Here is a 261,102-nt window from a genome sequence, read left to right as displayed (position 1 = left end):
TCTTTTTCCCCTGTCATTTGTTCTACAAATAACCAACTTCCCTTTGTCTCCATGTCTTACAAAGTCTCATTGGAGCTCATTCGTTGTCATCCATTGCTCACTCCCTTTATTTTCTCTCCCTTCACCCCGCTGCCACCCCATGCGCCAATCCCCTCCTGATAATGATGTGCTGATTATGAGGCTCTTAGGCCAGCAGATTGCTCTCCAGTCTCATTCGCATGCAGTGGAAAATTGCTGCTGTCTTGGAGCCACCCTGCTGTGCGTATCAGGCAGGTTGACATTAGCAAGCTGCTGGGAACAGTGCTCAGGCACCAGGGCAGGTGCTCTGTCTCCGTCTCTATAACTGTTCTGCAGCAGAGGAAACAGAGGCCGCCTGATGCCACAAACCACACTGGAGGGGGTGGTGTCAAACAATATGGTATTGTGTAGCTGACATTTATACATACTGTATGTGAATAGCTATTTTTACTTGCCAAGTGAGACCCAGTGTGTTACAGTGCTACACAGAATATAAAAAAAACTAATTTATAAATCTACTCTCGGAACTGCTCCAGTTGACTTAAACACGTCTTTAATTTCCAAAGGAAATGCATTATTATGTGTTTAAACAAAGCACTTCCTATTCATATTACAAGTAAACTAAATGACAACTAAAAGTGTTATACGAAGTAATGGCATTTTTCAAAAGGTACAGCAAGGGTTCTTAATGGATTCAATTATTAACATCTTAACCTATACCTACCTCTTAACAAGTCACATTTTCTTATTGTCCTAGAAGACAACATGTTTCAAGAGTTTTTTTTCTTCCATCAAGTGTAATTGTTTTGATAGTCTTGAAGGCTGAATTTGAGATAAAAAAAATAACTTGTTAAGATAGATGTGACATTCACTTACATGATACTTGTGGAGATTAGTCTTTCCTTAGAGGCATCACTCGTCTTTATCTAACTCTAACATCAGGAATTCTGAATGTTCCAACATGTTCAAAGCAGCTGATGTTTCTCAGGGTCACTGACAGTTGCTTGGCAGGTTCCTGCAGTTCACCGCCAGTGGGACTGTGACGATGATGCACTCTCACGCATTGCAGCTAAATAAATACTCATGTTGGTCTAGGAAATGGGAAATGCACTATGGCCTTTTGAAAGCTGTTCTCTTTCCATCAGCTCGCCTGATTTGAAATGGCTTGATTGAAACGAGCTTCATTTTGGATTGGCCATGCACTGCCTCACTTGTGCATGCAGGCATGATAGTGCAAAGGCAAACAAAGTGGCCATGAATTACCAGTCTCTGCCTATCACATCAAACGGTAAAGTTACTATGGTCTATCTGTTTTAAACAGGAAAACAGTCCAGCCATTTACTTCAGCTTTCTTCTGTTGTATTCCTCTTTGTGTTCCTCTGTAGACGCTGCTGCCATTTGTCACACATGTTGCTACTGTTGATTTTCCAATGTGGATGTGCTTCCCTCAGAAAAAAAAAGTCTTCCCTTAAAAGTGCCAACACACACACATACAATGAACAATGTTGCTGCATCTGTCGTGACACCCCATCTCTAGTATCTCACATAGAAAATCTAATTTATTCCGCAGTAACAGATCATCTCACAGCTCTTGCTTCTTGGGACAGTGGTAAAACTCCTACTGCAAATTGAAACATGGAAAGAACAACCCAAGTGCTGCTATGAGATGCATAGCTCAGCAAAGACATCAGAGGGACATCATGTCACACACAGATCTGTTTTCACTGCACAACAAAAGCTAATTTTGTGCATATTCTGGACTTGGCAGCTGAGATACTTTTAGGATTTCACCATAACAACTTAAGTTTCAAAATAAATGATTTTAGACAAGTGTATTGACTATAGCATCTACAGCATTTCAAATACCTGTTTTTAAAAAACAATTCTGTGTAGGTTTTAGAATATTAATAATATCAAAATGTTTTATGGTTATTACCCAAGGGACAACTCACTTAGGAATATTGCCTTGAATCACTGCCATAATTGGTCTCCTCCAGTCTCACTTTGATGTAAATAACATTAGCAATTTTCCAGTCATTTTGCATTGATCTTCCACTGCAGAATTCTGCCCCCAAGAAGCAGCTGGAAATTGAATGTCTTAAACTGGAGATGCGAAGGGTGCATTTCATTCAAGATTTCAGTGAAACTGCACTACCTGAAAGATGCAACACTATTGGGATTGATTCTATGTCTTGCCACGGGCAATACACCACCATACACCAACAGAAATGAGCACATGAAATGGTATACATACACATGCACTCGCATTACATTTGATGGCCAATGCAGAGTCAAACAGTTACATTATGACTTCACATTATGCTGTAAACTGCCCCTCCAGGGCCAATTCTTTATCAGACTGTTTGCTTTCAAAACAATTATTCTCATAAATCCACCGTGCTACTTGACAATTTGACATTTGTTTAGTGACTGTTGTGTCCTATTTTATGTTCGGAACTATTCCTCCTTCCTGTGTTACTCCCTGACCTTCACCACACTGATTGGGCAATTTATTGTTTCTACTTCCTCTCCAAGTCCTTGTTTAGAATGAATAGCTTGCAAGAGAAAGCAGTGCTGGTAGAAATTGTGTTTTTGTTTCTCTGTCCTTTCTCTCACTTAGTTGGCTCCGTCTGAGCAGCTGATAGTGTGACAGCTGCAGCACTCTACAGCATATAAAGAACTTACTTTCACTGTTACATATGGTCATTTTGAGATGTAGAAAGAGTGCAAAAAATGTAGTTTACAGCATCACAAGTGAAATAATCAATGTTTACCACATTGTGCTGCAGAGTTATGCATTTTCTCACAAAATAAATCAAATCAACTAATCAATAATTATGACTGCTTGTTTTTCCTTGCATATTAAAAAGCAGTTCATAAATAACTCAGTTTGGATCACTGTAAACAAAACCTAGATAAAAAATGTAAAATGGAGGAAGAATCATTAGAGAGCACCCTGTTAATTTTTAGATCACCGGCTGATAAAGGTCATCTTTGTCATCTTCATATTCAGCTGCTGGAAGGTAATTAAAGCAGCTATTTACATGCAGAGCAAAATAATTTCCCCCACTAGTTCTCGACTGCCTTTTGGCTGATGACATCATACTGCAAAATCCTTTAGCCCATAAACCCCGACATGGTATATCATGGCATTATAAAATACCCTGGGCACACTGAAGATTAGGTGGGATGAATAGAGATATAGAAGCCAGAGGTTTCTTATGATTTCACACTGGTTTTAGCATGTGAAATTCTTCCCTGTAGCCATCACTCTGAAATAAGTCTCCTGTGTGTACCATGCTGTTGCACCTATTCAACCCAACATCTAAACAGAGAAGAATCCATATCTTGGCTTTAATAACATTAAGTTAAGGGTCTCTGTGGACTTGGTAGCTTTTTGCAGGTATCCGTTACAGCCTGGCATTGTTGCAGTTTGCCCGTGAGAAATGCAGCAGGCAGGGTGACAACAGCCCCTGGAGTTTCACAGTGTAAAGATTTTTGAAACCTAATGATTTCCAAAACCAACACCGGTATATTCAGAGCTAGCATGGGCAGAATTCTGAAGTATAAACAGCAGGTTTGACCCAGCTGTGTCGATCCCACAGAGATTAAACTATTGTCTGCTTGGTCTGCATACATTGTCTGCAATTCCAGCATGGTGAATTATTGGGCAGAATGCTTTTAATCAGATCAATGGGTTTGACTTATTGCACATGTACGGATGGCATTATACCATATTAGTTGGCCAAACTTAAACCAATTGAAATGCCCAAGTATCTGAGCATTGACAGAGTGATTTATGTAGTTTTCAGGTTTGACCTGTAGTGTAATGTAAATGAATGTGGTAGAGCTGGAGTGCTCCCATGTGGGTCGGGCATTGTTTGGGCTGTCTAGAAAGGACAAGGTATATACAAAAATTAGCATTCAGTCCAAATGCTCTGCTGTGCCCTCTCCTTCTTATTGTAAACACAATCACAGTGAAAATGAGATGACTATAAAATAAGGAGTGACTCATTCTTTTCAAACTGCACGGCAAGTTGGTGTATAATGTCATTTAGTTAAGTTGCATCAACTGTACAGTGTCAGTGAGAGAAATTGGCTCTCAAAGAGTCTGGCATCAATCACTATTTAGACATCAACAAAAAGATAACGTAGCATACGGCTTTGACATACTAACAATTGGTTAGACTGAGTAATGACAACGATGATTCTCACAGATGTCTTGCAAGAGCATTTGCCGACTGTCATTAGGAAATTTTTCCCAATAGAGAGAGATTAAAACATTACCAGCATGATCCTGTCCTGTAAATGAGGCTTGAAAGACTGCTCCTTTCTTCTTTCCTAATGTAATTGGCTGCAGGACATTAGATGACCCGTTTATTGAAAGTATTTGTGAGATTTACCATAAAATGACATATTGATTTTCATAAAGCAACTATAAAGTGGGCTGTAAAGAACATCCAACCATAAGCCAGTTATGACAGCATCAAAGTTGATGAGATTTGATGGAGCTGTTCAGGCTAAGGGTTTATAATCTTGATGTGAATTATTTATTTTCAGTATGCAGCACACGTCCTCCACAATTTAACTCCTGAGTGTTAAACCCACACAAGGTTAACAAAGCAAGACATCATTTTGATTAGAGAAGCCACTTGAGCTAATCATAGAGAGCTCTTGTGCGGTGATTCTATCGAAAACATAATTAGTGTCCCTGTGACGTCAAGACATCGTGTTTGAGATTGGACAGCTGCAACTTTAGCAGACATACACTTATGATGGAGGTCATTTTTGTCATTAGTAGTATGGAGCCGAACATTTTATCCTGGCACTAAATAAGGCTGCTCCATAAATTTGATACAGTGCCAACAGGCAATCATGTCCTTTAAATCCATTAAACATTAAACACTGAGCCAGCCCGTGGTTGTCTTTTTTACGACGGTCTCGGATTGAATAGACTGAGCGCATTTCAGGTTCACATACAGTATTTTTTCCCCCCCAGGCAGTAAGAGAGGGGAGTTAGAGATTATCACCTGTTGATGCAACAGCCTCCATCAGTCCATACAGTCAGTCTCCAAACCTCCAGGAAGAATGCCTTCGGGCTTCAGCAGCCTCAATAGCCTACAACTGAGCCCTTATTTCTGCCCAAACACAAAGTCTTTATGTTTCATCTTGGGGGTTTACTACTGCCAAGGGATCGTAGTCAAACAGATCAGAAACAGCTTTATCTTCATCATTTCATGTTTGCCTTTCCTTTATTTTATACATACACACAGACAGTACACGGCAACCCATAAAAAAAGTTTTATTTGGTTTTAAGAGAGACTGCCTCAGATGATGTCATCCCCAAGTAATTCCACTAAAAAGATCCAGTAATGATTAGGTAAAGTGTAGGTAATTAATTGAATCAATAAATCAAATAGAATAAAAAGATTTATGCAGTCTGATTGACGTTTGCTGGATAAATTCGGATCCTGACCTGTCCTCACAGGTCTGTATTGACTTAAGTTTCTGACTATCTCGTGAGACTTTAGAGTGACTGAGCTACCAAACCTCTGAAATTTTTGTTGCTTCTTCTTCTTTAGGGTAAAATAGTTTGTCATCTCATGAATTTAAATTTGAATGTCTCCTCATCAAATCAGAAAGGTTTTCAGGTTAAAAATATATAGTATAGAGAGATTTGGCCTAGAATCAGTAAATCATGAAATAATCTGTGTGTGACCAAACACACTCCTTTATGGTTACATATCACAAGAATGGGCACATTTTCACACACACTATACAAATGCCAAAAAGGATGCTCTTTTTTGCCTTCTTTCTGATCTGCTTAAGAGAGCATCAGACAGGAGGAGCTGATCTGCAATGAGGAAGACATTCTCATGGCTCTCAGCCTGTTCAGCTCCAGCCCCGTCAGCCCTAACATCCCACTTGGCTGCAAAAACTCTCAGGCGGTAAAGAACCATGGACTAATGCCAGCTAGCCTGCTCCTAGGGCTCTTTCCATCCAGCCAAGACGAGTCTGACTAGCGTTGACGGGGACTGTCCCCAACCAAGACCAGCCATCACTGTTTTGGTGCTCACAGCTGGCTAAAAGGATATGGGGGAATCATGATGAAGTCAGTGGGTAGAGTGCAGGCCACAGGTAGACTAATGGAACCTGAACACTGACGCCATGAGTCAGATTTGGATTCAGTTTGGATGCGATTGCGTGCCGCAAGGCCAAGCACCCACCGTGCTCTGTGGTTCTCTGTGTCACCTCTCGACAGTTCACCTTGAGTGGATGTGACTGCTTGGCCAAAAAGCCCTCTCTATGCTTTTTGTCACCTCTGTCTGATCTCCCAGCCATCCCAGCATGCTTTCTAAACCCAGGTGAGAAGGGCAGCCTCCCACTGTGGTGTAGACCATCCGTTTCCTGCAGGGAGTGAGATAGCAGCACACTCCGCCATTTGCATTACTGAGATTTGGAACCAGATCAATTCAAACTCATTGTGGATTCTCTTTTGACGCTGTCGTCAAGTACTGAGCTTAAGTACAATTTTGAGGTACTGTAGGTTAACATACCTATGTATGCAAGCAAGCATATCCTAGAAGTAAAAAAAAACACCACTCCAGTGGAACTGCTCAGCAGCCAGCAGATCAGACTGTGTATTGGGCAGCTTCCAGGTATGAATGTGAACTGTGTGACAGGTCATTGTTGCAAATGAGAATTTGTTCACAATCGACTAACAAACAAAGGTTGAATAAAAAAAATAAAAAGAATATGAATAGAGAATAGCTTGTTGGTTAAAATTTAGTTTACCTATTGCATTGCTTGTACATCCTTTTGTGGCTTTCCATTGTTTCCATTTTTTCCCAAATACAGACCCACTGAAAAAGCTTTACAATGCTTTCTTTTGCTGTCTGCAACTGTGTTGTGGGACCATGTTATCAACAGCAATGTGACAGTGGAGAGAGGAGAAGGAAGGATGCTGAACTGGTGCTTTGAAAGCTGTATTTTAGTCACTCACTCAGGCAACACTAGTTTTTACGGCTAAGATTATCAAGTGTTTTTCAGGTCTAGGGTGGTTCACCCCACTGCCTTTGGATCTCCACCAAAAATACATTCTCAGTGGGATCTACATCACTAACCCTCTCACATTGAGAATAAATAGGCCATGCTATTCAGTGTCAAACATAATGCTTAACATTAAAGTTCCATTCACCTGTAATAAAAATAATATCTGCTGACACATTTAAAAAAATCTAAAATGAATTGGCACTCATGTTGATAAGTTAATATACTGATGTGATTGAATACTCGCCTTATTTACTACAAATTAGCTTTCCCAATAACATACTTTTTTTTAAAATCCTGGACCTGCTCATGTCTCATTCATTTCTCAGCCCCTCTCCACCTCTCTGTTGTTCCAATTTCCTGTTTCCCCTGCCACCAATTTTCTTCCACATTCTCTATTTCAAATGTCAAGTAGCAGCTGCCAGTGCCTTGCCATTGCAGTCTCTGCTCATAAATCTAAGCTAATTCTCCACCTCTCTTCTGTGGTGTATAAATCTTCTCACTCACAAGAGCACTGGTCCTTTTGATGAATGGGCGAGAGAAAGCGCTGGATGCCAAGCGAGCTCCAGCACTGTAGTCTACACAAACACCGACAGTGAAGTTAGCAGTAGCATGTCTTTCTTTAAATTTATTTCATGCTTCTTAGTACCTCTAATGTAGAAAACAATACAAAGGCATTCACCCTGCTGACAGCTTCATTAGTTTGCTCTTTTTTAAGTTGTTTTTGCAATGTGTCCCCTAACACCTGCATTAGTTTATTATGAAGGTTAAAAATCTGGACTATTGTATTACATAGAACAATAAAAGTCAATTTTAAGTAATTCACTCATTAAAAGACGAAAAAAAGGCAATGTTCTGAAGGTTCAATTTCTTAGTAAAATGTTTACACTGTGTACATTCAAAGTCACAAGCAAAGGTTGAGGCTTGACTATAAGCATGACACTGGATCATTTAATTGCCATAACAACACACGAGTCAGGGCTAGTTTGGTACAAATGACCAGTTTGTTGCCATACCAGGGCAGCCATGAGTGGGTGTTTTGCTTAATGAGAGGGAATGAGGATTTGTGCAGCCACCAGCTACCAAACAGTTGTTATTTTGTGCTTCATTAATACCAGCTGCTTGAGTCGGCTCAGTTGATCTCCATGTCAACACACATTACCAAGTCAATCTTACAGCTTGACTACTTGCTGAGAAACCAATCATAATCGATCTCCTAGACTCACTGTGTGCAAGAAAGAGACAGAAACACCCCGCTAGCTTGTCAAGTGCCAGAAACACTTCTTCAAAAAGACATCTTGATGACACGGTCTCTTGGCACACTCTGGGCATTTGTCCATCACTTTGAACAGTAAATGAAAGTGTCACAGATGACATCAGTCATTATGAAAAGCCTGTCATGGCACCTCTCCATTGCAGCCAGCTCAGTATCAACTCCACCTTATACTTCACAGGTGATGATGGAAATGCTGGTGGTCTCCAGCTGGCAAACAGGGGGAGAAGTTGTTGACTGAGCTGAGCTGATAAATGACACATTAATACACTGTATGCTTAAAAAGGTAAATCACTGTCGTAAACATTTGAAGCGAAAACTCCCTGGTCAACAGTCACTAAATTATCTTATCGAGAACAACTGCAAGATAAATTCTGAAAAAGATCCATAGCCTTGATCTCACATGTTAAAGGGACATCTCTCTTCTAAGATATATAAGAATCTTTAAAATTATGTTTGTATTTTACATGCAATGTGATATTTAAATTAAAAATCAAAACGGTAATCTGTATGTGTTAACCATCTACGAGTAGAACCACGCACCAAATTAAAGGTGACAGCAAAGAAAAACGCGACTCCAGAGATGGTATGAATTGATGACCTCTGGACACAGGCACCTCTTTGGACCCAGCGGGCCAGTCTAAATCAGGCTAGCCAAACAGAATGGGCTATTTAATGTTTTCATATCAGTGGTGCTGGAGTCAGCAATGGCCCAAAGGTCCTCCACAACTCCAGATGGCAAGTCTGTCCTTGGATGGTAGTAGCATAAAAGTTAAAGAAACAGCCTTCTGGAAAGATTGCTCATTCAAATCTCTAGACAGGCTGGAGGTCTACATGAGGAAGTACTACTTTCACAAGGTACCATTTAGTAAGGCACTAAACCATCATATGGTCCGACGAAGCTGCACATTGGTTAAAGAGAAGCTCATCTAAGTGAAGGTCAACAGTGTTTAACAGTGTAAGGCCTAGTCCACACATATTATTGGTATTATTTGAAACCTAGCTTTTTCTGTGTTTTGGTCTTTCGTCAACACACAAACTGCGTTTTAGGTCACTGAACACAGATCTTTTGGAAAACTTCCACGGTGAAGATTTTCAGAAACTTTGTATTCAGTGTTGTTATGTAGATGGGGAAAACATTTTTTGGCTTGTAACGTCAGAGTGTGTGCCCTTATCTCCTTTGTGAGGCGTCACAAATAAGACGGCATTTGGTACAATGGCAGATGTGGTCAAAATAGAGCTGGTTCTATCCTTACTGACTTTTTACATGGAAGACAGAAAATCATCCAAGTCATTAGGAAAACATGGATCCATGAATGTCTAACATTGGTGCCAATCCATCAAGTAGAACAACTGACCTGCTGGTGACACTAGATAAAAAAGTCAGGGGATATGGATACCATGGATATCTGTACAAAATTGAATGGCAGTCCACCCATTAGAGTAGTTCTTAAAATAACTAAAATAAATTCACACAAGTTCTTTTACCGATCCAAGCTCCTCCCTGCTAACATCTTTTTCCTCTCTTCTCCTCTTTTTCTTTTCTGTGTCACCCCTGAAGGTGACATGCTATCTGCCAATTAGATCTTGCTTCCCATCCAGTCGATAGGAGTGATGTAGAGATGTGGGGTGCTGGAGCAGAGCCCTTGGGCAATGGCTAGGGTAAAATATGAGTGTCTTGCCAATCCTGATGAAATGCTGGAGTTGCCTGTTACGCAGTGTGCCCTCATCGCCGCCATATATCACCCAGCGCTGCCGTATCTTCTCCAACAGGTTCAGTAAATCTCTCACTGTTTTTACTGTTTAACCTCATTGCTTATCTTGAGTCATCCTCCCAAGGTAGTTTGTGGAAGAACATTGTGGACTGTTGGGCCCAGTGCTGAAGTGATAGAACTTTAATTGCAACAATCTAACGTGTAATTTTTCATGATGCCTCTTACTCCTTAGAACTGTCACGTGCAGCACCTGCCCCTTTGCTTACGAATGTCCAAAGTGCCCTTTTGAGTGGCCATTTAAATTATCAATGCTTCGTAAAATTACACATTTACATTTAAAAATGAAGGTGTGAATCACTTACTTGAGAATAAAAAATGTTTAAAAGTAATAATAAAGAAGTAAAGTTGGTAGCCTCGTCTATCTGCGCTGCTGCCGGTAGGTGACCTTTCACATTTGGCTGCCTGCAAGAGCATCATATTGTTGTTGTGTTAAGAGACGGTGAAAAGCAGGGTAAGATCACTACACACAGACTGTTTCCAAAACCATTTCGCTGATGTTGAAAAATAAACTGTAACATTTATCTAGTTTTGTAGTATAATTTCGAAGTATATGTTTGCCAACAAAAGCTTTTCAACATGCATCATTTTAAACTTAATTGACCGGTGAAAGTGGCTACCACTCGGTTTCTTTTCTATACCAGCTAGCAGCTATGCAGCTAACCTGGGAAACCTTTTGAAATTGCAAAGGGAAAGCATGCATCGTTATATTGAATCATACTCTGTCTCTCTGCGATGCGTCACCTCGTCAGCAGTGCACACAGACACACACAGAGAGGCAGGCAGGCAGACAGCAGTCCCTTCCAGCTCCTACCTCTGAAAGTTGTTCTTGGCTTGCCAGTGCCTTGAGTTTAGCCTACAGCTAATTACCCAAAAGACAAAACAAATAGTTAACTTGCTAACATGCATGAGCTACTAGCTTATGTATTAAGTTAGATAAGGTTTAGCTGAGGCATCATGGACCTACAGGCTAATGTTCCGTACTTAATGGAGACACTCCAGGTGAACAGCGACATTAAAATCTGTGTCAAATAACGTCATCACAATCGCCACATTGATATGCAAATTAGGCGTAATTAAAATGTGCTAATTTGCATACATTTGACAAGGCACTGCAGGTGAACAGAATAAACAAAATAACTAAAACATATCAGCACGGAGCTTTCCCAGTTAATGAGTTAAGAGTCTTTCCTCCTTAAATGTTAGGTTTAAATATGTAGATTAATTTAGAAGAAATCTACAGATGCAGCCTAAAACAAATACCATCTAATTTTGAAGTTTATTTCAATAAGAGTAAAAGAAGACATGGATGCAAAATAGACCAATATCTCTAAATTGACCAAAACGTGAAAAAAGTGTCCTGCATTAAACACTTCATTATTTTGAAAGTAGGCCCCTCATCTAATAACAGTGGGTTTTTTTCCTGTAAAATGAACAAAATTGCAGCCTTTTTCAGTTTAGTGTAAAGATTTTTTAAATTTGTAAGCATATTTCTTGTGCTGTCAATTTACTTAGCATGAATAGGATGAAACGGACTGCAGGATGTTGCATTGCCGGCATGCTCGTGCGCATGCATCTGCCTCTTCAAGCACATGCACGCTTCAGAAATTAAGTGTAAATTTACCTGATGAAGGTCTGAGACCGAAACGTTGTATTTTTCTTCTAAATAAATTATTGCTTGCGTAATGGTCGGTGTGCGGGATTTTCTCTAAAAATTTTGATCTGCCACTTTTGATCATATCCTACGCACCTGCCCGACAAAAGAGGTGTGCAAAAAAGCTTTCTTACGCTTCAGAAAATAAAATTGGACCCACTAAAGAAATAAAATTAAAATAAAAACCTTGATTCACAGCACTACTATGTGTCAAAATCTCCACATCATGAAAAATACATTTTTATCAACATTTCATACTACATTCTACATCCAAACTAGTCTCCCCCCACATGTGTACTACAGTATTTCCATGCATCCAAATGTGTTGACAAGTTCATCCAAGTCCATTATATAGGTGTGTGTGTGTGTGTGTGTGTGTGTGTGTGTGTATATGCTGGTGTCTGCTAGAAAAGAAAGTATCAGCAGCAGTAATCTAATTATCCTGACACTAAGTGAAGGGCACAAAGGGATTACGGAGGGTAAGTACTGCATTCCATTAGTGGTCTGACACATATCACCCCTATCAATTCATTATCTATAATTATCCCCGATATCAGTTCAAAAGACCAACAAATTCGGCTGGAGGGACTGAACCCAAAATTGTGCTATACTTTTAGTGTGTTGAATATAAGATGATTATAATATGAATATATATATAAGATCCCTGAAATAGCCTCATTGCCAACAATTCTCTAACAGGATGCACTGCAGCAGGGGAAGCTGGGGATTAAGCTGAATTGTCGCTGGGGTTTGTATCAGTGCATGATCCGGGTATGAGAGTCAGAGTGAGTGGGAGGTGAAAAAAATGTAAGTTGCCCTCAGGTGCAGAGAGGTCTGCTTAACCCATGAATAATGTAATGGAATAGCTGGTGATTATTTCTACAGTAAACACAAGGTTTTGACGGAATGTCTTCAGACGGAGAGTGTTTGTAGGTGGTTGTGTTTTGGCTCCTTATATTGCTTGCATGCTTGTGTGTACATCAGTGTATGGATGCAGTTGTCTGAGTACATGCCATGGAAAGTATAAATGTGAACCCTTTGCGAGGTGCTGTCTGAGCTCATCACAGGTGAGGGCCGTGTGTGGGTTGCTGTCACCTGTCCTCCATCATTGCTCCTTCAATGCCTGTCCTAGAATCTCATGGCTGTTTCATGTCATTCATTAATAGATGCCCTAGGGCCAACAATAGCTCACTAACACCTTTTATTACTGTCACTTCACTCTCAGAGCCGGCAAGGTCAAATCCGCTTCACTGTCGTTCACTTGTCAAACTCAGTGTGCTGACATTTGTGTTATGGGTAGCACATAGGAATGTGTGTGTGTGTGTGTGTGTGTGTGTGTGTGTGTGTGTGTGTGTGTGTGTGTGTGTGTGTGTGTGTGTGTGTGTCTAAAAAAGAGGAAGAGGGTGAAAGAGAGAAAGAGACAGAATGACAGAGAGGAGAAGGAAGGGAAATAATAAAACATCAGGAGAGCTGCCATGTGAACAGATGTAGTCTGTTCTCTGTCCTTGATTAACCGTGATGAGTATAGCTCCTGTGAGAATACAAAATGTAAGTAAAAATATAAAGACAATCTGTTTCCTGGAGAGACTTTTTAATCACAGGATCATTGGTATTTGGAAAGAAGCGATCCGTTTTCAAAGACAGTTGAAGACGGTCTAAACTATCTGCTCGGACAGAGAAGTCTGTTAACATGGCGGTGGCTAACAGAGCGGTGGCTAACATAGCAACTGATGCTAGCGCAGTCCCGAACATGGAGGACTTGATCGCTTGGGTCTTGGAGGAGCAACGAAGTGTGCTTGAATCGGTGGTCTACGACACAGTGAGGGGAGCCCTAGTGGAAATGAATGCCTTGACGCAACACATCGGGGCAGAGCCTGAAATGCAGGAAATTACAGTATGTGATCTGATGCAACCTGACTGCGGTACATTCTGATCCAGCGGCATCTGGAGCTTGAAGGGGCACAACACAAGCTACATGCTAAAGGCATCTGAGACTCGCTTATCTGCCCGACCACCCTGAGAATGACCCACGGAGGGAGAGAGTTCACCTACCAACTACAGCCACAGATGCGGGCGTTTTCTGTCGGGAGTTGGATATGGAGGACGACGCAACATCCACACGGGCCACTCCGCATCGTGCCTGTTGCCGACGACGGAGCCAGAGAACGTCGGGGGGACTTCGCGTCTGGTGCTGGAGCCAGCTGCGGGGCCAAGGCTGGCGGACCCAGCAGCTGTGGACTAGCGGTATCTGGGCTACTGTACCAAGTTTGACTTGAGGACACTGTATGTAAGTGTTGGAGCCAAGCTTTAAAGGAACATTTAGCCGTACTGAAAGTACATGATAAATGCTGGCTGTTCAGTTTATAGTCTATGTTTGTTAACATTTAGCCAGACTGAAAGAACATGATGGATGCTGACTGTTCAGCTTATAGTCTGTTACTCCAACCAGGTTGGTGTGTTATTTCAGAATTTGATAGCTGGGTGAGACCTAGTTCTAGGGGGTTTTGTAACACTGTTCATGTTTAGCATAAGAAGTTCATCAAACCTGTTTCAATGTACCTGTGACTTTAAACAGGAGGGGTAATTGTGGGCTGGAGTTTACGTGTGCTGTGTTTGATGTGGCCACGTATCTTACAGATAGGGGATGGGGTCTGCGGTCTCAAAGGGTTAGGGGATTTATTTTTTATGTTTTTACCACACCTTGCTCAAATCTAACAGTTCAACCTTTGCTACAAATTTATCAGCGAATTCCGGTAGGTTACACAAGACATGTATGCGTGTATATTACTTAAGAAGAAAGAATATATATGTAGTGCTTATACAAGAGTCACATTTGCATAAAAGAGTAAATCGCCTACAAAATAAATACTACAAGATTGCGGCTTCATCTAGTGACGACACCAAAACCAAGGGCTCCATTGTGTTACTGTTGCGGAAATGCACGTTCACCGTAGATAAAAGTAGTAAAGATTTATCAGGCAGGATATCTTATATATGCACCACAATAAGGAGTAGGAAAATAGCCTTTGTTTTGGTATATGCACCGTCTACATATGACGTAAGCTTTTTCCCACGTCTAACCAATGAATTCAATCAAATATCTCTTCATTTGGTTGCCGCAATTTGGAAAGGCACAAACTCGAACCATTTTCTGATATTAGTCCTGATCTAACTCCAAGCTCCGTCTGCCAGCTCTGTGAGCTCCTCCCTGCTTCTGCTGACAGGCAGGCTCGCCGTTGCTAGGTTACCTATGCAAATGAGCTCCTGAACTCTTGAACTGTAGGTCAGCTCTGCTTCACTGCGGTGTCAGGTTACAGCCTGTTGATACATGCTCATTACTATGGACAGGACCTCGGCAAATCGTTTTTTTTTTGGAAAAAAAACATTTTGGATTATTGGATTGTATGAGATCGGCACTCGATTGTTGAGGACTTGACCGGAAAGCAGTACATAAACAGAGGTAAGGATTAACACAACTTTTATGCCTTTCTGTCACATCTACTGCCGTCAAATTCGCTGTGTTCCCTCGTAAGGAATAACTGCACATGGATAAGCACTAGTAATGGCATTTCAAACACGTTTAGAGGCTAAAAACACGTTTAAAACTTGCCCTGTTTAAGCCTTGTTTAAGACTGTTGGGTGCAAAATCTAGCAGGAGGATAACTCGGTGTAGGCGGCACCGTTTGTTTTCGTTTTTCTCGCTACTGACAGTACTCCTGATTTACAAACAACAGAGCTACGGGTTGAAATCAACCGGAATTCTCCTTTAAGTTACTAGCTAGCTAGCTAGTAAAGCTTTTTTAAGTTAGAATTTAACGTTAGCTATACTGCTAACGTTATCTAAAACTTGTAGCCACCGGCTACCTTACTGAGCTAATTTACCATGGGAATCATGTATTCTTCGTGAGGCCTTACTCAATGGAGCTGTATTAATTATTGTCTTCTCTCTGTAGAGACCTGCAGGACCCGAGCAGAGCTACGATGCTCTCCCAGGTAACCTTAGGTTAGTAACGTAGCTATATTATGGTCTATTAGGAAAAATGATTATTCAGCTAACTAATAATTGTTGTGGTTGCTATTGGCCTGATAAAACACAATGCTAGGGTATTGGTTAAGTTGTACAATGTAGAAGCTGTGAATATAATGTATTATATCTAGAGGTCGATACATACTGTACAGTACAAATGCAGTGTTAGCACTGCTTAACTGGTTCATCTTTATAGTTTTGTGCTCATCTGTACTTTCCTAGTTATGACAAAGACTGGCTATCCTAACTCTAATTATATGTCTTCTGTTGCATTTGCAAGCAGGTCAGCATAAGGAAAATGCTCATAGTGTTTTTAAAGCCTACACATTTGCTAATGGCTACTTAAAAGCAAGTTATTTTAATTGTAAATCACACAACCTTGGAAGCCTCAGTTATCAGTAAGAACTTTGTTACCATTTGATTTGTGTAAGAAACTTTGTTATAATTTTCTATCACAGCTCACATCAGGCAGCAGGCAGACCAACCAGGAGGATGTGGGAGTAGCAGAGGGAGAGGAGCCTTCGGTCTCTCTGTGGAGGAAACACTGTGTGCGAAGGCTTCAAACAGCCAGGGTATAGACCAATAGCGTATGTATTGATCATATTTTGCTCAGATACTCAATTAACACTTACAATAACCCTTTTCTTAAGTTTTCATTGGTTTACTTGTAGTTTCTTAGTCCATTGTATGTCAATATATCCTACTAGTATACTGTCCTGTAATTTAATTTGTTTACATTGTCTTACTGTAATTATATTTTAAAATGCACATAATATATTAAAACATTTTTTTACATTCACCCTTGTCTATTTGGTTCATTATATAAAACAGGAAATAAGGTTGAGACTATTATAATGCTTTATTTTTAGTCCAATATAAAACTTAACATACATAATGGATATTTGAACATATTTAGCTGGGTCCCCGGTGGTAGAAGAAGCTGGAACTCAGTGTCAGTCATTATTTGCAGTACATCACAGGTCAGGGTCAGTTTTTCATCACCAACAATACACAAACATACTGAGTAATTGGGTTATGTATATATTTCACATATTCAGTTTCACCTAAGGCAAGCTGTATTTCTCTGCTGACTTGTGTCTGCAACAACACGTCTGAGGGTGGTGCAGGAATATCACACACAACTCCTGGACGCCTGGGATCATCTGGTCTCCTGAGCTCACTGATGGCCCACCACTCCAGTCTGGACGACAGCCTTTTCTGCAGGAAAGATCTCTGAAGGGCTGGGATGTGGCTGTAGTTCTTCACTTCCTTGACTTCTTATTGTAAAGCTAGAAGTACCTTATTGGATGATAAAAAGTGTTTGAAATTAGCTCAATAATAAATAATTGTAATAAAGCCTGCACTCTAGATACATTTTTCTAGCTTTCCTTAACACTACTGGAACACTTATTTCTGGAATATTATTGATCACACTTTCTAGATTCCTACCTCCACGTTGACTACAGTATATGTGTAAAGTAAGATATGGCCAGCCACCAGGACACATGCACATCACATCAAACCATAAGGATCACTAAGCAAAGTATTTGTCAAGGCCTTGTGTGTTAGTTAAAGTACATAGTTTGGACAGTAGTAACACTATGCATTAATTCTAAATATTGTTGACATTTACAGTGCTAAAAAATACAAAAAATACGTCCGTTATCTGCCATCTTAAGGTAGTGCAAAGAAAGAAGAAACAGTGTGTACAGATGGAACATTATCTATGTGTCGAACTCTATATATAATATATTACATTCACAGCTTCTACATTGTATTGTATAACCAATACCCTAGCATTGTGTATTATCAGGCCAATAGCAACCACAACAATTATTAGTTAGCTGGATAATCATTTTTCCTAATAGACCATATAGCTACGTTACTAACCTAAGGTTACCTGGAAGAGCATCGTAGCTCTGCTCGGGTCCTGCAGGTCTCTACATAGAGAAGACGATAATTAATACAGCTCCATTGAGTAAGGCCTCACGAAGAATACATGATTCCCATGGTAAATTAGCTCAGTAAGTTTACAAATACATCCGAAAATGCTTCTCACCTTCATTCACTTTAAGTGAATGTAGCCTTGGCCAGGAGGGGTTGATGTCGTCAGGCGGTACCCATCGTTCATTGGGTGTTTCAACCCTTATCCGCAACACCCTCCCGATGGTGGGTCGGCAATGGTGGCCAAGTCACTGCCCATATTCCCCTCCTGGCTTCCAGCTCAACTCCTCCCTCCTGTTCCATACCCAGCAAGAGGCTCTTTCCGCTGCCTCCCCCATCCTGCAAGCTGCTTTCTTTCTCTCCTTCCCTGTCATTCCAATGGCTGTCAGCATTCTCCACACTGACTGAGCAGGAAATCCTCTACAGCCAACCTCGACCGGGAACAGCCATGCCTGCCATCCTTTCCCCCTACAATCATACAGAAGGTCTTGGTATTTGGCGCTCTTCCTTTCAAATGCCTGTTCACACCCCTCTTCCCATGGGACTGTAAGTTCTATGAGGATGATCTTCTTTGACTCTTCAGACCACAGTACCACATCTGGCCTCAGGGTTGTCTGGACAACCTGGGGGAACCGCAGCCTTCCTCCCAGGTTGACCTTCATTTCCCATGATTGGGCCTTAGTAAGTAAGTTTTAGATAACGTTAGCAGTATAGCTACCGTTAAATGCTAACTTAAAAAAGCTTTACTATCTAGCTAGCACAACGAAACAACAAATGTCTAGTAACCATGCTTGCAACGTAGATCACAGATAATATATATATGATCAATACTTACTCAACCTAGTCGCTCCTCCTCAGCCTGGCTTGGCCTTCGTGAAACGCACCAAGCCAGAATGCACAGATTAGACTAGGTCAAGCCTCGCTTTATCAGTTATCCTGGATTTATATATTCTGCTTTTGTGAAACAGGCCCCTGCATTCTCCAGGAAATTCAGGATTTGTTGCCAAACTTCAGCTTGCAAAGTAAATGCTCTCTCATTTCTATGCGTTTCTTTCATTCAAGCATTTATTTAATGTGTAAAATGAGGATAATTACAAAAAAATCTGCACAGATTTCTCTTAAAGCATGTTTTTGTGAGGAAAACAAAAAGCAATTTACTGTTCCAAATAGTTTCAAACATCTGGCATACTATTAGTATCTTTCTTTTGTTCATAAACTTGGGTAGTTAGTGCTGTTGTCGCAATTAAATCAGTGTTTCCTCATTCATGCTGCATAGCTCATTATCCTTGCTTATCACCATCTCTATCTTGAAGGCCCTGTGACAAGTAGGCCTAAGAAAGAGCCTCTCTGTTCAATTTCATGCTCAGAACTGAACTAAAGTTTATTTGGAGTTATGAGCCTTCTGGGTTTGTGTTAATAGAGAATAACTGTTGGTAGTGACGTTTGAGGGTGTCATGCTTTTTTATGAAGGGCAGAATAGCTGTTCTGGCTTGCTTCATTCCTTGTCTCATGTACGTGGGAGATGACGGAGCAGACTGGACTAAGACCTCAGGGGGCAGAGTATGGCATCAAGCATTATCTAAAGTTAGTCAAACTGTGAAAAAAACTTCTGCAGATACTGCAAGAACTTTGGACTTAACTCAAGCTAGCAGGGAACTTGTACAATGTTCAGGACAGGCTGACAGTCAATTATCAGCAGCTTTTTCTCCACAGAGTTCCTTTTGTATATACATCATCAATTCCAATTGTGGACTTGAAAAGGAGACCATTTTTCCAGACAGTGATTTCCTCCAGTATCTTATCTCCCTGTGTCTGTGTGTGTTTTCAACAGGCAGACCCATGGGGTTACAGTCTTGCAAGCCTTGCAACTCCTGCTTGCAAAGTAAGGAGGAATCCAGACCGGCTGGTGGCTGCTCGTGTGTGTGTGAAGACTGGACATATTGCTCTGAACACTGCTGTGACATCTGCTGCCAGATGTGTGTAGATGTGTGCTCTGGCTTGTGTTCAGGAGATTGCAGCTACACCTTCTGTACCCTCTGCCTCAGCCTGGCACAGAACTGTGTCTCATTTTTTACCACCCAACAAACGGAAACATCAGAGGCACAACGTAAGTCTACTATGCATAATGCTATTATACAGTTTACCAGTACATTTACTTCAGCTAAATTAAACTTAACCTGAGTGTTTGTATCTGTTTTAGAGGCTATGATGGATCCAGAACAGCATGCCTAGTGAACAGTCATGTGACCAAACCCAAAATATGCATTTATTAAACAACACCAAGTAAATGAAATGTAGCTGCACAGTATTTTTTATGTTAGCTCCAGAGTCTTGGCACATGTTGTTGGAATTTAATGCAACTGGGTCCTTTGTTTCATCGAAGACTAGATTAATGCCAATTTCAGCTACACTGTAACTAAATGAAAAGATTTTTCATTTGAGCTATTTAATCCACATTGACCTCTAAAATCCCTGCTAAGAGCACTATGGAAGAGATCCAGCCATTTGCATTGTTCACTTCCAAGTGTATTTCAGTGATAGTATAAGTGCATTTCAGTGGTAAAGAGCTCTTTGATCCCAAGACATTTTGACAACAATAACAGAAGTCTCAATGCATTTAACCAGAAAACAATAACCCCCCTCTGTTTAACAAGGGTCAAAACAGGCCTGTGTATGTAAGTCCTCTTAAGTTGTTTTAAGTTGACCTGTCAGAGGACAACAATCTCTCCTAAAAAATTGTGTTCCCATAAAACTGAACTGCATTCTCGATTACGTTTCAGAATAACATATTTTCTTCCAGATTACACATGCTCATACTGTACTAGCAACCGGCACACAATGTGAAATGGTTGCAGTTTTAAACATGTAACGTTGTGAATTGCAACAAAAGTACTTCTTTTGATTTAGTAAAAGATTGTGGTTTGGGTTAAAATAAGTATGTTAATAAGTTAATACGTTTGTTAAGTAATTTAAGTACTGTATGTAAATTAAACAGGGACGGGTACAGACATTTGGAGGGGCTATTGCTTTAATCTGGACAAAAAATAGCCTGTTTGTGAAGAAAAAAAAACATTGATAGACTTACTGCCCCATAGGCAAGGTAGTCTCCAAGAGTCTAAAGTTAAGTTAATTCTAAGAATTGCCACATTTATGTTTAGTTTTAAAGCCAACAACTATTATTTTATGAGCTTAGGATTCTATGCACTAAAAAGTTATGTTTAAAAGCTTGAGACCACCCACACATTACTGTAGGCCCAGTTTAATATACAACTTAATTTTATACAATAAATGTAGTAGGGGGTCACTGATCTATCGCTCTCAATTAAGGGGATTAAACACTGTCCAAGACATAAGTGATTAACAATTAAACCTTTTAATATAGTTCAATACATTTATCTATACATTAAATAACCTGAAACCTGCTTCAGAGGGACTCCAAGAAGTTGAACGTTAATTAAAAGATTGAAAAACTGCCCCACAGCCTGAAGGTTGTGAGATCAAAGCCTATCTTTGCCATTTGTATTTTTCTGTTTCATAAAGGAGTCATTAAGATATACTCAATAAAACACCTCAGATGAGGAAATCAGTCCCGGCATGTTTATGTCTTCTTAGTAAAAAGTTTTAACTTACATATATAAGTTAAAATAAGTCAACGTTGACTTTTGGTTTCACACAAGACACAAACAGCAGTGTAGTGCTTGTTCACTCTGCACAGGCTGATCCGGTGACAAAATAACAAAATAACAACTACTGTAGGGCAGAGAAAGTCTGCACATAGATTTTCTAGATGAGGAAATGGGGACAACGGAATGGACAGAAGACAAATACTAAGCTGGAAAACTGGAGAAGTTTCCTATACTGTAAAAGGAAGAGAATTCACAAACGGTACCACAGTAAAGGAAAAAGAAATATGGTCATGTAATAGTATGCTTTATAATTACAGAGCTGGGTAGATAAACTGTAAGAGACAATCTTACTGCAAAGAGAAGTTGAGTCACCAAAAGTAAAGAGGGAGAGAGTTTAGAGATTTACGAGGAGTATTGTGAGAGAAGAAAACATTCAGTGCATTAGACGTATTTTGGGAAGAAGAGAGACAATCATGAAGTTGAGCTGCCAGTGTGGGGGAGAAGCAGAACGAACGTCTTTCAAGATTTCTGTAACTGATGGTCTGGGGAGTGTTTGCATTAATTAAGAACAATTTTCCAAGTGAAAAGGAATGGGATTGTGGTCTGACATGGGGATTCAGTGGGACAGAGTGGATGCGGAGTAGACAGATCGAGGCTGTGAGCCTGTATTGTGGCATGGGGAAGTACACATGCCATGTGATAAATGCATCAGCTTTAAAAATCAAAACGTCCTCTCCAGTTAAAGTGTGCATGCATGCTGTATCCAACAAGTAAAATGTCTATCGGTGTATTAACAAGGGCAATGCACATTGATGTATGAACTAGACGGGACAGCATTCAACAGCCTTAGCAACCATACATGTGTTCATGTAATGTGTATATCTAGCAAGTCATACAGTACATGTAAAACAAGACATGCATTCAAAACAATATTGCGGAATATTCATATTTATTTGCGATTTGGCACCCCTACAGTTTCAGAGTGTAATTCCCTTATACTCCGCTGTCGTATGATTGAATTTGTTACGATTACAATACTTATGATTAAAAACTAGCGAGTCCCAAACTTTGCTAACATAGCCAAACATCAAGCAAGTGCAACAACAAAAGACGTAGCAAGCCAGCTACTATTGTTACTAGTCCAACAGCAAGAAGGCCAGTTCTCCATCTGTCTTGCAGCCTTTTATTTAACTTTAGCCTTTCACCCACATAGCTTTAAATTTATATAAATAAATAAAACAAAGACTACAGTGCACAACAAGTGCAGTTATAGTAGCAGTAGAAACAGTCAACAACGTCAGGTCATTAATAAATAAAAAAACAATACAAATACTTCATTTTTTTTTACATTGAATTTTCTTTTATAAAACTGTGATCTGTGTTGTGTGGTGGAGCATGTTGGGTTTTGGGTGAACACAGTACACGGTGAACACATGCAACGTTTTGCCCAGTTTGGTCTAGTGCCACCTGTTTATTGGAATTCATGCACCCCCTAGAGACCCGGCATCATAGTGCACTTGGACACTTTGACCCATGTTTTCACTTTCTTACCAGGTCCACCTGTACAATCTGCAGCAATCCAGTGCAACAAAATAGCAACACTAACTTCAACCTCAACAATGACCATAGAGGGATTCGTAAAAGTTGTTAACAAAGATAAGATGTATTGCAGGACTGTGGTAATGGATTTCATTACACTCAAAATAATGAAAATATAAATAAAAACCATGCCATGAATCTAAGTCCATTAAAGTGATTTATCAACGTATGCTCCTGATCAGGTTTCTCTGTTATACAGAAGGTATATTCATTATTCAAGCATTATGCACTACTTTACCACATTCATATGCCCATGTTAACAAAATAATGGCTGTTTTCTAATGGCAACAACACCTTAAATGTACTAAGCTGTAACAACGGCAGCGTGAAATTCCATAGAGCTAGTTTGACCCACATCATAACCTGCAGACAACAGCACGGTCAGTGAAATCTTGATATCTCTCCTTTACATCAGATATTGAAGAGAGTCTGACTGCATCCTTCCACAGTGGCTGTGAAGCCAAGCTATCTGCTGCTGTCTAATGAGGATGGAGATGAGGTGTGAAAGGAGCTTTTTGCAGAGCGCCAATGTGGATTTGTAAGTTCAAAGTCCATTAAATGTTTCTGTGAAGACAAATAATGTACAATCACTAATAGGGTAGAATATAAGAAGTTTTGAATTGAGTCGTAAATAATGTATAAACATGATTTGCTGATGGACTGCCAGAGGTATTACAAGTACGATTTGTATGTTTTCTATTTTCAGAAAAATGGCCCTTACCTAACCTTAAGGTTATCCCCGCCAACATGGCTGAACAAAAGCTCTGTGAATAAAACAAGCATTCCTGGCTCACACCCATGTGAGAAAGAGAAGGACAGTTCCCTTCTTAACACGCAAGACACCATCTTTCCAGTCTCATCATTTCATGTGGATGGATTTATTTCTTATCTATCTGGAAAAAATACAACTAATTTACCTGTACTTTCCAGTACAGAACTCTCAAAGACACAAACAGGATTCCCTAACATCAACTAAGGTGTTGCATTTTTCACATCTGGAAGATATCTCAAGTGCTCAAGTCAAAGAATTGCCTCATGCTGCCTTACAAGCAGCACTTCAAAGCACTCATTAGATGTCTGCAAGATTGTTTTGCACTTTGAGGCAAACAAAAATATTATTTGATTGCACACAGCGTACAATCTGATATCTCTTTGTGAGGTGCCGGAGGACACAAGGTGCTATTTGCTTCCACTGAATTAGACCTTTTTATTATCCTGCATGAAATTGCAAGTTTATGGACATTTTAATGATTGAGTGAGAAATGTCCCCGCATCCAAAGACGCTTAGAATGAGGTCTTACGAGGAAAATCTAACTACACGGAGAGTATGATGTGCTGAATTCGTGTCTCCGACTACCCATCCCTGCTCCTGTTTTCTCCTCCTCCCAGTCCCTCTGGACTCTGCAGTGCATTCACTCCAACTTAAATTTGTATCCCTCTCAAACTCAGAGGATACGGTGCGTGGCCTAGTTTAATCTTTGGACTGACCTTATCCTTGCAAAAGCTTGCTTGTCTACATTTATAAGATCTGCAGTAAATCATGTGAGTCCAAAATAATTTGTATATATTTCACTCACCTTGATGCAACTGAATGTTGGTGTCAATGTATAGATTTTTCTACGTATTTGCTTGACATATATAGAGAGTAGATGATAACAATGTCTCCACAAACTGTCTCCAAATGCTGCATTGAGCTGGAAAAGATCAGGAACTATGCTATATTGTGTTTTGGAGAAGAGTATTTTGTGAATGTATCTACTGTATTTGTCCTATTTTGTTAACACCGGGTTGAGTCTTTTTCTTGTACAGTGTGGACTTTTACAAATCAATAAACCCATATATTTAAATATCTTTTCTTATGGGACTTGTCTTGAAAGATGTGTTCATTTACAACCAGCTTATGGTGGGCACACACCATGGTAACAGTAATAGTAAGTCGGGTGAGGCCCCAAATAAGGATCTACCTAAAAAATGCGTAAGAACAAAATGTAAGATCTTGTGAGGATTTTCCCCAACCTTTCCTGTCTTTCATCTTATTCCCTCTTTCTTATCTCTTTGTGGCTGAGTGCATTTCTCTCACCTTGCTCGCTGTCTATGTTCTCTTTACTGAATATCTTCTGGTTAGGTGTTTGGGAAAAGGCATTGTATGCTGCTGTCAGTCAACTAGATTACAGCTCTGGAGGATCCTTATTGCTCACCTTCCGAAAATAAGGCTGGCCAGAAATATCTATAGATGTCTGTTTTTCCCGTTCTGGAAGGTTGTGGTACAAAAAAAACTCAACATGAGAGACATAATCGGAAGACTAAATCTTAGTTTGATTCAACAAAGCTGCTATCAAAGAATCCTCACACACTATAACCCTGTAGATTCAAAGATCTAAAATAGCAGAACACGTGTGGTTCAAACCCTTAATCCCTTTCTATTTTATTTGTTTTGCAGCTATGTTCATATTGTATTTTTTTGACCTCAGTTCTCTGTTCACCTGTCAACATCCCCACTGAGCTGTCAGCTTAGTTAGCCGTGGCCTTGTGAGGTTTATAGTGTTTTGATGGCTAAGAGACGCCTATTACTGCTGTAAGAGGCTTTGCTCTATCATTAGCACTATGGACACACAATGCTTACTGCGTGCAAAGTAATGATGGACAAAGAGTGTATTGCTCCTCATCTGTCCAAAGTCAAACCATCATAAAGTTTAGTTTAGTTTAGTTTAGTCTAAAAACCATCATGAAGCCCCTTGAAGTGCTTTTCTCTTTTCACTTATAAAATTGTTTAGAATTCTTTGTGGCACAGCTTCACCTGGTACACTTTTATCTATATGAAGCGAGTATTGACTTTAAAAGTAAAAAAGGGCAATGGTGTGTGTCCAATCTCAGTTAAGAGAGAGTGGAGGTGGGTTGTTGCATGGTCTCTATTTTTGCCCTCCTGCTGTGTGTCAGGTTTTGAGATTCTGGAGATGTGCAGGTGAGACCTGCTGAAGATGTGCAGGAACCGCTAGGAGAGCTGCAGTTTTGGGAGGTGGGGAGCAATTAGTTTGTTTTTTTTTTGGTTGAAATTGGATTTTATTTTTGTCCACTCTGAGACCTCCATCTTATCCTGCAACCCAGTCCTCCCACTCAATTTCCATCTCACCATGCGAAAATTGAAGTGATATAAAGATGTGAGCTAGAGATGGAGAAGACAGGCAGAAATGGTTGAAAAGGAGGGCAAGGGAATGGCAAAAAGATGCAGACAGCGAGATATCGGAGAGAGTGAGATGCAGGGCGGAAAAGGTGGCAGCACACATATTTCAACATTTCCAGTGCATAGCAGCAAATGTCTTGACCAGATTCCTTATGATAGCCTTTACTCATGTGGAGAAACAAACTATGTAGCGATCACACTCCACTAAATGATTTACTTTAAACTGCTTAGCTTCAAATACAAACTACTGAAAATGAATGCATAAGAAACCAGCATTTTATAAAAAAGGTAGCAGGGTATTTGAGAAAAAATATAATCAGTTAAATAGGAATACAGCTTTAAAAATCATGTATGTAATTTGTCTATGGCCACTTAATATTCAAAACGTAGGTGAAATGAAACAATGCCAGCCGTGCCCACTCTCCACTCAGGTGGAAAGACAGAGACACTCATACATACATATAAATAGTGACAGAGACATTGCTCATCTTGGATGCATTACACATTGTGATTTGATAACAGGGCGGTCAAACACAATCTCTGTACTTCATATGCATTCCAAATCCCTATTTTTTGTAGAGTCTACAATGAAAAGTATTTAACAGATTCACCAGCATGCTAAAAAGAGAGGGAGAAAATCATTAGCTAAAAGTAAAGAGAGAAATCAATGAATAGAAAAAGGCCCTAATAGCAATGGTGGGATGAGTTGTGTTCATTTGGTTTGCATGTATAGGTCGACAGCCCATTAGACAGCATTAAAAGGAAATCAGATTCTGGCCTTCCTCCAAAGACATTAGGGGATGGGGTCAGGCTAAAGACAAACTGGTAATTGACCAATAGATGCAGGTAAATTGTTGGTCCCTGGGAGGAACAACAATTTTGTTAATTGCATTTTTAACAGTGGGTGAGGGGATTTTGGATTGCTGGTGTAGAACAGAAATGACAGTGCTGCAATGGGCCCAGCATATGACAGTCCTATTACTTCTAGTTCTGTAAACACATGTCTACCAGCTCAAACACAAATATCCCAGTAATACAGAGTTAGTATAAAGTATTCTGGGATGTTGCATTGGTAAAAAAAAAAAAAGACAGCCTAGAACGATGTAAATATAAACACAGAGATAGGTTTGGCACATTCATACACATTTTAAGAACAGGTTGTAATAAGTTCTGCATAAATAAAGAGTTAGGGTTGGTTCAGCTAGACAAAAACTGAAGTCCACTGAATACTAACAAACCCTCAGGAGCCACCTGTCAGTCAAACTAATGGACACTAACAATAGTAAGGTCAATGCTTTTCACCTCCACCAAGGAGGTTGTGTTTTCGGTTTGTGTGTTTATCTGTCAGCAGGATTACGAAAGAACTACTTGCCTGATTTTCATAAAACTTAGTGGAAGGGTGTAGTGCGGTCCAAGGAAGAACCCATTACATTTTGGACCCAATCCATATTATGTGGCAGATACACTAATTCTTTTTTATTTTTGTTAACATGCATAGCCTTGGCGGAGGTCTGTGCTCAAGTTGTACATTCGTGTAGCCTGCTAAGTATGAAGTTCTCAACAGATTTGACCATGATGTGGGCAAGCATCTTGCACATTATTTGTTGATCAAGTGTCATTGATCATGTGTTTTTTAGTCTGTTAATGCAGGTGGAATAGAAAATCAAAATGATTGGAATTGTACATCTTAACAAACATGTCAATAAATTAAGGAGTGTCTACAAGAGCATCTATTGCAATATACTATACTGTATGTAAGGTATTGTTCACATAATACAGGATAAAGTGCTGTATTTATTATTGTAGTCTGTGAAGGACAGTTAGTATGCTGAACACATCCACTAACAGCTACGGACAATGGTTGTTCACGACACGTGCCAGTCATTTTGCAGAGACTAAGTGAATTCCAGGCTTGGTGCCACAGGACTGAGTAGTAACTTGATCTCACAGTAACATGCAGGCTTGAATTTGATCAAAGCAAAAGAACCCAGGCTAACCAATTACCGTGGGGAAATCTGATCTGCCGGTAACACGCTGTACAGACCTGCCTACACCTCTCTGACCCTCTGAAGACAGACCCTCCTGGTCAAACATGGGGCAGCATCCTAGTTGATGGGTAGGAGGACGTGGGAGATGTGGATGTAGACCCCTCGCCCTGCAGGTGTGACTTTGGACAGTGGAAGAGTCCTGCTGCTCAGTTACAGTGATGAACGACTTTGCCTACTCTCTGATAATTGCTCACTCAGGGGCAGAGAGAGGTCCATTAATCAAAATGAGCTGAGGTACCACAGGACTCCTCCACCTATGGCAAACTCCAGCATGCCTCAACAACCCCGGGGCAGACCCGGAGGCGTCGGCTTCAAATAAATCTTGCTGGTCAGGACACTGTCATTCTGTGGTGACAGTCAGTGCATCTGCCTGACAGTCCACAGTCTAACCTGCTGAACAGAGCAGACACAGGTGGAAGAGGGGAGGGGATTCCATTAATTGACTACCAAATGGAATAGCTTCTTGAGCTAAACTTGAAGCACACTGCACAATGCACCTTTGGGATTGTCACACAGGCTTTGTTGACATGCCTTAAAGTGAGGGAGAGGGAGAGAGATGAATAAATGTGAGAAAAAGACAGACAGAAAGAAGAAGAGGGAGAGCAGTCTTCTTTCTGCTATGACAAATTGAGGAAACGCATTGAGAGTAAAGGCCTGCGATTGCTTCTTGCAGTAATGCAAGAATCAATCAAGAATCAAAAATCAAGATGTCTGTTTGTGGCTGGTGATGGTGACAAAGTATTTAGGTTTTATATAAATAAAGGAACGGATGCCAGATCACTTTGTCTCTAGATTCAAATCCATGAGACCAAAGTAAAGTAATCTTGTTAAGGGACAATTCTGCTCCTTCACTTAGATTGATGGGAAATCACAATCAAGGTAACAGTCTCATCTGTTTTGGGGTATTTGCTGATCCCTTTAGTGCTGTAATTTATGGAAGAGGGAAACAATGTGCACAATATGTCAAGCTTTGATGTTTTACATATTTATATATTTACATTTTACATTCATATACACATTTATATTTATACATATTTAGTATTACATTACTTTTCTGCCGTGATTTTTTTTTTTTAAAGTTTTAATAGCAGACAAGTTATTCAAAACTTAAGTCTTAAGGTGGGTTAGTTGTCATAGCATCTCTTCAATGCAGGGTAATGTCTCCAAAAACAGTTAAAAATATTATGTACAATTAATGAACTCTGAACATGTTGTGCTAGTAAGTTCATAAGTTTGTTTACAAATGTGTTTTTATTATTATTTATTTCAATATGCATCCTTTGGGACATATTTGCACTTCTGACTCTATGTCAGTAACAATTCAGGAAATAGTTGTACTCAGTCATATTTCACTAGGGCTTTGCAGAATTAATTCATGAAATGTACAAAAATGCTTAAACCCTGCCACGACCTAGACCTTGAATTTTTATCAACAAACAATGATGCATCAGGAAAAAAGATACAAAATTGCATTCTGGGCAATGTAGAAACCAATAACTTTTACAATATTTTTTTTCAGCTATAAAAAGGCTCATTTGTTTTGTATTAGAATGATCACCTGGATCTGCAGCTCCCCTTGACTTTACAGAGCTTTATAGAGTTTCAGCGGATTGTTTAGCTGCCCAGCCCACAACTTCACTGTTTTGGTTCTTACCGCTCTCAAAGTGTCGTCTTCAGCTGCAGCGGCAGCTGTTTCAAAGAACAAGCTGTAAAAACCTGTACACTACTTGGTCAGCACCAAACAGCAGACAGACACGTTAAGCAACTAGCTGGTGAACATACTGGGGCTTTTAGCAGCTGAAGAGACAGCTATTTTCCTCAGCAGTTGGTAGAGACCAAAATCTGAGTATGAATATTGGACATTTGCGAGGTGGCAAGAAACACGACTCCAAATGACTGCTAATGCTGCTCCATAACTGCTGGGTGTTTAAAAAAGCAACTGTTTGCTAACAAGTTTGCTATATCAACATTAAAGGTGATGCTATGTCAGTGTCAGGTCACTTGTTTCTGCTACCCCCTAGTGACCAAACAAATCAGTTATGGCAGGTTTGATAAAAGACCAACACTGGTAATCAATACTGATATGACATATAATTGTGTTCTAGTGTTTATATTATGATGAGGGCTCAGAGATTTGGGATACATTGTGAGGTTGAATGGGCGCAGCAGATTTCAGGCCCTCTATCCTTCACCTGAAAGGCAGCTCCCAACTGTCTTCAGTGACAAATCTTAGCATTCATGTCAGTGGGAGCCAAATCTTATTATCATTCCTGGCTGAAGGTGGGCATACTGATCCTGGGCCTTTTCTCCTCCTCAGTGTGTGGATGCCAATGTTTTTAGATGGCTCTGTAGGAGTCCACATCACACAGCTGGTCATTAAATGAAAATCAGTTCCTCCCATCTCATCCTCACACACAATAAACTACCTCCACCGTTCTCAATCTGCAGGCAGCCCGTCTATTTCACGGTCCAGTTTATGTGCTGTGTGTGTCACTCCTGTCCTGTGCTGTCCCTGTATATACCACACATCTGCCATAATGAGGGACAGAGAGGGAGCCTTGGCTTCAGGGCCTCACATGGGAGAACACATTATTGCCCTTGCATTATATAGATTGTAGTGGTTTATCCCTGCCCATCACATTAGATTGGACATCAGCAGGGTGACTGAGACCTACAGAGTAAATGAGCAGTAATAGGCACCGTGTTGAACACTGAGAGAAAAATATGGTGCTGATGTCACACTGCTATTGAGACAGATCATATATATGACAGGTCATACATATTGTTCCCTACTTTCATAAGAAGTATGTGCTTTTAGTCCATCTGTTTGAAACACAGCTGTAAAGATGGAAGAACTGTGCTCTCACTTACATCACAGGCTCATCTTCCAGACAAACCCTAACCCTTCCATATAGAGCATAAATGAGTTTAATTGAATTTTGGCCGTTCATTTTATAGCGTTTTTGGTCACACACAGTAACACACACACACACACACACACACACACTCACACACACACAGTCAGACGCACACACACACATAATGTATGCAGACAGACAAGTTACATGAATTAATAGCAGGCCTGGGGCTCACAGTGCCACCTGCTCTTCACTCAGAGACATGTAGGCCTACTGTGGGGCTGCCAGCACTCCAGGTTGTAGCTGTCTTCCCCCACCGAATGTCTTCCAGAAACTTCCACTAGGCATGTCCATCCAGCCTCTCCTGTGCTTTGTAGTCATTACATGAAGCATACACTTCATCTCGAAGAAGAGGAATGAAATCAGTGCCTTGTCAGCATATTCAGCTGTTTCATAGAAGGTCAAATCTTCCTTTTAACTCTCCAATTATCTATTTTTATTTAAATTTTGCCATAGACACATTGATAATTCCTCCCAAGAATACACAGCTATGCTTGACGCTCTGTTTGACGCTCCGTGGGATTGTACGATCCAATGTAGTGATTGGTCATTTAGTTGTATGCCAGGCATGCCGTGTGCCTCTCTGTCAGGCAGTAGTGCTTTGACTGCAAGTACAGCCTGTACCTAAGAATTAGTCAAGAAGAGTGATGGTGTGTTCAAGGTGAAAACTAACTCTTTAGTGTATGCTCATCTATCTTCCTTCTTTCATTCACAGAATCATGGCGCTCTGTGAAAACAGTGCCCACCAAAACCAGACATGATGTTTAAAACTGATGAAGCCCCACCTGGCTCAACTGTCCTCAAGCTGTAATAAAGGGTTCAGCAAAACGTTCTAAAAACATTCTTTGTGCTGTACAAGGGCAAATATTCAGGCTAATAAACTGGACAAACCTTTCTTTATTCAGTGAAAAAGGGAATCCATTAGATACCACCAGTGTTAACAGAGTTTTTGCTATCATTGACAAAAGAGAAATCTAGCTGTTTTTGCTGTTGGAATTGTATTCATAGAAAGTAATAATTCTGAATTGGTTGGCTTGTGTGGAAGCAATCTATGTCCATGGTAAATAAAAATATATATGACTATGATGTAGGTATGAAGAAAAAAAACATCTGCAGCATGTAATAAAAGTGATGCCATGTAATGAAGAGCAAGGCCAGTATCTGTGAGGGAACCAGAATGGTTATTATACAGGCTCCTCTCATTTGCCACTGGCCATAGATCTGTTCTCTGCAGCTGTGGGCACACAAGCACAACACACACACACACACACACACACACACACACACACACACACACACATCTACATGTACATGCACACATGCACATGCATCAACAAGAAAAATTGATTACTACATCTTCCTGATTGCAGCCCCTCTGTCTTCTAAATCTAAATTGCAACTCCAGACACAAAAGCAGCCCATGTAGCTGCAGCACACTAAATCAATCTCTCCCACTCTCAAGCTCCTTTACTGCCAAACAAAAAGTACAACCTTTGCAGAGAAGTGAAAAGCCCAAGAATGTAGAAATATGCCATGCAGGACAACGCTGTCTGCCTTCTATGACCTTGCACTTCATGTCCAAGGCTAATGGACAATATGTTGACTAGCCTGATTAGTCAAGATGTGCAAGGAGTTTAAATTTACTGTTTTCACCAAATGCCCTTTGTGTATTGTCCCAGAATAAAGTGGCATTTATTGTCCACATACTGTATAGTGTTTAATTTTCCCCGACTGTGGCTTCATAAATTCCCTCCACATCCGAGAAACAATTGGACATTATTCCACCAGGAACCCTATCTGTCTAATTACCCAGTGACTTTACACTCCATCGATTTGCATTCTTAGCTATTTAAATTATACAATACGTTGCATTTTAAACACTGACAAAACTACTTAAAATTCAGTGATTAAATTCATTGAAGTATAGCAGCAGTTTTGAGAGTACATATCTACTATGGATTACTTTAGAATCACACCCCCAGCTTGTGGTACTGATTCAAGGGTCCCCACCACCATCACCACTCCCTCCATTCATTAGGATACATTTATCTGGCATCAGCCCTCACACATCACCTTAACTTTCACACTGCATTCCCTATGCTTGGTCCCCGGTATTGTTCGTCACATGTATCACAAACCAGTCTTTAATGAGTCCTTATCCGTCACTCAGACAAGGCACTTAACATGAGAATGAATCTGAGGCCTTGTCCTTAGCAGGGGCCATTATGTGTAATGGTTGTCAGCTGTTTGGAATGCATTACCCATGTGCCACTGAAATGCTCTCATTTGTACCCTTGTCTAATTTAGCATTCAAGTGTACGCATGAGCACTCTTGGATATTCAACAGCGGATGTTGGAAAAGTTGCCAACCTGAATGGATCTCTGTGATTTTATCTATTCTTAAAAAATATGTTAGTATGAAATGACTGAGGGTGAAAGGTGTCATTGACAAAAAGATAACACTATTATCTGTGATAGCCCTTTGCAGTTAGCCTTGGATGAAGTTGACTCAGTTTCTTCTTAGAAGAGGACTCATCGGCATCAACAAGGACAGTGGGTCTGCTAGGAATCTAACAGGCCTTCCCACGGCTTTATAAAGTGGCAATTTTACTCTTTTTTTCTATTAGCACAGAACTCTGTGTGATATACCTCAACAAGCTGCACTGAGAATGTGTTCTCAGAATCCACTTAAATGAAAGAATAATAGTTGTCCCATATGTGAGTATCAATGCGGTATAAAGTCAATTTAGGTAACACTTTACACAAACTAATGAGTAGTTAACTAACGAGCAAGGCGCTATGTGTAATGAATTAAGATAGATACATCTAAATGGTGCTTCCCACTTGATATGCACCACCAGACTAAGACTACGTAGCAGATAATTATGAATTTAAGCATATTAAAGTCATAAAAAATTGTAGCTAGGAGCTGATAATCTCTCTCTATGAAATGTTACGTGGCATTGATAAGCAGCAGATGACCATCCGCTCATGGAAATAAGCTTAAGGTTTGCAATGAGTGCGGCTCAGTGTAGCAGTAACTTAAACTGTAGAACAGGAGCTCAACAGAAGATGTAATTATGATAGGAAGAATAGTAAAGCAAGCTGTCACATGTTACTTTGAATTGAAATATGTCTCCAATGTGTAGCTGAATATGAAGTATGTGGAGAAAAGGTGAATGTGAAAGGAATTTATTAGAGGGGAATAATTATACAAATGAGGGGGGCAAGAAGACTTCCCTTTAGCCAATATACATTTTAGCCCTCTATAAGAGACACCAGTTTGCAGGAATCCATTCATGTTACACTCCTATATAAACCAACAGCATAAAGTATTACAATGCACATATCAAACAACAACCAAGATAAATATAAACTTATTAAGCACAATTTATCATTCACACTGAATACTTCAAGTAGATGGTGGCAGAAATCAACGACCAACAGAATGCAGGGCATGGCTACAAGCATATCTGCAAGATATTTAGATTAGTTGGATACAGGTGCTATCTGCAGGAGAGGAATAAAACAGCCAAATGGCTTCCGATCAATAGTGTGGGGACACTGCAGGCAGAAAATTCTGCCCTGTATGGGCAGCCCACTGTGGGCCATGTTACCGTTGTGAAATCTGGGGCACGTGTGGGCGCCATACTTTGGGGCACAAAGTGTGGGCAGAGTGTGAGCTGGCCACACTAAACAGAGTGTTAATGTTGTGTTTTGACACACTATGTGCTGAGACGTAAGAAATCTGCCAAAGATTTCTGTGCCTCTGGTACTCTGTTTTGACACATAGGAAAAATATATATTTTTTCAAATATTTTTGTGCCTTGGCCCAGGGAGCATGCTGGAGGCTAGTCAGGGGCTGAAGACTTAATATTAGGGGTATTAGGTGAAGGTTAGGGGACCTGGGGCTGGCCCGGGGAGCTTGCTGGAGGGTGTTTCAGGGCTAGAGAGACAGTATTAGGAGCACTGGCGGGGGTTAGAGGGTCTGAGGCCGGGCCGTTTACTTACCTCAACTGCAGAGGGTACCCACTCCTTTTCCTAATGGGCTTTGTTTGTTTCCACTCCATGGATCCACTATCAATACAATGTTGTTGCAATTATTACCACCAGCAACCATTTGGAATGATTGGATTTGCTCCAAAGGCTGAAAAATAGACTTAGGCTATATCATATGGTTGAGTTTGCACTGCTGTAAATACATAATTGGATAAATTGCATGCTAAGAAAGCCATTTTCCTGCAGGGGAATTAAAAAAGGACAAATGTGCCAATGTCAGTTTAGTTTTTTCTCCTCACAAAAATCATTACTGCATGAATAGCCCCCATAGCACTGGGCAGCTGTATAAAGTAATAGTATGACATCAAAGTTGCTGTGAGTTTCTCATTTGAAATGCACACACAAAGTTGAACAACCATGCAGATTAGAATATACAGACAACACGCGCACGTCAGTGGAGGAAGATCTCGGGGGACCATGCTGAATGCTTTGCACACTAGAGGTTTCATTTGGAGCCCAAGCATTTGCACATTGTACAGTTAGTAAAAGGTGTACATGTTTTGGCCATAGACTGGCATCAGCACACAGGCCCATCACCTTTTGTCGTTAAAGAACCCCCTGGAGCAAGAACGTTCTGAGGTTACATGGTTTAGAGGTGTTTATATTCAGCCTCAGTAGCACCTTCACACTACTTGCTGAGCCTTGGTCATTTTGTCACTGTTTGGAGACAGCGGCCCATGTCAATATTGCAAGCTTTTAGAACAATAAAATATGTTTATGATGTCTAAAGAAACCTAAGGTGAGACATTAAAATAAATAAATGTATTTTCTTTTGCAATGAAGACACCACACAGGGACTCTGTTCTATTTAATTTACATGAAGACAGAGAGAGATTGTAATGTTGTTATTACCATTGCTTTTATTTGTTTATTTTAAGGTCACCTGCAATGCTTTGACTTTTTTTGTTCTCTCCATCCAATCCTTGAGAAAAAAAATTAAACATAGTAGGCAACTATTCATTGATTTACTGAAGCAATCTCTTACATGAAACATTACCTAAATACACAAATCCCCTTGATCATAACATGCCACTAGCATCGGAGGGACACTGGGTATTTCAAAGTGGCAATATCCCGAGGATTGCTGCATTGATATTACACTTTAATGTAATCTCAGGAGCCGCTGAGCAGCCCAGTTTGATTGGATAATACCGGCACATTGAGCTCTCTGGCATAAATCTTCATTCCTATGTATAAATCACTCAAAATAGAGCAAGGGGATTTGAGTCACAAATTCAAAAAAGCAATAACCATGAAGGAGGAAAAGTTCAATACAACACATTTCCACATGCCACTGAGCAGTAACTATTATGGCTTGGAAGGAGCCCAGTAGTATAGGAAGTAGACACGAGGCTCTTCAAAACACTTTTAAATGAACCAATCACCCCTATGATTGTTATGGAGACAGTCAATCAGGAGGTAAATCCAGTGCTTGTTGAGGACACTTGAGCACATGATGATTAAGAAGCAACAACTATATAACAAGAACTGTGTGGAGTGTATTTTTCTTTCATGATAATAGCGTCTGCAAACTACCGCACATAGCCATGTTGTGTTTGGGTGTGTCAAGGCATCTCATGCATTTATCATTCTACACATTATGGAAAAAATACAGGTTTATGGGAAAGTTCAAAAGCACTTTTCTGTAATTCAAGTCAGGGGTGTGACTTTATTCTCAAGGTGGTTCCGGTCAGCTCCGGGTGAAATGTGACTTCCCACAGAAATCATTATTTGAGTATCACCTGCTCCTAAAGGGATATTTGACCCAGAATTTGAAATTCAGCAGTTTTTTTTTTATGTTCTATAAAACATTCCAATAGAGCTGTCGGAGCACTGCTGACCTTGAGACTTGTCACTCACTACATGACTTTATTCTTTCACTGCCCACTTTGAAGCAGTCTAAGTTACTTGACTTCAAAGTCCTTCGTTGATATGTATTTCCTGTAACATCAATGCCCAAACTGCTAACCTTAGAGATTATTGCAAGAGAGTAGTGGATCTGATCTATAAACCAGAGTTCAATAAGATTAGGTCTGGACTTCATGGACAGTATTATGCACAAAGGAGCTCTGGGTTGAGATTTTGTTTTTCACAGATACACAACCAGAGGACACCATTGGTCAGTGTACAGTAGAAGCATGAGGTTCTCAGGATTACAGAAAAGTGCTGGGCTGCCACCTGATGGTTCAGCTTCATTGTGTGTGTAGGGATGTGTTGCACAGACATTTTAACCATTTCACAATTCGGGGGTGGCTTTAATCCAAAGCACGGTAAGCTACTACAACTGCACAGATGTGTAGTAAATCCTCTACAGGAATCAAATCCCAGCAGTGTTGGTGAAATATTTGACACACTGATTTACAAAGGTACACTCACATGGCTGAGTTTAATTAGACACAGAACATGAATTGGCCTGACTGCAAACACATATTAAGAAATAAGACCATAGTGGTCTTTGTGGCTCAACTACTTACATCCTTAGGGTACTGTCCAAGTTCACACTGGCATCAATGTGATTTGTGGGTCTGACATGTTTTGTCTGCACCGAGATAACAAGAATAAATGAACAGAGCAGGCAAGAAGGCTTGATACAGACAGAGGTGCTTTTATTCATGTTATTCCCTTTTTATACATTGGTCCTTCGGTTTAAACGCAGAGTGATTGGCACGGCAATCACCGGAGAGTTTCCTGGCACCAAATCCCACTGTTTGTTAATGCAGAGCACCGTCAAGAATTCATATTCATACAGTGTATCTCAAGTGTCACCTAGTCAGAGTATTCAGACTCAGAGCACACTCTCCTGGCTCTCTGTCTGTGGAGGTGCATCAAAGAATCCAAATAATTACAGCAGTAGCCATATGATATCAAGATGGTTTAGCTCCATGTAGATAAAACATCTCATCTCAGGGCAAAATTTAAATTACATATTTTAGTCTTCCCTTTCATATGCCAGTGGACTTTTATTTTTGTTGTATTCGGTGATTACCCAGGGCTTGCTATCTACATTACTGAGCATTGGTATTTTAGTGGTCTGTTCTAACTGTATGTTGAATCTGCTGTATTTGCCATGGGTTTCCATTGTTAATATGATTATCGAATCTCAGTGTGATTAAACAAAAGTCTATATATATATATATATATATATATATATATATATATATATATATATATATATATATATATATATATATATATATATATATATATATATATAGTATATCTAGAGGTTTCAAACCTATTATTTTAAATAATGAACAGAAAAATAAACAGACCTACAGGAAATGCAATCAGGGCCAGATGTTGTCATCACACCGAAGTGATATGTTTTCACAGTTAGCCTACAATCCTGGTCGCAAAAGTTACTATTTATTCCCAATCAATATAAATGGGAACAACCATTTACAGAAAGTTGGTGATAAAATAGTAATTTACAATCTTTTTTATATAAAATACTGACGTTTACGCTCCACTGTTTTTGGGGAATTTGACCAAAAAAGCACAAAAAAGTATATTGTTGTGTAATTCAAATGTTTTTGTCAAGTGTTACTTTCAAATCTCAAACATGTATGGTATCAAGAATTTGACTTGATGTTTGATGTGCTTGTATTTGCATCCATTTTTCATTTTCTGCCTGTTAGTAGCATACCTAATGATGGGTTTTATGACCCAACTCCTAGGCATTTATATACAGTATATAGTAGGCCAACATCCTATAGTACCACTCTCTCCTGCTGTACAGCTCTACTGCACTTGGAGAGTCTCTACAGCTATGACCATCTGTATACCTTGCTGCCCAATTTTACATAGTGATACTTTATTTTAGATTAATGTTACTGAGTTATACTGTGCCTTATACTGTGCCACCATGCCTTTGTACCAACAAAAAAAGTTTGTTTATTTAAGTGCCACATGTGCCTACATTTATTGTAAAAGTGAGTTAAAGCGGAACACCACCTACATTATAAATTCCAATATGTTATTTTTATTTTTATTTGGCATAGAAAGTTAATTCAATATTTGTGAACATAAGCTACTCTCTCTTGATTCCAAATAACAGAAAAGTAAGTCTCAAACTTGATGTGATGTCATTAAGTATAAAGTCTGGAGTTGCTCCATAGACAATGAATGGGAGACTGATTTTGTGGACCCACATAATATTTGTTTTGATGTACTGATATACCCAGAACATTCTCTTTCCCAATTCCTTGTCTATGAGTTCACAAATTTGAGTTTAGCACCCTAGTTTTTGGATTTGGGAGAGAGTTGTTCAGGTTAACTAATATTTTTTTTACTGTAATAGACCATAGGAATGTTTGTAACATGTATGAATTTTGATAATGGGCGTAGTTCCCTTTTTAAATGTGTTTCTGCACAAGACACTAAAACAAACTCCTACACGTTTATTACAGTTAATGTGTTGATTCTGATACAGGTATAAATTAAACTTTCACAGCTGAAAAAAACATCACACTGTAAATAAAGCATTAAAGCCAACATACTGTACCACTGTCTGCAGCATCTCATTAACATGCTCATTACTGTTCACCTCAGTGCGCCTCATTGTCCACAAGAGGTCAGACATTAACAGCAGAAGTCATAAATAGTGCACTAAATAGCCTACCCCTGCATCTTAAAGCCAAACGCAGTAGCTGCAAGTCGAGGCCAGGGTGCAGAGCATTTTCATTTTATTTTTTTGTATCTCAGTTTTATTGTGTAATCAACATTTTGAGTTTCCTCGTTAAAAACAATCATATTTGGAGCAGTGGGCACCGGTCATTGACATCTATACCGTTTTGTGTTATCAGCAAGTTCAGTGTTGGATCATTTTTTTAAAAATGTTTGCAATTTTGTTGAGATATTCTCCCCATGCATTGTTTTCAGTGCAGGGGTATATTATTGTTTACTTTTCATAAAGTATATCTTGGCCTACTTGACTGAGAAGTGGTTGTCACGCCTTCTCTGTTTAAGGAGGCAGGTTCATATCGTCACTCAATCCCGTGCTTCGGATACAAACGCTTGGCCTGCACTGAAGCTGTATTTTATAGTAGTTGCGCACCTCAACAGTTCACACAGAACTATGGGAACCGGAGTGGGAAGTAGTGCTTTTCTGCCTTGTTCTGATGATTTAATGGCAAAAGAAGAACTTCATCTTGTTCTGTGGTGGTTGTAACCTCCGCTGTAGTTGCGTTTATTTTATGTTTTACTTTTTTTTTTTCATGAATCCTGGGGATATTTGAGCTTGGTCATAAAAGGAAGCGTGCAGTCAGTGGTTCGGTGGATTGACTTCTCAAGTAGGAATGGCCACTGCAAGGCTTGATTACGTTGCTCCGTGGTGGACATACTGGCTGCACAATTTCCCTCACTTCAATTTCTTTTTCCAGTCGGTCGACAACACTTTCACACCGGAGGAAGCGAGCTATCAGCAGGTTGGTAATTGTACTTGCGCGTAAAAGCGCACGTAGTTTCAGAAGAATTTCACCAGAAAAATCAGAGCTCCCGTGGTCCACTGACCATGTTAAAGAACATATTTTATTAAATGTACATTTAAACAAAAAGTAGTTTTAGACAAACCGTTGTGTTATGCATCAGTGTAGCTACCTGTGTTTTTCCCAATGTCAGGAAGTGTAAGAGCCAATCCTGTACTGCAGTTCTCACATGACACATGACCTGTATTAACTGGGCTATGAAATATTTCTGGTAGTAAACAACATCTACTGTATATGTCTTTATCCATGTAAGTGTGTACCTACTGCTGAAAATACAGTACACAACAAATCCTTTGTTTTTACACAAGCTGAACACAGCTTCATACCACAACTTCATCCACTTTTTCGTGACTGCTCATTCTAACACTACAAACAAACAACACATTCCCTGTAAGAGATTGTTGTGTTTTGCTCTTTTCCCAATCCATTTTGTTTTTATGGGGAAATTGAATTGTATGAGACCTATTTTTCCCAGTGTAAAAAGAATCTTTTTTTTTTTTCTTCTTCTTCTTTTTTTCAAATTAAGTATTTCAATTTCCCCAGAGTGCATTTATGGCCATTTGAGACCATGCAAATGTCCCAAACTGCCATGTTTATTGATGGGGACTGACTGTGGGCAGCAGGGCCAGAGTCATTATAAATAAAATAGGCTGTGTGATGGGAAAATAAAATAAAATATGGGATGTTCATGCTCGGTTGTTGCCATAGATTTCCATCTGCAATAAATCACTTGATTATTATCGTTATATGCCTTTTATGTTATGGACTTTGCTTTCTTCCCTTTTGTCTATTGACTTGGTTTGTTGTTTTTCCACAAAGAACTTATTATATAGAAAAGGATTTATTTTCACACAGTGTATTGCAATACAAATAAGGCACATTATATCACATCAGCATAGTTTGACAGGTGTCAATTTAATTACAAATCACTAAGGAAGTTCATGTGAGCCAAACCATTAACAATGCATTTTTTTTCAACAAAATAAAAGCGTTGTGTTAATTTGTTGCGTGATAGATAATACTGTTTCTAAATCTAAGTTAGAAAAATTGTGGACATATTGGTTTACTGTACGAGGATAACCTTGCATACTGATCTCCTTTTCACCTTGGAAAGACTTACTACACCCATTATCGTCTGGGCTATATTTAAAAACAATCCTCCCCAAGGAATGAGTTTATTCATGTTTGTATGTGTCTTTGTGTAAGTGCGCATCCATGTGGCACTGCCTCAGGCCATTTATGAATATTAAAGCCATTATGCAAGTGTGAAAGTAAACTTGCATGAAACATTGTTTTATCATTTATTCAAGTTTTGAGCTGATACTCTGCTCACTTGACTCCTCTGTAAACTGAAGACTACTGTTGTATGAAATTACATGGTGTATAGTAAAGACTTGAAAAGGTCGGAGAGATGCCATGTGTCCGGTCTACATGTAGCCTTTATTATTTGTTATTGATCATTCTGATGATATGACTTTCAGCCTATACTCTCTTAAGACAATCATGGTCTTTTTCTGAGGACACTATATTTTAAGCATTTTCTGTCTCCATGATCAGAAAGAAATTATTTAGTTTGCCTTACATCTAGGTTTTGTCATTTTGTGGGTTTTCTCTTATTGTACAATAATATTAACTTTAACTCTCAATCCATCAGTGTTGTAGTGCATTATTTTATGCTTGTTTGAGTGCTTTCAGAAGTTTGTGTCCCTTTCTCTCCATGTAGCAAGGTCCATGTGGGTCATTGAATCCCAGCTGTGTCACACTAGCTCAGCTGAGCACCAGTCAGTGAGGAGTGAAGAGTGCCATGGTGATATCCCACAGACTGTTGGTAGTCTATAGGGCTCACACAGCGCCTCAAGCCTGAAAATAACTCATGTTCTTCACTTGACATGCTCAACCTTTGTGTTTTGAGGAAAGAAGAAAGTGGAGAGCAGCTACAGACACTTGTCCTAAAGCTTGTTGTTTCCTGTTTAATTACATTAGACAGGCATACATATGTAAACCTACTTTATACAAAAATCCTTTTGGGAAGATAAAAGATCAATCACCTTCCGCTCAATGACTGCATATACTGTAGTTGTTTTCTGTCTCTCTGTTTCTCCTCGCTCTCATGCATCCTTTGCCTTGTTATGGCTTTGCAGCCAGTGGAAATTGAAGTGCCTGCATGTCTAATTACAAAACAATGGATTGGAAAATTAGATGAGAGAGTGGAACTAGCAGTATTGTGCGGATGAAGGGCCTGAACTAAGTTATAGTGACAGGAAATCTAACTAGTTTTGAAACCACAGTAGACATCACACACACTATAAATCTTGGCTCATCAACAGTGTCCTCAAAAACCAATGATTAGCAACCTCAGCTTGAATGTCTTCTATCATTTCTAATTGAAATCCACTGATGGCTAACCTACCTGATTAGTGAAACTAAGGGCAAAATAGGGCTCAACACAACATAACTTGAAACATTTATAACAATGGACTCTGCATAGAATATGCAAAAGAATATGATTTAAATTCTGTCCCTGTGTCAATGTCATCCAAATGGAATAATTAGTCACAGACATTGTAGTCAATGACTAGCTCTGCTTACTCCGGCAGACCCAGACTTTCTGAACTTGTGAGCACTAAAAGTTGAGTGCAAATTATTTGCAAGTAAAATCAAGGTCATGCTCTTCTCTTGCCTTTAAACTAACCTAAAGCTTAATGTGTTGAGTCTGAACCCACAGTTCCTAGAGATGATCAACGCTATTAAGCTTCTAAACTAAATGGCCATATGACATGTCTGTAAGAAAACAAACCGGATTGTATTGGTGTAAAGCAATAACTATTCTGATAATCTGATGCAAATAAACAATGCTCTTTTTCTCTGCCTTGGAGAATACTGCCAACTTTGTATTTCTTTACTCACTTTGTAGTGATTGTCATATGGCCACTCACTATGTAGTGAGTAAAGTAACAGCTTTGCAGAGAATAAAATAAATCCAATGGGATTTATCATAAAATAGTCTAAGTACAGAGTGTTGTGTGTCCAAACAGCATTTTCTACATTCTCTACATCAGTGTTTCTTTCCATCCTTCAGGCTTTACATATTTTGTACATTCAGAAATCACAAGACTTAATGAAAGCCATTGTGTCACATGATTCTCCCCTACTGCAGCCTTGGATCATTTCTGTTTTCCCCCTACAGTCCAAGTTCTGCTGTGGCAGAAAAATCTGCATTCTCTGTGGGCTTTCTTCGCCCCATGACCTCAAACTTTTATGTTTCTATTCCCTTTGCTGTAGGCATCAGTCAGCGGTGATGATGTTGATCAATGTATGAGGTAGCTGCATGCTAGCCTCAACCATATCTTTACACATGAGTGTTGTTTGATACTGGTGTGTTGTTTTCACTCAGGCTGGCAACATTTCAGGTGATGGGGTCACACAGCCTGACTTCTCACGACCACACATAACAGCTGTCTGCCTCTTGAAAGATATTTGTAGATATAATCTGCTGAAAGATTCTTAGTCATGCCTTTAACTGATGGAATGCTTTGCCTCTTTTCTCTCTCCACTCTCCTGCCCCAGTCTCTGATATTTCTAGCATGTGTTGGTGCAGTGGGTCTGGGTCTGAGCCTGCTGGTTCTGACAGTATGCCTGGTCTGCTTGTGTTGCTGCCGCAGGGACTTAGATGAAGACACCAAAAGACCTGATACCTGCTGCCTCACTTGGTCTGCTGTCATCACAGGCCTCATTATATGGTAAGTCTTAATGGTCAAATAATACCATCGAGTTTCTTGTTGTGATACTCAACTCACAGATACTAATGTTGGATCAGTATGCGAGGCTAAGTTGAACAAAGCTTTGTACTGTCAAAGGTAATAGTGCTCAAATTTAAATATGAGTCAAATGACTTGGATCTATCTGCTGTTTATTCCATACAAAGTTTTAAGTATGGTAGGTTATAACAAAGTGTGGTGTGTTAATGTGTGGCTTAACTACCTGCTTTTAACAGAGTTTCAACTCTTTCTTTCGGAAGAACACAAATAAGTTAAGTTGCTGTATTTTTGACAAACCACATCATCAGCAGGGCCCCCGATCAGCTGACAGCTAGATGATCGGACCGCTAATTCCCTCAGCTGACTCTTTAGTTTACTACGCCGCCAAAACTTTGACTGCTGTTTGCTCAGCTTGGTCCATTGAAATGCTCTACCAAATTACAGTATAATGCTGCAGCCTTAGATTTGGCCTTTTAATACTGTGCTTTTATATCATATTGTCTTGTGCTTTCTCCATTGATAATTTGACGTACTCACACTGTATCATATATATGTATCATAAAAAAAACACTATCATATTGCCACAGGTTGTAATAATAATAATAATAATAATAATAATATATAAATACATTTTATTTATATAGCACTTTACATGGTACTCAAAGACACTTTACAGTAAAACCATCATATTTAGCACATTAAAAACAGATGAAGCAATAAAAACCAACACATAAAACAAACCGATCAAAGATCCCATGGCATGAACATTTCACTTTGTGAGGTTTTTTAACATTAATATGAGTTCCCCCAGCCGGCCTATGGTCCCGCTGTGGCTAGAAATGGCGATAGGTGTAAACCGAGCCCTGGGTATCATGCTCTGCCTTTTGAGAAAATGAAGGCTCAGATGGGCCGATCTGGAATCTTGCTCCTTATGAGGTCATAAGGAGCAAGGTTACCTCCCCTTTCTCTGCTTTGCCCGCCCAGAGAATTTGGCCCACCCATGAGAGAGAGACATCATGGCTTTCAAACGAGCAAAGTGGCAGTTGGTCAAGGCCCCCCCCCCGCCCCTCTTCTCCTCAATAGCTACAGACACAGAAATGGCACATACAAAGGCAAGCTCATTGTGGGACTGGCTCTAGTGGCTGTAATTCTGCACCAAGGCTAAGGGACCACTAAGGTCTATATAAAAGCATCCAAAGAGCACCATGTCATGGGACCTTTTTTAAAAGCAATTCAAACAAACAAACCAGTCGCTATCAGTGGAGAATATGTATGACTATTATGTGTATGTGGAAGGCTAATCTTAAGAGGTGTGTTTTGATGAGTGATTTGAATGTGTCAGTCACGGATGTGTATGGGTAGGGAGTTCCAGAGGGAGGGGGCTGCAATGGTGAAAGCTCTGTCACCCCAGGTATGGTGCTTGGTCCTGAGTGGTGGGGAGAGGAGGTTTGCGTCAGAGGAGCGGTGGTTACAGGGGGGATTGTGGTGGTGGAGCAGGTCTGCAAAGTAGGTTCTCTATTCTGTTAGTATCTTGATTGCACTGCCAATTTATGCAAGCATGAACAAACAGGGAGCTTTTCATAAAAACATCCAGAGCCACGTTGCCAGACATAATTGTACTTTTGTTTATGATTTAATATACTTTGAGAAAAATGATCCTGTCTGAAATGAAGAACAAATGTCTTTAAAAAGGCTTGATTGAATTTGCGTATATATCCGCTCAAACTTGTGACATGTATCTTAGTGTTGAGTTTTAACTTTGTTAGCTTTCTGTGTCCATACCAAACCACTGCTGCAGCACACAAGGCCTGTTATGTTGTTAAGTGACGGCATGATGCTGTTTAGCATAGACGCTCTGTTATCTAGTCTCTACCCAGAGCTCTCATCTTTCTCTGTAGAAGTTTGTTATAAGGGACATTATTACAGCTGTAATTATTTATCAGCTCAACAAATTATAAAAACAAACAATCTACTGCTACTATTGTAGCAAAATTTGCTGCCACCCTGGGTAACCTCAGCACAGACCACAGCAGACAGACAATTTACAGGCCAATAGTATTTATTTTCTCTGACTGCTCACACTTAACACAACTTTACAACTATAAACCGTGCACCTCCAATGGCCCGGCTACTGCATATAAAGGGAGAGCAATTAGCACAGCAACGAACAGTGAGACAATCGACTCACCTGGCAGTGCTCTCCTGCTCTATCCACACACATCTCTCCACTGCAGCTGATTGCAGACCACGCCCACCTCCACAACTATACATAGCATCCAATTAGATAATCTAGCCAGAAATTAGTAGACAGTCTTTATGTTACAGGTTAGGTTTTGTTTTAAGTTGTGCCTGCTCCCCTCTCAAAATAAGTTTACTTGACTCAAAAAATTCTCCTAGTCATTTGAAGCAGTTGGTCCTTACTGATTGTTTTTAACAGTTCTCTAGCCACGTGTACAGGTAGTTATGCCACTCCTTAAAAAGCTTGACCCAGCAATTCCAAATAATTTAAGGCCAATTTCTAAACATTCTTTCTTATCTAAGGTTTGAGGAAAGGTTGTTTTTAATCCGGTTCTGTCCTTTTTGAAATAAAACCCTATTTTAGAAAAATTCCAGTCAGGATTTTAGGTCTATTTCTTTTCTTTTCTTGTCTTTACATGCTCACATTGGGAAGAATCATCTAAACTCATATCCTCTTATCCTTCCCGTTCCCAAAATCAAGCCAATATAACTCAGTTACAAAACAGTCTCCAAGACATACAATACAAAACCTGTCCTTGTTTAGGATCATAGTGGCCTGAGGGTAAGTAATTAGCAAGGTCAAAGAAACAAGACACATCACCCCTATACTTACACTGGCTCCCCGTTCATTGTAGGATACATTTCAAAATCCTTCTAATTGTCTACAAATCTTTCCATGGTCTATCCCCTACATATCTCTCAGAACTCCTCATCCCTTACAACACCACCAGACCCCTCAGATCCACCCACAATGGCATGTTGACTGTGCCCCATGCATGGAAACAAAAAAAGGCCTGGGGACAGGACTTTTTCTTTAGCAACTCCTTGGTTCTGAAATATCCTGCCAGAGGCAATTAGATGAGTCAGTTTATGCTTTTAAGATGCACCTTAACAAACACTTTTTGTTCTCTGTTTTAACTGTGTTTAACCTTATTTTCTGTTTTTATATTTCGTTGGGTTTAAATTAATTTTTTTCAATTTCCATTTCAATTGTGTTTTATTTCCACAACACATACATGTCTTTATGCTTGTATACATACATGTATGTCTTTGTGAAGCACTTTGTTCTATATAAATGAAATAAACTTGAAACTTGCTGATAACAGCATTTTGGGTTGAGATTATGAAGTTGTTCCTTTTGACATGTTTTTAATGTTTGATACCTATTGACTGGCATTATTATTGATGGAAGTTTTATGTTGTAGCTAGTAGCTTGATTGAAAATGTGCTTCTTACACATTTTTGATGGCTTTTATGCTCGACTGGAACAAAGACAGCTTGTACAGAAACACAAAGAGATGCATATAAAGTAGAAATTATCTTGCACACAACTGTACATACTTTAGTTTTTTGTTATGCTGAACCATGGGACTTCTATAGCTAAAATTGTGTAGAACTGTTATTTAAGAAATATCTAATTGTTTATCGTGATTACCCCATTAATTTATTCCAGCTTTCAATTCAACATTAAACTCCAGAAGAAGTACATCTCAGCTGCATTGCAGAACTCAAATAGAAAAAGGATTTAAGAGCTGCTGCACCTCTCTAGTAACCTGACTCCGCCAGATGGTCAGGTTCCCGGACCATATTCCAAAAGAAGGATCCAAGAGAAAAAAAGCATTAGCGAGCGGCTAACAGAATTAGGGCAACCGCTGGCTGATAATACTGGTTAGCTGATTGGATAAACCATCGGTCTATCACCACCTAACCCACCTCAAAACCAACGCTGATTGGCCCGGTCGTTTGGCTAACGGCTCCAAATTTTCTCTGCCTCAAGATGCCAGACTGATCTGCGAGTGGAAAACTGGAGCTCGCGAGATCAGGACGGTCTCACGAGGTTACCTCTCTAGCCCTTGTATTATGTTGAAAAAAAATTACATTGATGATGTTACGGGTCAAAATGACCTGTACAGTGTAAATACACTCAAAACTAACTTTTGTTCCTCATCACAAACATTTTTTCCCCCAAAACTGTTTTTACCAATTATTTAGTGAAAATATTTCCGGTATACACTTGCATATTCCATGCATAGCTAGATTCGGCATCCTAGGATGCCCATATTTTGATGCCATACTTGGCAGGCTTGTTGGGCATGTACTGTCAGAAGGGACAGGGCCCCCTGAATGGAACAAGGTGTTCATCTACAGTGACATCGGGACCAGGATTGTACAAGACAAGTAAAATGTTGACCCATTTATCCCCTACATCTCTGATCTCAGCTAGTTTGTCTCTTTCACGTCGACCAGCTCTAGTGTTGTGGAACACCCAAGCTTTCGTATGAATTGACTCCAAAGACATTGTTGTTAGAAATATTGGCCTTCCACTCTCGTCATTCCACAGACTGGCAATTGCTTCTCCCTTTGACTTGTACACTCCAGCTAATACTATTCAATTCAATTTGATTTATAGTATCAAATCATAACGAGAGTTATCTCGAGACACTTTACAGATAGAGTAGGTCTAGACCACACTCTATAAATTCCAAAACCCCAATAATTACAGTAATTCCCCCAAGAGCAAGCAGTATCAGTGGCTGTTGCGACAGTGGCAAGGAAAAACTCCCTTTTAGGAAGAAACCTCGGCAGACCCAGACTCTTGGTAGGCGGTGTCTGACAGGGCCGGTTGCTGATGTGATGAACAGTGGCAAACAATAGTCACATTAGAGATAATGGAACCGTGACTTCGAGGTAGTCATGGAAGTTCATGTCATAGCAGGGCACAGTGTGTCATACTGCGTAGTGTAGTCTCCAATACCGGATCCTTACTACTCTGTGCGTATGAACATCACAGCAGGGTGTTGCGGGATGTAACGTGGCGCTGCAGAGCGTGGGTGGATGCTGCGGACGCAGCAGGACGCAGCAGGACGCAGCAGGACGCAGCAGGACGCAGCAGGACGCAGCAGGACGCAGCAGGACGCAGCAGGACTAGGATTTCAATGTATGCATGCAAGTCAATCTGATCCAGTGGCTTCCATTTCTCTTGAAATACACACCTCCCCTACAAGTTGATCATGTCCACCATGATCCTATCTGTTGGTTGGGATATGAAGAGATGAAATGGTGATTGAATATCATCAACTAGTGTGGCAGAAAATCAGTCAGTCTGTGTGGTGATGTTGACCATTTTATGTTACCATCTTTAGCTGTCCATGTTGAGGATGATTGCTGCCCATTGTTTTCAGCTAATGTAGAGACTACACCAGACTAGTCCCCTGAATCCTCTTCATCATAGGAAAATTCACAATCCGGATCGTCAATAGCATTGTTCTCGGTCTCTGAAAGATCCTCTGACTCTGAAATCTCTTCTTCTACATCACTATTACCATCAAAAATCTGTGCTAAAACTTTTTCAGTTGCAAACCTTTTGGAGCTCATTTTGTAGTGTTTGTGTCAAAGAGATGACATTACAACAGAGAAGAGGACAAGCGCGAGAAAGCACCTCCTCCTTTACACACACACACACACACACACACACACACACACACACACACACACACACACACACACACACACACACACACACACACCTGGTTCTAAATGGGTGTTGAAAGTCTCCGGGTCAAAATGACATTGAACAGACATTCCACTACACATCAGTGTGTCCAGATTTTATGAACAAGTTCATGACCCTAAATGAGAAAATGTCATACAATTTCATTAAGAAAAAGATAGGTTAACCAGTATTTTGGTCAACACTAAAACGCAAATGGGTCAAATTGAACCTTAACATAATAAGAGGGTTAAATCATTATTTCTGACCCCAAGAGAATGAATGGGGGTAAATTAAGGTTAAAGATAGCAAACAAATCTAATAATCTAAAAATCCTTTCTGCCTGTGTCTGTTTCTGTTAAACCTGATACAATTTATTATAGCAGCAATACACTAGTCTCCACAGAATCAAGGCATTTATCGGTTATTACCTGTTCATCCAGTGGGGCCATTTATTGTGCTCACATGTTTTGAATACTAAGATGCAATCGTCCAGTCATCACGGTCTGTGAAGTGATCTATCCTCGGAGGAATAAAGGCACAAAATATCCTGGAATCCATACATGCTCTAGTCCTATTGTTTATTGTGTTGCTAACACATCCAGCTGCAGACAGCCTTTTTTCAGCCACAAAAATACTAATGCTTCTCTGGAGGCTAAACCCATGATGTCCTGTGTTATTACATTACTGTTGTTGGTGGGTCATTGTTGCTGACATATCACTAAGTTTGCTACAGGGTTGGTGAAGAGCTCATTGTGCAGGTCAATGCAGATCAACTGAAACAAAAAGGTCTTAAAAAGAGTAAAGCAAATTTTCTTTTACAGCTGAATAAAGTATTTTAACCACAGCTAATCATTTTTTAGTTGTAAAGATTACTGTAATTGAATATTTTTTTGCTCAGACTTTTTTGAAGAATGAGAGAATGCCCTCAGTGGCCCTAAGCTTAACCAGATTAATCTAGTTTAATAGATGAGACACATGCAATGGTTACATGCAATGGTTTTCATTTTGCTTACAAGGTTACTGTGGCAGGATGCTAATAGACACAAAAGAAAATGCACACCTTATGCACATAGGCACTCAGTGACATATCACACACCCTCACAGGATGTATTAAATTCCAAAAATAAAACTCCACATCTTCTCTTTGCACTTAACTAACTTAACTAATCTTTGTCTGGCTGCGGAGGATCATGGTGTTAACCTGGCCATGTGTCTACTTGGCTATTGTATGATTTTTTTTTTTTTAGTTTTGCAGCACAGATGGTGTTTCCTTTTTGTGTTTGTGTGTACATATTGTATCCCTGAGCAACAGCAATCCCACTCTGACTTCCTGCTATCTGAAACTTGATTGATGAGCTCCATGAGCTATGGAAAATGCCCCTAAATGCAGTTGAACGTGTTAGTAACCTGCAACCTTTGCGTAGAGTTGCTTTAATGCAATCAAATATTATGAAATTGTATCATTGCTCATGTCACTGTGGACTGCTAGCAGTAAGGGTACACTGACTCTGGGGGTTAGGACATTAATCCTCCCTATTACAGAGGCTATGCATGGTCTGGCTGCAGGAAGGTGGGAAATAGGGATGCTGTGTATTCCACTCAGATACATTTTCGGATGTCAAATAGAATTCTGATGTGGTTGGTTGAATGGGATAACAAATTCAAAGTTTCTGCTGAAAATGGAGGGTTTGATATGTTTAGCTCAGAATCTGTGTGAGTAAAAATGGTTAAACGGATGGAAGTAATAAAGGGTGGAGGGGGGATTTTAAAGGAAGAAATACGACACAAAAAATCTCTTTCACATGTCAACACCAGTACATCCCAGCCCATATGGCAGCAAAGAGTAAGAGATGAGTGGAAAAAGCACAGGAGAAAAGATGATCTAAGACTAAACTTTATCAAGACATCTGACAAATACAAAAGTTACTAATCTTTTTTACAACTTATTGTATGTCGAACCAAAGATGCCTTCATTTATCTATAAATTTGTTGAACATTTTGCAGTTGCTAGTAGCATGTTTCGTTCTATAAATAACCAAAAGGTTTGAGGCTAAGAAGAAGATTACAAAAAAAACATGATACATATTCCCCCTAATGCTTCAATGTCTTCCCTTTGGGAAATTATGAATAACATTTCTTTGTCTTCTTACTTGTCTTCTAATAACCACATGCTGTCCCTTATCAAGAAGTACCATGATAAAACAAACAGGGTATTAATTATGTTTATTTATTCATTAAATCTGAATCTCTCTTTTTTTCACAGTTCTGCTGTAGGAGTGGGTTTCTATGGAAACAGTGAGACCAACGATGGGGTGTACCAGCTGACCTACTCGCTCTACAATGCCAATCACACATTGGGTGGCCTCAACAATCTGGTGAGAGAAGCTTGCCAAGCTCTCTTCAATATACACTTGTATCAGCATCATAAATATTAGATGTGGTCACTGAAATTATTTTTATTTACATCAGTTACAATTTAAGAATTTTCCAGTTGAATTAGTGTGAGATAACCAGGCAATACATATGTCAGTCTTGTTAATAACATTGGTAGCATTGCTTGTGCCATGATTCTTATATTGTGGCTTTTTTCCAATTACCAAGATTTTTGATTAGCCATGGCCCTTTTCATGGCTTACTCTACTTGGCAACAACAATTTAAACACCATGACCCCTCCTCTATTAATGGGGTGTTTATTTGTCTCAAAGCTACTGTAGCACCTCACTGCGGGGGTCCTGTATCTGCTTTTTGTCTCAGTGAAGGAATTGAGGTGACTGCTGCCTCAGGATTTGTTAATGGGTATTCTTTCTACACAACTCCTGACCTGCATTCAGGGAAGTTATTTGGGAGGCTTAGGGGAGGGGAGGTGGCAGGGTAGTCTGAACAAGACCTTGAGAGAAGCAATAATCTCAATGAGGAAGAAGAGGATTAACTCCATCTGCAGTGTTACCGTAAGCCTCTCCTCCTGTGTGTGTGTGTGTGTGTGTGTGTGTGTGTGTGGCCGGCCATGTGACTATCACACACTTTAAGGCCTCATATGCAAACATATTGCATTCATGTATGGACACAAACAGATCTGTGTACACTCTGTCATTGTGTACGCTGAGATTTAGATTTAATCCATTTGTAGCTCACACATTGATTTGTGTTAAACAATTTGGGTCATGATGGATAAAGGGATACTTCTAAATAAAATAAATACTAAGTTGCCAGTTTATATATATATATATATATATTATATCCCTGCAATAAATCCTACAATCATGAAGGTTTTTGTTGAAAACTGTTAGAGAGGTGTGGTGATTTAAGTTTATGGTCATTTTGGAAGCTCTATTACGCTCCTCTCATTGATATAAATTGAGTGGATAAAATATTAGAAATATCTCTCAGTATAATTCAATGTAATTTTATTCATCAGCATCGCAAACTATAGCCACCAAAATTACCCTAACGGTGAATCAACACCTCTCTAAAGCAGGTTCAGTTGTATTGGACTGCATTAGTTTCAGCTTGGTGTGACAAATAACCTGGAAAAGTGGTGTATTTTGCAGTACAGCATTTTCTTTGTGCTGTAGGAAGTTAACACGATTCAGCTCTGATGAATTCACATCCTTGCTACTGACTTTCACTGCTGTATCTTGGTATTGATTTGATCCTGTAGCATGGTGTATACCATGGCTGTGTGGGAAACATGTATGCTCCCCAGGGAAATGAAGGCCTTCTCACTTGCAAGATCATAGCTTCATGTAATATACTTCACTTACAGAGCTGATGAGCTGGTCGGCTGCCCATCCCATAAATCTTAAACTGCTTTAGTCTTGTCCACTTGTCCACTGATATGTACTGGTTTACCAAATCCTTTCTTTTCCTTTCTTGTGTGTTTCTATTAAGTTGGTTCATAAGTAATCAGTTTTAGTGACCGTAGTTTTCTATACCTTAATGCCTTAAATAGGCTATATTTCCTTTTGTGGTATTTTACACATTGTGTTGATATCAAATTTGTCCAGTAAAGTACATAAGCACAAAAGTGACCATAAAATATGCACGCTCACACACTGCGAGGGATCATCATGTGTCATAGAGGGAAACGATTTGACCAGGAGGACCATTCTATCTCTTGCTATTGAAGGGGGCTTTTGATTGTTAGCATCCTTTATTAGAGATCCTTTACTTCCGGTGCTCACAATATTAAGAGCTTGTCCGCACTGCCTGGAAATCACATTGATCAATGACACCATATCAGAATGTGTGCTTCCAATTTAGTGCCACAGTTACACTTTTATATGTAGCTCTTCCTCTTTGGAAGTGAAAGCTGTCTTGTGATTCTTGGAACAAAATGATTACTGCACCATACATCACTTCCCCTGAATATCTCTTCTCAGTGTCCTCTTTCTTAATGTATTACCTTGCTTGACTTTAAACTGCTGCGATAATATTATATATACAGTGTGTGTGTATATATATATATATATATATATATATATAAAATCACTGTTCAGTTGCATGTGACTTGGCACTTGGAGTGCTGCTGCTGTGAGCCATAAATCAGTCTGTTTCATTTAACAGGTGTGTCCAATATGGAGAAGCCTCCTTGTGACCCGCTTTCAGTGAAAGTGAGCTTTAATCCATTTAAAAAGAAGACGGGACGGTCCAGATTAGGGAAATGTGGATCACCCATAGCAGCTAGCTGATGGATCCCATTTCTCACACTCAGGCATACTGGCTTGCAGATAAGATCCGGGGCGTTGTGAGAGATGATGAACATAGAGGTGGGGAGTGAGAGCAGTTTACTGGCAATCACATATCCCCCCTGGGAGTTTTGGAGTGGAGGATGGGCCTGTATCTTTGCCTCATCTCCACATGGATACTCTTTCCTGCTTACAAACCATTAGAAGCATCCCTTTAGACTCTCTCCAGAATTTAATCAAGAGTGTTTAAAATGTTACAGTGTCAAGGAGACTAAGATACGTTTTTATCTTCTTTGTGGTGAGTCTTACTCACAATACTTGAGTGTGTTAAAGAAGTCATGGGTGTAATGGCGGAAAGATTATAGATAAAGAAAGTGGGACTGCTGCAAACCGCTTCAGATTAGAATACAGAAAGCAACATCTGTTCAGAATAAGTGGAGCCTCAGTGTAGTGTTAAATATATTTGTCTAGCAAAGTCATTGTGGTGTGGGTGGTTTGTTCTTTTAAAACTAGGGTCCTCTTACTAAATTCTTGTGGGATTAAGAGGTCCCTTTAGAACATTTTTCTGGACAGAAATTGTAGATGTTGTGTCTATTTAATATAGAATCTCCAACTTTAAAGGATTAGTTACACATTTTGGAAAATACACTATTTTCTGGCTAAGAGTATGAGAAGATCAACACTATATCATATCTCTCTGTTAAATACAAGGCTACAGCCAGCATCCGGTTAGCTTAGCCAGGGGCGTAGCTCAAAATTCTGGGCCCTGTAGAAAGGCATTTTCTATGTGCCCCTCCCTGCATCCACAGCTATTAATTCTAGCATCTTTTTGGGCCCTCCTCACATGAGGGCCCTGGGTACTCAGTCCCCTTTTCCCCCCAGTCCGATGCCCCTGAGCTTAGCACAAAGACAGAAAACGGGGGGAAACAGCTAGTCTGGCTTAGTCTAAATGTAACAAGATATTCCTACCAGCACTTCTAAAGCTCACTAAATGACACATTATATCTTGTTTGTTTAATCCGTATAAAAACATGAAAAAAGAGAATTCGTCATTTTACAGTGGGTCATGTGCCAGACCACTTCTTGGCTTGCAACCAGCAACCAGCAGTCTTACTGTTCAGAGCTGAGAAATAGTCTGGCTCAAAACTGAAACAAAATGAAAATTTCTCGTTTTTACATGTCTGTTTTTGAACGGAATAAAAATGTAAGATATATTATTAATTAGTGAGCTTTAGAGGCTGATTTTGTTTTTACAATTGGACTGAGCCGTGCTAGCAATTTCCTCCTGTTTCTAGCCTTTGTGCTAAGATGAGCTAATTGGCTGCTGGCTGTAGCCTTGTATTTAACGGACAGTTATGAAAAAAGGTATAGATCTTCTCATCTAACTCTGCCCCATAAAGCAAGTAAGCACATTTCCACAAATGTTGAACTGTTCTTTTCTGCAAACTACATACTCATGTTTCCACAAATATTGAACCCACTCTGTCAACAATCTTAACTGAGTTTCAATTGTTTAGTGTTAGTCCATGTATTGGAAGATCTATCAATCAATTTCAGAGGTACGGCAGGTTTCAAGTACCTACTCTATTTTCCATTTTGATGGCAGGGTTACCTGTTTGTTCACATTTGCAGAGTGGCTTTCTCAGTGGTTCAAGCTATTGTGCCTGTGAAATGTGGCTATGGTAGAGTAACAATTACCCCCTGTCAGCATTAGGCTAAAATTGACCTTTTTCTATCTCTATTGATGCTGTAAAAGTGTATAGGCGTTTACTGCATCAAAGTGTTTTTGTTCAAACAGAAAAGTAAAATGTATTGACTCTACTCCACCATGCCTCGTCCCTCTCTATTCTCACTATCAAAGACCCCTGTGATAACAGGTCTCCCCGGTATTGTTATCAGTGTTCCACTCTCAACATTGTTTATCTGAATAAAACACACGGTTGAGGAGAAAAGTTAATCTTTACTCGAGGGATTTCTCCTTTTGAATCTTTCACCTTTCTCTATATTTTCAATCTTCTTTTCATGAATATCTGTTTATGAATTTATTCATGTTCCTGTTTCCTTCTGACCCTGTTTTCTCTCTTACTACTCTTAACTCCCCTTATTCTGTTACGACTATTTTCTTTTTTTCTTTCATTTCTTCCCTTCTCTTATTTTCATTTTATTTTCTAGGTTGCAGGATCTCTGGGCAATGTTCAAACTGGACTCAAGCAGCACCTGGAACGACTGGATGAAATCTTTTCCACAAACCCAGACTACCTCCAATCTCTGCGCTTCATGAAGCTGATGGTTAACAACGTCATTCGTGAGATGAATACTCTGCCTGATATCACCAAAGCAAATGTTGATTTGGCAGCCATTGCTGACCAAACGGCTTTAATTGAGTATTACAGGTAGGCAGACTTTTAGTTACTCTCCTGGGGTGATTGATAGTATTTTATTTATATATCTGTGAGTGGTTGAAATAAACGTGCCTCTCAGAATGGAGCTGTAAGTGATCCAGACCAGACATAGAGCAGATGGGATTTTATTGATCTTCCCTCCGGAACACAGACCGGAAAAGCTATTTTCTCCTGATTGCTAAAGAAATGAAAGCTGGAATTGAGCTTATTGTCCACTGTGTAGTTTGAGTTCAATGCGTATGTTCTAACCAAATGTTATGCATGGCAGAGTGGCTATTAGACCATAAATGGTTTACTTACCCACTGCTCACATTGATTGTAATTATTATTTGGATGTGGTGTTATCTTTGAGAATAATGTTCTTTTCAAAAAGGAAGTGTGAAAAAGTATTGAGGCCAAAACTAAAATTCAATAAACAGAGAGAAAAGTAATAAACCCAATCAACAACAAAGTAGTCCAAATGAATAAAATATCCAGCATTCATTTAGGAGGGGGATGCTAATTTATGAGGCTCCAAAGGCTGCTGCTCCAAACTGGGAGTGTAATTTGACATCAGCACATAAAACTTCATAGTGCCGTTAAGCCGTAAAGTTTCACATTTGCAACCTGTTCATTACAGTATTGTAAGAGTAGTTTGAACTAAATTGGATGGAAAGACTCACCGGAGATATATTTAGGGTAGTAAGGTACCTTCTGCAGAAGGATATGTTTGACATACATTAGAGACACAAAGTTTATCAGGGAACAGAGCTTATTTGGATGAGCAAGCTCTGTAGCAAGTTGATGTCATCTCATCCTGTCTGTCCCAGTAGTTTGTGGATTTAGTAGAAGTAAACCGCAAAATGTAAAGCTCTCCCTCTGAAACACATTTAACATTGAAGTGCTATTAGTTCTTTAGTTTTAATTTGACTGATAAAACATATGTTGAGTCATATTTGTCACCACCTGAGACGTTTCATTTCATAAGTGACGTGTCAGTTCTGCAATACACGCTGTTGACTTTAAGCCTATGCCCTCGGAATGCTCCTACTTATGTAACTGTGTGCAGCAAGATGATTAATAATACATTATATTGCTTAGTTTACTTCTTATGAGTCTCGTTTCTTTGTGTATGGACGGTTGTGTTAGTCAGCTAGTCCATGGTTATACACAAGGCAGTCTTAGCCATCTGTCAGTATTCTATTAAAATAGTGCAAATAGTAATAGTCAGCAGATGGCAATTAAGTGGCAGTCAAGTTAAGAACAGTAACTGGCAGTATTGAAAAAAGTGCAAATAGCTTGGGGAAAAAAAGCAGGTAATTCATGATTCATGACCTCAACTGTCCGTCTTCCTGGTTGCCATGTAGACTGTGTAGCAGTAAATAATGTAGCAAAAACTTCTGCATTACTCTGTAGTCATGATCTTCTATTTCCCCCTGATATAAACATACATAATAAAATGAGAGGATTAAGACTTTATTTGGTTAATCTATTTGTTTGAGCATTAAACATTTGACTAGATTTAGAATTTTCTTTCTTTCTTATAACTTACATAAGTTTCCATATTTTCTTCTTCACTTCTTATTGAAGCAGCTATAGTGATAGCAAATCTCTGACTCCTGGCATGACCGAGCACAAATAACCACAGTAGTCTCACTGACATATTCCCATCACTAATTTAATGCACACATATTCCCACAAGGTGTGTTGTTCTATCCTATCGTGACACCAGATCTTCTTCAGGACTACAGTTGCCACTTTGTGCATTCTGACACCAATCTCTTGGGTGTTGATTGAATTTCATGCAGCCATTGAGCTATGAACAGCCTGTGGCAAGGCTTTATTGATAAAAAGCAAATGTTATGGCCAACCCAGAGTTTTTCGAACAATGGAAAGAAATGACACCATTCTGTTTTCCAATATTATATTCTCCCTTCCCTATTCTATTTCTGAATTCATGCCTGTGCTCAGAGCTGCGGTTCTGTTAATGCAGATAAAGTAAAGTGGAGTCTCTTTTAGTGTTTATCTCCATCCAAGTGCCCTTCTCTGTGAGCAGAGGAATAACCAGTCTACATTTTGTTTTCAAAGTCTATTAAAGTACATCTACACTTCTTCACATAGCATGAGTGAATCCTATTCTCTAGTGACTTTGGTGTACAGATTTACTACAATACTGCAGATACTTCACAGCAACTTGATGTCAGTAATACAGCATCTTCAGAATTCACTGTTTGTGTGACATCCTGAACATCAATGCCTTTATTTTGCTTTGACATTGCTAAAAGATGTACAGTACAATGCTACCAGGGCTTGTGGAGTTAAGAATGAGTCATGAGCATTTCCACGTGTTTGTGTGGTCAAACACACACACACACACACACACACACACACACACACACACACACACACACACACACACACACACACACACATAAATATACTTCAAGTCCAGGCTGACTGTACGGACGTTTTCAGAGCTTGAAAAATTAATGGCTATGGATTTCTGGTGTTGAATTATTAATCCAACAGCATGGAAATTACCTGAAACAGATGGGTTCTAACTAGGAGACAAGAATACTGATATAAAGCGCACACAGATCTCACACATTTGGTCACAAACATATGTTGGGCCATCACTTCCTGAGGCTTGTACATAAAGTGTGCTGTCTGCAAGTGAAAAGTGATCAATCAGGGTTGTTATACTGATGCTTCATTTTTCTGTCTTGTAGATGGCTGACCTTTTTGCTGTTGCTGATCCTGGATCTGGTCATCTGCTTGGCCATATGCTTGGGGATGGCCAAGCAGTCTCGATGGCTCCTTATCACGTAGGTACCCAGAGTGTGTATGTGGATGTATTTCATCTTGTTTCTGAGGCTTTTTTCTTCTTCTTTTTTCTTCCATCTCTGTTCTTATTGGCCTCTGCCTGGATCACAGACCACAGTCAGACAGGAAACCAGTCAGCCTCTGTGGCTCCATATACTGTAGGTCACTCCATTAACAGCACCAACGATAGCATTACATCTTCAAAGGCACTGATAATGGCACTGCTCTTATTCCTCTCCTCAATTACTTGCCTTTCATTTCCACATACAATTAAAGGAAACCGTATAGCATGCTCAAGCAAACCAATTTGCTGAATGTAATTTTTATATTTTATATCAAAATGGATCAAAACGACTGTTGTTCTCGTCCTTGTCTGAACAATAGAAAAGAAGTTTAGATTCCTAAGCTCTGAAAGGAATGGGAACATTAGGAGGGGGAATGTTGGATTTATTAAATTGCAACCATTCATTTAAACTAACACAGATGTCTGACAAGCAAATCCACAGTCCAGACTTTCAATCCCATTTGCCCAATTTAGTGCAGCCTACGTGTGAGTGTTAGCAGCTGATGCCCAGGATCTCTCTTCACATCTCTCTCTGATGGGTCTCACTAATGTCTATTGATCGCACAACCAGGACGAGTCTGCTCCCTTAACTAATTATTAAGTGCTCTCAGGCTACTTTTATTGGTACTTTCAAGAAGGTCCGAGGAGTGCGTTGAGAACAGAAGCCTTCTGCAACCCTTTTACATCCATCATGGGGCCATTCTTTCTCGTTTTACTGGTTTATTCCCCTCTAATTCACAGTACTTTCTCTAGCTCCTGCCAACGGGTCAAGAATACAATTGTGGTTAATAGTGGGATGTCTTGGGGAAACAGTTTTTTGATGTTGTCTTTTTTTGCCATACACCCCCTCCACAATGTTTGAACTCTTCACTCTTTCCAGACAAAAGGGGGCATATGACACAAGAGGTTGACAAACCAAAGCTTGTGACAGCTTTTGATCGACAGTGATATTGCACATGATTGGCAGCCACGAATGGCAGAAAGTGCAGCCAGTTAAGATGTTGCTAGCAGAATCCAGCAGAGCAGAAATGACAAAAGATACAGACGGAAAGTCTCCAGACTTATCTTTAGATGTGGCCCTGTGAGACCTCAATTGAACAATGTCTTTGCTCCAACTTATATCTGAATAGAATAGATTGAATAGATAAAATTGATTTTTATAAGAGCTAGATCTAACAAGTGAATTTAGCTAGGAGTTAATTTATCTTTATATTACCCCGTAATAAATTTAATTCCAGTCGTATCCTCTAATCCATGATGCACCAGTACAAAGTGTGAGTTGGGCCTCTCAGGCAATTACCAATAAAACGCTGAAAAAAAGAAATCAAATTAACTAGGTGAAAAAGAGCTGGAGATCATCGGTACAAAGACAAGCTGTTTAACTGGTTCTGCCCATGTGTCTCTGTCTGTGTCTGTATCTTCCTGTCAACCCCATCTCTCTCTCTCCCATTTGATGTGTTCCTCCAGGATCATGGCTTTTGTAGTGCTGTCTATGATCCTCAGCTGGGCCTCACTGGGAGCGGGCACTGCTACAGCTGTGGTGAGAAAACAATGTTATTTGAAGAAAAAAAAAAAAGTTTTAATTTTTGACACACTTAGTTTTTATTTATGTATTCTTTTTTTGAAAGTCAGTTGGTTATTTTTTAACCCGTAGAGTTCCACCCATAGACATCTTTGTGGGCGATGGTGGTTCTTGTATTTAGTTTAAAATTTTTTTTTTTTTTTTTAACCACCAGCTTCCTACTTCCCAAGGGTTTTACTGTCAATAAGTGTGTGTTCTTTGACATCTTTCCTGGTTAAAGGGTGTCTGTATATTATGTTTGTTTAGTTTACAGCAGGCGCTTTTCTCTAGTCAGTGATGCAGTAAAGCTGATTACAAGTCCCTTGCGTTTTAGGTTTATCAACCCTTAGCCCAGCCATTGTAAACAAAGCTGTTTCTCACATTAATTACTAGCCTTGCTTTCTTCAAAATCTCTTCTTTGGTTGTGCTCAGCTTCATTTGTCTTTCAATCCTCCTTATTTCTGACAGATTGTTATCTCTTCCTGTCTGTACACCATGTGTTCAGCACATCTGGGCTTAGTGTGTTTAATGGAGCTCCTATCAAGGGCACTGTCTGGGGTACAAAGAGTAAACCCTTGCTTCCAGCCTCCCTCCATCCCCACTGTCTCCTCTTCTCGATCTCCTTGCCTCCTGTAGATTATCCCATCTGTGGATTATCCCAATCGATTTCACATCTGGACAGCTGTTCTAAGTGATGCAGTGAAGACAAAATGAAGCAGAAAGGGAATGACAGCTGATTTAAACCTGAAATTAACTACACAGGCGTGAAATGGAGACCTCGCTTGTGATTCTCTGTGAATGCAGAGCTTCTCTGCAGTTGTAAAATCTGATTACCAATGCCTGGGACTGTGTCTGTGGCTTAGTTTAGCCTGTTATAGTTGAACATGACCCTGCATTAAAATCAAATAGTTGAGTATAGCTTTTCTCCAGCATGCATCTCTCTGTCACTATCAGACTGTTATGTCCCAGGTGAGCTGAGGTAAATTTGATCAATAAATGTACCCGCCTTGTTATTAATAAGAAGACCAGTCCTCCACACAAAAGTAGATAATAAAAAGCACGGGTCTCCAGTAAAATGATTAGAATTTGGGACAGTATGCAAAACATGTAAGTAAACTTGTTGCACCTGTACATCATTACTCAAAAACTGCATGGTGCAAACCCATGCCACATTTGAAAGGAAGGTAGATGATGATGGTGTCCTAGAAAATGCTCATACATTTATACATATTTGATGAGAGGAAGCATAAACAAAATCAATTCAATTTAAACAGCATCCTGTTATTTTCCCCAACTGTTAATTATGCATGCACATGCAAAATGATTAAGTTATTTTTTTTTTTTGCCTTGTTTTTATGTTCTGGCCTGGGGAAGACTAAGTGCACAGAGACTGCGTGACCTTGACCCCTGATCGTTTATGCATGCACATTGGCTGGTCTCCATGGATGAATTTTAGAGCATGAAAATATTTAAGAGGTTTAATCCATGGTCAGCAAAGCAAGCTCTACATGGTCAATATAAGTCTGTTCCTACATACCACAATTTGTGTGTGTGTGTGTGTGTGTGTGTGTGTGTGTGTGTGTGTGTGTGTGTGTGTGTGTGTGTGTGTGTGTGTGTGTGTGTGTGTGTGTGTGTGTGTGTGTGTGTGTGTGTGTGTGTGTGTGTGTGTGTGTGTGTGTGTGTGTGTGTGTGTGTGTGTGTGGCTGTAATTCTGTAATAACTTTCTAATCACTCACTCCGGAGTTGAATGGTGATAAAAAAAAATGTTTGTGTTGTATAACTGCCCAGTGCAAATTCAGTTTTACTCAGTTGCAGCACAAGAAATTGAATGTAGTTCATGGCTTGAATAAATGTTGCGCTCCCTTTGGTCTTGCATACTTGCTAGATTACAGTATGTTGTTGTTTTCCTACAGGGCACCAGTGACTTTTGTGTGTCTCCAGACAAGTTTATTGTTAACCAAACCAAGGATTTCCTCAGTGAAGGTAATTTTTTTTCTACCAACAGAATTGCACAGATACCAGCTCTCTGTCAATGCATATTAAGACACAATACTTATCTCTCTCCCGTCTCCCTATTTCTCTAACCCTCCAGATGTTGCACACTATTATTTGTTCTGCAGTCCGAATCTACCAAACCCTTTTCAACAGGTATTGACAAAATGTTCAAATTCTCAGCAGTCTGCTTACACGTGTAGTTGTTTACTGAAAGTCACACACTGGAAAATGTATTGCTGTTTTTAAATTGTTTTTTTCCCCGTTATATGCCAAACTGCTAAACCATTATCGGACTGTAATCGCATCAGTTCTGAAAAATGAGTACCCAACACTAATTTAATTACTTAAAGCGATAAACTTTGATCAAAGAATATTCTAGTTAGTCATATTCTAGATAGTCTCAAAACATTAGCTGTATTTTTTACCCTGTGCATATTCTCTGCCTTGGGGTACTTTCACGAGCAATATCTCTTAGTTATTTATTTAATTTACTGTGTATCATGCATAAAGGCAGCTACTGTTTAGAGGCAACTGAAAATATCCTGAGGAAAGATGAAGGGGAACTAAGAATCCTGATTTGTTTCTGTGTTTAAAGACATCAGCCTATTACTTCTTGCATAGTACATGACTTTGCAAAAAAACATTTAGACACCCCACACACTGCAAATAAGCTAATTATTGGTGCCTGATATGCAGGTGCCTTAGAAATAGTCTCAAAATTAACTATAGAAAGTATACAACTTACTGTCACACAAAACCTGTGCAGTGTGAGCATCACAACCATTCAATTTAATCCATGGATGCTATTCAGAAAACTACTTAATTTCAAGGCCAGTAGACATAACCTTGTATTATAAACACCAAGTTGCTTATCATTGTATTTCTTAATAAGAATTGGTTTAAATCTGGATGTCTATTGTTGAAGTTGTAATGGCGCTGAAATCAAATTTTGTAAGAGGCAGTGAACAAGATCATCTTACTGTCCTTGACCAGGTGCAACAGGATGTTTTCAAATTCATTAACGAAATGATGAGGTCAGCCTCCATGATCACCTGCTGCTGCTCACCTTCCCACTACACACAGTTCAACACTTACATTGCATCATGCAATTTTAGCTATGGCTGTAAATGTGATCCTACTTCTTCTTATGTATTATAATATTTGTATTGTGTCAGGATTTTGTTCATGAGCAGTACTTTATCTGTATTGCATGTTGAGAAAATCCGTAGAGGATTAATCCATGACCAATAATTATTAAAACCCACATGCTAAGTTATAGTTGCAGTATCCATTTAGAGATTAAAATTATGCTTGTTAAGTAGGTAGGGATAATCTTCTCCTCTGATGGCCTAGTTGATATAAATATTGCTCTTTTGTTTGGGCTTGAGATTGGATTGGGGGGAATGGGAGGAGGGACAGTATTTGGTGGGCGAGACGGTTGGTGGCGAAGGATAATCTGTCTGGAAAGAAATGTGTTCTCTGTAAAGTGCATTATAAAGCCTTCTTTAACACCAAATTACTTGTTGACATGCTGCTCCCAAACAATGCTCTCCTTAATATGATCCTCTCTTTGTTTGTTGTGGATGTCTGTGCGTGTGATGTTGGTGGGCAATTATGTTCTCACAGTCTTTGACAATCTGCCAGCGTTCTTTGACCACCATCCAAATCCAGATCCAGGGCTTGCTGCAGTTCTCGTTGCCCTTCTTTCCTACTGCTGAGGTAAGTGGCTGGCTGATGGGACTATTACACCAGACTGTAAAAAATTGTGTATCATTCTCTCCTCTTTTTTTATTATACCTTTTTATACAGAGAGACCTTTTGGGGATCCAGCGACTGCTCAACTCCACCGAGTTCAGTCTCCACCAGCTAACAGCTTTGCTCGACTGCCGCGGGCTACACAAGGTAAGGTCAGATTCCGACCAGGACACTTTTTAATAGGGCTGCTTTGTAGCATAGCTCACATCTGCTAAGAGGACCCCCCACCCCCATTTTCCTGACTTGAAAGTCTAACTTTATGTTTGCTGATTGTCAAAATTTTATCTGTTAAGGGAATACGATTCTTAAAATCAGTGCTGATGAAATGAGTCTTCTTGGGTGCTGTGATTGTGACATCAGATGTAGGCTTTTAGATATGACAATTGTAATGTTGTATACTGCACGTAATCTAGGTGTGTCATTCTTTAACAAAAGCATAGCAATAAGGTAAGGTTGAGGGTGGGTGTGGGTCTGTCACATAAAAATGTGAGGATGCTCTATTAGACTTTAAATAATGCTCAATAACCGTGACAGCACACACAACCACTCAGACGTCAAGCTCGTTCTCTGAGCTTGTTAGTCTTTACTCAAATATCAATACCAAAGCAAACAAACAATGCATTTGTAACATGCATGTTATCTGAGTAGCATGAGTGTCTCAGCATTGAAAAAAAAGACTACATTGGGTTTGTGTGTATACAGTCTCTGTAAAGGTTTGCATTTCTGTCAGTATTTCTGCTACAGTAAGACAGAGAGTTCACATTTGGAATAGAGATCTAATGTTGTGTATAGTCCTGATTGACTAAATCTGCCCTTTAAATTAGTTTAATGAAAGTCAATTAAACGTCCCCAAAAATTGACATAAGAAAACATGTTTTTGTAGTCCATCAGTGTGTCCATGTCATGTTTGTATGTAAACCTCTTAACTGACACTTGAAGATTTGAAAACAACTGTTATTTGTGAAAAATAATATTTTTACTGGATACTGACAATAACTGACTGTACTATATGCGCCCATTCTTCTAGGACTACCTGGATGCCCTAATGGGTGTGTGCTATGATGGGGTGGAAGGGCTCCTCTACCTCTCTTTGTTTTCTCTGCTGGCTGCCTGTGCACTCTCTGCCATGCTGTGTGCAATTTTTAGAGTGTGGACACTAATAGGCAGCAGGTCAGAACCAAGCGACCGCCTTATCCCATTATGTACTGCCCACAATACACAAAGTGTTAACGCATGCACTCTGTGTGTGTGTGTGTGTGTGTGTGTGTGTGTGTGTGTGTGTGTGTGTGTGTACCACTTTCATCCAGGGACAAAGAGTATGACGACATAGATGAGGAGGACCCGTTCAACCCAGAAGCGCGGCGGCTATCCTACAACCCCAGAAGGTCCAACATCCACAGTTTCTGTAGCTATACCAGCAGCCTCGGTAGCCAGGCCAGCCTTCATCCACCTCCACAATCTGCCTCGAATGTCATGCCACCTCCTGAATACATGTAAGATCAATTAGATGATGATGACAGTATATTTGTATTTGTGTGATTCATCTCTTACTGCCTTTCTTTTCCTCTCCATCACAGGAATCAGTCCATGCTGTTTGGAGGGAGTCCTCGATATGAAAACGTGCCGCTGATAGGGAGAGGATCCCCACCTCCCTCGGTGCGTTGGCCCTATGAGGCTCTAGTGTCCCTAGTGTGATGACGAGGATGGCACTATTGACTTCAACACTGCTGAAACACTAACAGAAAGCATGCATGGCAGCACCATGAACTTAACAATACTTATGCACAGTATAGAACCTCACACTGTCAACACTTAGAGGAGAGAGTTTGCAAGTGATGGACTGCTCTCTGCTGGCCATTGACTGAAGTGCATACATTTTTTAGCCCACCTCTGTATGCAAATACACACTCTTGCTACTAAGCTTTTCACCACTGCCTTGGATTGTATTTCTAATTCTTACAAAGTAATGGTTAAGAGACAAGTGCATACATTTACGTATGTGAGAAATAACACAATTTTTTTGTTGAATAAAGACAGTGCAAGGATCTAGTGTATAATGGTGGGACTAGTCTAAGCATGTGGTGTGTCTCTGGAGCTAAAGCTAGATGATAGATTATGCTGGTAAATCCACAGTTAAAGTTTCTTTTAGGTGAAGTTTCTTTTCTGTTAAATTTTCTGTTTGCGTGGCTTACGCAGTGCTTGAACTGTATTCACAGCGTACCAAAGACTTGAAACTACCTTTTGAGCAAGAGTAAGAGAGAGAATGTGGACCATTGTTTAAAATTTAATTTGCCTCTGTGAGACACATTTTTACCAAGCACTGGCATGTGTTTTTTATTTGATCGTGTACAGAGAGATATGTTTTGTTTTTTTGGTGAATGCATTTTACTTGTACTTTTATTTAACCAGTGTTTCGTAACTAACCCTTTTGTTATTTTCATTTTTTTACTCAGACTTATAAAAACCGTAAGTTTCCCATTGTCTAACTTCTTACTGATGTTTTTTTTTTATTTCATTTTCATTCCACTCCTTGAAACACACTGTGGACTTACCTCTGTAATTACGCTTGCTGTACAGCTAGTTTTAACCAGTAACCACACACCCCCTTGTAAAGCTGCATACGTACCTCAGCTGTTAGACCTTGGACCTTCCGGCACTGTTTTATCCACAGAGTGTTTTATGTGAGTGTAATTTATTCTGTAACCCCTGACTCATGCCCTCTGTCTGCTCTTCACCTGCTCTTTAAGTCCCCTACTACATTAAAGTACCATTCCCTGATTTCACAACCTCCTAATTGCAGACCAGCTCATATTTAAAAGAAATACAAATAGAAATAATGTTTAATTTGATTTTTAAATGCTGTTGTTCAAATGCAGATGTCCTAAATTGTGTTTTTCAATCATTTCCCTTGCAGTACTCGCCCAGTATGAGGACCACTTATCTATCTATGACTGACGCCCAGATCAGACACTTTGGGACTGACTTCCAGGTGTAACCTGCTACCTACGGAATCCGCTTTAGAGAAGCACTGTCTGAGATGCTGGGTTTATACCAAGGAGGTTGTCTTAATGGCATAATCTCACTGTTCCAATCTGAGACATGAAAGCAGGCCATATGAGGCATTTACCGCAGTAAGACACCAATGCAGTGCTCAGAAAGCCCTGCATGCAGTTCTGAACAGAGACGACCTGTACAGGTTCCTCTCAAGACTGTTGTGGATGTTGTCATGATGTATGGAAACACTGTTGCTCCAATATAAGCATTTATATAAGCCAAATCAAGAGCCTTTGAACTGATTTGATGAAAAAAATGTTTTCCGCTTTTTTCTGTATTCTGGTAGCCTGCAAGGATATGATCATCGATACGGTCATTTGGATGACTGAATATGACCCATAGAACTTCCATCATTGTGATTTTTTTTCTAAATCCCTACTCTTTTGGAGTTACTTAATTCCTTCATATTCTGCCTTTGTGCAATTTGTAATGGTGCAAAATGAAATCAAACCATATTTTCAAGTTTTCTAAATAATAAACAAATTTAAAACCATACCAAATATTGTGCTTTTGTTGCGAAGAGCCAAAGATGCAACTAATTTGATATCTGTGATCAATTTAAATTTTCTCTTTCTAGGTAACTACCACAGGTTTAGGCATCTCATTGCTCTATTCAGTGTATGACCTGCTGATCAGGGATCAGTCAGATGGTCGTAGCTGAGGGGTTTATCATTGTTTTGCTACATTTGTAGACCATATAGCAGTAGCATGTGGGTACATTTCCCTGGATTAAATAAGCACAACAGAATGGGATTTAATTTACTTCCAGGAATGTATCACTGTGCTGTGACACAGCTGGTAAAACATAAACTGAATTTGCATAACTTTAAAGTTGTTCTAAGATCCATCTACCCTCATTATCTTGTAAATGAGAAAGTCTTCTCTTCAGTGTTGGATACATCTGCTGAATGCTGTTTTCTGTGTTGGATCATGTATCAAACTAAACTAATGTTTGATCATAAATTCTGTATTTAGACTTGTGTGTTGTTGTGTACTTCATTTCTACTTTCTACTTATAATTGTTTAAGCTCTTACTCTCACTCAAGTAGCCCAGAATTGCCTAGTAGTAATTGGATAAGGCTGATTGGGATTTTTAGTGTCCCGTACCTGAGGATGTCACACGGGGTTATATGCTCAGCCAGTTTCATACATCTAATAAGACTGGTAGAAAATGTGTCTCCACTTCATAAAACATCTTAAAAATAAATTCAAGAGAGATATTAGCAATGACAGTTATGTCTTGAATAATACACAACACGAAAGAGTAACTTAAAACCAGTCTAAACAGTGTCCTCACTGGTCTTAAGGTTTCAAAGCTTGTGCTCTGTTGCACCTGTAACCCCCATCCAACAGTGATGTCATGGTGTCCTGCACAATGTATGCATGCATGTGCTTAAAAGGGCATACTTATTGTGTTTGACATTTGTTTTTGCACTATGCTTTGTACTGTGTGGTTTATCTATCTATCTATCTATCTATCTATCTATCTATCTATCTATCCATCCATCCATCCATTCATCCATCACAGTGTAAGGTTACTCCTTACCCCACAACACAATGTAAACACATCTTACAGTTATTATTTCTGCACAATTAAATGAAATCCGTTTAACAGACGTGGATGTTTTTAGAAAACTATAAAAAAAAAAAAAGATCAACCCACTGGCTATATCATCCTCCCGTCTTCCTGTTCAGTTCAGTTCCATGCTAATATTTGTAATTTTCAAAACATTTTGCACATTGTCGTGGTCGCTGTCCAAGGTCCTGATCCTGGAACCCCCGGGGAGTCTGGAGCTGTCCAAAGTACCCGGCTGTCGGTCATGCTGACGACCACGTACTATTTATTACGGCCGACGGAATGTGCTGCTAGCTGCTGATATCAAATGACATATCAATACAGTTGTGATATGGCTGTTCTATCATGGTTGTTGCCGAGTTCCAGACTGGAGTGAAGTCAAACGCAACAGACTATCCTTAATGACCTGCCTCGCTTGCCATAGGAAACACTGTGAAAAAAACTAACTGTGGACACGATGGTAGTCAGTTAGCCTGCTAGCCATTACAAGGCTATTTGTTATCATGGCAAAATGTTCGGTAATAATTCATAATTTGTCTGTTGATGAAGGAGAATGTGGAGGGGATGTTGCTAAATAATGGGTAACGTTTTTGGGAGAAAGAGTAGACCTTCGCGTGTAACGGAACAAGACAAAGCCATTTTGGTGAGCTGATAGCGGCTGTAGCAGCAGATTAGTACCGATACATTAACACAAGGCTACAGTTAGCTGGCTGCAAAGCATACTAGGCAACATGGATTAATGTCAGCCGATGTGTTAAGCATCGGATTTTACGGTAATTCAGCGTTAGACACGAATTCCTTCTTTAGTCCTTTGTTGGGTGTGTCCGACATCTGTGTCTGTGTGATGAAGTCTAACACTAAGTGATAAATAGAACCCCCCTATACATTGCAGTGCAGTACAAAACAGTCATAAATAGGTTGGGCCAACCTATTAATATATCTGATTTTTCCCAGCAATTGAAGCAGCAGAGAGATAAGCTAAAGCAGTACCAAAAGAGAATCACCCTACAACTGGAGAAAGAGCGACTTCTGGCAAAGCAGTTGCTAAAAGATGGCAGGAAAGAGTAAGCATGAAAAAGATAATCTACCATTTTCACTTCAGATGTGAAACAATATATATAAGTCCACCATGCAGTCACATCACTGTAAAAGCAAGCAACAATAACAAAAAAATAATGTTGTTAGTTAAAAATTATAAATATGATTGCAACTTTAAAAACCTTAACTGCCAGAAAATACTGTATTTTTTTATTTATTTGTTGTGTCCTAATAAGTGCATGGTAAGATCACTCTTGGTAGGTTTTGATTAAAAAATCTGCACATGCATTACATGAGAACATGCAAATATTAACATTAAAATATGAATTCCGAGGTGCAGACCCCTGACCCCCCTCTGTTTTTTTCTTTTTATTTGTTATTGCAGAAAAGCACTGCTGCTTCTTAAGAAAAAAAGATATCAGGATCAGCTGCTAGACAAGACTGAAAATCAGATTTCAAACCTGGAGTGCATGGTAAGTTTTGTGAGATTACACGATTTGATGTCCTTACATTTTAAGTCGACATAGCTCATGGGTGTATCAGGGTTATACTTTATGCATTTGTTTTAAAGAACAAGTAGAAAGGTTTAATGTGATATGAAATATTAAAATAAAAAAGTAAAATCTTCCAAAGTCTACCTACTCATTTTCTGCGTACCGACTGTCTGCAAAATCCAAGCTGAACCCGAGCTGCAAAAACGTGTACAGAATGATAAGTGATAAAGATGAGGTTTATGAATTAATTTATGAGTTGCAGAGAAGGGGTAGGAATAAATAAGTGCATTCTTCCTCCTACTCCTTTTCAAACGTGAGATTTAATTTGTGTTTATGAGAATGTATTTATTAAGTGTGTGTAGAGATTTATTGTTCATTTCATTTTATTGCTATTTTGTTTTTATCTTTTTATTTACATGTGCAAAATACATTATAAACAAAACAAACAAACAAATAGGTGCTCAAATTGAATGCAGTTAGGATTTATTGATATTGAAATGCCATATGTAACAATAATGAGACACTATGTAGTGTGAATTAAAGCAGCATACTTTTTTTGATCAGCTATAAGTATTTGCAACTAGGTTGTTTTTGTTTGTTTGTCCTGTGTGTCTGTAGTAGTGCAATTTAATGTTTTTCCATGCTCATATTTGTCAACAGGTTCAAGATATTGAGTTCATGCAAATTGAGATGAAAGTCATCGAGGGGCTTAAGGTTGGCAATGATTGCCTGGAGAGTATGCACCAGGTAGATATGCTTTCATGTTTCTTTTCACGTTTGTGTTTAGAAATATACCTTTCACATCCATGATAATAATTCCCCCCTTGAGGTTTAGATATGTGAACGTATACTTCAACAATTTCAGTTTCCACTGATAATAGGCATACTTTATTGAATGTGATCCTTGGGTAAGGATTGAGCAGCGGAGAAGGCGTGTGGTTTGTGTTAGCATAGCTGGTGCACATTGTTTGAAGATTAAGGGATTAAGAAGTAAAGCTTTGACTACAGCGGTGGGACTGCCGCACATCCTTGGATACAGTGTACGGATCTTGCTCAGGAAATTCACAAGCCAGCCAGAATGTGTGGAAAACACTTTCCATCCATAACTCTTTTCTTCTGTAATATGGACTTCCTTTTCTTGTTTGGGACAGATCATGTCAATTGAAGATGTGGAGAGAATCCTGGATGAGACCCAGGAATCAATTGAATATCAAAGGGTAAATGTCTGCTTGATGTCAATCAAGCACACCATTACATTGTTTTTGTTCTATTTTGACTAGTAGCCTAACTACTGTAATCATTTCTTCATTCTCTACATTTTTCATATTACAAGATGTTTAGAGGATGCTTAATGCTTAAATGAACTTTCCTAGACATTATATGGATAACTGTCCATGTTTATAGTAAATAAAAGAAAAACTTAGCTGTCATTGTTCTGTCAGCTAACACAGCTTTTGCTCCTACAGCAAATAGATGAAATCCTGGCTGGAGCCCTGACGCAGGAGGACGATGACGCTGTTTTAGCAGAGCTGGAAGCTATCACTCAGGTGGGTGTTGCGCTGCATGTTTAACCTTTATTAACACAGTGAATGTTTGCCTGACCACGCATGCTCTTTCCCTGTAACACCCCACTTCACATTTCTAGATACACACACTGAGGCCTGGTGTATCTGCAGGCTTCAGCTGTTTGCCACTTACTGTAGTGCTTCCACTGGAGCTGGGCTGTTGTTAAATCTGTGATTCAGAGTCGAGGCAAGTGTGCCTTTCATACACAAACTGCATATTGGTATTTTGACCAGATTTGTACAATATTAGAATATTAGAAGCCACAAGATTTGTGTATAATTATTTGTATGTAATAATAGGCTGTATAATTGAATCAGTTGTGGATATGAATTTGGTTGATTCCTATGATTAAAACCCCAGCAGATTTTTCTTCTTATGTGATCTAATTATTGTTTCAAATGACACACACTCGAGCCTATCAGACTACACAAATTATTATGTTTCACACTTGAATACAGACACAGATTCTATATCTAGATAGAGCATTTTAAGTAATTTCAGTTTGACAAAAAGGCAGCATATTCCTTTTAGCAGTTTATCTGCAAATGTTTTGGATGAACCATCAAACAAGTTTGGATTAAATATCTTGCCTCTACTTACATATGTGACTTACAATAGAAAATTTTAACATGTGCTCAGTGGTATCACTGTGCATTATGAAGCTTGCATTGTCAAACTGTCAACTTTTAGGAACTAAAAGCATGTTTTCAGCTTGGAAAAATAATATGTTTGTGCTTTTCTAGTTGGTCAGGGTGAACCTTATTGTTACAACTTGTATTGTTACACTGTCCCTTCACCTGAAAACAGGGAGAAGTTGTAGCACTTCCAGAGGTCCCCAGTGAGCCAATACCAGAGGTCCCAGAGGCAGCTAAAGCTGAACCAGGTCCGTTTTTGAAAAAAAATTCACATTACGAAGCATTCCTCACACACTTGATATATTTGCAGGGTTTCTGCGGGGTATTAAAAAGTCAAAATTTTAGGCCTTAAAAAGTATTAAATTTGCTGAAGTATTGTGTTCTAGGTCTTTTTTAAACAGGTATTAATTTTTCTATGTCCATGTAATGCTTCTCTAATGCTCTCTGAAATACTGTTTTTTTATTCCGTGGGTTCTTCCTTTCGATAGTCCAAATATAATATATAATAATATAATAGTACAGATTATTATTACCCAGTGTTGCTTTTATTCAATTTGAATACATTAATTGCAAGTAGGTTTGTGACTCTGCATTTCATTGTACTTTTATGTCGTTTAATAGGTCTTAAATTGCATTCATAAAGGTCTTAAAGTCTTAAATTTGACTTGGTAAAACCTGCAGAACCCCTGATTTGTAAAGCAATTGATGTCAGACTGATCATATTTGCTTTTACTTTGACTTTCTTTTCTAGAGAGGAGAGAAGCAAAGAACCAGCCAGACAGAGAGATGTTGGCAGCCTAACAGAGTAAAGGTGTGGTTGGGAGTAGACTGTCGTAGTTCTGATGGGCACTCTGTTAATTTCAGTATTCCATCCTTAGTCGTTAGTAGATAAAGGTGGAACCTGCAGACATCAGTGCATCTTCACACATTTTACAGGAACAGCGCTGTGTCTGCATTCTGGTTCACTGCTCCCCTGAAGCATCTACATAAAGGAAGTGAAATGTTCTATTTCTTTGTGTCTGACTTGGATTAGCAAAGCCATGACACATTTTAACTGTTCTGGTGTAACAGAATGAAAGGACACATTTTTAGTTGTTTTACACATTCATTTCAGTTGTTTTCCATAATAAATTAAGCTCTGGCAACAGATTTGTTTTCTTGACTTTTCTTACATAAACATATATATATATTTAAAACAGTATTAAACCAATTAAGGCTCTATGGCTTTATTGTCATTGAATATCATACTATTTTGTTCACATTTTTAGCTTGTGTATCATGCTTTCTCCAGAAGGGGGCACTTTTTACTCAACAGTATTCAAAACAGGTGTGCTCATTCACACCCCATGAGTGAAGTGTGTGTGGTTCTTGACAGAAAGTAGAAAGCTCATGTTGCTGATATGTGGGAGATGTTTAGACAAGAAAGCTAGTATAGTATTTACAATCCTACACTAAGTGGGTACTTAGACTAATTGGCATGTACAATGAAACTAACACAAATTATCCACTGTGAGAAAAACATCACCTATGGTGCTACTGAAAACAGTCAGTATGACTACGTACATACGCAGTGCAATTGTGTACATAACATTTTGTTTTGTAAACGGAAAGAAGGCAACCTTCATAGGGACAACTGGACTGCATATCATTTATGTAGCTTGCTCAGATGATAGCAGCAGTGTGCTCACCACCAAATGTGCACTCTGATAAGGTGGTGCTGCATTCTAATGCTGTAGGAAATATTGGATTTAGGGTAAGAGCGAAGTGAACAACTGACATCATTATGCTACCCTTTTTTTCACCTTTTATAAATGTTATGCCACAGGATTTAGTTTTTTTCTAATAAGACAGCAATAAATTAGTATAGCCTATTCCTGAATATCTCCTGTCCAGCCTAGCACTGGTGCACCGTGTTTTTTTTTGTTATAAGTATATGGTATTTTATATGACATATAACATGTTAGAGTGTCCTTTTTGTTGTTTCATTGTATTTCTGACTTTATTTCTGAACGCTTCTAATGCGCTGAGACAGCGAAAAAAACTAAGCTCTCGAGGAGTCAGTGAAGGCAGCAGCGGGCTGTCAGCTGTGGAGAGGGAAGGTGTGTTTAGTTGGAGTGGGGTTTCGGGAGCGCTGTATCGTTTCACTCTCGCTGGCGCGTTGCCTCGCCTTTTGTTTGATCAAACTCGTGTATTTACCCGTTCCCCCCATTTTACGCGGATACACGTTTGAAGGAAAAAACCGTTTATGGTCCTGGCTGAAGACTTCACGATGTCTCGTACCGACGAGGTTCACCGTTTGACGGAAAATGTCTACAAGGTAAGGTGTAACTAATGAATAAAGTTTTGAGGTGCAAATGATAATATGATTTCAGCTGTGTTTCACCATGAATCCGACTTATTGTTCATTGCTCAAGACGCATTCAGAGCCTGTGTTTTATTCTTCGATAATCTCTTTAGGGAGAGGCGCAGTCGCTCATCTTGTTGATTTAATTTTTTTAAATTAGCCTAGTTGACTGAAATTGTTTTCTTCCACCTCCACATATTCCTGCTCGACTCCAGGTTTGATAAGTAGTAGTAGCTAGGCAACACCTCTCAGCTAAAGTTGCCCCCGTGCTTACAAAATCAAAGTCACTCACTCACTCAGTCTTTTCCTACATGTAGGCCTATTGTATTCCTAAAACCCTGCTCTGATAGTAGTGTAGGCTATTGCTAAGATACCAGTAGTTTTCTATAACCTAGTTTTAATGCCGAAATGGAGACACTTTGCATTCCAGAAGTCAGTGTTTGACGGGCAAAGAAGGTTGGGCTTATCTGTTGCAACAAGTAAACATTTGCCCCATAGGAGTTGCACATGCAAACCTGTTCTGCCTAAAAACCTGCGTCAACTAAGCCTCAGTACTGGGAGGAAAAAAAGATTCTCAGTAAAGAACGAATAGGATGGATTGGGGTGCTCCATCCAGGATTTTTTTTATAATTTTATCTATGAAATGGCAGAAAACTGTAAAACAAAATGTATATCACAATTTCTCAGATCCCAAAATTATGTCTTCAATTATTCCAACCAGCAGCGCAAACCCAAAATGCATTCAATTTGCAATAATAATAATAATCATAATAATAATAATAATAATAATAATTTATACTTTATTGATCCCCAGGGGGGATGCAGCTAATGTGTTGAAGCAACACTATGTAATTTTGTAACCATAAAATAGCACCTTTTTAAAAATCATTTTGATCTGACTTGTAATATGGAGAAAGAATGCCATGCATGCCCTGTATCGTGATATTTTTGGTGACGATTTTTATAATTGATTATTTTCCCTAGAATCGATATTTTGTATTTATTTTATTACCAATGATTCACCTACATTTTTCTTTTTATATGGTACCGCTGACAGCGACTACATCATATCTGTTTCCAGCAAAACAGACCGAAAGCAGAAAATGGAAAAAATACCTGTTATGTACTTCTTTACAAATGAAATAAATGTCAGACTGACTGACTGCCATGTGATGTGCATTCTTCTTAGAAAACAATTAGTTTTTAGAAGTGTCTCATGATATTTTCTCTTGAAGTTTATTAGTCTATCAACTTTCAACTTTTGTTTTTGTTAAAGAAGGAAAGGGAAACCGCTATACTCGATACAATCAAATCGCAATACTTCTAAAATCACAATAAATGAAAATCGCAATACAAATAGAATCGTCAACCATATATCGTGAAAGAATTGAATCGGGACAAAAGCATATCGTCCCAGCCCTATGTAACTTACATAGTCGGATCACCTGAGAGAAGTGCTGTACCGCTTTACGGTACTACCACTGATTTTGGTGAAACTTGATCTTACGTTGAAAAATTTTTCTGCTGCTAACTGTAACGGAACCTGATTTGTTCAGGTCATATCCCCTGACCAATCGGCTATCCTAACCTTAACTACTCAAGGTCAGTGCCTAACCTCAACCAATTGCCTAGAACTGCAGTGGGATCCGTAAAAATGCGGATAGCTGCTGTCAACTAGTTAGCTCAGCTAGCCTTGCTGAGCTCGTAGCACCAGGTGAGTGGTGTTTACACCGCTAGCACTGGAGCTTTGGACCGCTGGGAGGAGAAGGTTTTTGAGGGCCAGAGAGAAATGAATGCCAGAACTGGAACAGGTGTTGTGCAGAAAAACGACTGCCTGCCGAAATAGGCACCCAACGTGAAGGCCCAAGAATATATTTTTTCGGCACAACATACAAAGTTATGGACAGGCTAGTTTTTGAACATAAGTAATTTAATCATAACAAATGCACATGTAACGCTACAGCTGTCTATGGTTACATATCAGGTCCTTAAGCTTCCCTTCCTCGCGTCTTAGTCCGTCCTACCTAGGAAGCATGGGAGAGACGCCAGGAAATCATGCAAGGAGAGAGGAAACGAGGAAATGTGTTTTTAGAGGGATGAGCCATCCTTTCCTCTGAAGTGTCACGTGAATTCATCAGCTGTATGGGACGAGTTGGCAACGGCTTTCAGTTGCACGGCTTCCGGGAAGGCTGCTCTTGTGTATCCTCGCTCATAGCTCCTCAGAGATCCCTTCTCGATCCTCGGGGCAGGAATAAGAGCTGTGTGACGGCCTTCGCGAAGGTGGACTGGAATGACTTCCGGGTTTAGGCAAGGAGCGAAGAGATATCAAATAAGAGACTTGGGAACCACCCAAAATTTACAACAGTGGTGTATGAATGAATTGCACTTTAAAACTGTAGGGGTGCCAAATTGCAATAAAATTTTTAGTTTTGCAGTGTTGCTCTAATGTGGGGATTTGTCATTTATTAACTAACAATACTTGCTATACTATACTTGATTGATTGACTCACACGTTGAATATGAGAGTTGTTGCTGTTTGTGGAACAGCTAATCCATTTGACAAATCATTTCAGCAATATGTAATGCATTAAAACTTAGTCCAGTATCTTTGTTTCAGAGTTGCAGGCACCTACTGAAGGAATGTTAACAAAACTTCATGTTATAAAGGGCTCCACAGCTGTGTCCTGTGATAATTAGAGATCAGTGATACTGATGAAGGGAGGTGTCTTTCCATATCTTCCTAGTCAGTGTTTACACACAATTACCCTTTAAGGTATACTACGCAGTTTCCATATTTTGTCAAACAGCTACCCCTAGAGTCGCTGTGGAGTACTTGTATTTAACGTTACTGTCATAAATCCCACTCACGCAGAGCCGTCTCTGCACTCACGGCCTGATCCCCTCCCCCCTGTAGGAATGGTCTTATTATCAACAATGGATAAATCAACAACTTCGAAAAAACTGACATACAACAAGCAAGTTTACTTGACATGTTGATAAAATGTCTGGAGTACAGTCATCATGTTGACCTCATTAAAGTCTCCTGTGATTACGTGAACACTGTCGGGGTTGGCCCGCTGCTGTTTGTTTATGGTGTTCAGCAGGAGAGCGAGAGCGCCGTGTTTACATTGGCGTCGAGTGGAATATACACAGCCGGTACGATCACTACTGTTAGCTCTCTCCGTAGAAAAAAAGGCCGGCATCTTACAGACATGTACTCGAGGTCAGGGGAACAGTGTTTATCTATAATTGTCCTGTTATTACAACAGTCCTCATGCACGTACATACAGAGCCCTCCTCTGCTCTTACCAGAGTCCTCAGTCATGTCCCAGCGTACCAGAGTGCGGCCTGCTAGCTGCATGCTAGCATCGGGTATCCCCAGGTGAAGCCAGGTTTCAGTGATACTCAAAACACAGCAGTCACGAACATAGCGATTTCCAGCGAGTTGTAATTCCAAGTTGTCCCTTTTATGCACCAGGGATCTGGCACTGGAGAGATACAGGCTCTGTAGAGATGGCTTGTATGCTATGCTAGCCTTAGCATAACACCGGTCCTGTGACCCCACTATTCCTCTCCCTCCTCCGTCTGCGCCACCTCCTAGACCCGACAACAATCCATGGAGAGCCCAGTGGTCTCGCTATGTCGTCTGGGATGTCGTGCGTATAATGAAAGACACTCGAAATAGATATCTGGTGCTGGTCACCAATGTCCAAAAGGTTGTGGCGGGTGTAGAGGATGTTCGCAGAACCGATAGCAGTAAAGCAATTTGTGATTCTCGCGAGATTTTGGCTGGGCGCCATCTCCCAAACCTGCATTGCTGGTTTGGCCCGCTGCATTGCTATCAGGATGATTCACCTTACTACAAGTTTGTTTACCATTGAAATGACTTCGAAGCAGTTATATTAAGGTACACATTTTGCATAATGTGCCTTTTAAAAGGTACTCTACTTTTAACTGCCCCTGCGCCCTAAGCCAGCTGTAGTACCCCTAACAGAAGACGAAGAATGGGTAGAGGGTAGCTGCTCATTCTCCTACAGGGAATAGACATCTATCAGAAAGGAGGTCAGATGAGCAGAGAGTACTGACTGACTGGTGCTTCTTTTAGAGCCAACAAGGGAAGCAAATGTTTCAGGTGGCTATTTCTGTCCTGAATTGGTCACACAACCCACAGTGTATCCTTTTCACTGTGAATTGTACGCCATGCTCTGTCTGGGTTTGTCCAAATGTTTACACCTACTAATGTGGGTTAATCAACATAGACACATTGTAGGTGTCTAGATCCCAAACCATTGGAGGGGGAAAGGTCCCTTCATACAGTAGATGGTATTGCTCATTCAAGCACAAGCCCAGCAGTGGGGTTCTTTCTCTGGGATGAAAGCACCCGTCAGAGTCCTGACAGCCAGAAACGCTGATGGGTTGCGGAGTGGAGAGACAGAGTCCTTCTTCCACACTGGGGATCTGATCTCATGGCACAAGCTAGGAGGTCGCAGAGAGTGCCATCTATAACCTAGTCACTGCTTATTTGGCACTCCTTGTGCTTTCTTCACCAACCTTGCTGCAGTTTAAAAGCAGGTTTATTTAGTGTGCTTTAATATTTAAAGAGATGGGTTCAATTTGACTCCCACCACATCTCCGTAATGAAGATGCATCAGTCACAGTATACTGCATGTTTTTAGCTGTCTATACTCTCAAATCCCAACTTGGTTTAATTTAAAATGTTTGTTTTATTAAAGGGATAGTTGGTAATCGGCATTTTTTTATCACTGAAATCTGCTGCTATTAGTTCGGATGCAAAATGGCACGTCTCAGGTTAAAGTGCAGACGGTCAACTTTGGGAGCTGCAAGGCTTGTTGCATAAGTATTAAAATGTAATTAAAATGTACTTATGCAAGTTGTTGAAAGCTGCAAAATGTATAAAAAATCTAGTAGTACACTGGAAATGTACCTGAGTTCACCTTGTGATTATTAGTGGCACAATGATTGGATATTTCTTAACATGTAGAGTAAGACTAGGCCTAAATGTTGAAAAATAAATGTTCACAGTTATACCTTTTTGACCTTTTTGTAGCTTTGTACTGTTTTATAATGCAATTGCTAATTGTTTGCACTGATAATTAAACGTGGAGACTGTCAGGGAACAACACTGTCCACCTTCCCATTTCTCTCCATGTACAATATTTGAAAGAAATTAATAATGTTTGTCTGCTTTATATGCATGGAGGCCTCTACTGAGGAAGAGGAGATTTAAAAACATACAGCGGCTGCAAAGTCATTGCAACAAAGCAGCTGGGCAGATACTGAGTAATCACAGGGGAGGAGAGGGGGGTAACTGCACCGCTGTGACTCATGTTAGCCCGTGTGTGTGTGTGTGTGTGTGTGTGTGTGTGTGTGTGTGTGTGTGTGTGTGTGTGTGTGTGTGTGTGTGTGTGTGTGTGTGTGTGTGTGTGTGTGTGTGTGTGTGTGTGTGTGTGTGTGTGTGTGTGTGTGTGTGTGTGTGTGTGTAACAGGGCTGGGACTTTATGCACGGTGAGGGCGAGACTGGAGATTCAGCATCTCACTGCAAGCGTTGCTCTTTTGGTAAAGGCCAGAGGCACTCCTTAGTTTTTTGCATGACTTTCTTATTCTTAATCAACAGGGGAGTCAACCCTGTAAAACCCAGCAATCTCAGTGTGATCCTCTGTGACTCACTTCCATTCTCCTCTCTCACATAGACGGGAAGTTAAAGACGTGGCATCTAGTCATTCCCGCGCTGACTGAGCGAGACAGATACTTAAGGTGTGTGTGTGCACCGCAGTCATCTCCACCAGCTGGCCTCGTCGCTCGGTGTCTGAAAGAGGTGGTGCCCCGGGTCAAGCCTCTTAACATGTCGGTGGATGAAGCCTGAGCGCCAACCTGGCTTTGGGGGTGGGGTGGGGCGGAGGGCATACTGAAGTGAACAAACAGATTAATCAGACTAGATGCTGAAGAAGAATAGGACTGTGTGTAAAATCAGTCAATAATGAAACCTTTTTAACAGCTATCATGATTTCCACAGTTAACTTTTATCCTAAAGGTTGTGGAAAGTTGCATGGAAGTGAGGCGGTTGAGCACACCCTTTAGCACAATATAACTAGTAATGTATTATTCAGAGTCTTTGTCATAGGAAGTGTTGTGTTTTCTTTGCCCGATACATGGGCCACATATTTTGAACACACCCTGGCAGGTAAGGGAAGGGTGTGTCTAGTCTCTACCAGCCCTCAGGACAATGCTAATTTTCCCATGCAGCACCACTCCCTAATTGTCAACACAGCCTGGAAAACAGCGGATGCCATTTTCACAAAAGGCAGTTATGAGGAAGGGACATTTGTTGTTTGACGTAAACCGGCTCAAGTGCGATACTCAATACTCTCTGGTTAAAGGATCTTCATTGTGTCGGGAGTGCGATACCGCTGCAGTAAAACCCTGATCTGAAATGCAGTTTTTCTGCCTAAAAGACATCCTGTTATGTAATAGGTTTCTCTCCCAGTTGCAATATTGTCGTGACATTCACTACATTTGAATGAATGATATTCTGATAATGATAAGAGGACCACAGTTTCACCACAATCTCATGTGGGAGATCTGAACAGGTGGTCTCTTAGCAACAACGTGCCATTATTCTTATGCGTTTCTGTCATATTTGTGCTAAAAAGACAATTGCAGTTGGTGAAGGGCTGGAGAAGGCGAGTGAGAGGGAGGAAAAGCGATGGATTCTGTTTCAGATGGAGATAAAAGGGAGATCTTGAACCTGTTGTAATTGATAAAAAGTGCTTCATAAAAAGCCCATAAGGGGTCCAGTGTAAACCAGCCCTATCGTGTATATACAGTGCCGTGTGGTCTTGCACGAAGAAGTCGCCTGAATGATGCCATCCATCACTTAATTTACCTTTTTTTATTCTAGCAGTACAGTATATCACATCAGACGCCACTTGACTTATAATATGCAATTTAATGGCGTTTAAAATGACTTCAGCTCCTGAACATCTTCCTCCAGAATATAGTGTTTCAACAAGTTTATGCCTGCTGGTGCCGGGGGCCTTGAAAAGATTGCATTATGCACTGCAGAGAATATCATAACATTCATTGCCTGTGGAACAGCAGATTTGTTCCCTGTGCCTTTGACTGCGATGCAGAGAGAGGACTATTGCTCCACACACCCACCTTCTCTGCACGTCCGGGGGCGGATGGTTTAGAGACATTCTCTCTTTTCTTTTACTCACCGCTGCTTTTTCAAGGACAGAGACTGGAGATGCTCAGTGCTAAATCCGAGGATACACTGTATTGCAGTTCTGCAAAGAAGCTTCATGGCCGAATTGAGAGAAAACGTGGTTTTGAAGTCCCCTTGTTGACATGGCTATCGTAATATTACTTATCTGTTACAAAAACCTACATAGGAAATGTCTTTGCTTTATAGAAAGCCTTAAAATGCTTTATTGTGGGGGTGGAAGAGAAAAGGAAAAATAGATGGAGACGTTCCACATCCTTGTTGAACTAGTCCCTAATTACTGTGGAGGGTGAAGCTGTAATTACACGGACTGAAAGAGACACACCGAAGCAAAGACTTTCAGTTAGTACTGTGGCAGTGGACAATGGCCTTACATTTATGGGTCATGGGCTACAGTTAACATGCCTGTGGCTAGTGTTACACCCACTAGGCTAAGCTAGGCAACCACTGTGTTTTTCTGAGACTCAGACCAGTCACACTATTGTACAGAGAGTAGGGAATTTGGCTTGCATACCCACATGGTTTAAATGTTCCTTTTTAGTGGGGACATTTAAACGCAGTGAAACTTTGCCATTGGGATGTAAAGTGACTAATGCAACAGACACAGTCACTGTTATGGTATTTAACTGTACTTTCAGTTTATTTATTCAAATGCATTTACACCTCCTATTGGCCTGTCCCCTGTACAAAGTCTCTATTAATTGACAATATAGCAGGATGTACATTTTTGTGGCAAGCTCTCTGAGATGCATCAGCATGAAATAAAAGACAGATGGTGAAAAAATAGTGCCACCTCCATGTCCCATTCAAAAAGATGTGCACTGTGGGACACTTGTAGGATATATAAATGTGTTTTGAGTTTGTTAAGCACTAGGTGACTTTATGTTGGGCTGTGTTCAAATCAGAATATTGCAAGGAGGAGGTCAGCAGGGGAACCCTCACACAATACATCTTTTATTGCATAAACACCCTCCCTAAAAGCTGACATGCAAAATGTGAATTTGCTGATTTCCTCTTCATCTAACCAGTGTACTAACCCATACTGAAAAAAGTTCGTCATTGCACAATGTGTTGTTTTCTTTCATTTGATGGTCATCTAGACAAACAACAATATCTGTGGTTTATTACCTTCCTGCTTTTTAGTCTTTCCCAATTGATTAGAACATTTTGAGGGATTTCAGAGTAATACAACCTCCTCCAAAATGAATAGGTGTGTTGCTGGTCAAAGAACTAAAGCTAGCAAATAAGTCTGGGTCTTGGTTGCTGTGGTAACTGAAGTGCGTGCGTGTGTGTTTGTGTGTCCTGTCAGGAGTCAAAGTTCAAGTGGCTTGAGTGCAGCACAACACACCTACAGTAAAGCCTGTGAGTCAGACATGAACCACAGATACTTTCATTACCAACAGTAACTATTTTACTACGCCTCTCTGTGAATGCGCTTGCATCTAAAGCCAGTGCAGCAAAATTGGACTAGATTACAAAAATAGGGATAGTCATCACCAAATCCAGCTGTAAAAGATGTAGCCTGACCTATGTATATAGGTTTTAATTAAATGTGTTCACTTGTGCTGATCAAGGTCTGTTAACACAAGGATGATATACATATTAGTACGGATTGTTTCTAGGGCAGCAATAACGATTCTTTTTACAATTTATTCATATCCCGATTATTTTCTCAGTCTTAGATATTCAGTTTAGTATTATATACACCACAAAAAAAACGTTAAATATTCACATTTGTGAAGCTGAAACCAGCAAATGTTTAGCATTTTTGCCTGAAAACACGATTAATCAATTGTCAAAATGGCTCCCGATTTAATTTTAACTATTGATCAACAATTGTTGCAGCTCTAATAGTTTCCATAGTTTGCTGCATTTTGGAAGCACACTAACCTGTGAAAATTGTGTATAGAATATGTTATCACCGCCTTAAATTCTATTAGTTGCGGCAAAAAATGTAAATGAGGTGTGGGGGTCACACTGACTGCAGATGACAAAGCAAACAAGCAGTAAATAGTTGGTCTCTGGCGAGCAAATGATTTGTTGTGAAAAGGCAGCAGGAGACACTGCAGTTTGAAGGTGGAGCCAGGACAAATAACCTGTATGAGAGGTGACTTGGTTTTTCCTCCGCCACCTGAGACTTCTTGTAGACGACTCTGGGGTCATGAAGCCTCATGTCTGATTTGAAACTGACAAAATTGTGCCAAATCCTTGGAAAAAGGCTCTTTATAATGTACCTGTCGGTAAACTAACATTTACCAAAGTGTGAGGAATACTTTTTTTTTTTTTTCTTTCCAAGGTGGGCGGCAACGCGACTAAGCATTTCACTTCCACATGACGTGTCATGCGTAGTTTATTTTATGTATAGTCTCCTTTTGAGAAAATGTACAGATACAGTACAGTACACTTGATAAGCTGATATTTGCCTTCTGCACAGCAAGTTAATGAAACAAGTATTACAAATAATAAGCATGTGCTTTTTGTCCTCTACTGTACTTTGTAGCTTTCACATGCCAGGTAGTCCCGATAGCATGGCGTGTTTGCGTGGCAGAGATAGGAAAGAGCCTGGGACCTGTTGGAGGACAAATGTTAGAAAGCTCTGATTCAAGATGTATGGTTAGAGAGATGCATCCTTTTGCATGCATCCAACAGTTGCGTTTCCTTGGTTAGTGACATGAGTCACGTTGAACCATAATTGGATAAACGTAATCTCCTACTGTTACATTTATGTTCACATTTGCAAAAACATAATTACAGAAGGTGAAAAAGAACACAATTACTTGATGCAAAGATATACACTTTAAAAAAAAATACTTTATTGCAATGTTCTTTCATCCTCTTCCAGACAATCGTTAACACTTGTGAGTCCATTGCACATTTCCTTTTTATACATATACAAAGAAATTCATATCAAATAAATAAAATACAAATAAAAAAGATATACACTTAAACTGAGTGGAGTGCTTATATACTGGTCTTGGTTCTCTTCAAGATTCTGCTGGATCATGTGTTTCCATAAGTGAATCTCTGCCACTAATTTAAGTTAGCTGTAATAACTAATAACTAAATAATTGCGTGCTTGAGGTGGGCAAAGAGCTCACAGGAGGCCAGCTTCTCATTTTCTCTCATCTCACATTCTCTGACACTCAGAAAAATCCCCCCGCCCCTCTCCCAAATCCCAACAGAAAACTAGGAAAATACCATTGGCCGTTGTTTTCAAATACACTGCTAAATTTAAACAAACCTGAAGGTCCTATCAATCTGACATGTAAGCATTACCCATTTTATTTGGTGTTTGCGTGAGCCTAAGCAACATTATTATTGATAACATAAAAGCAAGTGCTGAACCTGTCAGTGTTTTCTGCATCAATAAAGAATTGCCTGACACTTACAGGATTTAGAAGAACGTCTTTGGATCCCCATCTGTGATGGACATGACTGCTGTTGTGCACTTCTATAACAAAAGAACATGAGAGATGTTCTCAAAGTTCTCTCTGCTCACAATGTTGAGAGGTTTGCTCTTAGTACAATTCGGAAAGGACACACACATTCACGTGGTATTCTTGGATGTGATGTTTGCCCTGGCTTCTACTGAAAGCACATGCTGTGCCTACTGCAGTATTAGTAAGCCTTTAGGTATGCAAGAAGGGCAAACTTCTTCTTGGCATCTAGTCAAAGTGAATCTGAAATTAACATGTGACAATGTGTGTTTTTCTGTATGGATGTGTGTACCAGTCTTTTAACTGTAATGCTGTAAGAAGTTAGCAGTGTTCCCTTTACTAGTACAGTTAGTTCTGCAGTGATTATTAGACTTGTTGTACTCCACATCCCCTGCTGTGTGGTCCCCTCGATAACTCACGAAAATGCCACTGTATTGCAGGGAACTGTTGTTGATCTATAAATCTAAGGTTCAACAGAAGTTTGCCACGATGCCTTATGAGGAAATGTCCAAACATTGACTTTGAGTTCATGTTTTAGCATGAACTTTAAATTAAATTGGCATTCTTCTGGCAAATTGTAATATGATTTGTGTGGAATGCAACCTCTTTACAAGTGGCTCTTGTCTTTCCAATACTGCATACAAGTCTGACATTCTCATTCAGGAGGAATAGTTAAAAAATGTGAACAATTCATGATGAGCTATGACCAGCTTTGGTACCAAATGAACTTGCTCGTGAGGATGACAAAAATAAACAGCTGTGAAGTTTGATCCAGACTGGCTCTGGACAAAATACCCTCACATTCTCCACATCTGATGATCACATCAGATTTTTAGGTAAACCTAAAAGTTTAAAAAACATACCAAGTTTATCGCACACTATATATGCAGTGATACATTTAATTAATAGTTCAATATATAATGAATAACTTCTACAAGCAGTTGCTGAGAGCTTTTCTATGCTCTCTTACCTTTTTAATGCCACATTTAGATACAAATCACAGAAAACTAACTGTCCCTGTTATGTAGTTTTCATTGCTAATATTGTTACACATATACATTTTATAATTATATTTCCAGCACGCACCTAAAGGCAGCAGGATGCATTTTTTGACCGGCTGATCTAAATACAATGACGTCAACCAAAGTATGTTTGAGATGTGGGTTAAGACCCCAACCACAGATTATTTGTATGGAGTACACTAGCCAGTCTAAGGGATCTGTCTGAGGCATATTTTTTGCCAAGAATTTTGAAATTGACTGACCTACACAGTGCCGGAGAAGCAGGGCAATATATTTGCAATAACATGCATACCCACAGCTTCCCCCGAAGCAAACCTAAGTGCCATGGATGTTAACTGTATTTAATTGTAGTTAATTTTTTTTGTGCACGTTTGCATTTTTGCATGTGAAATGGACAAAAAAAATTAGAAAAGTGGTTTACCTAGCTTTTACCCTGGCTTGCTGTGGTTATTTCACTAAACATTACACAAGTAATGATACTAGCTTTATCCATTAGCTTCACATAATGATATCAAAACATGATAAGGCACAATAAGCAGTTTTCTCTTTTAGACATTATGTCCAAGCCTACTTTATTGGCAACACGGGGTTTCCCCCAGGAAACGACTTAGCGGAGGTGGCGAGGCACCCAGATCCTGACCTGTCTCTTCTTGCTCTGTCCTTGTTCCAGTTGCGTCAACCAGACAGGAGATTTTACAGCAACCTGGCTATTTTCTCTTGGCACAGTAATTAGTTTATGCTTAAGGTCTCAGCTGTCATCCAGCTGATTGATACCCACCATAAACCCTCACTGCTCCTTATTAGGAAAGAACAGACTAACTCTATGGTTGTCATGAGTCCATCCGCACATTATTCTTTCTTTACATTCCTCCGTGATTGCATCATTAGGCTTGGCTGCCTTTGCAGCCTGTCACTACATGACGTGCCCCTACAGTTCTCACAAATACAGTAATTGGTGGCTACAGTCGTCATCTGATCCTGGGCATTATCAGGCCCACGGCTGGTTGGCGTGTAGAAGAGGGGATGAGGAGGAAGGAGCGTGGGGAAGGCGTGAAGGAACAGATGATGATGATGGCATCCTGGCTTCTGATTGTGTGTGATTTCCCCCTGGTTCTAATCAGCTGGTGTAACTTTAAAATTACCCTTTTCATGTCATTACTGCGTTTGTGTTACAGAACAGAATGAGCAGAGAGCGATATCCCAATAGTTGAATCCACAAGCTATTTTATACGCACTGACCTTGTTTGCTACTTCCATGCTGAGAAAGCAGAACTTCATTTTAATCCTGCTTTTTTCTTTTATCTGCAGCCTTTATGCTCCTGAGTTCTCCATATACTTCCTGTCTCTTCATGCAGCACAAATTGGTGTCAAACTGATTTGATATTCCATCCTCACAATTTTCTACTCAATCACTTTTTGCTTTATCTCTCTCTCTTCCTCTCTCTTCATGTCTCTCTCTCTCTCTCTCTCTCTCTCTCTCTCTCTCTCTCTCTCTCTCTCTCTCTCCCCCTCTCTCTCTCTCCCCCTCCCTCTCTTCATGTCGCACAACTTAAAGTGCATACTGGCCCCATTTCCCAATTAGCTGCCACATGTAGGGTAACAATGTAGTACAAGAGAACTGGGATGACAAATTTAGCAATGGGAAGAGATGAAGAAAGAAACTACCTCACTTTTTTTTCTTTTTCACTTCCCCTTAGCTGCATGTCGCTGCAATTTTTTTTTCTTCTCTTATATAAAAGTAATATCCATTGCTAATAATCTAATTTGTGTGTGTGATGTCTGTAATGTGTGTGTGTGTGTGTGTGTGTGTGTGTGTGTGTTGTGTGTTGTGTGTTGTGTGTTGTGTGTTGTGTGTTGTGTGTTGTGTGTGTGTGTGTAATGTGTAAGAATGGCGGCCAGGCCTGAGTCTGCTACCTTTGGCCTCCTCAGTGGGAGAGTGTGCCGTAATGATGCTGCACAGGGCTTTGCTTTATGTAATCCTCCCACCAGTTTGAAACACCACCACTCTTTATTATAAAGCCTTGTATTAATGTAGGTGTGTGCACGAGTACGCTGATGCATTAGTGTGTGTGATTTGCACACATTCATGTAACTGCATGCACTATAGATCAGAATGAGGCAGATCAAAGAAACATTTACGTATAAACATTTCCTTAGCAAGGTCCTGAGGGATTTTCCCAGAGGCAGAGAGAGCAGGGATACAACCGTTTTATAAGAGCGCTGTGTGTTTGAAGATGGGATTCTCCCCAATTATGCTCCTATTCTTCTAGTATATTAGACTAACAGAGCCAGATGGTAAATAAAGAGAGCTGATTTAAACACATTGCTATGAGAGTAGTGTGTAATGCTCATTCTGCCGTCTCTTCATGGTAGCTTTGGAATAAATTTAAGTAAAACAATAAGCTGATAAGTAGCGATAGACCGATTTTTATCGGCCGGCCGATATACTATTGGGCCAATATTTGGAGCCTGGCAGACTTCCAGCACCATGGCAGTCTTAAATTACAAATCAAGCACTTTATTTCAATGGCTACTTTTCAGGTTTGTTTTCTTAAATTATTTAAATGTGTTGACAAAGGACATTTTGTGATGACCTGATTATATATCTTATAATATGTCAGCAAGCAATGCATTATCAAGGCTGTGTTGTAGATGTTGATGGAAGACTCTTAACCTTGCACAGTTAACCATATGCAGTGCACCCATCCATATGATGCACATTGCACACATCATTTGGGTGATATGAATGTAAGATGATTGCAGAAGTGACACTGATCTGTGTTTTTGTTTATTATTTTTAAAGAAATGGCAGAGCAGATTCCGAAAACAAATCCAGTGTGGCAGAGTTTACATTTTTATGATGTAAATTGAGGGAGCAAAAGCAGTATTGGCTCCAAATATCGGCTCAAGAAAATCGGCAGCCCGTATTGGTCATCCGTTAAGGCTGATGGAAAAAAATCTGTATCGACACTAAAAAAATCCATATCTGTTGATCCCTACTGATACGGTGCCGTCTGTAAAAATACGAAAAGAGTCTCCGCAGCATTAATATGCGTTCAGCCTCTTTTTGCATACTCTTGTTTCTCGTTTACATTTTTTGCCACAACTAAGAGAATTTAAGGCGGTGATAACATATTTTATACACAGTTTTCACAGGTTAGTTTGCTTCCGAAATGCAGCAAACTATGGAAACTATTAGAGCTGCTACAATAGTTGATCAAAATTAATCGGCAACAATTTTGATAATTGATTAATCGTGTTGTGTCTAAACGTGCTAGTTTCAGCTTCACAAATGTAAATATTGAATGCGTTTTTGTTTTATATAGAATACTAAACTGAATATCTAAGACTTTATAGACAAAACAATTAATCAATTTAATCGAGAAAATAATCAGGATATGAATAAATACTAAAAAGAATTGTTATTGCTGAAAAATGCGGAGTTTTTTTGTGATTGTTGCGGGCAAAAATCCTTGATTATGCGGCATGTTTTCTGAAAAAATGCGATGGAATATGCGGGATATTGATGCAATTTTATCTGATGAAATTGCAGGAACTTGCAAAAACTGCGGTTTGATCAAAAAGAGAAAAAAAAGTGATTCCCCCAACACCCTTTTTTTTTTTTTTTTAATTTATTTCAAAAAATAGTTTACAGATATTCAGTCATCGCAATACCTAAACAAATAACATACAAAAATATATACAAATAATATGAAAGTAAAAATAAAAGTAATAGTCTAAACCAAGGGAAATAAAACATACAAAAGAGACAGACTTTCAAAAATCGTTAATAATATAGACAGCAGGAGCACTTAAACAAAGAAATTTCAGATAATATCAGATATTAAGATTTCTTATTGGATACCAATTTAAGAGACTCAAAGTACATGTCAAATTCAACCTCCAATACCCTGCTTTTCGATGAAGTTCACGTCGCATAATTATGTCCCTTCATAACGTTCCCATGGCAACAGGGGAAAATGGCTGCTCTTGTGTGAAGTAAATGCAAAATTTTTCAACTTTCTGCTAAGATATGTGACTTTTTTTGCAACGAAATTGTGGGGATTATGAAATCATGGAAGCCCCGCATATTTTGCACGGAAATCTGCAATTTTTGCGGCGAAAGTGCGGCATATTTGAAAAAATGCGCCCCGCATAAATATGCGGACTTTGGCTGATTATGCATTGAATTATGTGATCGCATAATCGCGTTTTTCTGGAGGGACTGATTAATAGGTATATCATCCTTGTGTTAACAGACCTTGATCAGCACAAGTGAACACATTTAATTAAAACCTATATACAGTTCAAGGTCAGGCTACATCTTTTACAGCTGGATTTGGTGATGACTATCTCTATTTTTGTAATCCAGTCCAATTTTGCTGCACTGGCTTTAGATGCAAGCGCATTCACAAAGAGGCGTAGTAAAATAGTTACTGTTGGTAATGAAAGTATGTGTGGCTTATGTCTGACTCACAGGCTTTACTGTAGGTGTGTTGCGCTGCACTCAAGCCACTTGAACTTCGACACACACACACACACACACACACACACACACACACACACACATATAGCCTACCGTCCTATCCAAATTTTGGCTCTCATTAAAAACAAAACAGACAGAAAGTTGAAGGCAAAAGCAAAAATGCTGAGGTCTGACTGAAGATAAGAGGCATATGATTTTCAGGATGAGCTGCCGGGGTTGTTTCAGGTTGACACTCGTGGCACCTTGCCATATTATTTTGCCACATTGTAGATCCAGGCGAGAAGTAGATTAAGTGCTCTCCTGCAGTATTGATGGCTTGTGTAGGGACTGCTGCTGCAGCAGTGTTGTGGTTGTCTCTCTCTGTCCCCTGGCTGTTCCTGACTAGCTGACTGGGGACCGGCTAATTGGAGGAAGCCCTGGAGGAGCTCTGGAGGAAGGAGGAGAGGCAGAGGAAACAATGATGGTGGGAGATGTCAGGCATCATGCTTTCTCTGCATTCACACAGACTCTGCCCGCAGTGTACTATGATACTGTATATGTACAGCAACGCAGCATATTGCTGCTGCCATGACAAAAAAATCTTCTCCGTTTTGTTGTTAAAATTAGATTATTTCTCATTATAAAATACTTGCATTATATAAAGATATTTAATGTTATAGCAGGGATTCTAAGTCTAGATGCTGAAGAATTATGGCCAGCAGCATCATATATAATATTGATCTGGATAATCTACAATGCTCTGTTCCGTGGCAGCCATAATGAGCCTTTTTGTCCATCATCTGATGATCTAATGGGACTACATGCATCCCTTTTCAATGCAAATTTAAACACTTCTTAGTCCACGAGTATCTCTCATACTCCTCTCCCACCATCAACCCCAGCCTCTCCCGCCTCGGCCCACCTGGACTATTTCTCACCATAAGAGGGCAGGATGTGGGTGGAGGAAGCCTTCATCCATACCTGCCCTCATTAACATTCAAGACAACCACTTTATGTGTCCAAAGATACTGTCAATGGCTGATTTGCTCTGTGCGAGATTGTGTGCAGCTGAAGGTTTGTGTATTTCAGAGAGAGAAAGAGGCAGAAAGTGCGAGAGAGAATGAATAAAGCGAGCCCGGAGTAGGTCTTCCTTCCCTGCCCTTGAACCCGCTCTCCTGATAAGGGAAACCTCCACCTCCCATTTATCTCTTGTTTTCTCTTTCAGACCATCATGGAGCAGTTCAACCCCTGCTTACGGAACTTTGTTGCCATGGGGAAGAACTATGAGAAGGCCCTTGCCAGTAAGTCCTTTTTTTTTCTCGTTTATTTTCTCCATGCTCCCTGTTTGCTGCAGGTTTAGGCACACTGCCAAGGCATATGTCTACCTTTTCTTTCTTTTTGTCTTGCTAAAATAGACAATATTTCAATATGTCAAATGGGCAGGCCTTATCATGCATTGCACAGCCTCTGACACGGCTTGTATACTAGAGTGGACGTGTATTCAGATAAACACAAAAGGCCTCTAATTTGATGCAGAAGTGAGGATAGCTCTCGGTCAGCAGTCAAATTCACAAAGGAAAACATATGGGTGTACTGTATGTTCATCCCGAAGCCTTTGCTCCTTTCCCCTGACACGCACAATAACTAATTCTGGCCTTGGTGTAGGTAGGAGACAGACTGGTAGGGACTTGCTGAGCCATTAAAGACGCACTTTGCAGGATTGGCTCGACCCAAGGAACTAAGAGGCTCTGATTTACGGGGGCAGGGGATGGGAGGAATCGGTTCCACCCATATGGTGCTATCACTGAAATTTTTCAACACCAGAAATGCCAAAAGGGCTCCATGGGTAGGCCTGCTAGAACTGGATATGGACACGTTCCAGGTTTTCCAACATAGCAGTGAGTCGCTAAATCTCACAGCGTTTGGTAAGTGTAAAAGCAACAGATGCGTACAACTGAGTGACTCCTCAGCATGATGAGGACGATGTAGGTACAGGAAATTGTTGTCCTGATTAAAGGATGTGTGGTTCTTCCTCCTCTTCTCTAGAGTGAAGTATAAGTGATGTATCTGTAGCTCTGAGATGAACCTCTCCCCTACCAAGTGTTTGTCTGCCTTGCAATCAGAGATCCTGTAATCCTCTCCGTCTGTCTCTGTGAGCCCCTCGCCACACATTTCATTAGACACAAGTAAAGTATCCGTATAGATCCAGCTTATCTACTCAGCCATCCTTCAGCTACGCACGCACACACACACACACACACACACACACACACACACACACACACACACACACACACACACATATCCACATCCACACACACTTTCCACATCAAGGCAAGCAGGGGGTCTGTTTGGCATAATGAAGAGAAATCAGTTGTGATGCTCTGGAGGCTCAGTTCTCAGGTGTTTCCCCAGCAAGAGAGAGGAAGGAGGAAACACACACCGTCTTCTGCCGTTGACTCAGCTTTAATTTGGATTAGCATTAGCATATGTCCCTCAGCCTCAGAGCAGAGCTGTGAGGTTTCCAGCCTGGGAGACTTCCTCTATCGCAGGGCTGCATCTGTCTGCCTGAATTAGGCAGCCCCTGCCAGGCTATTGTTGTAAATGTGTCTCTCACCTGGCAGCTGTCTGCAGGCACAGGGCCCATCTGTCACCTGGACCGCTGTTGAATTCACCTCTAAAAGCAGCAGCCATTATTCACTGGAGATGGGCCGATTGGCAGGCTGTATGGCAGTCGAGCAGAAATCACTGCAAGCGTACTCTGCCCTAATGTGACCTTTTTGTTGGCCAGCACAGCAGCAGTTGAAATGGTAGGGACGAAGGTGGATATAGATCTGAGCGACCAGAAGTACTATTGATCTTTATTTAGTCAGCAAGAAAGAAGAGGAGATATGGCTGCTGATTAGGATTAACCTAATCTGTGCATACATGTGTGACAGCTTGTTCTAGTGACCCTTAGTGTAAAAACTGATTATTTAAGCAATACTCTTTAGAGTACTAGAGGGAAATACTCCTTTCACACAATATAAGGATGCAAAAGAAAGTAGAATTATGTAAAGCAATTACACATAGAAGTTTGCAGGTTTAAATCCAGATTTCAAAATTTTCCAAAAAGCACAAGTGAGTTTATTTTAAGGAAGTGTTGTAATTTGTTCCAGGAGTCAGGTGCACTAAAGTTAAATGCAGTTTTTCCAAGTTCAGACCGAACTCGTGGAACATGAAGCAAAAGCCAGTCAAAAGAGCAAGTCTGAAAATGTCTCTCTGAGTGACAGAGATGTTCTGTGAGGTAGTATGGTAGTTTTCCAACAAAAGCCTTATAGATAAAGAGATACCAGTGAGTATCGCATCTCTCTTGGAGAGTAGACCACCCAACACTTTCATAGAAAATACTAAGGTTGTAAGAAAAAAATCAATACACTTGAGTATCGCGATATTTTCTTTTGCAATATTGTATTGATTTTTCAAAAAGGCAAAATCAATTTATTTATTTTTTATACTTTTTTTTTTAAATGTTCAAAAATATTCATGTAAGACAGTGGTTTATGTTGTGTTCAAACCCCCTACCGCTAGATGGCTATGCCGAGACGCACCACTAGTGTCGTTGCCTAACAGTGCCTAGCAGTGCCTTATGTTTTGCTAGAAGCTAACAACGTAGCTATGGCTGAACTTTGGCCTACTTTAGCATATAAATATTTGCGCACTAAGAACCTTTGAACCACAATCCCAAACTGGCAGTTTGATTTTCTGTGTACTGAATGGTTTACCTAAAGTAAACTTCTTTGAATTTTATGAACATCATGTCTTTTTTTTTATTTTTATTTTTTATTAGTTTTTCTAAAATTATACTTAAAAAAAATCCCAATATATCACCTTACGCACAGTATCACAATATATTGCAATATATTGAATCGTGACCAATGTATCGTGATACGTATCGCCAAATTTTTGCCAATACACAGCCCTAGAAAATACAATGATGTGTACCATAGACATGACTGGTTATGAATCTCAAGACAGAGTAATAGATGGAGTGTAGAGATTTCAGAGTTGAAGAGGATGCATGTCTATAAATCACATCTCCATAGTCCAAGACCGACATGAAAACTTGGCAAAGATGCTTTTATTTCTGTAGAAATAGCCAACTTTTTGCGTGAGTCGGTACACAAGATTATACATCCATCCTCTAATCAACGGTCTCTCACGTCACTGTGTCGCCCTGCTGTCTGGTGTTCAGACATATTGATTGACAAACATAAATGAAAGATGGAAAAGGCCAGTGGTGGTTAATCATGTGGTTAACAGCATAACATTGCTGCTGTATTTTCTTGGTGGAACAACAATATTTTCTCACAGCTTTTGGCTGGCAAAAATATTGAATGTTTGTGGTCTGTTTGGTCTTCAATCAAGAAGACCAGGAATGAAAAAAGGCCCTAACACCAGACATCATTATGTGAAACACGCATAGGAAAGCTGATTGACTTACTGCTTGGTGGTACTTACCATAGACGTAGCAATAGACAAACTGTTAAAAAACGGAGCACGGTATTCAGAGCTAATTAATTCGGGCTTGATGGTATAGACTTGGTGCCAAAAAAACCTTCTCAATATTAAACTTGCTCGCATACGCTTTGTGGGGATCATAAACCAACTTTCCTTCTCATAACCGTAAGCCTTAAACAAAACCTAACAGAAAACACAATTTTTTTTTTGTGCCTGTGTGGCTTCCCCATCGAGCACAGATTATCTGTCAGAAAATAATTTCCTCTTTGCAATCAAGCGTGAAGAATGCTGAGATGATGTTGAGTAATTAGTTAGCATCATCAGTGTTTCTTATTTTCTAGTGGCAAGAAGCTGTTATTCACTGCTTCAAAAGCATCAGAGGAAAACCTGAGGTAGAATGGACAGTGTCACTGGCCAGATTGCTGACAACTTTGTTTACACAAAGCTAAGATGTATTACAGTTTGTCTTTTCTAAATTTGAAGAGACACACTGCACTGTAACATAACACTTCCTGCTTTCTTTTTGTTATTTTTCTTTGTTTCTAGGTGTGACATTTGCTGCCAAAGGCTACTTTGATGCTCTGGTCAGAATGGGGGAACTGGCCAGTGAGAGTCAAGGATCCAAAGATTTGGGTAAGTGACTGACATACAACCGTTGACCTGTTTCCTTCTGCCACTTTCTCTTTTTCTTTTTGTTGGCCGCACTGGCCTACAAGAGCAGCATCAGTTCTTCTTACACTTACACACGCACGTACCGTTCGTCATCTAACATCAGCTTTCTGTGTAAAAACAAAGTGGCTTGGGAAGCTAAATTTCATTCAGAGAGATGTGGGTTTTTACAGGAAGTGTTTTTTAATTTCTACTGAATCATTTAGATTGTTTCCTGAGGAGATCATTTTGTCAATGTATGGGCCTCCTTTTGTCAAAGAAATGTCCTCAGAGGTAGAAAAAGGTAACCATTATGAATGCAGAACCGTCAGTCAGCACAGCGAGCTGGTAGCTGAACATCATTTATTTACAACGGTATAGACGAGCTGAAGATTGTTTTTGGAAAAGCATTTTTATATGAGTTTGAATTGTGTGTGTGTGTGTGTGTGTGTGTGTGTGTGTGTGGGGGGTTACAAACATAGAGGTCGATTGGCAACCAACACCTGGTCCTCTCATCATGAGTTGTTTCCTAGGTGATCTGTGTCTCTGAGTGCGTCCGTATTTGCTGTCACTAGCCTGTGGGAAATCAGCTCCTGTTTGAAGAGATTCCCTTTGCACTGATTGTGCTTTCGACTGCGTGATCTGCGTTGATTTGTCTGGGCCTTTGTTGCACTGTTGCTGAGATTTAGTTTGTGTTTTCTCCAGCCCAGCCAACAGGGACTGACATGAAAGTGCTCTCAGGATGTTTTATTCAGTAAGCGGCCCTCTCTCTTCCTCTATCTCTCCATCTCTGTGAGGTTTTCCCATTGATACAGCAGTATCTTGGTGTTGAACCGAGCCTCGCTCACCGTAGCAGGCTCTTCCAAGCCAGATATCCTCAGCTGTACTTGTCACGAAAAGAGAGCAACATGTACATGATCTGACTGACGGCTGATCTAATCTCACCTTGCACCGCACAACACTGTGGCTTTAACAGCACTGAGTTATTTTAAAGAATACCTACTGTCAGACACTTTGACATGTGTGTTTATGTTCCTGTGTGTACTTGAAATAACTCCTCCTCCTCTCTGTCTCTTCACATCTGTCTGTTTTTGTCTGTGGTCATCTGAATCGCTCTGTGCAGTTGTAAGTTGAAAAAGAGAGGTTGTTCTGTAGCTATTAGCCCCTGTTGTTCATTGCCAGTCTTCAGCAAAATGCACCAGCTACCCCCCTACACCCCCCAGCATGCCACTGTGGTTCCCAAAGGAGCGATCGGTGATGTTTTATTTTCCAGCCACCCGCTCTCGACTTTTTGGAGTCCCACCCTGAGGTCGGCGCCGGTGCCATGACCTCCTGTCAAACCGTGTGCAGGTATGAGTCCCAAAGCTCAGGGTTTCCTGTTAAAGGACAGAAATAGCCACAGATTGGAGGAAAGGAGTACAGGAGGTTGGCCAAACAAACCACAGCTTGTGTGCTAACGTTGACAACACATAGAATATAAATGTGAGATTAGATATTGCTTGATGACATCAATCTTGATTTAATTCCGGAATAAGCTTTTAAATCTCCCTTTTGTAATTAATATTGTGCTTATCTTATGAGATGTTGCCATGCAAAAGGTTTTAATTATTTCTCTTTAAAGGTCCCATATTGTAAATAAAATGGATTTCCATCTCTTTTAAGGATAAAGCAGGTTGAGGTGCTACATAAGTACTGTAAAAGTATCACAAACTCTCATTCCACAGAGAAATGCACACAGCCCGTATTCAGAAACTGCCTTTAAACAAGCCATCAGGACTTCCGTACGGTTGTGTGTCCCAACTATACTATGTATAGGTAAAAAGTGCAGCTACATTGCTGTTACTGTCATTCCTAGGCTGCATTGACGGTCCAGAGACTCCGAGAGCACAGATGCAGAAGACCCAAAAAAGCTGACGAATCAGAACCGACTGGAAGGGGGGCTTAAAGAGACTAAAACGGAGTGTTTCAAACCGAGGGTGAATACAGGTATATTCCGACAGACAGTATGACAAAAATGATAAGATAAGTTAAGATAATGTTGTGTTTTTTGCTTTAATGTTTTTTTAACATTAAAGCATGTAAACATGTTTTAGTAGAAACTCGAAATCCAAATATTACCCTGATATATTTAATGAGCATAATATGGGACCTAATTTTTCACACAGTAATGCTGTGTCTCAATAGCTAATTTCACCTGCTTGTAATGTGTATTGATGGAGATTTTAAAGAAATAACACAAAGGGAATATGGCTTGGAGAGACGTATATTTTTGGTCTCAGACGTGATGATTGTTACATGCTTGCTGACTCATTTTAACTCTATCAGGCTCCGTGGTCCAGATTTTAAATGTCTGCCCCCAGTAAACTCAAGCTTCAAAGCGTCGTGTTAGGTATCTGAGTGACCTCATAAACACTAGAGCCATGATTTCCCACACTCCGATCAGTTGGCATCATGTTAATGTTATTTGGTTGAAGAGTTATTGATTTGGTTGGTTGATTATTCAAAAAAGATCTGCCTTGTTTGTGCATGCTCACACATTCATATGCGTGTATGAGTTTGCGCATTTGTTGCACTCCTTTAAAGCCTGTTAATTCCATAGAGCCTCAGTAAGAGACAGGCTGCAAATGGTCCCACCTACACACCTAAGAGTCTGCAGCTGCTCTTCATCTCTTTCTTCCTCCCTCCCTTTTCCTTCCTGTCTTACACACACACACACACACACACACACACACACACACACACACACACACACGCACACACGCTTAAAGTAGGGAATGAAATTACCTTGTGGAATAATGTCCGCTATTGCTGTTTTTATTATCGACAAATCAACATGCACTGTGCGGGGTGTTCATGCCTATTATACTTACATGGTTGTGTGCATTTTCTCTGCATAAATCTCCTGTCATTTCTATGTGTTTATACAGTATGAGTGCTCTTTTAATCCACTTGTGTATATCTCTGCCTAAAGAGACAGTCTCTCTCGCCAGCCCCACTACTCCCACACACTCCATCCCACATATCCTCCTCTGGTTGGGCTAATCATCGCCTGTCACTTTGCCACCCACACACACACACACACACACACACACACACACACGCTAACACAACTGCCCTTCCTCCCTCTCTTTCCCTTCTCTCACTCTGTTTCTGCCATCCTCTTCCTTTCTTCCTTTATTCCTCTTTGTGAAGAAGGAGTGAGTACTTATTACCTCAGTGACGTCCATGTGTGGCTTTCCAACCCTTCTCGGGAAGGACAGGGCATGTAGAGTTTGTGGGTCTGGATATGTTTACAAAAATCATAATAGGCAGCTCTGCTCCATTGTGTTTATATTCCTCTGAACTAAGAGGCTCGTTATTTACGACCAGACCAGCAACCAGAGGCAATTTACAGGTTTTAACTATTGCTCCCGAAATTCCGAGTATTTTGATTTGTCACCATTCCTAGAGCTCATTTATCTTTGTTGTAACTGACAGAAGTCTGACCAGTCAGCCAACTTTGCCTTTTTACCATAAGCATTTTACAAATTCAGCTATCAGTCTTATCTTTAGTCGCATTTCCCATTCTTCCTCAGGTTACTTATCAAAGGGTTTTGTATCATAATTATCCTTTTAGCACGGCTCTCTTCTTTCCTCAATTTGTGTTAGCTAAGAGAAGACCAATTAGCCTAGTTAACCTGACCCATTGCATGCCATGCTGCCCTCTCAGTTGACAGGGCACTGTAGGAACACTGCCCACTGGAGTACAAGGCACAGCCTGTTATGCTTACTGTGAAATTTTATTTTGAACAGATGTTCAAAATTTTTTTTTTTTTTTTTCTGTGTTCAAACGGTATTTTGATTAAAAGTGACAGCCCTACAACATTGCTGTCAGAGCTCACAGACATAACAATGGTTTTGGATGTAATCTCCAAACAAACAAAACCAACAGGCCTACACCTAGTTTATAAGGCCCAATTATATTACCTTTGCCCCAACTAAATCTAATGCACTGACAGAATAGTAAAGGGGTTACTGTATATGTAGTACCATATACTAAAGGAAATGGGTTCATTACTCGCTGGTATGGCCAGAAAGTTCTTTAGTGTCCTCAGGTGAAGTAGAGTTGAAAGCTGCTCTGTGCTTGGCTGGGTGTGTTCCACTGTGCTGTCCTACATGGCTCGTGTTTCACTGTTGGATGTATGTAAAAGTCAGACTAGTACAAACTGAATACCAGCCTAGTTCTAGTAAATGTATGTAGCAAAGACATGTATTTTATATTTGCTATGGCTTGCCTTCATCCTGTCCTCTGGTTAACTATTAAAAATAAACTCCCAGTCGGGCCACTTGGCTGATTAGTCCATTTTCAAAAACCTGGACAGGAATGTGAAGTGCTTACAGTTCAGCCTCCCCAGCCGGAGGAAATCAAATATCTTTCTCCCCTCTAATCGACTTCTGTAACCTTGCAAATTGCCACGTTTTAATAACACACATGTATGATTCAGCACAGAGACATGTCTTTTGGGAAATTACATGCATGGAGGGTAATATTAAACTGTAGTCAACCAATGGATTGCTTAGGTTGCTGCTGGGGAGAGGGCCCACAAAAAAAAGTAATTACCTGGAATAAAAAAAAATGGTTAACACAGGGAAAATGAGGCTGCAAACTGATGTAGCATATTTTTTTTTTTTTTTTTTTTTTAGGTGAATGGATCCGGGACATAAGCATTACATTTCTGCTGGTAAATGGACGCCTTCTAAAAGGCTAAATGACATGTCTGTTGTTAAGAGCAGAGGTTAGCGATGGCGGGTGAAGCATTAACTCTTGACATTCTGTATTTGAATAACACACGCCTCTCTCTCTCTCTCTCTCTCTCTCTCTCTCTCTCTCTCTCTCTCTCTCTCTCTCTCTCTCTCTCTCTGGTTTCCCCTTTCTGTCTCTCTGTCTTCAGTATGGCCTACCATCTCTCCTCCTCCAGCACCTGTCCCTGTTTAAATGAGAGCAGAGGAGCTCTTTTCTTAGCTATGTCCCATCATCCCAGGGGTCCCTGCCTTCTCCTGCTCTATTTCTGAGACACGCACTGCATGATGGGAAGCCAGTGGCCCCTATGCTCTCCATCTACACAAATTCACATTGCCCTTCATTTGTTCGTGGCGACATGTGCTAAAGGTGAGCTTAAATACAGCTGGGATGAACGTGGACAAAACTGCTCAGACAACTCTCTCTGCAATTCCTTTACTCATTTACTTACACTCCAGTAGACCCTGAGAATGAATGAATGAATGAATCGATTCATTTCCCTTCTGCACTGGTTGAGCTGGAATGCAACAATGCAAAGCAACACAGTCATGTGAGTCATGCCCGTGTCATGCTATTGTGAAAGTGTGATCAAACTCAGTACCTCCCATGTTTTGGGTGATTTGGTATTGTCATGTGTGAAAATCTCTATTGTGTGGGGGGGCTAGATGTTATTTGTCATGATTATGCAATAGCCCCTGAAGTATTTTGGAAATGTAGACCGGTCATGATTTTATAAGATCAGGCATTATTTGTGCTGTGTTTTGCGTTATGTCCATTGGTCTCAAATAATCTGTGTGAACCTAAACTCAACCTGTGTAATATTGGGTAGCTGCAGCAATGTTTCAATCCTGCACTTTTAGCATTTTTGCCCACTTGAAAATGTGTTGAACTAATAATTGCATGCCTATCACCTTTCCCTTCACCACTGCACAGTCAGACTTGAATTGTCTCTGTGTTTGGTAACCCTTATTGACCCTGGTTTCTTAGGGCGTTTAACTGTCTGGATGAAATAACACACACACAGCCCCTCCTTGAATCTCAAGACTTCAACTGCCATCTTTTTTTTTTTTTTTTTTTTTTTTACCTTTTACTTGCTATTATTTGACTTCTCCTCCCTCCTTTGTCCCTCTACCTTTACTAAACACTAGCATTTAATGGAACTTATTGTAAAGTGTTACCATGTTCAAACATGTAATGATTTTGTTAACACACAGCTCTCATGAGGCTCTGACATCTCAATACTCACGGCATATGTTGTTGTTGTTGTTGTTGAGCTCAAAATAAACTAGTAATGAAATAACTAGTATGCAAACGGCGAGATGTTCCGATTTGACAGCCCCACCAGAAAATCTCTTTCATTTTAGAGTACAGACCGAAAATGCTTCATTATGTTTCAGCTTTTTGCTGTTCTAAGAAGTGTTGGGTGGTTGAGGCCTGGATTTTGGCTAGCTGATACCAGATGGTTCAGATTTGCTACATACAGTCTCATCCGGTAGTCAATGCACCACAACCTACCTGAGACCTTCTTAGAATAAATGCAAAGATCACTCGCAACAGGACTCTGGCCCACTTCTCTTTGACAGTTTGCGTGCTTGCTGTTAAGCTTTTATTATGGCCTAAATGCATGACACCATTGCTGGACAAACTTATATTGGGCTAGTAGGTTGAACAGCTGTGATGGCCGAGCTTCCAATTTTAGTAACCTGTCATATGTATATACTCTTTATCAGGGGTGTCAAACTCAACATCACTAAGGGCCACACTGGAAAATGAGAATCGCATTAAGGGCCAGACATGTTTGACATGCTTTTATTCGACCGAAACATTCAAATACCTTTGACTGTATTATTCGTGTCTCATATAGCTTTTACAACAACCTGTTCCATAGCCCGAATATGTAAACTCTCTGGTTGTGAGTCTCAAAGTCGGCAAATTCTGCTTTGAGTGTTGCATGACACACAGTCTGAAAAACAGTTTCCCGTCTTTTTGGTTTGGCTCCCATCTAGGCGGTCCAAAATTTATTGTGACCTAAACTGATATGCGGGCCGGATCAAAATTTGCGAGGGGCCGGCTTTGGCCCGCGGGCCTTGAGTTTGACACATGTGCTCCATATCAATGGTCTTCTCCTGTGAGAGGCTATGTACGTGTGTGTGTGTGTGTGTGTGTGTGTGTGTGTGTGTGTGTGTGTGTGTGTTGAACTGTAAGAATAAACTGTCCTCCCTCCCAGCTTAAGTGTGTTTAGATGTGGCGTTTACTTACTAACATGTACACAAACACACGTACACACTTACATGGCCACCCAGACTCCGCTATTATGTACGTCTGACAGAAATGTTCGCTGCCCTATTATACTTGCCACTCGTTTGTTTCCCTTGTGACTCAACATGATACTTTATGTAGGAAGGTATTAACATCACTGTACTGTTTGGTCTCTAACACACACACACATAATCTCCAGGTGGGATCACTCCACTTTCCTCCCCAGGGAAGTATATGTCCTGATGTAATGATAGCTGTTAGTAAGGGTTGAGATTGAATGGAATGGTTCAAGTAAGAAATCCCAACCATTCCGCGCTATAATATCTGCCGACCTTTCAGCGACACAGTAAATCGCGAAGTGTATTTTTCTTGTAGACAAACTAATGGAATGAACAGAGCAGTGCTGTTTTTGATAATAGTGTACAGTGTGTGGGTTTGGGTTACAGCAATTTTCATTTTGATTACAAAGTCCAGCCATATTCCTTTTCATTGGGTTTAAAATATTGCACGTTAATTTCAAGTGAAAAAACTAATATTCCAAATAAGAACTGACATGTTATGGGCTACTTTTGTTTAAAAAATCAAACGCTTTATGTTTATTGCATTAGTGTATAATGTGGGGTTTTTGTTTGCAATAATTAGAAACCTATTCTTTTAATAAAGATTTGACAATGAAGAAATTTTTGTTCCTTATGTTCTTAGCAGGGGTGGGGCTAGAAGGGGGGCACGGGGTGGCACCGCCCCCCCCCCTCCTGAAATAGGATTGTTTTCCTGATGACTGTCCAAAATGATGATACCATGAAACCAGCACTGGGCATTTAAAAAAATAAAAAAAATAAATGGCAGACTGAGCCTATAGAAAATAGGTATTGTATTCAGATATACAATTAGTTTAAAATGAAAAAAAAATACATTGTGTTCTATCCTATCCAATTCTTACTATATTTTTCAATTCAGATTTTCTATGCTGTATTCTGATAAAATGTTGTTGTGTCAAGGCCAACAGCTCCCTTTTTTTTGCCAAATAAATACATGACAAGCATGTTGAAATTGGCAATGGCCCCCTCTGTACAGAAAATGTACCGAACTGAACCGAAAGCTGTGATCCTACCTCTGAAACCGATATCAACCGCCCCTATAGTGGAGATCTTTGAGCAGAGTTTTGTAACACAACACTTTGCAGCCACTGCCCCTCATCTTGCAGCTTCTCCCATGGCAACGACCCTAGCATTATCCTGCTTCCATGACAACCCATAGTGAATCTGACTTGACCTTCACCAGTGATTCAGTTTCTCTCCATCCACCTCCATTCTCTCCCTCCCTCCATCTCTTCTCTCTTGTTCTCTCTGTTCAACGTTGCAAACTTCCACTTTTTTTCCCCCCTGCTTCGTAGCCCACATTCAGTTTTTTTTCCTGCTTCTTTACCTGTGTGGGTGTTTCATCGCTTCTGTTACACAAGCAGTCAGTATCTATACAAGATGATGTCATACTTCAGGGGGATAGTCTGTTCTTCTGCACCTAAAGTCCATGCTTCCTTCTCTGACTCAGTGGTTTAAGCTAGCAGCCATGTGGCTGCTTGTCGCATGAGCTGCAGGTGCAGAGCAGCCCTAGCTCACCTCCCCACAAAGGAACTATTGTTTTCTTTCAGCCAGGGACACAGGAGGGGTTGAAACGAAGCTTGGAAATATTGATACAGTAATGTCAAGTCTTTGTGTATACGCTGGTGTGTGTGGTTATGTATCTGTGTGTCGAAATGTGCATTATTTCCGTGTTCATGGAGTTTGTCTCTGTGGCTATCTACCTGTCTGTGATGCCGCTCTTAGCTGGTATGCGGATATCCTTGTCATGGCTGGCAGCTCTCACACTTGGTCTCACACGTTGTGTCATGCCTGCCAGATCACTTCTGAACAAAACAATAATGTTGAACAATACGTTCAAATTTTCCACATCACGCCTCTTTATTGATTCTTGATTGAATTATCTGCTGTTGACTGCCCCTGAAGGTTGCAATCCAATTTAGCTGTGTTGTCGTGTGATATGATATCAAAGTTGCCATGGTAACTGTTTGCATCTCAGACGTGTGAATTATTTTTTTCTGTGCTGTGGCTTCTTACATTGTGCAGTAAGGAAACTGCAGATGACAAGTTGAGATCTCTCGCTGATTAATTTATTCTTTACCTTTCGGATAACTTGCAAGCACCCTGTCCTACTGCCGGTTTACTTGACTTGCGTGTGCATGTGCGTGCGTGGCACAGCCATGGCTGCTCATTTCTTAATTGATCCAGCTAGTTGAAGCCGCCAACAGAATGCCAGGGTTTCTAAGCCTGAAGGGCTGTGATCAGGGATGAGTATCTGTAAGCTGCTTAGCAGGCCTGCTGGGAACTGATGGGATGTTTTGGCCTGCTTCTTTGCTCATGTGTGGGACAAGATCAGCAGGTTGCACAATGGGCAACAAGCCTGGCTGTCTTGGGTGCACAGGAGTTGTAGGGCCTGTGGTTGCACTGAATTTAGCATGCAATAAACAAAAAAAGAAATCTCTTATAAACACTATGTTTTGCTGCACACACGTGCATGTTTCCGGTGATGAAAAGGTCAACAAGATGGTCTAAATAGAATTTGACTAATTTGTAGGTCATTATTTATATCTGAGTTAAACCACTGTTAAATAAAGGTCCATGATTCTGTAATATGTTGAGCTCATGAGACTCTTCAGGAAAATCTTTACGGTTTGACATCATTGTAACTTTTTAATTTGAGTCGCCCCATTTAGTAGCATTCATAAACAGCATATGCATAATAAAACACACTACAATGTAGTTATTAGCAGATATACATGTTTATTTATATGCAATTGTCAGCAACTATAACTACTCCTGTGGGCACCCATACTGTAAGCCGGGGCTTGTGTATAAACAAATGATGAATGACAATATAGTAAAACACAGTTGTAATGATATAAAAAGTTATGTCTTCATAATAAGTTATAATTGTTGATAGAAACAACATTATGTATTAATGTATAGTATTTATCTGCTTACAACAATATTATGGTATTTTATAAACCATTTATTTAATGTTTATATACTGGTTATAAATGCTACAGTAAATGTGGTGACATAAAGTCTTACTGACTTCACTACAAAGATTAGGATTAAACTTTTTTCCAGCCCTTAATACAATTTCTTTGCAGAATAATAATTACATATTGTGTTTTTTGTCCTGCATATAGTGTAACGCTCCAACCTGCTTCACTGTCTGTCTGTAGCTATTTGTATTGTATGTGCTGCCTGTTGAGACGGAGACCACTCCAAAGCCCTTTGGTGAAGACCAAAGATTGTACTGAAACCACTTCAGCACAAGTTCTGATTTCACTTACGAAACATTTTGAGATAGGTTGAGAATGTACTCGTGCATGTCTGCTTTCAAAAGAGGACACAGCAGGGGATAAGAGAGAAGTGTTGCACTTCAGTATGCAGCTCCTACTTAGCCACAAATGTCCACTACTTACTTTTTCTGTACACAGTATTCATTTCTGTAGTAAGACAGTGATAAATAATATTCTGCCATGGTTCAGGCTTGTCTTCGATAGTGCTTCACCCTTGCCAAAATTTGATAATGTTTATAAATTGCAATTTCAATTGCTATTTTGATTTTCATATATCAAAATATGACCTGTCACAACATTATTGATGTTTTAATTAAATAACCCGTATGTATGTCAGACAGAGCTAGTAAAGCCAAGGGGCTTTGGACCTTTTGGTCATGGAAATGTATGTGTGTCTCATTTTTCTGTACATGCAGATCTCACACTGTCTTTCCACCAGGTCTCTATATGTATATGTGTCCTTCACTCAACATAGCTCTTTGTGTTCCTTTTCTTGACAATGCACTGCATATTCAGAAGAGGCAACCTGTAGGTATATAAAAATGAAATGCTCTCACTAGCTGCATGACCCTCCGTATTTCTTCTTCCCTTTTGGTTATTTCCTGTAACCTTTCTTTGAGGTGTTTTATTGTTCTAGAAATCACATTGCCTGATGTTAAGATTAATCAAAGAAAGTAAGGTAAAATGTTTGATCTACACGAAACATCACTTAAAGCTTGACAAACCAGAATTTAATTTTAAGCATTTTTTCTCCCCAATTTTTTCATACTTGTCATCACTTGTTTAGTTTTTTCTGTTTTCTGTTATCTTGTACCAAAAAAAACAACTTTCATCATGTTCTTCGTTGTCCCAGTTACAAGTCATGTGTCCTGTATGTTTGTGTATCTTGTATTACTGCATGAGCTTTGCACGCTGGGGTCTCTCTGATTCTTTCTCTTTTGCTTTACGTGTTTCTTCCTTTTTGTTTTTCTCTCCATCTTCCAATATCTCTCCTCTGTGTTTCTCCTCTGCTCTAGGAATTGCTTGTGCTGTTGAGTGTTGTTCATGTGTTCCCTGTCTCCCTCTTTCTCTCTGTGCAGGGGATGTGCTGTTCCAGATGGCTGAAGTCCACAGACAGATACAAGTGCAGCTAGAGGAGATGGTTGGTATTCTAAGATTAAAGGTTTTATAGCTGTGTGGTTCAACACTGCAGCGCTCGCTATAAAACTCTGGCAATGTAAAAGGTCTCATAATGTCATATTTTAACAATAGCTTCAACACGATTTGTCCCTCTGAAGCCTACGTTGGCAGTATGTTGAATACAAGATAATTAAACGGACATGAACTTGTATTGAATGAACAGACATGCTGAGCTCACATAAATCCAAGCTGCTAATATAGGAGGTGGCTGGGGAAGTGTAGTGGGTTAATTGAACAGTGTGGCATTCAGGGTGATATGATTGAATGACGAGTTACCCACAACTCGTCAATATCAAGTTCATTAGTGTGTGTCCAGTATAGAGGCAGCCCTGGGCATTAGGTGCTCATTGTGTGGACGCCCTGGAGCTTGAGCCAGCTGCCCTTTTGTGTCTATCTGCACTTATTATTACTCACTGTCCATAGTGTGTAATCCTTCCTCTTCTCCATACTAATCCTCCAGTATTAGTTCCTCAGCATGAGTCCAATCTAAGAAATGAGGAACAAAATGTATAGTCCTCACTGTGCAAAAACCACATTGAGCTGAATTAGCTTAATCAAAAGATTACATTCTGATATTTTTAGAATAAAATATCCTGTTTGTTTGCTGGGATTCTGTCCATTAAACAATGTGATGTAAAAGTAGACTAAATAGTAATGTGTTTCACATTTATTTATCTATGCATATACTGTATATTGCTGTTACAAATCAAACCTGACCTTCAGTTTAGGTTTCTCATTCAGTTCATTTCTATGAGTTGAGAAAAAAACTTTCCATGATTTGTTTAAAATGTTATTTAAGATAATTTATATTATCATTAACAGTTAGTATATAGAAATGCATTGGACATTATTTTTTGGATATTTCTTAGTTGGTTGCCAGTTCTTAAGGCAGGTCAGTTTACAATCTAGTGACTAAATATTGTGTCAGAACTTTGACAGTGATTTGGATGCTGAGAGAGGCTTTGTAGGCCAGGACTTTGTTGATAAAACATGTATACATGTAGTGACTGAGTAAATGAGGATAACAACTTATCTATTGCATCCAACTTAATTTCGACAACTTTGTCTATGACCTCTGTATCCACATGCAGCCTCCGTGACTGATTTTTGTCATTGATTTTATTCAACGGTTTTTGTGCTTTCTCCCCAGTTGAAATCATTCCACAACGAGCTGCTCTCTGAGCTGGAGAAGAAGGTGGACCTGGATAGTCGTTATCTGACTGTGAGTATCTGATTGGCTCGCTCTCCCGAAGCCCGAGGACAGCCTCAAAATCCAATAAGTGCGCTCCATATTTCAGCTCATTTTAGTGCTTTATATTACGTTACATCAAATCTGTCGAGGCCTAATTTGAGAGAAGTGATCACAGAGATGGAGGTAAAGTTGTGTTTTAACGTCTGGATCAAAGTCTGTCTCTTAGACATTTAGAGGATGCGTGTGTTTTAAAGAGATGATTTGAAGTGTGTGTGTGTGTGTGTGTACTGTGTGTGTGTGTGTGTGTGTGTGTGTGTGTGTGTGTGTGTACTGTGTGTGTACTGTGGAGCTGGTCTACATGTGATATCTTTAGAATGAGTGGGTTGCAGCCTGAGTGTAGAGCAGCACTGCTGCACGTTGTTTTGGGGGATGGGATAATGTTGCCATTATTGTATTGTTGGAAGGACCACATTATGAGCTGCTTCGACTTACAGCAGAGTTGTTCACAAGTCATTTTTTGGAAGTCCGAGTCAAGTCTGAAGTCTTTTGGGTCGAGTCGCAAGTCAAGTCTGATGTCAGCTGTTTGTGCGACTTAAGTTTGTCCCATCTCTGGCTTACAGCCACGGACACTCCTGTGTATTTAATATAATGTTGCTCTGAAATTAGTTGGAACGAAAGCTTGTTTGTAGGCTCCTTGCCTTATAACTTAACAGGGAGACTTAGCAGTAAAATCAGATGTCTTATTGAGTTGAAATGAAAACCATAAGGGTTTTAATCTTCAAGTAATCTTTGACTCCATACACATCTGCCAAATTTATGTTTGCTGTCTAAATTGATACGGAAAAAAGATATGGAAATGTTTTGTGCTTCTTACATTAGTTCAGATGCATCAACCATTTCAGACAATTGTATCTTGGCGTACCCCTGAGGTTTTAACATCCATTACTTTTAATGAATTTCCTACAAATCTGCCGCAGTGATAATAGCAGTCATTTTGCTTCAGACTTTGTGAATTAATCATCTGAAACTTTGGCTTCCAAAAGACTCAAAGGAAAGCTTGTTGTTTTCCAAGACGGAAGCGCGTGTGTGCTGTTCCCAGCGGTGTAGCGCTCTCTGTTCTTCCTCTCTCGGTCTCCTTTTTTCTCTTATCTCGCATAATGGCTTACGCTGGGTTTTACGACACTGAGGTCAGAATTTGCAAAATAAACAGTCTATATATTGAATGAAGAGGAGCATTTAAGGCCGATCAGCTGTAAGAGACAAGGGTCAGATTCTCCAAGTGTACCAAAGTTTGACTTTCTAATTATTTGTCTGCAGTAGTAGCCAGTGATTAAGACAAACAAAAGTCAACAAGCTTTTGATTTGTTAATTAGGAGGAACATTCAAGCTTAATGAGGCGGATGCTATATTATTATTTCCATACTCAATACACTATTGTGTCTTCCCTATCCATTACTACACATATGACCTACATGCTGGGGATTTTCCACTGGGGAGGCACGGCTGGGAGTTAAAGAGATGAATAGCAGAGCAACCCATATTGGTTGTACTGCTTTAGCTCAAAGACTACGAGGGACTCAAAGGATAAATCATACATTTGTTATTGAGTTACAAAGAAAACACCAGTTTTGGTCCATTTTGCGTTGAAAGAATTGAGCAAATCAATATTTCAAAGAAGCTCCTGACTGGGAAAATCAACAGTAGATAAAGTTCAAATGTAATGTTTTTTAGTTTATTTTTGTGAGGTCGCTAGATGTTTCCAGCGCAGACCTACGGAGCTAATACCACCCATCTCTGCTATGAAACCCAAACACTGCATGTGTCATACTGCTAGTCTTCCAGTGACAATAACAGCTTCTTTTCCGGCTTCCTTTTCAGCCCAACAATGCCTAGAGGATACCTACACCCTCGGTGTCTTGCAGTATGCAAATGTGGGTGTTGAACCCTCATGCATGAGCTCTCCTCAGCCAATTTTGCCTCGTACAGAAACCACATAAGCTTTGTCACACCAGACACAGTTACTATAGCAACAGAGCTGGTTCAGCCCGGAAACGAAGTGGTTATTCTCAGTAAATAAATAAATAAAAAAGCTAATTAAATAAGTAAACTCTGCCTGTAAAATGACTAGGCCAGTCACTTTGCTTGTTCTACAAATCACCCATTAGGTTATTGCTTTGCAGACTGTCACTGATTTCTGTTCTTTTCACAACGCTGAGAAAATCTACTTGAAATGTGCTTGAGATGAGACCCAATCAGGAGCTGTGCTGTTCCAAAATCAAACCTGGAAAACAAATAAATAAGCAAACATGGATCTTTGAATTTGCATGTTTCTTTGATTTAAAAAGATTGAACACACCAATAAGGGGTTTTCAAAACAATCCCACACAGAAAAAATTTAACTTTAACACACAAAAAAATGAATATGAAAAACATTAAATTACACATATAAACACGTTTCAAGGCTCTGTGAGATCATTTTCATACTGTAGTGAAATGAGTTGAATCCAGTGTCTATTTGTAAGGTATAAAAACTTTCAGAAATAGTTTTCCATTACTGTTACGTATTTGCTCACGTACGTCCCACCGTCACCCAGGCTTTTTAATTTGTGGTCCTAATTTGTGTTTGTGCTCCGCCTGTTGCCCCACGTAGGCTGCCCTGAAGAAATACCAGATGGAGCACAAGAACAAAGGGGAGAGTCTGGAGAAGTGCCAGGCTGAACTGAAGAAGCTGCGCAGGAAGAGCCAGGGCAGCAAGAACCCCTCGAAGTACGGAGAGAAGGAAATGCAGGTGAGCCTCTTTCTGGGTTAAACAATTGGAGTGAATATGCCTCATATATAACCACCAAAATGTACAGCTCAATTCAAAATGACATTTCTTCCATTGTGAAGGGCTACTGTAAAACTGTTAAAAATAAACACACTTAAGCCAGTTAGTAGCACTGCTGTACTTTTAGCAGAGTCTGCGTGCATGTGGGTGACTGTTGGCTTGGAGATTTGAGTCTTGGTGCAAAATAATGACTTTGTTCTTCATGAAGTAAAGATAATAAACAAAACAGCAAGGATGGGGGTGGAGGCAGTGGCAAAGAGGTGCCCTGAGTGGGAAGGCAAATAGTGGAGGTTTGTTTATGAATTATGTGCCCTCGCCAATCTTCTGCACATCTCCACACATACGTACAGCAGGCACATGAACACAAATGTGATGAAGGTATAAGATAAGCTCCACTAATTCACGTACTGGAAGAGTACGGATTTACTTCGGCCAATGTGTTTCTGCACATGGCTTTGATCAGGGCTTTAACAGAAGTGAGTCAAAGCACAGGACAAAATATATAAATATGCACCACAAAATGACTCCATTACCTCAAACAGACATTTAAAAAAAAAAACTTTTAAGCAGAATGCTATTTTTTAAGATTAAATGGTTTCATAGTTACATTATTATGCCTTCTTAAAATGGTCTTACACTGTAGGGAAACATATGTTGTTTGGTGTTATTATGTATTATATAGCAACCTGCTGCAAGATTTTATTTTGATAGGTCTGTGTTTTTAGTCAGAAAAAAGTGGACACTGAAAGGCTATATGAAAAGTAATATAAAATATGTTATGCTGTTGGTATTTGCTCTACCGAGGGATTGATTTGTTTGTGATTATAAGTCTGTTTTAAACCGAAAGCATTGGAAATGTCTTATTTTGGTAAAGGTGGTAAGGTGACGTGGCACACAGTGGGCGTTCTTGTGTAACCGCTACAGTACAATGGATAAAATGCTCAAACATTTGTATCAAAGACTATATTTTTTTGCAACCGTTTCAGACTTCAGGAGTCAGACGGCCGACATTCAGAACTTGTCATGATGGTTGAATGTCAAAATGATGCAGTCGCGTGATTCACTGAGGGAACAAAGCAGTGTTCGCTTTGAGCATCATCATTCATGTGATTATTTCTATAGCTAAGCAACCTCCGACAGAGCAGCTCAGGTGAAATACATTTTGATGAGGTGGAATGAACCCTCAGTGTTATACATAACTTAATTAGTTATCTGTCACATTGAGTTTTCCGTCACTCGACCGCCTACTTGCACAGTGTTCTTTCCCCACATAGACGCACATGTACAGTACCATCTCTGTATTAACCCTGGCTGTAGGCCTTCACTGTTGTCGTTTACCAGTCATTTATTGGTTTAGTCCTGTAGCCAGGGGTCCTGTGAACAAAAAGACGGAGCTGAAAATGGCGACAGGATTTAAGTAGAACCTGGAAGTCTGCCTGCTTGGAGGGGTGGATACAGAAATCTCTAACAGGTCAAGGCTTGCAGTGTGAAAACTGAGCTGCTGTTGGTCTTGCTGGGAAGTGTAGCTGCCTTTGACAGAATAAGATCAATACTGTAGCTGGACTACAAACATGATTCTACCAACACTTATGGATGATATGTTTTGTTGTTCATTGGATATGAAAACTTTGATCTTTGCTACCCAGGATGTAGAAAAAAAGCACCTCCTCTGTCCAGGGATCTGAGTTTATTCAGTCCCACACGTAGACCGAAACATCTGCCCTTTCCTGTCTGGGATGGTATGGCAGTGCTGGATTGAGCTGACTGCTGTGTCCCATTGGGTTTGTTCCACTGTGTCAGGGATGCCACGAGGAGATGTTGTATGAAGTGTCATCTTAAGGCGTCAAAGCTGGCAGTGTGTGCAGCATTCCAGTTTTGCATGGAGCAGGGCTTGGGATGGGAGGGGTTTAGTGCACTAAGCCAGTAAATCTCTGTTAAGAATGGCAAGTTGTTACATGTTCGTGACTGCCTCATGTGTTGGATAATTAAGCCTCTGTTAGGTTAGGCGAAGCACCATTTGATGAACAGAAACCGGAATGCAGGAATCTTTTATTGCAAATCAGTTAGTTTGGTCCAAAAATGAAAAATAGAAAAATTTGAAATAAATATTTAGATTAATAAATAAAAAAGTCTAAATCTATATTAAGAGACCATAGAGGCTAAAATGTTCATTACACCACAGAATACAATATATTGGACTTACCTACTGACACAGTATCTTAAAGTCGATGTGGTGACAGGTAGATTTAGGCCACTATCACATCAACAAACCTCAACAATTTAAACGTGGTGCATGTTGGACATGGAGATTAGTAGGACCACACTCTGATCAATTGGGCCTATCTGCACATAGGAGCAAGCTCTTCAGGCTAAGGACTCATAACGTACACTCAGTTAGCAGTGAAAAGGAAAATCTGTCTCCCTTACCCATCAGCCAGCTCACTTTCACTGATCGTATCACAGATGTGGGTGTGCGATAAAAGTAAACTTGTTTGTGCCGGAGATCCCCAGGGAGAATAACAAAGATTGGGAGAGATTATGCAGTCACTCAAGACCCCGTGCTTCACAATGGCCACATTTCCACCTGGTATTAAAATCCGATCTGAGTGATCCGATCACAAGTGGACAACTTTAAATACCTGGGTTCCCACCTGGCTGTAGATTGTGTCTCCAAATGCGTCTTGAGTGACCACTTGTGATCGGATCTCACTTACCCGCTCTATATGCAAATTAACACGTACAGCATTTCCATTTGTACACAACAGTAGGCTGGTTATGTGTGTCTGTATTTCAGTTTTTACTCTCACATAAATCGTACATTAGAAATGTGTGATTGTCATAATAATGATGATGATGATGATGATAATAATGATAATAATAATGATAATAATAATAATTATTACTTATTATTATTATTATTATTATTATTATTATTATTATTATTATTATTATTACTTATTGTTGTTGTTTTGTCTTTTTTATGCAATGCATGTGTTGGTGGGTTTCTGTGAGAGTGTGGGGGAAGGGACGGGGAATATGGGGACATTCCGTGTACTGCTAGGACATGTATGGTACACTCTCGCCAAATAAAAAGATGATTTTAAAAAAAAAAAAAAAAAAAAAAAAAAAGAGTGCGATGACTAATGACAAAGCGCTGCGTGCAGTCTGTCAGGCAGGAGAGAAAGAAGTTTAAAAAAAAGTTATATTACATTTCATGTTTGCTTATAGGAGTCGTGTTAAGTTACTGATGATGAAGACCCAACATTTCTTGATTTTGCTGCATCATAACAAATGCTTTTAAATAACAAAATAATGGGGGACCATTATTGTAAAGAATTTATAGAAAATGAAACTGTTACAGTTTTACAGCCGCTGCTTTGACCGCTCAGGCTCGCTGGCTTCTAAATGATAAAAAGGAGAAGTTGCAAAGTAAGAGCAGGAATGTCTGTAGTAATATCCTACATATTGGTGAATCAGGGACGTAGGGCTGGGCAATATATCGATATTATATCGATATCGTAATATGAGACTAGATATCATCTTAGATTTTGGATGTCGTAATATCGTGATATGACATAAGTGTTGTCTTTTACTGGTTTTAAAGGCTGCATTACAGTAAAGTGATGTACTTTTCTGAACTTACCAGACTGTTGTAGCTGTTCTATTATTTGCCTTTTCCCTACTTAGACATTATGTCCATATTACTGATGATTATGTATCGAAAATCTAAGTGTGAAGATATTTTGTTAGAGCACCAATTGTCAACCCTAGAATATCGATATCGAGGTATTTGGTCAAGAATATCGTTATATCTGAGCTGGATCGCCCAGCCCTACAGGGACGATTTATGAAACTAAAAATTAGGTTATTGTATACCCGGGGCTGCCTTTTCTAGGCAATCACAGGGCACAGAGCTCCAGACAGTCGGGGATATAGAGCAAGCAGCATGGCAACACGAGGCAGTTCAGAAAGTAAAAGTTGCAAAGGAAAGATCAACATTTCCTCATCCTCCTCCTGCTCCTCTTCCACCACATCTGTTATTCTAGCAGAGGAGGGGAATGACGTTTTCTTCTTTATCTCCTCTTTTCATTAAAAAGTAAAGTCAAAGCACAGTCTGGCAGTGGCCACAGATGGCGGCCGCATTTCATTGATCGCTCTCTCCCTCTGTCTCTCGCTCACACTCTTTGCTGTTGTCTCTCCCACTTCTCGGTCTGCTTCTTTGTCTGTCTTTCCTCCCCTCCCTGTTCTCCTGTCTTCAGACACTTACCAAAATGCTAATCAGCTCATTATGTAGTTCAATGGAGTGGACCAAGGTACCAGTAGAAAGGGGTTTCATCCAGAAAACTCCTTTGCACTGTATAGGCTGTTAATAAGAGCTCAGACAGAGATAGAGAGACGGAGTTCAGGACTCAGAGTGAATATCTCAAGATGTTTAATAAGCTCTGGGTTTTTTTTTTTCAGCTTGGTGTCATAAAATTGAAAAGTGATTCCAACCTGGAATTGTGGATTTATGCGGATGTAGTGTTGCAGATGATTACTGACAGACACATAGCAGATTGAAGCAGGTACTGTAGGTGAAGGTGCTTTCTGTTGTGCGCCCTGGAGCGTTACAATACAATTATTTTGAATCCAAAGAGTGCCAATGATGAAAGAACAGAAGAGCAGACCTAAGCAGCTCTTTAGTGTGCGAGAAAAATGCTTTTGAATCCCCACAGGAATGAAAATGAGTGTGTGTATATATAGTATATACTGTAGTTTTGTTGTTGTAAATCGTACTGTCAGCTTTGCTTTTGGAAGGGTGTGAATCCCGTCCCTTCCCGGTGCTTGTAATTACTGGAAGCTGCATTAGTGTTCAGAGCAATAGAGTGCATGATGTCACATTGTCAGTATTTTGTCCTGCATATGTGGCAGTGAGACAGCGATGCTGATCAGTTAAAGCCCGAAAGTAAGAACTGCATTGACGTGTGGCAGGTTTCATTTATATACATAACCTTTGCAAAACAAGTAATTCCAGCTATGATGTAACCTGAGGTCGCTCAGATATAATATTGGCTGGTGTCTGCCTGGGCCTTTCCCACCGCACTCATTGTCTAGGGTTACTTTGGTAACCTTTTGAATGGTTTGAAAGTTGGGCCATTTGGATTTGACAAGGGGAGTGGGCCCTTTACCTTGTTGAGGTGACGCTCCGCCCTTTCACTAAACACTGTGCCTGTAACGAACGGAGCTAACTGAACCAGTTTCAAAGCACTTCGTTTGAGCTTAAGGTGTACAGAATAAGGTCAGGCTGCTCTCGGGAGAAAAATGCGTTCATCAACCCTTCATTGCTGTCTTGCTTGATTTGGCTCTGTGGAATTGTGTAATGGCTTAGGTGGATATCTTCCACTACTTTAATTTAAAAGGCTTTTCCTCAGAGTTTGTGTTCAGTATTATTTAGTCACCTAAAATATTCTTCCACACTTGGAATCCCAACATCGTGGCTGTTGGCAGTGGGGAAGTGGTGTGCTCTGGTGGTTACTAAATGAGATACATCTGCACTGTGCGGTGGCACCACAGGATGTTACATTAAGCTGCAGGGAAACGTCATTAGGCTTTTCATCAGTTTTCATGGAATTGAATGTAAAACTTACTAAAATGCGTCTCCGTCTTTGAAAATACTGAACTTGAGGAGTTATGACAATTCTTCTCTTCTATGGCTCCGACTGAAATAACAAAAGTAACATCCACAAACTTGATGCAGTGTGTGTTACAATTTCCTCATATGGAAGGGTATTGGAGTCATGTGTCACCAACAAGGTGGACATTTTTATCAATGTAAGCCTTCAGAACAAAGTGTATTTATAGTGATTACCCATGACACACCAGCTTTATTTGTATACCAAAAGAAACTCATGTGTGTATGTGTATTTGATTCTGGTTATATATGAGAAACATACCCCATAACAAACTTAAAACCACCCAATACCCCAAAGAAAAGTCTAGGTCAAATTATTGCAAGTAAATATAACCCTCTCTTCTAGGTCAGTATTTAGCAGCAGATGTTACAGTATAAAGCTATAAAATTGGATGCAGTCAACCTACTTCAAGACTACAGTATCAGAAACTTTCAGCTACCAACATTTAAACTCTGCGGTTTGTAAATACAGTGCCTGACATGTATGCACACACTCACAAAAACAACTAAATGCCACTTCCTTTTCAAAATAAGACTCCCTGTAGCTCCTCACTACTGAACACACCTTATTTTTGTTATTTTCCGACACATACAATGGATCAGTGGGTCTTTGTGATTTCCCCCTCCACACTGCAGGATCTTTAGTCATAATTGTCTTGCCTCTGTAGCTCTCAGGAGGGAATAACTGGCCTGAGAAAGTTACTGAGTAAGGCTCTCTCCTTGCACAACTCTTCCCGCCGAGGTACACTTAAACCCTAATTGCTCCAGTTGAGCTGTACAGTGATTGGCAGTACAAGACTGAGCAGCATTATGTCAGTGTGAATGTGAAGCAGGATGTTAATGATAATGTATAATAATTTATTTCTTTTTAATGGCTCTCACTGGTTTGTGTCCAGGGAACACTACAAAAATGTTTAAAAAACGTTTCAAAGCAAGTCACACTTTTCTGATTGCTCTGCATACAGTGGCTTTAGCCTACTATAACAGTAGGCTATCCACACCACCAATGCTGTAAAGAAAACTGCCGTTTGCAAAAAACGTAATGCGACACAAAGAATCTGCTCCTGTCCACAATGCTGGATGTTAGTGACATGAGGACGGATAAAGTATCTACATATCTAATGGACTGTGAAAAAAAATACCTCTCGAATCGGTTATGTGGAAATAAAATTACATCTATAGTCGGGAGTCAATATCCTCTCCTGACGTAAACTCTCTGTGAACTAATAAGGCTTTTTCATCAACGGGATCGTCGACAAAAGGACATGACATGTTTGAGAACAACACGTTTTATAATCTGCCTAACATAAACCTGTTCCTGACCAGGTTAGGTTCACAGGCTCAGTTACCATAGTAACTGACTCTGAGGTTAAATTCCCTCTCTTTCTGAAACTGAAAACCCAGAGTTTCCCTCATCTCAGGGTTAACAAACTCAGAGTTTTCACTAAACCTGCTTTCTTAAACGGACCCCTGCAGTGCAACGGAAACAAACCAAACTTTTTTTTTTTTTTTTTTTTTTTTGTCACTCTGAGGCGACAAGAAAATAGTCAATACGCAGATATTTTGTACAATTCTCTAGATAGATATTATGTCCCAAGTAAATGTGTCCATTGTGTGTTCCCCACCAGTTTGTGGAGACCATCAGCAGTAAGCAGACTGAGCTGGACACCTTCATCGCTGAGGGGTACAAGACAGCCTTGTCTGAGGAGCGCCGCAGGTACTGCTTCCTAGTGGACCGCCAGTGTGCCGTGGCCAAGAACAGCAGCGCCTACCATGGCAAGGTAAGTGTCACCTGACCACCAAGAAGATTCTTCACTATGAAAAAAAGAAAAGGAAAAGCATGAAAGCCAGAGAATAAGAATAGATGAGGATAAATATATTTACAGCTGAACTTTGTTGCAGGACATCATAGTTAATGTTCTCAAGAAGATAGCCGTTTAAGTCAATATTGCCACTTTAAAGACCCTAAAAATTTAAGTATTCCATGAATAAAAAAAAAAAAAGTTAAAGTTCATGAAAAAAGAAATCCATATGTATTAAGAGTTTTCCACTCAAAAACTAATCTAATCTGCTTCATCAGGACTGTGTGGGTGTGTTTTGAGTATATTTGATTGACAGTGATGGCAACACAAGCAAACAACACCTCAACTGTCATGTTTTTGTTGAAATGTTGCTCAACTCTGATTGGGGCACAGAAATGCATGATATCACAAATTTAAGCCTGCACAGTTTTAATCAGTAAGAAAGGAAAGAGAATTATTAGGCAAATTTAGAAATCTCTCATTTGAAATAAGCAAACCTGTCTGAATTTTGGCAGAGCATAGTGTGTTCATGTGGGTCTTTATCGCTCACAGCAAGAAGCTAAAATAGTTTTTCAGGTCCTTTTTTAATAAAGCTATACACAGAAATTAGTTTATGGTCAGAGTGTTCCCTTCAATCATCAATCATTGAATGTGTTTGCTGTAACTAACAGAGCTTGGCCTATTTTCTACAGTTTCCAGTACTTTTGATCAATCAACTAATCAGGAGCATGTTCTGTCCTTTATGTCCAAAACTGGGTTTGTGTAGTGTTTGTTAGGTCAATTTATAAAACTTAACTTGTTTCCTTGAATGCTATTGTGTTGACTAGCCATCTACTTCACATCAGTCATCTGTGTTTTATTTGAAACTCACCTGCTGTAGACCATTGTTCAGCCAAAAGAGCATACTAGGAGATATATAATTCAAAGTCGCATTAGCTTTGACCGCTCACTGGGGCCTCTTCATTTTAAAAATTCATTAAGACTGTAGACAATGCCCAGCTGACAGGCATATCTGAAGCAGTAATCCATCATTGCACCTTCGAGCGTCTGGCCAACTTTTTGTGTAGAGAACTGCCTCACTTATTCGCTTCATGAAAGACTTTAATAGAAAAAAAAGTCATCAAAACGCTGAATGTAGAAAGAAATGGTGCAATGAACAGGACAAGAGTTGCAAACTGTTTCTCACCCATTTTGTTACAACAGTCACTCGAGAATTTTATAATACCTGCTTGTTATTTTCACATTTCTGCTGACATTTGAAGCAAAGAACCTTTGAATCCGAACAGACCCCCCTATATCATACCATCAAAGGTAATGGAGCTATATTAACCAGGATTTAGTTCATGCTTGTTGTTTTGTCCATTACCCATGAGTTTGATATTCTTGGGTAATGAAGTACATCAGTCTCCTGGGATTACTTGTAGGTGTGAGCTGCCTGTGTGTGTGTGTGTGTGTGTGTGTGTGTGTGTGTGTGTGTGTGTGTGTGTGTGTGTGTGTGTGTGTGTGTGTGTGTGTGTGTGTGTGTGTGTGTGTGTGTGTGTGTGTGTGTGTGTGTGTGTGTGTGTGTGTGTGTGTGTGTGTGTGTGTGGGGGGACTGTGCTGCTGCTTCTCTTTTTCAACATGAGTCTAGTCATTAATCAGGATGGGGGTGTGCGTGGGAAGAGTTCACCTTCAGCAAACTGAAGAACCCTCTCCCAAAGGGTTCCTAGTGTGTGTTTGTCTTTGTGCAAGATTGTGTATGTGACAGAGGGAAAAATAGATGGTGAGAGCTACAAATTAGCACATATAAAGGGACAAAACTGTCCATGTTTTGTATGTGTGTGCATGCGTGTATACTGTGCAGTCATACACAAATGTGTGGATTTCTGGTTGTCCATTATACTATGGTTGTAGAAAGAACAGCCGTGTCCACAGGCTGTAAGATGCTGCAGTGGGCAGCTTAGTTGTATGTTTGTAAGCCTCACCCACGCAGCACATTATCACAGCTGTGCAAAGGGCAGTGGTCAAGGATACAGAGTGAGGAGGGGAGGTTGAGAATAGGGAGAAAATAGAAGGTTGAAGCAAAGAAGATGCTAAACTGAGCTGTTTTCTCTGGTCACAATGCAGCTACATCAATATCATTTTTCTGTTTGTGTGTCTCTAATCTTTCCTTCTTACTTCCAGGGTAAAGACCTTCTGACTCAGAAGATCCCAGTGTGGCAACAGGCTTGCTCAGACCCAAACAAGCTGCCAGAGAGGGCAATGCTCCTGGCCCAGCAGATGGGCTCTGCCTCCCTCGGGGGTGCAAGCCCCCTGCATACCTCTAAATCCAACTTGGTCATCTCGGACCCTATCCCCGGGGCCCAGCCTCTTCCTGTGCCCCCAGAGCTGGCTGTTTTCATGGGCAGTGGCATGGGACACCCAGCGGTGGGCTAATTATTTTTTATTTATTTATGTTTCTATTTTATTTGTCCTGTGTTTATAAGGCAATACGGTTTTGGCGCTTTCTTTTTCTAATAGTCAAAATAATCTAACTTTAAGCAGGAGCAAATACTAATTGTGATAATATTCTGTATGGTAAATTATACAGAAATTGTCGTTGTTCTTAAGAGAAGTGAATTACTTAACTGGAATTACTTCACTCCAATTTCCTCACCATTGTGAAGGAGCTAACCAGGGCTCCAGACTAACGTTTTGCCTTGGTTGCAATGGTGCGCCTAACTTTTTTTATTTAGGTGCACCCAAATTTTTCCTTGCGTCGCCGTTAACGATGAATGGCAATACACTAGATATAGCTCTGTATTTTTTTACAAAGTGGGCTAAATGTTCAGTTTTAAGTCAAAGACACTTTTCACAAGCTCTTATTAAAACAGATTGTGATTAAAATAAAACGCAGACAGGGTTTCCTTTACCAGTTTGAAAATATACAGCTGCAACACATGTAAATGAAAGTTATCTGAAATAAATAGCCTAGGATATATAAAAAAAAAAAAAATATATATATATCTTTGAGAAAGCTCCTTCACTTGTTTTCAACAACAATAAGAGACTTATTAGAGAAAGAGGACACCCGGATAGCTCAGTTTGTAAATATAAAGGTTTGACTGCGACCTGCGGCCCGTTCCTGAATATCATTCCCCCCTCTCTCTCCCCTTTCATGTCTTCAGCTTTCCTATCAAAATAAAGGCTGAAATCTTAAAAAAATAACAGACAGAAAGACATAGGGAGACAGAGGGAGAGAGGTTGAGTACGATGGACTGAAGCATGCTACTCACAGAGTGATTGCTGACTCATTATGAATGGGTCCAGCACGGGTCGAATGAGCTTAGGCGGGTCAGCGGCGTTAAACACAACTTGTGTAGACTATGAAATGTCTACACAAGTTGCTGCATTTTTTATTAACTATGATATTCTGGCCATGGGTCACATCTCTCGCCCAGGTCCAGCAGGCTCCGTCTCACACGCTACTCAACGAACTGAAGTTAGTGTATTTAATAACTTCTAATGTGTTTTTCGCCGTGGCGGCCGCAATAACCGAGAGTTACCAGCGGAAACGCTAGTAACAATACAAGTTTCCCTCTCATACTTAACAATATACAGCTGTGTTAATACCAATTAAAACTGCAGAGAAATGTAGCCGTGTGTGAGTGAATGGGGGCGGGGCTGCGCGGAGGAGAGATCCAAACACAGGCACTGCTTTACAGAAGGAATGGGTCATGTAACGCAACATTAAACCATATCGATATAAACGAGATTGCTTCGTTCGTGGAGAGGCAGCGGATGCGAGGACGTTAGGTGAACCCTTACAAATTTTGGTCGCACTCTAGAGCCCTGCTAACAGTTCTCTCCTAATGTCAGCTTGTCCACCTTTGGCCCTCCATAAACATGCAAATCAGACAACCATCTCTCTAGTCTCTTTTTAAAGATGGCACTCAGGTTAATGAGCTGTTTAGAGCATACATTTTTATGGTGGGCAGCAGCTGACAGACTTATATGAACTCTCACTAGACTTCAGGTCAGTGCCAATGTTTATTATCACTTCAGCTCATTCTGAATATTAGATAGATAGATAGATAGATAGATAGATAGATAGATAGATAGATAGATAGATAGATAGATAGATAGATAGATAGATCGATCCCCAAAAAAATGGGAAATAATGGTGTTGCAGCAGCAAAAATATGACACACAGCACACATACAGAGTATACATTAAATAATAGGAAACAATATACATTAAATACATTAAAAGTACATTAAAATTAATTGCTACTGTAGTATTGCACAGGCTTAGCCATTTTCACAAATTTGAGTTATTGAATCCATATATCCTCTTGTTTATTCCAGAGGCTGATGGGCCCCGATGGTATGTCCATGGTAAATGGAACAACAGGAGTCCACGGGGAGGAATATTGGACGGATGGAGGGACTATATCCGTGTCCCAAGTTAGGCCTTCATCCCCTCAGACCCAGGCGCAGGGCCAGTCCCAGGCTCAGCCCCAGAGACAGGTCAGCGATGTCTACTCCAACACCCTCCCTGTCCGCAGGCCTGCCCCCGCCAAGAATAAGAACCCCGTGGGTAAGATATCCAAACAGTGAGAATTTTATGAGCAGCAGTAGCACTGCAGCAAGAAAATCCCAAGCAGAATGTTTGATTGAGCCTCAACCCTATTCCTTGCATTTTACTTTAAGTTACACTGAGCTACATTTTAACGTCACATTGTGCGTGTGCGTGTGCGTGTGCGTGTGCGTGTGTGTGTGTGTGGTTTCAATCACAATAGGATCATCACCTACCAACGTCTATGCTAAATTACAATGTTGACCATTGCGTTGAGAACTGTTGCTCTTCAGTGTCACAATAGAGGAGCAGGGAGAAGTAGCAACATACACTTAGAAACCGTATGTATAGGAAATGTTGGCATGATATAGTCTACAAATTATATCAACTACAGTCTCCTTTGTTTATGGAGATTATACCATCAGTATCATAGTATCAGTTATTCTGGCAGTGATTTATGGGTGTTTACAAATGCTCTACAGACGCACATTTAAGAAATTGCTAAATTAAGAACATCTGCTTGGCTGCTGACTGTGCCTAAATAGACATACAGTACATTACACGTTATCTTAAGTTGGCACTGCAGACTCCAGTTATTCAGAGCATTTGGTGTGTTATGAATTCCATGTCACTGACCAATGTCTCTGTTTGCAAACATCACAGGAGAGACACGCACCCTGCCCAGGTCCAGCTCCATGGCAGCAGGCCTGGAAAAGAATGGGCGTGCCCGTGTCCAGGCCATCTTCTCCCACGCTGCGGGTGACAACGGCACCCTGCTCAGTTTCTCTGAGGGAGATATAATCACCCTACTAGTGCCTGAGGCCCGTGATGGCTGGCACTATGGGGAGAATGAGAAGAACAAGATGTAAGTAATGTATTTACATTTTCTATGTTGCATGAATCCATACTGCGAGTAAAGTGCATTTTACAGTTTAACAAGGCGTTCCCTTTCCTCAGGCGTGGCTGGTTCCCATTCTCCTACACACGTGTGGTGCCTGAAAGCGATAATGAGAAGCTCAAAGTGAAGTATGTAGCATTTTTCCATCATAAACTGTGTCAACTTAATGAGCCTAAATGAGCCCAGGTCTGAGGCCTTTTGTTTTCTTGCCTTCCCAGCCTGCACCATGGGAAAAGTAGCAGCACAGGCAACTTGTTGGAGAGTGATGCATCACTGCCCACACCTGACTATGGGCTGACTGCCCGACTGCTGGCACAGAGCCTAGCACAGACCCGCCCACGCCCCTACAGCATGGCAGGCTTTGGCACACAGGTAGATACAATTCAACATGTGTAGTATCCGTGAACAACACACAAACACTTGTTACTCTTGCTCACTTAATTTGTAGCCCCCCTCTGGTTTAGCATTGTGATGCATAATTGGATAGGAGTAGTTCTACAGTAAGTGAAAAGGAGACCTTTACTCAGTTTCTGCTGCCCCCTAGTGTTTGTAGGCAAGTATAGCAGGTACTTAAATACAAGCACACAAGTAAAGATTAATTCTTTTATCTTTTCAGCCTGCTATTGAGGATTATGACGGACGCTTTGCCACAAGGTAAGTGCTGTTTCTGCCGTGCCCTCTAAGTTTTGAATGATATGACTGCTGCTGCCATCTGAATTGTTTAACATGGATAGTTTTGGAAGTGACCTATCAGAAGAAGACACAAGAGCCAAACACCTTAGATAATGGCATTTCACCTGAGAAACTACATGCTGGAACACTCAAGAGACTGCAAGGCAACTACTTAACCTATTCAGTGTCCAAATTAAATGCTACATACACATTCTAAGCAGGTTCAAAGTATGTTGTGTAGTGGACAACATTTGTATACTCATGCATGCATTATTCTCCAGAAAGTAAGGATCCTAAAAATTGCTTGATTTTTGAGTGTGCGGTTGATGTACACAATCGTCTCATAATGCAATGAACAAATGAACTCAAGGAGCAAATCACAGTTGTTTAAAATAAATAGTAAATGGGGTTAGATAGCTAAAGGAAGATATTTAAAAACAAAATTTACTAAATCTTTTAGCAGAATGCTAAAAGATTTAATTTGCATTCATTCTGTCACTTCTAATTGGCAGAGGCATTTCTAAGTCGTATTTTGATGGATGTCCATTTGCACACAGTGTATAATTTTGTGTTCGTACCAAATGGAGGTACATTGGTTACTGCAAATAGTATGACAATTAGTATATAGTACATACTCTATATAGTCAATATGCAGTATGGAATTAGGTGATAAGTTTCAGACACTGTGTTGAACTATATAGTCTAACTACAATTACCCACATTTATATGATAGTTTATACATAGTAGATTTTATGTTTTTAATTATCCGTTAAGTCTATAAAATGTCGAAAAAAATGACACTTTATCACAATTTCCTAGAGCCGTCTTAAGATTACCTGTTTTGTCTGGCCAACAGTCCCAAACCCAAATTACCCAATTTACTTTTATTATACTTTTATTATATTAAAAATAAAGTTTTTTATAATAAAACAATATAATAAAGGGAAAAAGCGCTAAATCGTCATATGTGAGAAGCTAGAACCAGATATTTTTTGGCTTTTTTGCTTTCAAAATTGACTCAACAAATAATCAGTTATTAAAATCGTTGGCTATTCATTTTTTGACGATCGACTAATTGATTAATAGACTAATGATTTTACAGCTAGTGAGGAATATTGTTAAGCTCAAGCGATGGAGTCGATCTTTGCTGTAGTGTTAAATCCCCACCTCATGAGATGTACGCACAGTGTTTCATTTGAACATTTTTTGACTTGTCTTCTTTTCCCTTTCCTCTTTGCTCCTTCTTGCTTAACTTTTTTTTTTTTTTTTTTTTTTTTTTTTAAAATAGCTCTTTAAAGTAATGAATGCAGTCTAGCGGGGTCAGCGTCTCATTTTATTGTCAGAGTTCTCTAGGCCCAGTATATTTTCACCTTTTAATCCTATCAAATCCTTGCTGACTCACCGGGGTGTGTGAGGTTAGGGTTAGGAATGATGCTGTGCCTGTGTTCTGTCCAATCAGGGAGTACATCTTTGTGTACATGTATATACGTAAGTGTGTGTGGCCTAGGTGCACTTGTGTTAGTGTCTGGTGGAGTACATGTTGTGACAATAGACATCATGCTGACCTCATCTCAGTCATCACTGCATGTCAGCCTGGGGCTTTGGGCACCAGTGTTTTACATACTCTTGTCTGCTCTGAATGTGTTTTTATCTGTATCAGTATTTTGAGACAACACTGTGCTGCAGGGTGTATTCACCCCAACAGACTAATCTAACACTACATCCCTCCAGCTAAGGAGATGACTTGATTTTCTCATCAACAGTAATGTCTGGGGTTTGTCTACTTTTCAGTGACAGCCAGATGCAAATATTCAATAAAACTGATTCATATGGGCAATCATATCACACTAGCAAATATATCTGGATTAAAAAGTGTTGATGAGGGAATTGGAAGTCCAATCTACCTCACGGCAGGTGTGTTTGGAGTTGTAGCTGTAGGCGGGGCAACGTAGATTTCATGACCCCACCTACACTTCTTCAAAACTCTACCCTGCATCCTTGTGCCTGTCTTGTCTTTCTCCATTTCTCTCTGAGTGTGTCCGACCTGGCAAGCTTCCTTCTCTCTTTGTTCCACAGTGACAGTCCTGATGGCAAATTGATTTCGACTGTGTGAGAACAGACATACAGACAGACACAGACAGCTCCGGATAGCACAGGGGCCTCTTCCTCCCCATCTTTCCCTCCTCTTAGCCTCCCTCCTGTCCACTTATCTCCACCTCTCCTCTGCCTCCACACACACCCCTTCTCCAAGTGGAAGAGGCCAGTTTCATCCCTCCTTTCTGTCCTCTCTTCCTCCTCGGGTCCCTCCTTTCCTCCTTCCATCCATCCCGGGTGCTGCTGCTGGTGGTGTCGGTGTGGACAGTAGCGGTTGGTGGGTGGAGGATTGCGTTGAGCAAGAGAGCCAGAGCGGGGCCTACCTGCTCGGCATGCAGCGATATGGACTCTGAATACTCTATCTCTGATCACAGTCCACCATCACGGACTGATCTCTCAAGAGACTGCCTTTGCTACTGCTTGTCTTTCATGCATGTACATGGTTGTGTCATTTTGTCAAACTAAAGGACATGTTCATGTACTGTACAAGTGCCAAAAGACTTCAATGTCGTTGTACTAAAGCCACTGGCTGAATGGCCTTTTTAAGCACAAGTGGGCCCAGTATTATCGAGTTCCCACCCAACACACATGCTCAAAAAAAGCTTGTTTCAAAGTAAGGCTGTGCAGCAGAATACTTATGTTTCTGTTCTGAGAGAGGTCGCGCTGTGCTTTCTTATGTCAGTGCTAGACTTGATTTTACGTCCAGAGGGAGCGTGTCATATTTGCCTTACTTTGCTTTTTTTTTCTTTTTTCTTTAAAACACTTTATGTGCAATGAAGCAACTTTTCAAATTGAGCTTCAATAATAATAATAATAATAATAATAATATATATATATATATATATATATATATATATATATATATATATATATATATATATAATATCAATTGTTTCCGTCAGTCCACCAAATTGCACTTCATTATGATCATTGCAAAAAAACATGTTTTCATATAAATTCATAAAATGTTCCACCCTCAGCCCCATAGAAAGTTTTTTTTGCCAATCTTGGCTGAACTCACTGCCAGAATTTGGTCTTTTTTTTTTTTTTTTTTTCTCAAGCAGCAGTGAGTTTGGAGGATTCTTTGATCTTCTGATGAGTATCCTCAAAAACAGCTGTGAATTAGTTTTTCGGTAAAAATGAAACCACGGCTTTTGCAGCTCATAGTGTTATTTATGATTGTATTCCCTGAATGGTTATGTAGTTTTTGGTCTTTTCATTTAAAACAATTATTGTCCTTGTAAAAAATATATATATATTTCCAGAAACAATGAGAAACTACTGATTAGTTGAAGTGTTTATCTTGTGCATGCTGTGGAGGGAAACCAGAAAATGTGATACTAAAAATGGACCTTGAATGTATGGTGAATTTTTACAAAGGTATTCTAAATAAAACATATCTCTATATATTAATAAACAGTCTGGTCTGACGAGAAATCTGTTCTGTCAGTGACGACATTTTCAGTTATGTTGAACTTTTCCCTTGTTTCAAACCTATGGCTTTTCCCTTGTTTCAAACGTATGGCTCTGAACTGATCTTTTTCTCTCAACAAATGTTTCGTTATTTTTTTCAAAACTGACACCCAAATCATTTCTGGCCACAGCTGTGTCCCAAGCATGCAGCTTTATCCTCCTTCCCCCCACACCTTCAGTAACACCCATAGCATCTGTGGTGCTCTGTGTCACTGTAAAAAAAAAAAAAATAAGGACTGTCAGTGTGTGTGTGTGTGTGTGGTGGTGTTGTGTACAGTATGCGTATTGTGAGTTTCTGAACTCTGCCTGCCTGCTTATCTTCTTTTGGTTGTATTTTGACTTGTGATTGAGTTGTGGGTGATAACAATAATACTTGCATTTTTAGCACAAAACTGCCTGTTGATTGCATTGCATTTGCAGTAAAATGTATGTCCACAGCTGCAGACAAATTCCTCACAGAGTTTAGGAGCATACAGTAGGCCTATATGGCATGTTGAGCATGAAGTGTGTACTTCCGTTTTCCATCCCTCATTTCAGTTACAGTTGTTATTATTATCAACCTATGGTATGTTCATCTTGCACCAGACTAACCAGCAGTGTTGTTACAAAATGTGACCCATGCATGACCTGAGAGATGAGCCATTCAAACCCCAAAGTTCTCTTTACCTTCCAGTTTGGGTCCAGAATTGTCCCGGTTCTGAGGGAACAGGACCTCCGTAAGTCACCAGCCTCCATCGCCTTTCAGCCAATCCCTTTTTTCCTTCTCTCTCTTACTGCCTGGTTCTCTCTCTCTGCTGCCATTGGCTGTCTGGCTCATCAGTAGGATGCTGGGAATCACTGGTCTTTTCTGTCCTTTGGCCTCCACGGATGTGGCAGCATTTGGTTCTGTCAGTCTAGCAGGCTTTGGGTTGTAAAAGAATAACTTTCCCTTTTCTTATGTGTGTGCATCACACCATCCTACAGAGAAGACTAACCCTGCATGCATGCCTATATCAAGCTGTTTTTGTTCTCTCCCCCTCCATATTTTACTTGAGTTTTCTCATTACATGCTTGCTAAAACTCACAGTAGATACTGTAACTATTTGCTCAACTTACTGTAAGAAACAAAACTACGGGAAGGCAGATTTCTTTGGGTGTGGTTACATAACTGGCCATGATCTATCTAAATTCTGTCATGTGTTCAACCTAACTGTCACTGTTCCTTCTCTCACCCCCTCCTCTCCCCACAGTGACCGTTCCCTGGAGGTCTACCTCCGGCCCACCTTCACCGATGACCGATCTGCGCCTATCTTCTACTAGCGGCCTGCTGCCCCCTTTTGTCCACTTTTTAAAGGGGAGAGAGAAAAATGGCCAAAATTGGCATGTTTGAGTTGTATATTATCACAAGAGGTCCCACACTGCTAAGAATTTAGTTTCTTTGCCATGAAAATTCACTCTGAGAATTTTCGGTTAATCCTTGGGATGTTTTTGCAAACGCTTTCACAGATGTTGAATGTCTCAGCCTGAACATTCAATTGCAATTGTGAGAGTAGATTTTATTAGTTATTTAGATCACACCAGTTGTGGATAAGGTATGGCTAATAGGTTTTTACAAGTAATGCAGTGGAATTATTATTTATCTGCACTTCTACTATGGGATTTGTTTTGTTCTTCAACACTATACACTGTCAAATTCATTTGAGGATTATTTGCATTAACGAGCTGTTTAGGTGAGGCTTGGGGGTGAATAAGACTATCCACAGCAGTTGTCAGTGCATCACTTTAACATGCACCGACGTGTTGATTGGGTACTGCCACAAATAGCTAGTCTAACTGGTCAGCTGGGGAAAGTAGGATTCTGCTTTTGTTAAGTGATATAGTACTATAGATTTACTAGTTGTGATACAGTATACCCATATTTTCAATGTGGGGACTGTGCCTTCTATTTATTTTTTTTAAAACATATCCTTCATGCAGCATTGACCCAATTGTTCTGTAAACTGGTTTGAGGGCATATGCATCACAGTTCAACTTGTATTTTTATATTCCTGAAAATATAGGTAGGATTGTTTCCCTTTTTGTTTGCTTGTAATGTCAGGACTTGTTTTTGCTTAGCGATCTCCAGTACAGTGCACTTCCACCAACATAATACAAGAATATTTTCACTATTTTTTCCTTTTCTTTAAATTTCAGTAATATCTAAGCTGCCAGATATGAAGCCAAGCAATGAAATACAGTGCATATATATATTGGGGCTTTTAAAAATATATATATATATATATTTAGCTTTGAGGGAGTGGTAGCTTATCAGATAAGGTACAGTATTAACATAGCTTTTCATCGTTCATTCTCAGTATTATACACTCATCTGGGAGAAAAGCTTAGAGCAGAGGCAATTATCTACAGTATGATGTGTCGGAATAGAAGTGGAACCGTATGTGATTAAAAATAAATAGTGTGTGGTTGTGTGAATGAGCTAAAATGCCTCTTAGATTGCAATAAATCAAGTTACATTGTGAAAAGTCCATTTTCCATGGATGAGAGTTAAATCACGAAAAGTTAGTTTTCCATGGGTGAGTTCTTTACACTGAGTGATATGATCAGGCTTTTATTACACAACTCATTGGCAGCAAGTTTCAAATGCATTTTTTACTTTTATATAGCTTTCATTGTGTCTATTTCTCACCTTTGTCCCTGTTTGTATTATATCTGTACTGTACAGAAAGTGCATATAAATTATCTTGTCCAAAATAAATCTAAATGGGCAGAAACTTCATACTTTTATGTGTTATGTCATGTTTTCATGTGTCCTCGTTTTGTAAGAAATTGCACTTCCTTGACAACAATGCGGATTAATATATTACAGACACGAGAAGGGAAAAAAGTATTTGGATTTATTTGTTTGGGATAGTACAATAGCAATGAGTGAGAGGGGGCAATGGAAACAGCAATGATGTTACTACCGGTGCAAAGAGCAACCCACCTCACCTTCTCCAAAGGTGTCTGCCACTTTAGCCAATAGGCTTTGTAATTTCTCTTTGGCAAATTTTAGATACTGTCATCCTGGATTGTATCTTTTCAAATCGTACAAAAATACTAGTGACGTTTTGCTCTACTTGCAGAACTTAAAAGGCAAGGTGAGAGGAAACTGAATTGGCACTTTGAGCTACAGAAGGATAGAGAGGGGGAGGGGGCCGTCGATACAGCAGTAGTAATTAAAGTCAAGCTACCTGCTACGTTGGTAAAACATTCATACAATATGTGAGATATGTCATATTTTGTACGCCTCAGACCCAGGCATTTGGCGCAAGTGTAATTGAATACATTATGTATGACACTATGGACAATATGTAGAAAATATGCATTAAGATGACATTCAACATTTGTGACTGGCATATTGACACGACACTGCTCAGTTGTGTTGAAACTCCTCTTTGTCCCTTTGGTGTCACTCTATTGCTGATGAAATGTTATAAACAAAGCCAATATGCCAAAAAAAATGAAGTGAACATGTAGCTGGCACTGTGGGCATAAATAAGGAACCTCACAGGTTTAATATATTTCATTCCAGGACAGGGAGATGAAAGGCAACAGAGCCATCACTTCTATAAATAAAGACCCAGTTTGGCTATACAAAGTGCTTCAGACAGATATGGTAACTGTAGACATTATACTGTAGGTCATCATTAACCAGAGTGAGAGGTGGTGATAATTAGGGAGTGACAACACCTTGATTTCCTCTATTATGTTTCCATTAACATAGCACACCGAATCCACCATCAAAATGACTTGGATAAAGGGACAAATTAGGTTTCAGCAACTCCACCTTCAAACACCATCACCGCCACCCGCGGCTGTTTAAAAGTTTGAAATAAAACACTAGCTTCTTACGCCACAATCATCAAGCATTGCTCTCTGGCTCCAACAGTGAGAACTGTAACAGTCTTTAAAAATGCCAGATCAATGGTAAGCAGATGGACCAAGGCAGCCAATGAGAGGAGAAGCTATGATAAGCCTATCATTTCATTTTTTTCTCCTCTTATTTTTTTATTTATTTTCTTTTAAATTCACAAATTACATAAATTTGATCGAGCAAACAAGTTATCGTCATATACTGTATGTTGAACTAATATACTGATTGCTATTTCTGCAAACAATATGATCTGATTTTGTATCCACTCTCTTCACCTCTTTACCAGCAGCTATCTCTTTCTTCAGAAAAAATAAAGGTGCAAATCATTAAGGGTCTTTTAACTACAATACGAGGCACTATCTCATAAAGATGCCCCAAACGTTGATAAAAATAAAACTCTGTAAAACATCTAGATATAATAATGCTGCTTTTCTGTAGGTCTGAGTGTTGAGAAGGACCAGGACCCATCCTCCTCCAGTCAGGACCGCGGGGCACTCAATCTTTTGGCTCATCTTCACTGTTCCCTGTTGGAAATAAATGATTGGAAATAAGTATGGTGGCTTTCATTGGAAGAGAGAATAATCAAACAGCTTAAAGTTGATACTCAACCCAAAATCTTTGTGTCAAATACTTAACTGCAAACTCTCAAATATTTACCAAAATATCTGTCAATACACTGACTATGCATTGTGTTATATGTATTATGTTGTTTGTTTACAAAACCAATGTAGAAACTCACACCCAAGTTACAAAAATGAAGGACACAACTTCCAACTTTTACCAGTCACATTTCAAACCTATAGAGGGCTGGTATTTTACACTAAAAGTTTGTTGGGGGAGTATTACTAAGACATTATGTGCACCGGATTTCAGACAAAATCACATTTAGTGATACCATTACTGACAGTGTTAATTTCAATTTAGTATAAATAATTTGTTATTAAAAGGAAGAAAAAAAAGTATGGGGGGGGAATATCCATCTGGAGAATAAAAAAAATAAAGAACAAAAATGGACACTGAAGCTTACAAGCCATGGGCAGATGTGATGTTTGCAGGTACATTTACATGCTGTTATAATGTGCTGCAGCTGAGCAGCTTATTAGCTAGCTATCCTCCAAACCAATGTCAATACCACACTTTTGTCCACCAAGCTAAGGTGCAGGACAGGACTTGTATCCATGTTTATAAGTTAGATAAGAAGACTTTAGCAGGAAGGCTAATGTGGGTTCTTGTCTGCGACCCTCGTGTTGTGTAGCCGTCAGTGTATGATAGAATGTCTGTGATGGAGCGGTAACATTATTGCTTTATGCAATTATGGTTTGAAATACAGTGATTTGATCAGCCAATTGGAATGACAGTATTCTGACAGATTAATGCAAAGATAAAGGCAAACCATCATGAAAATATATTTAAAAAAATTCCTGAGTTTCCGTGATTAACAGAGATGATATGTATGCTGTAGCAAAAACTAAAACAAAAAAATATTGTGTGATTTTGAATTTAAGATTAGAGGTCTTCAACATTATACAACAGTCCAAACAGTGTATGAAATACAGTTAATCCAGACCTGTTGCTGAGCCCACGTGGGGGTCGGAGACATGTGTGATAGAGAATCGTGAAACCATGAAACGGTTAAGTGCTACAGCTACAGGTTTAGGAGCCTCAGGACTGTTGATGGTGGATGTGGGTGAGGACTGGGGCTCAGGTATGGTGTCAGGTGAGGACAGGCGGGGCTCGAACGAGAGGTCATCTTGCCATTCATAACCCCCACCTGAATGCACACAGACAAGTCATAATTGCAGTAACCATGTGCACAATTTGGGATAAATTAATCAGAGTTAGGGTTTTGCTCTGCGTAGCTTTTTGTGTTCTTGACAAACTCACCCTCTTCTGAGTTGTTGCCATCGGTTTCTTCAGGAAGACAGAATGATTCACAGGATTGAGCTTCAAGTTCAGGGTCAGATTGTAGCTGGCGGTCAGTGTTTTTTTTCCTCTGAGGATTCCTGCCGACTTGACTCTGTGCCTGTGGAGAAGGCGTAGTCAGCCAGCTCCCCCGTTGGGCTCTCCTGGAATTTAAAAACAAAAATATTCCTCTCATAATCTAAAGCATTAAAGTAATTGTTTAAACTTTGACCTATAAAAACTCCTTATACCTGGTCAAAAAGGAACACCGTAACATCGTCAAAAAAGGACACCGCTTTTTTCTTCCTTTCCAACTCGTCACAGAAGGACTGGGTGAGCAGGGTGGGCATCTTCAGGAGGCTGCGGAGGTGTCTAGCCCTGCTGCAGTCGCTTACCACCACTGGTACTGTGGCGAAATCCTCCTCACTCTCCTCGCTGTCTTCATCTTGGATGTTATAGGTCCTCAACTCTTCATCAGACTCGCTGTCGTCGGAGTCATCCTCATCCTCCGCCTCCTCCAGCGGAGCTCTCACGTTTTCTCCGCACAGCTCCAACAATGAGGAGGAAGAGGACAGGTCGACGGGGCCGTTGGATTCTTCACATAAGCTGTCCTGTGAGTCACATTCCCCTGCGTCTATGTCCTCAAAATCTTCCTCGTTCAGCCTCGCACCCTCCCTTCTGTCCCCCTCCTCTTCCTTGATGTGAATGAATTCGGGCAGCTCCTCCTCTGTGGATTCTGTGGATCCATCACCATTTTCATTTTCTTTTGGGGCCTCATCTCTGTATTCGGTTATGGTGGAGTCCGAATTCAAAGACTGGACAGGGGAACAATCTTCTGCTCTTCTGTTCCCCTCCTCGTGGTTTCCTGGGGCCTCCTGGACAGTGGAAGGGGCTTCGGACCCAATGGAGGAGCAAAGCTCTGAGGAAGGTTCCTCTCCTGAGTGCTCCGACTCCAACCCGAGATCATCATCTGCAGGGGCAGACTCTTTAGTCAGGCAGCCGCCCATCTGCGGAGGAAATGGTGACAGCATGGACAACCCAGGGGTATGAAGGGGATGGTGTGAACTAGGGTCAGCCTCTGAGAGATTCACCAACGCGCAACTTTTGATGTGTCTCAGATTTGTTAAATGTTCCTTGTTGAATTGCCTTTTGACAAGATCATCAACTCTGATAGAGCTCAATTTCTCAGTAGGGTAGTCACGGTTACTTAAACGTGCAAAGAACTTACTGCCTTCCTCTTGAGGGCTCCTCTCATTTTCAGCATCATAGTCAGAGAAATAGGCTGAGTCCCTGTATGGGTTCTTATCATTCAGGCTCTTTAGTTCTGAGGTGATTGTGGATGTGCAGACCCCTTGGCCCAAACCCACATGCAGAACTAGTTCAGGTTCTCCTCCCAGCCTAGGGCTCCTCTCACCACACCGGGGATCTCCAAGCTCTTTGAACAGAAACTCTGGAGATTCGTTGTTCTCTGTGTCGTAGCCACTGTCCAGGGATTTGGGTAAGACGGGGGTATTGAAGGGATCGGGGCTGAAGGCTTGATCACAGGGGCTTGCCATCGATGAGGACAGGTTGAGGGTGTCTACAGAGTCAGGAGTTCCCTCTGGATGCTTCAATGGGCTTAGCTCTTCCTCATCTAGCTCAGCATAGTCCAGGTTGAAGTTGGCAAAGATCCCTGACGTGATATCGGTGATGTCATCGTCATCATCCTCACTGTAGTCACCAAGCTCAGCCAGATTAATGCTGGAGTCTCTGACCCCCAATCCACTGTCCAACGCCCTGCTACTTTCTGATGTCTCTGGATAGTTCAGCCTTTTGTCTCCCAGGCCAACAGAGATTCCTGTTGAAATCCCCTCCCACATATTACCTCTCTGCTTGGCTGACAAGGCTCCTGTTTGACCAGTCTGAGGCTCCTTGAAGGAGGATGGAGACTTTATATAGCTTGCCTCAGGAATCATCTTAGGCTCAGAGTACAGTCTCTCTCCATTAAGCAACAATTGCTTTTCACATTTTCCCTCCATTTTTCCACTCTCTGTACCTCTGGCATTAATACTTGAGCTGGTTAGAGAATCAATGCTTCTTAGATTGTCTTGAGTTAAGTTCATTTCTGCCTGAGTGGCAGTTCCCTCTCTTTCTTTGTGACATAAGTGGATGTATGAACCTAATTCAGTGGGCTCGCTAACAGCGTTACATACAGAGTCTCCTCTTTCGGCCTCCCTAGTGCCATAAGACCTGGAGCTGTGGAAGGTTCTGGTGCTGGCCTTGGTTAAAGACCATAATTCTGTTGTGTTAGAGTGAGCAGTATATTGAAGGTCCAGATAGCCATCATGCCCACTGCCTGTCTGCCTGCTGTCAAAGCTCAGGCTATTATTGTTTGCTGAATGGTTTGATGTCCAGTTAGTGGCCTCTCCCTCAGAGAAAAGGTCATCTTCAATATCGTCACCTCTCTGCTGGCCCACCAGCAGGCCGTCCTCAGTCCCTACATCAATACTAATGTGGTTAACGACGGGTAGTGTCTTTCTGAGGGGACCCATCGTATTATGGCTTTCATTAACTGTGCTCCGACCTGTGCTCGCTTCAAGGTAGGGATCACAGAACCCTAAGCTGGGGCTGCTGACTGCTTGTGACAAACTGCGTGGATTTTCTAAACGCCCCACTGGATGGTAAATGTTTGATTTGGACTCTGTCGATGTATTTAGTTCAGACAGATAGGATTGGCGTGCCTTGTATGCTGATGACTGTTCAGAGTAGACCATGTCATCCTGACTGGAAAAGAAGCAGTTATGCGAGTGACCAAGCTTTAAAGGGCTGGTGCTGGATGACTGCCTCAGCAGTGGCTCCATGGTTAGTTGGACAGTGGGGCTTGAATCAGAGTCATAGGCAGCAGATGTGTTGTTGTCAGTTGACCAGTAAGCACTGGGCTGTGCCATGGATGAACCAGTCCGACTCTCAGTGGACAACCTGCTGCTGCTGGCCTCCAGTCCTGGGCTGTAGTCCACCATGCTGTCATCCAGGTTCATGTTACACTCTACTGGTTCCTCTATGCGAATGTAGTACTCGCTGCTGACCGAGGGGCTATGGGCACTCAACACTGGGACCACATCCGGGTGTTCAGGTTCATAGTAGGATGGGGATATGCCTGAGGTCAGGCTGTCAGTCTTGCAGCCCCCTGAGGTGCTTCCTTTACTTGAGTAGTAGATATCCTGGTAATATGGGTTCCCCTGGCCCAGTGTCCCACTGGTGGAGGAGGAGCAGTAGGGCTGCTCAGCTCGGGCCTGCTCCCACTTGTACTCAAAGTTGAGACCATGGCTGGTCTCCATGACAGTCAGTAGGTCATCCCCTGTCTCAGAGTGGAAGCTGTCAGAGAAGTGATCCAGGAGAGGGAAGGAGGACGAGGCAGAGGAGGCCAGCTCCACTGCCTGAGTTTGGTCTGGACTGGGGACATCAGCTGAGGCGGGTGTAGGGGTCAGGACTAGGGCTGCGGACGTAGCTGTGTGGGAGGTGCTGCCGAGTAGGTTGGGTCTCAAGGCATTCCAACGTTGTTCAAAGTCTTCCTCTGCCTCACTGGAGCCTTTGGCACACAAGTATGTGACCAGAAGGTGGACTTCCTCACTGCTGGGTCTCAGCTCTGGCTGCAGCCAGCAGAACTGCATCACCTCGTACCTGGACAGAAAGAGAAGAAAAGGTCGGAGGCAAAAGAGATTAAAAGTTAAAATTCTGTTACTCTCCTTAGTTAGCTCAGAATAATTTGGTTTGGATAAGGAGATAAATAGGCATAAGGTATAGAACTAATTCTAGACCAACAACAAAGGAATAAAAGAAAACCTTTGAAGTGAGCACTTTGTAGCAACACATAGCACTTGTTCAAGACATAAAGATTATATGAAGGAGGTGCAGTGCAGATGCTGGCATAGTTAATTACATTCGTTAGCATTAGTTATGTATGTGTGTGTGTGTGTGTGTGTGTGTGTGTGTGTGTGGAGTGCATTTAATTTAGTGAAGAACAATTTTGAAAAACAAATAAATAAAAATATTTGGCTGGCGTCCCAGCTAAAGATGAATGAGGTCATTCAACTCTGGTTAATGCCAAGGGGGACATAAAGAATAGGAAAAGTATTGATCATCTGCCCTTGCTAGCAAAGAGAAATATTGCTACGGTGGACTGGTGCACCACTATAAGCAGAAGCCGATTTTAAAAACAAGACACACTGACTTGTTAGAATTGAATTGGTCAGCGAGACCTGGAGGCCTAGTAATGTCTAAAATGTATGTGGTTTCAAGATGTATAACATTTTAAGTGTCTGCCTATGCATATTTATGTACAGTATGTCTCCCCGAAAGTACGGGCATGCAACTATGTCTCACCAGCGCTCAGCCAGGGGGAATTGGAGCAGGGGTTTGGGTAGTTTGAGCTGCTGTTCCTTCACAGCATATGTCAGCACCTGTCTGTCAGAGTAATGTCTGTACGGCTGGTTTCCCAGCTCAAATAGCTCCCACAAAGTCACTCCTAATGACCTGGAATGGGCAAAGACATCATTAAGTGTGTTCACCACTCATATCCCACATTTGGCCATGTTCCAAACAAGCTGTTCATTGCATACTGTAACCTTCTTTATGTTAAGTTATGAGTACATTTGTGCTTTACACATATTTTACCAGAGTTTCACCATAAAAGATCACAGGAAAACATCAAAAACATCAAAAGCTAAGAATCCAGTGTAACATTCTAGCAATATAACCTGCATTAAAACAAAGTTTCAAGCATTTTGTTGTTTTGAAAAAAAGATCTATGTTAAGCAATTTCTATATTTTGATAGGGGATGAAGGGGATGTTGGTATGGTAGTGTTATCTCATTAAACTTGCAATAATATTTCCTGTTTGTCACTCTTTAAATATCTCACCATATGTTGCTGGATTTAGTTTGGTCAACAACCAGCAGGTTTCCGTGGACCTCATCTATGAGCTCAGGTGCAATCCAGCGCAGGGGCACCCAAATCTGGTCTTGTGTTACGTAATAGTCATCCTATAGAACAACAACAACAAAAACATGTTTGAGTACTGATAAGGTAAAATGCAGTCAATATAAATGACAACATCAAAAGACATTCTGACCTTGTATCGGCTGTGAGAAAGGCCATAGTCTCCGATCCTAACTGACATTTCTGAAGTTAGCAGGCAGTTTCGCAATGCCAGGTCACTGTCAAAACAAAGGAAACTGTCATCTAATACAGTACAACTGAGCTGCATAAAAATACCTATGTTTATTTCCATATTTATGTATCTTATTTAAAGGCTGTGTACACCTTTTTCAATCTATATCTGTTTTTCGTTTTTGTTTCATCTTGGACCACACTGGTTTGAAATGGGCGGAGCTCAGTTGGAAAAAAAGATGAAGTCACGTACTGCCATTCACCAATTGGGATTTGGCAACATTTGAATCAAAATGTAATGACGTTTGTGGGATTGTTTGGTTATTTTGCCAGGCCACTGTCAGTCAAACTTGATCAAACCACAACCACACATTCCTGAGTGTTAAAATATTAATATATTAAGACTTAAGAATGTTTTTATCTTGCTTTGATTGTTGCTTATTTATTCATAAACAAAATACTTTGCATTAGAAACAAGGTTTGCAGGGGCTTTAAATTATTGCTGGAATTTTTATGACTAATACTTTCTTTTCTTTTTTTACCATTGTTATACCCAAGTCAGTATATTATGGGAAGTTTTCTTTTCGTTATACATGCTAATCAGTGTTTGTTGAAACATATTGTTTGTGATATATTGTCAATGAATATGTCTCACTGCATTATGATTATCCTATGTAGCCACAGCATCAATTAAATCATATCATGAAATGTGTACATACAGTATCATGTACGGTTTCTTCTCATCTGACCATGTAACATGACACAGACTTAACAAAGTCACTTTGTCTAATCTCACCTCATCCACAAACAGTGAGCTCTTTTCACCTGGCAGCCCCTGATTGGTTGCTATGGCAACCACATGGCTGAAAGAGAGCGATAGGGGCTCGCCCCCGGCAACAAAATCACTGATGCTGGAGTTTGTGACAAATACTCAGGCAGCACCAGGATGTTGTTGCAGGGAGAGGCCAGCAGGGGGCACTCAGAGCATACAGGTTCCTTTCTAGAGCATTAACATTGAGGTTTATGAAGGCAAATAGAGCTGGATTGACTGACACACTGCACCTGTGTATAAAGTTGTATTTGTGGAGTTGCAGAAGCCCAGAGGCAATGTCACACGCCATTCGCTGGAGGATCAAAGGGTCAGGAGTCTCTGAGTCAGCCACCCGGCAACTGCACAGATAGCTCTTTAGATCACCCTGAGAGGAGACAGGAAATGAGGTTGTAAGCTGCTCTGACCGTTTATGAATAAACCAAACAACAATGAACCAAGAAAGAAAATAATTAGGTATATGGGAGGAACTGAATAAACAGAATTTGATTATGAAAGCATGTCCCACCAGAGGGCAAAACTCCATGACCAGCAGATAAGGAGTGACCTCTGAGCACTGGGCCAGGCACTGCAGGAGGGCAGGGTGCTGCAGGGTTCTGGCAGAGGAAACAGGATGTCAATAGGTATGCATGCACAAACACCGTACACATAATTAGGGCTGCAACTAACATGATTATTTTCTTGATTATTTTCTCGATTGATCGATTAGTTGTTTGGTCTATAAAATGGTGAAAAATGTTGATCAGCGATTTTCATAGCCCACAATGACAAAAATGTCTTGTTTTGTCCACAGCTCAAAGATGTTGAGTTTACTGTCATAGAGGAGTGAAGTAACCAAACCAATTCATCGATTATCAGAAATAGTTAGCGATTCATTTTAAAGTTGACAACTAATCGTAGTAGGATGGGGATATGCCTCGATAATCGATTGCAGCTCTACATACTATAATACATTTCTGATCATTCATTTACATTGTTTTATTGCTATGTGGTGTTATTGATGGGGTGCAGGGCTGTGCTGTGTGATCTCTGATGTTTCAGTGAACTGACCGGTATGGCTGCACCTCCTCCAGGAACTGCATCTGATCCTGGACACTGGCACTGGACTTCAGCTCCTTAACCACTACCTGGGTGGTGCTGAGGCCCGCATTGACCTCGCCCAGCAGAACCTGAAAAATACACATAGGAGGAAGACCTTTATACCAAACTCTACAATCTACGCCAAACAGCATCAACATGCAATTAAAAAGTGAGAAAGTGTGAGAAAAATTAAAGTAGAATGAGAATGGTGAATCTGGCGCATCTAAGAAGTAGTCACAGCAGCATGTACTGTACGGTAAACTGTGAGGAATTTACTGTGACTGTGAATTTCAACTCCTCTCTTCAACACAAGTGCCAAAGATTAGCCTCGCTAGAATGAGATCATCATCACATTACCCGTGCATTCCTCACAGAGTAGAAAGCACATTGGAGTACAGTTCATACAGTAGGGAAGGAGGCAGTTGAAAGAGTTAAAGCAAGTTATAATGAGTACAAAGGTGGTTTCTTCGGACACAAAAGCCACTGTGATTGTGTGTATGTTTTAGGAACAACAAAAGCATGTTTCACCTTGCCAAACCAACCATGTCCAATCTCCTTTAGATAGAGTAGACTATGGCGGCCAAGGTCTGATGATTTCAGCAGCTGGACTGGAAAGGAACAGTAAAAAAAGACAAAAGATTATGTTAAGACGGAGGAAAAAATAGAGACTGTTGGAAAAAAACAAAATAAACAACAGAGAAAGAAAGGTTTTCAAGGAGCTAAAAAGTCAATAAAAGAAAAATAGAAAGATGGGAACAGAAATGGATTTTTACAGCACAGGGAAACATCACAGACATGGTTAGTGAAAGAATATAAACTCCTCTCAGACGAAGAATAAATGTACATTTTCCTAAATAATGGCATCAACTAAAGAGGAGAGATTGCCTGAAGGCAAATAAACACAACTTCCCAACTATAATTAAATAAGTATCTACAACAACAAGGAAAGTTGGAGCCAGCAAGTCATGCACAAATTCAAATACCTCCATGGATCCTCATATTTCAAAAATGGAGATGATGGTGGAAAGATGATGGTGGAGCAGTGGAGCGGCCAGCCACTCTGAGCACCGTGACAGGGACTGAGTCCCATGGAGGGATGAAGTACTGGTTCAGAGTGTGAGAACCGAGAGCCCGTGGCCTCAGCCCCAACCCCAGGCGTCTTAGCCTCATTGTGTGTATTTGAGAAATAGCCCACGTTCGCAGTGTGTTTGTGAGAGAGCCTCGGCAGGATTTAACCCTCTGAGCCCTCGCACAGCTGAACAAGCTCCCCACGCTGCCTCTTCCAGTCTGCACCGAGATCATCCTCCAACTGGGACACACAAAAACACACTGTGCTCGTCCAGAGCTTTCCAGCTGTTGAGCAAACACCAAAATCCTTGATTCCTATACTGACTACATTTAAATCTACAGTAAGCTGAGAGAGATAGAAACGCATCATAGCTTCGACTCATTGGAACAATCTGCCGACGGTTTCACGCAGGAGGATTTCTGCCCTGGGCGCGGAGATTGTCTGGTCATGCATCACGCCTGATGTGACCATCACCCATGTTGGTAGTGTGCCGTCTGACGCGCCAGCTCTGTGTGCAGCTTCAAGACACCCAGTTGTGACATAAGGCCCACATAATGCCCCCCTGTCACCCAGGACAGCAGCATTCCTCATCAAAACAGGACACAAACACTGCTCTGTCAGATGCAGAAAAGACCTCTGTCATACACACTCACCAGCCCTATCTCAAGCCTCCCCTCCCCACTCTTAGGTCCTGGTGCATGCCACCACCCTTCCCGTGTCTCTCCTCATTCTGTCACAGACCTTTCACTGTATTCTGCCCATAATGCCAGTCCTCCACTGGTGCGTTCCATGGAAGTTTCAGCCCGGCTCATCCACTGCCCAGCCAGCCTAAATCAGGGCCATTGTTTGGCTCGCTCACGCACACGCTCATACTGCGTCTCCTGGTACCCAGTGGAACACACACACACACACACACACACACACACACACACACACACACACACACACACACAAACACACACAAACACACACACACACACACACACATACACACACACACACACACACACACGCACGCAAACACTCATGTGCAGACACACACAAGGCCCATTCTCCACTAAAACACTGGGCAGAGGTTGTCACGATAACAACAGTCCCACACTTCTCCACCCCCAACCCCCCGAGCCTCCACCACCCCTCCCTGACAGAGAGAAATAAAAAAGAAGTGGTATTTTTCCGAAAGTGGAATGTGTGAGTGTGAGTGTGCATTCCCGTCCTACTCATGGCATTCCCAGAGAAGATGGTGGGGTCCAGTGTGACTGAGGGATCGGTGGGCCCGTGGAATGATATACACACAATCGCTTCACACACTCACTCTGATGCATCGAGCCTCTGTAGTGGGTTTGAAGGCTTTGAACGACCTCTTGAATAAAAGATTAGACCAACAAGTGAAAAGCAGGACTGTCATATCAATGGCAAACGTTGTACTGCATGTTCATACAGATGTATATAAGTGATATAGAACAAGCCATTCATGGTTAGAGAAAAAAACAATGTAACTAGTGTTTTTGTTCAGCATGCAATTACTAGGCTCATTTTCATCGTGTGTATGTCAGTGTGGGGGTGGAGGATTTATGACATGGGCATGATGTTCATATTTATGGAGGAGCCTGCTCAGTCTTTGACCTGCAGCTTATTGATGTTATACTTTAGAAATATATCATTCCTGCCATTTCCTACCCTCTTAACTTTTTTCAAATTTTTGCACGCTTATGACAATCTGTCAGATATTAGCAAAGCACTGAAGAGCCTGCAGAAATACTTCCCAATACTTCCAATATGCGCAGGTGAAAAAGTTGATATACTGTAATAATAATAAGAACATATTTTACTTTACATAAGAAAGAAGCAATGAGTATGAGACCATTCTCTCTGACTCAGTGAAAGGAGACATTCTCCCCTTTTTCACAATTGCTCTTCCTTTCACCATCTATCCATTCCTCGCCCTGCAACACCTGGTCCAATCATACGACAGTAGCTATGGAGGACAGAGGGGAGGCTAGTAATTGGCTGCGAGCCTGAGGCTGCCTTGTCCAATCATTGCTGGAGCTCGCATCCTGGGAAGCTGAGCCCCAACTCGCCTCCCTTCTGGCTGAGCACAGTGCAGCGCAGACAGCCAGTGAGTCATGCAGGGAGAGACACCCAGGATCTGGCTTACACTGAGATTCACACACACTCCACATACATGTACATGTACATACACGTACTTATTACTGTCAATGTAACCTATAATTTGGGGAGGTGGTGGACTTGGGGACTTGGGGGGGTCTTTTATTTTTTTTTGTGTGATGTTTTTCTTTTTATATGTGTTATTGTGTAATGTCATGTTTTGAGCATGTGTGGCTCTGACAGTTATTTTCTAATAGTGATTGAAAGGACCCCCTTGAAAATGAGATGGTACATCTCAAGGGGCTATCCAAAATAAAGAATAAACATGCACATACACAACAGGCTGGGCTTGAGGCAGAATGACCTGAAGGAAAACAAACAGGCTGTGACGTTGCTGAGGAGGATCATGGATATAGAAATTTAAGACCCCAACATACAGTTACATGGATGTGTGCTGAAGTATAGATGTTGGATTATGTAAGATCAAGATTCAAGTAAAATAGGAACAATGTAACGTAGCATGCATTTACGAACACACACAGAACCCCAGAAATAATGGCCACTAGGGTTAGGTCAGATTCCTTCCCCTCCAGTGCGCTGCGTTTTTCACATACAGTATGCAACATCTGCAGTTGCTCAATTTTGAAATGCATTACACAAAGGACAGATGTCTTTCCCATGTTGAGATAGAACGCAAGAAAGAAGAGACATATAATACACAATAACAAATCAAAGAGGCCATGTCTGTTCCAGCTAAGGTAATCAAAATGTACTTTGTTTTATCTCATCCAAATCAATAGAACCAGTAAGATGTTACATAATTCACTTGTGCTATGCTCCCAAGAAGTAACAACCTGTTTTAATAGTCTGTTAGTGGGGCAGAAATTCTCTCTTGAGCTGGGGAATTAATAATGACTACGGAGACATGTAATACAGATAAGAGAGAAGATGAGAGAAAATAAGAAATGAAAAACACCAGGAAGCAAAAACTAAATGCAAAAACAGGTCATTAAAAGTCCAAGCAGATATAACTAGGTGTTATGTGTTGATAGTGTTGCCTAGTTTCTTACTGGATCTGCCAGGCTGTTTGGAGACAGGCAGGGAGACCTCAGTGAGGGGAAGGATGTAAACCTCGGGGCCATTCTGGGAGGAAGGCGAGGCCAGGGTGGAGAGATCTGCCTGGTACTCCTCTCCCTCAGTGTTTTCAAACTCCTGGTGGAAAGAAACATTCTGGAATTAGTCATCCACTCGCAGCCATTCTATCTCTGCGATAGTGGGAGACAATGGTTCAACTGTGAGGGCATTCAGATGCACTGAGGCACACCCACCGAGCTATATACATAAGTCATGTATGCTGTGGGTTGTTTTGTGTGGGTCACGACAAAGACGCTGTAGGAAGAAGCACACTAATGTGTGTCTTCAAACTGTATACACAAAGCCTGTCTTTCTTCAGTCTTTTCTTTCTTCCTCTTATAGACTCACATATACAAACCCCAAGGTTCTTTTCGTGAAAAAAATGCACTTTATATACCATTACCATACCATTGTAAGTAAAGAAACAAAACATGACTTCACATACATATGTAGTTACAGTTTATGTTTGTTTGTACAGAATAAAAAGTACATTTTGGCATTTATTTTAACCCATGAGGACTTATTGTTCTCAAAGGATGTTTTAGTACATCATGTCAAAAATATCTGAGAGGAAACACCGATGTCCTGATTATTTGAAGCTTCATGATTTAAACTGTGCTGTTACATCTGCCATACATCCACAAGTTACATCCTCTACTGTGCACTATGAAAAATATAACCAGAAATAACTCTGGTCCTTTAACCGCAGATCCCCCTACTAAGTGGGATGACGAGAGGAGAGTGTAAAACAGTGACCCTCTCTTTCCATCCCTGTACACCATACATCATCCTCTGCTAAGCCTGTTTTATCCCTACTTCTCTTCTTTCTGCCGCCACATACGTTGGTGCTCCCCAGTCTACTGCATTGTCCTTGCTGTCTAATTCTTGTAGTGTGCCCCTATAGAAACCCCCATACAGTATGTAATAAAAGTGCTGACATACCGCATAGTAGGAAGGAGACAGATTTCAAACTTTGCACATACGAGAGAAAAATGTTGCATTGTCCTTTATGTTGTCTCTCCTTTTCCTCTTCCACATTTAGCTTCGAAATCAAGTCTGTCTTTGCCCAAGTAGCTATTATTTAGTGTTTTTAACACAGAGACGAGGATCAACCTTCTGGCTATAAATGCTAAAACAAAACAGTAGAGTAGTGGAACAACTCCATGAGCTTTATAAGACCATCATGTTCAATTATAATTTCTTTTTTTTATAGATATTTATATTGTTTTTGCTCCTTTAACTATGTGTCTGTTTGTAAAAAAGTACCTATTTGCATTACTGAGTGATTGAGGCAAGCTTATGAACTGAATAGAAACTGAAGTAACCAAGATCACAGCAGCACTGCCTCCATTGACTGGCATGCTGCACTTATAATGATTTCCTTGTCTGTATGATTTTTTTAGGTTATAGCAGACATCAGATTTGAATCACAGCCTCCCCTCTTTCCATTAACTATATAATTTCAGTCAAATCCCCTCTTGATGCTGTCCTGTCTGTGTCCTAACACACAAAGCAACATCACTCAGTGATCTTTAAGTCAATGTTGTTAGCAGTTTCTGAGACTGTGTGGCTATGTTGGGAAACCGGGCTGGCAATAGTGCTCCGTTCACAAGCACTGAGCCATCCACCCATCCATGCATCCATAACAAGCCTATCTCCCACTTGCAGAAACCACAGACGTCAAGAAAGGAAAAGAAGAGAAAAAGAGAAAAAAAGGAGGAAATGAGAAAAAAGGAGAACAGGAGAGTGGGTTGCAGGATGGACTATTATGAAATATTTAAATGGCTCATCATGTGTGTGTGTGTTTTTGTGTATTTACAGGTGTCCAAAAACACCAATGACTATGTATATAGGAGTGTGTATATGTCTGTTTCTCATTCAAGAGAACCATCTGCCATTCTCCTCAGAGCGAAGTGGGAATGCGAGCACCTGGCTGTGAGTCAGCGTTGCATAGCTCCCCAGAGAGCCTTCAGTTTAGAAAGCACTTAATACCCAGCCTCACACTACGCGCTCCAGTAAGAGTAACAGCGATGGAGAGGAATAATGAAGCTTTGTGGATGGCGCAGCGGTGCAATTTTGCAGTCCCACACGACTGCACACCTTACAAGTGAGTTGTTGAGTGACGAGCCAGTGCCAAAAAGAGTGGGAACTGTTTGACCATTCTGTGATGTTTGCTGCCAAACTAAGAGAGCAAGACAAAGATCTGATAGTTTCTGTTGTCTGGAATTGCAATGAACTATAATCAAGACAACAAGCATTATATTTTATTCACTAAAGTGAAAATTTGTGTTGAACTGTTTTAGCATAAGCCAAATAAATTAGAATATTTTAATTTTAAATTGCCTGAGAACTGAAAGTTGTGCTCCTCTGACAGAAGATTCATTGTTAGCAACCACAGTTACAATGCACTCTCTTGTTATTGTAATCCTTTCATTTGTTTTTTTCTCAAATGTCCATATTTACTATTATGTTAACAATAACCCACAGCTTTGAATGAGTCACATACTCAAATTAATGCTGTTATTCTCCACCTATTGTTATGTACAACTTATGCAACACACTTAACATCTATAAAAAGGAAACTCTTTCCCCAACCTTTTTCCAATGATTTTTAGAGTGGCTTGGCAAGATGCAAAGTCTCAAAAATGATTTTGTAAAACTATCCTCCCATCTTTTACTGTATCTTTACAATAAAATACTTCCATCTGTTTTGTAGCTAAATGTTCACTGTGAACTATCTGACGACAGGGTGCATAAGACAATATCCCTGCAAGAATCAATAGTGTCACATTGGTATATGAACCAGGCTCAAGGTGGGGCCGTGGTTGATCATGACAAAATGAGCTGCTATAGCCATTCTTCTGCCATTAGTCTTTTCACAGCAAAAAGCAGGCCAATGGAAAGCAGACACAGACCAAGACTACCGCTGTTCCTGCAGGTTATTAAAATACGCGTTCACATAATCAGACAGACTGCTGTGGGCTGGGCGCACACTCACCACACACACACACACACACACACACACACACATGAAAAGTCCAGAAGTTGTTAATGGAGCCTGCCTATGCTGTGCTCATTAGTGACACCGTTGTCCCTGCAGCATCTACCTACCACATGCTGTTTTCCACTGTTCAGCGTGCACACTGCAGCACCGACCTGACTGTTACCACACACAGAAACAAGCTGCTCTCCTCTCATCCTCTCTCATTTCCTCTCCTCTGCGTCCTGCAGCTCTCTAATCGACACAAAAAGTAAAAAAATGGTTTTCATTCCCTCCATTCCGAGCCCCATAATTCATGCAAGGAATTATGGGGGAATATTGTGGATTCAAATTGCAAAATAATTTTCATAAGTGAGCTTAACAGAAGGCTGTTCAGTCGGGGCTGTAATTTACATATTCTCCAGCTGAAAGAGTTAAAAACATTAAAATGAATGGTGAATTTGGTGATAATGCCATAAGCAGCTAGTAATCAGGGAACTAGTAACGTCAAGAAGCATACAGCGAGTCTTGGGTTCCTCCTCCCTCTCCCTCTTCATATGCCCCTTGCCTGTGTCAGGCTCTGTTAGTCCTCATCACCTGCTAAGTTCAACGCTGATGTTTGGCACAGCATGGCTGAGTCATGATGGCAGCTGAAGGCAATATAGAGACAGCATTTGCCAGCATGGGATAAGTAAGAGTACTTGGTTGCATTACTTGCATACAATGAGGCAATAGTCCTTCAGCATTTACAGTAAATGTAGGTTAGAGAGTTGTATCAATAAACTATCATGATCCTGACATAACCGAGGATCAGGTCTAATGTAACCAAGTGCTTATCAGTGTTAATCAATTAATCGGCAGATTAATCCATAATGGAAATAACCGTTAGTTGCAGCCTGGCATTTTACTATTACTTTTTTTTAAACAAAATTGAATGTGTATGTAAACCACATCATTTCTTCTTCAAAGAAGAAATAATCAACAGATTACTCGACAGCAAAAGAATAATCTTTAGCTGCAGCCCAACTTTATTTCAACCTCAATTCAGCCTTTACTTAGTGGCAGACTAAAAAGAGGTTGAATGGCAGTTTATTAAAATATATGTAAGGTGATTTTTTTCATGTCTGTGTGTTAGTACTAGTAACTCACATTTGATATCTTAAAAGTATTAGTTCCTTTTCTGTTATTTTCACCCCTTCCAGCAGGGGGCTGTAGTGAGCTCACCTTGAAGCCGATGTCGCCCTTCTTGCAGCAGAGGCAGGCCAGCATGAGGAAGACGAAAGTGAAGAGGCCAGAGAAGGAGACAGCTACAACCGCCAGGGATGAAGGCCACGACAGCTCGCTCAGCGGAGCCCCGTCTGCAACACGGGAGGATAATACCAGTGTTAACAGGGTGGAAAGCACAGGGATCAGATGGCAAACTGCAGTCATACAGGAAATGAAAAACTAAATAGAGATAAAGGTGACGCAGGCGCACACGTTACTAAATCCTGAAGAAAGATTCATGTGACTTATAATTAGCATTAGCTTGTGCTTCCCATTCATAGCCAGAATCTGAATTGGAATCAGGTTCCTGTGTCTTAATTACAGTATAGTTTCAATGCAATCTGAATCATCAAGGCTAAAAGGTTCACAATTCTACAAACATGCCTCCCTCTGGATAATAATTTTATAAAGCAGCAGAATAGGTGTTAGTGGCTCATTATGTCTCACTGTAAACAACTGATGAATGAAAATGATTTTGGTTAATCTATAATCTGCTTTTCATTTACTGAAATGCCCCTGCAATGCCTTGCATGCATCACCCTCAAAGAAACCATTCAAAATTCAAACCATCATTTATTTAATTGGGGTAACTGCATTCCAGAACAATGCACACAATGCTATTAAATCCCAACACACAAATTACATTACATTATATGTCATTTAGCTGACGCTTTTATCCAAAGCGACTTACAATTAAGTGCTTTCAACTTTGAAGGTACAAACTCGAGACAACAAGTAGTAAGTGCAAATACATTAACTTTAAATAAGCAAAGCTACAAAGAGATATGAAAGTGCAGGTTCAAGAGGTTTTTTGGGTTTTTTTTTTTATCCAAGGTGTAGTCGGAAGAGATGGGTTTTTAGCCTTCGGCGGAAGATGTGTAGGCTGTCAGCCATCCTGATGTCAATGGGGAGCTCGTTCCACCATTTGAGAGCCAGGACAGTGAACAGCCGGGATTTCGTTGAGTAATTAGTTGAGCGAAGTGAGCAGGTTGGGGTATAGGGTTTGACCATGTCCTGGATGTAAGCTGGGGCTGATCCGTTCGTGGCCCTGTATGTAAGTACTAGTGTACAATGAGACGTAGTTATGTCTGAGTGCACAGCATTTTGAAAAAAGGTCTAATTCAACCGCAGTGTATCAAATAAATATTTTGTGTGGGTCTGTGGGTCAATAAACAGGGAGCACACACATGCTTATTGGTAATTGAGTGTAATTATTTCTCTTTTGTGCGAGTTATTCACCATCGGTCATTGTCTTATGCAGTAGTGTGCAAATGTGCAGCACACATGTGCCAGTTTGACTTTTAGCCTCTAGTAGCTGAGGACATCCACATAATCTGATTTACAGTTTTAAACCTCCTGCCAGAACAGATGAAAGAGAAGAGAGGGAGGAAGAAAGAGAGAGAGAGGAAGAGCAAAAGAGATCAAAACCTTCACTGAACACATTAAATCCCTTGACTATCCTATCCTCAACACGTTGATATTTTTAAAATTTCATAATTAAGCTGATCTAATTTGTGGAAACACTCCATATCTACATGACGTTTTATTAACATCCACATCAAGGCCCACTGCATTCCAAACATTTGCACGCCTCCATTCAAACAACAAAGGGTTGAGGGACTAAACCTCAGTCAATGAAGTATTGGACACTCAATGCTAATTTTACTACATCAACTAACCACTGCCTGCATTAGCCGTCTACTGGAAGCGATGAGGAAAGCTCTACTGTAGCCTCCATCTAGCAAGCACATACTGTATTGCCGACCTTCAGTCATATTAAAGGCTTTCAAATTAGCTAATGGAGCATTGGTTTTGTCATTTGCCTGTATGTATTATTTAATGTCCCATTTTGTTAATAGTCCTTTTACACTTTTTAACTAGTCACTAATATGTTACTTTAAAGAGTGGCATACTGTCCTTTTCATTAAGGAGGAGGGGTTGCCACATGGAGCTGCTCTGTGGAATATTACAATTTTTAAAAGGGTTATTCCACCAATTTAGTATTAGGCTTCCACATAGTTGAGCGATTTATGAAAGACAGATTTAGGGCCTGTGTCAATATAGCATGTCTTTGTGAGCGCCAGCGTCTTTTTTCAATTGTTTCCAATGAGGAGAGAGTGTACAGCACACAGCGTTCCGCCTTTTTGTGCGGCCGCTCCAAGCACTTAAAAATCTCGGAACTTTTCAAATAAGCACTGGCGTCGTCACTGTCGCTCCTTTTCAGGAAAAACTATCACAACAACAAAGACAGAAAAAGCCATGTGTGGGAGTGTCTCTATTAAAACGTTTGGGTTATTTTTTATAATGTTACATTTTGTGGTTAGTTCCTCAAATTAAGCTCACACATATCTTAAGAAATGATTTGGTGGTCAGAAATTCCAGGCTAAGAGCTTTACCTTTTTATAGACAATGCCAACATGTCTACTAGGGCTGAGAATCACCCCAGGGTGTGATATTATCACAATACTCATGTCAAAATACGATAGAATTGCAATTTTAAACATATTGCTATATTCTGCAATATATTGCAATTTATTACCTTTTTTTCCCAAATTCAAATTATGTCCCCAAATGAAAACTGCTGACCTCACCAGAACAAACCCAACTGCACCATCTAGTGGACTTAAAACGCAATTGACTCTATTATTCTAGTACCAAAAGGTTAAATTCTCATGTGCAATTTCTATAATAAAAGATTGATACTTGGCGTCCGTGTATCAATACAGTATTGCCACGGAAAATACCGTAATACTATGCTGTATCCTTTTTTTCCCCCCACCCCTACCCCACCCCTACTACTTCAAAATGTCCCAGGCCTGCAGTTACCCATGTGGATGCCATGTTTCCTTTCTATACAGTATGCTCTCCAAATCTAACTATAATAGCCTGTTAAAAGAAGAGGACTAGCACATGTCCTCACTCCAGGATTCCCTTTATGTCTCTATTCTTGTGAGAACAACACAAGCACTGTGCCCAATGGGTCCGCTAGGAGTTGTGGTGTGTGATGCGTGTATTCTTTTCCAGCTCACTGGCTGAGACTCAGCAGTCCTGACCCATTTGGCTGTGGGGAACACACTGACTTTCCCAGACCTGACAGCTCCTGTGGCCCAAACAGCACTGCTCCAATCAAAGCTTGACCCTGAGGTCAGAGCTACAAAGCCTACACTCACACTTGCACAGGCAGACACACACACACACACACACACACACACACACACACACACACACACACACACACACACATGGGCAGACAATGAAAATAGACAGGCACAATGCATCCAGGTTCCTACTTGAAACCTGGTTTAAGAACTAAAGCATGTGTGTGTGTGTGTGTGTGTGTGTGTGTGTGTGTGTGTGTGTGTCTGTGTTTGGGCACTGACCTGCCAACACATTACCATGGTAACAACCTTGCTGGCCAATGCATATTAGTTGAATGCCATTCACGGTGCGGTAAACCTCATGCTTCCTCTTTATCTCACTACTTTTGGAAGAAACACATTTTTGCTGATGCCTCATACACAGACACTTTCTCCCATCTATATCCTTGTGTTGTGCTGTGACAGCTTGTGTGCTTGTGTCTCCATGTGAAAGTGTCTGTGAAGTGGAAAAGAGGGGGAAAGCTAGCCCAAGCAGTGCCCTTTCTGGAACCACTACATACCACAACACAAAGCCTGAGTGGGTGGTGACAAGACACATTGTGTAGAGGCTGATAAGGGAAAAAGGGATCAATATTCACATAACTCGGGGCAAGCCAAAGGACACAACATAAAACACACATACATGTTGTAATTTCTATTAAGTTGTCCGTCATGATGTGCAAGCCTTGGGGCTGATCAATTGCTCTGGTTTTTGTTTTTGTATTATGCCATTGTTACACACAATTCTTCTATTTTCTTTCAGCAATGATCAGTATCTTTAAAAATTACATCTCTTGCCTTAATGTTTAAAGCAACAATATGCACCTTTTTACCTTGAAATAGAGAGTTGAAAATTGTTTTCCCCTACACAACTCCATTCATCTTGATAAGCTGTATACCTTGAACCTCTATCTAGCCTGAGGCTGAGGTAACTGGCAACTGTCGAGCCTCTACAGGCAATGATGAAGCAGATGGTGAACAAGACGGGCGCTGAACACTGGGCCAACCTTTTACTCTTTCACAGATAATGAAGGAATCATGGAAATTGGCAATCCACTCTAAATTTATTTTGTAAGTCAAATGACTGTGATTCCTGTAAAGTAGTACAAGGGGGCCATTAGTCCTTCAGAGCAAGAGCTGGGCTGGCATTCATAAGATCCGCATGTACACTGGATTCAGTGTACCTCTCTATCTCTTCTATTTAAGACATGCCATAAACTTGTAATAATTTGGGTAGTAATTACCAATACAAGCAGCTGAGAGAAGGTTTTTCCTAGTTATGTTGACCTCAGGCCACAGCTACGTTGAATCGAGGATGTACAAGTACCTCGTCAGTACCGTACAAGTATTTACAAGTGTACTGTACAATTGTCTGAGAGTAGACTTAAGGGCAGACAGAGATGGGTAATCCCCCCAAACATCTGGAGAAAGTTGCAGAGGCAAATTATGTTTGTGCTTCTCTGCTCATAGTTTCACCACCACCACCACCACCACGAGGACAGGACGGTTGGAAAATGGATGAATAGATGGAGGACCAAAAATCCTCATCATCCTGCAGTTGATGGTATACCTATGATTTGGCAGCTTGACTTATAAAATAATTTTTTTTTTGCATGTAGTTTTAAAGGAACTATATGTAACTTTTTAATGTTTCTGAAACTGTGTAATTTTTCATCTGATGATCATAAATGACCCGTAACACCAAATGAGACTAACAGTGAAAAGAACGCTATTTTATATAGTTTTTATTAATGCCTTTGGCCAGGTATGATTTTTCCGCAAAGTCACAAAATGATTTATGGCAGGCAGACTGGCTCTATAGTAAGACATTCTGACGGGTCACAGATTTCTTTATAACATCGGAAAAGCCTGCGTTAGCGTATCCAGCCAGGTAAAAGGTCGCAGGAGATAACATGATAACATTACAAGGTTTAGCTTCATTCACCACAAGAAAGTCTAATATGGTCATCCAGAAGAATCAGTGGCACTATTTTCATAAATGCAGCATTTGAAGAATTCCTCTCCCACCCTCTCTGAAGAACTATGAGAGAGCGACGATCAGGGGTCCTCCATAAATATTTGAGAAGCACACATTACTTCACCAGCTGCATGGCAAAATGAAAATAAAGCACTTAAAGCCAGGCTCATTCCCGCTTTATTAAAAAGCTGTCTTCAGGACTGGAGGAAGATGAGCCATGTCCTGACAAACGGGAGGGGAGAGCGATGGAGGCACCCAGCCACCTCCACAGTTCAGGCCGACAATGAGGAGGACGCAGTGGGACGAAGAGAGGAATGAAGGGAGGAAAATTCCTAGGTATAAAGAGGATGAATGAATGAGGAGGCCATTGCTGTTGCTTTGTATTTCCCAAAAGTGAGACTTATCAATAAAAGTCTTGCTTCATTAAACTTTGCCCTCCTGCACCGGATCGGTTTCACTCGACTTCTTCAGCTTGGATTAATTCATTCTGGCTTGTTCTGTCAAGTTATGGTCACACAATGTAACACCAGGCTGAGTAGAGGGATGCACATTGCAAGTCGTCAGTGGCACGAAGGATTTAGCGTTGTCCTTCACGGTCACAGCAAGAGCTGTTAATGCATGTTTCTAAACATGCAACTGAATAATACCCATAAAATGCCAAAGCTGACAAGAGGATTACTGACAGAAAGTAATGAACAATGAGAGAGAAATATAGACACGCAGAGAGACAGAGGCCCAAGGAGGAAGAAGGAATGCTAAGGAACGCTTAATTCAATGGTGTGTTCATGCGTGTATGCATGTACAAGATGAGAATGGTATTGTGTTAAGCACAGCCACTGAGCTTTTCATGGTAGATCATAAATAAAGCATGCAGCAGTGAGGTAGGGCTTTCTGTTGCTGTGCAGCTGTAGCAACTCAACGTCAGGTCTACAGCTGCTGGGATATTTACCAACTGGTATACACGATAGAGCTCATTGTGCATTCAACAAATCTGTTCCAAATGGACACGTGTAGGAGAGGTAGAGAGGAAACAGTGCAAGGCGCGCTGTTGAGAGAAAATAGGGATTTTCTTCAAGGCAGAGTGAGGCATATTTCAATGCTTCCTACACTTGTATCAAGGCCAGGGCCGAGCCATGTGTTTTTTATTCACAATCGAGCCTAAGAACGCGAACCCATACAGAAAGCCTAGTCAAGGTGTTGCACTTGACTGCATAGGATAACTTTGAAGTTTCCGTGGTAACTAAGAACAGTGGGTTGTTGCTGCTCCTGATAGCAGCAACCCCAAGTCAATGAAGAGGAGCTCAAACACACCACAGATAATGTAGAATGCTTGAACACATACCTGCAGATCAGAAGTCTCTCCCTGTGAGAGGCTTCGTTCTCATCTCCCGTCTGTGGTCTGTCTCTTTTTTTTACTTCAGTCGTCTCTTTCTAGCTGGTATGGTTGCTACACACACACACACACACACCACTTCTTGTTTTTGACCAAGAGACCAAGTCATGACAGTGCTGCAGGGTGGGCAGTGTGCCAAACTACACACAACTGCAATCAAATTGTCTTGAAAAAAAATGGGGGGGGTAGACAAAGATGGGGGGAGGAAGGGGGAGGGAGTGCTGGAGGGGGGAAGAGGGTGATATACAGTTTCAACTGCAGCTAGCATTCAATAGATTTGTTACAAATAGGGACATACAGAATGCAGCTAATGTGTTATGTAAAAGTCTCCATTTGATGTGTGGTCAGTGGCTGTGGGCTGAGCTTTGTGTCTGTTAGGAAGGCTACGGTGGCTTGGAATCATGTCCAGGTGGCACTAATGACCAAGCTGCATGGAGTATACAGCAAAGAGGACTGTGGGAAGTTTTAGTCTGTGGAGGCTAGTATCACCGTATGCAACAGGAGGCTAGCCGACGCCATTATTCAGCCACTTAAATGCCCTTCCACTTCTGCTCAATGCTTCCTAATGGGTAAACATCGCACACACAAAGAGAGCAGAAAGACTCAAATCTCTCTGAGCATGCGCTTAAATTTAGGACAGTGCTGCAGGGGCAAACAAGCTCCTCCATCTGCCCTGCCTGGGCTGCACCAAGTGGCTTCCAAAAACAACATACACTCACACACAAACACAATGGTGATGTAAGAAGAATGGTGGGGAAGTGCTTAGGATAAAGCAGACTGGATAGGAGAGGAGTGTGACCTTAGGTTTAGATTTACAGGTCAGTCAGGAGGCAGCAGGAGCAGAGCCAAATAATTTACATAAAGTATATAAATCAACAAACACACACATGCAGAAAACCTTTAGAGCTACAATACTTGACTGGAAGTTGCCAGATGACAGGTGCGGCCTACAACAGAACAACAATGAAAACCATTGGCTTACAGCTCAATAAGAATTCTAGATTCAGGTAATTGACAGAGAGCTGCCTTTCTGTATATAAGCCAAGCTAAATATTGATTATCCGCTGCCTTTCTGCATGTGTAAATATAATGCATGAGGAAAATTGTTATGGATCAATTGTTGGCTCAAGTGTTTAGCTCATCTTTGGTGTCAAGATGTAATTTGAGCACCTGTTTTAAAAGACTTGTTCTATATGTATCAGTGTCTAGCGATGCAGAGTGGCTAGAGTTAGTCCTCTTTTTTTTATGGGTTTGACAGGAAGAGCTAGTGGGGCTGCATTGAAGGTGAAGCGAGCTGTGCTCTGACACAGCCTTCCCAAGAGAGAAACACATCTGACAGCAACCCTCTGTTACAGGCTGCATGAAGAGGGTAGAGATCATGAGTTAGGACAGACAAAGGGAAAGAAAATGCTCTGGAGAAAGGAGCAGAAGGAGAGCCAAAGCAGAAGTTGCAAGGTTGAAAGAAAATGGGAGAGAAGGGCAGAGCAAGTAGCATCAGACTGTGATGAGGGAGGGCTGAACATAGAGAGGTGCACAGGAGGAAGCACTCTGCAAACACACACATACACATGTGTGCACACATGTCACTCTCCAATTGACAGCAAAAGTAACAGCATAACATGATTTATAGCATGGTACCGTATCCTCCACCCATTTACATCCCTCTGCCGTTTTCTAGTAATGCTCTGTGTAAAAGACTGCAGATGGCAGAGGGATGTGCTGTTAAAAAGGGCTCTCTGCAGGGAGCCCTGATAACTGTCATTAACTGGGAGTGAGAGCCCAGGAGGATCTTCATGGATCAACATTACAGGCCTGTCATGTCCGTCCCACGACAGCCCGGGCAAGGGCATATACTGCTGGAAAAAAAGGGTCTGAATATCAACTCTGTCTCTGATGGATGGACCTTATGAGTTCATTTCACAGATCGTCTAACTACACAACCAGGGCATTGCATGTAAAGGTGTAGTATTTAACATCAATAATTCATTAATTTAAGACATCATTATAATTATGGATATGACGGATCATTGCAGAGGAGACCGGCCTCTATTCTGCATTTTGCAGATTGGGCTGTTGGGTCAAATTTGGAAGCTGCTGAATTGGGTAATTATTATGGAGCAGGAAAAGAATCAGATATACTGTTTCTTCTGAACAAATGGAACAAAAGCTTCTCACAGTTTATCACAAGAGAAAACACAGTTGAACGAATGAACTGAATTTATGTTTATCCTCTTTAGTCAAGTAGAGGAGGAAACAACGTAAATTCTGAAGAAGACAAGCACTAACAATCCCATGAGATAGGTGCTATCAATCTTTTTAAATACTGACATATTAATCATCACAATTAATTAAACAATGACAGAGAATGCTGCACGTAGCACCTTTAACATACCAGATCAACCACTTGCAAAATACATATCTATAGCAGAGGTTTTACTTTCATACATAAACACTGGGAAAGAGAAACCCTAATGAAGGACACATAGTCTCTGTCCACAGTACTACACAATTGAATATTGTTTTCTGTTAACTCAATGCTAATTTTGAACAGACACACATTTCTACATATGTGACAATGAAAAACTGACCAAAGTTGGTGGAAATCAAGCACAGCTCCTAAAAGAAGGCAAAAAGGACTGATGCAATAATTTAAATCAGTGGTAGCTAGTATGACTATATTTAAATCAATACCATTAGGATATTTAGTTATCAAAATCACACGGTAAAATGTTAATTTGTGATATGCCAATTGGCCTATTTGGACATGAAAATGCCATTGAGAACTTCCTCACCATTTGGTTGCATGGATGGACAGATAATACATATTTTATTTAACAATCTAACAATTCCTGATTTAACAATAAGTAGTTGAACTCTACTTAAAATGATCAGTTAATGTTATGATATTGGCTTATGATATTATGATATTAGCCTCTGGCTGATAAACACAAATTTGATGCATGTGCAAACCATAGCAATCTAACATATATAAAGGTACTATAAAGGCTAAAACAATAGTACCTGTATAGTATCATGTATGACTAAAGCATATGCAACAAAGTTCTGCACATACACACACTGACTGGGCCCTGTGTGTGTTTAGGCCTCTGGCTGATAAACACAAATGTGATGCATGTGCAAACCATATGCAGACATAGAAATATGTGCTTGGAATGACATTTCAGCCCAGAGTCTCATGATGCAGACAAAGGCAGTGTGTATGTGTGTGTGTGTGTGTGTGTGTGTGTGTGTGTGTGTGTGTGTGTGTGTGTGTGTGTGTGTGTGTGTGTGTGTGTGTGTTTGTGTGTGGAGATGTGTGTGCCTGAGTGTGTGTCAAGAAAAACAAACATACCTGAGTAAACCAAATTTGTGCGAGTTATGCTGGCTGCCGTGCACTCATTATTCCTCCCATATTCTTCTTGGTTTCTTGATGCTATTGTTAAGCACATACCCCAACTCTGACACACATGCAGTGAATTCACACAGTCACACTTTTTGCCCAAATGTCTTCCACCTGTCCAACCAATTTGAAGCGGCCCTTTTGAACACAAGAACAAGCATGCATCTGCTTTTGCCTCCTGTCATTTTATCACCATCATAAAACAACCCTAAAATCAATCCACCACACCTAAACCTTGCTTCGTAACTAGCAACCATCTCCATTTCCGTCCACCACTATGTGAAGGGCTTGCTAAATGGCTTTCAGGGTGCTCTAGCATTTAAATTCAACAGCAAGAAATGATACTTGGTGACGAATTAAATACTGCATGAAGCCCATTAAGTATGCAATTGCACATGCACAAGCCTTTAATGAGTGTGACACCAAGAAAACCCACATCCCCCACATCATCACACAGAGAGCACATAGAGGAGACATATATAGTTTCTCTTGACTGCTTAAATCCACTTCATTCTTATTCTAGTTCCCCCAGAGGCTGACTTATGTAACTAAAGTGCTTGGTTACACATGGAGAGATGAATAATCAAATAGTCAGCAGTGGCTGACTTGCACTGACCGTGTCAGTGGGAGGAGCTCTGAGAGCAAGTCTTGGTTTCCTCTCCGGTGTCAGTACCACCTTGGTTATAACTTGCAGTGGTGTGTCCATGCGTATGCAAGGTCATGTGTACATTTGTCCTGCATTTGGAAGGTGCATTGTGCATTGTGCATCATGCTGTGTGTGTGTGTGACAGTGACAGTGACAGTGTGGGTTGTTTTGCATCTACACCAATACACCATCCATAATGTGCACACTAGCTGCCACTGCCACCTCCAGGCACCAAAAGGAGACTGCTGACAGACAGTCTCCCACAGTTGCTGCATTGTCAGCTTGTTGGTGTATCGGTGCTGCCTTCCAGGTCAGTCTGTCTTCTGTTTGCCCTGACAGTAGACAAGCGATTGCATATTAATTCTGTTCACAGGATGCAGCCAGGTTTTCAAATAGTTACCCTTCACACGCACACACATCTGCTCCCTCTCCTGATGGGAGAGCTCTCCGAGGTGCTGAAGCACTAGTAAGTCAGGTGCAAGCTGCAGGTAGTCATTGGTGCAGAATGCCACATACATACACCCAACCTTCACCCTAGCCGCACACAAACCAAGCCCCAACATGTAAGAGCTGATGTGGTCAGGAGATCAAAAATCGTGCTACGGTGTGTCCGTCCATGATGATGGCTTATATAATGCTATGCAATGTGACGAGTGACCTGGCCTCATAGTTTTCCTCTGTCTGGGTGTGTGTTTGCGCATGAGTGGCTGTTTGTGTGAGTGTGTGGAGAGGTAGAGCACACTATGTTCTTACATAGCCTTGGTGTAGGGATGAAGTTCAGTTGTGTAGGGTGGCTTGAGCGGTGCTACAGTTCAAATGCTGGATTTTGTCTTTGTAAATCTAGGTGTGTTTAATTAATCTACTCCTCAGCCTGAAAGACAGCATATTCAGCAACTACAGCTGATTGAATGCTGTGTGTCCCTCCCCTTTAAGGGACTCAAGCGTTTCTCTGTCCTTAGCACTGGCAATGAAAATGACTGGTCCCTCCTCACACGCCCCCTCCATCACCTAGGCAACATTGATTCTCAGCACAATTACTAGGAAGGAACAGGACCACTGCCGCTCTAATGAGAAATGTAGATCATTAAGACAGGGGGGGTGACGATCCAGACACCATCCTCTACTCCAGCTACATACAAGCTACATGAACATGCCCATTCATGCCCCACCCTCTTCCGAAAACTAACCAATGCAAGTGCCGATTCCACCCTGACCTGTCACTGAGGCTATTCATTCACCTACTATCAGTTGAAGAAAAATTAATCTTTCACCGCACATTCCTGAGGGGAAATGTTCAAAACCTGAGCTCTCCTCCAGAAAGAAAATACCAAGACAATTAAATTAGAAGATGCCCCAGAAGAGCCACAGATAGCACACATTTTACCCATAATTCAACTGGGAACCATTTACCCTGCTTCAAATTAAAAGATTGCACTTCTCTGGTAGGTTTGTATCATATTTCACTGCACAGAACCAGGGATAGCCAGCTCAGAACCAACTATACATTCTCGTGAAGTGCTTTTGTCATGGTTTTCCAAATAGCTAAATACTAAACCACTGTGTTTCTGTGCAGTGTATTTTAAAGCCGAGCAGAATAATATCTGGAACCGGTGAGTCATTACCTATGAACACATCCTTCAAAGCTGTGATGTCATATCAATGTACTACCTATGTCTTATATTAACAGTGTTCTGGAGATTTATTTAATAATCTAACTTTTGTCTTGTAGTTTTGTATCTAAAGCGCTCCATGTGATGGTTAAAGCATCATTACTAAACATGGAAATGTACTCTTAACACAACACTTATCTTGCTATGGTGCTTTACATGATACTACTTCTACATCTTTTATGTCTTGCTATAAAGCCTTACAAAGTTATTGTAAGCACAGAAAATTCCAAAATGCACAGGGGCAGCATAGCTCCTATAAATAACCTATTTGACTTTAAATGGAAGCCCCTTAAAGGGTCACATTCTGAGGGACAACAGAGAAGAGATGCATAGAATGAGAACTGGGTCACAGGAAGGTAGATTAGAGAGGAATAATTGGACAAAGAGGGGCCACTGAGAGTGTGTGGTTTGGGGAGGACAGAGCCTGAAACTTGAGAGCTAGTGGCCTCACCGTCATTTGTATGCTCAGCACACTGCGCCCAGTATAGGGACTCTCTCAGTCCTGTTTACAATTGTACACAGTTATTTATTCTGCTCTGATTCAAGCCCTTACATAGGACAGCCATGGCTTCCTGCTCAGTGGTCCCGTAGCACTGCAGCAGCACCTGGGTTTTCCATCCCATAAACCCTGACACCCAAGGGATGATCGAACGCTGTATCCAAATGGTCACCAAGAACAGCATCCTCAAGCAGTACAGCCATACACTTCTGTTAGCAGGTCACCTCTGTAATGGTGTTGTCAGTTAGCACGCACACACCCTGATCATAGCACACATGCACACACTCAGCTGCAGGGATGTATGTAGGACTATGCAGAATCTGTGCAGGAACAACTTTTAACCCTCTTGTCACCAAGATATAAAGGAATGATGGATGTAAAACACCCATACCTGAGCTAATCTTTTTATGTTTAGCATTACTGTCGTGGTGGTGCTATGGCAATTATGCTGCTGCTGGTGACTAAGAGAAAACGCTGTATATAGCACCAAGACGCAGTGTATGGTCTTGCATCAAAAACCAGATTCAGTGGAGTTCACTCAGCTTGATTATGAAGAAACATGTAAATCTCAAGCAGTTCTGCAGCAATAAATGGATAAACGCCCTCATTCATCAGTTTGACCCTTACCTGTATCAAAGTGGGAGCTGAAGGCAAAACTGGGATTGAAAAATGCCGAAGACATGACTATCACATGTAGGGCAAAGACCATCCTCCTCGTAGACAGCAAAAGCCTAGACACAAAAAGGTCAAGAATAAATTCCCGAGGTGCGTTTCAGATTCATGTAACCTGTAGTAGAAGCGGTAATGCGCAGCATTTTATTCCATCACACCTCACAGAGAGCCTCCCGAAAATCCTGCTCCACCTTCAGTTCGAGCAGATTTGGAGACAGATGTTGACAGTCATTTTCATTTTAGCACATCTCTTAGTTACTTGCTTGACAACAAAACCTCTTACATTTGACTGCTATGCTGGACCGGTTTAGTGTCACCCGTTATTTACACCAATTTTAAACTGTAAAATGCTGACTGCTCCAAACATTTGGTAATCTCCCATTTGTGTTCCTTTCAAAATAAACCTGTGGTTGCTGCTTGTCCCGTGCTAGATATAGCCTAACGTGCCGTTTTTGGAGAGAGCAGCTGGTTCTTTAAAAAAAAAAAGAAAAAAAGATGCTTCGGTCAGTGATGCGCATTTGGGTTTCACCTTCGGTACAGAAAGAATGAGCGACAATTTGCACCAGTGTCAAGCGACATACTGTTTACAAAGACTTCCGTTTACAGCTTTCAAAATAAAAACGTATTTACGTACCAGAACACTGGTGTTTTTTCCTTTTATTTTGAAGGGGGCACTACGTGATTTTGCGTGTGACATCAACCCTGACGCTGTCATTTCTAGAGGAATCCTGCTAGCGAGGTTGCGCTGGTACGTGTAGTGTGGGATCATTTTGAGCAGGTCATCTTACTCAAATACTTCCATATATGTTTTAATGTAAATTGGGAGCACACATGCATCACCAAATCTCCCGACACACCACGAGGTCTGTCCAACAGGCAAAGAAGGACACGGGGTCAGGCTCCAGCCCACAAACGACATGTATAGTACGACATGGTTGGCGTCGGGAGAACTGGACCAGGAAAGGTCTGCTGACTCCATCGTGGCCAGATCGATTGTTCTGTCACTGTCAAATACCGCCGGCAGCAGGAGTCACAAGCATAGTTACCTAAGCACATTATCGTGACGCAGTGTGGAAACTGAAAGGGACATGCAAGTTGACAGCGGTGTAGGAAAGTAGGTGGTCAGGTGAATGGGAGAAGCGGGAAAACTCAACAGGGCGACTAGTGGACAGGTGAGGAATGTCAGCCCCATGACAGGTGTACTGATGTAAACTGTCAGTGCTAAAAATGCAAAATTGAGGTGAACAAAAAGCAATGGACTCCAACTCTATTATGATAAGCAATCCACTTCATTAGGCTGCATCTGCACATTTTCAAATATCCAGAGGCTAGATGCATAAATGTTTATATTTGAGCCCCCAAAAAGTGTTGCTTTTGTTTTGGTTCTGTGGAACTCTTTAGACATAACAGCATAATGCTAGGCAACTAATTATGCTTGCATTGCATTACATTAAACCTAAAATTCCATCTATCTCTCCATCTTTCACACACACACACACACACACACACACACACACACACACACACACACACACACACCATTGGCCCTCTGCTGGTCATTGTCAGATATTGTCTGAGATTGTAGAAGGTGCCACCATATTCTCTCAAGCATCAAAGTAAATATTTACATTTGCCATTAGACATAATTATCATATGTCTATGTACCATCTGACTGTATTTCTTGTAGTTTTATTAATTTAAGGAATGCATTTATTTTATTAAATTCTTGATTGAAGAAGTGATTGCATAACGTTACTCAAGTAGCATGCATTTCTTTCAGTAGATGAAACATGTATTAGTTTGACTTTGTGTGGTGTAATTTGCACAACCTGATGACGATAAATAAAGGAAGATACACAGTACAGCGTGTTGTTATTCTGTTGAATGGACACTAGAGAGCAGCACTGGATTACTATTAAGGCACTGAGGGCATTCTTACCATAAAAAGACACACACACACACACACACACACACACACACACACACACACACACACACTCAAATGGTTATACATACACTCAAGAAGAACAACTCTAGATTTCACCAGAAGTCAGGTCTTATTTTCTTTCCTCATCTGCAGGATGCACCTGCAGGCCTCCTGTCTTTATTTAGCTTCATGTAAATTAAGAGGTTAAGTGTCAGTTCTCTGTAAGCTGCCCTTTACTGGAAACACACTATGTTGTAAAATATTGTGTGAAAAGTCACAGCTTGAATCTTGCAACAGGTGTCTCCTTTTAATTTGTAAAAAACTTGGGATTTAGATAAAAATGATTTTGTAAACTTGTACTAAAGCAAGGAAATATAAATATTAAACAAATATACAAACTTAGATGCAAACCAAAAATCCCTATCATTAGGAACTGACAACATAACAAATATAATGAAACTGCAGGAAATCTTTTCAGATCTTTACGTTATAAAATAGTTTGGAGGGGGGGTCAGAGAAATCCCCTACACTGAAAATAAAGATCATAACCAAAGCTCCTCCTCTCAGTCACTCTCGCTGTTGTATTAAATTGCAGCTTTGACCTCATGTTGGATTCATCAGTCTGTGTGTTTCTCTTGACTCCGTGTCCTCTTGTTGTTTCCAGGTGTGAGTGGTGTGACCGTGGTGACACAGAAGCCTCCTGTTGTCATGGTGAGGAAAGGAGAGACAGCCACCATGGACTGTAACCTGGGGACTGTTACTGACCAGTCAGCTCGCTGGTATAAACAGATTCCAGGAGAAGTTCCTCAGTATGTACTGAGGTTTTATCATTCCAATAGCTCTCCAAACTATGGCTCTGGTTTCTCCTCTCCAAAGTTCACATCTAATCATCAGTCAACATCAGATTATCGTCTGCTGAGGGAGACTCTGCAGTCTATTACTGTCAAACATGGGACAGCTCTGTTAGTGAGAACGTATCACAGTGATTTACACTGTGACAAAAACCTCCTCACAAATACTTCTGCTTTTTGAGAGCCATCAAACAACTAACACGTTATGTTCAGTATATGTTTTTGGAACTTCTAAGTACTCTTATTGGATCATAGACTTTGCTTTATACAGGTTTAAATTATGTAAAATAAAAATAAGCAAAGCACCAGTAATTATACAACACATTCATGAATAATATCTGAGTCTGACATATTAAACAGGCTTTAAATGCTGCTTTCCTTCCACTCAACATTTTCTAGTCATTTAAAGTTTACAGAAGCTGTTCTAAATACCCAAAATGTGATGAATTATTTAGAGATAGACAGGTATGATTGTTAGTCTTCCAGATGAACTCTATATGGCAGTAATCTAACTACATTAATCATGTTTCATGAAGCAGAGCCCAAAGTAAACTGCTCCACAGTGGTTCAAAAAGCCAGAGACTTCATTAACGTGCAGCTAAAAAATGAGCAAATTAAAATACTACATTAACATCACTACAGGTTATGTAAATGCAGATATTTTAAATTAGCTTTTAATAGTATGAGTAAGAACAATTTGGATTAATAGCAGACATGTTTACTTGCTGAGAGGAATATTTAAAAGAATAAAAACACTGAGATGAGAAGTAAACTTTTACACTCTGATCAGAAGGCTGTTCATAAAACGAACAACAAAGTGAGAACTTTAAAGCAATCTTAAAACCCAATATCAATATAGTTATCCTCTGGACTACATGACTATTTAAAAAATAATATAGAAAAATAAAGAAAAATGAATCTGATATTACCTTTAGAGTAGAGAAGACTCACACAAATACTATTAAATACATTTTTAGATACAGTTTTATGAGCAATATAAGTTATTAAATGTATATTTTAATAAGAAATTATTCATTGTGAAACCACATACAGTAGATGCCGTTATTTATTAATTAATGAAAACAGTGTTGAGTGTGTAAACTCCTCCTCCTACACTTCTCCTCTCCTCAGGGTCTTTATAAGCTTCAGTCTCTCTTCTCCTCACACTCCAACCCTGCTCACCTCTCAGCTGGACAGTAAGGGACGTTTACACCACACACTGACAACATGCTGGGGACCCTCTGCACTCTCATCACTGCTCTAACATGTAAGGAGGCTGACTTACTGCAGCTTTGACCTCATGTTGGATTCATCAGTCTGTTTGTTTCTCTTGACTCCGTGTCCTCTTGTTGTTTCCAGGTGTTAGTGGTGTGACCGTGGTGACACAGAAGCCTCCTGTTGTCACGGTGAGGAAAGGAGAGACAGCCACCATGGACTGTAACCTGGGGACTGTTACTAACAGTGAGGCTCGCTGGTATAAACAGATTCCAGGAGGAGTTCCTCAGTATGTACTGAGGTTTTATCACAGCTGGAGCTCTCCAAGCTATGGCTCTGGTTTCTCCTCTCCAAAGTTTACATCTAATCATCAGTCAACATCAGATTACCGTTTGATCATCACCAATGTGGAGGAGGGAGACTCAGCAGTCTATTACTGTAAAACATGGGACAGCTCTGTTAGTGAGTACGTATCACAGTGATTTACACTGTGACAAAAACCTCCTCACAAATACTTCTGCTTTTTGACCTGTTGATACATCTTGACTGCAGTGAAGCCAAAACTCAATGCTTTTGGTAACTTCCCCACATGTACTAAATATACACTAACGGTCAAAAGTTGGGGTCACTTAGAAATTCCCATTCCACTCCATTCCAGACACAATACCTGCTGAGATCAGTTGCATTGTTTTTTTTAACCAGGGCAGCAGTTTTCAGATTACATTATTTGCTTACATAATTGCAAAAGGGTTCTCGACTGTTGTAGAAAGAAGTGTCTGAAGAAACACTTGAAATTCATGCTTTTTGGTCTAAACGTCATACCCAAATTAAAAGTGGTACAGCTCCCATATACTTTGAAACTCAGGGGTGTGCCTGATATCACTGGAAAGGTGATTGATGTGGGTTTGTTTGTGTATTTGAGAAGTGTTGTATTTTGTAGTTTTTTGGCTTTTTTATTTGCACTTTTCAAATAGAAATAAAAAACGCACAGACATATTTGTAGAAAAGAATTCATATAAAATCCATTTTTGAGTCTTTTAGCTTCTGAATTTTTTTCTGTAGTAAGCTGAGACGTGGCTAATGCTGTGTTGTCTGTCACCTGTCAGATGTGTTTACAGCAGTGTATTTTAATAATTTTACAGATTTATGACTTGGACAGAAATAAAAAATCTCCATTCTAGCCTCTGTAACTCTGTGTCAGTAAGGCCTAGAATCACCCTGACACAACTTGAGTGTTTCCTTTCCAATGATATCAGGCACACCCCTAAGTGTCAAAGTATATGGGAGCTGTACCACTTTTAATTTGGTTATGACGTTTAGACCAAAAAGCATGGAATTTCAAGCATTTCTTCAGCCACTTCTGTCTACAACAGTCGAGAACCATTTTGCAATTATGTAAGCACATAATGTAATCTGAAAACTGCTGCCCTGATTAAAAAAAACAATGCAACTGATCTTTGCTGGTATTCTGTCTGGAATGGAGTGGAATGGAAATTTCTAAGAGATCCCAAACTTTTGACCGGTAGTGTATATTTTTATACTTTTGAACCCTTTTTATTGTATTCTCACATAAATCCGAAGAACTATCCTAATGGTAGTTGTCTGTTATACATACATATACAGTACATATAATATTCACACAAGGAAAGTCATGATCTATCACACTTACAAATCATGTTTACAGTAAATTTAAGTTAATGTATCTTGCTACTCATCACAAAATATTCAAATTACAGAAAGTTTGGAAGAGCTTCTCATTTGATGATCTAAATACACAGAATGTAATAAAATCTTGAGAGAAATCTCTGGTGCACATGTAGTGATTATTATTATATTTATAATGTAATTGTAGTGAATATTAATCCAACTTAATTATTTTAACATTCCTAAATAGACCCAAAGTTCATCTGGCAGACGAAATATGCAAGAAAGAAAGTTTGTTAAAATGCAGCTAAAACACAACCATGTGTAAAAGCTACGTTGAGCTGCTATCATTTAGATTAAATATGTGTATCCATTAAATGAATCACAAAAGTCATTATTAATATGGATCATGTTTACTTGGTGGGAGGACATTTCAGAAAAGTCTGATGAAACTTAGATAAGAGATAAACAGTTATGTTTACTGCAGGTCCTGATTTATATAGAACACTGTAATATACAACTAACAAACAACCTAAAGACCAATGAAGATATACTTAGCATGTGATCATATTTACTTTATTTTTTACAAAATAAACAGAAAACACTTACATTTGTGCCAACCCTGAGATTATTAACAATGATTCAAAGGACATCCTCTAAATCCAACAGGAACAACTACAAGACAATGTGATTTGTGGATGGGGAATCTCATCAATCCTGTCATGTATTAATGACTAAAAATAGTGTTGAGTGTGTAAACTCCTCCTCCTCCACTTCTCCTCTCCTCAGTGTCTTTATAAGCTTCAGTCTCTCTTCTCCTCACACTCCAACCCTGCTCACCTCTCAGCTGGACAGTAAGGGACGTTTACACCACACACTGACAACATGCTGGGGACCCTCTGCACTCTCATCACTGCTCTAACATGTAAGATCTTCTTCTCTTTCCTTTTATAGCCCATATTTTCACATAGAAACCTTTCACTCATGTATTTTCTCTGTATGTTGACAGATGTTGATGCAGTGATAGTGCTGACCCAGGCACCTCCTGTCCACACAGTTTCTACAGGACAAGAGGTTGTTCTCAACTGCAACATTCAGAGAGATGATGGAAATTGGGTCAGTTGGTATAAACAGGTTCCTGGTGAAGCTCCTCAGTATGTTCTCAAATTTTACCATTCTAGCAGTTCACCCAGCTTTGGATCAGGATTCTCCTCAAACCAATTCAACTCTAAATCCTCATCAAACATAGATTATCAGTTTATCATAAAGCAGGCAGAGACAGGAGACTCTGCTCAGTATTACTGTCAGAAATGGGATGGCTCTGCTTCTGCAGCTGTATCACAGTGATTCACTCTGTGACAAAAACCTCAATAAGAGACTCCCCACAGTTTTTATGAATTCTAAATTAAATCAAACCATACAGATCAGAAAAACTGAAACAAAACATTGAAGGGCATTAAATGAAACTTGTCTTTGAAACAAGTCCAGCAGTGTTTAGGAATATAATCTGACTGATGGAGTGAATGAGACGTCGACAGTGAAAGTTGGTCTCAACAGGATGTTTCAGTTCCTCTCCCCTCATTAGTGAGAGTCAGGAGGTTTTTGTACAGCCATGTATACAAACTGAATCACTGTGGTATTCGGACAAGGCACCAAGCTGATTGTGACAAGTAAGTACTTTTTAACTGATCATAAAACAGGAAAGATTTGATGTTTCTGATACATGTTGAGATGAATTATTAACTGTATTGCTTACTGTTTAGAATATTTAACATGTTGATCATTGAGTAATAGATTGAATTTGTACATGTGCTTTGATATCTTATCTTGTTTGAAGGCAAAGGAACAATCTGCAAATGATCACACATCTTTTAATATTTTGTGCAAATATTCTTAAGTGTTCTGATAGTTGATACATTTTTAACAGTTGGGCAACATTTACAATATTATTACTGTTTACTTTTAAAATGTGTGACAAGTTTTAACATTGTAGAACTCATAATCTGTCAGTAGTTTTTTTATATTGTGATATCAATACTAAATTACTGTTTGTAGTGTTCATTTACTAATCTTCTAAAATGTAGGGATCATTTTGACTTCACCTGAATATCATTGTGGCTGTTTGAAAATGGTAGATAGACCTCACAAAAGAAAAGTTATTACTAAAATGATCATATTATACTTCAAATACCATTTTTTAAGACACAGAAGGGCACTTTTGGAATTAGTTTCCAACATAAAAATGATACTGAAGTAATAAAAATTAAAAAGTTAGTGATACATAGATTTTGAGCTAACATGTACATCAATGTTTTTGCCAAATTAAGACTCTTTACTTCTTCAGCATTTTTGTTATATTCTAAACACTAATAATATTATCTGTTTCTGTCATGCTTTGTGTTAAGGATTTGTTTCCTAGTTATTTGATGAATGTCCTTTCTGTGTTTTCAGGCTCCAGTCTCCCTCGTCCTGTCCTGACTGTCTTCCCTCCGTCCAGTGCTGAGCTCCAGTCCAACAAAGCCTCTCTGGTCTGTCTGTCCAGTCAGTCTGGGCCTTTTGCAGATGTGAGCTGGTTGGCTGCTGGGAGTCCAGTGAGCACTGGGATCTCTACCAGCACCGCTGTTCAGCAACCAGACAAGACTTTCCAAATCAGCAGCTATCTGGCCGTCCAGACGTCAGACTGGAACAGGGGTCAGGTTTACACATGTAGAGTGTCTTTGGGCTCCCAGACTTCAGAGGAAAACATCCGCAAGTCAGACTGTCCCACTGAAGAACAGTAGAGGAGCAGAATGACCGTTTAACATCTGCTTCTTTACTCTTTGTGCTGTTTGCTCATTACAAGCTTTACATGTTAGAAAAGATGTCTGCATGCTTGTAATACATGTTGTGACAGTTAGGTGGAGGTGTTGTATCAGCTTTGCAAATGCTGCATTTTTCAAAACTCATTCAATAAAATAAAAACAAAAACTGGAAAGAGTGTTTGTATTTATTTGTAGGCTACAAACCGGGTCAGTGTATCTTTTGAGTCATTTGATTTTCCTTGCTTAAATGGGTATTAAAAAAAAAAAAAGGAGTGGTTGTTTGATTTTTGTTTTATAATACAAAATTTAAAATTAAAATATAAGGTGTTTTTTTTTCCTTTTCATGGTTAAAAGGTAGTAAAAGAAATTCAAAAGAAATTTATTTTCATTTTCTATTTTAATATAACAAAAATAAAATCACAGAAACAGTATCGGATGTACAGTGTTGTTTTCAGCTCAGGCTAAAATGACTTTGGAAACCTGATAATGCTCGGGGGAATTTTATTTCATAATGTCACATTTATGTATTAGCCTCTCCCTGCCTCCCTCTGACTCTCTGTCTCTACTCGCTATAGACAACTTCGCCTGAAGAGAGTCGAACCAGCTGAGGAAATAGACTTTCAGTTCATGGCGCCAAGGTCTGATCCCAGCAAACTTTCTGTTGCTGCCGTTAAGTTTGCTGATCTGGCAGAGAGTCACCGGCGGTTTGGGATCAGATCATGGGGATCAGACCTCCGGTGCTGGGTCTATGATGTTCTAAAGTTAGCTGCTGCCGCTGCAGCTAGCTAGCAGCTAGCCGCCAGCCCACTGTGACCATAGGTTGTGTCCTGGGTCCCTGGTGCTGACTGACTGGTCCGTCTGCAAAGCTGGTGTTACCCGCACTAGCTAAGCTGGGAATCAGACGAATCTGCTGCGCTCGTGTTTTATTTTGTTTCCTTTTGCAGATAGTGATATGCTGTGATCCGCTGATGCCAGGCAGGCTTGCTAGTTGCTTTTAGTCTGAGTCTGTCAGATAGCCAAACTTCCATTGACTACAGGTGCCTGGTTAGCTCACCTGGTAGAGCAGGTGCCCATATGAGGTTTACTCCTTGACCCAGATGCCATGAGTTTGACTCCAGTCTGTGGCCTTTTGCTGCATGTCATTCCCCCTCTCTCTCCCCTTTCAAGTCTAAGCTGTCCTATACAAACAAAGGCCTAAAATGCCAAAATAAAAATAAAACTTCCTTTGAATATAACGCGCCAATAAATAGAGACGGAAATAAATTTGTAGGCTACATATAAAATAAAAATCCCCTGAAATACAGCAAATACAAGTAAAAGATATGTATTTAGGCTATTGAACTATAATGACTAATGCATATGTTTATGTTTATTGTGTTGTGGTTGGGACCAGCGGGGGCCTGTTTCACAAAAGCAGAATATATAAATCCAGGATAACTGATAAAGCGAGGCTTGACCTAGTCTAATCTGTGCATTCTGGCTTGGTGCGTTTCACGAAGGCCAAGCCAGGCTGAGGAGGCGCGACTAGGTTGAGCCATGATGAAGTAATTCAGATAGATGCGCGTCCATGGCTTTCCTCAAAAGACCGCGAGGTCGATCACAGATTTACTGATGCCAAAATGGAGAATACGCATTGTACATAGGCTACTTTATACAGAGTGAGCAGCAGCTTCTTGTGGAAGTATGATGACGTGAAACACATTATTTGTATAAAAAGAAAATAACACGGCCGCTGTACTGAAACAGCGAGAGAAAGCGTAGCAGACGATCACGGACCGACTGAATGCGTAATTGCAGCCTAAATATATACATTAACTGACCACGGCTCTGAATGGAAACCGTCATAATCCTACCATTCAAGGATTAGGCTACTAATCATTTGCACAAATTAACAATTGTACTCTTTTCCTTAAAAGTAAGCAGAAGATAATGTTACTTAGGAAATTTTCCATGAAGATCCATTTTCTATAACGCTAGAATATGAAGCGTAAATATCTCTTTCACTCTGTTCCTCCCTCTCTCTCATTGGCTAAAATATGAATTTCCTGAGTCATATTAACTTCCACTACTTGCTTTTAATTGCACTAGTAAAATCTAGAAACTATAAAGATAATAAAGTGATAAATTCCATGAACACTATAAACATGAATGGAACAGAGTATATTCATCAGTTATTTCCCCCCAGGCAAAATATAAGGTCAGAAACCATTGAGGTGTCCTCTCCCTGTTGTTACATGAATGTACAGTAGCCTAATTTACTAGATAGTTACTGGTCCAGTAAACTAAGTCTATAATTTGGGAGGATTGTACAGTTAGGATATGTTCTTAAAATTGTACAATCCTCCCAAATTATAGTCCCAGTTTACTGGACAAAACAAATTGTGTGCTAAGAATGCCAAATACAATGCACATGGAAGCAGAACAAACATGATCCTTATTGTTAAAGAATAAAAAAAGAAATTATAAACTAAAATAATTTAAGGTGCATTGGGGAACTATAGAAAAGTACAGCATTGTATGTATTGCCCTTAGTAACAGACTTCATTTAAAACACATTTGAAATGTTATCAGCCTTTTCTAATTATCCAAACAACTGCCATAATATATTCATCAAACTTCTTACAACAATATGAACAGCAGTCTTCATACAGCAATATAACAGTAACAATGACAAATTTATAATTATAAAAAAAAATAATGGTCACAACTTTAAATAATAACAGTACTTAAATGAACAGCAATATGCACCTGTTGTATTTTAATCCAGGCTGATAACAATAGGTTAAACCACTGCTGAGTGAACAGAAAAGGTTCCAGGATTAAATAAATCCTGGCTGTTAGCCTGGTCAGGACCAGGCTAGCTGCACAGAATAAATCTCCATGGTGATTTATGTGCTTCTGATTTCGTGAAACCGAGTCAAGGCTAAATTCATCCAGGATAACCAGGAAATCCCGGCTTAATACCTTATCTTGGTTTTGTGAAACAGGCCCCAGGCTGTGAGTTTTTGTTTAATTTTTTTCTGCTGTTAGTATTTTTTCGTTGCTCTGCCTCTCTCTCCCTGTGTTTCTTTTGCTTTCCCTCCTCCCCTACTGCCTACTCCCTACTGCCTATTCCCTGCTTTCCTCCTCCCCTCCTGCCTACTGCTGGCCAGCTGACTACACACACCTGCTGCCAATCACCCATCACTGCTCTCCCGCCGCTCACACCTGCCATCCATCTGCAATCAAGCACAGTACAACCCCGGCCCAACAGACCATCGCTGCTGAATTGCTGCCTCATCTTCTCTGGTGACACTCCATGCCAACTAACGCTTAGAGTCTAACTTTTTGCCTAACCTGTGTTAGTCCTTACCTGACCCTCCTTTGTGTTTTTCTTTCAGATCCACTTCCTCCCTCTGTTCCAGTCAGCTGGCATTGTATTTATGTAAAGAAGTACATGAAACGGAAGATCATTTGCTCAGGAAGTTAGGCTACAAGTTTCCCTCAACTGCACCCTGGGCTAAAGCAAAACTGGTAGGCTACAGCGGTGCTATTGCCTTGGAATTGCAACATCCGGTCTCAGAATATGAAAAAAATGTAATTTTTTCATTTCTGTTTTCTAATGATTTTTTTTTTTTTTTTTTTTTTTTTTGTTATATGAAATAGAAAATGAAAATCAAAGCATGTTTTAAATTTGTCTCATCCCCTTTTAATAATGAATAGGGAAAAGCCCCATGTTTTTAAATTTTCAAGTTTGTGTTTTAAAACAAAAATCAAACAACCATCCGTTTTTTTTTTTTTTTTTTTTTTTTTTTTTTTTTTTAAATACCTGTTTTATGAAAGGAAAATCGAATGACCAAAAGATACACTGACCAAATTGTCTAACCTTCACTAGATTTTATTTTTCTCCTGATGTTCATCTCACTCCTAATAAACACGACAGAGATTAATGTCTTTGTCTGGTTTTAGTTGCTTGCAGTAGTTAAGACTCTAGAAAAATCAGATAAAATGAGTAAATGAAACAGAGTTTTCATCCTCTGTCAGTGAAGCATCACCTCTCTACTCCTCCCTCTCTTCATTCCCAGGATGCACCTGCAGGCCTCCTCTCGTTATTTATAGCTCCATGTAAATTAAATGGTCAAGTGTCAGCTCTCTGAAATAAGAGGAAACTGACTAGAAACACACTGACTGAAATTTTCACCATCACCAATTCCATCCATTAAGAATTGAAAAAATAAATCAACATGAACAGTAGGATTTTCATCTACAATAATAATACATTAAATCAATTAAAGACATTTGCCTTTACAGAAGACAAGAGTAAATGAGAGACACCATGCAGATTGAAGTAAAGCTCCTCCTCCTGTCAGTCACTCTCAGTTTCAGTGTTGTATTAAGTTGCTCCTCCAGCACCTCCTCTCCTCATCCTCCAACCCCTCTCATCTGTCAGCAGTAAGCTCACTTTCCACAAGGCCATTCGCAGCACACACTGACAACATGCTGGGGACCCTCTGCACTCTCATCACTGCTCTAACATGTAAGGAGGCTGACTTACTGCAGCTTTGACCTCATGTTGGATTCATCAGTCTGTGTGTTTCTCTTGACTCCGTGTCCTCTTGTTGTTTCCAGGTGTGAGTGGTGTGACCGTGGTGACACAGAAACCTCCTGTTGTCACGGTGAGGAAAGGAGAGACAGCCACCATGGACTGTAACCTGGGGACTGTTACAGGCAGTGCAGCTCGCTGGTATAAACAGATTCCAGGAGGAGTTCCTCAGTTTGTATTATATTTTATACACAGCTCTAGCTCTCCAAGCTATGGCTCTGGTTTCTCCTCTCCAAAGTTTACATCTAATCATCAGTCAACATCAGATTATCGTCTGATCATCACCAATGTGGAGGAGGGAGACTCTGCAGTCTATTACTGTCAAACATGGGACAGCTCTGTTAGTGAGAACGTATCACAGTGATTTACACTGTGACAAAAACCTCCTCACAAATACTTCTGCTTTTTGAGACTGTCTAGATCCATCACACAACTAATACACTATGTTCAATATATGTTTTTGGAACTTCTAAGTACTCTTATTGGATCATAAACTGTACTTTACACACATGTTTAAGTAATTATACACCACCTTCATGAATAATATCTGAGTCTGACGTATTAAACAGGCTTTAAATGCTGCTGTCCTTCCACTCAACATTTTCTAGTCATTTTAAGTTTACAGAAGCTGTTCTAAATACACAAAATGTGATGAATACTTTAGAGATAGACAGGTAGTGATGATTGTTGATCTTCCAGATGAACTCAATCTGGCAGTATCTAACTACATTAATCATGTTTCATGAAGCAGAGCCCAAAGTAAACTACTTCACAGTGGTTCAAAAAGCCAGAGACTTCATTAACGTGCAGCTAAAAAATGAGCAAATTAAACTACTACATTAACATCACTACAGGTTATGCAGCTACAGATATTTTTGATTAGTTTTTAATAGTATGAGTGAGAACAATTTGGATTAATAGCAGACATGTTTACTTGCTGAGAGGAATATTTTAAAGAATAAAAACTTTTACACTCTGATCAGAAGGCTGTTCATAAAATGTACTTTCAAAGTGAGAACTTTAACGCAATCTTAAAACCCAATAACAATATAGTTATCCTCTGGACTATATGACTATTTAAAGAGTAATCTAGAAAAATAAACAAAATAATCTGATATCATCTTTAGAGTAGAACAGACTCTCATAAATAATATTAAATACATTTTTAAATACAGTTTTATGAGCAATAGAAGTTATTAAATGTATATTTTAATAAGAAATGATTCCTTGTGAAACCACATACAGTACATGCTGTCATTTATTAATGAATGAAAACAGTGATGAGTGTGTAAACTCCTCCTCCTCCACTTCTCCTCTCCTCAGTGTCTTTATAAGCTTCAGTCTCTCTTCTCCTCACACTCCAACTCTGCTCACCTCTCAGCTGGACAGTAAGGGACGTTTACACCACACACTGACAACATGCTGGGGACCCTCTGCACTCTCATCACTGCTCTAACATGTAAGATCTTCTTCTCTTTCCTTTTATAGCCCATATTTTCACACAGAAACCTTTCACTCATGTATTTTCTCTGTATGTTGACAGATGTTGATGCAGTGATAGTGCTGACCCAGACGCCTCCTGTCCACACAGTTTCTACAGGACAAGAGATTGTTCTCAAATGCAACTTTCAAAGAGATGATGGACAGTATGTCAGTTGGTATAAACAGGTTCCTGGTGAAGCTCCTCAGTATGTTCTCAGATTTTACCATTCTCACAGTTCCCCCAGCTTTGGATCAGGATTCTCCTCAGACCGATTCAACTCTAAATCCTCATCAAACATAGATTATCAGTTTATCATAAAGCAGGCAGAGACAGGAGACTCTGCTCAGTATTACTGTCAGACATGGGATGATTCTGCTTCTGCAGCTGTATCACAGTGATTCACACTGTGACAAAAACCTCAATAAGAGACTCACTACAGCTTTTATGAATTCTAAATGAAATCCAACCATACAGGTCAGAAAAACTGAAACAAAACATTGAAGGGCATTAAATGAATTCCTCTGAAGAGACAAAAGTCTTTGAAACAAGTCCAGCAGTGTTTAGGAATATAATCTGACTGATGGAGTGAATGAGACGTCGACAGTGAAAGTTGGTCTCAACAGGATGTTTCAGTTCCTCTCCCCTCATTAGTGAGAGTCAGGAGGTTTTTGTACAGCCATGTATACAAACTGAATCACTGTGGTATTCGGACAAGGCACCAAGCTGATTGTGACAAGTAAGTACTTTTTAACTGATCATAAAACAGGATAGATTTGATGTTTCTGATACATGTTGAGATGAATTATTAACTGTATATATTACTTACTGTTTAGAATATTTAACATGTTGTTCATTGAGTAATAGATTGAATTTGTACATGTGCTTTGATATCAGGCTGTGTTTGAAGGCAAAGAAATGATCTACAAATGATCACACATCTTTTAATGTTTTGTGCAGATATTCTCAAGTGTTCTGATAGTTGATACATTTTTAACAGTTGGGCAACATTTACAAGATTGTTATTGTTTTCTTTTAAAACGTATGACAAGTTTTAACATTGTTGAACTCATAATCTGCCAGTAGTAGTTTTTTTTTTTTTTTTTACATTGTGATATTAATACTAAATTACTGCTTGTAGTGTTCATTTACTAATCTTCTAAAATGTAGGGATCATTTTGACTTTACCTGAATATCATTGTGGCTGTTTGAAAATGGTAGATAGACCTAAAAAAAAAAATATTACTCATATACTGTCATTTCTAAAAGTGAATGAAATGATCATATTATACTTCAAATACCATTTGGGCACTGTACAAATTAGTTTCCAACATAAAAATGATACTGAAGTAATCAAACTTAAAAAAGTTAGTGATACATAGATTTTGATCTAACATGTACATCAATGTTTTTTTGCCAAATTAAAACTCACTTCAGGATTTTTGTCATATTAAATACAACTAATAAAATAAACTGTTTCTGTCATGCTTTGTGTCAGTGATTTGTTTCCTAGTTATTTGATGAATGTCCTTTCTGTGTTTTCAGGCTCCAGTCTCCCTCGTCCTGTCCTGACTGTCTTCCCTCCGTCCAGTGCTGAGCTCCAGTCCAACAAAGCCTCTCTGGTCTGTCTGTCCAGTCAGTCTGGGCCTTTTGCAGATGTGAGCTGGTTGGCTGCTGGGAGTCCAGTGAGCACTGGGATCTCTACCAGCACCGCTGTTCAGCAACCAGACAAGACTTTCCAAATCAGCAGCTATCTGGCCGTCCAGACGTCAGACTGGAACAGGGGTCAGGTTTACACATGTAGAGTGTCTTTGGGCTCCCAGACTTCAGAGGAAAACATCCGCAAGTCAGACTGTCCCACTGAAGAACAGTAGATGAGCAGAATGACCGTTTAACATCTGCTTCTTTACTCTTTGTGCTGTTTGCTCATTACAAGCTTTACATGTTAGAAAAGATGTCTGCATGCTTGTAATACATGTTGTGACAGTTAGGTGGAGGTGTTGTATCAGCTTTGCAAATTATAAAATGTATTCAATAAAAAACCACTGTGTAAAAAAGATGTATTGCTTCTGTAATTTTTGTCACTGACAATGGCAGTTAGGAAGACACAGATGGAAGATATCTAGATTATTCTTTCTGTCTCACTTTCAGTTATTTTTGTTTTGTTAAGAAAATTTGCACACAAAATCGTATATACGGTATTTATGTTAATTAAGAAAATGACTTTTAAAGTATGCCAAATCATAAAAGAGAGTATAACTAAACATCTGTATCTGGTTTTAGTTGCTTGCACTTGTTAAATCAATCCTCCATCAGTGAAGCATCATCTCTCTACTGCTCCATCTCTTCCTTCCCAGGATGCACCTGCTGGCCTCTCTTTATTTATAGCTCCATGTTAATGAAGAGGTCAAGTGTCAGCTCTCTGTACAATAAGAATAAACTGTCTTTGACTGGAAACACAGTGATAGCTTAAATGCTGTCATTTCGTCAATCTCTCACTACTGCATATTTTTCATGAAATCAATAAAATGTGAACAAATAAACTTAGATATGTCTTTATGTCATATCTTAGTTATTGGACACACAGATAACCCATCAGAATGAAAGGCGCTTGTTGTTCTAATTCAGCTTAATTCTTTCCAGTCTTTTATATTTTTTTTTCCAGTCACCAACAGAGAGTAATTTAACATGTTCATAAAACGGTGAATAACAAATGGGTCTGTTTGAGAGACAGCATTCAATTATTAACTTTTGTTTAAAAAGAAAAAAAACAACGATAATTAGTAGCACTAGAGATGGGGACTCCTGCAGCGACTAATATGATAATATGTTTCAGATAACATGTTAGACTGTGTTGTTACTGTGTTGTTACTCTCATTAAGACTGTTGAACTCATTTCAATCAGTTCAAATTGTAATGTAAGGAAACATTCCAAATTCAGTTTGTATACATGGCTGTACAAAAACCTCCTGACTCTCACTAATGAGGGGAGAGGAACTGAAACATCCTGTTGGGACCAACTTTCTCTGTCGACGTCTCATTCACTCCATCAGTCCGATTATATTCATAAACACTGCTGGACTTGAGGAATGATTCTGGATATTTTGTTGAATCTTTTTGTTTTCATGGTTTTGTCAAAAGTCCAAATATCAGCATCAAACTGAGAATAACATCCATAAAAATGTTCTCAGAATTCTTAAAAGCTGTGGTGAGTCTCTTATTGAGGTTTTTGTCACAGAGTGAATCACTGTGATACAGCTGCAGAAGCAGAATCATCCCATGTCTGACAGTAATACTGAGCAGAGTCTCCTGTCTCCGCCTGCTTTATGATGAACTGATAATCTATGTTTGATGAGGATTTAGAGTTGAATCGGTTTGAGGAGAATCCTGATCCAAAGTTGAGGGAACTGTCTAGAACATACTGAGGAGCTGCATCAGGAACCTGTTTATACCATCTGACCCTATTTCCATCATATCTCTGAATGTTGCAGTTGAGAACAACCTCTTGTCCTGTAGAAACTGTGTGGACAGGAGGTGTCTGGGTCAGCACTATCACTGCATCAACATCTGTCAACATACAGAGAAAATACATGAGTGAAAGGTTTCTGTGTGAAAATATGGGCTGTAAAAGGAAAGAGAAGAAGATCTTACATGTTAGAGCAGTGATGAGAGTGCAGAGGGTCCCCAGCATGTTGTCAGTGTGTGGTGTAAACGTCCCTTACTGTCCAGCTGAGAGGTGAGCAGGGTTGGAGTGTGAGGAGAAGAGAGACTGAAGCTTATAAAGACACTGAGGAGAGGAGAAGTGGAGGAGGAGGAGTTTACACACTCAACACTGTTTTCATTCATTAATCAACTACATCATGAATGGAGTTTCACATGAAATCATTTTTTATTAAAAACATATATTTGATCAATTATATTGCTTGTAAAAATGTATCTGTAAATGTATTTAATACTATGTGTATAAGTTTTATCTGTGGTATCAGGTTTATCTTTCTTAATTTTTCTTTAAATTATCATTTAGACCACAAGATACATTACATTGTTATTGGTTTTTTTTAAGATTGTATCATAAAGTTCTCACTGAGTTGTACATTTTATGAACATCCTTCTAGGCAGAGTGTAAAAGTTTACTTCTCATCTCAGTGTTTTTATTCTTCTAAATATTCCTTTCAGCAAGCAAAGATGTTTGCTATTCATCCAAATTGTTCTGACTCATACTATTAAAACTAATGAAAGATATCTGTATGTACATGACCTGTAGTAATGTTAATGTAGTATTTTAATTTGCTCATGTTTTAGCTGCAAAAAAATGTTGAGTTGAATGACACAGCAGCATTTAAAGCCTGTTGGTCAGACTCAGATATTATGCATGACGGTGGAGCATATTTAGTGGTGCTTTGCTTATTTTTAATTAATTAAACATGTGTGTTAAGCAAAGTTAAAGATCCAATAAGAGTACTTAGAAGTTCCAAAACAAATATTGTACATAGTGTGTTATTACACTGAGTTGTTTAATTGCTCTACTGTGGAGATGTGTCGGAGACTCAAAAAGCAGAAGTATTTGTGAGGAGGTTTTTGTCACAGTGTAAATCACTGTGATACGTGCTCACTAACAGAGCTGTCCCATGTTTGACAGTAATAGACTGCTGAGTCTCCCTCCTCCACATTGGTGATGATCAAACGGTAATCTGATGTTGACTGATGATTAGATGTAAACTTTGGAGAGGAGAAACCAGAGCCATATCTTGAAGCGCTCCAGCCATGATAAAACCTCAGTACATACTGAGGAACTCCTCCTGGAATCTGTTTATACCAGCGAGCAGCACTGTTAGTAACAGTCCCCAGGTTACAGTCCATGGTGGCTGTCTCTCCTTTCCTCACCGTGACAACAGGAGGCTTCTGTGTCACCACGGCCACACCACTCACACCTGGAAACAACAAGAGGACACAGAGTCAAGAGAAACACACAGACTGATGAATCCAACATGAGGTCAAAGCTGCAGTAAGTCAGCCTCCTTACATGTTAGAGCAGTGATGAGAGTGCAGAGGGTCCCCAGCATGTTGTCAGTGTGTGCTGAGAATGGCCTTGTGACTTGGAAAGTGAGCTTACTGCTGACAGATGAGAGGGGATGGAGGATGAGGAGAGGAGGTGCTGGAGGAGCAACTTAATACAACACTGAAACTGAGAGGGACTGACAGGAGGAGGAGCTTTGCTTTAATCTGCATTATTTTTTCATTCATGATCTAAAAAAAGATATCCTGTTTTAATGTAATGAATTTTCTACTTTGTCTAGTTTCAAATGGAAAGGGTGATGGCATTCAAGTTTCAATGTATGTTGTAAACCTATATATGTTCTTGCTTTAGTTGGGCTTAAAAATAACAGAACTTAATGTATAAAGGTTAAATCTATCGCTGGATATAAACTTGCCCACAGTGCACACATGAATATAATTCATTCAAATAAGAAGTAGACTGTCTGTGATTGATAACATGTTAATAATTAATCCATCAGTGTGTTTCCAGTTAGAGACCGTTTCCTCTTATTGTACAGAGCTGACACTTGACCTCTTCATTTACATGAAGCTATAAATTACGAGAGGAGACCTGCAGGTGCATCCTGGGAAGGAAGAGAGGGAGGAGATGAGAGGTGATGCTTCACTGATGGAGGATGAAAACTCAGTTTCATTTGCAAATTTGCATCCTGACACTGGCAGTAACCAAGGTTAAACAATATTAATCAAGTTTCACAACAAAATTGACAAAAATGTCACATGCATCGTCATGCAATTGTTACTTTGTCACTTTATTGTTTAACCCCAGGGGGGAAACCACTGCTTTCATTATCAACATTGATATATACTGTATTAACTCCATTGCAGTGTCCATTGTATTGATTAAATCTTGCAGCTGTCCCCCCCCAAAAAAAAGTTGAACAAGTTATACTTGAACATTTTTATCAACATTACTTCTGAACTTGTACAGTAGAGGGCTGTTACAGTATTTTCACTGCCTATTCATTTATTTATCTTAGTTGTGGAAGAGAGAAACAATAACAAACAGGTGAATTTTTGTTTTTAGTCTCCAAAATTTGTCAAAATCTTACTTATGCTATGGTCCATTTTGAAATTCTACTGCAATCTAATCAGGATATCACAGACAGGAAAACACATTAGGCATATTTTAAAATAAAATATGAAAATGAAAAAAAGTTTATTTGAAAACTCTGTTGTATTCCATTGCCAGTGGGGGCAGCTGTATCTCAGCCACTTTCGTTCATTAAAGGGCTGGTGGTTCGATCCCTTTTTGTCCATGTCAATGTGTCCCTCACACGCTTAAGAACACATTTTTCCCAATGGTTGGACAGTGCTCGGTCCTAATATTGTTACTGAATGTAGTATATTTACAATGTAGCAAATGCTGATTAATTTAACTTGCAAATTATTCTATTTTTTAATAATCATTTGGGCGACAAAACTCAAATACAAACAAATGGTAAAACAATGTTAATCAATGTCTAAAAGGTATGTATATATTGTGTTATATCACACCTCTAGACATTATGTCAAGCTATTGATACACATAGAGCAGCAGGATGACAGTCTAGTTAATTTGATCAATGCTTCCACCTTGTGGTTAAAAGTGACTTGGAAAATCATCTTTTCTACACCATGCATCACTAAGTCGTTCTTATTTATGTGACCTATTCTGACATCACACTCATTGATACAATTAGACAAACTAATCTTCTGAAAAATATTTATAAACCCATTAACTCTTTTCTAATACATGAGCATTGGTATTTCTAAGGTCTCTGTGGCCCTCTTCTACTCGCTCTATGCAGTGTTGGCCCCTTCCCCCTGTCAGGAGCCCTCATCTGTGCTCGCAGAGGAGACCTCAGACCAACGCCGGGGGGGACCTGCGGTACGTGCCGCTGAGGCAGAGCGGATCTGCCGTACTTGAGGTCGTCCACAAAACCCTCCACACCATCAAACTTTGAGGTAAGCCTCCCGAGCTCGTCTTTTAGAGTGTTAAACTGCCTGTAGAGGTCTCCCAGGGCATCTGACAGAGGCGGGATCCTAAACACATGCAGAAACATTTGAGAAAGTAGAAATGTGTTTCATTATTCGCAAGTCGAAGAGCTTTGGCACTAAAAGATTCCAAAAGCTCAAATGAAATAGGAACATTGTTTATTGGCAAAACATAACCAAGAAAAGAACTCAGTCAAATTGGCAACATAAACACGAAAGTCATGACATGCTGTTAAGCAGGAACAGCCCCATCATCTGCAGGAAACATCAGGATAACAGACAGAACGGATGTCCCAAAAAGATTAAAGTATAAAAAAGCAGATTTGGCACAGGGACACCTGCAGTGAGCCTGCAGTGCACCTGAAATGGTTAATCAGATACGTTCAAGCTGTTGGTATTGTGGTCCATAGCCTAATCTCCAAAGGAAAGGGTCAATCTGCCAGAAACACACTCAATTCATCAGAACACAAGGCTGAAACATTTCCCGTATTCTTTTGGCGCAGTCTCTGTAGTGAGGTCATTTACAAAGCAGAGTGGCCCTCTGTAGACCAGAGCAACCATGGATCAAATTACTGGCTCTGACAGGTCAGTGGTCATGTGCAGAGCAAAGCAAGTTACATAATTCCTAATTCTATAAACATTGAGGAACAATAAAAAGCTCACTGACGTCAACGACCGTTATTCTCGCTCTTACACAACATTTGAACTCTCTGTTTTCCCTTCTTGTTCTTGCTTCTGCGTCTATCATCACTGCAAAGTACAGTCATAACCAGTGTGACCCACCTGTTGTATTCGGGCAGGACAGAAGCGTGGTCATTGATCAGAAGATCTTTCACTTGGGTTAGAATAGCAAATTTCCAGTTGTCCAGTACCTGGGTCAGGTTGGAACAAGTCTTGCCGTTGGCGTGTTCTGCTGAAGACAGACATTTATAGAATATGAAGCCAAGTAGGTACCCTGAACTGTACAAAGTCTTGATTCTAGTGCTTTTAAAAATGAAACATTTTTGCTAATCATTAACAGATTGTGGGAAATGGTGACTACTCATTGTCCCTGACCTTTAGCGTCCCAACGTGAGGTTTCGTGGTTCCATTTCTGAGCTCTGCATGTTAAGATCATGCAGAGCATTACCAGAATCTCCTTCATCACCTTCCTCACCTAACAAAAACACAAATATCAGATGGCTGCTGAGAAACAAGTGTACAGGAAAACAGTAACTAAAAAGTACATTTAGTTACTCTTTACATAAAAACAAACATTATAGGCTTATATGCGAGCAGTACTTTACTACTAATCTACCCATAAGTATACAAAGTATCTCTCGAGTAATTCTACTTTTGATAATTCTGTACTTTTACTTAAAAGTGACATTTTTAATTCAGGATTTTAACTTGTAATGGAGTATTTTTAGGCCGAGGTATTTCTACTTTTACTTAAGTATCTGAGTAATTCTTCCACTGCAGGAACGTTGTGGCAGGAAAACTTCAAGTAACAAGCATGCTTAACACACTTTTCACTTAAAGAAAACATCTTGTAAGACAAATATATTAATGTATTTAGCTGATCTGCAAATGATTTATCTACCTTCTTAACTGAAGGCAATAGGAAATAAAGGTTTTGCATGTAGATTCTGAGAATATACTTGAGGAAATGTATTCTTCTCGATTCTAGCTTCACTTAGATTTACTTTTCTTTGGATTTTACTGTACCTGTCTGTGAAGTAGCGCCAGGGGTCTTGCCAGGTCACAGCAGCAGAACACACTCTGTGGTACGATCCTTTAACAGTGACACACTGAAACCTGGGAAAGACTCTCTTATAACCTCCCCCCATCTCCCTGAATCTTTTCCCCACCTGCTCCCACCCACTTCAGTGATGCAGTGAAGACACACACTGTTCCATTAGCATGCATGCACACTACTGCACACATAATATGGCACTAAAGTCAAAGCTCTCAGAACACATGCACACACATGCTTTCTACTTAAGTCTCCGATGTTTCTTGTGGACTGTGCATCTGCTACAATGATAAATAACCCACAGTCCCTGAATGGGAGGTCCTGATAATCCCCTATCTATGCTCCATCAATCCCCCACATGTCTTTTAGCTGCTGTGAGGGGTGTAGGGAAACAGGTCTCCCTATTGACTCTAATCCAGAAGAGATGTTTGATGTAGCAGTGCGGCTCCAGCATAGCATTCTTACTGCCTACTGTAATACAATCTGCTCAACATCTGGGATACGACAGACCCAGCTAGCAATGATCCCTAGGATGATCAAAACCCGGAGACACACACACTTGATTAAGCTGAAAATGAGGAAACACATTGTTTAGTGCTAATCATTTTTATAAAATACACTGAATAGATAATAAACAGCTGATAGGATTAGGGTTAGAGAAAAATATACGGTCCCGTGAGAGATTCCTCAATACTAAATTTTAGACATCCCAAACTTAAATACGCTGCTGTCTGATTTACTCCATCAGTTCATTCAGCGTGACGTTAATCCACCCTTGAGAAGTCAAGATAATGTACCGTATGTGGAAATAATCTGACTGATGAAAGACAGATATCTTCAATAATCTGGAAAGTTTTTAGCCAGCAAATGCAGCTGGACTCAAAAAAAAGCAGAAAGATATCCCTCACCAAAGCACATTTTTCCTTTTTTTTTTTTTTTAAATACTGGGCAAAAAGGAATGTCTTTACTTGACAGCTCTGAAATGAAATACCATTTGTCGCAATAGATTCCAGCTCTGATCTACTCCAGATCACAGCTCCTTATTCCATTTGAAAGAGTGTTAATGCTGCTGCCTCCTGTTCTGATATGAAATGAGGTGAGCCCGGCTGAAAATTAATCTGAATGGGCGATGGTCCCTGCCACTTGCACCGACTTTAAAACCATAGAGACAACATACTGTACTGAATGCTTTAGGTTGTATAGCATCTGCATTTACCATACATCTTCAGTGCTGACAACCCTACATAATGAGTTGGATTCATTCAAAGAGTGGGAACTAAATGCTCTTTCAATCCCAAACTCCCCTAAAAAGATTTATAAGCAAGGAAACAGCAGGCTTTGTTAAAGAAATCTGACAAGTCAAGATGATCCATTTTGTCAGCAACCAGTCACAGTAAATTAGTTGTTTTTTTTTAAATCCGGAATTATTTTACCCATATGTTACATTCTTAGATTCAAAATTGGCAATTTAGTTTATCTCTTGATCATCACAGACTAAGTTTGTTGTTTGCCCAGTTTATTATTTTCCTCTACATGAGGACATTATGTGTTGTAGCTATTTAAAGTAAAATTAATGCTTGCTTTTTATGTTTTATATGTTGGATATCTGTGACAAGCAGAGCAGTTCATTTGTTTTGGACGCAAATCCTGAAAATCCTGAAATGCAGTGGCACTAGAAGCACAAAGTAGCATAAAATGGAAAAATTCTAGTGTAGTACCTCAAGTAAATGTACTTTGCTGCTTTTCACCACTGCTTAATATCTTCGTAGAGCAGTGACTGCAGGTATCTGCTAAGCATTGACGAAAGAAGTAATCAGATATTTTAAGTAATAAGTAAAAGTAGCAATAGCACAATGTAGAAAACCTCTGTTACAAGTAAAAGTCATGTATTAAAATATATATATTAAAAAGTAAAAGTACAAATGTATTAGCTTCAAAGTATACTTTAAGTACCAGAAGTAAAAGTACTCATTATGCATGGCCCATTTCAGAATCATACTGTTAATTTGATTTAATGTTTGACCTACTTGATGATGGGAAGGTAGTTTAATATAAAAAAAATGCATCAACATGTATTTTTTTTAAATTATATTTTGTATTAATAATCTAAATCTAAGTAACTAGTAATAAAATCTTTGCAATAAATGTAGTGGTGCAAAAAGTACAGTTTCCCTCTGAAATGTAGTGGAGTGGAAGTATATAGTAGCATACAATGGAAGTGTATTCACCTACAGGCACCACCAGACACATTCATCTGCAATGTTGCAGACCTGAAAAACTATTACAAACTATCCACACAAAGTTATTTGGAAGCTTGGTGATAAGTGTGAGAAATGACAGTTTCTGTTTCCTGTTAATACACACTAATATGGAAACAGATTTACAGCAGCATTAATGTGTAGCCTTATATGCCTTACAGCCCTATCTGGAGTCTGCCACCAATCAGCCTCCGGCTCTGTCTGCAGCAGCACTCCAATTCCAGCTCTGTGCAGCTCAGTCCAGCACAGCCAGAGGAAAGAATGACAGCAGCTGACCCGCAGAGCCAGAGAGTGAGATAACCAGGCCTCTCTCTTTCTGTTTTTTAATTCACATTTTCTCTCTCACGTGCTACTTGTTATTGAGCAGCACATCACTTCATAATGACTTTATCAGAGGACGGTTGAACTGAACTGTATCAGCTCGCATACCCCACACAGAATCTCCACCACATGTTCTAGGTGAAGGTCAAGGTAAACTTTATTATCCCAAAAAAGGAGATTTGGGTGGTCAAGGAGCAAATAAATAAAACATTTATAAAAATAGATACAAATATAAATATTGATATAAATGAATAGAAATATTCCATATGTCATTCCACCCCTTCCATCCACCTACTGTAACACACACCTACCCATACACACTGTTACACATGGAGAGCATTTTCAAACACCCTCACTGACACAAACTTTCCTACATGACTGTCAGTGTTTATAGAAGGAGCCAAATGACCACGAGGGTGCTGTAGTCAGTTATGTTACCCCATTTGATTTTTAACAATTATCCTTTAAAGCTTGACAGGAGGGATGTAAACATTTAGAGTCAGTTTTAAAAGAGCTGCTACAGCCCTGATCTTTAAAGACAGTTCACAAAAAGACGGATCTTCTAACTGACCTGACCAACACATCATTGACATGTTTACGTTTAGTTTAGACGTCATGTCCACATAGTGAAGTTACTCTGAACAAAACCAAGGTGGTTCTGGAATGTATTGATGGCTAGCTGCTAGGTTACAAAATGCAACACATAAATACATAAGACAATAACAGAGGCTTAACAAATCCTGGAGCAACTGCTCTTCTTAATGCAATAGAAAGATGATCATCCAAAATTGTTCATGAAATTATCACATTTATTCTCTGTGGGTAGTCTACAAACATATGTATACATCATTTTATTTATATTATTTAACATCTAGCATTTATCAATAAGGGTATTCATCATCATCGTCGAGTATTGTTGAGTTTTTGTATTTATAATAAACACAATATTATTAGATAGCATGAACCCTTGCAGTCTAATATACAACCCTGCAATAACAACTACCTTTCGGGATTGTTTGGTAGACCTACATTTACATACTTCGCAGTAGACAGACTAGAATTAGAAAGTTCTTACCTGATGTATGATTATGTATCTGCCATGAGGCCTTATGTAGTTGTTGGCCTGATTGTATTTAGTTATTTTAGTGTTCATTGTCCACAACGACCAACTGCAACACTACATTAAATTGTGACTAACCGAGGTGTTATTATTTGTATAAATGTTTTTAAAATCACCATATAGCCTGCAACTAACGATCAGCACGGTTATTACAAATAACCACTTTAACATCAGTACTGACAATAACTGCAAAGAGCTGCTTTAATTACAGCTTATACATACATTATACAAATACAGCTAGCAGTCTACCTGCTACATGTGTTCATACCAGCCGGCAGCTCGTGGTGCTCTGTACCCGGCGCACAGGCATCTATTCTCAGGTAACTGAACCACCAACTAACGCTGACTTGACGTAGCATTATGCGGAGCGTGGTCACCGTAGCCCCTGTCGCAGAGCTCTGTAGCGGCTAAACACATCTACTGATACGTCAAGCTGTGACGGAGGTCTGTAGCCGTGTCACGAGGCTCTGTAGCGGCTTAAACAGCTAGCAACTGCCGCTCTGTGTAGCACGGAGCTCTGTAGCCGATGTCACGTGACCAGCAGGCGGTCTCCTAGTTTTCATATGATATCATACGTTTTAGTGTGCATAACTTTTCGTACAATATCATACGAACCGTTCATGAGAATGCGTTCATGTGGGAGAGTGTTGCATGTCGTTACTTTTTGTCCAGATTAAAGCAATTATAGCCCCTCCAAGTGTATGTACCCGTCCCTGGTTTCTGCTAAAACACAGTGATCGCTAAGCAGGAGCCAGTGTTATGTAACATTACAAGCCTAGCTCACCAAGCAAGGTGCTGTTTATGATCAATGCTGCAGAGATGGATGGATCAAGCAGATTTGCTCCCTATGCTGACAAGTGTTTTTCTTTAGTTTTCTGTGCATGCACCTCACTCATATATTATTATTTAAAATCACTCATATATATATATATATATATATATGTATAATTATTAATTATAATATTTATTTTTACATGCATTATCATATGATCATTATCACTTTTTCTGCTGTTTTTTGTAGGGATAATTTCCTCTGGCTGTACACCAGAACAGCCTGGGCTTTCTTAACTCTGTTGAAATGGTTGTTGGAAAGTTTACGCTTTGATTTATGTTCTTTTATTCCAACTGGCAAAATAAATTCCAGTCCATAATACCAGGGGCAGCTGATCTGTCCTCCTTAGCCAGTCGTAACTGTGTGAGCGCTGAAACAGAGACACATTTGACTAAATAGTTCACATAATAACAACTAGAAAAATATTTTATGTTGTTGGATCTGCCACCAAACTAGAAATATATGATAGTTACAAGAAATGTGAAGTGTAAGTGGTGTTTGCAAAGTTGGTTAAAATGTGTAACTGGTCAAACTTAGATGATGAAACCTTTGTCTCTCTCTTGTTCATAAATATGATTCATCCACATCTGTTTTGTTTGTTTATGCTTAGTTATTAGCTTCCAACATAACACATCATTTTTCTGGCTTTTTTGACAGTTTCCTAACAGCTTCAGGTGCATTACCTCAACTTTGGACTGGAGTAGAAGTCTAGAAGGCACTGATGGTTGACATGGAGATCAAGGCTCTGACAAAAAGTGTTTAAGGAATTAAGAGGCATACTCCATGACGACTGCATCAAAAGCAGCAGCAGAAAGAAAAAGTAGGACAAAGAGATCCCCACCTAGCCAGAGGCTGAGACTCTCCACCTCCACGTAGTAGAGTAGAGGATAGGTAGAGGATGTGCAAGAGAAGATTGAGTCCCGGGCCTCAACTGGGCCAGTGCAGTCAAAAAGGCCACCTCAGAACCACAGGAAGGAGGTGCAGATTTTAAACAGTGGCTGCAGGTAACGTACATAGACAGTATATAACTAGCAGGTAATGGTAACGTAACTGGTAACGTACTACCATCTGCAGCAGGAAAAGGAAATGAGGTTAATGGCTCAGCATAACAGAGCCATCGACAAGAGCAAGCTCCATGAGACGGAGAATAATATGCCGCCATATCACCCATTGCTAATTGTTACTAGTATGCATCACATAGCCTATTTGTACTAGTCAGTTATGGCGTTTTTCCATTACGTCCGTTCGTCCGTTTTCAATTGCAGATTTTAGTACGGCCTCAGGGTGGCTGGTCGTCATAGCGGCGCCGCAGTAAACTGCCGTGACCTAACGCGACACACAAACAGAACGTTGAAGGTGTGTTGTTGTTGCCACAGCCAGAAGACACATTTTGTTTCAAATGAAGCTGGAGGCAGCAAAAAAAAACACAGCTGGCTAAACTATTTCAAAATGGCGGGTTTGTTTAGGACACCCTAAATTGCTAAAATGTGTAACTGCTAAATTTAGAAAATTAAACTTTCTCTTCCTCTGCTTCTTCGTAAAACATTTTGGCATGAACAATATTGTCTATCAAGTAAGAATTAAATTCTAAAAGTTTCTTTAGGCTACAAGGTGAGGTCAGATAAACATTATATTACATGTTTTTTGTTTGATTGATTTTTTTTGTTTGATTATTTGTTTCCATTTAAAGTCAGTGGGGCAAAACACATACCAGCTGCTCTTTTAACTATCCATTTAATTTTCTAAAAGCTATAAAATTATTACATAACACCATGGCATCTTAGCGGTTTACGTGAGTAAACTTCACATCAAAAGTCCCATTCTTGCGTGTGTGAGTCTCTCACACATGCTTTGATAGGCGTCTAATCCCCTCACTGTGACTCTCACATGATGAAGAAATCCCACGGCTCACAGCAGCCAGAGGCTAAAACACTGCATGGTTTCTCCACCTCAGCTCACATGCTCCTTTGTTCATATCGTAGCAAATGCTCCCCCATGCTCCACTTTAGCTTGTGTCATTCTGACCAGCTAAAAGCACAGGGAGAATCGTTTCCAACATGAGGAGATATTTCAGTGCAAACAGAATTTATTTGCCGTGGTCGAGGAGGGATACCACACATAATGAGTCCAGTCCGCTCATACCAAAGGTAAAGGGTCACTTTTAAACTTCTGTTTTGTTGGGTTAAGTTCCTATCTGAATATTGAGTATATCTCTGTGTATTTAAATATTTGAGGTGGCATTAGTTCTCAAATACTATTTTGTTGCATTCCTGTGTGTCAAAAGGCAAGCTCTGCAAAAGAGGACGTTGAGGAGCTTGGCAATGCCACCCCTGAATTTCACCAAGCAGGGCCAAACAATGACCAGGACAACAACAGCCCTGTATTCACAAGCATCCAACCACACTACAGATATTCTTTTATGGACTATTTCCTGAAATACTTTCTGTTCCTGTGCAATCTGGTGTTCACAGTTCTGGGCCTGGTGGTCCTTGGTCTGGGCATGTGGGGTCTAATTAGCAAAGAGTCGTTTGCTCAGGAGAAGATCGGCAATATCGGCACTGACCCAATGCTGATACTTGTGACTCTGGGCTTTGTGTTAACTATGCTGTGCCTGTCAGGCTGTGTGGGCGCTTTAAGAGAGAACTGCTCTTTACTAAAGCTGTTCTCTGCAGCAGTGTTGGTGCTCATCACAGCCCAGGTCCTGGCTGCCATTATGGCCTACAGTCTGCAAGATCAGGTTGGAGGCTACCTGCGATCAGGGATGTTAGCTGCCATGGTGCGCTACCAGGACGATCTGGATCTGAGGTTCATCACAGACGAGATTCAGTCAAATCTGCAGTGCTGTGGGGCAGATAACTACCGTGACTGGGAGCTCAACATGTGAGTAGAGGGTGACTAACTCGGATACATTTATAAAAAGTATATGATGACTTATTGGTCAGGATGTAGGAATGCCTTGAAAGTTATTGGATATTTTTTTCTTTCCTCAGATATTACAACTGCTCAGCTCCAGGAGTGCTGGCCTGTGGCGTGCCAGCGACATGCTGTGTGGATCCTTTGGAGAACGGCACAGTGTGGAACTCTCAGTGTGGTTTAGGAGCCCAGCTGCTGGATGAGTTTAGTGCTCAGAGTGTGATCTTCCTGGGCGGCTGTCTGGGGGGAATGTCCCGCTGGATCGAGCAGCACGAAGGCCTGATAGGAACAGTTGGAATCGTTGTACTGGGGGTCCAGATTCTGACTTTGTTTATCACTACACAACTGTTAGAAAGCATCCAGTGGCATAAAGTGTACTTATAACATGGGGTGATGAAAATATTCTGTGCTGATATTTAATGTGTGCTACTTGGATCTCTACCTGGTTTATCCTTAGTAGTAAACATACTGTACCCCTCAACCATAAGAACAAAAATCTTATTTATAAGGAAGCTAATTTCAACATGTCAAAGTGACAGACCAGTGCTAACTCTAAATCTACAGTATGCACTCATTGTATAAGTACAGAAGTATGTGGATTGAATGAATATGAATATTGGTCCTCTGTGCTTGGAGGGTTGTTGTCAACATGGTTGCCAGGTCAAGGTTAGGCCAAGAAATAGTCCCTCAGACAGCATATTCCCTATAAAACCACAATTGTTTGTTTTCACACAAACAAAACATAATATTTTATTTAGTGAGCTTTACATTTAGCCAGGCTAATTGTTTACCCCTGTAAAGCCGTAGCTTCATATTTACCATATAGACATGAATAGTAATATTATACTTCTCAAAATTGCAAACTATTTCTTTAAGTATTAGCAATATGCACAGAATGCAAAAAAGGGACAAACAATAAAACAAAGTATGTAATAGCATGGTTTAACAACATGCTAAGCTGGCAAAGAGGAAATGAAAGAAAAATAAATCAAAGCTTTATTTATTTGATTAAACATGATGCTGATAATTGTGCAGAGACTCCATCTTTGAAGCAAGTAAACAGGCTCAACGTTACCTCTCAAACTGCAACCTCAGGCAATGATACAAAGACACGTTCAGCATCAGGCAGCTTGAGAATCTTATTAAAATAGATTTAATATATGATATAAACAGGGCAAAGCACAGCATTAACTATATGCAGACATCAGTTTAAATGTTCTTTACTTTGTGTTTTTTGTTTGTTTTTGTTTTTCAAGAGCCAATATTGATTATGAAGATTGGGTTGGTAATTGTTCCACATCAGTTCTGTTCTGTTCTGGTAGATATACAAATATGTTTTTCAGTGAAAAGACTCAGATGATACCATATTGAGCCAGTTCATGCAGCTCTTGATGGCTGTAAGCTTCCCATGGGCAGAATATATCTGAAAAAAAAGAACCAACATTAGTAAAAAAAAAAAAAAAAAAAAAAAAAGGGAACAGTGATGTTGTTTGTGTGTTTTCGTTTGGCAGTAGCCTAAAGTAACTGTGATACTCCTGCTTGCCAGTGCCAAACCCTTCCATTCCTGGAAGCTATGACCTCTGTGCTAAAACATATAGTTTAATTAACACCTCTATGACAGTGTCAACAACACTTTTTAGTTATTATAACAATATATTTTATAAAAGTAGACATATATCTTCTTGAACACATATATAGGTTTCCCAATTTACACCATTTTAAAATTTAAATAAATGTTTTAATCCAATAAAAAACACACAACGTGAGACAAATTGTTATATGGTATAACACTATTAATATCACGATACATTGAGAATGTGTCAAAAAGCACATTCCCATTCTGCAGCTTGAAAGCATGATCTGAATTGTTGCTAATACTAATATTCACCACTTGGTAGAAATAACCTTTTTTCTTTTTCAATTGACAACACTTGAAATGATAAAGGCACTTGCAGATTACAAAGTAGTACAAAATGTAAACCATACCATGTTGGTGTTGCTTTGTCATCTCAGTTGGTAGTGTCATCGCAACCAACTGCGTTACATGAGGCGTTGTGTTTAGTGAAGCCCTCTCATACACTTCAGACTCTGAAGATTATGACGTTACCGACCAATAAACGTCAGGGCCCTCATCATTTTTACAGTAGCCTACACACACATGGGTCTTTCACGGTACATTAGGGGATTGGCTGTCAGGCAGTTTAGGGGGATGTCACTGCTGCTAAGGCTGACCTGAACAGAAACATGACAGATGCAGATGTTTTTTAGAATCCCCCCCTCACACACACCTCATACACACATTAAGACACACATAGTGCATTCATCTGATGCTGTATTCTATTCATACACATGACAGGACATATGAGGACAGTGACGTGCACAAGTACGGGCTATTGTTGCCCGGGCAACAGCCTGTTTGCCCTAACTGGCTGAGCTGCCCCTCTAGAGAAAAAGCCTAAATAAACTTTTCTTTTCTTTTTTTCTGTTGAGGCTGTATCATTTTGATAAGCCGATCATTAGTAAAGTTAAATCAAATTAAATTGGCATAGTCAAATATGGGAATAAGCTATTTTTACCCATTTAACCAATGTGTTCATCATCCCCCAAAAAACTCAGGGAGTATCTAAAAGTCTATAGTGCCAACTTCTACTTATGATAAATATTTAATGGGTATTTCTTAATGACTCCTTTATGAAACAGAAAAACACAAATGGCAAAGGTAGGATTTGAACTTATGACCTTCAGGCTGTGAGGCAGTTTCTTTTCCAGCTGAGATATTAGGTCTCTGAAATATTATCTCAATCTTTTGATTAACGTTCAATTTCATAGAGTCCCTCTGGAGCAGGTTTCAATTTATGTAATGTATAGATAAATGTATTGAACTATATTAAAAGGTTTAATTGTTAATCACTTATGTCTTGGATACTGTTTAATCCCCTTAACTGAGAGAGAGAGAGATCAGTGACCCCCTACTACATTTATTGTATACAATTAAGTTGTATATTAAACTGGGCCTACAATAATGTGTGGGTGGCCTCAAGCTTTTATACATAACTTTTTAGTGCATAGAATCCTAAGCTCATAAAATAATAGTTGTTGGCTTTAAAAATAAACATAAATGTGGCAATTCTTAGGCTTAACTTAACTTTAGACTCTTGGAGACTACCTTTTTGGTAAATTTGGGAGCCCCCCTGCAGTAACGCTGAAGACCACCTATGGGGCCCGGACCCCCTGTTGAACATCTCTGGTTTAAGCGTTTCTTCAAAGATTATCTGCACATTTAAGATGTTTAAATGGATAATCTGCATGTTTAAGAGGTTTTCAGCGCAAAACAAGGAACAGGCTAACTTTGTTTCCCTTCAGGTTGATGAAGGGGAAGTTTCTTCTGTCTCCAGTCTCTGTAGTACTTATCCCAGGAGGTGGTCCAGTGGGGAAGTACACAGACTGACAATGAGGAGATGTGGGTTCAAACCCTACCTCAGTTATGCCACACAGGAGCATTATTGATGAATGGATGTGGTTGGGCTACATTAGTATGAGTCAATCTTAACTTGTGAATTTTCAACAATTTCAATTTGCAAATTTCCAACAACAATTTCAACTTGCATGTTTCTGAATTTCCATAAAAAAAAATCACTTGATCACTTTACATATTTTTTAGTCTGCAGCCTGAAAGCATTTTAAAGTGTAAAAAGATAGATGTGGGGGGTTACTTTTTGTCCAGATTAAAGCAATAGCCTCTCCAAATGTCTGTCATCATCCCTGCAAGAGGGACAAACGTTTTTTCTTTACTCTCTCTGTCTCTCTTCTAGAATCCCAAACTGACCCCAGTAATCTGCACACAATCACAAAAACCTGTGTGAATGCATTTGACATCTGTAAATTTAGGTTTTCATTAAATCATGAAATAATTTATGAATGAAAAGTCAAAATAATAGTGTAAATAATAAAATAATTCCAATCATAATTCCTGAAACCCAAGGCAGCATCTGGAAAGAAAACATGTATTCAATTACTTTACTTATGTACAATTCTAAGGTACCTGTCCTTTACTTTAGTATTTCTCTTGTATGCGACTTTATAGGCTACTTCTACTTCTAGTCCCCTTCAGATTTTAAACTTCTGGTAGTCAGACTGTAGGCCAAATATTAACAGACTATGGTAGTAGCCTTGTGTGGACAAACTGAAGTAACGATGCCATCTAGTGGAGGCACATAGAAGCGCCAGTAGTTATTTTAGCCAAGCAGGATGACGTTTCCAGCAAGGATCGTGTATTTGATCGGTGTATCACTCCGGGATAAAACACTTCCACTAGGGCTAGGCGGAATCTCTGTGTGGGAAAAGTTGGAAAAGTTGAGTATTTTTTAGATGCCGTAGCTCCGTCAACATAGTTTAATGATTCATTTAACTTTTTTCAAGAAAGTATATTGGCGAATTAAAACTAAAGGCAATCGAAATATGAAAGCGACAAGGTACTCATCTTTAAAAACCCTGAAATCGGTAGCTTAAGAGTGAAATTGATTTAAAAAAAATACGGGTTGGGAACTGGGTTACTTTTTATTCAACATATTTAGGCCTGAGCGTTTGAGGCAAACTCGTCCACGAGGAGCGTAGATCCTAATATTGACCACGGTACCCGAAAAAGTGAAAGAGTGAGAGCTCCTTACTTCCTCCCTCCCTGTCGCCGAGGTTGTGGTCTACACGCTGCACCACATGTTTTATTGTTTTGTTAAGACAATTTGTAATAAATTGAAATAAACTACAGTGGCATGGGGAAGAATAAGAAGAACAAAACCAAAGAGTTGGGTACACAGGTGGGCAAGGCCGGACAACATTCAAGGTAACGTAAGGATGCTATGTGTAAAAAAAAAAAAAAAACAGCTAACGTTAGCTAACTAACTTAAAGCAGCTACCTAGCTAGCTAGCTGTTATTAGCCCTCTTCGTTAGTTGCGAGCATAGCGAGCTATCAAATGAGATTCAACACGTCAACATCGTCCTTGTATTTAGCTAAGTGAGGATACATAACAGTTAGATGACCACCTGCATTATTTATGGCCATCTAAGGCTGACGTTTGTTCCACTTTTTCCATACTTTAACGTTATATGCTGTCTGGACTGTAACGTTATTGTGTCACAACAGTGATAAGAAGCTCAAACGAGATGGTAAACCCAAGAAAGCCAAACAAGACCACCTCGAACACATCCCCTTTAAACTCCGAGAGATAATGAAGAGCAAGGAGAGAATGAAAACTGGACCCTTGAACACCAAAAAGCTTAAAGAGGGTGAGGATAAAAACGTATTTATTTATACTTCTGTGATGCATGCTTTATTTTTTAACAGTAAGGGTTTTTGTTAATAACTAGTGAGGAATTGGTTTCTGTCTCTTTAGCCATCTCCCCTAAAGGTAAACCAGAGGATTCCGAAAGTGGAGACATACCTGTCCCACATTTCAGGAGGGGAAAGGCGGAAAGTGAGAAAGCATACCTACGGCGCATGGAGAATGAGACAAAACATGTCCTCTTTCTCACAAAGAACCAAGTAGACCGAAAGCCTGAGCTGGATGCAGACAAACAAGAGAGGCCCGCAGACACGGGCAAGTCTGAGAAGAAGAAGGAGTGAGTACACTTTGATTTGCAATCAGAAAATAGCATATGTTTTTAAATGATTATGTGTATTTGGGCTGTTATGGGATGTCAATAAAGGCCAACTTAGTCAACTAATAGAAAGTAGACCAAAGTAAAACACAGATGTAAAAGCAATTATCATTCCTGGTTGATATCTGTCTAATTTGATCTTTGCTGTCTTTGCTACAGGCATGATAAAGTCAGATTACAGAGGCTACATCAGAAAAAGTTGGACAGACAAGAGGACCAGATGGAAAAAGAGAGGTTTGTAGGTAAGGAACATTCACCACTACAAAGATCTGAGGGAGCAGTTCTTTCCTGTATAATTGAGTACAAACATGCACTGGTCAAGTTTGAAGGGCATTTAACATTATCAGGAGATAGGCTTCATTTTTGCAGTTTCAATGGCCCTCATTTATCAACCTAACGTAGAAACCAGCGCAGATATGAGCGCAGAAATCCTCTTACGACAGGCTTCACGTGTGATTCATGAAACGTTCTGATCACACCAATCAGAGCGTAAGAATGGTCATACATTGATAAATGCAGCGGCTGGAAACAATCGTAATTTATATTCTCTGTTTTGAGGCCTCACCCCTACAATTTACGTCATGGTGAGATGTAATCCGGCTGAGAAGCGGGCACTTTTCAGAGGTGGAGATTGAAACCCTGACATCTCAGGTTAATTTGCAGTAACGTGTACTATTTGGTAGCCTGAAAACTGTTATTAAAGGCTGTAGAAAGAATGTGGAATGGAAAGAGATCACTGATGCTGTGAACAGTGTTGCCGTGGTAAATCGGATTCCAGTTGAACACTTACACTGTGTTCCAAATTATTATGCAAATGATATTTTACACTGATTTTAGTCGATGCAAATGACAGTCAGTATCATTTTCAAGTCACCAACCGTTAGGGTATAAGTCAAATTTCATTGAACAAACCACCCAATGAAAAAAAGTATTTTTCAAAAATAAAAAACTCAAAGTGCACTGTTCCACATTATTATGCACAACAGAGTTTCAAAACATTCATTTGCTGAATTTGCAGCATTACGAGGTCATATTTACTGAAATAAAAAGCTCTTTCAATCAAACGCATCTTAACAGGGCAAGTTACATGAAGAGATTTGTGGTTGATTCAGAGCACACATGGGTTTGTGCAGATAAAGGCATAATGAGGAAGGTTTCTGACAGACAAATTCATCGGATTAAGAGAGCAGCTGCTAAACTACCATTACAAAGTAGCAAACAGGTATTTGAAGCTGCTGGTGCCAATGGAGTCCCGCAAATCTCAAGGTGTAGGATCCTCCAGAGGCTTGTAGTTGTGCACAAACCTACTATTTGGCCACCCCTAACCAATGCTCACAAGCAGAAATGGTTGCAGTGGGGCCAGAAATACATGAAGACTAATTTTCAAACGGTCTTGTTTACTGATGAGTGCCGTGCAACCCTGGATGGTCCAGATGGATTGAGTAGTGGATGGTTGGTGGATGGCCACCATGTCCCAATAAGGCTGAAGTCGCGGAGTCATGTTTTGGTCCAGAATCATGAGTAGAGAGCTGGTAGGCCCCTTTAGGATCCCTGAAGGTGTGAAAATGACCTCGGCAAAGTATGTAGAGTTTTTGACTGACCACTTTCTTCCATGGTACAAAAAGAAGAACCGTACCTTCTGTAGCAAAATCATCTTCATGCATGACAATGTACTATCTCATGCTGCAAAGAATACCTCTGTGTCATTGGCTGCTATGGGCATGAAAGGGGAGAAACTCATGGTGTGGCCTCCATCCTCTCCTGACCTCAACCCTATTGAGAATCTTTGGAGCATCCTCAAGCAGAAGATCTATGAGGGTGGGAGGCAATTTGCATCAAAGCAGCAGCTCTGGGAGGCTATTCTGACATCCTGCAAAGAAATTCAAGCAGAAACTCTCCATACACTCACAAGTTCAATGGATTCAAGAATTGTGAAGGTGATATCAAAGAAGGGGTCCTATGTTAACATGTAACTTGCCCTGTTAAGATGTGTTTGATTGAAATAGCTTTTGATTTCAGTAAATATGACCTCCTAATGCCGCAAATTCAGCAAATGACCATTTTCAGTTCTTTACAACCTAAAAAATGTTTTGAAACTCTGTTGTGCATAATAATGTGGAACAGTGCATTTTGAGTTTTTTTATTTTAGAAAAAAATACTGTTTTCATTGGGTGGTTTGTTACCCAAATGGTTGGTGACTTGAAAATGATACTGACTGTCATTTGCATCGACTATTTAGGAAAATCAGGTATAAATAGCATTTGCGTAATAATTTGGAACACAGTGTAGGCCTACATGTAGGTGTACCTACAGTGCTGCTCATGAGTTTAGGAACCCATGCTAAAGTTGACTAAAAAGAGGAATAAAAAAAATATCTTTTGGAAATTGTAGCTTCTACAGGAGCAGAAACCTTCGCTTCACAACCGTGGAGCTTGTACTCAGTCTACTTTGGATGGGTTAGACATTATGGCTGGTAAAAATGGAGAAAATGAATGGAACTAACACTTTTGAGCTCTATTGGGTTAATATTGTTTCACGTTTATCTGAAAGTATATCTGCATTAATCACTTAAAAAATAATGATTTTCTTTTTAGAAGTGGACACAATTGTCAAAACAGAATAATATATAAAGCTTGTTTGTACAATGATATGATGGGTTTTTGTTTTGTAGATTATGTTCCCTTTGGTGAAGTTGCAATGGCCCCGCCGTCTTTCAGCGCCAAACCCAAGAAAGCTCCAGTCAGATCTCAGGTAACTGTTATGCAGTTATCACGTCATGTCTGCCAATGGTTGAGCAAGAGCTTAACTGTGTTGTTTTCTCCTCTACCAACATCATCCAGAAGGCATCAAAGGAGCTGCTTCTCAACTCTCTCTTAGGCCACACGGTGATCTCCACAGCCAAGCCCTCCATGGCCAGACAGAGAATCATGGAGGAAGAGAGGGAGCGAGCAGTGGAGGCATACCGCCTTCTTAAGAAACAGAAACAACAGCAGCATGAGGCCAGGGCTGCTAATCTGGAAAAACTTAGGAATCCTCAGTGATATTTTATTTGTAATTTAGAAGTCCCTGACTTCAGTCAGCAGTGAAGCACAGAAACTGAAACAATGAAAGATAACCATCAGCAGACTGTAATGTACTGTATGTGTGATGGAACTGGAACTGCCAGTGTGGGATCTTACCACAACGTAGCTGTCAGGGAAAGAAGCAAACATTTGAATCTGCTGCCCACAGTATGAGGTAAGTAGTGATCAACATTCACCTGCCACTTTCACTATCAAATATTTTTGCTCCAAAGAGAACAGGACGTTCAAATTGTTAATGCACGTTTAAATTCCTTTATGAAGAAGACCGATTCACCCCAACTATGTACATTGAGACAGGTTGATTTCTCGCCCTTGAAAACTGTGTCAGATGTTCAATCGCAGCCATGGTGTTTGGTTGTATTTACACTGTTTTTGTATTTGCGTATTTAGATAGTCACTATGACGTCATTTGTGATGTGGTAGACAATAAAATCATAAAAGCTATGTCAAGGCAAAGATAAACCTTCAATTATTTGCTGTTGTCCCACTAGATGGCAGTCCTCCTGCAGAAAGCTGCTTTCATGGAGAGCAGAACATGCACACTGAATTGTTTTGGACTTTAAAAAAACAAAAAAGAATAAATCTATTTTTGATGGCACACCTTGCCTTTTTTTTTATATAAATGTGAATGTATGGTTGTAGACTTAGAATATTTTCATACCCTGTAACCCTCTGTACCTTAGAGCCTAATCCTGGGATCTATAAATCACCTCAGCCTTTTTAAATGTGGAGCGCTTATTAGAGCCTGGCACAGCTAATTACATTTGTAATCTGTAAATGAACATGAATAAGGCCTTTGTTTAAACTTTGGCCTCTGGGAAAAACGGTTTAAATTCAGAGATGGTTTATCAACAACTTCATCTTTACAAATCATCCTAGATCTAAAAGCACACCTTAGGCTGATGATAATTATTTTGCAGTGGTGGTCTACTGAATAATATCACCAGATGGTATTAGACCTACCTATTATTACTGAGTCCCTGCTGTCTGGTCTGGGTTCTCAGTCATTTCTGTTTGATCAGCTTTTTTTGTTTTTCCACTGAGGGTTGTCACCGTGACAAGGAAATGCATTAAATGGGGACAGCTGTTTGTGATTGGTAGCGCTGACTCCCTTGAGCTGAGCTTAACCACCATTGGTCATTTAACACCCCCTTGTTCCATGTGCACAAGACAGCTATCCGTATTATCAAGGGGTTTACAGATGCTGCCTGTCAGAGAAAGATGCTGTTTTTGACTTCAGCTCAGGTCACTGATTAGGAATTAACATCTACATCTAATACAGTTTAAATAAAGCAAGGTCTTTATTTTAAGGGTTTAATGTATATGTTTATTTACCCTCCTCTGCAGTGTGACTGTAACACCCAGTAACCACTTTATGAGATGCATGGGTGCAAACTGCAGCTAAAGGCTCCTCTGGGACAGCCTATAGTGTAAACCATTAATCTAGAGTTACTCAGGTCACTGACGTTAGACAGGTAGCATGTTGTTGGAAATGCAAGGAAAACTTATGTCTGAATGCTGTTTTCTTTACATTTGAATGTTTTTCCAGCTGTGTTCACCATCAGGTTGTATGACAAGAGTGCGCTGCTTATGTTTTTTGAAGCTCTTTGCATCCGTTCTCATATCTACGAGCAGGTGATCCAAGGGTGCAGGCAAGAGGCATTACAGTGTAAAATCTCGACATTTGTTTTCTGTTGTGCATCTCTGATCAGTCTGATTTCCAGATTGTGAGCAATTTCCTTTCCGAGCAAGTACTCATGGCTGCTGACAGCGCAGGATGGTGGGAGTAAATGGGAGAGAGCCTACTCAGCTGGCTGCTAGGCAGCCAGAGCTCACTCTGAAGCTCTTTTAAAGTGTGTACATGTGTAAGCGTTTGTGTGACAAATTACATGTGAATAATTGTCGCTCAGATCGTAAGTCAAAGCAGTTCTCAGTGCTAATTTGTCCCTTCTCACAGTGTGTTTATCTGCAGCCCACACAGCCTCCTATGTAGCAAACATGTATGCAGGGAAGGCTCCTAGCAGCCTTTAACTATAGTTCTGCTGTCAGATACTCCATCAACTTGCATTGTAAAGCCCCAAACTCAACATGTGCGTGCATCCACACAGTGGCTCTAAGACTATTACAGCCGTAAATTCTAAGTAGAAAAGGGCATCATATAGATTTGTCAGATTTTACTGTTTGGGTAGTGTATAATTCCCCAAATACCCCTCCCACTGCCACCTAAAATAGTTGGCAGTGTACACCCAGTCACCGCAGTATGATCCCTGCATGTGGCCACAGATAGAGCTGTTAAAGCTTATCAAGCCAACATATGTAAATAGTTGCTCAGGGCAGTGTAATCCTTGGGACACTTCCTCTTGCAATATCCCACATCTGCCTTCTCGTTAACAGTTCAAAGATCTAACAGCCACACGGTATTTAAGTAACCATTTACATTTTTAATAAGTTAGAATTTACACCTTATACATACAATTTTAGAAATCTACGGCACTACAAAATCATGGCTTTAAGAGGAATCAAAACATAATTTCACAAGTATGTTTTACAACAGCCGACAGAAATTACAAATCACAGTCAGCAGATTTAAGATAAAAGCATTATCTTGGTGAGAACACAATTACAACTTTCAATGTTTTTGAATAAAACATGTAACCGTTAAGTTATAGACCCTGCCTTCGCTTGAAACTCTCTGCCCCTAATCCTTGTCTACAGCTTCTCCACCATCAACCTACAGTAGGTCACTTGTCACCTGAACATTTTTGGAACGTTGTTCCATTTTGGGATTTAGATTTTGTAGAAATGTAAAGTAGAGACAGAAACGATTGTTGCTCTCTCTCTTAGCTAGAAGGTAAATGAACTGCTTTCCCATAGATACACATACATGCCACTCTTTCTCTTGATTTTCTTTTTGAGTAAAGCTACAAGTGAGCAAAGCTGGCTTTAGTTGACATGAAGAAAGTTAAGGGCACTTGTTGGCATAAAGTGAGAATGGGAAGTGAATAGAAGGCACTTGTTTTGAAAATGATTGTGGCTAAGGCTGAGCAATTTTATTGATTCTGCGATATAAATCAATATTTTTTCCCCCAAGAAAGTATTGATTTTTATGCCGCGAGTATCGATACATAAGTCCCATTCAAATCCCCCGTGTTTACCCCCGTTCACTTTGCAGGAAGAGCAATTTGGTCAGCCAGCCGCTAGTGTCGCTGTAGAGCAGCCAACGTCAACTGGCGGCCCGCCGCCAAAGCTTTTAGTCTGGCCCGCAGAATAATCATGAATTCACAAAATGTAAAGAGGAAAAAATGCGTTCTGTTATTTATCATTTCAAGCATTTAGAGCAAAAACCCAGCCCCCTGTATTTACATCTCTATTCACATGCCGGGATTCTGTAGCTTCTGTTAAAGGTTAAAACACGCAGCACCTGACTGGGAACGATACAGAGTTACCAACGGCCGCTGGGGCAGATGAACTCACGCTGGTCTCTTTTCTGTAAATAGGCTACAATTAAACCTTCGTGAGTAGAAAGTCAATACTTATCAATGCACTCACCTGTGTAGACCGGCATAAACATGTAGAAAGCGATATTTTAATCTGCTCAGTCCACCGCGCTGTTTTACGCAAACACAGCTCTACTCTGCAAATAGCGAATTTTTACAAACAAGCTAAAACAAAAGCTGTCGGTTTGTAGTCTAACTGTTTATCTTAGGTTGCCGGGAATCTGGAAATTTTGACAAATTCTTGTAAACCTCACTGCTGGCTGAACAAACCAAACTCCACTAGAGTGGACAATCTGGAGCTACTTAATATGCACGTGAATTACGCGATCGTCATGTTCGAGTGATGATGGTGGTGGTTGTATTATTTTGCAACAACATCGTTTCATTGCAAATGAGGCATACATGACGAGTGCATAGCCTGCTTATCAGTGCATTCATCATTAAAGCTGGGCTTTTGGTTTTTCCACGTCAACTTTTCGCTTCAGCGTTTTTGACAGTGACATGTTTACCTGACAACAGCCTTTCATTCTGCAAGCATTTCCACCAATCAGGATGCTGCATACTACAATAATTTTTCCATAATCACAGACTTTAACCATCACTCCTCAGTGAACTGCCTCCTAGTCTGAGATCATTTTCTAGTTAAAGAGCCAGTTATCATTATGGAGTTTCCCTGTTTTTTAGGAGTTTGCTCACACTAATACATGTTAAAGAATAGTAGCATTAATTCAGTAAGAAAGTGAAAATTTCGAACAAGAATTGGCGTATTAGGTATAAATTCATTTTATTTTCTTTATTTAGAAAAATTCTGAAAAAAATTTAGTTGATGATCCCTGCTGTAGACTCTGTCCAGTCAGAGACATATTGTGTAATTGATGTTTTCAGTTCAATTAATTAAATCCAAGTAAATGGAACACTTACAAGATGTCACCAAAATCACTCGGTCCCCTTTAAATCTTTCAGAAATCGTATCGTTGGTTGAATATCGTGATATATATCGTATTGTGAGCTGAATATCGTGTATCGTATCGTGAGATTAGTGTATCGCTGCAGCCCTAATTGTGGCTATATATATACAATAGCCTCTATAAGCTGTCCATCTCCAATTGTTAGTTTTTCATCTTTGATTTATGACTCCCCTTATGCACGCAGAACAGACAAGACTTGCACAGAGGAAATAAAGTAAAAAATAAGATTTAGGTGTGTGTGTGTGTGTGTGTGTGTGTGTGTGTGTGTGTGTGTGTGTGTGTGTGTGTGTGTGTGTGTGTGTGTGTGTGTGTGTGTGTGTGTGTGTGTGTGTGTGTGAAGCTAGGTCACAAAAAGTGTAATTGCTGCAGATTGACCACCACAGTGTTCATGTTTTAAGATTCTTGCCAAGGACAAAAAAACATTTGATACATGGAACTCTGGTGGAGATTTCATAGCTGTAAACAACTGATTGTGTAAGTGACGCCCTCGACTCAAGCTTCCTGCGCTTTACAGTCCTTAAAACAGCGAGGACTCGGCGGAACGAGGCTGGGAGCTGCCACTTCCTGGATTTAGAGAGGGGGCTCTGGCTCGAGGCATCATTGCATCTTGGTCCATCTGTAGATACACAGAAGTGATTATTTTTAGCAGATGTGACAGAAGAAGCAGCAGTCTGTGGTGTAAAATATTGTATACTCGCTCACCTTAGTCATGCCCTTTGCAATCAGGGCTATTTCAGTGGGCTGGTACACACAACTTCGTAGCTGACCATTATAAGCACCATATGGAGACACTGGCTTTGAGGGTACTGGTAAACAAAAGGTGGAGGATGATTGAAAAGAGCTTGTTGCGATGGTTGTCCAGTCCATTACTTTATAGTTTTAGACTTAACACAAGTTCAGCATTGAAATGGGTATGAAGAACAGAAATGCACTTTTAAGACATCTGCCATTGTTTTAACACTATAGTCTCTGGAGCGACACACATTTAGTCAAACTGGCCAGTTAAGTGAATCAATATGTGCTGCATCTGTCAGGATAAATTTGACGCCTTGCTCAAGTTGGATATTGTATAACTTTAAATACACCCTGCAGTATATTCTATTTTAAATATGCAATAGTGTCATACTCAGACAATTTCCTTTAGATTTTACCAACCTGACAACCAAACATTTTGCTGTGACTATTTTTTTCTCCTACTTAGTTTCTTTTAGTCAATAGGATCATTCACTGCAAACATGGTACTGATTCTCCACATTGCTCAGTATGTACTGGTGATGTATTGGGAGTAGTTTTAATAGTATGACAATGTGACTTCCCAGCAAAATAATAAATTACGTTGTTTAAAGACTTTATAGTGTGGTGACTGCCTCATAATATTGGCCAAGGATATAATCTTCTGTAAGTAGATTAGACTTTTGTCCTAAAATTGGGGTATGTATTTTTTTTGAATGGCACATCTTTAGTTTTATCCGATGCCCATGTGCATTGTGCAATGAGACATTGTCATTGTAAGATTGATGTTTGACCATAATGTGTCATGATGTACCTGTTGGAGGCTCGTCCATAGTGAAGGCTTTATTTTCCATGTATACGTTCTGGTGGAGTGGCTCCGGCTCCTTAAGGATATTGTCATAAACCAGATTCCTGGCAGGATAAACGGGTTCATCAAATTGCTGCTCCTGATCTGGGTCCTCCTGGGTCAGTACGCAGATTTCTGGGATGGTGTAGAGGAAGAGGAACACCCAGGCATTTGACACCACGGCTACAGCCAGAGTAGGATCGTCCCAACTGAGATTTCCTACCACTCTGTTCCCATAGATGTACATGACAGTCCAAGCTACCCAGATGGCCATGGTGAAGAGCCCTGTGACCAGGATTAAGGCTCCATCTCGGCGCCAGTGCTTGTGCTTGTGTGTCAGTGAGGGCCCAGCGATCAGCACCACAGCTAGTAGCAGAACCATCACATAGATCAGAGCCATCACAAAGTCCTGGTTAGGAATGCTGCAGAACATGTCAGGGATGATTTCACCTCCGGGTTGGCTTCTGACCACAGTGATGATAAGCCACTCAGTGTTGATGATCACCTCGACTATCCACAGACCCAGGGCTCCCAGGCATAACATCCAGCTCCTGGGCCCCCGGCCTCTCCGCTTCAGCAGGGCAAGCCACAACCCATGCATGACCAGGCAGGCTAGACAGCCTGAGAACAGTACTCCAAAGAGGAACCTCCGTGCAGCACAGCTGGTGGAGTACCGACCCACAATGAAGGCAAAAGTGAGCCCAAAGAGTCCCAGAGTAAACACCAGAAATCCGGCCTGCAGGACCACCATACTCTTTCTCTTCTTGTCTGTCACAAATGGTAAGCTGGCCATGAGGATGACCAACAGAACAAAGGAAGTCACCAAACCAGCAGCAGCAAAGGCCTCCACCACCACCCCCCACACTTTAGTCAGGTCACACAGGTTGTAATATATGGAGCTGATACTGGAATCACATCCTTTTGGAGCACTGGTCGGTTCCATGGCTTCACTGCAGATTTCGAAAAGTGCTGCAAAAAAAAATACATCCTGATAATTGAACTTGCATGCAAATGCAACTTTATTATTTGCATCCCTGGTTGTTAAAATATGAATGGAAAAACAAATTACTGGTTTTCCCTAGATTATTACTGTCACAGCATTGTAAATAAACCGTTCCATCCACATACTGTACGAGCCAGTTGTGTGCAGTCTTACTGTGTTATACTAAAAATTGCTGTCCATTGAAATTAATTCATTTGAATCTCTGAAGAATCCAAAAATGACAAATTGTCCACAACATGGAATCATGTTGTAAGCACAGTTTAATCTAGCCTTTGTACACCATCTAATTTACAGAGGCATCATTTTAGCATCTTAACAGGAGACATAATGAGTAGCCTACAGTGTTGGGAAGGATACTTTCAAAACGTATTTCGTTACAGAATACATGCCCACAAATGTAATTTGTAACGTATTCCGTTACGTTACTCAATCTGAGTAACGTATTCTGAATACTTGGATTACTTCAAGATTACTTCCACATTGAATTGCGTTTTATAAGTGTAGGAATGCGGCTATCACATCCAGCTTACTAAACAGGCCTATAATGGTGTGTTCTTTTTATTCCAACTAGCTGAATGTGTACCTGCATAGCCTACTACAAAAATCGAACTGCAGTCTAAGCTGCCACAAGCTAATTTTAGCTAACGTTAGCATGTCAAACGGGGCTATAGTCTTTAAACGGCTCTGGAGCTAGTAAATCAGCACCTAGGAGAATGTAAAGTCGCACGTCAATGTTAAAATAGCAAGGTGACCAGTAAAACTACAGCAGAAGACTACCCTTGGCTAATTAAAAAAAGGGTGAGGCTATTTGCACCCCTGGTACAATTAGCAGTGTATGCTATTTGCACCCCTGGTACAATTAGCAGTGTATGCTATTTGAACCTCTGGTACAATTAGCAGTGTATGCTATTTGTACCCTGGTACAATTAGAAATGAATGCTATTAGTACTCCGCCGGTGCACACAGCAATGTGTTATATTAATACCCCGTCTGGTACAAATATCAATGTATGCTATTTGCACCCCTGTGCATTTACAGTACCTTGGCATATATTTACACACAGTTATCCATACTACTCATGTATTACACCTTTTTGGAATATTATCGCCCTGACATTCTTACCCTAACCATAACCAATCGCACTCCTCTTGCCTAAACCTAACCAACCCAACCAGAGCAGGCATATTCATGAGTCTTCCCCTACCACCCTGACTTGTGCAATTGCATGCAAATTATCCAATCCAAATAAAAATCGCCACACAGGGGAATCGAACTTCAACTTCCATACCAAAGGTAAGCGTACTAACCACTCATCTAACAGTTCTTTCTGGATATTAAACAACTGTTTATTGATTGGTTTCTTCAAGCCTCGGTTGCTAGGTAACCATACAGTATACAAAAAAATAGGTACTAACTAACAAACCAAAGGTTGTATGCTTTCACTGAAGACAGAAAGCGCAACTGTAGTATCCATTTTCCGCTAGAAATTCAATTGTTATAAACTTTAGAGACAAAACTTCCCTAATATGCCAGTTTCTGCGGTCATGGAAGATGAACGTCGGCCATGATTTCGGTGCACGCGAGCAACGTTTTGTTGTTGTTACGTCACAGGGTGGAAATAGCTCAGCTGTGTGGCCGAGGCTATTCGTACCGGGGGTGCAAATAGACACTCCGTTTAAAAAATAACTTACTTTAAGATGCTTCTTCAGGTTGGAGGTGGAGTAATTTGGAGCTGAAAGAAGGCTGGTTGCTGGCAAGCAGAGGCTGCACGGCACAGTTAGCTATATTTCATTCTCCCTGTTCGTTCTTTAATGTGAAATGCTGTTTGAATTTCCAAGATAGAAAATTATTGCTGCCCTGGCTCTGTCGTGCCGGTTCCGACTCCATTGTGACTGATCACGCAAATAGCTATTTTTTTCTATTTCATAGGGGCTTCTGGAAAATGCATTAAGTTGCCTTAATTTATTCAGAGTGAATAAACTCGTGAAACGGAGAAGTATTGTCATGTAATCCGTTTAACAATGTAACTGTATTCTAAATACCAACTATTTAAATTGTAACTGTAACGGAATACAGTTACTCATAATTTGTATTCTGAATACGTAACGCCGTTACATGTATTCCGTTACTCCCCAACACTGGTAGCCTATATAGGCTATTCCACCCAGCATATCCTAATTTGAAGGTACAATTGTTTTGTATTCAACTATAACTCCAATAATAATCCCACTGTCAATGTAATAGTGTTTTCCTTTTGTACCGTCCAAAAATCTACTACAGTAACCTCTAGCCTAAAACGGATCGAAGGACATTGTCAATGTCCAGTGAAAATCTCTAAATGTTGTGATTTTGAAGTAAACTGATATATTAAGTGTTCCTGTAGCCTATGCTGACAAAATTCCTCTACATTTTTATGAAAAATAAACTATTAAACTAGCCTATTCAAAAATGCATTGGATTATTTATCACAACACGTAAATTAAAATTTAGGCTGTTAAAAACAGCCTTATTACCTAAATTTTAATTTACGTATACCTATTTAAAAGTTGACATTTTGATATAGCCTTTTGGAATGGCACAATACAAGCCTGTCGTGACTTTCCGTCAGAATTCTTACCTGGACTGATGATAGAGAGCAGCTCCGCTCCAACAGGTGACTCAGGTAGATTTACTCCAGTAAAAACCTTGTCCGAAATGTTCGCTTTTTTCCTCGGGTATTATCAAGCTCTTGACGGATGTTTCGACCAATTTCTGAGCGTTCAAATGTCCACTTAATGGATCCACGGCGTTTTTCCCCCCCAGGCGGAATCATGGACAGTCCTCCATTTGCCCACACCTTGCAGTTGTTAATGAACCATGTTATAATGAGCTCACCGGCAGTCGCATCGAAGTAGTTGTCCTGTGAAGTTATTATTTATGTAATATTTTATTTTATTATTAGCCTATGTGAATGTAATACTGTGGCCATACACTTAGCTCAAACCACTGTGTGTCTTCATCCAGCCTCTCTGGTGATGGCAGCTTTGCATATTCTATGAGATTAGCCGCCGCGTTATTCAGGCAGCTTACATCCAAACAAAGGGACCACTCACCTCTCAAGTGAGACAGTTCCACTCATATAGTATACAGGCTGTGCAACATGTTCTGAGCTGATTTGACATTTTGATTTCATAATAAGTGAGGAGTAAGGGTTTTTACTGGTTTAGTGATCAGATAATGGAAAGATCAGCTGCTGCACTGACAGCAATTTGAGTTTTTTAGACAAAGGGCTCATTAAATTTTTCAATTTAATAATAATTTATGCCATTTAGTGCAAGTTCAAGAATTAAATGAATACTTTATATACAACATGCATCTTGAAAAATCTAATCAGTCTACTTTCTCTTTTTAAGGATAATAAGTAGAGCAGTCATCATCAGAGTGGAGACTGTGCCTCCAGTTCGCAGAGCCACCTGGTGGAAAATATTGTTACAGTAGAGATCGACTCCTGTGTTACATAATCAAATCAGATTACACAACAAAACAGATTTTGTTGATCTGTTGTAGGTCATGCCAATTAGCAGCCATTTGATGAATGGGAACATTAACTGATGCCATTGATTTAAAGTTTTTTTACTTAGTACTACTTAGTACTACTGAAATATTGGGATAAATATGAATCCATGACAATCCCTCAAAACCTATCTTTGTTAATGTGCCTAAAAAGATGGATTAACTGTCATGTGTTGCTCTTTGTATGGTTGTAAATCATACTTTAGTCTTCTAACACACACCAGATTATTTTTATTTAATTTATTTACACTTCTTTATTTGATCTGTATATTTCTGTTTGCTTGTTTGCCTTGGCTTTGTTTGAAGTCACAAAACTTCTCTCATCATCTCTCTTCCTCATTAAGTTGTGAAACCTGCAGTTAGGAAAGACAGTGACAGTGTCACAAAGAAATAGGCCTAATAATAAATGCAATTGCAAAATTGAATTTGCTGCCTAAGTGCTGCAGTTTGGCAGACACAATGACATGCTTGGAAATATAAGTGCGAGACCTTTTTTCTACACATTTGTATGTTTTTATTTATTGGACACTTTGGTGGATCCATGTAAAATGTGTTCATATCAGAAGCCATTTGTGTCATGTTTAGGAGACCTGGTTATCTAGTGCATCCCCTCTGGGTTCAAAACATAAGGTCATTCGGGACAGTTTGCTTAAGCTCACTGTGGCATACAGCCTGTACTAAATGTACTGTTTATAATGCGTGATGGAGCCCCCTGTGGTGAATTGATCCCTCAATGGATCCCGTCCCGAGTGGTGCTCTGACAAACCCAGCAGCTCATCAATCCATCCCTTTGCATTGTGGTCCAGATTCTTAATCAGAATCAGTTTTATTGGCCAAGTATACTTACATACACAAGGAATTTGACTTTGGTAGGTGTTAACTCTCTATACATTCAACAAATAGACATGTAGCAGTAAACATTCATTAGACAAATAGTATAGACACATACTGTACAATAGAGACACCAATATACATATAGGCACATATCAACATAATATACAAATACAAATAAGACATAATATTAAGACAAGTACACATGTGATGATGTAAAGTGCAAAAAGTAATAGTGCAAAGTAGTGTGCAAGATGCATATTGGAATGATAAGTATGTAATATGTAGGGAAGTGGGTGAGTGGCCAAAGTGTGGGGACGGGGGGGAGGATGACACCACTTATCCACAGTTCAGTAGAGTGATGGCAGTGGGAAAGAAGCTGATCTAAAAGGAGAAAGCAATGTGACCAAGAGCAATGCTTTGGGTTTATTCTGTTTTCATATGTAGCTCAACAGCAGTTGCCTGAATTGCATTTTAGTATACAGCTATACCCAATATATAATACCAGGTAGACCAATATGTTAACACAGGTCATCCAAAGAGATTCATAGCATTCATATAAAGCTCATTCATCTTATTTGTGTGCATCTGTATCCACTTCCAGAAAGTAAAACCAATAGAAGATGCCACCATATACAGGATGATCCAGTGCCTTGTCTGTGTTGTCTAGTCTACTTTGTTGCAGCAGGCTTCATTAGGGCACCTCAGCAGCACCGCTCTCCTCCGAGAACCTGTCAGGTTATTCATAGCAGTGGCTCAGGTTGGGGTCTCATAGGACATCTCTTCTCCTGCATTTTTACTGCAGCCTGGCAGGCCTCGGGGCATCACCACAACCCAGTTCACTTGAAATCATGTGTCTTCTTGTCTGTCTCTATGTAGTGGCCATGGATTTGGAGCTATTTTAAACACATTTGACAAATTGCAGCATGCTAGTATAAATACTGTCATTGGACCAATGACCTTGTCAGATGCAGTGATAAAAAAAAAAAAAATCTAATCCATACTGAGCTTATTTTTTTTCAGAAGATTTTAACTGGGATCTCAGTATTGATGTATTGATATATATATATATCAATACATATATATATATATATATATATATATATATATATATATATATATATATATATATATGTATATATATATATATATATATATATGTGTTAACTAGGATGTTCATGTCTCTCATGTCATGTGGCTCACTTTGAGTAGCATTACGTATTGATTATCATAGGTTGGATGTTCCATGTAAGCGGCAGACCATTAACGCCTTACCCAGCTGGAATTTGTATCACACACATTCATTGAACCCTGTGCCCTCTGTGAGGTTTGATGCAACATCTGCACCTGAAAAATGTATGAGATTAGTAATGTGACTATATAAAGTCCTGATTGGCAGTTGAATTTGATATACAGAGCTTGCCTTACACTGATGAGCAGACCCAGCATCAATGCAGTCATCCTTCCATTAGTGAGATTAACATGCCATCAGAGGAATAATTGCTCTCAGCTGAAAAAAATTGCCTTACAAAATGGATTATGAAATTTGACGGACTGCAATTTGTCACACATATTAGAATCTCAATTCCTTTTGGCAGATAGTCTCAGTGGCAAACTACTATAATTAATTGACTTATTAAATGGCGCTGATTTTTACTTAACTTAGATATCATAAACAAAATTTTGCAGTCCAGAGATTTGCTGCATTCTGAGTGCCATTAAAACATAAAAACATCAATATTGATTGGTAATGTAGTGCCTAACCTCCCTGACTTTTAACAGCCACCCCCCAAAAAAATAAAAACATTAAGCTGAGTCCTTGACTGGCCCTGTGCCACTGATCCATGCCATGTAACATCCAAAAGGGAGAAATTCAAAATTAAAGCTGTCGCTATAGCAACGCCCCTGGCAGATTCCACCAATCAATGGATTCCGTGGGGTTGCGAGATGCGCCAGGGAAAGGCCGGCGTCCTACATAAAGAGTGCGGGACAGGGAGCTGGGCGGCACACACAGGGCAACACACCTTTCTGCACACACACGACAAAGGCACAGCAGCAAGAAGAGTCAGGAGAAGAGTGGCATAGAGTAAGGAAGAGAGGGGGTAAGGACAAAGGAACAGAGGCAGGGAATAACTAAGAAGATATGGTACGCTCATGTGAACAAGGGATCCCTGCCTGGGTCTATGTGGGCACCCTGCTCCTCTTAATCCACTCTGTCACAGTTAGAGGAGGTAAGATAACAAATGGCATCAGTAGTTTCAGTTGTTTGCTTTCAAAGAATCATATCACCTTTGCATTTTATTTTTATTTTTTTTAATATCCTATGTTGTAAGAAAAACTGTATTGTTCTATTTCAGTTCAGCTTCCCCCATACTGTCAGTGGGTAGTAGGGCATGGCATGAATGTGTGGCTCATGCTTAGCCTCAGGGCAGGGGATGGGATTTGTCTATTCTACTCATCCTGTCCTCATCTATCTGTCTGCTGGGTGCAGGGAAAGACAGGCAAGTCCATTTGCTGCCTGGCTTTGTGCTGGCTCAGTAATACAGTACAGTACAAGCGCTGAGGGAAAGCTTTTCTTGCTTCTTAAAGATCTTCCTTTGACTGATTTTGACCAAAGCTATTGAAGGCCACATTCCTGTGCTGTCGGATTAGATCTCATTTGAAATTCCTCGTGAGCACAGACTCATCTAATCGTGTATTTAGGAACTGTGTATAAAGTGTTTTTATTTAATGTTTTCAGCTCATCTCAGCTTGAGTGGAAAAGACACTGAAACTATCTTTATTCATAGCGTGTTTTTGTCTACTTTGAATTGAATCAGAAAAAAGTATCAGATAGTGTATACCGTTTACCCACTTAGGATGAATTTGGTGAGTTTTTTTTCAATTGGCTTCAATTGGATTGTGCCAGAATCATTTGTCAAAACACACCCCCACACCATGCTCAGCTGGCTTAGGGTGCTGTTTGGCAAATGGGAAAAGGGTTACTTTGAAGTACGGGTGCTTGATTATGGTAGAGATTTGAAGACTGTGAGACATTCCAGGGAGCCAATGTGCTCCCCCTGTGCCTCATTAAACCCCCAGTAATAGGCCAACAAGGCTGCTGATGGCTGTGGCAGAATGGAAACAGCAGCTTGTCATGCTGAGTCTTTCATGTGTTATTCTCCAGTATCTGCCACTTGTACTTCCGCACAAGAGGACCCATAGATGCAGCCATCTGCAATAGCACTGCAAACTCAGGATTCTTTTCTGAGCACCTGGTGTCGGAGGTTTTCTGAGTCAGCCACCTGGCTTGTCCTCTATTATTGAAACCAGAGGAATAGAAGGATGTGCAAGTGTGCTTTTTCCTCTGACAAGTATTGTCAGTTGTGGTTTAGTCGTAAAGTTAGCGAGTGCTTTTCCAGTTCTTGCTGTGTCAAATCTGATTTAAGTTGTAGAACAAACGCACCGGATTTCTGCTGTGAAATCTTTGAAAGCAGAGTCAGGCTGATGCAAAATGAATGGAAAACAATCTGAAAAAAAACTGATACTGTAGTTAATTGCAATTCTAAGGCAAATTTTCTCTGCATTTAAATATTGATGGTTGTTTTTCTGTTAAGTGCTGCCAGTACATCATCTTGCACTTTATTTTCCACAGCTGCCCTGAAACAGGAGGTAGTGTTGGACAATTGGGCCACGGTGCTGAATCACTCCATGAATTTGGTGCAGCGTATGGAGACCCTGCTGGCCCTGGGGAACGGCAGTGATGTCACTCTCCGGGTGCAGACCATCAACACGGACGAGGTGAAGGTGATCCAGGCCCACACTCTGGTTCTGGCGCTGCAGAGTGACGTGTTTGAGGAACTACTGCTCACTCGCAACAACAGTGCTGTGGTTTTGAGGGAGACGCCCGACTGTGCAGCTGTTTTTGACAAGTTTGTCAGGTGAGGGTGACTCCGGTTGTAATCATTTGTTCAGAGTTAATCTGGTTCATTCAAACCATTCAAGGAACTGTGGAGCTACTTGTAGTTGCTTTTGTATTTTCCACAAGTATAAAGTTATAAATATTTGCTCACCATTGTGCCTCTCTCTTTTGGAGAAGTGAGATTCTCCATCTTGTGAAATATTCTAAAATTACACCTGCTATTTGAGGCTCACGGTCGAAAATCGGACAGTGTGGGTTTATTCAGTGACTCAGATGTGAGAGAAAACAAGTAGTATGCCTTACTGAAAGATTTTTTTTTTTTTTTTTAAATGTCTTTAGATGACAATTCCAGCTTTGTTTTCCTTTTTCAGGTATCTGTACTGCGGTGACATCTCAGTGCGGCTAGATCAGGCCATTTCTCTGCATAAACTGGCCAGCAAGTATCATGTGTGGGCCTTGCAACAGGGTCTGACCCAATATATGACCCAACATCTGTCTAGTGATTCACCCACCGGCCATGTCATTGGCTGGTACAACTATGCATTACAAATTGGGGACATGGTCCTGCGGGACAGCTGCCTGCAGTACCTGTCCTGGAACCTGTCTTCTGTGCTGCAGAGCGGAGAATGGGGCTCCATCAGTGAAGACCTACTCCTCTCCTTGCTCCAGCGCTCTGACCTCATTCTTCAGAGTGAGCTGGAGCTCTACGAGGCCCTGGAGGCCTGGATTAGCCAGAACCAGCCAGTCAGTTCGACAGTGGAAAGTGCCCTAAGGGCTGTCCGATACGGCATGATTCCCCCTCAGCACCTTTTTCGTCTTCAGAAGCAATCCCCCCTCTTGCAGAAGCATTACGAGTCTATCCGTGATCTACTCTACCTTGCGTTCCAATTTCACTCCGCCTCACCTATCCAACTGGCCAAGTACTTTGATGTCAACTGCAGTATTTTCACTCCCCGTAACTACCTGTCCACCTCCTGGGGTTCCCCTTGGGTCATCAATAACCCCACCCGTGACGACCGCAGTTTTAGCTTCCAGACCCAGCTCGGGCCCAGCGGCCATGACTCCAGTAAGAGAGTGACCTGGAATGCCCTATTCTCCCCTCGTTGGTTCCCACTCAGTGCCAGGTCAACCTATACTGAGCTGGGTGCCATGCAGCCTACACGCACAGATGGAGGTCGACCTCGCATCATTGTAACACCAGCCACTTCTAGTCCAGACTTTGCTGGTGTGAGTTTCCAGAAGACGGTGATCGTGATGGCAAGACAGCAAGGAAAAGTGGTGGTTCGTCACGTCTACAACTTCCACCAAAGCACAGAGGAGGCCGGGGATTTCCTGGTGGATGCTGACCTGCAGCGCCGTGCATCAGAGTACCTGATTGACAGCTCCCTCTATCTGCACATTGTAATAAAACCTCTCTACCATACCCTCATTGTTGCCAGGAAGTAAATGCAGTAACCATTAGTTATCCACCCACACAATCACATGCACAAATTCCAAAGTAAACTCATATACCAGCACGTGTTAATGCGTCATGTCTGTGACATCTCCATTGTTGATTGGTTTCTGCATTTTGTTGTCTTCCAACTATTCAGCAAGGAGGTGTTTGTACAATAAAGGACTCACAATTAAAAAAACAACAACACTTCACTGTGCTGCATTTGTTCAGGTATTCTATAGGCTGTAGGCAGTTTGTTCCTTAATCGTATATTGAATCTATGCTATGGTTAATGTTGTTTGCATATATACTATAAAGGTTTTGCTTTAAAATAAAACTTTATTGTTATTCATTTTACTATTCAGCAGTCAAATATAGATTTTTAGTTCATGGCACTTATATCCTGTGACATTCACTTATATAGGCATACTTGTTTGTTGTTTACATACCAAAATGTGTAACTTAAATTTGCAATCCCATTACCAGTGTTCCTTTGTATACTGTAGTTGACTTGCAAGATTATTATTATCATTATTATTATTATTATTATTATTATTATTGTTACACATGAATTTTATCTTGCTTTTAAATAAACTACACCAGTATGTGATTTTCATCCTGAAACAAAAAAATATTAATAAAAGACAGTAACATAAAACGTTTTGGCCCGTATTGGATTTTTCAAAAATTAACTTTTTTTGAAGTAAAATGAATGAATGATCCTTCTGTAGTCAAATATGTTTTATTAGTTAAAAATAATCTCGCTTTATTTACAGAAAAGCCCTCACACAATTCAAACTACACATCCCATGATGCTTAGCACGAGGCAGGAAATACGCCATTACGTCGTTGGAACCTTCAGCTGTCAAGACTTTGGCCACCCTAAAAGTGCAGGTTTTGTTAGCAAACTAACTCGAACTGTACATCCCGAGCCGACATTATTTAAAGTTGTGCATTCATCTGCTAATCGATCTTTGAACGCGCAAGCTGGTGATTGAAGCACTAAAATTGCACGAAGACGAACCGTTTAGTTTTAATCGCTGCTAGTTTTTGCACAAGCCAGCGATCCTGAGCGGGTGTAAGGCTAGATGCAGGGAGGGAGGGAGTAAAAAAAGGCAAAAGTCTTTGTGCTTCCCTTCCCCCTCATCAAAGCAAAGGGGAAATGTCTCTGTCTAAAGGAGGTAAGTGGATTTTTCCACTCTTTTTTTTTTTTTTTTTCTCTCAAAACAACCGTGCATATATTTTAAATATCAAGGTGCAGCTTGCGTGGAAGAAATTATGCTAGCTATGTTTGAGAAATGTAACCTTGCCAGGTGGAAAGCTGCATGTATGAGAGGAGGAAAAAGAAGCTAGCCAGCATGTCTTTCCAGCTTTCTATGATTATGCTAAGTCTCTAGACATAGTGGTGTGTCTGAAAGTATTCTTCATAGACTAACTGATGTCTGTGTGCTAAATTACATATGTATTGTATTTTAGTATTGATAATTTAGCTAAATGCTACACTCACGTCTTCCGTTGAAGTTTCCGTGTTGTGGTTTGTTAAAACACCATTTTCACGACAATAAAGGACTTTTGGCAAGCTGTTATCAACCAACTTTGCCCCTCAGCTTTAAATCACCGCGCTGGGATTAGTTTCTCTTTTTCGGTAAAGTGAAGCACATTGGGACCACAGGTGTTTGTATTTTTCGGCCTCCTGACTCACGACTGATCGATTGTGTTGAGTACTTTTGGTTTGACCAGTGTGTTAGCGCAAACATATTTTGGGCGCTGCGTCCATGTAAATGCAATTTATTTTATTTTTTCGGTGGTGGAAATTCCTTTATTTTTAAAACAGGCGGCGATGCCTAGGAACCATGGCGCTATCACACACTTGGCTTCCGCCAGTCAGCGAGGCTGTGCTGTGTAATCATTGTGTACTATTGAATAAAATACACACCTTGGAAAAAATCAAGGTCCTGACTTTGCGTCACACGTACACATACACACGCACACGCAGAGCATGATGATGATGATGTCAATTTACATTTCAAGTGCACCGCTTGTGCTGTTACACAATCATACTAGCGTTACCATGGTCGGGAGTACACACTGTTTTGAGAGGGCTGTGTAGATTGGCTGGGTCCTACTCAGGCAATCACAGCCTTTGGCCTACCATGGCATGTTTTGACTTGCAGCACCAATACCTAGTGCAGCCTCTCTTTGTTGACAGTTCACTGGCTGCAAGCAGATTCCCCATAGCTGCTACGCAGGTTATTTGCTGTAATTATTGTCTGCACCAAAGCAGGCCTCTTTATCAGGGTCTTTGTGAAAGTGTTTTCTTTTCTTTTTTCTGGCTACTACAAGGAGTTGTGCCTTCCGTGGTCAAGGAAGGAGTGGGTCTATAAGTGCATTGCAGGGCTGTTCATGGTATTGCTGAGGCATGTTTGGAGATTGGGTTCTCCATAAAAGCACTGATAGGATGGTGTGGAAGATTATGTGCTTGAGTCATCCTTTTCTGTATATGGACCCACTCTGAGGCTGAAGCTTCATGATGGTGACTCGCCACACAGCTATTGACACTTTGATCCAATGCACAATCCAGAAATTCTTGTTAACATTACGTATGTGTTACTGCACTCATGATAGTTTCCACTGAACACCCTTTGGTTTTCGAAGAATTACTGCATTTCCTGTAAAAGGGCACCAGTTCACTGCTACTGTCTGTAGTTGCTGATACTGTTCCCTCCAACACAGCAAACATATTGATTTGATTAAGACACACTGATCAATAAAATGACAAATACTTAAGCTTAATATACCTCTTCCCATGTGAGAAAAACTGTGCAGTGTGGGGATTTATTTTTTTAAATAAAATGCAGAATGCAACTTGTGCTATATTTATAAAACAAGGCTTCAGTGCACAAAATGTTCAATTTCATGATATACCACTGACTATGACATGAATTACAAGCATGCACTGGAAAATGGTATCTTTGTACATGTATTTTTCCTGTGCTGGCCCAATATACTTTGACTGCAGCTGAGGTTTTATCAGGCTCAGTTCCAGGACCAGGCAGGTCTTGCAGCAGAAAGCTGTTGTGAAGCTGGCCTCAGTTGGCCCTCACAGGGACAGCAAGCAGGCCAAATGAAGTGACATCATATTTCCCAAAGGGTCTTGACAGTTGTTGTGTTTTAAGCGGATGTGTCCAGTCTGACTGACTGTGAGTCATATCCCACCAAACACTCCCAGCTACAGGGTCACTGCACACACCACACACTGTGTTACCTGAGAGGAGCTAGTATTTCAAATCCATTTTCACAGTAAATATGTCAATTAAATCTGAGCAGTAACTCAGACTCGCTTGAAACAAAAAAGTACAATTCTGGTAGTTTCCTAGATATCTCGAACATCTTGGCATGTCAGATGTTTTTCTACTATCCTGTCTTATTTGTCAGGTCATCGGAAGGTTTTGAGTGCTCGTACTTTATGCCACACAGAGGAAACACAAAATCTATTTTTGACTGAGCTTGTGTGAGTAAATCACACTTGAATCTCTCCCTACCACATGAGACTACCATAGTCTGTCCAGACACTGTAGGACTATTTTAGGGCTGTAGCACAAAATGGACCTGTCTGACGTTTCAGTGGTAGGCCTTAGCATCTAAAATCTTTGCAAAACTTCACTTCCCTTCCAGCTTAATCTAGCAAGGAGGGGTTTACCCAATCATACTTCCTCCCCTCTGGAGTAGTGTGACTCATTCAATGGCAAACACAACCCTACAGTAATAATGAGAGCTGTTGAATGTGTTCCAAAGTGAAGGTGCTATTGCATTAAACCAGTTTCTCTGAACTGGGGTAGAATAATTGCACAGCCCAGCCCGAGCCTGCCAGCAGCAGGACAAGAACAGGAAATAACCAGCCAGGTCTGAACTGTTTCTCATCATATCCCAGTGGGTTAAATTGTGGCCAAGTCCCCCAAGCACACACAGATAAAGGTCAAGAAAAGTGTTCTGTTTTTCCTGTCGACCTTGCAACAAGAGCGAACATGCTGAACACGAGTGTCCGTGTCAAGAAAAGTTGAGGTTGTTTTTCCTGTTTTGCTGCTAGTAGGCCCAGTAGCTGTGTCATTCTGGCAGGGACTCGCAGCCCCTTGTGGGAAGTCCCAGAGGCTGCTGGTAAACTGTGTTTATGAATGGACTGCTGTCACTGGTTTAACACAGAAAGGTCCAAGAGCTGCACTGTTTACGGCACCATACTCCAGACATAAAAAGAGTAAACTAAAGATTAAACTGAGATTAAAAATGAGACTGAACGGAAACCCACTGATAGTTGATTTTGGTAGCAGGGAAAAAAAAATATATTCCCCTGCACCCCCTCCCTTCTATTTGAGTCATCATACCAATGTCAATTACTCATTCAGTCCACCTTCTCCCTATTGCAGGGCCTCAGCTTTGAGTACACCTAATCTCCAGATAGATAACTGATCATTTGCTGCAGTTTGTGTCAGAGACAACTGCAAATTGATGGTAACCATGAAAAAAACTCCTTCCTACCAGAATAGAAGATATAGATATATACAAGCAAAGTTCATTTAATTTGCACCTAATGGCCTGAATTAGATCTCTGTTGTAGCAAGCCTCGTCTCTAATGGGCTCATAAGAGCCTGTAGATGTGAAGTCCATTTCCCTTAGTTCTTCTACAAAAACACTGTGGTAATGGTTTTCTAATTTCTTGTCTCTCAGGGAAGAAGAAGAACCCTGGGCTGAAGCTGGCCAAAGAAGTGTTTGCACAGCCCACACCAGCAGCAGCAGCGTAAGGCTCCTTTTACAATTGGGTAGTGACAGCAGCCATACCATCGTAAGGTCTCAAAATTGGAGCTAGAATGCTAAAACGGCTTGGGCAATGTATCCGACCGGTATTAGCTTATTGCAGCTACAGTATATCTGTATCAGCGTATAGGTCAGCCAATAAGAGAAATGCAGTACAGAAATGCCAAAGATGTTTGTGGCATTTCAGAATGTTATTTAATTGGTTTTAGCATGGACTGCAGTCAATGTTTGCTTCAAAGGAATCTAATAAATTGCTCTTATAGACATGCACAATTTCTCTAAGTGTGCATTTTCCATTATTGAGCGTTCTGGCATTAAAACTGACTGACCACACGCTGTTGCTCTCCCTGCAGGCCTCCTCGAGATCTTGACTCGAAAGCTTACGTCACAATTGGAGATCAGGTAAAGTTGGCTCTGTATCCCTCTGAAAACATGCTGTTATGTTTGCTTTTCTGAACACGTACTTTAATGTAACTTCTGCCTCCTCTGTCCAGAACTTTGTGGTGAAGGCCGATGACTTGGAGCAGATTGAAGAGCTGGGCAGGGGAGCGTACGGAGTGGTGGACAAGATGAAACATGTGCCCAGTGGTGTAATCATGGCTGTCAAGGTGGGCTGCGAAGCTGCTTCTCAGGTTACCTGATCTGTAAATGCACCATGCTTTTTTTAAAATAGTAACATGACTCACAGATGTATTCAGCATATGAGCTCAACTTGTAAACATTTGAATGAGATGTATTGGATCTATGACATATTATATTGAGGTGGGTTTAGGACACAGGACACCATTTGATTTAAGCTGTATATCTGCCCGCTGATGACACTGGCAGCCCAATCTGTGATGTCTGTCTTCCCAGAGGATTCGTGCCACCGTCAACACTCTGGAGCAGAAGAGGCTTCTGATGGACTTGGACATTTCCATGAGGACAGTGGACTGCTTCTTCACTGTGACCTTCTATGGCGCCCTCTTCAGAGAGGTAAATTAACTATGACATGTATGAACTCCTACATGTTGTATGTTGAGTGTGTGATCTCATCTTGTTTCTTATTTTTGGGTGGCATCTTTTTTCTTTTCTTTTTTTTTTTTACCCCCAGGGTGACGTTTGGATCTGTATGGAGCTGATGGACACATCTCTGGATAAGTTCTACAAGAAGGTCATTGAGAAAGGAAAAGACATCCCTGAGGACATCTTGGGCAAGATCACTGTAGCAGTAAGTCCTGTCCCATATTTTACACTAGAAGTGTCACTAAGATCAAGTGCATTTTATATGTAGCCTACCTTAAAAGAATAGTCCAGCATTTTGGAAAAGTACGCATATTTACTTTGTGTCTTATAGCAAAACAATTATTTGTGGTTTTACGGGGAGTTAATGTGCCTGCAGTTGTTTCTTGGTGAACAGGCAGGCACAGTTGCTTTCTGGAGTCTTGTCATCCCTGTGAGGTTGCCAGGCAACCAGCAGAGATGTTCACAAGTCATTTTTTGGAAGTCCAAGTCAAGTCTCAAGTCTTTTGCCACAAGGTCAAGTCTTTGGCCATCTGATCTGTCCCTAACACTGTATTGTTAAATCTTATGAATTCATAGCATGTCCTGTAGCTACCATCCATACAGTACAGTATCAAAATCAGTTGTTGGATAATTTTATGTCATCTACTGCAATGCATTCTGAAGAAAAACAAATTAAGAACTCTGTTTCAATTTCATAACTGTATTTTTCAACATTTTGGTATGGGAAATTATTTTGCTTGCCACTAATAAAATCTGCATAAAACTACCATATGTGTAGTGTTCTGTGGGGGAAATAGCTAAAGTAATAATGAGCGTTTCTATCATGTTTATTTTTTTCTTTCTGAAATAAAATGTGTGCACTGCAGCCAAGAGTGGATGTGAACTTGTGACGGGCAAAATATCACGTATGATTTAATGGAGCTAGTTTAATTTTGTTATATCCAGAACTTACATTGGGTCTCCAACTTAGGACATCGTATAGTCTAATCTTCTCCTACTTAACACATCCCTCTAGCCCTTGGACCTGGTGAAATATTAATCTAAGTCTGTCACCTTATATGGATTTTACTAAAAAGATACAATTTGCCTGTTCCCAGCATTGACGAGTCGCTAGTCAAGTCTGAAGTCACTGTTTGTGCAACTCGATTCAGAGTCTCGCACTTGAGTCCCCATCTCTGGCAACCAGCGATATAGCATATGTTGGAGAGAGCAATAAACTATTGCTCCCCAGGAAATAGTCACATCACGCGACGCCTCCTAAAACCACAAATTGTAATTTTTACATTTCTGTTGAACAAATCATTTGCCTTACTTCTTCTTGGAAATAGCTCTGTGGGCTGAGACTGCATCCCATAGTTATTTGGTTGTGTTGCTTCATAAAATAAATGACTTCAGGGAAATGACATCACCACACCCAACAATGAGTAGATAATAAAACAAATAATTAATCTTGGTGATATTTTCTAAATATTGTTTTAATAAGGTGCATGTAAAATACTCATTATAACTGAGATATCATCTACATCTAAAGTTCTTGAAAATATTTCCTAAAGAATTCAACCTTTTTCCTTCATTTTCTCTGCTCACTCCACAGATTGTCAAGGCATTAGAGCATCTGCACAGTAACCTGTCAGTGATACACAGAGGTAATCAGATCATCAGTGTATAGTTTTTGGTTTCATGTTGGATGTTTCTCATTGTTGGTTTGCTATGTTCTCTTTCATCATTTTTCACAACAATGTCCCTCTCCAGATGTGAAGCCCTCCAATGTTCTGATCAACACTAAGGGCCAAGTAAAAATGTGCGACTTTGGCATCAGTGGCCACCTGGTGGACTCTGTGGCTAAAACAATGGATGCAGGCTGCAAGCCCTACATGGCGGTAAGTGGGGACTGGGGAAGAGACTCCTGGTACCGGCTAGCTGAGATTTAAATAAGGATTCTCTAGAAACTTAACTGATGTCGGTGTCTGTTGTCTTGGAGCTCCTCATTAGTTGAAGTTAAACCAGAAATCCACAGGCCAGGAGCTCCATAACCATTTTGAAATCTAGACCATAGAGTGATAGTAACCCTTCAGCTACAATCAAACATTTCACATCAAACATTTGCCTCAAATGTAGGCCCACAAAACCAGTGCGTTACTTTAAAGTGCCCATATTATGAAAAAATCACTTTTTCTGGGATTTGGGGTTATTTTGTGTCTCTGGTGCTTCCACATGTATACAAACTTGAAAAGAAAACCATCCATGCTGTTTTGAGTGAGATACGGGTTCTGAATGTCTTGCCTTCAGTCTCCGTGGTGAGCTGTTCAAAATCTGCAGGGCTTTCTGCGTAGGTAGCCGAGAGGAGGTGGCTAACCGTAGCATGCTAGCTCGTTCTGAATGGCAAAACATTGCTACAACACACACTAGTTCACCATAATCTACACAAGAACTACTTACATGTCCCTGTTCTGCAGGTATTCCACGCAAAGTTGGAAGTGCGCCCTCGTTTAGAAGAAGTCTCCTGGCTAATCCTGCCTTTTAACTAACTGAAGTTGTAGAAACAAACCGCTATCTGATGTGATCCTTACCTAGCTACTGCGCATGTGCGCCTCCCAACAAAGATGGAACAGAAGTGAGACGTCTCACTCTGTAGCTAAAACAGAGACCTGAACATACAGGGTGAAAAGAGGATCTGCAGCAATGTGCAGTACAACAAAAATATGGTGTTTTTTTTTATTTATTTTTTTTAATTAAACCATGTAAACCTATTCTGGTACAACCTCAAAATACAATTATGGACCTGAAAATTAGCATAATATGGGCTCTTTAAACCCTTTCGAAAAACACCCAATTACACTTATTCTCATCTTTACATGCTTCTTTAATTATTTGATTGTTCTTTTTAATTCATGTCTGACATTGAGATAGCTTCCATTAGTTTGTATTTATTATAATTCCTTTTTTTTGTCTATGTTTAGACAATACATTTTGAATATTTAGATACAAACCTTGTATCTAAAAAGTACAGTATCATTATTTTTCAAATGATTTTCAGATCGTGGTGGTACTTAATCTGTTGCTAATAATTTCCATTTCAGCCTGAGCGGATCAACCCCGACCTCAACCAGAAAGGCTACAGTGTCAAGTCAGACATCTGGAGTCTTGGAATCACAATGGTGAGTCGGCTTGGCTATCAAAATGTGGCTCAACTCATTTGTGATACGTTTTAGGGAAATTAATCCATGTTATTGCTGCCCTTCGCACGTCCACTAGCTCTCACTGGTCTTTTATTTAGTTTAAGTGTGGATAGAATCCTGGCTGAAGTACACAATAAAAACAAATACAGAAGTATTTCCCAGCAGTAAGAAAGTTGAACTACTTTCCATTCTGCCCACTCTGTTCAGGCTGTGATGAGCACCTTGTTTTTTTCCTTTACATTCATAATGCTCCAATAATATACAACTTCATGTTATTCTGCACTTCCAACAAACGTAACTTTGTCACCATGATTATTATAATGTGATAATTACCACATTTACTAAACCAATGTCAAAGGAGATCCCATTAGAGGTAACTCATATTTCCAAACGGCACTAATGAATGGCGAGTCATGGTAACCGTTGACTGTTTGGATACCTGTGCCATATGGAGGCCAGATCAGTAGTAGTCCATGTTGTCCTGAGATATTATATAACATTGCTTACAGATTGAAATAATGTACATATAATAGTATATAATACAAACTAGGGCTGTACAATTAATTGAAATTTAATCGTGATTATAATTTTGGCTCCCAATGAAAACAGAATAATCAAGAAAAACTATTATTTAGCTCATTACGTTTTGCAAGTAAACTCTTATTTTCTCTTGTGTTCTGAATGAAAAAATAAAGATCAAATAGGAAATGTATTAAGGCAAAGTTGATTTATTTAACTTTTTCCACTGTTTTTTAAGTTCAATAATTTCAACATCTTTCCAGAAGTCAACGAGTAATCTTGTTAAATTATCGCAATGTCAATATTGACCGAAATAATCGTGATTATATTTTTTTCCATAATCGAGCAGCCCTAGTACAAACATTCAAACATATTGTAGAACTTTTAACAGAAGAGTAAAACCTTTTTGTAATGGAAAAAGTCAAAATAGTTTGAGTTGCAGTTGATCAGTATTACTCACCTAGCATTAGCACTGAGCTGTGACAACAATAATAACATGGCGTCATGTAATTTAGCTCAAACATGTACAATCCTTGTTAAATCAGCTTTTCTCTGTCCTAGATTGAGCTGGCCATTTTGAAATTCCCCTACGACTCATGGGGCACCCCGTTCCAGCAGCTCAAACAGGTGGTGGACGAGCCGTCTCCACAGTTGCCCGCCGACCATTTCTCCCCAGAGTTTGTAGACTTCATCTCCCAGTGGTGAGTCTTGCACCTGATGACAAATGTGTAGTATAATTTCCTCAACATTATGCTCCCCATTCACCATTCTGTAAAAACAAAATGGCACTGAGGCCCAGCAGGGGTCACTGTTTGCTTTGTGTTTACTAAGGGGGTGGCATCAGTACAGTAAATGTGGAGCTGATATTTTTGTGTGTGTTTTGGTATTTGCTGTTTTTCTTACTTTTGCATTTATCTCTTTGTTTTTACAGCTTAAGAAAGAAGCCAAATGAGCGACCAGCTTATACAGAATTAATGGTTAGTAGTTTTAAGATTATTTTTCTCTATTTACCCCAAAACAACAACAACAACAACACAAATAACAAAAGTTATTATGCTACTATGTCCATTGCCACTATCAACATTCCTGCTTAAATGATCAGTGTGCTCTGCTTCTTGCTTTAGTCCACAAGAGGCCAGACTTACCCAGTGAACCCACTTAGACAATGATGTTCGTTTTTTTGCTTCTTTTGATGCAGCAACATCCATTTTTCACCGTGCATGACTCCAAAGACACAGACGTGGCCAGTTTTGTCAAGGTCATCCTGGACGAGTGATGGGCTCCCTCCTGGCCCCAGCCCATCAGGGTAGGCGGGACCTCTCAGAAAACGAACCAATGGCATACCTTTTTTTTTTTTTTTTTTTTTTTTTTTTTAAACTCACTGGAATGACAGACTCTCATGCACCCACACACAACAGGGGGATGACCAAAGAGCCCACCAGCACTGGAGTGGGACAGTGGTGGTAATATGAACTTGTACGGTCAAAAACCAACTGGAGAGGTTTAATTCGCTCCTCAAAGCTTCCTGTGTGTGCAATTATTCAACATGACAAATATGAACTGAACCAGATCTTTTTTTTATTTTTTTTTGGTCTTGTTCTTTTTTGTTTTTGCCCCACTGCCCCCTTTCTATCTCTCTCCTCAGAATGGACAGAGCCAGCCATCATTTCTTTGTGACACATATTGTATGAATACTTTGAATTTCATCTGCAAAAAACCAACAGTTAATGTTTGTTGTGTATTGAAAGATGTATTTGCATATGAGTTTGTATTTTTTTCTCATTATACAGAGTTTTGATACTGTATATCGTCAACAAGTGTGAATTTTACCGAACTAGGGCCTTATTTGTCAGTTGGCATCAGGTGAACACTTTGACCTGGTTCTGCCCTGAGGTGATTGGTCAGTTCAGGGGCTGCAGTTGCCATGGGCCGGGCCGCGGGAGGCTCCAGAGCTGAGACAAAACATGTAAGAAATGTCAAAGGTCACATTCTGGACCAGAGTTGCAAGTCATTTCTAGATCTCTTGGTGGCGTGACGCAGGAATGTAAAACGTCCCATATCATCTGATCCGATCGTGATCCGAGCTGACGACCTTCATGCAGTGACCCCTCTGTACTCGTCTTCTTCTTTCTTGGGTATTAATGAGTCGGCTTCATCGCTGCCATTGTTACTTTCTGAAAGTATTCAGGGGTTGCCTTTTCTCTTTCTGTTTGCCATTTTGCGAATCGTTCTCATGAATTACTGCATTAATTGTGTTTTTTTCTTTTCTTTTTGGACGTGTTCTGCCTGCATTTTGATTTTATTTCAGCAGCATTTAAACTCCTACATTTGCCTACATTTTCCAATTCTGGAGTCAGCATAGTCTTTTCATACGAGGCACTTATGTATGTTTGTTTATTTCCAGAGACCTTATTATGCATTACACAGGCAGTATGTTAGGGAAATAATTTATGTGTTGAAGATGTAAATACTCTCCTTTTTTAATGTAATATGGCACTGTCCTAACTTTGCAGTGCAGATGAGTGGTAGTTGTTGGTAGTAGTTAGTTTTAATGCAGTGTGACACGCATACACAAACACTTGTACTCACAGGGCCAGCTGACTATCGTACACCTATTTTGGACTGATGTGCTGTCAGGCTCCACCGCTCAGGTTTCTGCGCCCTCCTTCATGCGGAGACGGCCCCATTTATTATTCCCCAGGTCGTACTCTCCTTGAGTGCCGGACCGAGAGCCTGTTTTCAGTCCATGGTGGGCATCCATTATCTCTTCTGTCTGAACATACTATGCAGAGCCCCTTCATCTTGGATACTCAGCAAGAGGCCCTTACCATGTGGCAGTTTCCCCACTCCCAAGTGTTCAGACTGTGATGGTGATTGTGATGATGGCGATGATAGTAATGACTGCCATGCCTCAGTTTGTGGCTAGCACTCATCGCATCTGGTTTACACTGTAGTGCAACCTTTATCAAAAGTCAGTGAGTTAGGAGTATTTATGATTGTGAAAAATAAGGGAAAGCTTGCAACATCACAAAGAAGCTGCTATTTTTTTCCCCCTTTTTTGTTTTTAGTCAGCCTTCTTTGGATGGCCATTCCCTTGCTGTGTATAAGTGAGTTTTATGCGGATCACAATGAGAATGGAACACTTGCTCTACCTCTTACTCCTTCACTCTATGTGCCACCTTTTCATTGTGTGGGACTGACAAACTTGAACTGTGGAAAGACAAAAAAATAAAGGCTTTATTGTTCAGTATGTCCGTTTTTATAGATTTCTTTTTGTGATTAATGCTGGTTTAGCAATTTAAAAAAAAAAGTAGTTCCTGTTCATGTGGATAATGCAGAGATTACACCGTCTAAGTTTAAAGGATAAGGCTGGCTATTTTCTATATTTTTCTTATTGCCATTAAAAGACCAAAACCAACAATGAAATATATAAACAATTTCTAATCTTTAACTCACAATCATTGTGATAAAATAATGAAATATTACCACAGTGATAATTTTCCAGAATTGTAATAACATGTTAGAGTCATATACATGCAGTGTTTTAACATCTGAAAGCTTTCAAAGTCATGAAGCCACTTCTTGAACATCTTGGATTGTATTTCATCTCACTGGTACCTGAAGCAACATACCCCCACCAACACAAATGCAGGGCCGTTTTCATTCCAAATACACCATCCACTCCTGTTTGAGTTACGTGTGCTATAAACCACAGCGCCCAGCTGTTTTAGGAAGTTAACTGATTCAAAACCTTGTTGGTCAAGGCTCTATACAGGTATAACCTGTGTGAAGTTTTGTTATCTAGAAATAAGAATACCACTACATTAATTTAAATGTTTCATCCTGTAGCTCGACATCCTGACTTATTTGAAATCTTATCTAAGTGCAGCCAAGCCAGCCATCAAGAAAACCCAATTTGATTGTTTGAAGCAAAATAAAGCTCATATCTAAAATATTTTCTGTTTAATTTTGAAGGGGCTTATTTTGAAATTGTTCTCTTTTCTACATGGGTGTTGTTTAGTTGACCCACTTAATTCATACTTCCATGTTAATAACAGTTCCACTTTAAGACTCTCATTCCTGCAACCGCCGCTTTAATCGAGACGAGAGATACTCAAGCTGACTGATCCAGCTGATAAGAAGAAGCCAAGTCTTTGGGTTTCTACTCGCAGCAGTCTCCAACTCTCACTTTTCTCCCGTCTTGTCAGCAAGACCATGTTTTTCATCCTCTCACATGTGATACTGTAAAGAAGGTATCGTATAATGAAAGTGTAATTGAAGCAATTGAGATGGAAATGGTACACCTGGCATCGGTACATGGTCATGGGAAGTTAAGCCCTCTTGTTGGGTGGATACATAACCTTTACCCTCTGCAGTTATGTAGCCTGAACTAGGTTTTCAAATTAAACAATTAATTAGCTTTTTACATCACAGTATGTCTGTTGTCAACACCCCTTATGTAAGTACACAGAAGTGAACACACACTTCTTGGCAAGTTGTGGTTCTTCAGGATATGTGATGAATAGAAAGAAGAATCTCATTTTGATGGCTCTTTCTGAGTGCTTTTTTGCTGTGAATGTTAACAACGGAGGTTAACAAAAGCTCACATTGAGCAGACTACTCTGCTCTGAGTGTGTCTGTCAAAGACCCATGACTTCATGCCAGGATGAGAAAACTCAATGCCATAGACTGCAGGCAGTGGTCCAGCGTTGTGCAGATGAGTGGTTTGCCAGCCAAACTAAAGACACTCTTTTTAGGAAAAAAGGCCTTTGATGATGAGGGATTGCATAATGCTGCTCAAAAGATCGGCGTGTGAGGGAGAAAAATAGGCAACATCCAGTTGAATTACTGTCCCAGCTCATTTCAATGGGGACTGTGATGCAGAAGTGAATCACAACCTCTCTGTAATGCAAATGGGCATTTTAAGAACTCAGCAGGGTAGCAGTGAAATTGAATGGTTGGATAATTGTGGCTTGTTTTGTACATAATAACAAACAAATGTTTGAAATGCAAGACATGTGTAGACATGTGAATGTAGCTATTTACTCAAGTACTATGCTTAAGTATGAACTAGAGGTACTTTAACTTAAGGTGATATATAACATAATATTCACAGTAGCATGTTTATGTTTACTTTTGATATTTTAATACTGCTTAAGGAAACCCATGTAGTTGCAGAACATATGCTACAGAACAATAACTAGTTTTCTCAATACCCTCTTCTTGAAAATAGGCAAATTTTATGGAATATGTTAGACTTGCTATACATTTTTGAGTTATAGTATTATGTATTCCATATTTTTAACAGCCAAAAAGTGAAATCCCAGTGGACAGTCATGTATCCCAAGAGTGTAGTGCAATACCAGAAGGACAGCTGTTTTTAGTGTGTTTCCAGCCTTAAACAGGTGCATAAGAGATGGAGATACTGATACTGTGGCTAGTTATCACACACTTTTGACGTTTAGCAGCTCCCACGATTTAGGTAGCTAGTGACGCAAGCCAGGGCTTTGCTTCTTCCTTTCTGCTCAGCCTTTACTGTGTTTTTTTTTTCTTAAGGAGGTCTGATCTAACAAAGAAGAGCAAGTGATTAAATGTATGCCTATTTTTTGCTCAGTGAAGTTTGGGAACTCTGTTTGCTGTTGCCCCAAGGGACCTACAGATGGACAGATGAGTGCCAGACAAGACATGTTAAGTATGTGCACTCCATTTTGGAGTTATTTCGTTAATCTTCTGCCAGATCTCACGATCTCCTGACCTGCTTGGGTTCTGGAGATGAAAATACAGTGTGGCAGCGTTTGCACACCACCGAACATCTCATTAGAGTGCCACACAATGTTCCATACAATCATCCCCATGATGACTGTGATGTGCCAATTATAATAATTGTGTATTGTGAGTTTTAAATGGACAAGTTGTGGGCGCACTTGGGACATCATCCCTAATCGACCCCCAATGAATCAGTATCCCCTGCCCCTCTGTCTATCCATTCCTTGCCAAGGAAAACGTGGCCCTCACCGTGCCCTTAGATGGCAGACCTACAAACATTGTGTAAGTTTCTCTTCTAGAGGCATTACAAGGTCTTTTTAGACCCTGTGCTTACACTGCACAACTTTATGCAACATGCGCTACTATAGATGGGCTCCTATTGCAACGTTAAGTCTGGGTCTGGGAGGGGTGGAGGGAGGGAGGGGGAGTGAGTGTTGACATGGACTCGGACAGACATGACAGGTTTAGTTATTAGCCTTGAGTAGCCTCTTTACAGTCAAAAGTATGTCTGATCTCTACACATACATGCAAACATGCACATTTTGTATAACCTAGATCAAATGTTATGTCAGAACTCTTTTGCAAGCATTCGTCCTTAAGCAGCCATCCTGTCATTTTTGCAAATGGGGTTAGGATAAAATATGTGTTAATAAAATCAGGCCTACTTTGTTTAAATATATACTGCACCTCAAAATGAGTATGCTTAACTTGGCTCGACAATGATCACCAAAAATGTTTAATTATATTTTTGTCATTGGAGAGAGCATCATGAACATTTGTATTTGAAATTGGATTCAGGGAGCCAGCCCTTATATAACCATGCAATTGGCAACATTTTCGTTAGGGAATGTGGAGAAAGGTGTGTTTTGTTTCCAGTGTTGGAAAGTATTTACTCAAGTGATGGACTGAAGTACAATTTTGAGGGACTGTGCTTTACTTGAGTATTTCCAATAAATGCTGCTTTTACATCTACTCCACTACATTTTGGAAGATTAGATTACATTTATTTCTCCATTAGTTACTTTGCAGATTCTGATTATTAATAAACAGTATTCATCAACTAATAAATTATGACATCTTATTATGGATTAAACTAACTCACAGTATATAAAAAAATTTAGAAATTAGTCCCACCTTTACCAGTTGCAACATTAGTGATGCATACACATTGAAGCATCACCCATTGTAATCCATTGATATTATGTATATTTTTCTGAAATGGGCCAATATGCATAATGAGTACTTTTACTTTTGGTACTTTAAGTATATTTTGATGATAGTACTTTTACTTAAGTAAGACTATGAATGCAGGACCTTTGCTTGTAACAGAGTAAATTTACACTGTGGTATTGCAACTTTTACTTATGTAAAATATCTGAGTACTTCTTCCACCTGGTTTGTTTCTACAGCAAGACATCTTGATATCACCAGCATCTCGCTATTTGGTAAAATTTTTATTACTGCAATAAATTCTCCAGATTTTAAATGGAAAATTTGGCTGAAATTGGAATAAAATGAAATGAATGAGATAAAAGAGGACATGGATGTTCAGTCCCCTCAGTAATTTAGGTGATTGTTTGAAGGGTAAGTGCTGCAACCAGTTAACATAATGCACAGGTTTAAATATAAGTATGTTTTAATACAATGCTATAATGCTGATGCTAGTATAACTTAAAGTGTACTTCTGCAATGTTGGACGTAAACTTCCTTCCTTCTATCAAAAACCTTCAGGGCAGTGCTGTACTCTCGGGATTCAAAGGATTCAGTGATCTAGTCCATTAATAAAACTCTGTTGCAGAAAAGAAAATGTCTCAGAGGGACTTGTTCAGGATGAGGCAATTACATAATTACATTTTGGTGACATCTTTGGGACTAAAAACCGGCTCGGGAATGGCTCTGAGACTTCTTAGTTGGCAACGAGGATTACAGTTATGATACAGCTCATACATTGCATCAGATACGACGTCACGGTACTGCGTATCAAATATGAGGCCAAAGCTGGATTAAGCATTAGATGGAAGCAGTAAAGGGCATCTTGGATAATGAGTAGCACCTGCTTGAGAGAGATTCCTTAACCTTGGTAGCTTGAGAGGATTGTTTGCTTCAAATTGATATCCCCAAACTCTAACTGCCTTCTCAAAGTAGTCTAAACTCACTGGAAATACAGCACTCTAGTATTACACCCTTACAATCCAATACAGCAGTTTCACTTTACTGGTGTGTGCTGAAACAATCCCTCTGTAGACGATAGTTCTTCCCTCTTGTGCTGAAGGTGATACCTAAACAGATTTGATTGTTGAGCCTGGATTAAAATCATGTCCTAACTTTAACCCCCGAAGCACTGGTGGCAAAGCATCCATCACAAATCCCAATGCCGAAGCAAAGCCTGAGATGAGATCTATCTGCCTTTTGTGTGTTTCATATGTGCAGACTGACGAAGTGTGTCTGTGCGTGCGTGTGTGTGTGTGTGTGTGTGAATAAGCAGATGTTGCGATATTTAAGCATATATTTGCGATCAGCGCTTCTCATAAAAAGCAGATGATAACATATTTAACCAAACTGGCAAATGTGAGAGATGTTCTGTGTACTCTTTCCTGACACAGATGCAACTCTGTTGAATGGGCACACTTTCTAAAATCCTTTTTCAGCTCTATGTATTGTGCCAGTTTATGGCTTCAGTAAATTAACTGACTCCCAAGATGCAAAACAGGTGTGCATCTGGCAGCGCCTGCCCTGCTTAGCATTTAAGAAACCCTCCTGACTTTAATTATGTTTAGTCAAGTGATCAAGTGATGACTCCTCATGGGAAATAAACACACTTAAGCCACAGTATGAAACATTTATAGAGACCATCAATATATATATATATCAGCAATAGCCGGTAAGATTGCTGCTATGAAGGATTACATTACTGCAGGCTGGACAAGGAGGACGTGTGTTGTTTACTGCATGATTCGGAAAAGTTGGACTATTTTAAAACCCGCGAAAACCAAAGAAGGTGAAATGTAATATCACTGCCAGAGAAGAAGTGCAGTGGGCCGATGTCAACAAGTGGAACAGCTGCAGCAAGGCAGGGCACCCTTTCCTGTCAAACCACAGCTGAAGGCAGAGCCCTTACCATCCAAATCTGATCAATCTCAAATAACATTGATGAGTATTTACTCAATTAGTTTTTTCTCACTGGAATTTGATACATACCGGTTTTGTGCCCCGTGGTTGTTTTCAGACAGATCTAAAGGAGATAAGGATTTCTTTCTTTTTTTGACCTCACATCTCCCATCTGCCTGATTACATAAATGTGCTTCTGTGTTTCGATTGATGACCTCCAGCATTAGTGACAAACATCTATTGATGTACCAGTTTTGTGGTGGTTGGCAGGCAGGCAAATGAGCAGAGAGACGGCTCACACCACTCAGACTACTACTCCAACTACGAAAATATTCTAAATGAAATGAACGCAAGAGTTTTTGGAGCCTGCATCACGACTGTGGCCTGCACATAGACAGCTTTTTTTAAACTTTTGAACCACACTAGCGATGTGGCTCTTGGGATGGGAATGTCAGTCTGTCAGTTCACTTTAGCTCAGACTGAAATACCTCAACAACTGTTAGATGGATTGCCATGAAATGTGGTAAAGACTTTTTTGCCTCATGATGAAATTAGGCTACTAGAATACTAGGCCTATGTGATCCTCCAACTAGGTCTAGTGCCATCTCAGTCCAAATTTCAAGTCATATAGCTAGGCTACGAGAGTCTGACGCTCGTGAAAGCGCAATATGTAAACATTGGCGTCCTCCTCGGCTGAGCTATAATGTTAGCTATAGCTCAGGTGAGCTAGCAGTATGGGTTAGCTACAGTTACAGCTCGTCCATGAGTAGCCTACACTTCCTTCTGCGCAGTGATACAGTTGGCGGGAGTAGTCAGGTTGAAAGAAAATAGTTCCTACATGAAACTGCTCACAATCAGGTCTGTGGGTTATCTTGAGTAACAGGTTATGATTTCTGAAAAGTGACATTACTGTTGAGTTTTCGAGTGCCATCTAACCATTATATTCGAGAGAAGGCAGACATCTCTACGGCCGATATCTCCAACACTGGGCAACCCACACCAAAACAATCTAGACTGATAAATAGCAATACAGGTAGGAGGAAAAATGTTTTTTTTTGATTTTGGGATGAACTGTCCCTTTAAGCCAAAATACTTTGCACTGTAACAGACATGCTAAACTAAGATGATGACAATGGAAAACAATATGCTAAACATCAACATGCTAGCAACGTCAGCTGTCTAAACTATACTTTTTAGGGCTAGCAAATGTTAGTTTACATGCTACTAGCATGTCTACAATAGCTGTTTATCTAATTATCATGTTATCACTTGCTATGAGTCACCTTTTGTAACAAGGAGATATGTGAGAATCTTTTTTAACATTGCAGTAAAAGAGACTCTTACTGACCTGTTCAGTATCCTATTTACTGTGATACTTGATGAATTTCTGAATTTTTATAACAAAAAACAATCAAGCAGATTCATGTAGGGATCTTCAGCAATGGTCAAAACATACAGGTGCTCAGATTTCTGGAAATGTTTTTCAGCCAGATTATATTTTAATTGATCTGCTTTTATTGACGGCAGTTGTCATATTCAGTTGAAAGGATCTCTCTCCAGGACAGATTACTTTAAGTGTACACAGTAATTATTCAGCCTCTGCACAGCTGTTGCTGTTGACACTGTAGTGAGGTCATCAAATAAGTGTTTTTCTTTGTTGCCATCACATTGCTTCTGGTTTCTCATGGTCAGGAGAGAAGCTGGTAGCAGAAGACAGGAGAAGCACAGAGCGGTGACCCCCTAACCTGGCCAGCTCATGAGTTCAGAGCCCAGCTGGTCCAATGGAAACATGCTTGTCCCCAGTGAGAGTGAGTGTAGAGAGATGCTTCTCATCAAGGCTGCCTCGCTGCAAGTCTGTGCAAGTCAATGCAAAACAACCAGGACTTAAAAAGCTTCAGACCGCTGGGGCTTAGTTATATACAGGCCTAAACGTCTTCTAGTCTTCTGAATGTGAATGAAGCCTAATCTGATCATGAAACTATCACTTTATAGTTCCTCTGGGGATTGTGTCTTTTTATACAGCCACCCTTACAATATGTTTGCATCATATTGTAGCAAGAGACGCTGAAAGATGCAGTCATGTCAGATTGTCAACTATTTTGTATTCAACAAAATGGAATGGTTTAAAGCTTTTAAAGATGCCTAAGTGTGCCTAAAGTGGACTATAGAGTAACACAGTGATGGAGGCAGGTGTGCAGTATGTTGAGGATTAAGTTCCATGTTGTAGTAGTGAAAGGTCTATTTTTCAATCATATGATTCACTTGCAGGAACAATGCCAACCAGCCGGTCCTGCTCCAAGTCTTACAAGATCCACTGGGGAGTGATTAGTGCCCATATCCCACAACATGCCCCCATTCACCTTTTTCCGATTAGCGATGGAAAGTAATTGTCGCTCATGAATGGGATGATGTATTGTCCCTAAAATAGATTTGGCAAAGCATTTGACTTGTTTCCAGATTATTTCCAAGTCCGCCAATATCTAAATGACAAACAATCCTGGCTTCTGGGAAAGGGATGATGTTGTATGCTGTGTCTCTTTTTTAAAGTAATCTTTTAAGTTGGCAAAACAGTGCAGAGCATCACATGCACAACATGCTCACAAAGCCACAGCATGGCGAGAGCATGATTTAAACAAAAATTTTGGCCTGACACTTGTGTAATTCTTCCTGTCTTGATATCAGCAGCTTGACTTTTACTCGGCAGGTCCTTGTGCTGCTCGTCCGGTGTTGTAAGTGACCAGGAAATTCAAGAGATATACACAACATTCATTACCTGAGCCCACAGGTGTAACACTGAGCCCTCTTTCTGCCACAAGGACATCCTAAAGTGGCACGCCACTCTTCTCCTGTTACCTGTTCCTCTCGGTGTACATGGAAAACGTTCACTGTTTTCAGTGCTCTACTAGAGTACAGATGGCTTCTATTACACTTGTGGTTCTTGTACGTTGCATTAATTAGACCACACTGGAGAACCAGTACTTTCTTTGGCATCACACCAGGAGTATGTGTTTGCTGTTCCAGAAGTGCATGTGTCAGTGTTGTAAATTACACTTGTTTAAAAATAGTTGCTCTATTAGGCGCTGATTTAGCCATATATTGCAGAGCCATCGCATTGCATTAAAGATGACGAGATTGATAATAATAATAATGTGGAGTGACATAAAACCGTGTCTTTGATCTTGATCCTTGCCCTTGGAGGACAAATTACTCATCAGGTCAACCTTTGTCCATTTCTCTCTCTCTCTCTCTCTCTCTCTCTCTCTCTCTCTCTCTTTATCAGAGGTCATCTCCTGCGGAGCTTCTGCTGTATTGTTTTCCTTGTGGCAGACCTGCTTAAGCCAAGCATAAGCCGCCTCTGTAATCTCAGGACAGGAGAGAAAATTGTGTTGTGACGTAAGGAATAATCTTCTAGTTGGGAGAAATTGCATTCTGAGCAGACTGAAGAAATTGCTGGTTATTTTTAGAATGAAGTAGCTGCTTGCTTATTAACAGTTTAAAAATAAACTTATTTTTTTTATAGAATAATGCAGTGTCCAACTTTTTATGTTTTCTCAACACAAGAAATTTAGAAAATGGAAATTCCCTATTATTGTCAGTGTCCTGTTCATGGGGTTTTGAAGGTCACAGATACAACACAGGATGTGATGTTCACTGCACCACACTGGGAACATCATAGACCCCATCCCTGCCTGCGCATTTTGGGTCTCAGGTAGCTTGACACCATGGGAAACTTAGCATCAGCATCCCGCAGACGGACGGCAGAAAGGCCACTGTCGCTGTAAACAACCACCCGTGAGGGCTGAAGCCGAGGAGATAATCTCACGTACACGTAGAAATGGGAAAAGATGATATCAACCATCTGCTTCATCTGGCGGGGATTTGATTGGCTTGCCGCAGTAGAGCAGAGCAGTAGGCATGATTAGTCCTCCCCGGTGTCCCATTCCTCTGCATGCCCGGCTCAATGTCACCACTGATTGGATCCTTTAATCTTGTTCTGTGTGAATTAAATCTAAATTGGGGAGGACGATGATCACATTCACTTTGCCTTGTGCCCCGATTCTGTGTGCGTGTGTGTGTTTGTGTGTGTGTGTGTGTGTTTCTGTAATTCCTACTTCCTCTCCTATGATTAACAGTTACAGTATGAGACAGCTATCCTCGTTCTTGACAGGGATCTGATCTGTATCTTTGACACCATTTCTACCTGACGTTAGCAGACGTCCAGGGTGATTTAAATGCAAAAGCAGCTACCAAGCTGCATCAAACATCCATGCACACAAACCAACATTTTCTCTGCAGTAAGAATGCACAGTATGTTAAACCCCCATGCACAAATTGACCCTAGAAACATGTTTAACAAGAAAGGACATACATGTATATCGTTAACTAGGTGGCTACAATCAAATGCAAAATTAGTATTAATGTTTATAAATAGGGTTGGGCATTGTTTAGATTTTAACGATTCTGATTCCAATTACGATTCTTCCTTTCGATTCCGATTCTTATCTGTTCTCGATTCCGATTCTTTGAGTGGTGAAGTTGAAACGGGTCACATGCTTATTTCACAAATAAGAGGAAAGTTTTATTTTGATTCAAAGGTGGGTTGCAGTTTGACGGGGCTTTTTCAATGTAAAATAAAGCCACGCTAGAGCACCGCTTACTGTGCTCCATGGCTGCAACACAACAAGCGCCTGGCCGCTACGGAAACCAAAACTTGCGCATGTTAAATTTGGAACCCATGATCATATTTGAAACCAAATCCTCCAAACGATTCCAATAAAGAAACGATTTTGATGGAATCGTAATTTTTGAAACGATTCCAAGTAGGAATTGGTTCTCGATGCCCAACCCTAGTTATAAACCAAAGTGTTGGACAAAAAGAAGCACTCCGCCTGCCTGGTCAATCAAGTCAAGTCAATTGTATTTATATAGAGCCAAATCACAACAACAGCTGATATCTCATGACAATTTTCATATAGAGCAAGTCTAGACCATGTTCTTTAATCTACAGACATCATCAGGATTTTCAGAATTTGACTGTGACCTGCAGATGAAAATCTGCTGCCAGCTAACTCTGATACAATACATGAAATGACCACATTTAAATATTATATTGTTTCATTACAAGTAAATAAAAGCAAATAAAAGCTGTAACCGTTACAGTTAAAGGGGGTAACATATATTAATTCCCATTTGCTTGCCAATATGAGCCCTAAAATAATCAAACATCTCATACTATGATAATCCTCATCTATTTTTGGACACTGAACAAACAACAAGAGTTTGATTCCAAGTTACTTACTCTCTCTCTCTCTCTCTTTCTCTCTCTCTCTCTCTCTCTCTCTCTCTCTCTCTCTCTCCTACAGAGGGATCCGCACTGGAGATGACGTCGCAGGTTACCCAGATATCGTTATAGTAACCCTGGCTGTGGGCCTTTCTTGGCTCTTTTAGCTGCTTCGTCCTGAGGGGGCTGATGTGCCACAGCCCAGAGGTATCCCTCTCTCCTCAGCTGTCCTCATAAAACTGCCCTTCTCAAGTATCCCCTGTCTTTTAAATTCTCCATCCTTGAAATTGCCCATGTTTTGGAAAGACTTTTTATATTTCATCGTTACTTTCCAGACTTCACTCATTGAGTTTTGTTAATTTGAGGGGAGACTCGGCAAAGACCCCGGCAGGATAACGGACGGAACAATAATAAAATAACAAATCTCAGAAAGAAGTGGAAGAATGTTACTGAGTTTTAGTGGATTCACATTGCCTGCAGGGCCTTGTTATGATGTAGGCAGCCATTATAAATGGAAGTCAGGGAGGCTTTGTGTTTACTGTTGTGGCTCACTCACTGATGCACCTCCATTATAGGCAATAAAGTGCAACACCAAACAGAGCCAAGTCCTTTCAGTACAAGTTGCCACTGGTCAAGAGCCAACAATGAGCATAAAGTAGGTATCACTTTTGTTTCCTGGCACTGGATGTAATTGTCAAGGTCAGAGGAGCCTGAGCCAGAACATTACATTACATGTCATTTAGCTGACGCTTTTATCCAAAGTGACTTACAATTGCTATATATGTCAGAGGCTGCACGCCTCTGGAGCAACTATGGGTAAAGTGTCTTGCTCAGGGACACATTGGTTGATGTATCGCAGTGGGAACTGAACCCAGATCTCCCACACCAAACGCATGTGTCATATCCACCGTGGTCAGCGGCATGAATAGACGAGTTACAGATACAGCAGCGTTTCTGTTTCTTGGCAGAGGCATTTGTCCACAATAAACAGTTTATTGTCATTGAAATATGTTCAGTGAACCAAAGTCGCCTACATCAAACGTCAGTTGTCAACAACGCGTCACCAACTGGGAAACTCGGTTAGCAAAATTCAGCCCGAGTTTCCCACCTCTGATTCCCAGAGGAAGTGACGTGAATGGTGATGTTTTCACTCGGAAAAATGTTTTTCTGATGTCCATGAACGCACGGTCATTATGTTGAAGAGTTGGGAGTTAGAACAACTTGATGATCACTACAGGGGTTTCGCTGCCTCTAACCAGGAACCCCCTTCACACAAACACAACAGCAGAAGGTTCAAGCAAATGTGTCAGCTGTTGGCTGTTTAGTGAAACACATTTTGTGATCTGATACTCCAGCCCTGTTTAAAGTTGTACTGTAAAACATCGTCCAAAAAATGACCTTTTAATTAGGATTCGTCACTTAATTTTTATGTGTTGAATTTATTAATTGCTCAGAAATATGTAAGTTTACAACAAAAGGGAAGTTTTTTATTTGCAAAATCTCATCAAACACTCAAAAATGCACATGAGGTATTGGAATAGACATCAACCACATATTGTACATGACCTTTGTGTACTAGTTGGCTATGTCTCATGAGATGGATAGCAACATGATCACCCTTGAAGCTGCAGTAAACGACAGGTGAGTATTAGTGTGCCGTTTTTCCCCCTGCCAGTCCTCATCTGCCATCACTGACTGACTGAATGGCTGGCTGCATTGGACAGCAGGTCTCGGCTGCACCGTCAGACCCGCCAGAGTTCTTATGCAATTGCCTTTCCTATTTTAATCCCATTGCACTCTAGAAAGATGTGTTATGGTGATTTTATATTATATATTCCTTTCGTCTGCAACTTAGTCTGCACTTTGCCAATGTACGGCCTAGTGTATGTAGTGTATGACATCGTTGTGTTCTTTAAATTCTGGGGTGAGTGAATAAAAGAATTGTGGTTGCTAATGATGGTCGCTTAGCTATTTAAAATTGGTGGGCTTGTGCAGGATGTCATGTGTCAGGCTTGTGACGATTCTCTCTCCCATTAGTGGTCTGCAGTGTTTTAACTGTACCTTTTAGTATCGGCTCAGCTTACTTGGAACCTCGACCAAGGTGGTACCAAATGCTTAAAGGGGTGATAGAATGCAAAACCGATTTTACCCTGTCATAGTTTAATAACGACAGTTCGGTGGGTAAATAGGACATACATAGAAGCTCAAAATCCCATTGACACCCCTTTACTATGAAAATCTCATATTTTGAAACTGCTGCTGAAAACGGGCGAATATCAACAAAGCTGGAAGTTGACGTCAACCTCCCAAGACCTGTAACTTTGTCAGCCCATGGGTGTATTAAGAGAACAGTCCCGCCCCAACATTTACATAGGCTACACAACTGACCTGAGATCAGGTAGTCTTCTGAATCTAGGTCACGCAGACCTCTGCTATTCCATTACAAAATTCACTTCTGAAACTTTTTTATGCGAAAAATCAACTATGTAAAGCTCAAATATGGGCCGTTTTCCGAAAATGGATGGCTAATTGCAAATTCTGTCCGACTGTGTGTCGGAGTTCAGCGGCTGGTGCTGCCTGGGTTGCTACATCGCCGCCCTGCCTGTCCTCCGTCACAGACCCCGGCCTGCTGTGAGCTCGATTGAGCTTGGCCGGTGGCCCGGTGCTCAATACCCGCGCAAACTTACCCTTTTCTGGGTGACTGCAAACGCCGCTGCCCTGACAGAGCTCCAGGGCCTGCAGCTTGCTGTTCTCCCTCCCCTCTTCCTGCTACCGGCCGGCCGGTGAGTGACTGAGAGCGAGGTTAGCGAGCTTGTTACGCCTCTTACCGCAGCCCGCAGGTTCCAGTTAATCTTATAATGGATATGTGTGTTGAGTTATTTAAACAAACAATCGGGGAAATAAATGCCTCTTGTCCGCGAGTCTCATTGATAGAGCCCGCGGTGAGCTGGAGTCCATCAATGAGAGCTAGCTAGCTAGCCTCCTCCTAACGAGACCTCTGACATTCACAAAAATGCATTCAATAGAAATCCAAAATCGGACAAGTGTTAGCTAAGCTTTGTAAGACCTTGGGGAACCTTCCGTGACGAAATTCAAACTATAACTAACTATAACTACTATAGTTATGCCGAAAGTGTAGCTAGCTAGCTGCGATATTTCCCCATTGTATTGAATGGGACATATAGCTAGCAGCTGCTCATCCTAACAAGACGCCTCACGTTCATAGACATGCCTTAAAATCAAATCGGACACAACGGTTAGCTTTATAAGACATTGGGGTAGATGTTATATAAGTGGCGTGACGAAATTCAAACTGTAAATATATTATAGTTATTTTCATCAGACTGTGGGGAGCTCCTAAAGTCCGACACGTTTGCAATTAGCAATACATTTTCGTAAAACAGCCCATATTTGAGCTTTATATAGTTGATATCTCGCTTAAAATAGTCTCAGAAGTGAATTTGGTAACGAAACATTGCAGTGTCTGAAATATGAGATTATGTCGCTTCTCTAATGTGTGTGTATTGTGGATTCGCTCAACCAATCAGTGCGCGTCTCTAATGTGTGTGTATGGTGATTCGCTCAACCAATCAGCGCGCGTCTCTAATGTGTGCGTATGGCAATTCGCTCAACTAATCAGCGCGCAGCTCATCTAAATATTCATGAGCATACCATATTTGGAAGAAAAGCTCTTGTTACAAATAGGGCCAAAACACAGGGATGCATAAGGGCCAATATAATATCAACCAGGGCATTTTCAGCCCAACCAATGTTACATACCCCATTAGGAGACCATAAGGAACAATGTGAAATACCCTATATAATCATTCTCTCACCCCTTTAATAAAAAAAATGCTAAAGAAGTGACCTGACTGTATCAGATCACAGGCTTCATAAGTCCATTAATTATGACCTGGTCATGGAGAGAACATGTTGCAAGAGATCTATGCTTGTCATATCCAAGGTCAAGCACATCCCTCAGACTTGCCTTTGCTTTCATCCTCTGAGAAAAGTTTGCAGGTTTGTCCCACTTCCAGATTTGTTGAGGTTGTAAGTCATTTTGACTGAATGGTTACAGTTTGTGAACATCATTGCTACTACAGCTTTCCTTTAACATCAAGATTATCACGCCGCTTTCTCGGAATTAAAAAACAATGGCGAGGCTGAGTGTAACAAGACGTCACATCAGTCAGATGGCTGGAAACAAAGTCTGTAATGATGGAATAAACCTGCTTATTCTGTAGTTCAGTCATGTACTGAAGTTTAATTACATCATTTTAGTCCAGCTGCCTTTGATTTACTTCTACTTGATATCTTATGACCTAGATGACTGACAGTGGGACAGGGGTATACACTCCTATTTCTGACAGATATAGTTTTCTGACCTCAGCGGCACACACAAGAAATGAATTTAGGCCAAACACGTAGTTATAGCTATTTATAATGTTGCAGGCTGTGGATGTGCCCCACATAAGATTAAAGTCAGATATATTTCTGATATAAGACCCTTTCTAAATATGTTCAGGAAAGACTTTGTCCAGACTACACATACTTCCTCTTCAGCGATAAATATGCCTGTGATTTTAACACTCTCTAAAATTATGTGTATAAACTGTATCTAAGTGACAGTCACTGAGATAAACCAGGGGTGTTTCTAGGCTTTTACAAGGAGTAACAAGAGGACACATGCTACATTACCACTGGTCATATCTTTAGGTTTTATCGCTTCATGTCGAGGTCTGGAGCATGGAATATGTCCACTTGCCTACATGTTTTTCCATCCAAAATTCTGAAACTGTGACCTTATTATTAGCATAAAACAAAACTATGTGTTTCTTTGCTCTGCTGATGAATTGATTATGTTTATATTTATCCATCTGATCTTAAGGTCAAGCTGATCAGCCTGTTGGTAATACGCCGGTTCAGGGTAATTCGCCAGAAAGACGTCATCAGCATCATTGACAGGAGCTCTCTGGCCAACGCTGGCTGTCAATTTCTTTTACAAAGTGCACCCGGCACAGACTGACCAGCTCGTTCAGTTAAACAACACCTCAGAGGCTCCAGGAGTTTAGGTGTGATGTTGCTGAGATTTTTTTTAAAGTGTAGGTGGAACTATATGCTAACTTTTTCATGTAACGTACCTCACCGCAAAAAAGAAAATCTTCAGCTTTAACAATTAGCCAATGACAGACTGACTTGGTGACAATTAATTGAAATTTCTTTTATTAAACAGAAAAGGGAGAGTCCCCATTTTCACTCTAAGCCAGAGCTTTGTGGTAGTTTCATTGGCTAATGTGGAAATAACCCTTAGGCAGCACACACTTCCTATGTAGAACCAAATCAAATCGGCTCACTGCCTCCCTGCGGATGTGTCTGATCAATAGATCCCTCGACTACGTCTCATGCTGGCAGAATGCAGCTGTAGATGGACACTGACTAAATTTGCTGACGGATATGTCATATTGCAAACCTACCCACTCATCTCTGAAACAACCATATCGATCATATATGTTGTTTAACAGTGTTTTGTGCATTAGAGGAGCTTGTGGGTGATCACACAATGCTGGTGTATTACACAATATGTGGTTTTGAAGACAGATCACCTTTAAGTTATCATTTCTATTGAAAATCAAAAAATAAAAGTGAGCATATTTGGATTTATAAACATCAGGACGGATGATGTTTGACTTTTGTGGCTTTGAGGAATATGAATTCTACAGTATATACTCCTACTAATTCTACACATTGCCACCATTCCTCAAGACACCTAGTGGTGCAAATACACTTATTTTCCACAGTTTACTGAAAGAGATTGGGAAAAGCGAATGAGGCGTACTTTCCATTGCTGTCACTAAAAATGACTTCCAGTGGAGCTGACTGATATAGCATGGAGTCTCTGTGGGCTTTCACAGAACTAGAATGAGTCAGTTTGGTGAATAATAGTAAGTGATGGTGTGAGCTCTGACATCTAGCAGCCTGGAATTTGGGCCGCAGCTCCAAATTAGAGGAGCACAGCTAAAACAGTCGAGCCGGCCTCCAGATGTCACACATTTTGGGTCAAAATACAAATCCTTGGAAAATTCTTACACAGTAGACTGCGGATGCAACATAGAAGGATGGCTTATCATTGTTAATAAGTTAAAAGCTCATACGCACACAGTATCGTCCGCTGAAACTGATATGTGGTTTACAATCAATGCAACTTCATAATGTTTTTGTTACCACATTTTTATTGAAAAAAGGTCAAACTTTTTTCACCAATTGCAATATCAATATACAGTATTTGCATTATAATTTACAAAAGATTAAAAAAAAAATCTGTACAGTCTCTGGTTTGTGCAGGAAGGTGGGAAGATGACCCTGGTAGAAAAATAAAGACCTAAGACAGGAGAAGTGTCAATGTGAGAACAGATCAAATGTTTAAATGTAAAATGTTTTTAAAAATGAGTTTAAATAATACTTACTAGAAGCAGTACAGTGTCCTGGCTTCCACTGATCCAAGCATGAATGTGTCACAATTACAGTTAAAAAACATGAAAGCTCAATCTTGTGTAAGACTGAAGTCAAGTGTGCTACATTGTGTGACTGAAATATCAATCAGACGTGATCTTAAGAAAGCAAGGGTTTGTTCAGAAATAACAAATTCTCTGGTGAGGAAAAAAGTGCGCTAAAGCTTTGGAAAACACACTGACAGAATCATGCTGGTCTATATCTATAAATAACATTATAGGCTGCATTTGCAATCTTCAAAATGGATACTTCAAAAGACAAATAATACATTTTGGCTCGTGGGTTTCCCTCTAAACATACAATATGTAACTTAGCAGCACTTATCATCAACATTCATAACCTTGGCTCAGGGTTGAGCTTCCTGTCACGTTCTACCACTGACCATTAGAACATGAATACCAGCAAGGAGTGGCAGTATAGTGCACAGGGAATCCCCTTCTTCCTGTAACATCTATTGCAGTGTGTGCCTCCACCGGAACTGAGACTTTTGTTAAGGCACACATTGCAAAAGATGCTATACGTAGACAATGATGGGCCTGTGGAGCACAATGTACTTGTGCTCGTAATCTGTGCGAGGCGAGCCACACCAAGACCACCACACTGAAGAGGACAGTAAATATACTTTGCTAAGAGACCAGCTCATTAACAAACAGTAGCCTTTGTGCAGGTTGTTTAACTGGTCAAAATGTTTTTAGTAGTCTTTAAAACAAGATTCTTGAAGTTCAAATGCCGTCAGCATTTCAAAACAAATCTCTTTTTTTTTAAATGTAATATAAATAAATACTTATTTTAGCCATTTACAACCTTATGGGATGTTTAGGCCTAAAAAAAATACCTATTATTCCCAGCATGTTCAATGCAAAATGTGCAAACTGGGAGTATGCACTTAATAAATTAGAGACTGTATTATTCTAGGAAACAATATTTTTTTCAGAACCCAATTGGCTATTCTACTAAATAAGTAGGGCAGACTGCACAGTGTGTAAGTGAAGGCATCCAACTCATTTTATCTCTATAGCTCCATGCAACCAGTTCATTTATCACCATAAAAAATATATCATGTCTGGATTCCCATGGTGTCTTGTGCGTGATCATCTGCAAAGAGAACTTCATACTCAAATCACATTTTTTTCACAAACTGTCATGCATTATAAACAACAGGATCAAATGCAATAGTTTTAACATACACTGAAGTAGTTTTTAACCCTTCTTTTAACCCTGCAGTCATATTTGTGATTCTGCTGTCAAAGGCCTTGATTCTAAAGGCAAAGAATCCACATTGCATTCAGTCTCTGACACCACATCTGTGTTTGTGTCCTCGAGTGCAGCGGCCTTAACACCCCTCACCTCCCTGTTTTCCTCCTCCTCAAACTCCTCCTCCATCTCGACTTTTTCGAGAGCCACTTCGTTCTCGTAGCAAAAGGAGTTCCTCGAGCTGGCTGCGCTGGATTTCTTCTCGGCTAGTTCCCTGGCACTACAGTTGGGTGTGCTGGGTACCTCATACGTGTTTTCAAAGCGAGAGTAGTCCACTTTGTAGTAGTTCTTTTCTTCAAAGAGCACCGGCTCAAAGCGGTAGCCCCAGAGGATCTCGCTGGCCACGTAGGAGCTCCGACACTGAGTGGTCATGGCTGTAGCCTCCACCATGCCCTCCAGAATCACCACGATCTCAAACTCTGACGTCTCCAACTCCTGTTTGCTCATCTCATAGAACGGGCTGTCCTCATCAATCTCATGCACAATGGTGATAGGAGACACCAGGAAGATTCTGTCAATGCCACTATCAAAGCCTACGTCAATGTCTACCTGATCTAGAGGTATGAACTCTCCCTCGGCGGTGGTGCGAGACTTGAGTAGCTGGGCCCTGACATGGGCCTCCACCAGGTGACTCTTCCTTAGGTTCCCCACACGCCACATCAGGCAAAGTTTACCATCCCTCATGGCCACTGCAGCATAATGGCTAAACACCAGGGTCTCGTTCCTCTTTTTGGGCTTGGCCATCTTGGCCATGACAGCACCGATAATGAAAGCATCGATGATGCAGCCCACAATGCTTTGGAAGACGACCACAAAGACGGCAACGGGGCACTCCTCCGTCACATAGCGATAACCATAGCCAATAGTGGTTTGGGTCTCCACTGAAAACAAGAAGGCAGCGGTGAAGCTGTCTACATTGGAAACACACATCTGAGTCTCATTCTCTAAGTCTCCGTAACAGAGGGCCACTACCCAGAAGACAAAGCCAAAAAATAACCATGACAGCAGGAAGGAAAGGCAGAATACGAGCAGCATCCAGCGCCAGCGGATGTCCACGCAGGTGGTGAAGATATCTGCCAGGTACCGCTGGCCTTTCTCACTCATATTGATAAACTGCACATTGCAGTGGCCATCCTTCCTGACGAAGCGGCTCTGATGTTTGCGCTGTGTGTGCACCTTGTTGACATTGCCGTTTCCGTAGCCATTCGGAACGGCAATAGTGGCCAGCTTCATGCCGTCTTCTTCAGAGGACACAATGCTGTAACGGTGGCTTCGCACACTCCCCATTACTTCCGCCTGGGAGGGCTGGGCCGATTCTGCTTTGGAAAACAGTCTAAGTTTTTGGTAGAAGCGTTGGAGAAACAGTTTTAAATGATCCCGGGGACAAACTCAAGCAGAAAACGTGGACAACAGGATTGGATCTTGCAGGGAACAGGGGAGAGCAGGCCCGTTCTTCTGCTGGCGTGCTGTGCACTTTTGGTGAGGGCAGGTCACTCCTATCTGACGGCTGCTTTGGACCTCATCAGTGAAGTGGGCTGTGGAAATTACACAGAGAGAGAAAGTTATTAAAGTTATTGAAAGGATCCAGAGCAAAGATCAGTGTATGTGGTTACCTGCTGTCTAAATAATGCAGAGTACACTCAAAGTTAGCGGCATTGTTTAATCTACTACTTATAATGCATTCCCTGTGCTTTCTGACTGCATTGCATTACACAGACAATATACAAATCGTGTATGCAATGCAGTCAGAAAGCACAGGGAATGCATTGTACATGCATTATAAGTAGTAGATTAAACAATATTATTCAAGCACTTAGATAGCTGATAATGTGGGATAGGATTTTTACCCTGCTTAATGTAAGTATAACTGTAATTAGGCAGATCAGTCCAGGGATCTGAGTCAAATTACAGAGCAAGTTCATGGTAATCCAGTGAGCCACTGGAAAAAGTAGCAGCTCTGTGCAGATGTGTCTCTAAATTTTGCACAGTCAGAAGTGAGAAAGCAATGCATAAAGTTTTGTTGCATGCATTTGAACAGTACGGCACGATCAGTAATGATTACATCTAATGGTATTCAGTAAGTGTACAGTTTCAAATAACACATGCACACGCATAGCCAAAACAAATTCACAACTACAGTTTGCACCACTACATCATGGAACAAGATTCAATGAACCTTGCAGCATTTCAGAGAGGATGGGTCTCTTTCTCTGAAACCAACAGTAACCTTGCATCATATGTAATAGAGCAATGAGGACAACTAAATTAGAAAAGCTATTGACTTGGTGTGTGTGGCCTGAGAGGTCCATTAAAATGCAACACCACAGGCTACAAAAGGCCATGGTCAGCCAGACATGCTGTGCTAGTGCCAAAAATAAATCCCCAACTCCAGTTTTGAAACGGTCCCATCAGAGGGTCACAATTGTGTCAAAGTTTAAAGATCCATAAAGTCTAGGGGACATTTCCAGTGAATATTCTAGATAAAATGTATTTGATATAATGTTTAAAACACAGCACAAATGTCAAAAAGGAAACTTTTTTGTTGACTTGGGCCATTTTTTGTTTAATTCCATTATCTAATTGTGTGTGTGTGTGTGTGTGTGTGTGTGTGTGTGTGTGTGTGTGTGTGTGTGTGTGTGTGTGTGTGTGTGTGTGTGTGTGTGTGTGTTAAACTGCTCTGAAAGTGATCAAGTCATGTGGGATAAGATGTGCAGGATGGGGTCCTAAATTCTTCTGCGTCATCTTTGTTTTTCTCAACTAATGATGTCACTGCTGCTGGGTCGACTAGAAATAGCAACCTGTCACGCACACTATTCGGAATATGGGGCTCCATTTGTTTACAAATCAAATGATGCCAAATGTTTATGTTGAATTATTATTATTATTATTATTATTATTATTATTATTATTATTAAGTATAATATCCAGTTTACCTCGTGAAAATGCTGGCCATTCAGTTACTTTTTTGTTTAAGTGGGGTCTCTTTTATTCTGTCGTGGCAATGAATCAAGGCAAACACCAGACAGCACAAAAGCCTAAAATGTACATAGTTCAGACTACATCATTAGAGAGATGTAAACATCAGAAGGAAGGCATTTGTGTAAAAGTGAATACATTTTTGACACAGGTCGTAGACCCCCAGTGCGAATCAAATTTCTAACTTTTGTGGTTTTGATGCACTGACACTTAGTTCATCACACATCTCATTGCAAACAGGTTCTCTGTCACTGAGCTTTTAACTGCTCAATTATACCACACTCATTACTGCAGGTTGGTACGTGGTGACAGACCACAGCTTCAAAAGGCTGCACAACCTGTGATTGTTTGCTTTGCATGTGTTTTCAATTAGAGCCAACAGCTGAGGCAGATGGAAACTGGTTACATAAAGCTGATGACACCAATCAATAACTATGGCCAATCATTCAGCATCTTTTGTTTTAAGCTTTTACAACACCTATCATTTGTATAAGAGAAGCCTTAAACAGTAGCCTAATTTCACATATTTGTAATAAAGTCAGATATAGAATTTTTACTCAACAGGTTTAATGTAGTTTTATAAAATTCAGCTCATGCACAGACATCATGTGCTACAGAGTTTAGTTCAAATTAAGGAAAGGGGGCAATACAGATCATCCAGTCTACATCCTGCAATATCCAAGGGCAGAAAAAGCAGCATGATTATGTGAATAGCCTAATAATAATAATAATAATAATAATAATAATAATAATAATAATAATAATCCGGAATTCCTTTATTATTTTTAATATTGTTACAGGACTTCAGTTTTACCATTTTGCAGTGAGACTATACAGTATACAATATTTTGCAGAGTGCAGCTATATTTCTCACTCCACATCACTCTTGTAATAGCTTATTACACCTACCTGTTGGTCCTTGCGGTGCAAATTTGCCGTTTCCTTGTTGTAATAAGTCCCATATGCGCCACATATGCACACTGCGTACCTTTTATTTTTGATGCTCTGTTATTATGTTCACCTAGCTTCCCGTCTTGCTCTTCAAATTCTGCCATAACCCTCTCCAGCAATACTGAAGAAGACGTTTGTCGTTGCAAAGACAGACTTTAAAAACACGTGTGCCTGTCCCCGCCCCTGTGTCAGAGGCGGCCAATAGAAAGCTGCAGCGGCTGTTTGGGCTGAGCCATAGAGCCCACATGGAGGGTTTACATCTGTCTGTGATAGAGAGTGCTAGAGAGGGGAGTCAAACTCCCATTTCTCAAAGGGAGGCTGAAAACATGACGTTCTAACAGGAAACAAGCGTCAGTGTCACATTTAGTGCAAAGCATCTCCAGAGTCGCTACAAAACTGCATGTGATTTGTAATAGTTTGATGTAAAATTGGAGTTTGTGTCACGTGTTTGTCCTTTTCTGTCAACAAATCAAGCAAATATACTGAGAGTAGTGTGGAGTAGGGCCTACTTTTATTGTGATATCTGTGATTTTTTTAAATAATCACCAGTGCTGGAGTGATATTGAGTGCGCTCAGTGAACACAAGGTGGCGGTGTAAAGCTACAAAGAGGATAAACTCACACAAGTGCTGGCATCACATAATGTGTTTGACTATAATTCATGTTTCAGAGTTTTACAAGGGAAACTTTTATTAACTGTTAGTGTATTATTATTATTATTATTATTATTATTATTATTATTATTCATCTAAAGCATTAAAAAACGTATAAACACTATAAGTCACATTCAAACATATACAAGAGCATTTCATCACACTGTCCATCACAAGTCCACCCTACAAGCAGGTTTGCTGCATCACCTCTTCAGTGTTGTCAGAATTCACTTTGCAAGTGTGTCCGTTTCTCTTATTTGAAGCAAAGAGAGCACTGCGGGACTGACTGCCCTCTACAGGGCTACCCCTCCTGTGCAACTGCTCTGCACTGAGCAGGGGCACCGGCACCCACGTGGTCACGTTGAACAGAGCATAGTCCACCTTGTAGTGCCTCTTGTCCATTTTCAGCATGTCCTGGAAGCGCTGGCCCCAGCGGATGTCTGCTGGTGTGTAGGAGGTTCGAGTCTGGTGGAGCATTCCTGTAGAGTCACCGGTATAGGTGAAAGACACCACCAGCTCAAAGTCGTCCCCCAGCAGGTCGTCAGGGCCGAGGAGGTAGAGGGGACTGCTAGGTTCCAGCTTGTGGATAATGGTGACTGGTGTGGCGAGCACAATGTCTCGATTCTGGATGTGCAGGTCCTGGTATGATATCACAATAGACCCAAGTGGCTGTTTCACATAGCGGACTAACATGGCCCTGGCAACACCCTCCAGGATGTGATTGCCCCTGAAGTCCCCAAGTCGCCAAGACAGACACAGAACCCCATCTCGCAGGTTGACCACTGCACAGCTGCTAAAACCAACCGTCTGAGATCTCTTACGAGCAGATGCCATTTTAGCAACAACAATACCAATGATGATGGTGTCAAGGAGGCAGCTAAATACATCTTGAACCGTCACCAAAATAATGGCCACGATACAGTTCTCAGTCATCCCCCTGAAGCCGTAGCCAATAGTCGCCTGGGTCTCCATTGAAAACATAAAGGCTCCAGTAAAGCCGCGCACATTGTCTACGCATGTTGTGTGTTGTGCATCGTCAACGTCCCCATGTACATACGCAATGAGCCAATAACAGAGACCAAAAAAGAGCCAAGAGAGAATGTAAGAGAGGGAAAAGATAAGGAGCATCACCCTCCAGCGGATCTCCACAAGAGTGGTGAAGATGTCTATCAGGTACAGGCTCCATTGTCCAGGGGCCTTCTGGAAAACCACAGGGAAGCTGCCATCTTTCTGCATGTAGCGCAGCCGGCTTGCCTCATTTTTCCTGCCCAGTGTGTGGACTGTAGTGTAGCAGGTATCAATGATGACCAGCTCGCCCCTCTCAGTGCTCATTATGACCAGTGCAGCCTTTTAGTCTTCTGTAGGAAGACAGAGATGAGATGGGAAATATGCATGTTAGGATAACAGTTGTATTACAATGGGCAGGAGTTTGTTGAGCTGAATCCTTCATGTTTGAGCAAGCAGCCTAGGTCACTCAGGGCTATCAGCAGCAAATAACTTGAGCTCTGGGTGTGAAAAATGGACTTCAAGAGCAGGAGTTTCTTACTGGTTGATTATTTACCACAAGATCCATTACAGTCTGGACACTGTTCACATCAGTTTTGCTAAAAGCTCTCTACAAACACCTTCATGCATTATAACAACGTACAATCATGCAGGGAATTGGGGAGGACAAATTTAAATTAATTTAATAATTCAACTCACCATAAACTGGGCATTATAACATGCAATGTCAATACAACACATTTTATCATAAGTTTAAATTATTTGATAGGTTTGTACAAGTTTCTAAAGTAATAAGGTACAGTAAGAGGGCTCAGAACAAACCCAGTACCAAAACCATGGTTATCATATTAATATAAATTACAAGCAGTTGCACTCATGCTTGTTTTAGATGACAATTCAGATTGTATAAGTTTGGTATATTGTTAATGGTGGCTAGGACTGGTTACTGTTTGGAAGAAGTAGTGATTTAGTTTGTTCGTTATTGATATTTTTGATTTTGGTTGTTTCTATGTATCTGTTCTACCATTTTTATGCAAATGATAATGATTTGTCAGTCCACCCTGCATTTGTGAGTGCTGATGAGCAACTTGAATTGTACAATGTACTGTACTGTACAATAGTGATCAGTTCTTTTTTACATAGCCTATATGTATTTCTCATCTATAGCCAGGAATACATTGATGTCCCTGCCGAGAGTACCAGCCAGCTAAAAGCACTGTGATCTTTGTGACCTCTTAATGCAAAATAAGTGGCAATTGATATATCTCAATCAATTTTATTGATTTGCATGGATTTTTATCTAAACTGTCCCCCCATTTTGAATTGTTTGACCTATTATGTTGGTTGTGTGTGATGCCAACCCAACTGACACACCAATCCAAAGGCGGACTGAACATTTGGCTCCCGTCGGTCCAAAAAGTGCCTCGTAACACACCGAAGCCCAACAAATGAAAACCGGAAATGACGATATATTGACATGAGCCCGAGACACCTTATATTTTCCACATTATATTGACGTTGGTAGATTCAAAAACATCCAAGAAGATAAAAGATTGTGTTTGTTGTGAACGAATCACATTTTCTTCTGTATTGTCCGTATTATGATGAGTTAAGAACACCGATCTAACATGAAATGTCTGCCCAAAATCCTGAAATGTTCTGGTGCACGGATGATGACCAATTGGAGTGGTTGTGTAAATTTAAAATGTATAAGTTTGCAACTGTTTTTTCTAAAGCTTAGCAAAAAAGACTATAAGCTTTATTTGTTTAGGGTATGTCATTACTTTGACATCTGGTCCTTATTGTATGCATGACACAATAATAAAAATAAAGAAATACTTATTCCACACATGAGTGCACCAGGACAAAAAGTCCTTTGATCTTGACTTTGTTCAGGTATTGATTTTAGCCCATTCGGTCATTACCATATGACAAGATTAACTAAGGCTTTGGGTCAGAGAATGTCCCAGGGAAGAACCTCTTTTTAATCAGTTTGGCTTATCTCTTTAGTTTTTCAGTTTTGGTAAAGTCTGTTGCCTTCCAGATGTGACCCAGAACAATGATAAACAGCCTCTTGACAAAAGTCCCAAACTGACTTATTTTATAGAAGAAGAAAAAAATGCAAGACATGTATGACAAAATAAAATATGCATGGTTGTCATGAAGTGTTTATATAATCTGTCTGTACTCCACAAGTCCAAAGAAAGTTTGTCTCGATTAATTAAGCAATACCTCGTCCTCTATTTTTGTCCTCATGAGGGTAAATTATTATCCTTCAACCACCTCTAATAGCTTTCACCTCCAAATGCTTCCTCAATTGTCAAACATTAACCACAACACCTTCCTTTCAGTAACACATACAATGCACCAAAGTCAGGAAATTGTTGTCACTGTAGACTTATTGTAATTCACTAATCTGACAGCTGCTTTAGTTGTCACTGATGAAAGTCACGCTATCAACTTTATTTTTGAGCACACAATGCTTAGTCACATCACTCACTGCTCAATCTGTCAAACTTTTATCTTGAATTTTTATTGCTTAATTGAGTCACCTTGATAGCACGTAGCTGATGTTTATCTCAGAATAAATGGCTTTTCAATAGTTAAGTATAAAACATGCAAAAGTGCCAAGTGCAGTCTTTAAAACCCAGTGGTTCTGTCAGTTAGATAAATGTTGATCCACTAGTTTAAATGGGCTCCTGTTCACTGGTAAGCAGTAATTGAACACATAGGTCAAAGATTGTGGAAATATGCACCGTCTTGCATGAGACCTTTAGAAACAATTTAAAACCTTCTAGTTACATTTTTTTTGTGTGTTTCATTAAAGGTTCATAAAATAAACAGACACAATTCAAACGTTTCATCTCT

The 261,102-nt window shown here is 40.2% G+C and overlaps 13 protein-coding genes and 2 gene segments (V, D, J or C); 9 read left to right on the top strand and 6 right to left on the bottom strand.

Moving 5' to 3' along the window:
• The first annotated feature begins 40,157 nt into the window (after positions 1-40,157).
• Positions 40,158-69,328, top strand: LOC114569637 (protein tweety homolog 2-like). 3 transcript variants are annotated; one of them, XM_028599598.1, is made up of 15 exons: positions 40,158-40,595; positions 44,223-44,395; positions 52,408-52,519; positions 57,003-57,223; positions 59,941-60,036; positions 61,566-61,638; positions 63,573-63,642; positions 63,752-63,807; positions 65,281-65,373; positions 65,464-65,556; positions 66,437-66,579; positions 66,717-66,902; positions 66,987-67,065; positions 67,987-68,090; positions 68,324-69,328. In XM_028599598.1, the coding sequence occupies exons 1-15, from the start codon at positions 40,467-40,469 to the stop codon at positions 68,337-68,339; spliced, it is 1,644 nt and encodes a 547-aa protein (XP_028455399.1). In that variant the 5' UTR covers positions 40,158-40,466; the 3' UTR covers positions 68,340-69,328. The 3 variants fall into 3 exon arrangements, with proteins under 3 accessions (XP_028455399.1, XP_028455401.1, XP_028455400.1); XM_028599600.1 differs by lacking the exon at positions 67,987-68,090 and adding an exon at positions 67,863-67,875; XM_028599599.1 differs by lacking the exon at positions 67,987-68,090.
• Positions 69,329-70,313: 985 nt separating this feature from the next.
• On the top strand, positions 70,314-74,921 carry LOC114570006 (charged multivesicular body protein 6). Of its 3 annotated transcripts, XM_028600200.1 has the most exons (9): positions 70,314-70,682; positions 70,994-71,103; positions 71,463-71,550; positions 72,232-72,318; positions 72,723-72,788; positions 73,038-73,118; positions 73,945-74,020; positions 74,524-74,583; positions 74,709-74,921. In XM_028600200.1, exons 1-8 carry the CDS (start codon positions 70,617-70,619, stop codon positions 74,571-74,573), a joined length of 624 nt encoding a protein of 207 aa, XP_028456001.1. In that variant the 5' UTR covers positions 70,314-70,616; the 3' UTR covers positions 74,574-74,583; positions 74,709-74,921. The 3 variants fall into 3 exon arrangements, with proteins under 3 accessions (XP_028456001.1, XP_028456002.1, XP_028456000.1); XM_028600201.1 differs by having other exon boundaries at positions 70,314-70,557; positions 74,524-74,921; XM_028600199.1 differs by having other exon boundaries at positions 74,524-74,921.
• An 893-nt stretch (positions 74,922-75,814) lies between these two features.
• Positions 75,815-132,954, top strand: baiap2a (BAR/IMD domain containing adaptor protein 2a). Of its 4 annotated transcripts, XM_028600270.1 has the most exons (15): positions 75,815-76,089; positions 93,509-93,584; positions 97,330-97,416; positions 108,935-108,996; positions 110,185-110,256; positions 112,877-113,014; positions 120,353-120,505; positions 122,690-122,932; positions 124,852-125,083; positions 125,726-125,927; positions 126,020-126,088; positions 126,179-126,332; positions 126,577-126,614; positions 130,873-130,915; positions 131,429-131,517. In XM_028600270.1, the coding sequence occupies exons 1-14, from the start codon at positions 76,018-76,020 to the stop codon at positions 130,898-130,900; spliced, it is 1,626 nt and encodes a 541-aa protein (XP_028456071.1). In that variant the 5' UTR covers positions 75,815-76,017; the 3' UTR covers positions 130,901-130,915; positions 131,429-131,517. The 4 variants fall into 4 exon arrangements, with proteins under 4 accessions (XP_028456071.1, XP_028456068.1, XP_028456069.1 ...); XM_028600267.1 differs by lacking the exon at positions 130,873-130,915 and having other exon boundaries at positions 131,429-132,954; XM_028600268.1 differs by lacking the exons at positions 130,873-130,915; positions 131,429-131,517 and adding an exon at positions 130,785-130,848.
• Positions 132,955-133,050: 96 nt separating this feature from the next.
• Positions 133,051-165,521, bottom strand: aatka (apoptosis-associated tyrosine kinase a). Of its 2 annotated transcripts, XM_028599778.1 has the most exons (15): positions 165,162-165,521; positions 164,959-165,062; positions 151,567-151,700; positions 147,299-147,440; positions 143,579-143,658; positions 143,021-143,139; positions 142,479-142,566; positions 142,204-142,337; positions 141,104-141,188; positions 140,893-141,014; positions 140,356-140,505; positions 136,245-139,653; positions 135,976-136,157; positions 135,659-135,862; positions 133,051-134,615 (listed from the first exon to the last, which is right to left on the bottom strand). In XM_028599778.1, the coding sequence occupies exons 2-13, from the start codon at positions 165,038-165,040 to the stop codon at positions 136,068-136,070; spliced, it is 4,635 nt and encodes a 1,544-aa protein (XP_028455579.1). In that variant the 5' UTR covers positions 165,041-165,062; positions 165,162-165,521; the 3' UTR covers positions 133,051-134,615; positions 135,659-135,862; positions 135,976-136,067. The 2 variants fall into 2 exon arrangements, with proteins under 2 accessions (XP_028455579.1, XP_028455581.1); XM_028599780.1 differs by lacking the exons at positions 147,299-147,440; positions 151,567-151,700; positions 164,959-165,062; positions 165,162-165,521 and adding an exon at positions 144,034-145,021.
• Positions 165,522-165,737: 216 nt separating this feature from the next.
• Positions 165,738-173,610, top strand: LOC114569570 (immunoglobulin lambda-1 light chain). 2 transcript variants are annotated; one of them, XM_028599493.1, is made up of 6 exons: positions 165,738-166,175; positions 167,595-167,641; positions 168,913-169,048; positions 169,141-169,466; positions 172,277-172,310; positions 173,092-173,610. In XM_028599493.1, the coding sequence occupies exons 3-6, from the start codon at positions 169,009-169,011 to the stop codon at positions 173,418-173,420; spliced, it is 729 nt and encodes a 242-aa protein (XP_028455294.1). In that variant the 5' UTR covers positions 165,738-166,175; positions 167,595-167,641; positions 168,913-169,008; the 3' UTR covers positions 173,421-173,610. The 2 variants fall into 2 exon arrangements, with proteins under 2 accessions (XP_028455294.1, XP_028455293.1); XM_028599492.1 differs by having other exon boundaries at positions 167,595-167,709.
• Positions 173,611-176,698: 3,088 nt separating this feature from the next.
• Positions 176,699-181,562, top strand: LOC114569585 (immunoglobulin lambda-1 light chain). Of its 2 annotated transcripts, XM_028599515.1 has the most exons (6): positions 176,699-176,729; positions 176,822-176,954; positions 177,871-177,957; positions 178,050-178,375; positions 180,209-180,242; positions 181,049-181,562. In XM_028599515.1, exons 3-6 carry the CDS (start codon positions 177,918-177,920, stop codon positions 181,375-181,377), a joined length of 729 nt encoding a protein of 242 aa, XP_028455316.1. In that variant the 5' UTR covers positions 176,699-176,729; positions 176,822-176,954; positions 177,871-177,917; the 3' UTR covers positions 181,378-181,562. The 2 variants fall into 2 exon arrangements, with proteins under 2 accessions (XP_028455316.1, XP_028455315.1); XM_028599514.1 differs by lacking the exon at positions 176,699-176,729 and having other exon boundaries at positions 176,792-176,954.
• Positions 181,563-182,519: 957 nt separating this feature from the next.
• Positions 182,520-183,291, bottom strand: LOC114570386 (Ig kappa chain V-VI region NQ2-6.1-like). The segment is given in 2 exon segments: positions 182,520-183,070; positions 183,155-183,291. Coding segments are annotated over 2 exon segments (363 nt in total).
• An 805-nt stretch (positions 183,292-184,096) lies between these two features.
• LOC114569436 (immunoglobulin lambda variable 3-21-like) lies at positions 184,097-184,671 on the bottom strand. The segment is given in 2 exon segments: positions 184,097-184,434; positions 184,527-184,671. Coding segments are annotated over 2 exon segments (378 nt in total).
• A 6,007-nt stretch (positions 184,672-190,678) lies between these two features.
• Positions 190,679-196,098, top strand: LOC114569435 (tetraspanin-10). Its single transcript, XM_028599249.1, has 3 exons — positions 190,679-190,819; positions 195,086-195,681; positions 195,792-196,098. The coding sequence occupies exons 1-3, from the start codon at positions 190,679-190,681 to the stop codon at positions 196,096-196,098; spliced, it is 1,044 nt and encodes a 347-aa protein (XP_028455050.1).
• A 3,838-nt stretch (positions 196,099-199,936) lies between these two features.
• Positions 199,937-205,051, top strand: ccdc137 (coiled-coil domain containing 137). Of its 3 annotated transcripts, XR_003694476.1 has the most exons (7): positions 199,937-200,066; positions 200,856-200,998; positions 201,106-201,331; positions 201,530-201,612; positions 204,042-204,121; positions 204,211-204,607; positions 204,945-205,051. XR_003694476.1 is itself a non-coding variant. In XM_028600366.1 (6 exons), the coding sequence occupies exons 1-6, from the start codon at positions 199,963-199,965 to the stop codon at positions 204,409-204,411; spliced, it is 837 nt and encodes a 278-aa protein (XP_028456167.1). In that variant the 5' UTR covers positions 199,937-199,962; the 3' UTR covers positions 204,412-205,051. The 3 variants fall into 3 exon arrangements, 2 of the variants coding, with proteins under 2 accessions (XP_028456167.1, XP_028456168.1); XM_028600366.1 differs by having other exon boundaries at positions 204,211-205,051; XM_028600367.1 differs by lacking the exon at positions 199,937-200,066 and adding an exon at positions 200,078-200,554 and having other exon boundaries at positions 204,211-205,051.
• A 4,213-nt stretch (positions 205,052-209,264) lies between these two features.
• On the bottom strand, positions 209,265-214,310 carry LOC114570131 (G-protein coupled receptor family C group 5 member C). Of its 3 annotated transcripts, none has more exons than XM_028600364.1 (4): positions 214,118-214,310; positions 210,465-211,466; positions 209,621-209,724; positions 209,265-209,534 (listed from the first exon to the last, which is right to left on the bottom strand). In XM_028600364.1, the coding sequence occupies exons 2-4, from the start codon at positions 211,438-211,440 to the stop codon at positions 209,436-209,438; spliced, it is 1,179 nt and encodes a 392-aa protein (XP_028456165.1). In that variant the 5' UTR covers positions 211,441-211,466; positions 214,118-214,310; the 3' UTR covers positions 209,265-209,435. The 3 variants fall into 3 exon arrangements, with proteins under 3 accessions (XP_028456165.1, XP_028456166.1, XP_028456164.1); XM_028600365.1 differs by lacking the exon at positions 214,118-214,310 and adding an exon at positions 213,192-213,227; XM_028600363.1 differs by lacking the exon at positions 214,118-214,310 and adding an exon at positions 212,808-212,814.
• On the top strand, positions 214,100-221,705 carry btbd17b (BTB (POZ) domain containing 17b). 2 transcript variants are annotated; one of them, XM_028600362.1, is made up of 3 exons: positions 214,100-214,162; positions 219,518-219,803; positions 220,156-221,705. In XM_028600362.1, exons 1-3 carry the CDS (start codon positions 214,126-214,128, stop codon positions 221,228-221,230), a joined length of 1,398 nt encoding a protein of 465 aa, XP_028456163.1. In that variant the 5' UTR covers positions 214,100-214,125; the 3' UTR covers positions 221,231-221,705. The 2 variants fall into 2 exon arrangements, with proteins under 2 accessions (XP_028456163.1, XP_028456162.1); XM_028600361.1 differs by lacking the exon at positions 214,100-214,162 and adding an exon at positions 217,909-218,114.
• A 335-nt stretch (positions 221,706-222,040) lies between these two features.
• Positions 222,041-233,981, top strand: LOC114569386 (dual specificity mitogen-activated protein kinase kinase 6). The gene is made up of 12 exons (XM_028599196.1): positions 222,041-222,400; positions 225,942-226,011; positions 226,382-226,430; positions 226,523-226,636; positions 226,884-227,003; positions 227,122-227,238; positions 228,628-228,679; positions 228,786-228,913; positions 230,114-230,191; positions 231,293-231,432; positions 231,663-231,708; positions 231,930-233,981. The coding sequence occupies exons 1-12, from the start codon at positions 222,382-222,384 to the stop codon at positions 232,005-232,007; spliced, it is 1,011 nt and encodes a 336-aa protein (XP_028454997.1). The 5' UTR covers positions 222,041-222,381; the 3' UTR covers positions 232,008-233,981.
• Positions 233,982-251,215: 17,234 nt separating this feature from the next.
• On the bottom strand, positions 251,216-256,725 carry LOC114569504 (inward rectifier potassium channel 2). 2 transcript variants are annotated; one of them, XM_028599358.1, is made up of 2 exons: positions 256,536-256,725; positions 251,216-254,185 (listed from the first exon to the last, which is right to left on the bottom strand). In XM_028599358.1, exon 2 carries the CDS (start codon positions 253,935-253,937, stop codon positions 252,621-252,623), a length of 1,317 nt encoding a protein of 438 aa, XP_028455159.1. In that variant the 5' UTR covers positions 253,938-254,185; positions 256,536-256,725; the 3' UTR covers positions 251,216-252,620. The 2 variants fall into 2 exon arrangements, with proteins under 2 accessions (XP_028455159.1, XP_028455160.1); XM_028599359.1 differs by having other exon boundaries at positions 256,615-256,725.
• Positions 256,726-257,412: 687 nt separating this feature from the next.
• On the bottom strand, positions 257,413-258,561 carry LOC114569434 (inward rectifier potassium channel 16). The gene has a single exon (XM_028599248.1). It carries the CDS (start codon positions 258,559-258,561, stop codon positions 257,413-257,415), a length of 1,149 nt encoding a protein of 382 aa, XP_028455049.1.
• Positions 258,562-261,102: the final 2,541 nt, after the last annotated feature.

This window comes from Perca flavescens, chromosome 15 (assembly GCF_004354835.1).
Source record: "Perca flavescens isolate YP-PL-M2 chromosome 15, PFLA_1.0, whole genome shotgun sequence".
In the NCBI taxonomy this organism is placed as follows: Eukaryota; Metazoa; Chordata; class Actinopteri; order Perciformes; family Percidae; genus Perca; species Perca flavescens.
Note: the sequence above shows the minus strand (reverse complement) of the source record. Positions and strands in the feature narration are given on the sequence as shown.

Bases quoted from the DNA above. Each gene is read 5' to 3' on its own strand.
- LOC114569637 (XM_028599598.1), top strand. From the start codon at position 40,467: ATGGCCACTGCAAGGCTTGATTACGTTGCTCCGTGGTGGACATACTGG. The intron at 44,396-52,407 runs GTAAGTCTTAAT...TTTTTTTCACAG, and splicing joins ATCACAGGCCTCATTATATG to TTCTGCTGTAGGAGTGGGTT. The intron at 57,224-59,940 runs GTAGGCAGACTT...TCTGTCTTGTAG, and splicing joins GCTTTAATTGAGTATTACAG to ATGGCTGACCTTTTTGCTGT.
- LOC114570006 (XM_028600200.1), top strand. From the start codon at position 70,617: ATGGGTAACGTTTTTGGGAGAAAGAGTAGACCTTCGCGTGTAACGGAA. The intron at 71,104-71,462 runs GTAAGCATGAAA...TTGTTATTGCAG, and splicing joins CTAAAAGATGGCAGGAAAGA to AAAAGCACTGCTGCTTCTTA. The intron at 74,021-74,523 runs GTCCGTTTTTGA...TTTCTTTTCTAG, and splicing joins GGCAGCTAAAGCTGAACCAG to AGAGGAGAGAAGCAAAGAAC.
- baiap2a (XM_028600267.1), top strand. From the start codon at position 76,018: ATGGTCCTGGCTGAAGACTTCACGATGTCTCGTACCGACGAGGTTCAC. The intron at 108,997-110,184 runs GTTGGTATTCTA...CTTTCTCCCCAG, and splicing joins AAGTGCAGCTAGAGGAGATG to TTGAAATCATTCCACAACGA. The intron at 122,933-124,851 runs GTGGGCTAATTA...TGTTTATTCCAG, and splicing joins GTGGCATGGGACACCCAGCG to AGGCTGATGGGCCCCGATGG.
- aatka (XM_028599778.1), bottom strand. From the start codon at position 165,040: ATGGTCTTTGCCCTACATGTGATAGTCATGTCTTCGGCATTTTTCAAT. The intron at 143,140-143,578 runs GTGAAACATGCT...TGTATTTTTCAG, and splicing joins GACATGGTTGGTTTGGCAAG to GTTCTGCTGGGCGAGGTCAA. The intron at 142,338-142,478 runs GTGGGACATGCT...GTCTCCTCTCAG, and splicing joins TCATGGAGTTTTGCCCTCTG to GGTGATCTAAAGAGCTATCT.
- LOC114569570 (XM_028599493.1), top strand. From the start codon at position 169,009: ATGCTGGGGACCCTCTGCACTCTCATCACTGCTCTAACAT. The intron at 169,049-169,140 runs GTAAGGAGGCTG...TGTTGTTTCCAG, and splicing joins TCTCATCACTGCTCTAACAT to GTGTTAGTGGTGTGACCGTG. The intron at 172,311-173,091 runs GTAAGTACTTTT...CTGTGTTTTCAG, and splicing joins CACCAAGCTGATTGTGACAA to GCTCCAGTCTCCCTCGTCCT.
- LOC114569585 (XM_028599515.1), top strand. From the start codon at position 177,918: ATGCTGGGGACCCTCTGCACTCTCATCACTGCTCTAACAT. The intron at 178,376-180,208 runs GTATCACAGTGA...TGAATCACTGTG, and splicing joins ACAGCTCTGTTAGTGAGAAC to GTATTCGGACAAGGCACCAA. The intron at 180,243-181,048 runs GTAAGTACTTTT...CTGTGTTTTCAG, and splicing joins CACCAAGCTGATTGTGACAA to GCTCCAGTCTCCCTCGTCCT.
- LOC114569435 (XM_028599249.1), top strand. From the start codon at position 190,679: ATGCCTTACAGCCCTATCTGGAGTCTGCCACCAATCAGCCTCCGGCTC. The intron at 190,820-195,085 runs GTGAGATAACCA...GTGTGTCAAAAG, and splicing joins CTGACCCGCAGAGCCAGAGA to GCAAGCTCTGCAAAAGAGGA. The intron at 195,682-195,791 runs GTGAGTAGAGGG...TTCTTTCCTCAG, and splicing joins CGTGACTGGGAGCTCAACAT to ATATTACAACTGCTCAGCTC.
- ccdc137 (XM_028600366.1), top strand. From the start codon at position 199,963: ATGACGTTTCCAGCAAGGATCGTGTATTTGATCGGTGTATCACTCCGG. The intron at 201,613-204,041 runs GTAAGGAACATT...TTTGTTTTGTAG, and splicing joins GGAAAAAGAGAGGTTTGTAG to ATTATGTTCCCTTTGGTGAA. The intron at 204,122-204,210 runs GTAACTGTTATG...AACATCATCCAG, and splicing joins AAGCTCCAGTCAGATCTCAG to AAGGCATCAAAGGAGCTGCT.
- LOC114570131 (XM_028600363.1), bottom strand. The intron at 209,725-210,464 runs GTACATCATGAC...TTTGTTTACCAG, and splicing joins TATGGACGAGCCTCCAACAG to TACCCTCAAAGCCAGTGTCT. The intron at 209,535-209,620 runs GTGAGCGAGTAT...GTGTATCTACAG, and splicing joins TTGCAAAGGGCATGACTAAG to ATGGACCAAGATGCAATGAT.
- btbd17b (XM_028600361.1), top strand. From the start codon at position 218,027: ATGGTACGCTCATGTGAACAAGGGATCCCTGCCTGGGTCTATGTGGGC. The intron at 218,115-219,517 runs GTAAGATAACAA...TATTTTCCACAG, and splicing joins CTCTGTCACAGTTAGAGGAG to CTGCCCTGAAACAGGAGGTA. The intron at 219,804-220,155 runs GTGAGGGTGACT...TTCCTTTTTCAG, and splicing joins GTTTTTGACAAGTTTGTCAG to GTATCTGTACTGCGGTGACA.
- LOC114569386 (XM_028599196.1), top strand. The intron at 227,239-228,627 runs GTAAGTCCTGTC...CTCACTCCACAG, and splicing joins TGGGCAAGATCACTGTAGCA to ATTGTCAAGGCATTAGAGCA. The intron at 231,709-231,929 runs GTTAGTAGTTTT...CTTTTGATGCAG, and splicing joins CAGCTTATACAGAATTAATG to CAACATCCATTTTTCACCGT.
- LOC114569504 (XM_028599358.1), bottom strand. From the start codon at position 253,937: ATGGGGAGTGTGCGAAGCCACCGTTACAGCATTGTGTCCTCTGAAGAA.
- LOC114569434 (XM_028599248.1), bottom strand. From the start codon at position 258,561: ATGAGCACTGAGAGGGGCGAGCTGGTCATCATTGATACCTGCTACACT.